The following is a 239104-nucleotide window of genomic DNA, read 5'->3' as shown; positions in this document are numbered from 1 at the left end:
GCCAGCATTATTTGTTGGCTTATTTTCTTGTTAGTAGCCAATTAAAGTACGATAGAATTCCAATTCTGCTTAACTTGCATTTCCCTAATGTCTAAAATTGCTGAACATTTTTTATGAATTTATTGGCTATTTGTATTTCTTCATTTCAAAGGGGTCTATTCGGGTCGTTTGAACATTTATTGACTGGGTTATTTGCTCCTCTAGTGTTTTAATTTTGCGAGTTCTTCATGTGCTTTGGATATTAATCCTTGTTGGATGAGAAACTGGCACAGATTTCCTCCTCACCTGTGGGCTCCTCACTCTACTAACTGCTTCTTTTGCTGCACTGTTTTTTTGTTTTTTAGTTTAAAACTCCCCCATTTGTGAAGTCTTATGATTATTTCCTCAGCGACTGGACTCCTGTTCAAATGGCCTCAACTCTGCCTGTGTCTTGTAGTGTTTCCAGCATGTTCTCTCAGTTCCAGACTTTTAGGTCCTACGTTAAGGTCCTTGATCCATTTTGACTTGATTTTTGTACAAGGTGAGATTTTTACACAGAGACCTAGCCTCATTCATCTGCACACCAACACTCAGTTTCCCAGCATCGCTTAGAAGAGGCGGTCCTTTTTCCAGTGTGTATTTCCTCTTCTCTTGTCAAAACCAGATGGCTGGAGCTATAAGAGTTTATTTCTGAGTCTCTCGAGCACATCTCCAGCCCAAATGTCACCACTTCGGGTGGATGTAATTGTTAAAATGATATCATGATCATTTCTAGGAGGGAAAAAAGAAATAAAAGAATTATAGAGGACATGATAGGGACAATAAAGTGACTTACAGGGTGATTTATTTGGAAAGATCTTGGTTTACTCCATATTTGTTTATAGACTGCCGTGTAATTTGAGAGGAAAATCTGAAAATATTTTCTACAAATACTCTTTCACAGTTTGCCTTGTTTACTATCCCATTTTAGAACAATGCATATTGCTAGCAGAATTTTCCAACAAAACCACCATTTTGTTTGTATAAACAGAGGCTCAAGGGCACACACAGCTGCTCCCTGACCCCACACGGTGGACGAGAGCCGGGCAATCCCTTCTCTTCCTTGTCTCTCACTTCTTCCCTCCATCTTATTGTCTCATCTGGATTTCTCCAAGAGGCCTTTCCCCGGGAGAGGCAGCAGCCTGGGCTGCAGTCTGTCGACTTTCCTGGAGCAAAGGTCCTGATGTTCCAGATTTCAACGTTTGGAGAAAACCCTTGAGGGGTTATGCAGTATTTGCCAACACTTTCAGGAAATACACAGGCAGTGTGGCAGCCTCAGTTCAAAAGTTCTAAAATCCTGTCCCCAGAACACCATCCCCAGTGTTCAAAGATGGATTCCGTCATGATCAATGACATTAAAATGCACAGGCTCTAGAGATGAGTACAAACAGCTTGCTCTTGGAGAGGACCTGAGTTCTATTCCCCACACCCTTGTCAGACGGTCGCTATTGCTTATACCTCCAGCTCCAGGGCCTCCAATGCCCTCTTCCGGCCTCCACAGGCAACTGCACACATGTGGCTTACATACATGTGTATACACACAAATAAAAATTAAAAATACATTTTTTAAATGCTGATTCCTGGGTTTGCCTGGGACTCAGTTTCTGAAGTCAGGGAAGGCAGCTTTTCTTCTGGAACATTGCTTCTCAGCACTGCTGCAGTCACCTGAGGCAGAATCAGGGTTAGGAAGAACTAGGCAGTGCTGCTCCAGGAGTGGACAAAATAAAGGGCAAACAAAAATTTGGTTTCATTTTGATTTGCCGAAGAATTGTTGGTGGAGCTGGAGAAGTTTGGCCAGGCAAACACTAACCGTGTAGAAAACAATTATGCAGGAAGGATTCCTGAGTCAAGGGCTGAATTCTGTGATTTCTCAGCCCCAGAGTTTGCCATGATTCTCAACCCTGGCAATTCTTTACAATGCTCAGGACTTGGCTTTTTAACGGTAACCCTCCAGGCTGACTGTATCAGAACCTGAGGTTGTATGCGGGGCTCCTTGTTATTTTAACAGTCCAGAATGACTGTCCTGTCACCCGAGCAGCAGGCATACGACTGCTCTGTGACACACAGACACTGTTGAGTCTCCTATTGCTGACATCACAAACAGCTAATGTTATTTCCCAACTCTATGAGGTTAGGTCCTTGGGGACTGTTCTTTCATCTTCAGCTCCTATCTCCTAAGCCATCATCTTTCAGATTTACATTATTTGTGATAGTATCAATAGGCAAGTAATTTTGCCTAGTGCTTTCTTGCCATAATTATGAAGCAGTATTTTTTCTTAGCTCAACAGCTACAAGTTGGATAACTTACAAATGAGTGAAAATCCATGTGTTTGGAATGGAGGTAGCATGTGTGGAATTTTGTGACCTGTTGCCTGGTAACTGTACCTAAGACTGTTAAGCTTCTCTCTGTGAGCTGTCAGATTTCAGAAGCTTGGGCGCCCAGTCGATAGCTTCTTACTACTAGAAGGAGATGAGCGCTTCACTATGCCCAGGGCTTGAAAAGCTGCAACTCGTAGCAGCCCTCTCCTAGCCATGTCCCACTTCTTCTACCTGGCTCCAGAAATCCTGCTCCCCTTCAGCCCTCTCACTTCTAAAGAGTTCGAGCTGATCAGACGCAAGGCCCGAGAACTGTGGCAGGAGGAGACGCAGTGGACCGCTTCTTCGGTGACAACCTACTCAGGCAGTTACCGGCAAAAGCAACTGGATGAAGCCACCTGCAACCGACTGGCCCAAAGACCGGGCCAGCAGCAGTTTGAGTACAAACGGTAAGGTCCCTTTGTAATGGGAGCCAGGATATGTCGCTATCAAGAGACAGGTGCCATTAGAAAGGGGTGTTGGTGAGCTGGGGAGACTTCAAAGATGTTAACCGTCTGCTTCCTGTGTTCATGGCACTAACCAGGATGGCTCCAATCCAAAATGGTATATAACGGCTTATTACTGGAAGATATGAATATGAGAGTTTGACTAACGTAGATGTTTTTATTTTGCGAACTTGTCTATTATTACATTTATTGTGTGTGTATATGTGTGTGGTCACGTGGGAAGGTCAGAGGACAACTCCCAGGGTCAGTTCTCTCCTTCGATCTGGTGAGTGTCTGAATCAAACTCTGGTTATTGGGCTTGTGATCCTTGGAGCCATCTTGCTGCCCCTCCCCCTCCTTTAGACCGGGTCTCTTGTATCCCAGACTCCCTCAAACTCACTCTGTTGCCCAGAGCAACCGTAAACTCAGGATCCTCCACCTCTTTAGTACAGGAAACACAGGCATGAGCCAGCACACCCAGATTACATGTGTGGTACTGGGCGTCAAACCCTAGACCTAACAACTGGACTGACATCCTTAGGCCTGAAATGTGGCTTCTGAGAATTTCTTTTGTTTCCTGTAGTCCTTCCTCTTGCAGAAAGGCGAGCAAACCCACCAAGGATGTACACCAGGGCTTATGGGTGCCGCAAGGGCTGAGACCCAAAGGTTTTCCAAGGGCTTATTGGGAACCCAGGCCCTGTGGTAGACCCACTGTCAAAAATTAATTCCAATTCAATTCCGCAACGACAGATACGAGCACTCGACTCAGGGAAAGGAGGTCTCATCCGCAGGTCCTGAAGAAGAGGGCTCGGCACAGTGAGGGCTAAGGCAAGCTTCCCCACGGTGGGAACAGGAAAAACACGCCATTCCGAGGAAAGCATGTGCCCCTGGGCAAAGACGCCTGAAAACGCTGCATGCCAGAAGCCTTTAGGTAGCTCAGTGCACATGAGCAGAAGTCTGGACTCCGGAAAACTCCAGGGCTAACTATGAAATCTGTTCCTTTTGGTGTTATTTAGCAAATATCCAAATTCTGGAAACTTCTTTGAAAATACCTTGGATTATTGGCTCCAATTCCTGATGTAGTATTTAAATAACCCATGTATGGCTCTACTAAATGGCAGTTATGGGGCTGGAGAGATGGTTTAGCTCTTAGGAGCACTGGCTGCTCTTGCAGAGAACCAGAGTTCAGTTCCCAGAATATGCATGTTGGGTAACTTAGAAGTACCTGTAACTCCAGCTTTAGGAGAGATGATGCCTTCTGGCCTTGCATGTGGCTTCTCTCTCTTTCTCTGTCTCTCTTTCAATAAAATCTTAAACAAATATATTAGTTACCTCGCCTTCCAGAGCCGTCCAACTCATGAAAATCACGTGCGTTATCCCGCTTTCCCCAGCACTCTTTATAACAGCTCTCAAGCCTGCCGCCGTCTCAGGCAGCTTTGGCGGTTCCTCTGCTAAGTCTGAGGCTGCTGGGGAGTCCCTTGGACAGGGACGGGATCTTTAAATGTTACTGAGATCTGCTCTAAAAACACATGGATCCAAATAGACCCATGCAACAAACTTGTTATTGTTTAATATGTTTAATAGACCTTAAAATGTGGCGAAAATGCACATAACTTTGAATTTGTTTCTCATTGTGTGATTCATCCCAGTCAGGAAGCCCAGAACATTGAAAACCACAAAAGGGCACATGCTTATGACATTTATCTGGGTGTTTTTGGAATCTCAGATACTTCAATATATCCATTGCACAACTACTGTCCTGTTAGAGGCTAAAATGCAAAAATGAGAGCGAGGGGCAAGTTGAGCTTGATTGCAAAGTACTGACGGCATGCTATATTGGTTTTGTTTTTAATCTTTCTCTTTACTAATTTTAGTCCAGAGGAGAAATGTCTTCTAAAGTTCCAAGCAAAAGCTGTTTAATTAAAAATTTTGTGAAACTGTAGTGTGTGGTGATATTGTGTTCCCCAAAATATTATGCACCCTAATAAACTTATCTGGGGTCAGACAACAGAACAGCCACTAGATATAGAGGCCAGAAAATGGTGGCACTCACACCTTTAATCCTAGCGTTCCAGAGGCAGAGATCCGCCTGGATCTCTGTAAGTTCAAGGCCACACTGGAAACAGCCAGGCATGGTAACAAGAGCCTTTAATCCCAGGAAGTGATAGCAGATAGCAGAAAGGTAAATAAGGCTTGAAAACCAGGAACTAGAGGCTAGTTAAGCTTTTAGGCTTTTGAGCAACAGTTCAGCTGAGATCTATTTGAATGAGGACTCAGAGGCTGAGGAATTAGCAAGGTGAGGTAGCTGTGGCTTATTTTGCTTCTCTGATCTTCCAGCATTCACCCCAATACCTGGCTCCAGGTTTGTTTTTATTAATAAGACTTTCTAAGATTCGTACTACATCTGGCGCCCAACATTCATGGTACGAATTCATGAAAAAGCTGCTTGCCTGTGGCCTTGTGGGCCCCAGCTCAGGCCTGAGCTACACTTGGCCAGTTGTGGTGGTGCACGCCGGTAGGATTTACTTAAGGAGGCAGAGGCAGGAGGATCCCGAGTTTGAGGCCAGCCTAGGAGGCTTGCTCAGGAGAAGCTTTGGCCGGGCTGAGCCAGAAACAGTGGTGGGACCATGGTGTCAGAGACTGCTGCTCCTAGTTGCTGGCTCCTTCTCATCGTGTTGGTGACTGCGGTGATGCTGCTACCTGGGACAAAAGGTTTACTGCTTCTTGTTCAGAGAAGAATTGCCAGGACCATCATGTTACAAGAAAGCATCAGTAAAGGTCAGTTTGGAAAAGTTTGGCAATACAAATGGTGGGGAGAAATTGCTGTGAAGATTTTCTGTTCTAGGGAAGAACATTCATGGTTCCAAGAGACAGACATTTATCAGACTGTGATTACTCCAAACCACAGAGGAGGCACACACACACACACACACACACACACACACACACACACACACACACACAAAAAGTCTGCAGGGAACCATGACCATGACTAATAGCAACTTTGAAACCTTCAAAAGGATGATGGGACTCTACAACGATGATTCTGCATGGACTATGATAAAGCCATTAAGCTGATTAACACCACGGAAAGATCGACTTTGAATTACAAACTACTCAGGACAATTTTGAGATGGCTAGCTGAGATGATCCATCCTGACAGACTACTTGAACAAGGACTGAAAACAAACCCTGCACTTTCTCATTATGCAGCAACTGGAAAAATGATACAGGACTTGACAGTTAACCCAAAAAATTTCTTTTCAAGATTCCCTAAAGATGCCTTCACCCCCCAGAAAGCAGGAAGTCATTTTAAGAAAACGATGCCCACATTCCCAAGATGTGGGATGGGAGGTTTTTGGTTGTTTAATGAGTTACAGATATTGTCATTGTTTATGATGGTTGGTTATAAGTTGTTAATTGCTAATGGTCAGGGAAAACGCTGAACAAGGAGATTAGATTCAGAGTTTTTGTTTAAAAAAAAAGAAAGAAAGAAGAGAATATAGATATGAGGTAGATCACTGAATCTATTCTGAGAAAAAAGATAAAGGAATAATAGAATAAATGGATAGATCATTGAATTTACTCTAAAAAGAAAAAGAGGAAGATATAAAAATGACAAAAGGTAGATTATTGAATCTATTATGAAAAGAAAAAAGAGAATATGATATGATAAGATAAAAAGGTCAATTTTTGAATCTACTTTTAAAAAGGAACTACTTGTTTTAAATAGGATAAGTAATGACAATTTTTTTCTGAATTTGTCAAATGTTAATGGACTAGACATTGTTATATATTAATGGAATTTTTCATCTGAATCTGTCAATTGTTAATGGACTAGACATCGTTAATGTAATTCTTGACTATATATATTGTATATACTTTTTGGATACAGTTCTTCTTGTATTAGTTATAAGCTTTTTTAAATTTTAGACAAAAAAAGACAGCAGAAAGTTGTAATAAAATATTCCATAGAAGAAAGAAATCCAACTGGTTTTTTACAAAAGTTTTTTTGTGGTGATACTGTGTTCCTCAAAATATTGTGCACCCTAATAAACTTATCTAGAGTCAGAGAACAGAACAGCCACTAGATACAGAGGCCAGAAAATGGTGGCACACACACCTTTAATCGTAGCATTCCAGAGGCAGAGATCCACTGGGATCTCTGAGTTCAAGGCCACACTGGAAATAGCCAGGCATGGTGACTCACACCTTTAATCCCAGGAACTGATGGCAGAAAGCAGAAAGGTATATAAGGCTTGAAAACCAGGAACTAGAGCTGGTTAAGCTTTTAGGCTTTTGAGCAATGAACAGTTCAGCTGAGATCCATTTGGGTGAGGACACAAAGGCTTCCTGTCTGATGAAACAGGACCAGCTGAGAAATTGGCAAGGTGAGGTGGCTGTGGCTTGTTCTTTTTCTCTGATCTTCCAGCATTCACCCCAATACCTGGCTCTAGGTTTGTTTTTATTAATAAGACTTTCTAAGATTCGTGCTACAGTAGGGAGACATTTTTTATGATACTAAAAGGTCTTCCATGTAAAGACTGTACAAATGCAGGTGCACAGCATGGGCACAGGGACTGTTTATGGTGCAGCGAGGGCATCTGGATAAAAATGGAAATGGTCATTTAAAATGTGATAAGCCAGGGAAATTCTGCACTAGAACACAATACTTTGCATTCGCATCATTTATCCTGTGTTTGCAATAATATCCTGAACCACACCATTTGTTCTTAGTTAGCCTTAACTGTCAACTTGCCACAGTTTTCTGTCATCTGGCAGGAAAGTCTCAATGGAGGAAATAGCAGGGTCAGATTGTGGGCATGTGTGTGAGGAACTGTCTTATCAGCTGATATGAGGTACCAGGCTGTGAAAATCTGTGGATGAGTCTTAGATCCATATTTCTAAGTAAAGATGTAGGAAGTTACACATTGTATATTGCAAACACGCAACTCCCAAAAAGCAAATGTACACACTATACAGATCACTGTTTCCAGAGGATGGGCAAGCGTTAAACAGATGAAGCATGTTGATGTTTCAGGTCTGTGGAGTTCTTCTGTGTGATGCCATACTGGTGAACACAAGACATTAAATGTTTATCAAAACATACAGCACTTCATAGCATAAAGAGTGAACTTTATGCAGATTCAGAAAACATTCAGGGGTTTGAGAAGCTAAAAATAGGATAAAGAAACTGAAAAATACAGATCTATTACGGATCTGTGAGATGAGCTCACTGACATGTGATTAAAGGCTGAGGTCAGTTGGAGGGGGTTAAGATTAAGGAGCTGTGCATAAGCAGGTTTTATGACTGGCAAAGTTGTTTCCCACTAGATTTGAGCAATATTTCTGAAACCATTATATGCAGAAGCTAGAATTGAACATTTCAGCAAGTGTGTGATAGGTGGTGGAAGCCAAGGTTTTTATTGGAACAGGAAGTAAATGATAAGGAGTAGGGTCTAGAAATGACCCCTGTCATAATGATCAAAATTAGATACTTGCTTAGTGTAGATGATAACTTACTTAGAGATAACAATGTGTGGAAATAGTTATATATATATGTGTCTATATACGGGTTACTGCATATTTCCTCATTCTCTGCTCAGTCCATGTCAGTGGAGACCTTTACACAAAAGGACTTTGAAGCAATGTTTTGCAAGAGCAGAGATATCAAGGGCCCTGATATTGGTTTCCGCTAAGTTTTCTCCAATACAAAGGAATCAGATTTACTTGGAGAAACACAGACTCAACCAGGTGGTAGATAAAATGAGCGGGGAGCATGGAGTGCCAGAAAATGTTAAAATGCCAAGAGGTGAAACAGCAATGGTGGGGGGCAAATGAAATTTCCAGATGGTTAAAACTGAAAGGTGTTGAGGGAAAATAAACAGATATTACTGCATCATAACCCAGTGTACCAAATAAACATCCATGAGTCCATACTGGAATAAATAAACAACTGAATTACAGTGGGAAGGACAGATTTCCCATGCAGATGAACGGCAGCCATAGGCTAATGCAAATAGCCTCTTAAGCAGCAGTTGCTACTGTAATTGTTTTTCTGCACCTGAACAGGGAGACTGATACTTGAATTTAAAAGCTTAATACCACTTATGTTAGTAGTCCCCTAAAATGATATTTGTGAGTAAAAACTTCATAATATGTACAAGACCCACATAAAGAAAACTAAAATTTTGATACAAGAAATCATAGTATAACAAACAAATACAGATATTCCCTGTTCATGGTTAAGAAGACTAAATAGCATCAAAATGTTCTTCCCAACTCAGTGTGTGTCCTGGTTTGTTTCCTGTTCCTGTGATGAAACACCCTGACAAGAGCAACGTGGAAGAGACACGGTTCCCGCGGCTCCTGGGTCCACGTTCAAGTTCATCACTATGGGAAGTCAGGGCAGCAAGGACTGGAAGCAGCTAGTTCCATCCACGGTTGAGAGCAGAGAGAGAACACAGGCATGCTTGCCTGCTAGTGCTCAGTCCAGGATCCCCAAGCCTAGGGAGTGGGACACCTACAGTGGGCACAGCTATCATGCTGAAGACAATTCCCCAAGCCAGGCCCATGGGCCATGCTGATCCAGACAGCCCCTCATTAAGATGCTATTCCAGAAGATTCTAGATGATATCACATTGACAAAACTAACCATCACAATGTGTGAGTTCAATGCCAACCCAATTAAAGTCCCAGCAAGTAATTTTGTGAGTACCAAAAACTGGGTCCAGTGTTTAACTGGAGAGACAAACAGGAAGAACAACCAGCAGATTGTAGAGGAAAGGTTGGAGGACTAACAATGCTTGTCTGTGAGTACAGTACACGGCGCTGGTGAACAAACAGACAGACAGACGCTTGGGACAGAATAGAGCCCAGAAATAAGTGCACATAAAATATCGTTTGTTAATATTCGGCAAAGAAGCAAAGTTATCCTTTCAAAGCATGTTAGATCAAATGGACTCCTATGTGTGTGGGGTAGGGGGATCTGGACACAGATAAAAATTAACTCAAAATGGATAATGCTTGTGCAAAATGCAAAACTATAAAAGTTCCAGGAGATTAAAGCCTAGATGGCTTTGTGATTTAGAGGGCACAAAATCAAAGATTTGGTAAATTGGACTTCATTAAAAATTTTTAAATTATTTCTTTCTTTAAAATATTTTAGATTATAATATAGTGTCATCATTTCCTCCTTCCATTTCTGCTCTCTGAATCCTCCCATATACCCCTCCTTGAGCTCTTTCAAGTTCATGACTTCTTTTCTCGTTAGTTGTTGTTTTATACACACACACATCTCTCTCTCTCCCTCTGTCTCTCTGTCTCTGTCTCTCTCTCTCTGTCTGTCTGTCTGTCTCTCTCTCTCTCTCTCTCTCTCCTTAAATACCTACATGCAACCTGCTCAGTCTGTACATATGTGTGTGTACACACATGTTTGTGTTTTCTGGGCTGACCATTTGGTAGTGGCTAGCAAACTGGTGTACTCTTTCTTGGGGAAGTTAGTTTCTCCCACTCTCAGCATCCTTAGTTCCTGTAGCTCTTTATGTAGGACTGAGGCCTCCTGGGCTTCTCCCTGTCCCCTGACCTCCCTCTGGTTCAGATTAGCACGTTATTGTTGTCCTTGTTCAGCTCACTTTCAGGCATCACATTGGCGAAACTTATGGGTGTGGCTTCTGACATTCCTAGGAGATGCAACCTCTCAGCAAACTCCCTGTTCCTCTGGCTCTCACAATCTTTCTGCCCCCTCTTGTCTTTAGGTGTGGGAGTTGTATTGCAGATGTATCCATTGAGACGGGGCACCACAACTCTGCACTTGATTGGTTGTAGTTTTCTGTAATGTTCTCTGTTTTTTTTTTTGCAAAGAGAAGTCTCCTTGATGTTAGGCAAAGACTACACTTATCTGTGAGGACTAGGACAAATATTTAGAATGCAGTTAGGGATGGTGCTGGTTTAGTAAAGTGGTGGTTGCAGGTTCTCCTCCAAGATCCACGACTTCACTAGCCCTGGGCAGTTGGCTGGGTTTCTAGTATCAGGCATGATTTCCCTCTTGTTCACCGTGTTTTCAGTCCAATTAGAGAGCTGTTGGTTACTCTCAAGATGTGTGTGCCACTGCCGCACAACTAAAGGTTATTGTGCCATGCTGGTTCTTGTTCATTAAAAGTTTTAGATTTCTGAAAAATGCAATGCCAAGAGAATGAGAAAACAAGTGACAGATAGGGAGAAAATACTTGAAAAGACCTTTACTGGTAAGTATTCTGATTGATATACCCTACTGGTAAGTATTCTGATTGATATACCCAAGATTCAGAAAGAGCTCTTGTAATGACAAGAATAAACTATTTGATTTTAAAATGGGCCCAAGACTAACAGATATCTCATCAAAGAAGATGCACACATGCTTCACTTCTATGCTATCAAGGAAATACAATTAAAACAACAATTAAATTCCACTACTCACCTGTCGGAATGACCAAAATCTGGGCTGAAGAAATGGTTTGAGTTATAGGACTTGGTGTACAACCACGAGAACCAGAGTTCCAATCCCAGCATCCATGTAACTGTGTTTATGTATATATGTATGCATCTGAGGCAGGTGGAGATAGATCTCTGAGGCTTATGTGTATGTATATGTGTACGCATCTGAGGCAGGTGGAGATAGGAGATCTTTGAGGCTTGCTGGCTTCTAGCCTAGCTGAGAAAGTACAAGCCTTAGGTTCAGGGAGAGAGCCTATTTCAAAGGAATAAGTGGAGAGTGATAGAAAAAGGAAGCATGATGCTTTCTTCTAGCCTTAGTGTACATAAACAGACATAAGCACTCATACTCACACATGCTCATACAATCACACGTACACATAAATAAAACTTTTTTAAAAAAGGAATGATCAAAATCCAATAATGTTGTTGAAAGCATGGAACAGCTGGAACTTTCATTCACGAAAACACAAAACAGCCACCTGGAGGACGATTTGGCAATTTCTTGGAAAACCAAACTATATTGTTATTATGGCATTTAGCAATTGTATTCTTTGGTATTAATCCAGAGGAATTGAAAAATTATGTCCATACAGAAATCCATATAAATTCTTTATGGTAGCTTTATTCATAACCACCAAAACTTGGTAGGAACGAAAGTGTCTTCTCACAGGTCAGTGGTTAAACTGTGGCACACACATACAACAATGATATTCAGTGGTGAAAAGCAATGACTTGTCAAGGCATGAGAAGACATGAAGAATTTATACATATTACTAACTGAAAACAATCTGAAACAGCTATATACTCTGTATAGCCAACTAAATGACATTTGGAAAGACAAAAAAATCTATGAGGACAGTGACTGTATCAGGGAACTCCATGGGTTTGTTGAAAGGGGGAAGGATAAAGAGTTGATAAATAAAGGGGGAAGGATAAAGAATTGATAAATAAAGGGGGAAGGATAAAGAGTTGATAAATAAAGGGGGAAGGATAAAGAGTTGATAAATAAAGGGGGAAGGATAAATAGCACAGAGGCTATTTTAGGACAGTGAAAATATTACATATGATATGATATAATTATATTGATTTCATATCATAATATTATATGAAAATATTACATAGGATACTATTATGAAGGATGTGAATATTGTACAGTTGGCCAAACCCATGGGCTGCTCACTTCAGCTATGGACTTTGGTGTCTGTTCTAACAAGTGTGCTGCTCTGCTGAGGAATGAGGGGATTGGGTGAATTGTGAATGCGCTAGAGAGCACTGCCTCCTCAGCTGCTTTCTGAGTGCTGTGATCGAATGCTCTGACTAAGGCACCTCAAGAGACAGAGGGTTTGCTTACTCTGGTTCGCAGTTATGATGGGGGAGTCAGGTGGCAACTGGTCACGCTGCATTCACAATTGGTATAGAGAGGAATAAATGCATGCTGGTGCTCAGCTCCCTTCACTGTTTATGTAGTTCAGGATCCCAGCCAGGGAACTGTGCTGCCCACAATAGGTAGGTCATCCCACCTCCATTCCCACTCCCATCCCTCCCCTCCCTTCGACTCCTGTCCACTCCTGTTCAGAAAACTATAAGTTACTGAGGGAAAACAGACAACATCTAAGTATGTGGATAGATAAACCATGTTCATGGATTGGGAGACTGAATATTGCAAAGCAGTGTCATTCCCTCCTAATTTATAGACCCAGTGCAATTCTGATAGCTTCTTTTGTTTAGAATTTTGACAAGGCAATTCTAAAGCTTAACATGAAAACAAAAAGTGTTGTGATCCAGCCAAGATATTCTTAGGAAAGAATCAAATATGAGAGTTGCTGTGGGATGATCTGTGTGTCAAATGTGTTGCTGATTGGTCAATAAATAAAACACTGATTGGCCAGTAGCCAGACAGGAAGTATAGGCAGGACTAACAGAGATGAGAATTGAGAGAACAGGAAGGCGGAGGGAGAGACTGCCAGCCACCGCCATGACAAGCAGCATGTGAAGATGCCGGTAAGCCACGAGCCACGTGGCAAGGTATAGATTTATAGAAATGGATTAATTTAAGATTAAGAACAGTTAGCAAGAAGCCTGGCATAGCCATACATTTTGTAAGCAATATAAGTCTCTGTGTTTACTTGGTTGGGTCTGAGCTGCTGTGGGACTGGCAGATGACAGAGATTTGTCCTGACTATGGGCCAGGCAGGAAAACTCTAGCTACAGAGAGTTTACTCTACAGATAGAGTAAATATCACTGTAACTTAGAGGGGATACAATGAAGCCCAGTAAATAAACCGGGATAGTAGTATGACACAAAGATAGAGCAACAGTTCAACAGAATGGAGGAAAACAGGGGCTGGAGAGACGGCTCAGCAGTTAAGAGCATGTACTGCTCTTGCAGAGGACCTGAATTCAGTTCCTAACACCTCCTAACTGAGGATCTTCCTGAAACTCTGCCTCCACGGAACCTCCCACTGTCTCATGTCCTCCACAGGCACAGCATGCACACATACACACCCACACTCAGACATACATACACATAATTTAAAGTAAAAGTAAACCTTAACCTTAACAAAGGAGTACAGATTAAAGAGCAGAAACAAACCTACGCTTGGAACAGGTGCTGATTTATAGAAGTGACGTCACAGAAAGGCTGTGCTCCCCGCTCAGTGAGTTCAAGACCTTACCAAAATTTTCCCAGGGGCCTGTCTTGAGAATATTTCTCCCAGAGTCCTGGGGAAGATGCTATGGTTGGTGTGGGATAATATGAGGGAAAATAATCTAAGTACACCGGGTTCTTTCATCCGTTTAGTTTATTCCTCTGAGATTAAATACTGTTTACACAGCTTCAGTTCTGTACTCATACTTAGCTCCTCTCTGTCCCCTTTCCTCCTGTCCTATCCCAGTTCTAACTAAGCTCCTTTTGCCTCATCTTCATTTCTCTCCATCTTGGCCTTCCCATTCCACTCCTGGAACCGGCCTATGACCTTGCAAGCAGTAACTCTCACAGTACAATGACCTTGAAAGCAGTAACTCTCACAATGCAATGGCCTTGCAAGCAGTAACTCTCACAGCACAATGCAAAACTTCAGAGGTCCCCACAAGAGCAGTGATGGCCAGCTTCATTTGCAACACAAAAGGGGAGTGAACAGAGGAGGTGGGGTCAGTTAAGGCCTGGAATAAGTCAGAAAGAGAATTTATGTGCTCAAAATATATTCTTACAAGTGGTTAGGTGAGTCTATCATAAATGTGCTCAAACTACAATCTTACAGGTGGTTAGGTAAATTATTCTATAGGTCATTAAAATAAAACTGTCTCTAATTTCCTATGCCACCATATATACTGGCAGGGTGGGGTAACTTTGCTGGGAGCTAAGAAACCTGTCTCAAAGCTAATTTGCACCTGGTATGCAAAAAACCCTTTTGTTCTGAGTCAATTGCTCTGGAATGCCATTTGGGCTGAGAGAGAAAAGAGGACCTGAGCTTCATTTGCATAAGAAATAAAGCTATGCATCTACACAACCCCTGTCTCCTAGGAGATAGGCGTCTCTGTAAGGGTGTTACCTTGTTCAGATCAGCAGAAGGTCTGAGAAGCTTATACTGTTTGCCTAGGAGTTATGGGTGCACAAGAAATTGATAGTAGGAAACAGCTGATATACTAAAAGCCAAATAACATCAAATATTCCTTGATATTTGACTTCTCCAGAAGGATTCCTTGATCCTTCTAGGTATAGCTTTATCATATACAGCTGAATCTCTATTTCATATTTTTGTGGCCTACAGTAAGACTTGGTAACAGTGAAATATTTGGTGTCAACATGGAGGCTATCTTGATGGTCTGGGGGATTGGCAAAGATTTCTTTTTCTTTTTAGAGAGAGATCTTTATTTTTGCTGTTGTGTAGGTGTGTGCATGATGGCACAGGAGGAGGGGCATGTGTGTGGAGGTCAGAAGACAACTTTGTGGAGTCAGTTCTTTCTTTCCCTAACTCAGGTTGCCAGACTTAGCAGCAACCACCTTTACCTGCTGAGCCCTAGAAAAAAATTCTTAAACAGATGCAAAAAGCACTGACCCCAAGGAAAAAGTTAGATAAATTGGACACCTTATCATAATTCACTTTCTCTACAAACCTAGGACTGTTATAACTTAAAAACATCTTTTCTAAGTGTTAGTAAGGATGTGGCATGTGGGGATCTCCCACAAATGGCTGGTAGGGAAGCACACTGCTGTGGATCCCTGAAGAAGCAGCTTGGTCTTATCTAGCATCGGTGGTATTCAGCAACCCAGCAGCTCCACTTCCAAGTAACCACCATCTCAAATGCATTTTCACTCTTACACCAAGACACATATAAACCTATTCCCAGCAGCATTGTTCAGAATAGGAAAAAAAAAAAAAAAAAAGAAAGAAAGAAAGAAAAGAAAAAGAAAACAAACAAAAAACCCAAACAACAACAAAAACTGAACACAAGACAAATATAAAAGAAATTCCATAGTTGCCTCTCAAGTGCCCAAATCTGAGAGCGCCTGAATCCTGCCCCCTCTGTCTTAGTCAGTGTTCTGTTGCCATGAAGAGACACCATGACCACGGCAACTCTTATAAGGAAAGCTGTAGCTGGAATTTTCCTGCCTGGCCCACAGTCAGGACAAATCTCTTTCACCTGCCAGTCCCACAGCCTCTCATACCCGACCAAGTAAACACAGAGACTTATGTTGCTTTCAAACTGTATGGCCGTGGCAGGCTTCTTGCTAACTGTTCTTATAGCTTAAATTAATCCATTTCCATTAATCTATGCCTTGCCACATGGCTCGTGGCTTACCGGCATCTTCACAAGCTGTTCCTCATCGTGGTGGCTGGCAGTGTCTCTCTGACTCAGCCTTCCACTTCCCAGCTTTATTCTCCTCCTTGCCCTGCCTATACTTCCTGCCTAGCCAACGGCCAATCAGTGTTTTATTGATTAATTAGCAACACATTTGCCATACATCCCACAGCAGAAAGCATTTAACTGGGGCTTGCTTGCAGTTTCAGAGGTTTAGTCCATTATCAGCATGGTGGGGAGCATGGCAAAGTTAAAGCAGGCGTGATGCTGGGGAAGCTGGGAATTCTACATTTAGATCTGCAGGCAGCAGGAAGAAGAGAGACCCACTGGGCCTGGCTTGTGCGTGACACACTTCCTCCAACAAGGCCACATCTCCTGTGAGTGCCACTCTTGGGTGAAGAAGCTATCAAATCCATGAGCCTATCAGGTCCATTTCTATTCAAACCACCACATTCCACTCCCTGTCCCCCAGAGGCTGGTAGCTGTATCCTAATGTAAAAATGCATTTAGTCTAACTTTAAAGGTCCCCATAGTCTCTAACAGTTTCAACACTATTTAAAAGTCTAAAGTCCATCAGCTGGGCAGTGGTGGCCCACGCCTTTAATCCCAGCACTTGAGAGGCAGAGGCAGGTAGATCTTTGTGAGTTCAAGGCCAGCCTGGGCTACAGAGCTAGTTTCAGGACAACCAGGGCTACCCTGTCTCGAAAAAAACAAAACAAAACAAAAAATACTACAAAAAGTCCAAAGTCTCTTCTGGGACTCAAGGCAATCTCTTAACTCTAGGCCCTGTAAAACAAAAATCAAAAGTAGGTCACATACTTCCAACATACAATGGCACAGAATATACATTACCATTCAAAAGGGATGGGAAGGAGCATAATGAGGAAATACTGGATCAAAGCAAGACTGAAAACGAGCTGAGCAAACTCCAAATTCTATCTCGAAGTCTAATGTCAAAGCACTCTTCAGATCTCCAACTTATTTCAGCTTTGTTAACTGCAACATACTTTTTTCTCTTGGGCTGGTTCCCCTCCCTGTTAGCAGCTCCCTCAGCAGGTATCCCACATCTCTGGCATCTCCAACATCTTGGGATCTCCAAGGCAATCCGGGCTTCACCTTAATAGCTTTACACGAAGGCCTCTCTGGGCCTCCATGCAGGGACACTCCAGACACATACCTGGCCTCATCAGCATCCCTTAGCTTCAGAGGAAGATTCTACAACCCCTTTCTTGAATCCTTGACTTTAAAACCAGAACCAGGAGGCCAAAGCTGCCAAGTTCTTCTGTTTGCTGAGGCTGGAACATGGCCCTTCCATTCAATTCATCTGCATCAGCTTTTTGGTTTTGATGGTTTCCTCCACTGCTTAAGCTGTTCTTTAACTCCTTTTCACAAGTGGGGAGGTTAGCTGAGTGGGATCTTGTCCTAAGGTCACTCCCTTTATTCCATTTAGCATCAGGTTTTTCTTTAATATGTTTATCTCCTTGAGCACAGAACTTAGCTCTATTACACTTCCTGGTGCTCTTTTTCTCCTCAAACTGTACATTTTTGTATTTTTCCTTGCCGAGTTTGGTTCTTTTCATTATAGATCTGCAGGATAAAAAATATACATATCCTATAATTCCAAGGACAGAATTTAAAATTTGTATGTGTATGGATGTTTTGTCTATACATATATCTGTATATTACTTGTGTGTCTAGTGGATGCAGAGGCCAGAAAAGGGCACTGAACCACTGGGACAGGAGTTACAGATGGCTTCGAGCTGCCATGTGGGTGCTAAGAGTTGAACCCAAGTCCCCTGGAAAAACAGCCAGTGCTCTCAACTGCTAAGCCATCTCCAACACCCCACCCCCAATATAATGTTTTAAAAACTAACCAAACCACAATATTTGGAGATCTAAATATATATATATATATATATATATAAAGGGTAGTATAATATAAAAAGAAAAACAAAGGAGTGATTCCTACAGAGGTCAGCACACTAGCTCCCTGTCTGTCTATGTCAGAACCGTCTACCCCACACCTACTGAGAGGTAACCAGTGGGTGCTTCATTCAGAAACTGCACTTAAGAATTAATGGCCTGTGATGATTCCTTTGCTGTCATGGGGTAGGAGAAAGATGCAGGGTGAGCTTCCAGTCCCTGTCTGCAGTCTGAATACATGGACAGGAGGAGCATTCAGGACTCTCTGGGTTGATTTCAGCTCCACTACACCCCTTCCTCCCCTCACAGTTCCAGATGCCTTGGTTTGGAGACCCTCTTTCCCTAACCAAAGGACCTTCAGTTAGTTACCACAACATGTGCAGGCTGGCGATCAGTTTGTTCACTCCAGGCACAACGCCCCATCTCTCCCAATAAGCCATAGCTTACTGGTAAGGAATGCCATTTCTGAGTTCAGGGAAACTGAGATACAGATGCGTTTCAAAGGATACACATAACATCTGTGAGTCCCCACATTACCCCACTGCCATTAAATTTTATTTGGAAACCAATGTAATTACTGTAATCTTTCTTATTCCATGCATGGCACTTATCTTATTTTGAAAGCAACTCCCTGGAGAAACACTCATAAATCCTGCTGAAGTAATTATGAACTTAATGTTTGAGCTTTGCATGCAGAGATGAAAATGTTACCCTTTTATGACAAATCAGAGCACAAACAAATCCCTGAAGACTGTGCAAAATTTCAGCTCTGGTTGATTTAATGGGAATATGGGGTGAGGGTGGGGGAATGGGAAGAGAAGAAACGTAGCAGAACCTTAAGAAAGCAAATGAAATTTAAATCTGTAGGCTCTGTGTGATTGCTGAGCCGACCCATGCGTAACTTGTTTCTCCCACGGGCTTTCTTTAGGACACCGTTGCTGGGCAGCTCTGCCTACAGCAATCTACCCGGCCAGGCTGGTTCCCAAGAGGCGGCAGATGGCAAAGGTTAGTTCCTGATCTGTTCCCCCAAGCACAACCCTTTCAGACCCTTCTCCCCTACTTAACTGAGTAGACTGGCGAATGAAGCTGTGTGTCCTAGGTTAGTCAACAGGATGCTTTGATTAGTGTTTGTACCATGACATGATTACCGTGACAATGCTAATCAATGGTTTCCACAGAGCTGTGTGTGTGTGATGTGTGTGTGCGTGTGCTTGTGCGTGTGTGTGTGTGTGTGTGTGTGAGAGAGAGAGAGAGAGAGAGAGCGAGAGTGAGAGAGAGAGAGAGAGAGAGAGAGAGAGAGAGAGAGAGTATGTTTTGGGTGTATGTTTGTTAGGTGTGTGTGTGTGCACTGGGTATGTGTGCATGTTTATGTGTGTGTGGTATGTATGTGTATATGTTCATGTGCATGTGTGCTATGTGTGTGGTGTGTGCATGTGTGAATTTGTGTTTGGTGTAGCCATATGTGTGGGTGTGTGAGTGCATATGTGTACGCATGTGTTTGGTGTGTGCATGTGTGCTTGTATGTGCACAACGAGCATGTATGTAGAACCCGGCATCTCTTCCCTCTGTGCATTTTGCATCTGTGGAGCAGACAGCTGCTGGCTGTGAGGGATGGTGAGCATAAGATGAGGAATACTGAAGTACATGTGAGGTGACTTGCAGATGACGGATCCTCCTGAAGTGGGAACTGGGATCCATGATTCTTTGCTGAGCTCTAGGCTCTGGCTGGTTTGAGTTCTTGCCTCTGCTCCTTGGCCCTGATCTCCCTCAGCAAGCATTCTGACCACCCCAGGACTCTGAGTGGAGTCAGGAGGAAGTAGGCCTCGGGTGGAATCTGGATGGGAGGAGGAGCCACAGCTCACTCACTGCCCTCTGCTTCTCCATGAGGAAGTACCAGGCTGAGATCTCCCTTGGCTCTGAGCTCTGCTGCCTTGGCTGTGACACAGGGCAAGTGAAATGGTGCTTTCTGACCTTTCAATGCCTCTGCTGTTGTCTTTCTCTTCATGATGTGGTGGAAATTCCCTCTGGGCATCTGGACCCCCACAAAGGTGTTCTCATCTGTGGTTGGAATCCATACTTTTATGTCAAGCTTTGCCAGAAAATAATGTCAGAAAAAACCCATTCTACCGTCTTCTTGCATTTTCCTTTTCTACCCCCAGGTTCTTGATTGTGGCCCTTATGGCTTCCACTTGCCTAAAAGGTAAGATCCCTCTCACAAGGAAGTAACCATGTTCCACTTAAGATACAGTGCTTGTAAAAGTGACAGTCACTTTAAGGTATCTCCCCCTCTTCCATGTTAGTCCTAGAATGTGCCTTCCAGCAGAGCCTGGCCCTCGTTGATAAAGTGTTAATACTGGGTGTGCCAGTCTCAGATGAGACACCAAGGCTGGGGATCATCTGCTGCTCAGCACTGTTCCCTAGTCTCCCCCACTCTGTTTTAGCCATTTGAAGTTAATACCAGATGCTATAACAAGACATTAAATCCCCAGCTCCAGTTTCTTTCTTTACACAACCAAAGAACACCTTTCTTCACAAAAAGGCCAAAATGTTGCTCTGTGGTCTAGCTGCCCACGTGGCATTTTAGGGGTACAGACTTCTACCTTCAGGTGAGGAGTGAGGGGTAAGGAAAGCACACAGTCCTTTCCCTCCAGCCTGAGAATAGCTCTCCTTCCTCACATACAGTGTGAGATCAGCGAGCTCAGACATGGATTCTCTGGGGGTCAGCTACATCCTACCAACAGCTGCACCTGGAGAAGGGGACAGCTGCCCATCCTGTCACCAAGTCTGACTTTGAGGAGGAGACAGAGATATTGTCCAGCACAATGGCCATCTCTCAGAGCTGAGTCTCTGGGGCATTAATAATACTGATTAATATAATCACAAGTGATATTTGAAGCACACCATAACATATTCTGGCACTCGGTCCACTTGGTGAGCTATTTAAGGTTGTAATGCATTAATGGGGTGAGCTGGGTGGTGGAGAGTCCCTCGGCAGCCTGGTGGGTATTTGCCAACTGATAGAGATAAAGATTTCCAATGTTTTCATTGGGTGGTTCTGCTGCTCTGCTGTTCTCCTAATAAAACTTGACTTTACAAGAACCTGAGATGGAGTGTCAGCATTCCTCCATGGCTTGCTGATGCACGATGATAGGAAACATAGCCATTTACACCGTGTTAATCAGGCAACACTTTATTCCCTTTGCTTTGGAGAGCAAAACCATCGAAGGACATTACTTAAAAACAGGTCCAAACTCACACAGGTGAGGTTAAGCAGTCTGTGGGGCACGACCCCCATTTCACAGAGGTCAGATATCAGATATCCTGTATATCAGATATTTACATTGAGTCATAACAGTAGCAAAATTACAGTTATGAAGTAGCAACGAAAATAATTTTATGGTTGTGGGGGTCACCACCACATGAGGAACGAAGCATTAGGAAGGTTGAGAACCACTGGTTTATACGAAGGCAGGCTGGCACTGCCTCCAACCTAGTAGCCCAGAACAGTCTCATTCCATTCACGGGGCTGTTTGTGCCCTTTAGAACGCCAGTTAAAACAGTGATAACCTGTGGTCTGAAGGCTGCTTCACAGGTCCACAGGTGGGTGGGTGGAGGTCCGAGAGGAGACAGCATGAGCAGCAATAACTGACCGATATACAATGTCCCAGCTCCTTTTCAAGGTCTTATATAGGCCAAGTTGACCTCAAACTCTGTAACTAAAATCCTCCTGTTCTACCTCATGAGTCCTGGGATTACAGACCTGCACCATTACACCCTGGACAGAGCATATGGCGTCACATACTTATCAGCTTTCAGATGCAATGAACAGAGCAGTAGCCAGTAAAAACCAAGTTTCTGAAACCCAGTATAGAAACGACCAATCAACTTTCTGCTTAGTCTTTGCTATATGGAGTATTCTGTGTTATGTCTCATCAAACAGCTTCTGTCCAGCTCTCTGTCCCAGACAACTCTGTGGTAGGACATATATCCAAAGTAGACTCGTCTCGCTCACTCTTACTCTTTCAGGAGGTATAATTTGCACCAGGAGGATTTTATATGTATGAACACACCAAAATCCAGAGGTTATGATGTAGACAAGATGTCCTTGAGATAGTTCCCCATCACAGAACAAGTCTCTGAAGCAGCTACCTGGAACTACCCTTATAGTATGCAGTCTTTAACAGGGATGAGAATGTCTAGGAGAATATCGACACACATCAAATAATAGATGGGAGAGAAGGCTCAGCATTTGAGAGGATAGCTGACCTTCTCGAAAACCTGGAGCTGTGTCCCAGAACCTGCATGGTGGCTCACAACTGTTTGCAACTCCAGTCCCAGGGGATCCAAAGCCCAATTCTAGTCACCCTAGGCACCAGGTTTGCAAGTGTTACACGTCTATGCAGACCAAACACAATATACAGAGAATTTAAAACTTAAAAAGAAAGACTCATGTTTGAAGGGGAGAGATGTGTGATGTGCCATGTGATTTCAAAAATGTGCATGCCCATTCATAGCATCCTTCCTCTTCTTCTCCTTGAATCCCATTTTATTATTTATTTATTTATTTTTAAAGATTTATTTATTATGTATACAGTGTTCTGTCTGCACGTATCTCTGCAGGCCAGAAGAGGGCACCAGATCTCATTACGGATGGTTGTGAGCCACCATGTGGTTGCTGGGAATTGAACTCAGGACCTCTGGAAGAAAAAGCAGTGCTCTTAACCTCTGAGCCATCTCTCCAGCCCTGAATCCCATTTTAATTCTTCTATGACACATTCTCCTTACTGGAAACAACCCCAGAAAGCAGTAAGAACTAACAAGAGTGTCTTGTAAGTCATGTCTCACCAATCTAGTCCGTTTTCTACACAGGGGCATACTAATATATAAAGGAGATGATATTGCTGTTCTGTTTCCTGTCAGACTTGGGTGAAGTCCTGTTTCCTTACCAAAGCCTGCAGGGCCGATTGTGGATATGACTCCTGTGCCAACTCATACTTCCTCTTCGTTTTGTTCATTCTCTTCTAGCTACATTGTCTTCACTTAAATATGTGCAACCCCAGGCCAGTTTTTGCCCCAGGACCTTCACACACTGTTCTTTCAGGAACACAGTTATCTGGATTCTGCTTTCTCTGTATTGTTTGTTTGTCTGTCTTTATCTGTCTGAAACATAAGCTTCCTGCAGACAACAACTTGTCTTGTTTGAGTCTTCAGTATCTCATGCAGAAAGAAAACAGATGCCCCCGTGAGAGTTGGATTGACAGATGCCTAGGGATTAGGCAAGAGCCCTTGTGGGTTGTAACAGGCTTCCTCGGACTGCCAGCCCCCAAATCATGACACAGAGACTTACTAGTTATGAGTGCTCAGCCTTAGCTTATGCTTGTCCCACTGACTTTAATTCAATCTGTTTCTCTTCATCTACATTTTGTCTCTGGGCTTTTTACCTTTCTTCCATTCTGTATGTCCTACTCTGTGTCTGGCAGGCAGGCCCCGGGTGCTTCTCTTTCTTTCTCCCTCATTCTCTCCTCCCTTTCCCCCCAAGTCTAGATTCCTTCTCCTACCCACCGCCTCTCTCTGTCCACCAGCCCTGCCTATCCCTCTACTAACTAGCTATTGGCCGTTCAGCTTTTTATTAGACCAATCAGGTACCTTAGGTAGGCAACACAACACATCTTTACATGGTTAAACAAATGCAGCATAAACAAATGTAACACATCTTTACATAGTTAAAGTAATATTCCACAACAGATCTCTAAATTCAAGACCAGTCTGCTCTACAGAGTGAGTTTCAGGACAGCCAGGGCTACACAGAGAAACTCTTTCTCAAAAAATCAAAACATCAAAGTCTTCACAAACTCACTCCACTTCCTACGTGTAGCTGAAGTTTTCCTGTGTCCCGCCTGTTCCTGCATCCACTCAGACCCAAATAAACATACAGAGGCTTATATTAATTACGAACTATATGGTCATGGCCTATGGCTCAAACTTCTTGCTAGCTAGCTCTTAAAACTAAACTCAGCTCATTTCTATTAATCTATGTGTTACCACGTGTTCCGTGACTTTATCTGTGTACCATTACATGCTGCTCCCTGGACAGTGGGATGGCATCTCCTCCACCTCTGCCTTTCTTCTTCCTGTCTCTCTCCTGGATTTCCTGCCTACCTAAGCTGCCTTGCCATAGGCCAAACAGCTTTATTTATCAACCAATCAGAGCAACACATATTCACAGCATACAGAAAGACATCCACATCACCTACTTGCTGTTCAGTTTCCTGTGTATGTGAAAACTGTAACCAGCCAACTTCCTGCCTGCATGCCATTCTTTCCCGGCCATTATGGACTCTCCCTCTGGAACCTCATGCCAAAGTAAACTTTCTTTCTTTGGTTGCTTTTGGATATAGTATTTTTATTACAGCAATAGAAAATTAACTAATTTGTCAGACAAACCCTAAATGCAAAACATTCACATTTATAGTTTGAGTAAGTGATGGTCAGTGTGATCTGGGGTGAGGAGAGGGAGCAAGTAGATTACTGATTCTGAGATGGCAGCTGGGGCCCAGGACAACAAAAAGAACTTCCTTTCACTTTTTACTAAGGTGGGCGTCCTACAGGTTCCAGGCTCTGTTGCTTTCATTTGTATTAAGCCTTGGAGACCTGTTCCTGTGTGCTGTTACTGGACCATTTCCAAAGCTTCCTCTCCTAAGGTTGGGGCACCAAGCCGAAGGTTGTAGCAGATGAATTAGGGTTTCCCTGAAGAGAGGGGCTTTCGGCACAAGGGTCCCCCTCACACAGAGGTTTCCTCCTAAGGCCTCCTTCTGCTCTGACATCTAGAAATGGGCCAAGAGGAAGGCTTTCACAACCCTCAACTCTACACAGAGACAACACAGGAGGAAACCTGCCCACCGGTCCTACAAAAGACCTAGCTCTTCTTCTCCACAATTGCACACAATACCGCATCCACCAACCTTCAGTGTGCTGTTCTTGCCCATCGGCCACTCTTCACTCACGTCCATCCCCTAGAGTGGGCCTCCTGTTCCTCCATCCATCTTCCCCGCACCGCTGTCGGGCAGGTCAGAGGTCACCACTCCCTTCTGATATGAGCCCTCACAGTCTGTTCTGGGGAGGGCTCCCTGTGTTTGCCGGAAAACAATCAAGTGTAAGGCTACAGTTTCCAATTCCTCACAGAGCCTGGACACAGGGAACCTTGGCAGCCAAGGCTGTGGTTAAGAAGGTCACAAGACGCCATGTGCGACGGTGTGCACTTTCCTGTCGAAGCACGACACGGGCTGGGGTGGCTGAAGTTGACTTTGCCTGTGAGCGTGAAGCTGGCACTCTCTTGTGGACACATCAGTGACTTGGGTAGGCTATGTGGGTAGACCAGGGTCTGCCCCCAACAGGGCTGGAGCTACATGGTGAAGAAAGGAAAAGACGAAGCATTTCTTGGATCTGTCTTTAATTACAGTTCAAACATGTTTGGGGAATGTTCATGTCTGGCTTTCCTAAATTTTTCTAGTGTTATCTGCCTTTAAATATGGCAATAGCTCTCTTGTAATTAAGGCAGATAAATGAATATTTTACTCACAACATACAAGTTAAAAGAATATGACAACCGGTTCCAGAATTCTTTCATGGACTTTATAACTGTTTACATTTTGCTTTATCAGAATTTCTAAAATATATTTTATTTTTCATTATGTTTTATTTATTGGGAAGAGCATGCACTATGGTGCATATGTCGTGGTCAGAGGAGAGCTTCCAGGAGTTCATTCTCTCCTGCTATGTGGGTCTTGGGATCCAACTCGGGCTTCAGGCTGATCAGAAAGCACCTTGGCCCGCTGAACCATCTCACCAGCCTGAATGTCTATTTGCTAATACATGCCTGTGGTTCTTTGTTGGACTATTGGGGGTAAATTAAAGTATATGTTTGCACGCATGAGTCCTCCAAAGGTCAGAATGCTTTCATGTATAACCACGATACTATCATACCCCCAACTTTACCAATCATAGAGTAATGTGTACCTCATACACAGACTACTAAATTCTTAGAAATCTATCTGTCCCAATGGCTAACAACTGTCTAAAACAGTGATGCCTAGTGGTTTTTAGACACTTTGAAAAACCCCGTGACAGCCCTGGTCTTCAGAAAAAAATCTCCAGACAGACTTTAATGCCCTAATGGCAGCCATCTTGGAGCCTCACAGGTGGACGACAGGTTAAGTGTTAATCCATTGTTGATGCTCCATTTAAATTGCCCTCCTCTGGGTGCATACACTATACAATACTCCAAAATGACAGACAGCACTTTGTCATCATCTCCCATCATCATTTAGTGCTGGTGAGCCTTCATTTGAAGGAACTTAAAGTTCCCAGGAAATCAGGTAGGAGATGGGTGACCCACCTGCTGAGTCGTCACAAACATCACTGAGTCACAAACATCGCCGGCGGTTAACCAACCACAGACACCAACAGGTGGACTAAATGATTAGGATAGATGACTCGGAAGGATCCTTCCAAACTGGAGCACCTCCGATACAGCCTCGGCAGGGCCTTACCAGCCTTGACAATCTGCTGTTAAAACCAAGTGTGTGTGGTGCTCAATGTTAGCACAGTAGTTAAGGGCCCAGTTTTAGTCTCGTCAATGAAACCTTCCCACTTGGTTCTTGTTCTACACCTAGGAAGCAGGGAGGGGACGGAGGCTAATAAATTAGGGTAACGGTAAACATCCTTAATTAAAAAACGGAGGTCAAGCTGCACTATTTTGTCAAGTGTGAACTTGCAAGGAAAAACGACTAGCCAAGCATATTCCTGAAGATGAGCTCTCACTGTTCTCCTCCGCAAAGTCTGACGAAAACAAGACATGTGGATTACGGCAATGCTGTGTAACTCAATAAGCTTGCAGAAAACCTGCTCAAATATACGGTGAAAAGTGGGTCAGAGTAGAGTGTGGAAGCCATAAGATACATCTGAACATCTCAGGAGGTTCAGGGAAAGTGCAGCCTTGAGATTTCTCCACAGCCTCAGTTCCCTCTGAGTCTAAGAGTGATCACAGAAGAGTGTTCCAGACGTGAAAATGCTTGTCCCTCCCCCAAAGCTCCTGAAGGTTTACTACAAGTTGAAGTGCCAGCCACGGTTTTTCCTCCAGCTGTCCTGTGGTCAAGGGCAAATGGGAAACAAAGGTAGCTTGTGTAGTGTGGAGTAGTTGTGTAACTTGTGAGTACAAGAAGTTTCATCTTGACTCCCCTCTTCATCTGCACGCAGGAGGACTCTCTGATGTCGCAAGACCCTCTGAGCACACTCCGCTCAACGTCAAGCACAGAGTGGTATGTTCTGACTCTTCCCGAGGCCCTTGTAAAAGTGCATGTAAGGGATTGAATATGCATATTAGTCATAAAAAAGCAAACTCGAAGGGGGTGAGTTTTAAAAACGAGTATTCATTCATCAAACAGTTCTTTCTGGGGTATTATGTGTGTAGCTTCCTGTTAGGGGGAAAAAAAAAAAATCCATGGGTAACCAAGGTTACCAATTGTAAACAACTGGCTAGGCTGAGGCTGTTGTCACAGTCCCCATGTGGTGGTCTCTTTTCCATGTATGGCAATAATCACATGTGAGCTTCTAAGTCTCTAACTGTAAACTCCCAAACAGTGAAGAGATTAGAAACAGAAAGAACAGTGAAAAACAGTATGTAGGTCAGTGAGAAAGCAATTGCTTGGTACCCCAGGAGGCCCTGGGTTCAAGTCACAGCATTTCAAAAGAAAAAAAAAAAAACATGAGAAGTTCTTTCTCTTCTTCTGGGATAATAATAATTTACATTTAGTCACACTTCTTACAACGTCAGTGTGCTTGTATGTCATCATATGTCTGCACATCCACCTGTGTCCAGTGAGTTGACCAGATCATACTGGACCTTGTCCTCTGTAATCTGCTTCTATATACCAATATTTTTATGTGCACCTTTTCTTGTTAACAAGCATAATCATTTGTTATTATAGCTAATGCACACATACATCCCTCTGATGGGATACATCACAATTAAAAAAACGTTCCGTACCTGCAAGCATTTAGCATTTTTTTCTACCTTTTTCTTTTTTCCTTGTTGTTTTTATTTGCTAGACACTTAGGGTTTTTTTATTTATAATGATTATAAACAGTGTTATGATAACTAAGAGTTATCATAAACATATTTATGCAATGGTAAAGTCATCTTAGTGCATTCCCAGAAGTGAAACTCTTGAGTTGGAAAGTAAGCTTGTATTAGTCACAGCTAAATTGCCTCCCTGTATTAGCCTAGGCGCTTTCCTATATTCTCACACCTGGTTTAATCCAGGCCTGGGGCACATGCTGTGATCCCATCACTCAAGAGAGCCCACATCAGGAAGGTCACAAGTTCAAGATCAACCTGCGCTGCACAGTGAGAGTGTTTTTTTTCCTCAAAAGGTTAATGAAGATAATTATAACCTTAATGCTTCTCAATTTGATAGATGAATATAGTTGCATTTTCTTTACCTTTCTTAGATAGATTATCTTCCCTCATGTTTATTAGTTTCATGGGTATTTTTATTAACAGTAGCTGATACTCCTTTCTGCAGAACTCACACTTTCTAAAGTAAGACCAAACAGTACATTACAGCAATCCATTGCTCCCATGCGAGATATATAGTTTGGGTTCTGTCAGTCTCTAGTCACAATATTTTCCTCAATTTACCAACATATAACTTTGTTTTTATGTATTCTTAAAATAAACTTTATTATAAAACACTTGCAAATAAAAAATCAGCACAGTAATTTTTATGTGTATGTTTCTGTTCAAAAACTCTTTAATATATGTCTATTAGCCTTGAACTTGAGCCAATGGCACTAACATGAAGCTTAATTAGAGCAGTTCTTTTCCTTGAGAGACATGCCACAGCCTTCTTTTGCTTATGGACCCTATACCGTACTTCAGCATGATGGTCAGGACCATTTTAAACAGCAAAATCCTTAACGAAGAAACATAAAAAGAGACTGTGAAAAGGACACTTAATTACCTGTACGAGCACGGCCAAGGCTGCCTGTGCTTGACCTCAGCACAGACGCACGTGACAGGGAATTCTGTTTTCCCACTCTGTGCATGCTCCTCAATGACCTCAAAAGTGCTGCATTAACCTCAGGTTACACACAGATTTTAGCAAGTAGGTGAATTCACAAATATGGAATCCATGAATAATGAAATGTAACTGTGTATCTTCTTTGCCCGTGTTTCTGTTGGGATAGTTGGTTTTCTGTTTTTGTTTTTGTTTTTAGTGATTTTTTTAAAAAAATGAACTCTTCACATATTAGGACTGGACCTTTTTGCCCAGCCTCATTTACTAGTGCTTCATCCGGTTTTGTCTTTTCCTTTCACCGGTTATAGTGGCTTTTGTCAGCAGTATCAAAATGACATTTGAATAAGGATGGGGATTTTGTTACATGTTTATTATTGTGAAAATGGGTTTGTTGCTGTTGTGCACATGTGTGTATGGTACATGTGTATGTACAAGTGGACATGTGATGTAGAGGCCGGAGATTGACATGGGGCATCTTTCTCGATCGTTCTCTACTTTATTGTTGCTCAGCAAACTTGGAGCTGACTGATTGGCTAGACTGGCTGGCTAGTGAGCCCTAGAGTGGCCATCTGTTCACCTCTGGGCCTCCCTCTGTCCCATCCCCAGCACAATAGTGAGCCAGCACCTCCCTGGTGTTTGGTTTTTGCAGTTTTACTGTGGGTGCCATGGGGCTGAGCTCAGAGCTCTTCACCTACAGCGCCATCTTCTCAGCCAGTTCTGGGCTCTGGTGTTCGTTGTTTGGGGTTTGGAGGCACAGTCTTGCTGTGTAGCCCAGGCTGACTTCAATCTCAGTATGGTCCTGTCTCAGCCTTTCCAGTTCTGGGATCTCAGGCATGTAGCCCACGTCTGCCTTGGTTGGTATTAATTCCCACTCTCTGTTCTCCAGGCACACCAGATTTGGGGGTATGAAGCTCCTTACCTATCATTTCCAGATTACAGAATTTTACGTAAGTCCTCCCCACCCCCGCCCCATGCCCAGTAAGCCGCCATTCCTGTCTGCTGTGGTCTTTGTCTGCTGTTTCCCTGACTTCAGGGTCAGAGGCCACTTAATGAAGCCTGCCACACTACTGCCTCCGCCCTGCTGACACCTACCTTGCCACTTCATTTTATGAGACCTAACAGCAAAGAAAGTAGGGTCAGATATGACAGGGGGACATTCAGCCGACATCTGACTTTCAGCTGCTCTGAGAACAAGCATGGTGGGGAGCTGCTGCTGAGGTTGGGGAGACTGTGAGTGAGGGTCTGGGATTACTGTTTTAAAAAGTGCTTAAGAATTTCAAGCCAAGCCTTGTAGCCTAGCATGTAATCCTAGCTTCTCAGGAGGCTGAGGCAGGAGGATTGCAATTTGAGGTGTGGCTGGGAGCTTTGTGAAATGCTGTCTCAAACTGAAAAGTAAAAGGAGCCTGAGTGTCGTGCTCACCTCCAATCCCAGCACTCAGGAGGTAGAAGAGGGCCCAGTTCTGTGAGCTCAAGGCTCACACACAGGTCTATGTGCTGTTTCCAGGCCAGCCACATGCAGTAAGACCATCTAAGGGATGGGGGATGGGGTAGGAACGGAGGTGGGGGTGGAGAGTTGGGCATGATAGGATGGCTAAGGCTTGTAATCCTAGTACTTAGGAGGCTGAGACAGAAGTGCAGGGCCAACCAAGCTACGTGACCCTGCCTCAAAAGAACAAAAAATAACCACCACCAAAACTAGAAAGAAAGCAGCAGCGAAGAGTGCTGAGGGTGTAGAGCAGTGGTTTGCCTAGCGTGTGCAGAGCTGTGGGTTCAGCCCTCAGCAGGGAAAACAGAACACATCAGTGGCCTTCCTTTCTCATGGTAGGCTTCGCTCTACCTAAAGCACGTCGGCCCTGAACGTGTCTTCCTTCTCTCTAGGTGCGAAACCCAAGAAGCCAGGCTTTGATCTCCTCATGAATTACAGGACTAGAGGGGAAAAGCTCCTGAAACATGTAAGAACCTTTACCCGTCCTTCGGCCCCGGGTCCCTGGGCATGTCTGCAGGGCGCAGCAGTGGGGGGCGGGGTGCAGGGGAGGTGTGGGGTGCAGTGAGGTGCGGGGTGCAGTGGAGGTGCGGGATGCAGTGAGGTGTGGGGTGCAGTGGAGGTGTGGGGTGCAGTGGAGTGCGGAGTGCAGTGGAGAGGTGCGGGGTGCAGTGAAGGTGTGGGGTGCAGCGGAGGTGTGGGGTGTGATGGAGTGCGGGGTGCAGTGAAGAGGTGCGGGGTACAGTGAAGGTGTGGGGTGCAGTGGAGTGCGGGGTGCAGTGGAGGTGTGGGGTGCGGACTGCAGTGGGGCGTGGGGTGCAGTGGAGGTGTGGGTGCAGTGGGGCGCGGACTGCAGTGGGGCGCGGGGTGCAGTGGAGAGGTGCGGGGTGCAGTGGGGGGCGGGGTGCTTAGCGTTGGCACCAACACAGCCTTCCTGTACACTCTGCTGAAAGGTGGGCTGTGTGGTAAGAGAGGCTCCAAACACTTCCTGTGAGCTCCTGTCAGCTGTGCAGGAAACAGGCTTGAGAGAGGCTTTAGGGGTAGGAGCTGGAGGGTGGTAAGTTCGCAGCTTGTCCTGCCCTGCTGGGGACCCACCCGGCCTGCTGCGTGTCCGGGTGTCTGTTTCTGCTCTCCTGGCCTCCCCTGACCAGGCTGTGACCGGACCACCCAGCCCCTCTCAAACCCCAGTGCTTTTAAACCGGGGTGACCACGGCTCAGGCCCTGCTGCTTGCCTAGAAGCACAGCCATCTTCGTTTAACCCCAGAACTCACCTCAAAGCTGGGTGTGGCGCCATGGGCTTTTGAGTTCCTTGTGCTGAGGCAGGTGGATGGAGCCACTGGGCAAACAACAGGCCAATGAGAGACCTGTCTCAAGAAACAAGGTAGATGGCATCTGAGGATCAAGAACTGAAGTTGTTTTCTGATGTCCACAAGCACATGCACGCATATTCACACACACACACACACACACACACACATGAACACACATACACACAAACATATGTACACACAGGAACACATATATACACATGCCACACACACATACGTGAACACACATATGCACACACACAAACACATACATACAGGCACGGATACACACAAACACACATGCACACACACAGGCATGCATACACACATGAACACACACAAACACATATTTATACACCTCACACACAAACACACACGCACACACACACACACATGCTCACACTCACACACAATTCTCTGGCAGGAATTCCTGAAGAATAGGTTAAAAAGCAAAGAAAAACTGTTTTCTCTGTGTGCCCTACTGACTTCATTTACTGTAAAATAAAACAATAACTTTAGCTATCCCTCAGTTTTTATTATAACCTTCCTTTAAGTTGAATTTATACAACTCAGCTTTGGGCTAAGTAATTATATTTGTGATGTCGTGTTTGGTATGCTAGCTATGTTTGTTAGGGAGAAAGAATAACTTGACCACTGAAAATTTTTAAATGTTATTAAAGTAGCATCTAAGATTGTCACACGAATACACACATGTCACTTTGAAAAGGCTGGTCTGGGGCACTAAGGTAACCTGGAAAATTTAGCTAACAGGACAAGGTTGGTTGGCTCACCTTGGGCCAACGGCTACACCTGTTTTCATGGCAGCCTTCAGGAATAAAACTTCTGCTTTGGATCTAGGGACTGTGTGGACACTAGTGGATCTAGGGACTGTGTGGACACTAGTGGATCTAGGGACTGTGTGGACACTGGTGGATCTAGGGACTGTGTGGATACCGTGGTTCTAGGGACTGTGTGGACATTGTGGATCTAGGGACTGTGTAGACACTGGTGGACCTAGGGACTGTGTGGACACCGGTGTACCTAGGGACTGTGTGGACACTGGTGGATCTAGGGACTGTGTAGACACCGGTGGATCTAGGGACTGTGTGGACACTGGTGGATCTAGGGACTGTGTGGACACCGGTGGATCTAGGGACTGTGTGGACACTGGTGGATCTAGGGACTGTGTAGACACTGTGGATCTAGGACTGTGTAGACACTGTGGATCTAGGGACTGTGTGGACACTGGTGGATCTAGGGACTGTGTAGACACCGGTGGACCTAGGGACTGTGTGGACACCGGTGGATCTAGAGACTGTGTGGACACCGGTGTATCTAGGGACTGTGTAGACACTGGTTGATCTAGGGACTGTGTAGACACTGTGGATCTAGGACTGTGTGGACACTGGTGGATCTAGGGACTGTGTGGACACCGGTGGATCTAGGGACTGTGTGGACACAGGTGGATCTAGGGACTGTGTGGACACCGGTGGATCTAGGGATTGTGTAGACACTGTGGATCTAGGGACTGTGTGGACACCGGTGGATCTAGGGACTGTGTAGACACTGTAGATCTAGGACTGTGTGGACACTTGTGGATCTAGGGACTGTGTGGACACTGTGGATCTAGGGACTGTGTGGACACTGTGGATCTAGGGACTGTGTAGACACTGTGGATCTAGGGACTGTGTGGACACCAGTGGATCTAGGGACTGTGTGGACACTGTGGATCTAGGGACTGTGTGGACACCGGTGGATCTAGGGACTGTGTAGACACTGTGGATCTAGGACTGTGTGGACACTTGTGGATCTAGGGACCATGTAGACACTGTGGATCTAGGGACTGTGTGGACACTGGGAGGCACGCTGTTGTGGGGAGATACTTGCAGGGCCCAAAGCTGTCTATTGACAGTTCCTCGTGTGCTCCGTCAAGGGCTGCTTCTCTGGAGGGCTGGGGCTCACTTCTGGGAAGGGGGTGAGTTCTTGAAAGCATGCAGCTCTCAGCTTCCTCCTGGGAGTTGTCTGAGAGAATGATTAACTACTATTAAATAATTCCCTCCTGCTGCGTGGAGCTGCTCTGAGGCCAGGCAACTCCACGGCCAATCACTGTCACAGCTGTGCTGAGGGACACTTGTCCTCGTCAGGCACTTTCCTGAGCCCTCCTCTAAATACATTTTCATACATTTTTGTGATATACTAACAGTACAAAATCGTTTTCTCTCTCCCCCTCTCTCCCTCTCCCTCCCTCCCTTCCTCTTCCTCTTTCCCTTCCTCCCCCCCTCTCCCCTTGTCATATGCAATAAATATGGGGGACTTATCTGAGAAATGTTGAGCCTAGCATCCTGACCAAAATATTTCAACTTTAAAATAAAATTTTAATTACTTTGTTATTTTTTTTTATGTGTATGAGTGTTTTGCTTGCATGTATGTCTGTACACTACACGTGTGCCTGATGCCCTCAGAGCTGGAAGGCAGCTCCAACCTCCTGGAACTGTGGTTACAGACGGTTGTGAGCCATCATGGGTGCTGAGAATAGAACTCAGGTCCTCTGGAAGAGCAGTCGGTGCTCTTAACCACTGAGCCATTCCTGTAGCCCCCAAATTTAAACTATTTTTAAACAGGCACTGATGTTTTGGGAAAAGAAGCTGCCAGGTCACCAATACTCTTACTTTTAAAAAATATTTGCTTGGCGACTAGCACCTTTGGTAACTGTCCTTGAATTATTTATATTCTTGGGACCTAACTTGAAGAAGATCATGATGTAGGACTGAAAAGCAGACAATTCACACCCAGGATTATGACTAAGGAGGTGGCTGGAAGTAGACAAAGGGTGAGCAGGGAAGAGGGATTCTAATCAGTAGGTCGTTAGTGAGCCTAAGAGTTCTTTCCTTTCTAAATTCGTCCTGCTTATTGATCTGTCCTTCGTGAACTGAGGCACAATAGACGAAACAGAAAGGTTTTTTTTGTTTTGTTTTTTTTAAGATGGAAGAAAATGCAGAAGCAATCCCAGGCCCTGCTCGTGAATGATGTCTGGTTTGAAAGAAGCAATTTAATTCCCAATTTTGTGGGAACAGTGACTTTTGAGGATGAGCGAGTGTTGACAATCGGACCATTTTGTTTCCCTCCAGCTTGGGCGACAATGGGATTATGAAAGCAAGTTTGGCTCCTCGGAGGACTCAGAGGGGGATCGAAACTCCTCCGATTACTGAGAAGGCTCACTGCTCATCTTGAACTGAGGAAGAAGGAAGTCCCAGAGCTGCGGCCCTAGTTTCTGCGTTAACCGGTTAAGACAGGAGGTTGGAGGAGGCCTTGGTTGGGTGTGCACCTAGGGAAGACCATGCTAGAAACTTCCCTGGGTTTCATCTCTCGTTCTTTTCCTCGTGTGTGTGTGTGTGTGTGTGTGTGTGTGTGTGTGTGTGTGTGTGTGTACTGATGTGGAGGGGAGTTGTCATAATCATGAGTAAATGTTCCTTTAACGTAAGTGCCCAGACTCACATTCTGCTGCAGGAACCTTGCAAATGATGGCTGTGCTCTACGTCTGAGAAAGACTTTTCTCTTTCCGGAGGCATCACTCAGAAGAGAAGGCGCCAGGTTTCCCTCCAGGCAAAGAAATGTGGCTGGGCCGCCCGCCCCGCCTTCGGCCCCGCCCACGGGCCTTCGGCCCCGCCCACGGGCCTTCGGCCCCGCCCACGGGCCTTCGGCCCCGCCCACGGGCCTTCGGCCCCGCCCACGGGCCTTCGGCCCCGCCCACGGGCCTTCGGCCCCGCCCACGGGCCTTCGGCCCCGCCCACGGCCTGCGCCTCCCTGTCCCCGCTGCGCTGCCCCTGCGGGGTCCCCACGCAGCCCCCCGGTCGCCCCGCAGCACAGCGCTGGGCGGGACCTGGCGCGGAAGGAACAAGGCCACGGAACAGGCCCTGCTGGCAGTTCCCTCCTCTGCCAACCCGCCCTTCGGCGCTCCTGATCCCGCCTGTCCCCCGACTCATGGCTCCTGCTGCACAGAAAACACAAAGTCGCACCCTAACCCCTAGCCGCGCCCCACACGACCCAGCCATTATTATTATTATTTTTTCCTTTAGCCCCAGGTTGGGCTAAATACATTCGCTGGAAGCCATCTGGTCTGCTTCCCGGGAACCCTTCATGTGGTTTCCATTAAGCTCTCCAGAACCGTGCATTGAAAACGCTGCCCAGGGCCGCTCAGGAGCCTCCCCTGTCTGCCCTGCACGTGCAGAGCGAGGGGACCTCTGGGTAGGCGCCCAGGCTGGCACCCAAGGACCATGCCCTAGTGACTGCGCGTCGCCACTCCTAGGAATACACTTATCCATGGCAAGGCTTTCTCAGGGCCCCAGTGTTCGGTTTTTGCCGCATGCGAGCCAATTTGTTAGAATTCTTTTTCGATTCTAAAAATCAATGTCAACAGCTTTACAGACGAATTTTCAGAAATAACCTGGCCACAGAAACTCAGTGTGACCAGCCACATTGGTAGGGCTGAGTCTGCCTTCTACGCCTGTCCCTGACTGCCCCTATCCACATAGGAGAAAAAAAAAAAATGTTAGCTTATGGAAAAACACTGCCTCACACAATGAGTTAGGGTTTATAGTACAAGATAAAGGAGACAGGCCGAGTTAAGCAATCCTAGTGCGCTGTATCTACAGAGTTCCTTAGGGTTTATTAAAGATTACTCAGTTTATTGAGGAGACTGGAAAATGGAGGGACTTGAGAAGGGTCACATGACCCGTGAGGAGAGTACTATCACTACTGTGGCCTAAGGAAAGAGTAGAAGGGGACCTGGCCGCCAGGTGCTTTCAGGCAGCTAAAAGGATTCTGGTCAAAAGGAATTAATCTGTGGCGTCCTGTTCTCCCCCGTCTTCCCAACAAGCAGAGTTTTTTCCTTTCCTCGGTCCGCACCGCCAGCCTGGGTTTCCTCCCTCTCTTTTTTTTCTTTGCTTTCTTTCTGTTCTCTTCCCACCCCCACCCTGGCCGGGTGATTTTATTTGGGATTTTAAAATGAAACCAGGTGCTGCGTAAAACAAAGGCAAAGTAATAACAAGGAAAGACGACCCAACGCCCAAGGAATGTGCTGAGTTTTATGACTCAGGCTGTCCTGGCAAAGAACTAGGGGTGACATGGAGAGGTGGGTGGCACCAAGCGAAGACCGTACATGGCAGCCCTGGCCTCCCCAGATAGGGTGGTCAAGGCAGCCTGTGACTCACTCTGTAAAACCGGAGACTCTTGTTCATTGTGGAACAAGGCTTCCCAGGCTAGAGCCAAAGGATGTCAACTTTTCCCTGAGGGGCCAGATCCATGTGATGGAGCCAGGGCTACCCTGAGGTTTGGAGAACACACCCTAGGCAAAATGCCACCCCTTCCCCCAGGAAGAGGCAGGCTTAGCGACTGAGCCAAGGGCGCTGGTGCCTTTAGGAGATGAATAACCTGTAGGCTTTAAAGAGACAAGGAAATTAGCATGCCTTGTGCTGGGGACAACGGCTTGGAGTCCTGGGTCTCAGGATTGCTGGAGTGCCTCGGGCGGAGGAGGGGGCTAAGAGAGTGGAAAAGCTTGTGGATGATGAAGGGGGTTCTGGGTGCCATCCTAACGTAGCCAGGAATAACTACCTCAAGGGGTGGGCTGTGCATAAACACTCAGGGAGACACCCAGGCAGACATGCACACATTCTGAGGATTCTTTTCAAATGAGCATAGTAATGGAGTGAGGTGTACTTTTTTTTTTCTGTTACTAAGAGACAGGCTTAGAGTGCAAGGGGAAGGTCTCTCCCAGCAGGGTGGGGGAGGGGCCTGAAACTGGTGACAAGGGTCTGCCAGGCTCTCTGCCTGAGCAGAACCAACTGGACGGTCTTCCTTCTGGTGTCCCTCACTCCAGAGAAGGCTGTCAGGTTTGGGATGAGAACACTGACTGTCGTAAATGAGATTTCCACATGGAGAAGCCTCGAGGAACGGACGCTTGTTTCCTCTTTTCCTTTTTTCCATTCTATGAAATACCCACCACCAAGCTATGCTGACTATTCCATAATTTCGGGGAAATCTCTGCTTAACTTTGTCATCAAAGGCTACTTACCTGGAAAAATACAGTCTAAGAACTGTGACTTCATAAATATTTATAGTGTGAACAGGCGACACTCCAATTTTGTTGGAGAATGGGCCCATTCAGTTTTATTTATGATGTGACACTCGGGTGAGTGGCATCCGTCATGTGGATCGGCCCTGCACTCCGTCCCTCTGAAGCATATTTATGGAGTGACTATGCCTGTGAATGCTTGCTATATTTAGGTCTTCTCTCCACTTAGCCTTCCTAAGCTCCAAACAAGCAAAAAGCCAAGGGACTGGTACAGGGGAGACCTGATCCCTAATGACAAGGCACAGGCTCTTGAACGTGTGCTATGGGGACAGTTGAAAAATCGAGAGAGATAATTAAAATGGGAAGCTAGTTGCTAGTAAGTGGTCTCCACTGAGGTGGTTTGTTGGGCCTGCACCTCACAGACACGGGCTCTCAGCTGGGCCCACGAGGCATTGGCAGGTGAGAGGCAGGCGCAGGTGGATGCCTATGGGATTCTCTCCTTTTGAGAGCGTCCTCTGCCCCACACAACCAGGCAGGCCTACACTCTGCCTCCCATGGCTCTGAGGGCAGGACGGTGGGGCTCTGGGGCCTCCATTGAGTTAAAGTCTCTAGTATAAGGAGAGGCTTAACCTCTTGGCCACCCCGGCCCTGGGTTGGAGCTAGCGGCTGTCCACCATGCGACGTGGAGGAATGGACCCCCTAGTCTACAGCTCCAAATGCTCTGGCCTGAGCACTTCCTGCCAGACACAGGCCTACTTTGGGGCCAGTGTCTGCCTCCCGCCGGCTTGGTCATCTATTGTTTATCCTGGGTAGGGCAAGGTCTTGGCACAGGGGGCATGAAGTCTTGCCAGCGGTTTATTTTTAGAGACAGGAAAATGTCCGCTTTCTGGCAGCTGTTCTTTTTCTGGCACGCACGAGGGATGGTGTAAAAAAGTTCAAGTGAGAGATTCCAAGCCTTAAATTCATGGCATATGACACAGGCAATCACGCTGTGAGTGTCTCAACAGAAACCTTGTGCAGCCTAAGACTGCTCACAGACAGCCTCCTGGGCAGAGCAGAGGCCCTGCTACTCCACCTGGGGGTGAAGGGCCTCAAGACCACCAGCCAGTCTGGACACCCCCACAGTCTCTTTGAGCATATCAGACGGCCTGAAATATTAGTTTTTGATTCTCATTTTCACCCTTGTCAATCAGTCCAGAGCCTAGTCCAAGTTGTTGGGAGAGAAAAGGAGGCGTCTCCAGCCAGCTTTCCCAGACCCGCTGACATGGTCACAATGGCTGTTAGCAGCCAGTTTCCACCAAGGAGCACATGGGCAGAATCAGGGCCTGCATTTCTAGGTCTTAATGGGAGTAACAGTTTTCCAAATACGGTTCCCCCTTTAAACACACTTTTTGTGGGCTCTGTATTCCAGCTACCAACAATCTATCTGAAAGCATTTTGTAAGCAGTAATGACATATTGTACAAAGCAAAAATGGAAAGAAAGAAAAGCAGAAAATCAGATTGTGTTTTCTGACCTTCTTTTCTCCCCAGCCCTTGGGAAAAGATTGTTTTCTAATTATAAAAATAACATAAATGTGTGATCCTTTCCTGCTCTTATAGCCCATGACTACATTCAAGTTCATTTTCCTTCTTGGAGTAGATTCTCTTTTATCCTCGGTCCTTTTCCTCTGGAGAAGTGGAGAGATGATAATCATCTCTGGGGCTTGTGTAGAAACTCCCCCTTCTGGTGTGTGTGTGTGTGTGTGTGTGTGTGTGTGTGTGTGAGAGAGAGAGAGAGAGAGAGAGAGAGAGAGAGAGAGAGAGAGAGAGAGAGAGAGAGAGAGAGAGAGGTGGGAGAAGTTTGGCTCTTTATCCAGCTGGATTTGAATTTATTTTTCCCGAGTATTTCTACACCGTGTCTGGTTGGTTTCTGGAAACTGCTGTGATTAATTTAAGTCTCTTGCTTATTATGATCTCACCCCTTCGTAAGGAATCTCTCCAAATCCTGAATCCTGCTGCACCTTGAAGGATTGTCCTTGTCCCTCTCAGTCCCTTGGTGTTCTGGAGTGTCATAGAATTATGTGGACCTGCTGATTTGGGCAATTTATTTCCCCTGGGACTAGCTGAGAGCTTGGTCTTGTCTTTAGTATGGATGTGAGACTAGGAAGTTATTGGATCTGTGTAGTTCCTAGTAGTACTGAGGAGAGCGGAGGGGCTGTGGACTTGGGCATAGGAAGAACTTTAGGTAGTTGTAGAGAAAATGAGAAAAATAAGTCTAGGGAAGGATTTTTGTTAGTTTAATAAGAAAAAATGGCTAAAGAAGATTCTTAATTTTTATGTGTGTGTGTGAATGTCCTCATGTTTGTGCACAGTGTGCATAAGAGGTCAGAAGAAGGTGTCAAACCCCTTGGAACTGGAGTTACAAGCACTTGTGAGTCCCCCCTGTGTGGTGCTGGGGTCAGAACTCCATCTGTAAGAGCATCAAGTGCTCTTAACCGCTGAGCCGTCTCCAGCCTGCCCAAAGAAGATTGTGTTTTTAAACTTGGTTTTTCTTTTTTTGTTTTTTTTTTCGAGTCAGGGTTTCTTTGTGTAGTTTTGGTTCCTGTCCTGGATCTCACTCTGTAGACTAGGCTGGCCTTGAACTCTGCCTCTCCAGTGCTGGTATTAAAGGTGTGCACCACCACCTCCCAGCCTTGTTTTTAAACTTTGAATGCACATGAAAAATTTGCTCTTCCTTTGGGTGTTTCATGGAGGAATAAGACTTGAATTGGTCATGTAATATCTCATAAGATCTGTACTGCATATGCTATATAATGTATTTGTGAGACTTGTGTTGTGATTTACTATTGAGACTGATCTCTAAGACTGCCTTAGATTAATGGGAGTTGTACAAACAATTGTTATTGGTTTTTTTTTTTTGTTTGTTTGTTTTTTTGTTTTTTCGAGACAGGGTTTCTCTGTGTAGCTTTGCGCCTTTCCTGGAACTCGCTTTGGAGACCAGGCTGGCCTCGAACTCACAGAGATCTGCCTGGCTCTGCCTCCCGAGTGCTGGGATTAAAGGCGTGCGCCACCACCGCCCGGCGTTTGTTATTGGTTTTACTAATTAAACAAATGTTTCTCTCTCACATTTTGTCTTTCTTACTTCCCACCTCTAAATCCAGGCTGCCTTTTTATTTCATTAAGACCGAGTCTCACTCTACACCCAGGCTGTATGGAGCTCTTGACCACAACCTCTGAGTACTGGGGTTAGAGGGGTGTGCCACTGTGTCTTTTTAGTACAATGAAGAAGTGGAGTTGGGTGCTCTAAGGTCCTACTGCAGCCTATTTGGTGTATTTAGTGCTGTTTAGTGTGGCCCTTTCCGGTGCATGTGTGCGTGTATGTGTGTGTATATGTGTGTGTGTGTGTGTGTGTGTGTGTTCTAGTCTTCATGGGACCAAAGTAGAAATGTAGTCTTAAGGACTAAACAGGCTGAAATCCTAGTCAAGCCCTCCTGACCTCTCTGGATGCCTACTTCTCTAGACTGAGGAGTTTGTTCAATAGATCTTCTAGGTCCCTCCATTGCAAAGGATGTGTGAGTGAGCAGAGGATGTGTGTGTGAGCAGAGGATGTGTGTGTGAGCAAAGGATGTGTGAGTGAGCAAAGGATGTGTGTGAGTAAAGAATGTGTGAATGAGCAAAGGATGTGTGTGTGAGCAAAGGATGTGTGAGTGAGTAAAGGATGTGTGAGCAAAGGATGTGTGTATGAGTAAAGGATGTGAGAGTTAGCAAAGGATGTGTGAGTGAGCAAAATATGTGTGAGTGAGTAAAGGATGTGTGTGTGAGCAAAGGATGTGTGAATGAGTAAAGGATGAGTGAGGAGTGAGTAAAGGAAGGAGTCTTTGGAAAATGAGACTTGGTCTTTCTGTTCAGCCCACAACAGTATCTCTGAGCCAATGATATCAGAATCCTCAAATGGAGTTCAATAGTCCACGGGTGATGAGGGGCATCCGGTAAACACGGTCCCTTTGCATCCTAAGGGGCTGAGGTCACCAGATCAAACTTCCCTCAGCATCTCTTCCTTTCTGGAATGTAAGGATTTCCCCCTTAGATACAGAGAAATGTGTTCCAACTCATGATTTCTTTTCTGACAAAAATGTGAGTGTGAGATTTTAGTATTTTTAGATTTTTAATTCTTTTGTGTGGGTGACTGCTCGGGTGTCGTGGTGCCTGTGTGGAGGTCAGAGGACAGCTTGTGGGAGCTGAGTCCATTCTTCCACCGTATGAGTTTCTGGAATGAACTCAGGTGGTCAGGCGTGGCAATGAGGCTTTTACTCCCACGGAGCCTTCTTGCTGGCCCATGAGGGCTTTATAGCTGTGTTTTACAAGTAAGAACCACACATTTCCTTGATAACCTCAGGATGTTATTTTCTATTCTTTGTCAATTAAAAAATTATTTATCTTTATGTATATGAGTGTTTTGTCTGCATGTATGTCTATATATCATTGGCATGCCTGGTGCCTGTGGAGGCCAAAAGACAGTATCAGATCCCCTGGCACTGGAGTAATAGATGATTGTCAACTGCCATGTGGTGCTGGGAATTGAACCTGGGTCCCTAAAAGAGCAGCCAGTGCTCTTAACGGATGAGCCATCTCTCCAGCCCCATGTTAATCTTTTATTAATTGTAGCTGCTCACTCTCCAGATTCTGCCATGCCCTTTTTTCTTTTTTGAGACAAGGTTGTCCTGGATCTCCCTGTGTGGCCAAGGATAACCATGAGTTTTGCGTGTCCTGCCTCCACCTTCCTAGGGCTGAGATTATAGGCCCACTCCATAACACCCACTTTATGCTATGTGTTGGGGACTGAATTGAAGGCCCATGCATGTTAGGTAAGCACTCTACCAGCTGAGCTGTATCCCCAGCCCCCTCCGTTCCTTATGTTAAATAACTAATGCTCTATACACTGTATGTGAACAGACTGCTGAAGTTAGGTGCCCAAAGAAAGAATTATTATTTTTTAAGAGAGAGAGATTCTGAAATAATAACCACCCCTTGTATTAAAATTTTGTTTTCATAAAATGGCATTTAGAAAAGCAAAGCCACTTCTAGAACACTTGTGACAAATATTTAGCAGATATAATTACTGCAAAGTAGTCCCTTCAAACCCCTGAAAGTGTGACTTGCTCCGAATTTGCTACTTTGAGGTAACACACGTACGCTCAGCACGCAAATCGTGGTCTTCGAGGTTCTGCCAGATGGTCCCTTCAGAATAAACGCTTTCCACATGAGAATGTTTATATTTGTGTTTCTGGCATGAATTAATACTCTTCTCATGATATTTAATATAAAACAGATTATTTTATTTCTGTCTCACGAAACCAAGTACCTTCCCATTCTGTCTGGTGAAGGTTCTTTTTCTCCTGTTGGTGAGGTGGCAGCCAGTGTGGGCTCTGGACAAGGAAGCCCTTTCTCTCCAGCCAGAATGGCACACAGCCGAGAAGGATTTGAGATTCATCTGTCTCCATGAAGGCTGGGTTAGCCTCAGCAAGAGTGGCAAGAGGCCAGGGAGCCACCATGGACATCCTTTAAACTCCTAGACTTTCCTTCTAGCTGATGTTCTGGACCTGGAGACTGTCTGGACTCTCTGGCTATATTCATCCTGTTGCTGAAAACTATCGAATTCCCTGCTAAGTCTCCGTTTTTTCCAGCCTGGAATCCTTACAATTGTGGCCACGGCAGGAGATGACTTCCTCTCCTTTGATTTATGTTTTGCATGTAGGAGGAATGGTACTGAGCTCTAGTCATGCAGCTTTCTATTTCTTGAGATGCCTTTGGCTGATAGACACTGGGCCTCGCAAACAGTAAGTGCAGGGCTGGTTCAGAACAGGCTTCTTGCCCTTCAAAGGTGAGTTTAGTCCAAAGAAATGTGAAAAATTGGTGTGGACTGTGGCTGGAGATTCTAAAGCCTGCAGCTGACTTTTCTCCTCTTGGAAGGAATTCAACATAGGGAACAGGAAAAGTTTAGAAGGGAGGGGAAAGGTTGGGATCCGAGGCAAGAACTAGATATGCATGAGCTTGAGTTCTTTCACTATTGAACTTAACGCAAGGCCGAGTTTTCTTCTCACTGGTCACTGCCTTCGCACCTCCAAGTCACTCTAACTTACCAGAATCTGGCTTCTGTCCATGGTCTGACACTGAAATGATGTCCTTGAAAGTCACCAAGGTATATCTTCGTGGTAAAGACCGTGCGACTCAACCTCCCTGTACTGATCTCTCTGCAAAGTGTCTCAGAATTCTCTCTGTCCTCAGTTTCTGTCCTCGATTGAGATTTCTCTGGTGAGTTCTTCTCCTTCTTCAGAGCTGCTACCCACATCTCCACCTCTCCAAATTTGGCGTCTTCCAAGGTTCTGCCTTAAGATCCTTTGTTGTCATGACAGTTGAGTTGCTACCATAGTGTTATCAACTGTACTGTCTTCAAATATCATCTTTGAATCTACAGGCCTGATTGTGAACTTATTTATAGGCCCTGGAACCATTTCCTTTCTAGAATGTCCTAAACAGAAGAGTCTATTGTGATATACCTGGTGAAGATGTGGAGGACCTCTAGGAGTTAAGAGTGGAAAAGACTAGGCTGGAGAAGTGAATGGCTCAGGTGGTTAAGAACATTGGCTCCTCTTGCAGAGGACCCAGGTTCAATTCCCAGCACCCACAGCAGATCACAACCATCCATAACTCCAGTTCCAGGGATCCAACACCTTCTTCTGACCTCTACAGGCACCAGGCACACATGTGGCACACACACATATATACAGACAAAACACTCATGCACATAATATAAGATGTATCTAAAAAAACAAAAAAAAAAAAGAGTAGAAATGAGTTGGGTAAAGTTATTAAGTAGTTAGCAGGTAAAGTAAATAGGGCTCTGGAATGGATTTGCTGTCCAAAGAGAGGAAGGACAGAGAGGGAAGAGAAGAGAGAAGGGGACAGAGTGAATCAAGTTTTGTGCCTTGAGCACCTTGGAGAGTGGGTGCAACCTTACTGGAGTTAGGGAGTTTGTGTTCAGTCACAGCATTCTCAGTGTCTCTTGTAGTCTGTCATGGACTAGAGGGCTTTCAGTAGGAGGGAGCAGGGTTCATGACCTTAACAAGGGAACCGAAGCCCTTCACAAGCTGGCTTTGTTTGGTCTCATTGTAGTTTTTCCAGTGCAGCAGACTCCACAAGGCTGTTTTTCACCTTGCCTTTGCTCAAGCTGTTCTTTCAATCTGGAATATTCTTCCCACGTTTCCTGCTTAGGAAAGTCCTCCTTTAGTTTGCACTTCACTTTCTCAGATCTCAAAGAGCCTCCTCCTCCCCATGAACATGAATGTTTCTGGGTTATAGGGAGTCTCTCTCAGGATGAGCCCAGCCCTACCCATAATCCATTGCCTTCTTCATCATTATTACCCACCCCTGCTCTTCACAACCTAAAGTTTCTGTCCCCGCATATAGGAAGAAGAACACAGAATCACATATGTACATAGATAAGAATTAATCTCTGTCCAATATTTTATCAACATTTTTGTGTCTTTCTCGGTATTATAATGCAGGTTTTCAAATATGCACCTCTTTTATTGGTTGGCAATTCTATTTTTTTTTTCTTAAGACAAAGTTTCTCTGTGTAGCCCTGGCTGTCCTGGAACTTGCTCTGTATAGCAATGAGGCCAGGAAGGGATGGGAGAGAAGTAGTTGTTAGAGCAGACTTGGACTCACTGTGGAATATGGTCAACTGGGATGGAAAGTTTGAATTCTACATATAGAATTCTCTAACACAAAATCATGTATGTGCATATTTAGCCTCTTCTGCACAGGCAGACAAGCCAAACTGTTAAGTCCTTCATCAGCAGGAAATTATCACTCTGCTCGTTGAAAAGATATATGGCCTCTGTGTAACTGAGACTCCGGCATACTTAGCCATGCTGTATGCCTGTATCTGGTGCCATAAAGAGATGGGGCCTTGACTGACAGTCCAGGGATGATCCACTGCTGTTCCCATTTGTTTCACTGTAGGGAAGATGGGAAACGGGGGCCTTTTGATTAATGAGATTTCTTTGGCCCTTAATTATTCTTTTCATATGTTAGCCTCCTACATCAACTTGCTTTTATTTTGGGCAGCACAAGGAAAAAAATGAAAAGATATTGTCTTCCAGTATGAGGCCTGGAATAGCAAAATTGATGACCTTCCTTCTGGATGCTCACACATGTATGTTTATTTATACCTAACACTATACACATCGTCTATGCATTCTTTAGATATGTGTCCCATGCTATCTATCTGACCATCCATCAGTTTCTGCTTCTTCAATCCTCCTTTGGTAAGAGGATTTGATCTAAAGTATTTGAATTTTTGATTAGCTCTTTTCTGTGAAAGTAGAGAGTCACTATCTAACCCGGAGTTTTTGAGGGAATTGCATACACAGAGAAAATGATTGCTGAGTGTAATATTTTCATTCCAAATTGAGGTTCTCAATTGTGTTGTAGAACCCCCTTCACAGTGTGCTGGGGTCTGTGAGAGCCACGGGGTGCCTTTGCTTGGCTTGATGCTAGTCTGGGCCCTTGTCTGGGCTTCCTGGCTCATAGGGCCACCCAAGCAGGAAGCAGCTTACATCCTTGACATAGTTTTTCTAAAGGAATCCTAGAGTGTAGTGGGTGGCTGTTTGAGCCATGCCCTGAGGCACCTCCTCTAGGGAGGCAGCTGTAGCTGTTACATCTGCCTGTGACCTTGAGGTACCTGCCCCTGGGGCGTGGCCACTGGGGGACCCTTAAGACCTGGGATGCATGTATGCTCTCTCTCTTTACTACCTCACGGTTTTTGGATGCTGAGACCAAACAAATCAGCATGGGACATAGCTGTGGGGGAGGGGGGCGGGTAAAGCTACACATGAATGGAGCCTGGTGGGCCAGGTGGGTGCTCAGTACTAGGTGTACTCAGTGGCTTGTAACGGATGCAAGTCTGCCACGGTGTGCAGGACGTAGACTCGGAGACTTGGGAGGGAGAAGAGAGGGAGTGGATAGTCAACCCATGCTCCCATGTTGGGGAGTTGGGTGCCAGATAATGGAGTCTACTTAATGAGCAAAGGAATTTATTTGGGGGTTAACTCACAAGCACGGAAGATTTATTGTAGGGTCTGGGAAAGCTGAGCTATGTCCCATACTGATTTGCCTGGTCCAAGATCTCAGCATCCGAAACCGTGAGGTAGTGAAGAGAGAGCATGTGAGTATCCCAGGTCTTTGGCCACACCCCAGGGGTGTGTACCTCAAGGTCATAGGCAAGTGTAACAGTTACAGCTGCCTCACAAGGCGGTGCTTCAGGGCATGGCTCAAACAGCCACCCACTACACTAGAACATCCTCACCAATGGAACAAATACAAAACCGACCCCAGAATAAGAGTCCTAAATCAGTGGTAAAGCACTTGTTTAGCTCATGAGAGGCCCTGAACTCCACTGCAACTCCACAGACAGACAGACAGACAGACAAACAAGCAAAAAAATCAAGCAAAATCCCAAATGAAAAGCGGCTCTAGAGATCCACCCATAGATGGCTTTGGACAGCGTTCCTTCCTTAGCATCGTGACCCCACACTGCCCTTGACTCTGACAGCTCCATCCATTTTTCTCATGAGTGGGAGGAAGAGGGAAGAACTTTGAGCAGACACATCAGGTTGGGTGAGGGAGCCAACATTTATCTAGAGCGTAAAGTGCTGGCAACACGGGGACAAGAATAATAGTTCTGCTGGCATCTCTTGTTCTCCACTCTACAAGCTCGCTTTCCTGCGGCCTGTGCCAGGTGTAACCGATGGCGTCACAATCTGACTTTATCATGTGCTTTTTCCAGGCCTGCTCTGTCGGCTCTGTGCCTGCCCCCAGAGGCCCATTCCGCCATCCCTAGTCATGGGCAAATCCATCGCTTATGGTTGAAGGAGTGACAACTCTCTGTTGTTACTAGAACCCAATCTTTCCACCCCTTGTGGCAATTCTCACGAACCTCGTGAGGGTCATCAGAGGGCTCGTATTCTAGATGTCCGTGGGGATGGCTGGCACCAGCACACTGAAATTGACTTTTTTTTTTTAACCTGTTGCACTCTTTCCAGTTTCCCACCTGTGTTCCTGGAATTGCTTCCAAAATAAATGACTGCACAGGAATCTTTTTCTCAGGGCTTTATTGGAATCCAGAAAATATAGTTGTATAAAGCTAAATTACAGATAGGTAATAGGGACAGATAATAGGGAGAGATAAACAGGTCTGTCGATCTAGAGAAAAGCTAATAGATATAGCTAGATCGATAGATAACAGATAAATATGTGGGTAGACAGACCTAGAGAGAAGACAGCTAGCAGGCCAGTAGGTAGGTAGATGGCGATATCTGCTATACCTGTATTCTGGACAGACTCATTGCATGGAGAACATTCTAGCAGACATTCTGCTTGGAAGTGAGAAGAAGATGTGTGGCTTCCTGCTCTGTATAGCCCACACTGCAATAGCTATGGATTGTTAACTAGGAATTACAATTAGAACCAAAACCATTCGAGATGGAAGCCAGACAATGAGTGCTGGTTTTCTAGGCTTCCTTTGGATCTGGAGAAACCCATCTTTCTGGGATGATTTGGAAAGAGCCTTACCGATGTGGTCCTAGCTGGGTATGTGTACATACATTGTGATATCACTTCCCTGTAAGCACATAGGATGTGTCTACGAGCTAGTTTTCCTAATGTGCCTACAGTTCATGGAGTGAGAGTCTTGAGCAAGTGGGCATATCATAACATTTAGCAATTCATTATGCTAAAATTAAAATGACTTTCATGACACATGCTAAGACATTTATTCTCTTAAAGAAAACACACGAACCACTCTTGGCAGGGAGCTCAGCTACCCCATTCGTCATCAGAAGGAGACAGAGCAGTAGGGTGGTGGGAAGTGGGGGGCGGGCAGAGTTAGAGGGAGGGAGGTGGGCAGGGCAAGGTCTTGACACCCCATGTATCTTTTTTCTAACTCATTTAGCCAGACGAAGTAACCACAGGTTGGTAAAGCATGTCCAGGCCACTCTCGCGGTGACTCAGGCAGTCAAAGCCTGGTGATTTAGCTTTAATTCAAAGAGAACAATGTCAGATAACTCAAACTCTGGAATGGGTAGAAAAATATTTTTAGTCATTTTTTTCATCCCTGAGCCCACTGTGGCTTGCGAACAGAGGTGCCGATATACTTTTTTTTATGATTGCCTTGCAAGAATTCTGTCTTGCAATGACTTTTTCTTGTTTAGAAAGAGCCACAGAATCATGCTTTATTATTTGCAATATGTTAGGATGAAGAGGGGTCTTAGCAGCTAGTTCAACCTCTTTTGTGTGTATGTGTGGAGGGGGAGTAGTCAGAGGGCAGCCTTGGGCATAGGTTTTTGTTTTGAGGTAAGGCCTCCTCTTCTCCTGCACATGCCAATCTAACTGACCCCTGCTTCTGGAGATTTTTGTCTCCACCTCCTGTGGGAGGATTGAGATCACAGGCATGTATTATCACACCCACTTTATGTTCAGGGAATTCAAACCTGGGTCCTCACACTTGCCAGGCAAGCACGTTAGCCACAGAACCATCTTTCCAGCCCTCAACCTCTTCTTCCGAGATGCTTAGCATTATGTAATAACTGCACCTTTTTTGCTGAACCAGGCCTCAGCTTCACAGCAGTGTCTATCCTGGTTAGAAGCTGTTCATGACCAGACAGGTCCTGCTAAATGGGGAGAAACCCATCTGGCATAGGGGCATTTATTTTGAAATAGGAATTAAAGTAGATTCTCTGCTCTTGGTCTATTGAAACCTGAGAACTAAATACTACTTAGTCATTTCAAAAAGGAATTCCAAGAGAATACGGCCATTGGCTTTCTGCCTCCTTTTGTATTTTCTACCAACCTAAGCACCTGATGTGCTGTTCGGTTTGCAGATCCAACTCTCTAAGCATTATGAATGAGAGATCTATAACTTCATAAGAAGTAGCTGAGGTCTTGATGGATAATTTGAGATCACTCAGGTTGTGAACAGGGGAGGATGGGCTTCTTTAGGTAGCAGGGGTCCCCACATGTCACTAGACCCAGGACCTCTGCCTGCTTGATTAAGGTGATGCTCACAAAATAAACTCCACTTTGAGGAGGCCCCCCTCTTCTATGCTGAGGGGATTTAGTGCAGTTGAAAATGTTGGCAGCAGAGTGACGTGAATGTTTGAATTGATGGTCCTTTGAGATGAAGCCTGAACTTCTCAGGGTACTCCTCTACCATGGGACTTCACTCACCAGCTCTAAGCTGCATTTGGGAAAGATTTAGTTCGACATTCTCTGTCTGCTGGAAGCAGAAGACCCGAGGTGGCCACCCTCTCCTTATGTGTGCTCTGAGTCCTCCAGGCCCTCTGTCCTCACCACCGACTGAGAGCATGGAGAGGTCTAACGAGGTGCCTCCCCCTTTAAGCTGATCATGTTATCCGTCAGCACTCAGAACTGCGGTAGAATTCTAGCATGCTACCCATGTTCATCAAACCTTAGTATTTCCCCCATTCCCCAGTGACCAAAGCCTCTGATTAATGGTCAGGTATACTTTGGTGGTAGGCATGAAGTGAGCCATCAACCACAGACCCAGAACTCATGGCCATGAGTCCAGGCTTAAAAGATACTTATTGCTTGGCACTTCTATGTATCTATGATTAAATGTCAGCAGGGTGGCTGGCTTGGAGGTGGCCAGTCCATAAATGCAGACGTCTTCTGTCTCGAAAAACTCTGTTCTCAGATCATTCCTTACGTTCAGTGGAAACTCATCTCAGGGAAATGATTTCCAAACTGACGAGTGGTTTCTGTCCATTACTGCCTGTTCTCAATGACAGGGAACAGATATGATAACTACTGTGTCTAGGAACAAAAGAAAACAAACAAAAAACGTGTGCACCAAATGGGAAGCCACTAGTGCTCGGAGTGCTAACCAAGGAGTCTATTCATTTTAATATTTTTCAGAAAGGCCTAGGCACCCCTAAACAAAGCTGTGGGTCGCATAAAAGAATATGCCTTCACTTAGAAGTACTTATTGAATAAAAATGAAGATAGAAATGATGAGTGGCTGATTCATTTACACAATGGCTTCTTCTACAGTACCACAATTTAAGAATATATTGAATCACTTTAAATGTTAGATTAAAGCGGCTCACAATTTTTTGAAATAAGCAAAGGACATTATATTTATAAGCATGCAAGTTGAGAGCCTGGCCAAACATTCTCATCTGTTTTACATATTTTTATCAATTGCCATGGATTCACAGGAAAGTCTCATGGATGAAACTTTAAAATGAATTTTAAAAATTATTTTCGTTAGTCACTAAGATTTTCATCTCCGTTTTTTGGTCTTAGGTAATTTCTCTGGCATTTTCCCTTGATTGACAAACCATGACTCCTTGCTCTGGTATAGAATATGTTTAGCTTGAAGAATATACTATTCCCCCCTCATTAAAAACTCCTATTTGCTGAACTTTACTAAGACAAATGGATTCATCTGCATGTTAACCCTTTGGCTATGAGGTCAATAAGATGACATCAGGCAGAAGAAGGTTAAGTAAAGATGCTGAACACTTGGAAACATTTCTAAAAAACGTCCAGGAAGGAGCCAGATGCTGTGGTCCTGCAAGACACGTCATGCTCTCGGCCTTAATAGATGTTAGTGACTTGCCAGTAGTCATGTTTATAAGCCCAGCTGATCAAAATTCGCTGCACTTTGCAACAGTTACACCTAGGACAGGAATTTCAGGAAACCTGGAACACAGTGAAAACCACAGGACAAAGAAAGATGAACCAAACTCGGAGGCTTCACAAGCAGTCAAGGATGGCAACCAAGAAAGAAAAAGAAGCCAGAGTATAGCCAACCTTTTTTTAATTAGAGTTATTATACTTCCAAACTGGATACACTAGAAATCGGCAATGCAACGTAAGATGCAAAGGAGAATACCAGTTACTGTCAAAATGACCCTGTACAGCCTTGAATGCAAAAGCTTTATACAATACAAATCTCAGTCGTGTACACAAACCTTGACAGCATGATCATCTGAACATAATATGAGGAGTTTAAAAAAAAGGAGAGGAAAGTGCTGAGGGACCCTAACTGCATCACTCCGTGGAAAACCAGGCCAGCTTCCATGGGAGGATGCAGAGTGAAAACCGAACTGAAGTCAGCTGCTAGGCGAGTGTCTCAAAGGTGTTAGTGTTTTTCACGGGAAGGATATCTACGGAATACATCCTTCCCTGGGTATCAATCAGCAAGCCAGATTCAGGGGCACATTTTATCTAGGTGGATTCTGAAAAATGCTGTAGATTTTCTTCTTTATTAATAACAACAATAATATAAAAAGTCAAACAAACTGCAAACACACGTTTTCTCACTCAGAAAACTTTATAATTTACCAGAAAGATTGATGACTCTTTCCAAAGTGCTAAAAAAGTTGCCCAATTACATTAAGCATCACTAAGTCATTCAAACACAGGTTCAGTGGCAAGCAGTGAAATGCATGGCATTTGAGCAGAAACGTCTCCACCCACCTCCCCTTCCGCTCTCCCAAGCTCCCACCTGAAGACCTCTTATTGCACAAGTGGCATGCTGTAAAACCCAGGGTCCGCGTTTTCAGGGTCACCTATTCAGGTTCTTAACCTGTGGGTGCTTCTGTGGGAGTCACCTTTCTGCCCACTCCGGGGGACCCCTGTGGCCCTGTACTGTTGTCACTGAACCTAAAGTTTTGAAAACACATTTATTAGCCAAGTGGCACATTCTCCATTAAATGGGGATAAAAACATGACTTTAAAACAAAAAACAAAAGCAAATAAAAAAACAACAAACCCACCCATAAACCCAGTGACCTTGGGGGCATATTGTCCAGAAGTGTCTAGAGTGTCTTTTACCGAGATAGCGACATGGCGAGTTGAACGACGTTTCACACAAGGCCAAGAGCAAAGGTCTACGCAGGAGATCGACTGAGGCTCTGGGGCCTTCCTGGGCTAGCTGGTTGGTCTCCTTGCCTTTGTGGAAATCTCCGTAGTGTAAACTTGTTTTGCCAGGGTCCTAATCAGGCTCCTCACCTATGGCTGGACGACGGGGCGGGGAGGGAAAGAGACCTGCTAGGTTTTCGAGAGGGAGGCTGAGAGGGGATGGGGAGCCAATGCTGTGGAGATGTACAGTCTTCTGGCTTTCTGTCCAACTGCACTAATCAGTGAAGCAATCCCGCCTACAGGAAGAGATCAGGATGCTTTTATTCCCCCTAGTTAAAGTAAGGAACAAGGAAAGTGGGCACTGTCCCACCGAGGATACTACAGTGAGGGAAAAGAGCAACAGTGAGAAAGCATTCCTCCTGGACACCAGTTCTTCCTCCGATAAATAACAGAGAAACTTTCAGATTCCAAACTTCTCATTTTCATACAAAGCACATTTCTTCCCGCTCTTTCAACCTGTTGCATACTGGAAATTCTGCTGTCTTACAAATACAAGCAGTGAACATATTCAGCCAGAGATTTTCTTTTCCTTTTTAAATCATCCGTTACTTTTTAAGATAAGCAAAGGGCTATGCAACCAATTCACACCTGCTTCCTGCTGCAATAAAGTGCTGCGATACACTGCCATTTTAATGACCGTAAAATAAGAGCTTTAAATAAGTATAAAGTCAGCCTCCTAGCAGGGCTACATCTACTAGGCGTTAACAGAACGGATATGGGGTCACTAATACATGGAGGTTACACTCCAGCCAGAGGCTCTGCCCACGGGGGGGCTCCTGGGGCGTCAGTGAGGCACAGGACTAACAGCACCTTCTGTTGTGCCCTTCCTTATACGTCAAAGAGGTCGTGGCTAAAATCTCAAACATACAGTCTACTCCTTCCATAAAAAAGGTACGATTCCTTCCTTTTCTTGTACTTATTCCTTTTCCCCCAATGAGAAACAAAACTAGTGCGAGGCCCACGCCCTGTGCAAAGCTGCCGTTTCTTTTTAGTCTGAGCATTTACACCCAGAATCGATCCAAACCCCTTTAATCTCCTCGGCTGCATTTATCAACCACAAAAATTTCCACTCATACAATTTTTTTTTTCCTGCAAACAATGATAGCAACTGAATCAATACATCACACACACATATATATTCTGCCCTTTAAAAAGGATGCATTCCCTCTCCCTGTCTGTGTGTGTATGTGTGTGTGTGTGTGTGTGCATTCACCAAAGACCTTGTCTCCATGTGGGCACACACACAGAACACCCAAGTTTTGTGATGTCAGCTGCGGAGCTGTGAGACATTCCTTAACAGAACTGTTACCTGGCTCTCTCCATCTTTCTTAGTGGAGATGTGAGCTCCAGGCTTCGAGCCTGGGAATATCCCGGCACCCTGCAGATCTTCATCCACTAAGCACCAGGCCCTACCACTCTGTAGCCATAAACTAAGGAGAGAAAGGCCGAGAAGGAGGTGGGGAGACTGTAGTGGATGAACAATCCAGAAGGGAGAGAAAGAATGTTCATCACTGTCAAAGAGGTCGGTACAAAAAGAATGTGCAATAGAAATGTCATGGCACACACCATACACACACACCATACCACACACACACACATACACACACACACACACACACACACACACACACACACACACACACACACACTTTCTCTTTCCCAATCCACAAATGTCCACAACACCCCAGTCACCCAACAGAAACCCAATGTACCAGTGGAGAAGTCTCCAAGTGCTGATTGCTATTAAGGACACTCTCGTTAGGGTTTAACATGACAAAATTCCTTTCAGAGAGAAGTACTCAGGAGGGCTGAGAGTGGGAGTCATGGCTGGGGAGGCATGCCTCTGAAGGTAGAAGTGGGCAGCAACACCTCTCTGAAGATTGGCTAAAGCAGCTTTCAAGTCAATGCAATAGGTATACATACAGAGCCAATTTTCTACTCCTTACTAAGATATACAGTACACATGGTCCAGACCCCTGGGGCCTGTAGGTTTTGCAGCAACATACACCTGCTGGGGTTGTGTTTAAGTTTTGTGGGTTTTTGTCTTTTCTTGTCTGTCTCTTGGTTTTTGGTACAGAACGTGGCTGTCCTCAGACAGTCTCTGCTCTTTCTCTTAGTCCAAGATAGGCAAGGAAGGAGTGTTTGGGTGAGGGGATGCTGGGAGGCGCAGTCTGAGGTCGGGGAGGGTGGAATGTGAGATCCAGGTGGCTCTTGGGGTACAACATTGTTAAGGGAATGAGATGGGCAAAATCCGAGTTCCGGTATTTGTCAAGACGCAGCGGGGAGCCGTTGAAGGCCAAGGCCTTGAGTGCCAGGTTGGGCTCCGAGCTGCTGCCGTGGGCTGCTGACAAGGCCACGGTCTGCAGAGCCTGCGAGGCTGACATGACTGACAGAGGGGACAAGAGACTCCGGCCACCCCCCACAACCAGGAGTGGGGCTCCAGGGCCAGCTGGCTCTCTGGAGGCTGGACTCAGGCCTTTCTTGTCCTCCTCGGGGCTGTCTCCACTCTGGTGCTTCTTCACATGGCGGCTGAAGACAAAGGGGTGTGTGGTCTTGAACAGGCACTCTCCGCAGCTGAAGGTCTGGCGGGGGGCATGCTTCAGCTTCTTGTGCAGATTGAGATTGTCCTTGCGCTTGCAGCTATAGCTGCACTGGTCACAGTGGAAGGGCCGCTCCCCGGTGTGCACACGCACATGCTCGATGAGCTTGTTGGCCGTCTTAGACAGGTAGCCGCACTGGTCACACTTGTAGTGGTTGCCCAGGCGATGCTCGCGGGTGTGCGTCTCCAGCTCCAGCTGGTTGGTCTTCACTGTCTGGCAGATCCGGCACTTGTACTCCATCTTGTAGTGGGTCTTGAGGTGGCACTCCATGGCAGCAGGGCGGTTGGTGGAGTAAATGCAGAACGGGCACCTGCCGGGGGAAGCAATGCAGGGGAGGGTCAGCAGGGAGGGCCCAAGGGCAACCCCACATCTCCCCTCCTCCCCAGCCTGCCCCGGGTCAGCCCTGCCACCTCTCAGGCGGCTTGGCTTGGCTTCACTGCCGACAGTGCAGTCCAGGTCAACAGGGAGCTCTGGGTGGTCCACTTAGCTGCTGTGGGGGCTCCAGGCTGCAACAGCCGAGGCCGGCCCTCACAAAGGAGCAGAGAATCCTGCCCCCTCCCAGCCCCTGGGGCCCTCTCCCTCCCCACCCCCACCTCCCCCACTGGACATGGCAGAAGCCTGGGCTTCCTGACCTCCCCTCTGGATGGGAGCGACACAAAGAACCGACTTTTCATGCACCACACCAAGCACACGCAGAAAGGCTAGGAGGCTTTGAAGAACAGCTTACAGGGGAGAGCTCCCTCCAGCAAACAGAAAGGTGGAGCCAGAGTCGTGCTTATTACGGGGTGTTAGGATGAGAAGGCCTGTGTGTGTCCCTCTGTGTGGCAGTGTGGTGTGCGTGTGTGCACCAACATGCATGTCCTCTCCTAAAGCACCAGATCTTCCTCAGGAATGGGAGGTGAGGACCGTGGCAGGGGCCTGGGAGAAGGAAGCCCACACAAACGGCCCCTCTACTCATGAGGAATGAGGAGGAAAGGGATTGCTCTCCAGAGCTTGAAGACATTCTTAGGACATAATCATGTCATAGAAATACCAGTGATCCAACTGGAAGGTGAATTCTCCTGGGGTAGGACTTTTTTGAGATTTCTTTTGCATTCTCTATGGTGCTCAGAAGAGCACTCGGGAATACTGACTCATGGTCTGAGCATCTTTGCAGGGCATTGGGTAGATTTAACGTGGTGGGCGGAGTCCCAGCTCCAGCACCGGACTGGGCTCTAGGTGTCTCCTCTAGCATAAGGCCTGGGTATCTATCTCTGGCTTGGACTCTGCAGTCTTTCCATCATGGATCACCTACCACCAGCTCTGTCACAGTCAGAGGGGCTGTGAGGAGTGGGGAGCGTATGTTTACAGAAGCTGCTGGGCTGCACGGCCGGAGCTGCCGGGGTTGAGTCTGTGACGTAGAGGAAAACTGTAGCATGTGTGCTCTTTCCAAAAAGAATGCAGATGCCTGAGTGACTGCCTCAGCTTGGACTGCGCTCCTGCAGGGCAGGGCTCGGAAGGGGGCTGTCCTCAGAGGGTTGGAGAGGTGTTCAGCAGTCCCCAGCAGTCCCCAGCCGTCAGGGGCACCGTGCACTGCCTCCTGAGCACCAAGCTCGCTGTTAGCCCTGGAACCTCAGCTCACAGAAGAGTGCACAGAAATATAAAAGCCCATTCCCAGGTCAAGTGCACACACAACCCCTACGCCAAGCTGGGCCTTACCTAGAGGAGTCTGAAACTCACCACTGTCCTGAGCTACGGCAAAAGAAAAATAATAGTATAATCTTATTTGATCTGCATTATGAACAGGATATAGAGTACAAGCAGTCCCATCACAGAAAAGCATTTAGACATCGGCGGTCTGTCTCGTGTTAAGGATGTTTCTGTGACCCTCAGCTCAATCTGTATTTCACTGCTCAGGCAAAGCACTCAGGCTTTTCCATGCTCCCATTATTTATCTTAAAGACACTTTCTCAGGCAAATTCATTCTCTGATATGGCAAAAGAAACAAACAAAACAAAACTCACTGTATAGCCAGAAGGCATTATCAATTTTTTTTCAAAGTATTCTTCTACTTGGTTGTCCTAAAACATAAACTATCATACGGGGATGGTTAGCGCCAACAGGAAGTGTCTGACCCAGTAAAGCATTGAGGTCATCGTGCAGTGTGTCCCCAGTGAGTCAGAGGCTCAGACCTGCTTGGGGTCTCCAAAAGTGAGATGCAAGGTCGCACATGGCGTGGGTGTGACTGAGCTACCGGAAGGTAATGATACTACTCTGTCCACAGAAGGCAGAGTTCCGCCTTTTAATAAAGAGTACACAAATCTCGATAAAGGGACAGTGGGATTAAGCCAAATCAAATTCCCAGCTGAGCTTCTGCCAGGCATTTCCCATCCTAGCTGAATGGGTTACGACCAGCCCTTCCCTCCCACCCTCCCACCTACACCCCGAAGGGTGGAGCAGGACGGACCGGCATCAGCAGCACATGCTGCACCCCAACGCTTGTGTGTTTTTGCAGAGGGTGCCCTGACCAGCCAGCCCCACTCCGCCCCCATCACTCTGCCCCAGGTCCCTCTGGGCTCTCCAACTCTTACCCGTTCAGGAGGCATGGCACCTCTCTGAGGTTGTTTCAAGGATAAAATGTTTTAAAATGAAAGACCGCCCCCCTGCTTATATTAAGAAAATAAAGAAAAAGTGTTTTCCCCATTCTTTTACCTACACGGTGATTTCTAGATGAAAATGCCTGGACAATTGTGTCTTTCTGTCCCCAATGATTTTATGCTCATCTCTTTACTACATCCAAAATGCCTTGTGATTTGGGACTCTGCTTCCAGAATCACTGGAAGATTAAATTCTGGTAGTGCTGGGACATTCATTTCCTAAGGTGGGAATGATATTTTATTCTTCATGTGCCCTTTGGCGTCTATGGTCAGGCTAGTCCCATATAGTATGCTTGGTAATAGATGATGGGGCTCACTTGAGGCCAGGGCCTCGTTGCAAATACTGCTTAAGGATGATGCTCTTTGTCTCGATCTTTTGGGAAGGCGTCAGCACATCTGCAGGAAGACACAAGGCACTTGATGTTTCCACGAACACCGTTGCCTCTTGTCTGATCAAACCATCAAGATTCTACTTTGGGGGCCGGGGTGCCTACAGGACTGACTTAAACGCTGAACACGTCAGGCCATCTAAACAGCGAACACAGGAACTTGCAGTGACAGCTTGTAAAACGATGGCTACCTGGGGACGCTAGCCTGGAACCCATTAATTCCAGTGTGAAGACGAGCCCAGCACCGCAGTACGAGCCGAGGCCTTCACGCTGTGCTGATGCATGGCATTGCCCTTGCCACGAGCCTGGGTACTTGTGAAGTGGCCTCTCCTGCTGATGTCGGTTGACTACCTTGCGGACAGCGGGAACCCCATCCAGCCAGAGGCAGCAGATCTTTCTAACTCCCCCATACCAAGCTCCCCCACTCTGTGACCCCCCAAAACCTTCATAGGGGTTAGGGTAGGACAGGGGAAAGGGGTGTTTAATAACAACTCAATAAAAGATTCTGTACTTGCTTTCCTTACTTGAGCCCACCGGTGGGGACAGTGTGGCATTTCTTATGCTCCAGCAGCTGCTCGGGGGTCTTCATGAACTTGTGGCACACGTCACACTCAAACATCCGGGTGATGAGGTGGATCTGCAGATGCCGCTCAAACATATTCTTCGTCTTGCAGACAAAGTTGCAAAAAATGCATTCGAACCCTGAAAGGACCGAAGCTTGGTGTAGGAGTGTGTGGGGAGAGACAGGCAGGGAGTCGCGGGAGAACTCCCCTTCCTCCCAACCCCGCGTCTTGTAACACATACAGCTTTCTGGGCACCATGCCCCACATCACTGCACTAGAAACGGTTGAATGTCCAGCTTCAGTGTGTCCTGTCCCCTCCCCGTCTTCCCATCCCATATCCGAGCACAGACCAAGCCAAGGCAAAGGCCCCGTTTTAGTAGTGAGCACCACACTGCAGGCTGTTTTCCTCTTCAAAGTTAGTTCTCGGGACTAGGTCGCCCTAGAGTGGGCACCTCTCCCCTCACCTTTCTCTGGCTTCTCCTCGCTGTTCAGGGAGGGCTGGCTCCCGGGCACCACGGAGATGACCAGCACGTTGTTCCCACTCTTGCTTCTCTGGGAGCCGTCTGAGTCATCTTTGCCATTGGCCGAATCACTCAGAGTCGACAGCGAGGATGAGGAGGGACTGTTGGATTCACTGGGGGTCTTCCTGTCGTCCCCTGGAAAATGAAACAAGCCAGGTCTGGTACGGAGGGGCGGAACCCCTTAGAATGATGGCAGGTGAGGCAGCTGTCACCAACAGCTAGGAGCTCATTATTTCCGGTGCCCCCAGGGCACCCACTGGGAACCTGGTTCTGTGCAGCCATGGTGAGGGCATGTGTGGAATGTTGGGCCAGATATGTGTGTGGGCACTGATGCGGGTCTTACAACAAGGACAATATGACAGTAGTAGCCAAGATGGGTCACACAGAGTCCCAGGGTCTCCGTTATGTTTTAAATGCTTGTCTCAGTTTCTACTCACAAACTTCCTCGGTATGGGGCTGTAGCTCAGCATCAGAGAGGACTTAGCATGCTTGGGGGCTCTGTCACCCCACAGTGTGGACACCACTACACCTCTCCCAGGCACTAACACCACTCCTGCTTCACAGAGGTCATATGAGATCGCTGTACCAGGTGCAGAAGTGTGAGTCAGTCTACCTTGTTCACATTCATCAGCACACATCCGGCTCTCCTTCCACGCCAGGCATAAAGAGGTCAGCAAGCCATTAAAACCTAGTCTCACGAGACTCCAGCCAGTGCTTCCCATCTATACTGCTACTGCAACAGCTAAAAACCAGAATCTATCAAACAACCACTTTTCCCACACTGGACATGAGGCAGTGAGAGGTTAGCCTCTGAGAGACAGGACAAGGAGGCAAGACCACAATTGCTTGGCTTCCTGCCCTAAGCTATATCTCAGGTTGCAGGGCAGGAAGAAGGACACAGGAGGAGCCTGATGGACTCCCCTAGAGAGAGACACAGCCAGGGGCCTGGGGAGGTCAAAATGGACAGACCCTGAAACACGGTGTCAACAAAGAGCAAGAACCCAGAGGCCTACAGAGGTCAGGAGGACGTGGGTCAGAGCAGGGGTGAGCAACCACCCATGCCGGAGGGGGAAGTCACCTGAGAACAGTGAGGTCAATGCCTGGCACTCACACAGGGCTGATCCCAGCGCTGTTCCCAGCAAGGGTCAAAACAATACACAATTTACCGGCACTAGGTGGGACACTGAGGACGGACTTCTAAAAAAGGGGCAATAATTAGTCCAAGTAGATGATCCATACCTGTCTAACAAATCACAGAAGAAAGAACCTGAAATATCAAGGCTTCCAAGTACCTAAGTCCTAAATAAAGGTCATCAGTGCTAACAGGAACAAAAGATACACAACTGAACAGCCAGCACGGTAAAGTCACAGTGTTTGCTTTCTAAACAAAGATTATCAGATATGCAAAGAAACAAGAAAAACCAGCTCAAATGGGGAGGGAAATCAACCAACCAAATCTAACCCAGAACAGTCAGAGTTTTAGCATTTTTAGTAGAGGACATTATAATTATATTTCAAATGTCCAAAAAGTTAGGCAGACACGTAGAAGATATGTGGAGGTCCAAATAGTACTTCTACAGACAGGCCATACATCACCTGAGGTTACACAGTAGGAGGAAGATCAGTGTGCTGAAGAGTTTTATGTCACCTGACACAGGTAAAGTCATCTGAGAGGAGGGAACACCTATTAAGAAAATGGCTTCATAAGACAGGGCTCTAGGCAGGCCTGTAGGGCATTTTCATAATTAATAATTGATGGGGAGGGCCCAGCCCGTTGTGGTTGGTGCCACCCTTGGGCTGGTGGTCCTGGGTCTTTAAGAAAGCAGGCTGAGCACGCCATGAGGAGCAAGTCAGTAAGCAGCACCCCTCCATTGTCTCTGCATCAGCTTCTGCCTCTAGGCTCCTGTCCTGTGTGAGTTCCTGTTCTTACTTCTTCCAATGATGAACGTGCTGTGGAAGTGTAAGCCAAATAAGCCCTTTCCTCCTCAACTTCCTTTTTGGTCATGGTGTTTCATCACAGCAACAGAAACCCTTACTAAGACAATCAGTAAACCTTAAGTAACAGCTACAGGAAAGATCTGAAATGGAGCAGAGCAAAGAACCCTCCCAAATGAAAAGAACATCCTGGCACTGTGAGATGCTCTAGGCAATTTTATATGAGACTAACTGAGGTCCTGATTAGTTGGCCAGGGCATAACTTAACTTTTGTTTCTTTGAGATGGGGTCTCTCTATGTAACGCTGGCTGTCCTGGAACTCACTATGTACCTCAGGCTGACCTCGAACTCACAGAGCTCTGCCTGCTTCTGCCTTCAAAGTGCTAGGATTAAAGACATGTGCCACCATGTCCAACTAATATCAATTTTTTTTTTTTAAGTGTAGCCCTGGCTGTCCTGGAACTTACTGTGTAGACCAGGCTGGACTTGAATTCAGAGATCTGCCTGCCTCTGCCTCCCAAGTTCTGGGATTTAAGGCCACCACATCGCCGACAATTTTTTGAGATAATCAAAATGTTTCTAACTTGTGGAAAACCATAAGGCTCAGTATCTGAGAAGCTCAATGAATGCCAAGGACAAGAAACATGAAGAGCCAAGAATGCACCTATCACCTGGCCACTCAGATGCCAGTTTGAGCTTGACAGTGAGACCATGTCTGAAAAAGAAGACATCCATATCAAGAGACACAGGGGATGTCATCATTAAATTGCATCAATAAAAACAAGCAAAGAAAAAAAAATCCCAGAGCCTTGTGTGATGTCACGCTTGTGTCTTGCACTCAAGGGGCTGAGTCAGGAAGACAGAGGGACCGAGGCCAGCTTCTACTCCACAGTGAGATACTGTCTAAAATAAAGTAAAAGAGAAGAAAAGAAAGAAAAAGGAGAGAAAAGTCCCAGGAACAGCCATAAGCAAAAAGTCACGTTATGTGGAAGAGCCGTGAGAAAGACAGCCAGCTTTCCCACAGGAGCAATCCTTGTGAAAAGCGACATCTTCAGAGAAACGAAAGACTGTCCACCTCAAACTCCGGACCCAGTGCAAACACATCATAAAGACAAGGACAAACGAACAAAGTTGACATTTAAGAAGATGAAAGAACTTATCACCTGTAGACTTGAATTTAAGAAAAACTAAAGTGCGTCTTGTAAACAGAGGGCACAGGGCAGCGGATGTGGACAGAGGCGCCAGCGCACCAGGAGGAGTGCTGGATGCTGAGTGCGCACAGGGAAATGCGTTTCTTCCTCTTATTTAAGTGTCTTTGGAAAGTAATGAAAGTATTGGCACTTAACCCCACAGGACAGGCTTAGAGCCCACTTGTGAGGAGAAATCTGAAAACCCAACAAAGGCTCGAGGGGAACTCGGAGGTGTGCCTTTGTGGGGTTCTGATACAAAGCAGCATAAACATGAAGGTACATAGTGGACTCCATGTCATGAATATTGGTTTACACAACTTCATAATAACCTAGATTATTAATACACAGATTGGGATGAGTAGAACCAGGCCAAAGTCAAACCTCTCAAAGCAGTAGTAAACAGGAAACTCTCACTGTCGAACTGTTAACTTCTAATAGGGGTCAGAAAGCGATAGTCCGTGGACTCATGCTAGCATCCCGCTCTCATGAATCAGTTTTACTGAACCAAGACCGTTCACTTGTGTATCATCTACCAGGACTTTCAAGTTCCTATGGATGGAGAGCTGTGTCAAAACAAGGACACACAGGGAGGTGGGTAGGGAGGGGGGAGAGGAGATCTCGGAGGACTTGGGTGGGTGAATATGATCAAAATACCTTGTATGAAGCTGTCTAAGAATTCATAAAATAAAAACGGAAGGCCTGAGAGCCTGGAATGTTCATCACCTGGGTGCATGGAAACTCTAGCTTGCAGCACCTAGACTTACAAACAACATTATCATCCCCTTCCATAGCAGCCAGAAACTTCTTCAGAGCGTTTCACTTTGTGGCTTCTGCCCTAACAAGTGAGGCTGTGTGTCCCAGGTTGCCTTGTCAGTTCAGAGGGAACAGTGTCTACCCTGTGCATTCTGTGGTGCTGAGGAGGTGTGTTGACATTGGTTAGTCGTGAATGGGAAGTTTCCATGGATGCCAAGTTAACCTCTTCCTGAGCTGAGGGGTGGAGAGGACTGCAGAGGGGTGAAGGGACTTTCAGGGACACACTGGAGTGGAAAGGGTGACAGAGTCAGGGTTTAACAGAAAAGACAAGAGAAAAACTACCTCAAAGCCAGTGTGAGCTGGAGTGAGACTGCCTTTCCCTCCATTAGCCATTCCAGAAGGCCGAACTGAATCTGTCTTCCCTGTGGGTCTCCCAGCTCACCTACCCACCCACAGTGCTAATACAGTTACAGTCAGATACCTGACTGAAAAATGGCACCTTCACACTCAGCATAATACCTCTGTGGACTCCAAGTCACTGCTGCTCAACTTACTGACAAAAATAGACCTTTTTTTTTTTTTTGCTATTGGCACCAGCAATCCAATGGTCAGAGAAACAGATCCTTCTCGGCCATGCACATCGTCAGCACAACTGTCAGGGAGATTCCCCTTCCTGGGTCCTTTGAGAGGCAGCGATGTGATGGGCTGACCCCACGCCCAGGACCGGCAGTTAGCAACATCGGCTCTTAATTTGTAAGCACCGTAAATGGGGGTGGCGGTGGGAGTAGAGGGCAGTCCCTCTCAATCTCGCTTAATGACTTCATGCTGGTGTCGTCCGTAAGCATCACTTTTGAGGGTGTAATTGTGAGGTGAGGTCAAAGTGCTAACATTAACGGAAGAGGCTAACCAGCGTGACAGGCTCTCCACGAAGGGCGAGCACTGGCCAGGCCTTGTCAGCATGGTTTCAGAAGATGGTAGTCATTGTGGAGCCTACAGAATTCAGGGTACAGTGCCCTGGTGCAGCAAAACAGAAGGTTCAAGGCCCTGCCAAGTGTCCTGAAGGTGGTCAGAACAGAACAGACTGTAGGATGTAAAGCAAGCCCTGTTCTGGGATGAGGTTCAGAATCCACATCCTGTCATTGACCTTGTATGGGACACCCCATCCCATAGTCTCTCAAATTCACATTAGCAGGTTACTGTTGGCAGAGATGAGCAGGCAAAGCACAAGCCCGGGCAGAAGAGTTTAGTGACCATTAGGTGTGGTGACGATGGCCAGGACCAGGGGAGGACCAAGCATGCAGCTTGTGGGTCTCAGCAGTATCTATGCTCCTGCAGCAAACTCCAGGTCTACTTAGGCCATGACACTATGACTACAGGGGTGATGTGACTCTGATGCTCTGGGAGAGTCCCCACTCCTGTGCAGGACACACTCAGGTCTCACAGTAGTGAGAACACTTCTGCCACGTGCATGCCAGTGGGGTGCAGGGGACAGAAAAGGACAGGGACGGTCACCTGTGTGCTTGGTGCCAATGTGATTCTTTATCTCTGCTTCCTCCATGGTTACAAAGTCACAGGCCGTGCAGCAAATGGAAAACATCCACTGTTCCTTGTCCACGTGGAGGGACATGTGGCTTACAAACTGGACATTGAGCTCCGTCTCAAATCCACACACATGGCAACTAAAACAAGGAAGGAAAGGGGAAGGGTAAGACAGGCTTTTAAACACAGGCTGCTCACTTACATGCAGTGCACACGAGAACACTAGTTTTATGTGTGTTCATTATAGCAAAAGGTACAGCATCAGGAAATTCCTCTGCCTGCTCGGATGCTTCTGGAGTGGTCACCATGCCAAATAGATTAGATGCCAGCATAATACAGCAATCCCATACATGCTATAATGATGCTAAACAGTCATAAAGTTAATTAAAAACTACAGATTCCAGATGCTGCACATGGCCCAACGGGCTCCTCTGGGCGGTGCTGCCAAGGTATTCAGTGGTGGCCCACTGGCGGATCAGACTGCTGCACCTCTGTCTCCCTTTGGCTCTAGAACCCTTGGGTGCAGCGAGGAGAGCCAACAGATCTTTCCGTGGCACTCTGAGCAAGAGGCAGTCACATGACATCTCCCAGGAGAAGCCGCACATCCACTTAGATGCCTTGCAGGGCAACTTTCTGACAATATCACTAGGGTAAGATTTGATAGACTCGGGGGTTTCATGCTGATTCAAGGTTGAACACAGAATGTAGTGTGTCATAATGGGCAACCAGGGGACAGCACACTGGGCCATCTGAGCAACTGCATGGGAGTTCTCAGACCATCTTTTTGTGTGTTTTTCCCTGTTATTCTTAGGTTGTAGCAAGGTACTCAGCCACCAAGTGGAGAGCCGCACCACAGCTAAGAGCCAATCATCCACAGAGCCCTGGTCTCTTTCTGGAGCCCTGTCTTAAAGACCCATCCCTCAGACCAGTTCTCTTTCCAGCAATTTTATTGGAGCCACCTGGGCTAGACAGGAATCTGTGCAAAGGCAGGGTTAATCTAAGCAAAGGACATATTAGAGCGAGGCGAGCATCTGCCTGAGGGACGGGACTCTGGGCAGGCAGAGAGGGAGTGTCAGCGCCAGGGTCTAAGAAACTTGGGCGAGCCGCTCTTGACTCACCTGTAATAGTAAGGGTGTTTCTTCCCGTCACTGCCTTCAGAAGTGACGGCGCTGACGATGTCCTCGGTGTCGGTACTCACCAGCTTCACAGAGTGCACGGTCAGGTGCTGGTTCAGATTTGCACGGCACTTAGCAGCGTACGGGCACAAATGGCATTTGTATTTTCTTTCCTCTGGGGGAGAAACCAAAACTGCTCTCAAAAAAGAAAAAAAAAATTCAAGAGCTCACTCAGAGGAACCAATAAAAGTCGTTACAAGTCTCCCTTCACGTGGGGACAAAGGTCATGCCTTGCAAGGGTTCCTAAGTGTATCCCTAGCAGTTTGCTCCTGTATCAATACTCAACTCACAAGGATTAAAAAAGGCTCTCTCTAGGCAGCGGGACAAGACTTTGAGGCTGAAGTGTGGGTTTTATGGTGTCCAAACCAAATCTGATTCAAGGGAGGTTCTGGAAGCCAAAAGCAGCATGGTAGCAACGGCTGCATGACTGCAACGCTGCATGACTGTAACGCTGCATGACTGTGCAACGCTGCAAGACTGCAACGCTGCATGACTGTGCAACGCTGCATGACTGCGCAATGCTGCATGACTGCAACGCTGCATGATGACCCAACCCAGAGCCATGTGCCACGCTTGGAGCTGCTTCCTCAGAGTTCTCAGATTTATTTGTCTTGGAACCTCGTCCTCCATCCCTCTTCATGACAAGGTTTGCTGCATGAGTGTGAACGAGTGTGCCATGTGTCATCCCTCATCCCTCTTCATGACAAGGTTTGCTGCATGAGTGTGAACGAGTGTGCCATGTGTCATCCCTCATCCCTCTTCATGACAAGGTTTGCTGCATGAGTGTGAACGAGTGTGCCATGTGTCATCCCTCATCCCTCTTCATGACAAGGTGTGCTGCATGAGTGTGAACGAGTGTGCCATGTGTCATCCCTCATCCCTCTTCATGACAAGGTTTGCTGCATGAGTGTGAACGAGTGTGCCATGTGTCATCCCTCATCCCTCTTCATGACAAGGTGTGCTTGCTGTGTGAGTGTGCACATGAGTGTGTCCCACTTTTGGGCAGGCACTAAGATGGAGAGAGCTAAGGAAATAAACACTGATAAAACAGGAGCCTAAGAGGTCCATCACTTCCCCTCAGCTCCAGGCCCCAGCCAGCCAAGGAAGAAAAAACTAATGAAATTAAAGGGGGAAAATGACTTGTATAAAATAATTTAATTGGAAATTTTCATTTTACGTAAATAAAATTGAAAAATCTCAATTAATTTGTTAATGGAAATTGGCTCATAAAGCTGACAAGGTTTCAGGAGCACTTCCAGAGCGGCGTTCTGAATTCATTTGATTAATCACAGAAATTGTTAAGTCCACGGAGCAGCCCTGCTTCCATGTTAGATGATTACAAACTCACTTCCTATCCCAATGTCTGGGCTTGGCTTGAAGACACTTGTCTCGTTTCCTTCACCAGGAAGAATGTGGGGTAAAAAGTGTTCCCATCACAAAATGCAAGATACCACGTTCTGTCACGGTGCCACCCTCCACCCCATTCTGACAGTGGCAGGCTCAAGGCTGGCCCTGAGGTGTGGGGAACATATCTTAGAGTTTCCACCTTGGTGTTGAGAGATGAGGACCTGGGTTTCAGCACTCAGGTTCGCTTCCTCGAGGGGGAGTAGTCCCTCGAAGGGCCAGTAACACTGGGATTTCCTCTTCTCAGGCGTAAGGACTACCTGGGAAAATCTGCCTAATATCTTTATTAACAGTATTTCTTCATCAGCTTTCCAAATTTCCCTTCGTAATGGATTTATTCAAGTTCTTGTCTCAGTGCTATTTTGGTAATTTTGCTTAATTATCTATCAGCTAACTTCTATGCTGAAGAAAAAAAAATGAGATGCCTTATTCTCCAATAATTCTCTCTTTCTCTGAAACACACCTGCCTCTGCCTCCCAAGTGCTGGGATTAAAGACATGTGCCACCACACCCGCCTCCAAAATTCTCCAGTGTCCTCTGTGATTAGCTTTCCCTTTCTTCCCCAGCCCAGAGTGTACCTGCTTCCCTTAATCAGGCATCAGGGAAGTTGTCTGGATTTAAGTGCTCTTTACTGACTCCTCAAGATGAGCGACAAGTTCCTTTATTTTTTCTTATGATTTATTTTATGTGCATTGGTGTTTTGTCTGCATGTACATCTATGTGAGTGTGTCGGATCTCAGGACCTGGACTTACAGACAGTTGTTGGTGCTGGGAATAGAACCCGGGTCCTCTGGAAGAGCAGCCAGTGCTCTTAATCCCTGAGCCGTCTCCAGCCCCCTTTATTTTTCTATGGCTTTTGTGCTGACTTGAGCTGTATCTATCTTAGGTGAAGGGATAAAGTGTTCTCATTCCTTTTAGATATCTGATACTGCATTTTCTTTTTCTTCCCTTTTGAAAATTGATCTTAATTAAGTAGGGAATTTTATTCCTCCTCAGTTACTTGGTTACTTGAAATTTCATTTAAGTATGCTTAAAGAACAAGGCCTTAAAATGCTCACTTTTTAAAAACACGTTATTGTTTTCTGTCTAATATATGACAAAAACTTGAATTTAGTGGATTTAAAAGGATAAAAAGGTCAAAATTAATTTGTCCTATTAATATTGTCTCTGCATTTAGTTTTGCATAATTGTACAAAAAAATCTTACTTTGAACCTTTATATTTTTCTTTTTTTTAGATAGGGTTTGTACTCCATGCTGAGCTCAAACTACAGATGCTCCTGCCTCAGCCTCCCAAATGCTGATATTACAGGCATGTTTCAGCATGTCTGGCTCTATCATATTGACAGCTCTGATATTATAGGCGTGTTTCAGCATGTCTGGCTCTATCATATTGATAGCTCTGATACTACAGGCCTGTTTCAGCATGCCTGGCTCTATCATATTGACAGCTCTGATATTACAGGCGTGTTTCAGTATGCCTGGCCATATCATACTGGTATATCATCTGGATGTCTTTAAAGTCTGACTTAATGTTAGGCTTTCAAAACAGTTGACTGTACTTCCTTCGGTGCTGAGGACTGAATGCTGGCCTCACATGTACTCTACCGCTGAGCCACACTTCAGGCCCGTCATCTGCACCTTCGGAATGCTTACTGATAAGGTCACTTGACCTTTTCTGCCTTCACTTGCTTTTGCTGATTATGCTACTGTTTGTTCTTTCTTTACTTCTTGTTAATTGGTTGCCCTCCTTGTCCTGACCCTTAGCACCGACATTTGCTGTTCATTGTTACAGGTAAACAAAGACAGAAACTCTCTCTCCACCACCATAGTGCTCCCCCGCCCACCGCGCCTGCCACCATGAGATGAACCAGAGGAGTGTCTCTTAAGCTCTCACACAGCCTGGCTGTGAACAGCCGTTCTTACACAATCCTATACCATACTCAGCACTCACACTAAATCTATATTAGCACTCATACTCAAATCTAAATTAAAATCTCTTAATAAAAATAAGTGGAAACTAAGTAGGTGGGGTTCAGCCCCAGCCTCTGAACCTTTGAGAGGCTATAAATCCATTCTTCTTAGAGTTCGGGAGTTGACCTGGAGGTACTTAAATGTATATCTTTTCTCATTAGTTCCTCTGGGAATCCAACGAGGCTTTTCAATATAGAGAAGGTTTCCAGGGTCTCATGTACACATAACAGGCAGCACGGCCCGTAAGGGTCAGAACCGGCTAACTTTCCACCACTTCCTGTAGCGATTCTCCTACAGGTCTGGGAGGGGCCGTGGCGCACTTGGAAGCTGTGGTCCCCACTCACCCGTGTGCAGCGAGAGGTGTCGAGACAGGGTCTGCTGTCGGCCGAACACTTTCCCACACACATCGCACGGAAAGAGCTGGTCATTGAACTTCCAGGAGGGTAATCCATTTCCTGCCTCAAGGACTATCTTCTCTGTCTCTGGGTAAAGAGAACAAGGCATTGTGAGGAACACAGGGCAAAAAAAATGGATGGCATTTTAGCCAACTATGAAGATGTGTTCAGAGGCTTCCCCACTAACAAGAACCAGTGGCCATCCTCATCCTCATCCCTATCAACGAAGGGTACTGGTGGGGCCCCAATGGCAAAGAGGTCCACAACCCAACATCCGTTGTGTCTTGGTGGTTCCTCTTACTGGTAAAGGCCAGTGTACACACACACACACACACACACACACACACACACACACACACACACGCCTGACAGCACTCTCTTCTCTACACAGAAGGTATTCAATAAACACTTGGGTGGGTGAGAGCTACATGATAACTTTCTAGAAATGTAGACACCTGCTACAAAACAGTAAACAAAACATTTGAGAGGCCAGGTTCCAATATGAAAATAAATAGTTCCATGTCTGCAGAGAAAATATCCCACTGCTCTTTATAAAGAAAAGTTTTGCTGCCAAGTTCTGAGTTGTGCAAAGTCTTTAGCCAGGAGTTCACATAAAGCTGACTCAGGACGACCACCACACAGTGCATGTAGTGCAAGAGCACCGACTGTGGTGCTCCATGTCTCCTGTCTCATCCGGATGCAGCCTTGAAGGGAGTAAGCACACTTCAATACACTCTCTTTCCAGCTTAGAAACCTTTTGTTTCCCATCGTTGTCAATAGAGTTTCCCTTTATTTCTGACCCGCGCCTCTTCTTAATGAACCACAATGGACTACACAAACATCTCATCTGAAGCCATGTAAGAAGGCAGGTGACGGACAGGGATGCCCGGAAGAGGGGAGTGGACACTTCCAAGGGACTGCTGTCAGTCAGCCAGTGTTTGTCCTTGACCTGACCGAGTTACTGTGGCCTTCCTGAAGCACGGTGCTACATTACAGAATGGAGTGCATATGGGGAAAATTAAATGTCACCAGGAACTTTTCCTAAGATCCAAGCAGAAGGAAGTGTCCTGAGTGCCGCTTGGAGAACACGGCAGAACCAAATGCTTGATTTCACACAACTAGGCTAAACCGTTTCCAGATACAAGTTTCCACCCGTGTTTGGAGAAGTCAACTGGATCAATGCACATTTGAATGAGGCTTTGCCCGTCAGTGTACTCTGAGGAAAGAAGAAACAAATGCTGCAGACTGGGAAGGAAGAGCAGGGAGAAGCCGTGGGGAAACTGGGGTAATGTTTGCTGTGCGGTCCTCGCCAGCAATCCCAGCCCTGATAAACACATCTATTGATTGATCTGTGTTTGTTAAAACACAGCTCTCAAGGCCTCAGGGAGAAGAAGCTAGTCTGTGTCAGGCAGGAATGCCTGACTAAGACTGTCCATAGAGCACGGGGTGGAAGGGCGTAGGGGATGGTGGGAAGGTGAAGAGTGGGGTCAGTCAGACATCTAAAGACAAGGACCACTCCTGGGTGACCGTCCTCAAGCCTGAGTGTGGGTATTTCAGCCACACAGAGATGGGAATGGTATTTCAAGTAGTTCCTTCCAAGTGTGTAATCAAATAGCGCTTTCAGGAGCGCGATAATTATAATAATAGGTGGAGGTCAAGATGGCGCAGTGTCTTCCAATGCATCCACAATAAATGAATTAATTGTGCCACAGACCCAGCACGTAGGTGCAATTAACAATGAAGACGCCTCTTAATAATTCTTCTGAGTATTAGTCATGTACTTGAGAAGCTAAAGCATCATAAAGAATTCAGCTACTGCCACAGTCTTAGAAAGCTGTGGCAACTTTGAGGACCTGGACAACTAAGCAGAGAACACACCACATAGGCACATGAGGCACCCAACATGCCCCAGGCCCAGCCCGTCTGGGCATGGATCTTAACCCCCTGGTGTCTGCATCTATGCTACAGGGACTAAAGACTAGTCTTACTTTACAGTCAGATGAATGTGGACTTCTTAGCATTAACATATTGATTAGTACAATTAATTTAATAGCATAACTATTAAGGTCAACTGATAATTTAGAGCAAAAAGTAAGGCATATATGTCTGTAAGGCTAATCTTGGCTCTCAGTTGGACATTCCTGGAAAGAGGTGGCCTCAATGGAAGAGCTAGCTCTTTCAGAATGGCCTGTGGCCATGTCTGTGGGACATGTACTTGATTACAAATTGACATAGGAAGGCTCAGCCCCCGGAGTGGTACAATCCCTAGGCAGTGGGCTTGGGCTGTACAATAAGGCTAACTGAACACTGAGAGCAAGCCAGTAAGCAAGGCTTGTCCATGGCTTCTGCTTCAAGCTCCTTCCTTGAGTTCCTGCCTAGGTCCCCCTTGATGATGGACTGTAACCTGTAAATCAAATAAGTCCCCCGGCTCCCCAAGTTGCTTTTGGTCAGAGTGTTTATCACAGCAACAGAGAACAAATTAGAATAGTGTTTTAACTAAACTTAAGAGATGTGCTCTCACGACTCTTAGTAGAAATGCTGGCAGTCCTAAGTCAAACTGCCAAGGTTTTACGGCCTCCCAGTCACACCACATCCCAGGTCGATTCTGGCTGAGACAATCTCTCTGGCAGACACGATCCCTGTTAACCCGACAGTCATAGTCACAACAGTCCTTTCCTGCTGTCCTCTCCCACTATGGAGGCAACTGCTGTTGGTCATGAGTTAAGAGCACTGTCCATCGAAAAGGCTTTTGCTTTCCTGATGAAAAGAAGGACATGATTGGGTGTCAGTTTTCTTTCTTTTTCATGCTTTGATAGTGGAGGGAATACCAGGGATGGTGGCAGCTCTTGTGTGAATATGAAGCATGAAGAAGCAAGCCAACTTCCAAGCATGGAGGAAGAAGCTGATGGAAAAACAAAACAAACAAAGCAGGGCTTTGCTGTCACTGCTCAGTGGCCGAGTGAAGCCGGGAGTCATTTACCACCAGATTTCTTGTTCGGTGAAGAAAATAAGTCACTGGATTCTTTTAAATTACTCATGCCATTCTTAACTGAAACCCTCTTCCACGCTCGGCCCCCAGCTGCAGCATCCCTGAAGGGCACTTCATCTTCTCTCTTGACAGCAGCAAGTGTGAAGCTGGAGGAGCACATTCCCATCTTAATTATCTTTGGTTCTGCTTTAAAAACCTTACAAGCCTTTTTTTTTTTTTTTTTTTTTTTAGATTAGTAAAGGAATTTACTTTATTTTTTCAACTGAAGCACAACATGTACCCCAAATGGAAAAGCATGCACACCAGTAACTGCATCTCAATTAGTCTCAAAGTCTCCAGACAGTTCAAACTATGGGTGTTATTTAAAAACTCTGACTTCCTTCTTTACCCCAGACCCCCTGGTGTTTGCTTCATTATTTTAAGTAGCTGTGCAGTTATGATCTTTTCCCTTTCTTTTAGAGCAAAACTCCAGTCTAATGACAAATTCTTTCTTGCCCAGTTTCATAGGATTTTATCTCGGGCAAAAACATTTTATTTCTTTTCAGACACTTTTATTCTGATTTCTAGAATACCCTCAAGTCGCTCCGTAGTAGACTCCTGGCTACTTGGTACAATGCAGTCTCAGGCTTTCCTCTCTAACCGTTCACCTGTAGTTTTGGCCTTGAACATCACTTAGGGCTTTTCCATGTCCTTAATTAAGGCTTCTGTTCCATTTTGTATGGTGGATGGCATGCAGCCCCTCACACATGCCAAGCTGTACCACTGAGCTGCACCCCCAGCTACGTTTTTAATTTCAGTGATGCAAACAGATGTGCAGGCACAAGCATTTTTGTCTCTGCAGTATGGCCGTGTCCGTGCAGTGTCAGTGAGATGTCCCCAGCCATCGCACAGTGACTTGAGGCCCCCTATTCATGATGATGAGGCCTCATTTTGCAAGATGCAATATGGCAAACTGTGCTTCTTAAGACCCGCTAACCCAAAGGGATGTGTCTTATTTGATACACAGGTCATGGGCATGGGATGATCAAACCCAACAACTGTGTCTCCAAAACTGTAGACTGGGGCACAGAATATGGAGCAAGCTGAGGACGCACAGAGCCTCAAACCCAACCCCTTCATAAAAGAGGACCAAATGAATCATTAATTCCAAGATCTTTCCCAACCCGAGGTGCACTTCAAGTTGCCTATGGTCAAGAAGGGTTTCCACGGTAACCATGTTTCCACTCTACCTCAAACCTTCATTCAAGAAGGAACCTGAATTTTCATCTTGTTTAAGTCTCTTTTCTTAGATGAAAGAAAACCAAGGCCCAGAGAAAGCAAATGACTTCCCTAGGCCGTCTTGTTAGTGGCTGAGAGAACTAGACTTCCCCATATTTCATCTTTGCTCCTCCAAGCCACAAGAAACCAACTCAAAACCCTACAACAAAAGGATTTTCTCCTCCCCCTGTTCCTTGGCTGTGCATTTAATATTCTTAGTTACAAGTGAACACATCCCAAGTTGGCAACAATTCAAACACTAAGATTTCTTCTACCTCCTTTCTTATAAGGGCCAGCCTAGGATGTTCCAGGCACAGAGGCTGAGAGCCTACAGTAAGCCATAAATCAGTATCAAGGAGGGTCAACAGGACAGTCAGATGGGTACATCCTAGAAGTCAAGCCTTCTCTTGGATGTCAAGTAAGTCATACTGAAAAATCCCTTGGGCCTTTGGTTGCTACGCAGGGAGACTGTGGTAATAAACACATTTAAGGCATTGCTCTCAAAACAAGGGGGATAAAGAGGAGGACTTGAGTTTGCCTCATTAAGTTCTTTGGCATGGCTTTGCTGGGGGAGAAAAGCTACGTTCTTTGATGGATTGACCCTCCCTAGCAACCATCACTGCACCTGACTTGGGCAAGAGAAATGCTGTGAGAAGGGGGCTGTATATGGACAAAGCCGGACAACATGAGCTCAATTCATAAATAACTGTTCACATCAGCCAAAGCCAGACTGGCTGGCTCATCTCTGGAGAACAGGGTCTGGGGCCACCTGTGTTTTCTTTCCATCCTGACACATGGAGTCTCAATCAGTTCAGCTGAAAAGTTTTGAGACATAACTCAAAAGTGGAATTCTGGGCTTCTCTAGACTCCCGATAGATGGAAACCAATGAGTCAGGTTGTATTCCAGGAAGGCCATGGCACTTTCTGGTCAGGCTCAATTCACCTGGCTTTCTCCTCTAGCCTCTGCTTAAATCAAGCTCTCAGCTGCTGCCAAAGAAGCTCCCAGCCTTCAGGGCTATGCCTCTTGAGGCTGATTATCATCAAGCAAGTGCTGGAAGGTCTTCTACATCCTGGAAAAAATCTGTAAGGGTCTTTTTTCATCTTAGAACCAGTATCTGCTCCTTTGGCTCAGACGACTGAGCTTGGAGCCTCAGGACTGGACTAGGACAGTGGCTACAATGCAAGTGTCTAGCTGGCTTTCATATCCTGTGCCACCAAGTCATGAACCACTAGTGGCCCTGGGCAAGACCTCACAGTTGTTGCTCCTGGCTGCCCCTAACAGATTTACCTGGTTCCCTATGACTGACTCACTGTGGCTCTCCATGTGACCAATTTCTCCTGTAAGATCACTTCAAATACTCTCTCAAAGTAGTATTTATTTATCTATCTGCTGGTCAAGACATCCATTCAACAAACTATTAGGATAGCAGAATTTAGCAAAGGTTTGTCAACCTGTGACCAACTATAAGCATTGGGTGCAGATTCTAAAGTACGGCACAGTTCACTGCCTTTGTCTTCTTCATAAATGCTTAACAAACTACAAAATAAAGCTTTATTTAAATACTTTTATGTTGTCATTTATTTTTGCTCTTCTGCGGGGGGGGGGGGGGTCCACCACCTAGCTCCCAAATAAATTACACATGGAGGCTTATACTTAATTATAAATGCCTGGCCTTAGCTTGGCTTGTTTCTTGCCAGCTTTCCTAACCTTAACTTGTCCTGTCTACCTTTTGTCTCTGGGCTTTCCCCCTTCTCTTCCTTCTGTAGATCTCACTCTTACTCCTGTGGCTGCCTGTGTAGCTGGGTGGCTGCCTCTGATGTCCTCCTCCTTCTCTGGCTGCTGCTCTCTCCCTTCCTCCCAAATTTCTCCTTCTATTTATACTCTCTGCCTGCCAGCCCCGCTTATCCTTTCTCCTGCCTTGCTACTGGCCATTCAGTTCTTTATTAGACCATTAGGTGTTTTAGACAGGCACAGTAACACAGCTTCACAGAGTTAGACAAACACAACATAAACAAAAGTAACAAACCTTAAAATAATATTCTACACCACTTCTGGAAGATGCGTGTATGAAAGGTTGAAACCCAGCATGCAAGTCTCCAAAGCTGTCCGGGACATTCAACCATGTTGGGAGGGAGTGCTATTAAACTGGAACATAGAAAGTAGAGGCCCACCCACCCTCAAACCAGCTCCTTCATCTACATGGAGGCAATATGGAGCATTGATTCTAAGACCGCTCCCACCCAAGTCTATCTAGCACATTATATACAATTAAGAAGGGCCCAACAGGACCTGACCATCTTGCCTCAAACCTTGGTTCAAGCAGGAATCTTACCATCTGATTCAGTGTTAAACTCGTGCACATAAGGACACGGGCGGGGAGAGCCCAAATGACTGGTGAATGTTGGTTGACAAGTGGCTTGGGGTGCAGAGGCCTCTTTGAACTACGGTCTCATTCAAGCTCCCAGATGCTGTAAGAAGCCAATGTCAAAGTCCACTAAAGCAAGGGTTTGAGCACTTGGGTCTTAGCAAACTGCTACCCTTTAAGGATCAACCCAGGAAAGCTGGTTGGTGTGGTGTTTTGTCTTTTTTTTTTGTTGTTGTTTGTTTGTTCGTTTCTTTTTTTGAGATTGGGTCTCATCTGTTGGTTGGAACTCATTATGCAGTCCAGACTGACCTCAAATGCCTGACGTATAATACCCCCCCGCTTCAAGCTTCCTAAGTGCTGGGATTACAGACATGAGCCACAACACCTAGCTTGGATGAAATTGGTTGCTTAGTACTGGGCCAATAGTTAGCTTCAATAAATACTCACTGATTGACTACTATCTGTTAAATCAGGGAGGACGTATATGTTTTCTAGACCTGGTCCTCTACACAAGTCACTTCAAAGTAATGGGAGAAAATTCAAGCTTGAATCTTCTGCTAACTGACAATGGCCTGGGACCAGGAACTTCTTATTCCAAGGCAGCTGAATCATGTGGAGTTTAACTACTACATGCTACATGGGAAACTTCTCTAGACGTCTAGACAGAGTCACTGCTAGAATCTAGGCCAACTGATGCCTGCTTTGCTTCTATATAACTTAACTTTGAAAAAAGAAATCCATGAATGAAAATGTTGATATTGTTTCTTTATTTTCCTCTACTTGACAGTCCTTAATAAATGCTCAATAAATAAACAAGCCAGTCACATCACCACATTCATGTCTGTTGTGTTAAGCAGACACCTAATTACACTGAAGCATGGAAACAAACCATTCTCAGGTTGACAGGTCTTTGGGTATTGTTACTCTTCATAACGATGGTGGCAGGATTTAAATTCTCAGCAAATGCTCTCAGCATGTCCCAATATTGAAGACATTAAAATCTTGGGTGGGAAACCACCAAGCCTGGAAGTTGTATCATTTCTTTCTTTTTGAAGGGAGTTTGGGATAGGAGTGGGAGGGCTGGCAGACACGAATAAGTATTCAATACTGAGCAGAATTCCCCCCACCCTTCTTTTCAAGGGTGGCAGCATTCCCAGCTACAGGCACACACCTTTCTGTCCAACTTCCCCTGCTGAGAGGCTAGTGTAGAACCCAGTTCTGGTTGAGGAAGGTGGAAGTTCTTGCTGAGAGTGTCTTTGCCGCTCTCACTACCCATAATCCTTAAAGGCAGTCAAAGTCTTTTGCCTTTGACCCTGGGCATCTCCCTTGATGCCAGCAGGTGGAGCAGTGTCCTTCAGCCATGAAGATGAAAACCACTGATAAGGGGAAGAACATACTGCCAGAGGACTGAGGACTCAATGTACACTGTCTGTCTCTGACTTCGTTAGATAAAACAGATCCATGTTCAGTATGCCTCCGAGTGAAGCTGAACACACTTCTAACAGTGACTCCACTGGGCAGCTGATTGTCATGATGCAGACATCATGTGTTAAGCAGTGTGTTAAGCAGTGCACCCAGGAGGCAACGCAGGACTGAAACAATGACTTACATTTGCGGAGGAGTCATCAACGTCCTAGGCCCCATACTATAGGTTTTCCAGGTTGCATTCAACCTCACAAAGCACTGTACCTAAGACACTCGTGTTAGACCTACCATTTGAAAGGAAAAGTACCAGCCGGCTCAGGGTGGCTGATATGAAGGTCACCTAGCTAGTGGCTGCCAATCTTTCTCACTCAAAAGCCCATTCATTGCATTATACTATAAGACCACAAAGGAAAAATCTAACAACTTCAATTTACTGCACCAGAGAAATCTGCTACAGCAATCTAATTTAAAGTTTCCTGTGAGCACTAACCATAGAGGCTCTAACCGGGTGCCTCATGTCTGCAATGCCGGTACTAGCAAGACTAAGGCAGAAGGAAAGTCATGAGTTCAAGAGCAGCTTGGGCTACAGAGTGAGACCGTATCTGAGGAAACACAAGAAGAAAGGAAGGGAGGAGGGCTTGGGGGAGGAAGAGGCATTGCCAAGGCCTCTGTGAATACATTATTTAAGAAGGCATTACTGGGGCCACCCACACCCTTCCCCTAGGGCCTGCTTGGAGAGAGGGAGAGAGGCAGAACTCCATCCTTATCTTTTCTCTCCCTATCCTTTCTGCTGTCTGCTGCCTCTCCAGCCACTTCCCAGGTCTTACATCAGATGTGCAGTGTAAGCTACACTATAGTTTAGAATCTTAAATGTCCTTGTGTTAGGCCTGGTCCTTAGCTTGCCGTCATTGGGAGGTGATGAAATGTTTGAGGTAGCCCACTGGGAAGTCTTCAAGTCACTGGAGGTGTGCCCTTGAAGGGGACGGTGTCTCTCTGGCTTCTGGGCTTTGAGGGTCTGTGGCTTGGCACTGCCCCCACCTCCCAGTGTGAGGTACCTTCCCCTCAACAGAGGTGTAAAGAAGGGTCTGGCCAATCATAGGACAGAACCTTCTCACTGTGAGCTCAGACAAGCCTTTTCTCCTCATAAAGAGGTTTTCTCAGGTTTTTGCTGTAGAAACAGAAAGTTAATTGATACACTGTCTATAAAAATGGTTGGTCTGGCAAAAGATCAATGTGTAAAGGCACTTGCTGCATGTCTGGTGACATGAGTTCAATCCCCGATACCGACATTACAGGAGAGAACAACTCCCAAAAGTTGCCCACTGACCTCCAGACATGCACCATGGCACATGTATGAATTCACATGCATGAAAAAGTAAATGTTGTAAAACATTAAAACAAAAAATTCTGACTCATGCCTATAGTCCTAGCTCTTGGAATACCACGGCAGGAGGATGGCTGTGAGGTCTGGACCAGTTTGCCTGTCTTGGCATAGTGACTTCTAAGTCAGCTTAGGCTACAGAGTGACAGCTTGCCTTAGCATTCGCCCCACGCCCCGACCCAAATTCTGAGCACCGATTAGCAAATTTTAGAGAAAAGTTTTTCTTCAGGTCCACTTGTATCTGCCTGAGAGTGAGACGTGACACTGACTATTTTTTCAACCTTTCCCATAGAGAGAGAGAAAGTAAGACACAGCCAAACAAATTCGAGCCTGCTGTGACTGCAGTGAGTCTCTGAAAACCATTAACTCCAAACCTTCTCTTCCATGGTTACTGGAACATTTGGGAAGGTAGAAGAACATCCTGAGGGAACACATCACCATCATCTAAATCATCAGGGGAGTTTCCCCGCTCCTCACTGATTGAGGGGCTGTATGAAAACACAGACTGAATGAATAAATGAGGGATAATTAAAAGCAGCCACTGTATAACAGTGAAGGTCTAGGCTAAGGCTGTGCCTCGATGGTGGAGCACTGGGTTAGCATATGCAAGGGCTTGGGTCTGAGCTCCAGCACGGCAAAATACAAATACATTATAAGTTATTGTATAATCTGAAATTACCATATTATAAAATATCTTGTACATAAGATTTTAATGCTTCTTTGCTCTCTAAATTATACGCCATGCTAAATATCCCACCAACATTCAGATACTTCTGACTGTTTTATGATTCATGTCACAGTCATAAATATTACTGAAGTGAGCCTTCAGAGGTCAAGTGGGCCTCACTGAGGTTAGAATCCACTGGAATTCTCAATGATTTTGTCTTCTTTTCTTAGTGACAAGCCTTGATCCTACCAACAGCTCCTTCAAAGGTTTCCAAATACTGTCAAAGCCTTACCAGCTCCAGATGCAGGATTCCTGTGTCTAACCTGCTGCCTTTACTTCTGATTTCTGAAGTGACAGAAACCAGCCATCTGATGGGCCTTCGGCGTTGGCACACACAGCACCCCTCTTAGCTTAGGGGAGATCTGGCATTCGAAGGCATACTGAGCACAAATGGGGCGTCTTGGAATATCCTCTAAGGACTCCTGGACAACTGTGTCTGCAGTACTTCAAAGCTCTGCTTTCCCAGTTTGTAAGGCCATTTAAAAAAGCAAGCTCAGAGGACTCACAGCCCCCTACCCCCATCCCACAAGATAGAGCTCTGCATAGCCCTGGAACTGTAGACCAGGCTGGCCTCGAACTCAAAGATCAGCCTGCTCCTGCCTCCTGAGTGCTGGGATTAAAGGCATGCGCCAACCCCCACCCCCACCCCAGACGTCTCTTTATCCAAGGAATATTTATTGTGCTTTTTGTTCTAAAATTAATTTGTCTTTTTTTATTTGGAAAAATACTATACAACAAAAATCTGTACTTTTATCACTTTAAAAAAAAAACCCAACCACATTTTTAAAAGAATCTTGACTCTGAAATATTGTTTATTTGATTAAGCAGATTGTTTTCATATGGTGGGAATTTCTGTTAGCTGGCTTATTTAACTACTCCCCAGGTGGCGAGTCACAGACACAGGGCTGGGGAATTCTGCTCGTCTTTGCTCCTTTGGCCAGAGACTGATGACTTAGAGGTAACAAAATGGATGCTCCAGCTCTGGAGGTGGGAAACACCAAATGAAGGCGGAAGGGTCTGGTGAGGACCTGCTTCTCAGCTGGGCTCAGGGCAGAGCAGTGAGGGGCTGAAGGAACTAATCTCATTCCTGCGTGCCCCATCCCATGACCTGACCACTCCCAATACCCCATCCTCTAACCCTCAACGTGGGAGGAAGATTTCAGTCTACGAATCCGGAGAGGTCACAGAGACATTGCTAGGCAGGAGGTGAGACAAGAGACTGTCAGCAATTTCCTAGGAAAGTCTGACCTAATGAGTGGCCACATTAATAACCTCTTACCAAGAATAGTAACCTGGATAACTTGCCTGTTTTCTATTCATGTGTTTTGTTACATTTTTATTTATTGTATGTTCATGTGTGGCACGTGAGTACCACAGTGTACTGGTGGAAGTCAGAGGATTTGCAGCAGTTAGCTCTCTTCCCGTCATGTGGCTCCCAGGGACTGAGCTCGGGTCGCCAGGCTTGGTGGTAAGCACCTTTACCCACACTTATCCATCTCATTGCCTCCCTGAACACTTTTTGCAATGAGGGGAAAGTTATGGGTGTAGATGTATGTGAAGTGGGACAAACAGTTAAGACTTATTTTCTTCCAGATGCCACACTAAAGGAAAGAGTTTTTGCTACAGTTTTATTTAATCTTCACAAGAGCACAGAAAGACTGGGCTCATTATTGTCTTCATTCTATAGATGAGAAAAATCACAGCTCTGAACAATGAAGGAGTTAGCTTGCTCCCATTTAGCAGGTAAGACAGAGAGGTGAGATTTGAACCTGGGATGCTCCACTAGGAAAAATACATATTCCACAGCTTCTCCTGTACATGGGTGTGTTAATCCTCTCAGAAATGACTGTCAAGTAGAAATGGCTGCTGGCTGCTGGCCAGGAGACTCTTCTAGACTGGTGACTTTACTTGGACCTGGAGTTAAAAAGGTCAGTGCCACATGCTTATTTTTCCTCTTTCTTAGGTGGCAAGTGGCACTGTATTCCGTGGCCTTGGCTCAAAACCCAACTATGGGGAGCCTTGAACATTAGGTAACTGATGCCCTGTTGAGTGGAGTGCAGTTAGAACAGGAAGCTCTGGTGTAGATGTAATTGTATTCTAAATGCATACCCTATTAGCAAGGGGTTTTGAAGGAGCTTAGAAATGACTGTTAGGACTCTGCCATGATCAACACAATGAATGACAAACCAGAGCCATTTCTTTTTCTTTTTTTTTTTTTTTTTTAATTTTTATTTTGCAATACAATTCAGTTCTACATATCAGCCACAGATTCCCTTGTTATTTTTTTTTTTTAATTTTTATTTTGCAATACAATTCAGTTCTACATACAGAGCCATTTCTTTTTAATCATTTTGGGATTGGGCAAGAGTAACAAGTAGATTTTTGGCTCATGTAACAGAAATGTAAATGCCCAACAGCCTGGGACATTTTTAAGTAACAGATAATCTATGGTTCAAGCACACAGCAGCTAAGCAAAATGAGAAGCATGTATTACTTTTGAAAAGCATTGTCTTTCAATTTCAATTCTCAAATTGAAAAGGAAACCAAATAAAATCACAAAAAAATTGATGTAGTTGAGTGTGATAGTTAATGCCTGTAACTGAAGCATGTGGGAGGTGGGGCTGGAGGACTCTGAGTTCAAGGCCAGCCTGAGCTACTCTATGTGCAAAAAAATTCTATGAAATCAGTAGTTTGTTTACCAAATAAGATACTAGAAATATCAAATAGTAAATTGGAGACATGAAAGGACTTCTCTCTATGAGGGAAAGGCAATGCATTATTTTTTGAGAGGGTCTCATGTAGCCAGCCCATCATGCTCTTGAACTTGGTATGTAGCAGATGAGGACACCTGTTGTGGACTATTACTTTAACTATGTAAATATGTGTTACATTTGTTTATGTTGTGGAATATTACTTTATGTAAAGGTGTGTTGTATTTGTTTAACTATGTAAAGATGTTACATTTGTTTATGTTGTGGAATATTACTTTAACTGTATAAAGATGTGTTGCATTTGTTTAATTATGTAAAGATGTGTTGCTGTTTTACCTTGCCTGCCTAAGGCGCCTGATTGTGTAATAAAAAGCTGAATTGCCAATAGCTAGGCAGAGGAGGGGCAAGCAGAAAGAATAAGTAGGAGGAAGAATCTAGGATGTGTGTGGGGGGTGCGAAAGAAAGAGATGCCCGGAGCCAGCCAGGAAGCCACCAGCCAGTCAGACATGAGGAAGCAGGACAGCAGGACATTCAGAAGGAAAGAAAGGTAAAAAGCCCCAAGGCAAAATGTAGATGAAGAGAAACAGGCTAATTTAAGTTTAAAAAGCTAGCTGTGGGGTTCTGAAAGAAAATGGCCCCCAAAGAGAGTGGCACTATTAGGAGGTGTGGCCTTGTTGGAGGAAGTGTGTCACTGTGGAGGCAGACTTTGAGGTCTCTTTTCTCAAGCTTCCCTCAGTGTGACAGTCAGTCGACTTCCTGCTGCCTTTTGGTCAAGATGTAGGCATGCTGTCATGATGACAATGGACTGAACCTCTGAAACAGTAAGGGAGCCACCCCAATTCAATGTTTACTTTGTAAGAGTTGCCATGGTCACGGTGTCTCTTCACAACAATAAAAAACCTAACCGAGACATTAAGCCAAAAACAAGCCTAAACTAAGGCGGAGCCTTCATAACCTTAAGTCTCTGCGTCATGATTTGGGGGCTGGCAGTCTGAGAAAGCCTGCTGCAGACACCCCTGAACTTCTGATCCTCCTGCCTCCCCTCCCGAGTACTGGGTTTAAAGGTATGCACCGTTTGTGGTGCTGGGGATTGAAATCAGGGCTTCCTGCATGCTAGGCAAGCTCTCTGCCAGCTGGGCTCATCCCCAGCCCCATAAATCCAATACATTCTAATTATGTCCTCTGTTTATAGTTTGTCTTACGTATTTTAACTGCTTGTCTTTGGAAAATTTTTTCCTATCCTCTCCTTTTATGAGATCATATAAGACAATAAAGACTTGTGATTTGCTTAAAATTTCTCTAGTTACAGGCAAGAGAGAAAAGACACATTGATGTGTGATATGTAAATTAATGTGAATAATTTTCTCACAGATGAGTCTGAGGGGTGGCTAACTTTCTGTCCTGTAACAGGAACTCTCTATCTTTGATAGCAAAGGTTCAGCATCCTTTGGAGACTATCTCAATGGAATCTCTACTTCATCCTCTATGGACTAGGGAGCACTGGGAAAAAGGTACACTCTTCTCTAGTTTGTAGACAATTTATGGGTTGTAAGAGCTAACTGCCTGACTAAAGTTGCATGGTGAAGTCTGGGCTGGGCTGGAACACCCCCCCCCCCCATGTCCTGCTTCCCCAGATGCTGAGTTCAGATTAATCACACTACACATCAAGAGCTTTGCATAATGCATCAGTCTTCAAACCACTCACTGTACTACGAAGCACTGGACTAACAGGAACAGATATCACTGTGAGAATAGTTTTCTGTTATTATCCTGTTTGGGTATGTCCACATTTGTAATCTTCATGGTGCACGGACAAAGATTTTAGCACCAATGTTAAATATAGGAACTCACAAATAGTTCTGGAGTCGGATCACTGCCATGTTGTCATTTCAATAGCGTGTGGCTAATTCTGCAGCAGATAAATTTACGTCTAGGTTCTGTTGGTGTCTCCTGGGTTGAAAACGTGGCCACAACCTAATCTTACAGGAGACAATGCCAAGTAAAACTCCTAGAGATATCCCATCTATGTTTCATACTTTAAAAAGCTCCCATATAACCAACACCTATAAAGGTCAGCAGAAAGGTTTTTTGACTCTTCAATATCCAGAGGTGTATGTGGGTGAGTGTGCATGTGGGTGAGTGTGCATGTATGGCTGTAGAACAGAGGTCGATGTCCTGTGTCTTCCTTAATCACACTGCAGCTTACTTTTAAATACTATTCCTATTAATTATTTGAGTATCTCACTGTGTATTTTGGTTATATTCACCCCTCCCCCCCATCTTACTTGTTGAGACAACAGAGTCTGTGGACTAGCTTGATTCACAAGCTCTGGGTATCGACCTGTCTGTTCTGGGGATCTGAATTCAGATCTTCACACTGGCACAGCGGGCACTTTACCAGCTGAGCTATCTGCCCAACCCCCAATCCATGGAGCTGTTAAAGTAATCAGCAACACCCATAGCAGAACAGAACCCTGAATAACTTCAGATCCCAAACCCTGGCCACCATGAGCCACACAGCCAGTGTGCGGCGGTGACTTTTCCCAAAGTGCAGGTTTAACCAAAAAGGCAAGAGATGTGACTCAGACTAGGTCTGTTGGCCATGTGTGCTGCCACAGGATGGTGACCTTGCAGTCAGCTACCCATGGAAGGTGACCAGGCTGCCCCCTCCCTCTTTGCACATCACTCCATTCCTTAGGCAGCAGGCCCTCCTAAGCCTGTCTCTTGCCCTAAGTGACAGTGAGGAAAAGCTAAATCGTGTGTTGGGTGAAGCACAGAAAGGGAGGTGGGAGCCCCGGAAATGGTTCTGAAATTCTCTGAGAATCTGCAAAGTTACTGTAGGTGTCTTACTGATGGAGTCTCTAATAAGGCTCCTACTTTCTTCTCTTTAAGTATAATTCAGGGCCAGTGGTTAATAAATCATATACAAATATGCAGAAAAGAGTTTGTCTGTTAGCTAGGCCTCGTGGCACAGGCCTGTAATCTCAGCTACTAAGAAGACAGAGGCAGGGGGATCCCAAGTTCAAGATCTGCTTCGGCTACACAGTGAATTCAAGGCCAATGTGGAATATTTAGTGACCTAGTCTCAAAGGAAAAGATAAAAAGAGGGCCAGAGAGATGAGGCAGTATAGTGTTTGCCTAGCATGCATTGGACAGTAGTGTTAAACAAAACAAACAATGGGTCATCAATTCTGGCTTGTATAGTTAAATGCTCATGTCTGCATTGGAGATAAAATGGCCTATCAGACGCAACATTTAGCTCCAAAGTGAGTGCACAGATCACTCCTTTGGTTCTCAGCATTGATCCTGTTGAAAGAATAGAAGTGTCCCCAAATTCTTTAAACTGGGAAGGATGCAATCAATTAATTCCAGTGTTCACGTTAGTTATTTTCGTTAATTTGAATTGGGATTGCCAATTCATCAATTTGGGAAGAGAGATGTCAACTGAGAAACGGGCCTGTGGGACATTTTCTAGATTTCTAGGCAGTGGCACCCCTAGGGTAGTCCTGGGTAGTGTAAGAAAGAGAGCTGAGCAAGCAAGTGAGCAGCATCCTCCCCTGGTCTTTTCTTCAGCTCCTGCTGCCAGGCTCCAGCTTTTAGGCGCTGCCCTGACTTCCCTCAGTGACAAACTGTGACCTGGGAGTTGGCATATGAAATTAACCCTTTCCTCCCCAAGTTGGTTTTGGTCAGTGTTTTATCGCGGCAACAGAGAAGTACAAGAGGACACACAGGTATTACCACTTGCTACTTGGGGAAAAGAATTACTTCATTTCTCTAATTCCATTATGAACTTGGAAGGAAGCTCTCTACTCTTGCAAGTGGAGACCAATTTCAGAATGAGTGTTCTCCGAACAAACAAGGATTTATGCAGGCATATTTTCACTTGTGCATGCATAGACACTTGTAGGGTGTACAGGAAGCTGGGATATAAGAGGCAGACGTGAAGACATAGAGGCAGGGAAGCAAGGCTCAGTGAACAACTCCTGCTGGAGGAAAAACCTTGTCTGGTCATTCCTAGACTCAGTTTCTCACTTTGTAACTTGTTGTCCCTATTTACTTAACACACATGCAGAAAACAGGACACCAGTAAAACACAGCGAGCTATGAAGTACCACCGCAAAGCACGTGACAAGGCCCTCCTAAAGGCCTGTGTGGGAGAGGCATGATGTCCATTTCATACACACTAACTGGGGCCCCACACTGGACCACAGGGTGTCTACTGGGGGTGTCTTCCCTGGGGTCTTGTCAAGTCAGGCACAGCCAGGGGCACTGTATTAAAGCACTGATCTCCAGCCTGTGGTTTTGAGCTGCCTAATTCTAGGACCACAACTGCCAATCAATGGAGCTCTAGTAGAATTTAATACCCCAGAGCAAAAATTAGGGGTCCTCAAGGGTTCTTCCCAAACAAATTCTATCCCATTCAAAGAGGATCTGAGCCACTCTGTATTGAAGAAAGTCTGTAGACCAAGGCTGGGGGCAAGCATGGACCCTGCTCTCACACTTGGTGCCTTTAGGTGGAACTGTCTTAGAAAGCCTCAGCTGATCTTTCCTTGTACTCTTGCTTCTGCCCTTATATAACAACAACCAGAGGATGAACTTCCTATGAGTTACAGCTGCTCACCTGCCACCTGGGAAGCCTTACACTGGGGATATGGTGAATTTGAACTTTAAGATGACTGACAGCTGCCTCCTCCTGAAAGCCTTCACTTTTTCCTTGGCACTCCTCCATCAGGGTAAGGTAGGTGGTCCTTAATCCCACCTGTTCCTTCCATGTCTGTGTCTCTCCTGTATCATTAGCTCCAAAGGAGAGACATAAGGATGGGCTTTTTCTCCTGTGTGGAGGAAGTGAAACCGTCAAGTCTGTTACATGTATAAGGCTTAGAAAGACAAGAGTCTATGGTACAAATGGAAATGGTTTCTTCTGGAATCTGCATCACATTCTTGTTAGGACTCTCACCCTGCCACACCACGCTCACAATTTGAGCTAGCCCAGCAAGCATTATGAACCAAGTCTGTCTACACAATGTCCACTTTTAAATGGCTGTCTGTAATATCTTTCTGTTGAAAAATAGTGCTGGCAGAGGCAGTCAGATATCTGAGTTCGAGGCCTGCCTGGTCTACAGAGCAAGTTCCATAACAGACAGGGCTACAAAGAGAAACCCTTTGGTCTTGAAAAACCAAATAAATAAGTAAATAGAAAAGAAAAATGTCAGGAACCATTATAATTGGTTACATGGTTCATCCTAATTGATTTTGAGGTTAAATGGAATCAGAGTCATCTTATTAAATTTTATGTCATGAATACCAAACAGACATTGAGAAATTGTGGGGAAGATGGGGTGAGATTTTAAGACCTAACCCTGACGGGGGGGGGGGGGGAGTTCTGACAACTTCTCTCAGGTTGTTAGAGGACATTGTGTTAATTTTGGACCTGCTTTGAGAAACTTTTTGAGAAAACATCACAGACAATGTTTGTGGACTGAGGAGGCATGCTGCCCCCATGGAGCTCATCTCTGTAACAGAGCATGCTAACACATCTATAGAAATATCCCGCCCCAGGCAGCCTGTGCGCCACAGGTTCACAGTGGTGGAAAGTTAGGAAAGAACACGTTTCAGGAGTACAGTCTTTCCTCGACATGGTGTGCATGTGGGTTTGCTGCTTTAGAGACCGTCTAAACCAGCCAGGATGCTCTTAGAGCTGAGGAGGCAGGGCATGGTCTTGCAGGGTAGGTGTCTGCTACATGGTGCTGAAGTCTCAAATACCAAATGCTAGTCTTCTGTTGCTGTAAAAAGCACCCTGACCAAGGCAACTGAGAGAAGACAGTCTATCTGAGTTGATGGGTCCAGCCGTCATGGTGGGAAGTGTGGCAGTGGCAAGAGGTGCCAAGAGCTCACACCCTTTATTATAAGCACAGGACAGACAGATGGAGCAAACTGGAAGTGGCAGGACCATGACGCCCACCCCAGTGACATACTCCTTCTCCACGGCTGCACCTAAACCTCCCCAAGCATTGCCACTAACTGGAGGCCACATGTTCTATCTGAGCCTGTGGGGCACATTCTCTTCCAAGTCACAACACATGTCAGAACTGAGACTGTGACCACCATTTGTACGTCTCCAAAACTGCATTTTATTCCCTAAGAATTCTTAGATGTCCTTACTGAGGAGTAAAGGGAGAATGACCTTGACTGGCGAGATGGGTCAGTGGGTAATTGTGCTTGCTGTCAAGCTTGACACCCTGAGTTGGATCCCTGGGATCCCTGGGCCAGGAATTCCTGGCACTTGGTCAGAAATAGACAAATGTGCAGCCAGCCATTTGAAGCCGTTCAGGCAGCTGTAATGTCACGATTTGCATTGTGTTCCTTTGTGTCCACCCATGTGGTTCTGAGGTAGGAAGCTGGCAGTCAAAGGTGTGGGAGCCAGCACAAATCCCCGCCCAGGGCAACTCAGCATTAGCTTCAGTTCAAATCAGATCTCTAGTTTGGGTAGTTTATTGGGGATTTGGATGGCCGTAGCAGCTACCACACAAAATTAATTCAAAGCAACAACAAATATTTGAGACTCAAAAAACCAAATGAAATCTATAGGCATCCATTTGCCTAGTAAGTTAAGGCTCAACTGAGTTGATATAAAATGCACCAGCCAGGGCCTAAATCGCCCCACAATGATATTGATTGTGCTTGGTACAGCTCACTACGTACGGTAGACGCTGCTTGAGTACATCCCAAGAGCTCACTCATCCTACAACCCTGCAGCAGCATCATCAGTAGCAATGTATACACTTGGGGGTCCAGGCAGATTCTGCTGCTCAGGTTAACCTAACGGTGAAACAACAAGCCAGTGTAGACGCTGTCAGAGCCTGTGAACTCTACCCTGGCCAAAGGCCAGCAGGAATTGTTAATCAGGCTATGAGTTCCTGACCCTGAATTAATCCAAACAAGTTATTTCCACCTGAGGCAAAGCTAGAGGCCCTCGGACACCCAGGCATTGCTTCTTTAGTAAAGGACCCTTGCCTTCCAGCTGAGCCCATGGCTGTGACATGCTTCTCAGCATCTCTAAGGGCCAGTTGTGGCCAAGTGACCAAGCTCCAGGCAACTGGACTATCAGAAATGTTATGTGTGATGTCTAGGTCAAAGCTTCTTACAGAGGGTCACGACCTGACGTGGGGTAGGGTAACTGAGGACGGGGGATGCAAAAGATTGGGCAACAGTCCAAGGTTTCTGGACACACAGCAAGACAGAAACTCATTCCAACTCAGACCCACACTGAGTGATGAAGCTGAGATGTTTCTTACAGCGCACCCTGCGTGCTGCACCATGGGACTTCACTGCAGCCTTGGTTCTGAACCCACACCATTCACACTTCCCACTGTAAGTGATGTCACACCAGGAAATGCCAGCTAACGCCGCCTGCAGCGCCTCGGCTCACATTCCGGACAAATGGCACAGTTTGTTTGTTTTTCCTCTATGTACAAACTTTCCTGTTCTCACAGAAACAGTGGTTTAATTCCACAAAACAAAGATTTTTATTTCTTCCTTGGATCATTCCTCAGTATGTAATTATGAAATTAGTGTACCACGGTATTTCGCTGTATTAAGCAAACAAGCACACCCACCCCGTTAGTATGCACATTTGCTTCCATCCTTAAATGGAAACATGATATGTGTACCAGTGAATTGTTCAAGATAAATTTCTTCATGATTATTATCAGCGAACACTTGATTCATTATGTACTCATATACTAGAGGTCATGTAAAAATTCCTCAGGCAAAAGGTACCGTGAGTGGGAAAGTTTGGAAGCCCTGCTCTAAGCTATGCCCTTAAAAGGAAGGTTACGGCCTCATTGCCTTCTCTTTCCTTTCTTGTGTTCAGACTCTGCAGTGCTGAGGGGAGCTGGAGCCGCCAGGCCACACTGGGAAGTGAAGTGGCCGGTCAAGGACGGTGGAGCAGTAAGGGCGTCTGAGTGGCCTGCAGCCACTGCCCTGCTGGGACTCTACACTCCGGGTGCTAACTCCAAGAGAAATTACACCTTTTCAAGCCATGATTTCAGGGTTTTAACAGGCACCGAATCGTCACTGTGACTCGCACGTTCAACACTTTAACCCCTGGAAGTGTGTTCAGTTGGGTAGTTTCCAGGGAGCAGGGTGCCTGATGAGGCAAGTGTTGTTCTGTTTCTCGAGATTTTACTGCGAGTTCATGAGCAAGACGCTGTCCTAAGTAGCTGGTCCTATTTAGGTCATTGTTACACTAACTAGTATCACAACTGCCTGGTGAATTATTTGTCCGTCCACCCATCCATCCATCCATCCATCCATCCTAGACAGAGTCTCATGTAGCCCAGGCTGGTCTTGAATGTGACACATTAGCCGAGGGTAACCTGGAACGCCCCACTTTCCGGCTTTCATCTCACAAGTGCTGGGATCATAGATATGCTCACATACCTGGTTTTGTCATGACAGAAATTAAACACAGGGCTTCCTACATGCTAGGTGACTGCTCTACACCTACGCTGCAGCCAGCTGTTTTACAGAAAGCAGACAAATGTGAGCAGAGCTATCACATAACCAAACTACAGATTAGAAACTTAAGAATTTTCCAGAAGCACATGTTTATACACAATTAAAATAGCGTCACCTAATTAGTGCTTACTGGGTCTATCTTGTTGTGAGTTTTGGTTTTCAGTGGGCCCTGTATGTGCATTTGCCAATGTTTAATGCAAATTCAAACCCAGCACTATTGCAATTTAGATCATATATTAGCTCCTAAGATCTGCCTGTCTGTCCCCCAATACTGAGGTTACAGGCACACATGGCCATGCTGAATTTTTCATGGGCGCTGGGGATTTGAACTCACATACTCTTGCTCTCACAAAAAAATGCTCTTATCCACTGAACCACCTCTCCACCTCCCTCCCCGCCTTGGCAACTGAGGACTGTATCTACAACCTCACTTATGCTCAGCAGCACTCTACCTCTGAGCTACATCCTCCTCCCTTCTATATTTTGATTTGGAGCAGTTCCTTGCTGCCTCAACTCTGAGCAGCTCGTACTGTATGCACCCCATGCCTGGGTATTGGATGCTTGATGTCATTCTCAACTTTTACTTACAAGATGCCAGCCACAGCTACTCTGCAGTTAAGATGACCAAAAATGACCCCATTTACCAAACATCCCATGGGGCAAACTCAGTCCCGGGACAAGGCCTCCATGGAATGTTTGATAGGCTGCAGGGTTTGAGAAAGCTGGCACTGTGACCATTTTTAAATTCCCCAGGAAGCGAGCAGGTAAGTCCACAATGCACTTCCTAGGACAGTGGTGCTCTGGTGACCAGAGGCAAGGGGCATGGGCAGATTCTCATTTTTTTTTTTTTTTCCAAGACAGGGTTTCTCTGTGTAGTTTTGGTGCCTGTCCTGGATCTCGCTCTGTAGACCAGGCTGGCCTCGAACTCACAGAGATCCACCTGCCTCTGCTTCCCAAGTGCTGGGATTAAGGCAAGCACCACCACCTCCTGGCAAGATTTTCATTTTTTTTTTTAAATTAAGAAGTTCACTGAGCCTTTCCTAAGGAAATTCACAGGGTGGAAAGAAGTTGAAGGTGTAATTCCAAGCACTACTGGCCATTGGTCCAACTTCTTCTAGCCAAGGTTAAGATGGAGATAATTGCATGAAGTAAATAAAGGAGCACCAATATTTAGCCATCTTGAGACTGCACTGACAGTGGAGAATTTGGCCCTTTCAGAATTGAGACCTTTCCCTTACCCAGCGCCCGTTTGTGTTTATGCGCTGTTATTAACAGCACTGCATGTAGCTGCAGGTGTTTAATATTACAAATGAGTCCTAACCTCATTTGCAGATATTTAAACAGGTAAGCTTTTAAAGCCACCAGTCAGGTTCTTCTAGCTTGACAGTCCCCTAAGACTTAGCCTTGAATCTGTTTTAATGAGTGGGAGCCTGTTCACATTCCAGGAGATCAGCTCATTCAAGACAAATGGTATCCTGAAAACCAGTTTCCTGTTAGAGAGAGTAGGGGAGAAGCATACTGTAAAAAGACCCTGCCACCTGTCCTGAGGTGGAACTCTACGTGAACTGGGGATGCCACTGTCAAGCTGTGTACCTTTCAAGTCACTACCCTAATCACCAGCATCCTGGCATAACAGATGACTGTCAGAACATGGGAAGTCATCAATTTGATGTCAGTTCTCATCAACATACCAGACAGAAGTAATGCTCCCGGGATAGGGTGGGATTACGTTGTTTTAATTGAGAAAACTGCTGATTTCTGGAATAGGAGAAACCAAATCCCATAGTCCTTTCCCTTCCAAATCACATGCTTTCAAAAGCTCACCTGACTGCTGCGACCCGTCATCTCCAGCCTCTCCCTGCTTTGTTATTTTATTTATTTATTTTATTTATTTAATTTATTATTTATTTATTTATTTATTTATTTATTTATTTATTTATTTATTTATTTATTTTGGTTTTTTTGAGACAGGGTTTCTCTGTGTAATTTTGTGCCTTTCCTGGATCTCGCTCTGTAGACCAGGCTGGCCTCGACCGAACAAAGATCCGCCTGCCTCTGCCTCCCGAGTGCTGGGATTAAAGGCGTGTGCCACCACCGCCCGGCTGCTTTGTTATTTTAATCCAAGCATCCTACCTACTCATGGTGGGGAGAGAGGAGAGTACAGACAGGGGACCTGCTATTCCTAGAAAAATGAAAGTCAAAGGCAGCACACTGGGTCATCTGTCATTTAGCTAATATTCTGAATAAGAATGGAGGCTGCATATAATCACAGTCTCCTAAGTCCAAAGAGGTGCTCTACCAAAGCCAAACCAGATACCGAGCAATGGGAGAGCCTTGTTAATGACAAAATAAAATACACTCTGTTGCGGAACATTTGTTTAACTATGCAAAGATGTGTTGTATCACCTCGCCTGGGCAGCACAATAGAACCAGTCCTGTTGGTGGAGGTGTGGATGAGCCAGCCCTGAAGTTGTGAGCATTGGAGAGCTGCTCCCAGTACTCATCTGTCATGTGGAAGGAAGCATGGGCGGGGGAGAGCTGCCCCCCCATCTCCATCTGAGGAAGGTGGGAGAGCTGGCCCTGGGGTTATAATATCGGGAGAGCTAGCTCTACCCCTCATCTGATGCACTCACCAGAGTGGCCCCTATGCCGTGCCTGCACAACACAGTAGAGCTGGCTCTGAATGTGCAGGTGTGGGAGATCCAACCCTGAGGAAAGCAGAACTGGCCCCGCCCCTTGCTCATCACTGCAAGGGGTGAACTCGCCAGGGCAATGCAGGAGAGCTCCCCCTGCTGGTGAGGACAAGGGAAAGCTGGCAGGATGACCACTCTACAATCTACCCAGGCCCACCCCCAAATCCACTCCATATGTGATCTGCTGGAGTACATGAAGGGACCAGTACTGCAGACCCAAAGCTGCAGGATCTCCACAACATAGGACAACAGCAGAATATCCAAGAGAAGTCCCAGTCAGGGCCCAGCGTTGATAGAGTAGCAGAAATCAAAGGCTTTGAACCAGACCAATGACTCTTTGCAAGGAACACTTACAAGTAAAATGGACAAAAGGGTTTACTGTGTGACTCACACTACAGCTTCCATGATGAGATTTTTTTCCCTCTCTTTTTTCCTTTTTTCTCTTAAATTTAACTGGGGGAGGGGGCTGCAAGGGCAGAGAGCAGATACACAGGGACTGGAAAAGAATGGGATCGAGATGCATGATGTGAAAGTCACAAAGGATAAATAAAAAAGTTTAAAAAAGATGTGTTGCATTTGTTTAATTATGTAAAGATATTTTACTGTTTTACCTTGCCTGCCTAAGGCACCTGATTGGTCTAATAAAAAAAAAAAACTTGAAATGGCCAATAGCAAAGGAGGAGGCGTAGGTGCAGGGAGAGTAAGTAGGAGGAGAAATTTAGGCTCAAAGGGAGACAGAAAAGATACACCAGGGCCCAGCCATCAAAAAGACACAGAGGAAGCAGGAAAGCAGGACACACAGAATGAAAGAAAGGTAAAAAGCCCTGAGGCAAAACACAGGTGAACAGAAACAAGTTTAATGAAGTTAAAAGAGCTAGTGGGACAAGCCTAAGCTAAGGCCGAGCATTTATAATGAATAATAAGTCTCCATGCCTTTATTTGGGAGCTGGTTGGGGATTCAAAGAAAATGCCAACTGCAACACTCCACACACAAAACTTGAAACATTTCCTCTTTCTTTTTCCCCCCACGTAGTAAGTTCATGTTACCATTACTTAAGGTTTGAAAAGCAATTTCAAGACACTGACTGCTTTTGGGTGAAATTCCTTAAGACAGGAAACACCATTATTTCCCCATTCAACTAAGGGAGGAAGCAGATTATTATGGGGCTGCACTGGGGAAAGATTTGGTTCCTTTGGTTTAGTTATGTTTGGTACAGTCCTGGCTGGGAATGGCTGGTTCAGAAGCCACTCAAATATGTCAGTGGGACAGGAGCTGGAAACCATCAGAGTGTGCCGGACCAGCTTACTCAGACCAGCTGACCCACTGGCATAGAGCAAGCGTTAGGTTCCAGGGCGGCTCTGAGTCCTGGATGGGGACTGACTGACAGGTGGAGACTTCTGGCTTCCTGAATGGTCATCCCAGCGATGATCAGTTATCTGGAGTTGACTCACTGGCAGATCATGAAATGAATGAACTAGGTCCCAACTCTGAAGAGGAAAATAAAAGCAAGCCAGCGCTGGGGCATCATGCTAAGCCTGTCCGCTGCATGAAAACCCGTATGACATTATGGAGGAACTGCTGCTTACGGAGGGCTTCAGAGAATGTTACGGATTCAGCGTGAGAGGCGCAGGGCTGAAGTCATCATTTCAGGAACCTCAGCTGCTGGCTGCAACAGGCAACACCTTCTCGGCCTCCTTTCCAAGCAGACAGTTTCTCTGCTTGATCAAAGGACTCCTGAACCGGTGTGTCTGTTCTGACTCAGTGTGTCTGATGCCTAGGACTCCAAGAACTGAAGAGAGCTAGTAGTGAGGTCATCTGATTGGGCCAATGATGACGTCCCAGTCTACTGGCAATCTTATCTTGATTCCGAAACAGGCAAAATGACTTAAGTGCATTCAGTGTGCAGCACACACACCCACATCTCGGTTGTCATTTACCCATACAAAAACAGCAGGTTCGTCATGGTGAATGCCCTCCTCCTCAGCTTTGCTTCTCTTCATTTTTACATACGCTTGTGCTGCTCTGAAGATGGTCACTATCCTGGGCAGAACCTGCTCATTTTAGTCAAAAACTCTCCCTTTTCTTTTCCTTTGTTCAGATTTCAAGTTTCTTCAATAGGAAATTCTATTTAATACATTTTGTCATTATTATTATTATTGTTGTTGTGGTGGTGGTTTTTTTTGTATGTGTGTGTATGTGTGTGTGTGTGAGTTTGCATGATGCACATGCCACTGTTTGGGTGTGGTAGTCAAAGGACAAATTGTGGACTTAGTTCTCTCCTTCCAACTTTATGTAGATTCTTGTCACAGGTCCCAAGGATCAGACTCAAACTGCCAGGCACACACAGTGAGCACCTTTATCCACTGAGTCATCTTGCTGGCCAGAAAATTCTATTTAAAATAGCAAAGCTCTCTTAGAGATTTTGACCAGCGTGTTAGAAGGAACTGGACACAGGTGTACATGCACATACCAGCACACACGTATGAAAACAAATGTGTTTCTCCTCTCTCTTGGGAATTATGAATTTTGTATCATCCAGGGGGAAATTATAATTCAGACACACAGCTAAGAGCTGCGAAGTCAACCTCCCCAGCATGCTAGTGCAGAGAGTACTGTCTATTTCATCATGGAAACTTACTCTCGCTCTCCCATGTATCCCAGCAAACTGTCTTTGAGTGGCTGGCTGGCTCAGACATGAGTCTAGTCTAGCCACTTACCTGCTCTGTCCTACTGGCTGAAAGACATTTAAACCACTTAACCAAGCAATGCATTAAGCAAGTCTTGAAAAGTCTATGAAGAACTCACTTTTCAGCTACTATAAGCATCATAAAATGTTTAATTTAGTTTTGGGATAGGTTCTTAAGTAACTCAGGCTGATGACTCAGAAATTCAGCTCTTCCTGCTTCTACCCCTCTAGATCCGGGATCACAGGTGTGCACCACCACACCTGGCCTATTAAATGATATGGCAGTGGAGTTCAAACGCAGAGCCTCTTGTATGGTGGGCAAGCAACTGAGCCACACACCTCCAGTCCCCAAATAAAATATTTTCAGGGTGGTTTTGAAATCTGACGGTTATGGAGGAGGGTGGGAAGAGATGTGCTTAGCTGGGCAGGCGTCTTGAGCTGATCCCTTCAGGTGCTCACGGTCAACATCCTCACAGCCAGGGTTTTAATGCTCTGGTCCTCGGTAGTTTTCTAAGTTTGACAAACAAAGCAACTCCTCACTGAGTACCATGAACCAGGCACAGGCGAATCCCTCATTACAGAAGATGCACATTCACACAGCCCAAACAGAGGGCCTCTGACGGCCTACCATAGGTAGACAACAGACACTCAGGAAATCCCACTGTAAAGACCCTGATGCTGTTGTCTTACACTTTATTATAATTCGGTGTATCATCTAGAAGATGCCACCATTTTGACGGTAGATCACCCCTTCTGTGGCAGCAGTGGCTAAACACACGCACACAGTTGCTTCCGGTACATTCGGGAAGCACCGGGTACAGAGATTTACAGTTTCAGATGCCAAGCCAGGGCTGCCCAACAGCTCTGTAGAGATAATGCCGTGTGAATTCTGTGGGAGGCCAAGCTCTTCTTTCTTATGAAGGCATGGTCTTGTCTAAAAGAAACTCTAAAAAAATGGCTTCATCTTCTCCTAGAATCTAAGTAAATCCTTTGGTTTCTGAGCCCTGTACTGTTAGCTGAATGAGCTTTGGGTAATTTCCTTCCCTATAATATTCAAGTCTTTAACTGATTGAAGGGGAAAAGTACTCCAACTTCAGCCAAGCTTAATAAGACAGAAAACCCCATCTATAACTCAGAAATAAGGACAACTAAATGAAATAAATACTGGGCAGCATTCTCTATCTGTAATTAGCTAATTATTAAAGGGGTACACAGAGTCCATCCTCTACAGGAACATGGCCGGACCTGCTTGCCCTGCCTCACTGATCTCTGTACAGGTCTGAGTCCAGTCATTCCTCAGGAAACTTTATTTGAGCTTAAAGATTAAACAAAGAGGGGAGAGAGAGAGAAAGAGAGAGAGAGAGAGAGAGAGAGAGAGAGAGAGAGAGACAGAGACAGAGACAGAGAGACAGAGAGAGAGAGAGACAGAGAGAGAGAGAGGAGGAGGAGGAGGAGGAGGAGGAGGAGGAGGAGGAGGAGGAGGAGGAGGAAGGGAGGGAGGGAGGGAGAGATGAAGTCACTTCGTTGCTGGAACATTCCAATGGTCTCTGCACACTACGAAGAAAGCTTTCTCCCACTCCACCCCTCCAGTCTCCCCCCCCCCAGTGCTTGACAGGCTTCTACACTATAACACTCTCCCGCGCAGCAGGGCAGGACTTCACCTGGTTGCTGGAACTGTATTTCCTTGGGGGAATGCCTACCCCTTCCTTCCAGGTCCCTTCTTCTGTTTTTCAAGACCTTCTGCTAGGATTTGGACAACCCTCCTTCCCCCAATTCAAACGTTAATGGGTTTGGGGGCAGTCTCTGGGAGGTAATTAGGATTAAGTGAGATCTTGAAGGTGAGATCCCTGTAGAGATGGTGCCTACATGGAGCTTTCACCCCTACGTTCTAGTCTCTTTGGTTCTGGAAGGTACTCCGCAGATGACTGTGGAAAGAGAAACCTGGACACCAACCCAGCCACAACACCCCCCACCCCACCCCCCGCAATCTGCCCGCCTGCAAGATGTGCTGGGGCATTGGTGGCACAGAACCTGTGGGAGTGGCCAGCCATGCCCCTACACTGCCTGCATGGCCAGCAGGAACCAGAGACTGGATAGCCCAGAGGCCTAGGGTAGAACCAAACATGACAGACACAAAACAATCAATGAAATGACTCCTAATGATATTCTGCTGTACTCACAGATCAGTGCCTTATCCAGTCATCATCAGAGAGGCTTCCTCAGGCAGCAGATGGGAACAGGTACAGAGACCCACAGCCAGACATTATGTGGGGACAGAATCTAAATTGAAGGTCTCCATTGGGTCCCTCCCCTCGGAGATGAGGGAACCCAGCAGAGGAGGGGAGGAAAGATTGTGGGAGTCAGAGGGGACAAGGACACCAGGAGACCATGGCCACTCAATCAACTAAGCTGGGCTCACAGACACTGAGGCAGAAAGCATTCTGTCTGCAGGGGTCTGCAACAGGTCCTCTGCATATATGTTATAACTCTTATCTTGGTGTTTTTGTGAGACTCCTATGACTATGAGAACGAGTGTCTCTGACTCTTTTGCCTGCTCTTGGGACTCTTTTCCTCCGATTGGGTTGCCTTGTCCAGCCTCAGTATGAGGGGTTTTGCCTTGTCTTATTGTATCTTGTTTTGTCATGATTTGTTGTTGTCTCTTGGAGGCCTGCTCCTTTCTGAAAGGAAATGGAGGGGGAGTGGATGTGGGAGAGGGGAGGTTGGGAGAATCTGGGAAGAGTGGAGGGAGGGGAAACTATAGTCAAGATGTATCGTATAAGAGAAGAACTGGAAGAGACACACACAGACATTCTGGCATCTCAGCATGAGATGCCCTTTGCCATGTCCTGAGGCAACAAGAGACCCTCACCAGATGTCCTGCAGATGCTGCTACCATGCTTTAAAATTCCCAGACTCCAGAATCATGAGCCAAATAAATTGTATTCTTTGTAAATTACTCATGCTCAAGTATTTCGTTATAGTAACAGAAAATGAAGGTTGACAACATTAGCATGCCACAGATGTATATCTCTGATACTTGTTTTCTGTGTTCTCTTCTGAGGTAGAAACCTCATGAAGACAGAGGTCTTGGTTCCCTGCTGTACCTAACATATGTGTAGAATGAGTGAATGAACTTTCTTTTCACGCCAGTGGTACATGCACCTCAAAAACTTCTCACAGTGCTTGTTAAATATTCAATGATACTCAGATCCTTTTATATCTGATTCATTTTAGAGCATCAGGACCTTCAGCCACTGATGGAGGAGGGTGAAAACAGTCTAAAGAGCAAGTCAATGGGCCTGGTCTGCAGCCACTGAGGTGGTTTTTCTGAGTGACTTCATGGGGAGAAAATTAAATAGATGCAACAGAAATCTGAATGCTCACTGTGCCTCTTTCTGTGACGACCAAAACCCTCTCCATCTGCAGTCAGCCTTTAATTAAACCTGAGTCAATGATACAGGACCAACAGGGCAAGAACAGCACAGATGGATGCACTGAACGTGCTATTTTTGACAAGTTAGTGGAGATGGTGTGCGGTTCTTTTGTGATAGCTGGTACCCTGAGGTAAATTTAATGAATCCATCTTGGAAGGTTAAACTTGTAAGGGTAAAAATAAGTAACCACCCTCAGATTGGCATCTTTCCTTGGGTGAGCTTGGTAAATCTCCAAACTGGTTCATGCGATTTTGTCGTATTTGTGCTTCGTGAGTATTTCACAGCTCTTTTTAACTAACTTATGAGATACGAAGTCTGATGATGTCTGAAAAGCTTTATCAGAACTTGTTCATTGCTACACAAGGCGTTTGGGGGCCTCCAGGAAAGACCTGCAGCCTGACCAAAGTCTTCATTACACCCACAGCCTAGAGTTCAGAACTGAGTGAATCTTACCTTTCTCCTTCAACCTCACAGTCCCAGTAATACATTTACTTTTCCTTCATATCAACATCTTGTAATCATCTTAGAAAGCGCCAAGAATTTTAAGGGCAAGTGCAGCAGGGTGAAGGGACACGAAAGTCCACACCAGCCATCACCATCCACAGACAACTGCCACAGACAGTTGGGTGCACTTCAGGCCCAAATGCCTTTTCTTTCCTTCTTTTTTTAAAAAATGTAATTACTACGAAGGGATGGACCCGAGGAGAGCTAACTCACACAGGGTGGTATTTTTAAAATACCACATTTTCCAGTGACAGAGAAGTTAACAGTTGGGAGATGGACTGGCGTGCTTGAAAAATTAACATTTTTCAGAAAAATGAAAAACAATTTGACCAAAAATAGTGTTAAAAATAACCTTCACATACTGAAAACATGCCTGCATGTTAAAAGCATTCGTAAGAGTAAATAACCTTCACATACTGAAAACATGCCTGCATGTTAAAAGCATTCGTAAGAGTAAATAACCTTCACATACTGAAAACATGCCTGCATGTTAAAAGCATTCGTAAGAGTATAAATTTCTCTACTTTTCTCTTGGCAGCTGCCCGCATAGTATATGCAAAATTAGTGAGGAAAAATAATAATTATAATTGGTGTGAGTCATCTGGACTCCTGAAGACATCTTCCTACAAAACGGTCACTTAAACCACATCACCAGTGGCCCCTGCCTCTGTCCTCTAGCGCAGACTGGCCGCCAGCAACTGGACTCAGCTTTTCACTCAAACCTGTCCTAGTCAGGTCAATGCCACCTTTTAATCACACTGTTGTCTGGTCCCTTCCATTTCTCCAATGCCACAATCCTCCGATAAGTGCCTCAGCCCCACTGGCCTGGAACCACCCATTCACCAATCCTTCAGCTGCATGGCCGAGTCTAATTCCACCGAATCACTGGCTGCTCTGCGTGACTCATCCCTGGATACTTCAGGAGGAAACTACTCTGACGCTGGGTGAGTCATTCTGACTGGAAAGCCCCAGATGGTAAGGATGGGAAAGGTACCCAGAGACCAAGGGAGCTCTGGAGGGATGGTAGGACCAAGCGACACAGAACACAGACTAAAACACTTTCTAGTCCGAAGTATTTAAGTGGATTCTGTGTCCCTAGTATCCCTATGCAAGTATTTAAAGAAAAAAAACCTAATATTTTCATCTTGTCTAGCTCAAAATAGTTCCACTGCATTGTGTTCTTGCTGGGTCTGTTGCTTGTCTGGGGTCATATTTAACTGTGGGCCTGACAAAGGTGATCTTGTCTAAAGTTCCAGGAATGATCTCACGACAGAGACTTCCAGACTGAGTGTCAAGCACTCAGTATGAGAACATGTAAGACAATCATCCCTTTGTTAAAAATGAAAATAATTTATTGATGTTTTCTGATTATAAGGCCAATACATGTTTATTATAAAAACTTAACTCGCAAACTCAACTTCACGGAGGTGAAGCCAGCATTTCCATAGCCTGTCCTGTCTGGTCTCTTAACACAGGGCACATTTTCACAAACCATGACGTCAGGTCATCCCTGTGAACCTGTAACCTGCTTCAGGTTCTCTGTGAGTGTGTTGCATGTGAGCATGGTTGCACTGCACGTGTGTCCACCCGTGGAGGCCAGGGGCTGACTCTAGGTATCTTTCTACATTGTTCTCTGCCTTACTGCTTTGTTTTTTAATAAATTTATTTGTTTTACATCCTGGCTGCAGTTTACCTTCCCTTCTCTCCTCCCCGTCCCATCCCCCCCCCCCCCCAATCCACTCCTCCTCTGGTTCTGTTTAGGAAGGGGCAGGTCTCCCATAATTATCAACAAAAACATCTCTGCCTTAGTTTTTGAGATAGGCTCTCCCACTAAACCCAGAGCTCCTCGCTTTGGCTAGACTGGCTGTCCAGGGAAGCCCCGGGATCCACATCCTCTCCTGCCGGGATAACACTAACACCGCACCAAGTGATGTCCACCAAGTGATGTCCAGGGGGGCAAACTGAAGCCCTGGTGGGAGAACAGCGCAGGGTTTATCCTCCGGGCCATCTCCCCAGCCCTGCTGTACGTTCTTACTCAACTGAGAAAAACTCACTGGAGCCTGACTTCTAGTTAGCGCTGGGGGAGCTCACCGAGGAAAAAATGGCCCAGAATTACTGTTTTATTAGTTTTAGTAATTCATTGAATCTTGAGATAGTTCACTATCACATATGTAAAAGCTGATTCTCAAACAAACACACAAATGAACAAACACCACGGAAGAAGAGGAACAGCAAACACACACCAAACAGAAACCCCCCTCACGAGCCTCATCTTTGTGGTTTCCATTCCGTGTACCTGTCTGTGGAGACGTCACTAGGCATACACCAGCAGATGCACACATACAAGGTACTGACTCTTCAGACAACAACAGGCTGGTGGCACACGCTGCCTGCAGCCAGTTTTGTTTCCTTTTAAATCCAACAATATGTCTTTTTGGGATAAATTCCCATAGCTGTTCATTCTCTTCAAATGGCTTGTCGTTTTCCGATGAACTCCCTTGCTTGAGTTCCCAGCTTGAGGACACCATGCTTGATTCTTGTCTTTATTCTGCAAGCATCTTCTAGTCTCACACATCAGAGTTACTTGCTCAAGACTATCTATAGCTTAAAGTCTTAGAATGGGACACAGGCTGCCAAGTTTATGACATTACCTGGAGCATTGTAAAACAGATGTGTGCTACATAATCAAAGCCTTATTGAGATCTCTCTTTAAAATATCTAAAACTATTGTAGTTGTACAAATAACACAGTTTTTCTTTTCTTTCTTTTTCTAGGGTGGTGGGCTGGGAACAGAACTTAGATTCATGCCTATGGAGGCAAGTGCTCCAGCACTGAGCTACATCACCCAGGGCTCCAGCACTGAGCTACATCACCCAGGGCTCCAGCACTGAGCTACATCACCCAGGGCTCCAGCACTGAGCTACATCACCCTGGGCTCCAGCACTGAGCTACATCACCCTGGGCTCCAGCACTGAGCTACATCACCCAGGGCTTCAGCACTGAGCTACATCACCCAGCCTTGGCACTTGGCACAGGGTCTGGCTATGTTGCCCTGAACTTGAGCAACCCTCCTGCTACCTTGGGCTCCTGAGTTCTTGAGTCACCACATCCAACAACAACACAGTATTTCCCCCCAGCATTGTCCTTTTATCCAAGATCCCTTGAACTACAATGGGTACTGGATTCTGCTGTGACGATGGCCACCAGACCAGTTTATGCCTGATAAGGAGCTCCTGAGAAAGCCAGAGGGCTGAGAACTAGAGTCAATGTGCGTTGTTAGATTTCTTCAATCCCTACGTCTCTCCTAGCCTTCTAGCTGACTTCTCACACTCAGCCCCTCCAAATATTTCCCAAGGCCTTTCTGAGCCCACCAAAGCTTGCTCACCCTACTTACGTGTTAGACCAGGATGTGGGAAGATCACGTTCTGAAAGCACTATCCACTGATAAGCCCATATGAAGATGGTAGACGACTCCTAAGTGTGGGTGTCCACATGGCTTCCTAGTTTCTTAGCCTGCTTTCTATCACAGGGACGAAACGCTCGAGAAAGTCAGCTTACGAGGAAAAGTTTATCCGGATATCTGAAGTTCTGTCTGTGGTCACTTGGCCATTGCATCTGTGCAGAGCAATTTACCACAGTGGGTGCACACAAGACAGGGCTGCTCACCTAGAGGTGGCCAGAAGCGAAGAGACAGACACAGGAAGGGTTTTCTGGAAGCCAATCTCCCCTACTAGGTCATGTCCCCAGTGACCTAACTGCCTCCTCACAGCATCTGAGGCCAGGGACCAAGCCTTCAAAACATGGATCCTTGGGGATGAATTCAAGATCTAAGCTACAGCAACAGAGACATTAATCTCTAGTTGTCCACACTGGTAAACTGTCTCATAAAGCTAGTGTTACTGGCTTGTCCCCCGCTTCCCCTGGCTGGGGTCCCCACACCCCAATAGAGTTTCTTGGTTTTACTACTAAAATATGAAAAAAAAAAAAATGTACTCAAATCTTTGTCCAGAATCTGCTTCTGAGGGAAGCCCCAACTAATGGTTTCTAGACACAGGGTGCGTTTGTTTGTTGTTGTTTTTGTGAGGACTGGTGGCAGGGCCGCTAAGCAGCAGCTACAGGAGCAGAGGTCCCCCCCCCCCCCAGAAATGAGTATGTGGAAAGTATAGGGTGGGGGAATTCTGTGCTTAGCTTAGGAGACTCAGGGACCCTTATCTGGGATGTCCCAACAGATTACCCAGGGTGCTCTGAGGCACCTAATGTCACACAGGAGCAAAGGAGGGCCGCCCTGCTGCACTCCAAGTTACACACCTTTATTTTCTGAACAATCAATTGAGAACAGAAACGCTAACTTGACAAATGAAACAGGAAATGAGAGAAAATGGGTGTGTGGAAAGAGGAAGACCCTTGACCACCATTCCATTGATGACTCTATCTAAAACAGGGCTGTGCTGTGGTGGGGGCTGTCCTTCCAACAGGGAGGCAGTCATCTGTCCCACAAATGGAAAACAGAATGGACTTGTCTGAATGGAAATAGATGGTCTAGTTTGTGAGTAGAATGCCTTCTCTCTCTCTTTTTTTTTTCAGCCCTGGTACTGGAGGGCAGTACTGCCCTGAAAAGGAATAAACACAGAGAAGAAATTGTGTGAAATGAGAATATGTATTTTTGATAGCAAAGGAATTGGAAGGACATAGTGTATATATAAAAAAGGCCCTGTAGATTGAATTAGCCAGTCCCAAACCCAAGCCAGGGTCACTGCATTGCAATTTTCAAACAAATCCTCTCCATCATCCATTTCACAGATTTCAGAATTTGTTTTTTATAGCTCTATTCATTCTCAAGGCATCTAAATAGTCTTTGTAAAAGTAGAAACATAGCCAAAGGCCCTGCTGAAGCCGTATAAACAGTGTTCTGAAGACTGTCTGAGTACATGTGTATTTGATGTGCTCAAAGCCCACTGTGCCAGGCCAAGACCAAAGTGCCACAGTCCTAAGAGGCTCGAGTCTTCAGACTGAGGCCTTGAGAGGCTTCTGGATGTTATCTTTGTCTACCAGGTACAGACGTGAACATGCCAACGATTAATTCTGACACCAGGTGACTCAAGCCACACGCCCATGCCACACTGGCAGAGATACATGAGGTGTGCCAAAGTTTTATCCACTTTGTGGCTTTCAAGTTATAGGTACCTCAGATGAGGTATGTAAACTGAACATGAATTTCCTTTTAGAAAATTTACCAGACCCCCCCCCCACACACACACACACATAAACCCTGCACTTTAGTGCATGGATGCACAATTGTTCTCTTACAGAGACCAACAATCTAACTAGTTTAACTGCTTGCAATGTCAGAGAAGGGCTAACTCAGACACAACCTGACAAACACTAATGAAAAACCTCTCTGTACAAATAGTATGGACTGGAGTGGACAGTTCTCTGAATGTGTCTACACTAACCTAGACCAGCTGGCAAGGGACAGCAGGGGCTAGTCATGAGCACCCAGTTGTTACCCTTAAGAAAGATAAGATTAAGACAATCCATGGCTATAAAACTTTCTTTCTCTGGTAAACAGCTTCCCAGTCAGTAACTTATCTATCAAGCACCTACAGAAATGCTTCATGTGGTGTGGAAGTTTCCAGATTTGCAGCACAACAGAAAGGCAGTGTATTGACCTACGTGTGCTTCATTCAGAGCCAGCAGCTCACACTTTAAACAGGAATGGTCTGAAAACCATTATTAGGTTGTGTCTTAGTAAGACCATGACGGAAAGCCTTGTGGGGAGGACAGGTTCACTGCACTTTACAGTTCACAGTTCGCCATTGAGGGAAGTCAGGCAGGAACTAAAGCAGAGGTCATGGAGGAACGCTGCTTACTGGCTTGTTGTCCAGGACAATGCAGCTTTTTTTACACCACTCTGGACCACATGCCCAGGGAGGGCATGCCCACAGTGAGCTGGGCACTCCCATACCAGTCACTAATCAGGTGATGTCCTACAGACTCGCCTACAGGCCAACCTGGCAGACACATTTTCCCAGGAGAGGTTCCTCTTCCCAGACGATTCTGGCTTGTGTCAAGTTGACAAGAACCAACCAGGGAAAGGTTGTGAAGCTCCAATGTCACTGCCCTCCTTGCTGTGAGGTCTGAAGCCAATGTGCACCGCCACTGACGCTTGTAGGTGTGCACACGGCACCTACACCCACCTATTTAAAAGTAAGCCAAGTGGCCTACAGATATAGAAATGATGTCTTCAGCTTCTAGCCCCATGAATTCCCACAGAACTCCAAACGCACGCAGTAGCCTGATGAGAAACATCCCAGGTTCCTAAAAGCTCTTCTTGGCCCCCCTAGTTATCACCACAACCCACCTCCATGACTTTCAAGAACGAAGGTGGTAACTTCTCTCTTCTGCAGGGATCAGTGAGGGAAAGAAGTCCCCACAGTAGACTCCGATTTCCCTGGATCAGCACCTTTTGGCCCTTATAAAGAACACAAAGAAACCAGGCTAGCTAGTGTCACAGTGCCGCTGACTAGGGCAGAACTCTGAACCGCACAGGATCTAGAAGAATCCTGGAGACCTTTTAACCTCCTTCTACTGGAATCTGGGTTGGAATACCATAGCTTTTCTGAATCCTGGCCTAGAATGTTTCGTTTGCCCTGCTGAGCAGACTGCCAGAGTTCTGTACAACATGCTTAGAGATGTAGGGCACAGCTTCAGAAAGCCATTTCCACGGACCAGGAGAGGCATGCGTGAGGCTCGAGGCTCAATCACTGGTATCATGTAATAACTGTAGTAGTGGTAGCAGTAGGTCGTGGGAATGGAGTAATTACTTAAGTCTCTAATGAGAGACACATTTCAAATGACTACGACATTATTAGGCATTAAAAGGAAGAAGGTAAGATGGAGATGGAAGTGTATAAAGGTAGAACTCTATTGAAAACAAGGTATCTTAATGAAGATTACATTTCATTCTAACTGAGGGCATGCTGTCATTATCAAGTATAATGCTGACATTTGGGATGTGTGTGAGGGTGCCAGGGAGTGAGTTCTTCTGTTTACCAGCTGGTTGTGCCACACATTTGGCTTTGAATTTTTGAACAACTGCATCACTGGAATGAGTTAGTGAATCCCCCTAACCTCCATTTAACCATCTGTATGGTGGGGATAGTCCCCCTAACCTCCATTTAACCATCTGTATGGTGGGGATAGTCCCCCTAACCTCCATTTAACCATCTGTATGGTGGGGATAGTCCCCCTAACCTCCATTTAACCATCTGTATGGTGGGGATAATCCTCACGTCTCAGGGAGTTGTTTCCACAGTTTGGTGAGAGGACATATGTCCCACACCTAGCAAAGGAGACCCTTGGTATGTGTTTGTTTCCTTCTCTGTACAAAAAGAATCTGCTTCATCAAAAAGTTCTTTAACTTAAAAAAAAAAAAAGGTTCGTGCCAACACCCCATGCTCTATTATTTGTCTGTGACTTGGTTGAATGTAAAAATAATCTACTGTGTTAGAGAAGACCGAAGGAGATACTTTGCTAGAACCCAGGTCAGTGGTCTCCATCTCTTGGAATCACATGAGGTCTGGAAACAAAGAGAAATGAAATACACAGCTTTAAATGTATCTTTTCAACTAACTGTCTCAAGGGAATCATTGGCTCTAGCCAGTGGCATGGCAGGCAAGAGTGACTTGGAGGTGGTACTGTCACAAATGTACCATTTATTTAGGGTTCAGAAAGTGTTAATCAGCTTCCCAACACTGTGACAAAATACCTATGAGAAACATTTTATAGAGAAGAAAGATTTGTCTCCCAGATCAGCGATAAACTCCATGGTTAGTTGGTGCTGCCATTTTGGTCCTGTAGTAAGACAGAGACAGAGCATCATGGTGAGATCTAGCTGCTCTCCTCTTAGGAGCAGGAAACAGGGCTCGGCATGCTCCAATGGCCTTTCTAAAGGCACAGCTGCAGTGACCTAACTTCCTTCTATGTGACATCACTTTAGTCCAAAAGTCCTTATTACCTCCCAAGAGTCTATCAACTAAAGACAAAATCTTTAACACATGGTACTTTAGGGGGCATGTAAGAGCCAAACCATAGAGATATATGACTTGGCACCACTTAAATTAGACTGATGGGCAGGGCAGAGAGTGGAGAAGTGAACTGGACTGGGGGCAGGAATCAATCAATAGCTCTCTCTTCCCCTCATCCCTCCCTCACTCTTTTGTTTTTTGTTTTTTGTTTTTTTTTTTGGTCTGTGTGTCTGTGTGTCTCTATGTGTAGCATAGCCTGCTTGTGTGTGTGTGCCATATGTGCAGTGGGTAGCTGTTCCAGCTTTGTCCTGGAAGTACTACCCCCAGTGAGTCTTCCGGTAACTGTCACGCCTACCTATGACCTGCCCCTGAGGCGGGGCTGAGACGAAAGCCCTTAAGACCTGAGATCTGGATGTGCCGGCTCTCTTGGTTCCTGGTGATCCTGGATGCTGGATGGTAGACCGAGCAGAGTTCTCCAGAGAACCCCGCTGGACTGCACCTCACCTCTCCCGGATCCTGTAACCAACCCCTTTACTAGCTGTAAGTTACCCCAAAATAAACCTCCTTTTTAACTACGTGGAGTTGCCAAAATCAATCCCCAATACAGACGCATGCGGGTGTGCAGGCACATGTATGCAAGTGTATGTACAGGGCAGAACTTGGCATCTTGTATCTTCCTCTATTGTTCTCCACCTCAGTTATTTATTTAGAGATGGTAGCAACAGCTGTGGTTGGTGGTGGGGGTCCTCACTGAGCTGGAGCTCACTGACTGACTAGACCAGTTAGCCAGTGAGCTCTGGTGATCTGCTCCACTGTAACCCTAATCCACCAGAATTAGGGTTACAGATATGTGCCACCGCACCCAGCTTTTATGTGGGTGCTGAAAAGCTGAGCTCAGGTCCATGTTCATGTGTAGGCACATCAGTGACATCCACTTTCCCAAAGCCAGCAGACAATGTCTAAAACAATCTTTTCATTGAACATCCAGTTCTGACTGTCAAACCAAGTCCCCAAGGAAACTAAATGTCCCCAGTGCCAACTCAGAAGAGCCTCTTTTTGGAGAGGGTGCTAATGTTCTCTCCTCTTTTTCTTCTTATTGATTTATTGTAAGTAACAACAAAACGTTTTTATGGTGAGAAAGAATGGGGGTAGGAATTTACAAATGTTTTACATCATCTAATTCCAGGCTCCATCTGAAATGACAAACAGAAGCGCAGAGGCCCTGAACACTGCGAAGGAATCCCAGGGAGAGCCACATTTTCCTTCACACCCACTCTGGTTGTGTTTCTGGTTTCTGGCTTGATACAGAGCAAACCCTGCTGTGATTTCAAAATCATAATAATTCAGAATTGAAGCGCCACATTGTTTCCAAGCAGAACTGAGGCTTTCCCTGAATGGTCCTGCTCACGGCAAGATGATGAGAAAACAAACATGGAGGCAGCAGGTATGACTGTAACGGCCTTCCCTGAAAGACGTCCGGCTTCAGTCTTCCTTCTGTAACGTATATGCTGCACAAGTGAGGCCATTATAGATCAGACAAAGGGTGCCGAGGTAGACACACTGGTGATTTCTATCTCACGCCTCACAGGAAAGCTCCTTTACCCCTTCTGTACAATCACCCAGGGCACACTCAGGATCCACACGTGCCTTTAGGGGTCCCATGTCCCCATACCACTCTGGCACAAAGCGACAATGACTTTTGTCTCATGATGATTAAGGATTCCCAATGTTACCGCTGCCTAAGATGCTCGCAGCAGGCGAGGATGTCAGGTCTGGTTCTCAGGGAAGTCAGTCTCGAAATACTGGCACAACCAAGCCAAGGCACTGGGAGGCTCTGGGCTTATTCTGTGTCTCTGAGATGGTAGCAGCTGTGAGCTGCAGATGCCATCTGCTGAAGGCAAATGCCTTGTTAACTGTGCTATTCTCGATTTCTTCACAGTCCGTAGCTCCTACCAACATCACCCTACTCCACCACTCCCACTCACTGCCCCAAATGCAGCCACATACAGAAACTGACCACGGGCCCCCTTGGCACAGCTCTCCACTTTGACTGGAACTCGGATCTAGCATGGAGGACTCCCTTGCACTGCTGTGGCCCCCCCTTGGGGAGCACTTGGAGAATGATGTTATCCCACCAGTAAACGCCGATGTGCCAGTCATCTTGCACAGCGACAAGTGAGAAAACCCACGTAATGGGGCAAAAAGCTCACTGTGGCTCACCGCCCAGAGTACCACGTTTGCTTGGCCCCATTCCTCTGGGCCAGTGGCAGCGCAGAGCATCATGGTGGGAGCCTGGGCTTGGCAAATCTACCTCACCTCACTGTGGCCAAGAAGCAAAGAGAAAGTAGGAGGGGCCAGGGCTCTAGTATCTCCTGCAGGGGCATATCTCCATTGACCTAACATTGAGCCCTCTCTGCTAAAGGTCCTACCTCCTCCCAAGACCACAAAGCTGAGAACCAAGCCTTCTACACACACAGGCCACCGAGGGCACTTCAAATCCAACCACAGCAGTTTAGAACAATATACCAAAGTCTGCTGTTGAAATATCGCTGTATTTGCTGCATGTACCAGGGATTCTGTAGACTGTCACTGGCCATACTGAGCCTCACTCACCACTGGGAACCAAAGAAAATCCACTGGGCTGACACTGATCTTGCATTTCCTGAGGAAATAAGTTTGCTAAGGGAATAAAGAGTAGAAAATAATATTTTAATGGCGGCATTTAAATGACCTAGAAAAAGGTTTCTAAGAATGCTGAAGCTTTCACTGATACACTAACAAGTTTGTACCTATGCACTAAAAAGACAGATGGAAAAGACAGCCACCCTCACCCCTGCCTCCCCACCAGCCACCTCTTCCCTGCCTCCCATTTCTGCGCAGTTACCTTTCATACCAACCTGTTGACTGCAAAGTGGATCACTGTCCCAGATGAGTCAACTTCTGGGCCCCTCCTTCCTTGTCTCTACCCAGGCTCTCACTAGTGATGCTATCCTGGGACTACAAGACCCCTGTCCAGGTTCTCCTTTAAATCCCACATTCCCCAGTGGTTCAGCAATCTGCTGCTCAAGTGTCATTCAGGGTTTTCCAGATCTTTTAAGATCTCCAACTGGAGCTTCCGTCTCTGTTCTTAGCACTGAACCAGTAAACGCACGTGTGAACTGAGAACGTCTATGTGGCACCCTTAGGTCCAGATGTATTTTGGGATCCACACGTCCCTGCTTTCAGTGTGGCGAGGTGGTGCACACCACTGGGTAGTGTCCAACAGCATCAAGAGGCAAGACTTCACCACCTGATATTTCAGTAACAAAACACACAGGCTCCCTCCTTGTCACATGCAAACGGACTCTCACTAAACCTAACGGGAGACGACGGAAAAGTAGTTCATTCAGGGGGCTGCAGATGGCGCAGTGGTTAAGAGCACTGACCACTCTTCCAGAGGACCCAGGGTCAATTCCCAGTGCCCTATGACAGCTCACACCTCTCTGTAACTCCAGTTCCAGGGGGTCCGACACCCTCACATAGACAGACACACTTGCAGGCAAAAACACCAATGCACATAAAATAAAAATAAATAAATCGTTTACAAATAGTTCATTCAAAAACTCTGGTTGGTGGCTGCGATCATGAGCTCCTACTTTGCACTTGACTGGACTAAGAACCCCTTCAGAGGCAGCGAGGAAACCACCCGCCGGTAAGCGTGGCGACCTGAGTTTGACCCCGGGAGCTGCACACGGAGAGAGAGACAGACCGACTGCTGCAAGCTGCCTTCTGACCCCACGTGTGTGCGCGGGCACTTTCCAACACCACGGGCATTAGTGAAGCGGACTTTGGGGTGTCTGTCAGGGCTAGATTAGAGAGGATTAGGTGAGGAGTTGATGCCCACCTTGATGGTTAGTGAACAGTCTCTCAGAGTCTGGGAGTTGAACTGAGTAAAAAGAGAAGAAGGGAAAAGATGGAAAGCTGAGCGTGGAGTTCCTGACTCTGCTCTTCAGCGGGCATTACAGACCAAGCTGTTCTGAGCACCCGGCCCTCTGCTCGGTGATGGCTGTAAACTCTGAACTGTGAGCCAAAGCAAGCCCTCCTCCAGTGAGGCTTCTGTGCCTCTCAGAGCTGCATGAAGGGACCAGGAAGCTGGCACAAGGATACAGTGGCCATTTACACAGTCCAGACTTGAAGGAAGCCTGTTTTCCTTCAGGGTGTCCACATTGCAACTCTGGTTCATCCAAATTGGTCTTTTCTAGTTAGTGGGTTACTGGGGCTCTCTTTACAGTACTGTCTTCAGTGAGGAAAACTTCACGACTGCATGCCCCTGGCATTTCAAATCTTTTCATTTTAACTCTATTTCCAAAGTATTTTCACCTTCCACGCCAAAAACCAAATTCCTCATTTACTTAAGCAAAATGTGAACACACAAGGATCATTTGGTTTTCCGCTGCCTACAGAAGGACTCTGTTCAACAGCAGCTTCATTATTCTTTGTGAGAATTGGTTTGCATGTTTAAAGTCCCAGTGAAGTTCACCCCATCTCCCCACAAATAAAAGCTAGCTTTAAAAATGTGAGTTTATCTAACATGTAATGTAAATCTACCACCACAGAACACCTCCCACACACACTGCAGTTAAACATTCTCTGATTTGTCTCCTCCAAACCCTCCAATTTTTAAAATTTTAAACACAGCTAAGCCAGATGTGACACCAGCAACATGGGGCCATACATACAGATATATATGTGTGTGTGTGTGTGTGTGTGTGTGTGTGTGTGTGTGTGTGTGTGTATATATATATATCATGGGATACTAGCTGTATGGGTCACAGCACTCTGACAGGCAATTCCTGGGCAGTTATTTTGACATTAGAAAGTCACAATCCATCAACTGAACAGCAGGGCAATAATTTTTGGGACCAGGGTGACAGCTTTTCAAACGACACTGTAGGGAGCAAAAAGTAGCTCCAAGACACCCTGCCTGAGAAGGAAGATAGAAAACTAAACAGAATGTTCTTCCATCCCTAGAACCAACCATTACATCATGTCTTCCCATGTGTGCACGCTCCCTCCAGAGACTGAGCAGAAATGTTCCATCTATAGAGCCAAGAAGACGCTGGGACGAGACTCTGGGATCTGCCACTGCTAGATTGAAGAAGGGCAGGCTTGACTTTCCCCTCTGCATGGCACACACTGTGACACTCACATAACACTTCGGAAGAAACCACTTGACTCTTCTACATTTAAGTTACTCAGCTCTTAACATTCTGTAAAGCACAGCTCCTGGGGGTGTGGCAGTACTTGGACTTGATTCTGGAAAGGGTTACAGGGGCAATAACCCTGTTTGAAGCCCTTCCTGCACACACACACACACACACACACACACACACACACACACACACATTCACACAGAACCCCAGTCTCCCATTCTGCTCTCAGAGACATTCTGAGGACAGGGATCATGGAGTGTTTTTGAGTGTCTGTCAATGGCCAAGACAGAATGGATGGTGGTGGAATTGGAGGGTGGGTGGGTAAGTGGTTATCATATGCTCCATAACAATTGTTAACACGCGCATGCGCGCGCCCTGAGGGACAGCTATGCCTTGATAAAAGCATAACACTCTTTTACTTTAGAAAAAGGAAGTGAAGGATAGGCAGGAAATTGTGTGTTGATGGCTGAGATTGCAAGGAGGCTCCGATGGTGGCTGTAGTCAGTGCTGTGGCTAAGAGAGATGGAATTCAGGGAGGTCATGTCTCCCGGATGGGCTGAGTCCCTTCTATGGACGGTGGTGTTTGTGGAGCCCAGAGGCTACAGCAGCTAGTGCTCACCCCAGCCTCCCCCAGCTCTTACCGCCTGCCTTAACTACTGACAACATATATGACAGAATCATTTTCAGGTTATAGCTTCCGTGTGTGTGTGTGTGTGTGTGTGTGTGTGTGTGTGTGTGTGTGTATGTGTGTGTGTGTGTGTATGTGTGTGTGTGTGTGTGTGTATGTGTGTGTGTGTGTGTGTATGTGTGTGTGTGTGTGTGTGTCTGTCTGTCTGTCTGTCTGTGTACATGCACATGTGTGGAGGCCAGAGCTCAACACTGAGGTCCTCCTCACCTTAGCTTTGACACAGGATCTCTCATAAACCTGCAGCCTGGATTTGGCCAGAGTGGCTGCCCAGCAGGCCCCAGTGCCTGCTGTCTTGTCTGCCATCCTGGGACTGTAGGTGAGCAGTGCGGCTCGGGTATGTGAGCTGGGATGGAGCTCAGGTCCTCATGATGGTGTATCAAACACTTCACTGACCGAGCCGTCCCGGCCGTCCCCCTGCCCTTACAGTTCTCTATTTTAAAGACAAAGAAATTCACTACATAGACAAAATAACAGCCAGGACGGGATGATCAGATCCTAAAACAGACAAAGGAGTGACCAGAGTCTGCACTTTATGTCAGTAAACTTTTATGGCAGTTTCAAAGGCACGTCTCCCTCTTTTCTAAAACCCACCTTCACAGGAATAGCTGCAATGCCTAAGCCATGAGCATCTGAAAACACATTTCAGAAAAGCCATTCTCAAGTACCTGGCGGCGGCGGCGGCGGCAGAAGCGGGCAACAGTGTGTCCTTACCTGCAGCTGGTATTCTTCCATGTAGCACGGCTTCTCCGGGCAGCAGGTCTTTAGAATTGGAGGTGAATGGTGATTGTCTAAACGTGTCTTCTGAAAAGAAAGGGCTGGGGCAGGGGAGGAGGAGGGAGGTTTAGTAAATTAAAGTTATTTAACACACCCAGCGCATCTGGCTCCAAACATACACACACAATACTGGGAAGACTGGTGCTTTTTCAATGACATTTAAGGAATATAAATAAGACTATGCTTGTAACTGAGGAAGAGAGGACAGGTTGTCTCAGAAGAGCATCACATGGGCACTGTTTTCATACCCAGGGTCCACAAATAAAACATGACCTTTATTAAAAAAAAGAATTATTTTTATTTGTGTGTGTACATGTGTGTATACTCGTGTATGCATGTCTGTACTCGTGTGTGTGTGTGTGTGTGTGTGCATACTTGTGTGTGTATGTATGTGTATATACTCACGTGTGTGTGTGTGTGTGTGTGTGTGTGTGTGTGTGTGTGTACTCATGTGTGGGACACACATATGGCAGCCAGAAGAGAGGGTGGGATGCAGGGGAAGTGAAGTCAGGTGGTTGAGCTATCTGACGTGAGTGTTGGGAACCGAACCCGAGTCCTCTCCAAAAGGAGTAAGCATTCATAACCACCGAGCCTCTCTCCAGCCCCTAAAACATCACATTTGAAACACAGTGAAACTCAAGTCTAGGGCCGGCTCAGTGGCTGAGTGTATTTTCCCTGCCTGCTCACATGCTTTCCGGGCATGAATGAAGATCACTGCTGGCTCCGAATCAAAAAGAACTTCTCTGTGTTTTCTCCAGTGGAGGAGATGGACCAGCCTGCTTGTTCCATAATCTGTCACCTGGCCCCTCAGACACTAACAGCACACAAGGGAGGCACACCAGAGTGGAGCCTGGGGCTACTGCACTCAGGAAAAACCTGCTGGGCCCACAGAAACTGCAGCTCAGGCTGGAACTGGGATGGTTCTGTAAGCTGGGAAGCCATGCTGCAGAGGACACAGGCTGCAGCTTTACAGACAAGGACAGCATCAACTTGGGCAGCATGAGCCGCTCGTAGTGACCCATGAGAACTCCTATTGGGAGTCTCTCCACAGAACTGCCAGAGAACACTGGGGTTCTAACCCGGCCACCACACCACTGTCTAAACCTCTCCAGCAAACTGAGTGTTGCAATCACACGTGGGGCTACACGGTATCCAATCCAGGTCCTCCCTGGAGAACAGAAAGCACTGGCTGTGCACATCACAGAAAATCCAACCAGAGGAACTGACCCGAGGTGGCGGCAAGGCCATTGGCAGTTACACGGTCCCCAGATCGGAGGGACGAAGACAGAGCTGGTGATGAAGCCCCTGGGCTGAGGCTACCTGACACAAGCTGGGGCCAGATAAACCTAAGCTGCAGAAGAAGCCTGCACCCAGAAGAAGAGCTCTTTCCCTAGGCTCTACTCCTGCCTCCCAGCAGGGCCTGGGATTGGCCAGACCTTCCCAGAGGCAGGGTGACTCAGCAGCTTGAAGGAGCAGGACAAAGAACAGAGAATCCCACACCTGGTGCTGCCTTTCTAAGCATGGCCCTAGACTACAGTTACAACAAATACATATGAAGGAGATGGTATTAAGATAAAAGTGGAAGAGAGCATTGTTTTAAAGGAAAGCACACATCATTGGGCAATACAGTTCCACTATAATGGTTAGGCTACACTGCCCGTGACTCTGCCTGGCACGCTTTGAGTTTGTATCATAAGCAGTAACCAATCTAAACGGGGTTTAAGAGTGCACAAGCTGTGGTCCACTCAGAGCACGGACACAGCAAAGTTTCAGACCGACCACACAGAAGCTGCAAGTGGCAGAAACATTTGCTGGCTGAGTGCATGTGCGCCAGAACCGGAACTCCAGCTACACTAGCACGCTGGGGCGACCTCGCACACATTCCGTCACTTCTTGGGCCTCCATTTCTCCTCTATAAATGGGATAACAGTGCTCACACATCACCAAGGCGGTGTGAGGGTCAAACAGAAGCATCCATGGACTGTTCTGTATGATGCCAGTGCACACAGCAAATGCTGAATAAATGGGATTTATTTTAATGTGTAGCCCAAAGGAGAACAAATTAATCAACTTTTCCATACAAGTTAACAAAAAGGGAAGTCCCCTTTGCATAGAAGTCATTGCAACAAACAAAGAGAAAGCCGTTCCGACTTAGAAGCCCTCGTCAGCTGTGGGGTTAGGATAATGTCCAGCCCTCACAGGAGGAAGACTCTTTTTTTTTTTTTTTTTTTTTTTTTTGGATTTTTTCGAGACAGGGTTTCTCTGTGTAGCTTTGCGCCTCTCCTGGGACTCACTTGGTAGCCCAGGCTGGCCTTGAACTCACAGAGATCCGCCTGGCTCTGCCTCCCGAGTGCTGGGATTAAAGGCGTGCGCCACCACCGCCCGGCAGGAGGAAGACTCTTAAGGACCAAAGAACACTAAGGAGTGAGGGAAAACGCTGGTCAGACGGGGCATGAGGCTTCTTGACACCAGGGCTGGGCTGAAGTTCATCGGCAGAGTGCTTGTTGAGCATGCATGAGACCGGGCTCCATCCCCATCAACACACACACACACACCCATGCACACACTCATGCACACATGCACGCACGCACGCACGCACGCACACGTTTTCCATGTCATTAACTCTGAAGCTCACACACAAAGTGACACTGCCTAAGGGAAGGTGAGTAGGCCATCATGTGACCATGATGTAGAAACTATAGAAACTACCTTGATTTTATCTGTCTATCTATCTATCTACCTACCTATCTACCTATCTATCTATCTATCTATCTATCTATCTATCTATCTATCTACCTACCTATCTTCAAGACAGGGTCTCTCTGTGTAGCTCTGGCTGTCCTGGAACTAACTCTGTAGACCAGGCTGGCCTTGAACTCACAGACATCCACTTGCCTCTGCCTCCAGAGTTCTGGGATTAAAGGAGTGCTTATTTATTTATCTCTGAGACAGGGTCTTCAGGCTGGCCTTGAACTTGTTCCATGGCCAAGGATGATCTTCCTGCCTCTACCTCCCAGCTGCTGAGATTGCACAAACGTGGCACCACACCTGGCTGAGCCACCTTGAAAAACGAGGGCTCAGGGGACCTAGTAGAAACTTCCTTTTGGGGACCCTGAAGTCCCAAGAGTAGCCCTTGAAAGTGTGTTCATAAATATCCACACCACTGAGAACTGTGCCCTGCTCACTTTTATGGGTAACTATTACAGCTATGGCCAGAGTCTGTCCTCAGTTCTACAGCAGCTACTTGGTGAGTGCCTGTGCTGAGTGGGCCTGGGAACATGAGTCACACCCACCATGGTGGTGGGAGATCAGGACATCGGCAGATCTGGATGAGAGGCATGTCTCAGCTAGGAAGTACTAGCTAGGAAGTGGGGCAGGTGGCTGAGGCAATGGAGGAAAAGGGCTCTGTATGACAGGGGAGGTTGGCCTGGCCAGGGGCCTCAATGATCAGAAGGAGGGTAGTGTCACCAGGTTCCCAGAAGCCTGAGGAACATGGACTGAGGACAGTCAGCATGTAGAGCTGCAAGAAAGCCACATGGAGAGAGATGAGTGGGACCCCAGTGCTGGGAGCATGGCTTTGACCTTCCCACAGATGCACTGCCTAAGAACAGTGTCTTCAGTAAGTGGGGAGGTAGGACAGGACTTGGTTTTCAGTCACTGACTACCGGAGACAGCCTGGAGGGCTTGAGAAAACCAGGCAGGTGGCTACACCACTGCACGGACAGGAAGTGGTGCTGCTGGTGGGCAGTGCGGCAAGCCAGCAGAGGGCCACGCAGCTGGAGGGCAGTGCGGCAAGCCAGCAGAGGGCCACGCAGCTGGAGGGCAGTGCGGCAGGCCAGCAGAGGGCCACGCTGCTGGAGGGCAGTGCGGCAGGCCAGCAGAGGGCCACGCTGCTGGAGGGCAGTGCGGCAAGCCAGCAGAGGGCCACGCAGCTGGAGGGCAGTGCGGCAGGCCAGCAGAGGGCCACGCAGCTGGAGGGCAGTGCGGCAGGCCAGCAGAGGGCCATGCTGCTGGAGGGCAGTGCGGCAGGCCAGCAGAGGGCCACGCTGCTGGAGGGCAGTGCGGCAAGCCAGCAGAGGGCCACGCTGCTGGAGGAAGGCTTTAAAAAGAGCAGGTGGAAACCACAGGCTGTTTACACCAACCCCAAGACTCCCAGGAGAAGCAAGCCCAGGCTGCTGGGCTCCACAAAGGAAAGAGCGTCCTGGGTTTGGCAGGGATACGGAGCAGATGCTGCATCTTGCTACCCTCTTCCATGGCACGGGTCCCGAGAGTGAGCAGTGCAGCCCCCGAGGAAACTGAGTCAAAAACAAAGTGATCTTGGGTCAGTTACTTCCAAGTAAGTTCTCTATTCTTCAAGCCAGCTTCATCCTGCACAGAAAAAATTCTTTGGAGGCAATAGAATGTGAAGAGTGTCATGCCAAACACAAAAATGCACCAAAAGGAGCACTTACGTTTGTGGGGTCAGAGGGTCAATGCAGAAACGTCTAGGAGTCAAGGCAGTAAAGGTTACCCATGAAGAGAAATGCGGTTAACACAGCACTAGTCCAGGCTAGACCACTGCAGTTTCCTACATTGACACTGGCATGGTGTTTACCAGGATGAGCCTTAAGACACGGGTAGACTGGCATCCATACTGGCCACTTACTCAAGCGCCTTCATCAAACAATCCCTGTAGCCTGAGTTTCACCACTGAGAATGTGGCTCCGAATTCATCTTTCTGGTGGTGCTGTCAAGGCTTAGTTAGTGAGGTTTACACAGTACAGTTCTGAGGACCTAGCACACCCTCACACTGTTTCTGGCGTGGCTTCAGGTAATCCTCAGAGGATCCTGTGAGGACAGCCACCATTATTATATCCCTATCATACAGATGAGTGGACTTCTTAGAGAAGCGATGAACTGTCCATGCTAGAGCTGAAGCAAAGTTCGAACCCAGGCAGGCTGCCTTCATTATCCGCCTTAGATTTCCCCAGGCTCTGAATACCTAAGGAATCCTGAACAACACAGACCCATGGGGCCTTCTCAGAGCACATGTAAGGAAGGACCAGAAGAGCAGTGGTAGAGAGAGACTATCTCAATATGCAGGTTCCTAGAGAGCAGGAGCAAGCTGTGTTTTTATAAACAGAAGTACAGGGAAGTGAAATTGACCCAATCGGTTTCTTTCTAAAAGCTAAGCTGTGCCCCAGTTTTCTAAAACTTCTGCAGCCCCTGAGCCATGCCCACCCATTGCTTCTAAAGGCAAGCTGCTCTCAGCTGGGCCTCAGCCTGTAACCTCAACAATGGAAGATGACCTCAAGTTCCAGGCCAGCTTGAACTACATAGATCCAGGCTAGGCTGTACTACAGAATGAGATCCTGTCTCAAACATATAAAGAGGAAAAGATATTAAGGTATCCAGGGTACTGTGGCTATGAACACCATCCTCACATCCTCCCCATGCTGGAGGAAAAGTACCCCTGCAGAGTGCCAGCCTGTACAAGGACTTGGGTCTCTAAGCATAGGTAGTCTTACTTTGGCCATATGTCAAGGTCCAGCCCTACATCTGTCGCTTCCAGCTGCACAGGGCAGTGGGTTGTGAAGTACAGAAGCCCGACAGTTCTCAATGGTGTTGGACAATGTGGTGCTCAAGGCATCATGGTCAAGTGATGTGAGGTTGCCAGTTACTGCTTGGTGGGGGAAAGTCCCAAAGGTACCTGGGGCTCCCTCCCCACAGGGAGAAAAACAGAAGGGACATAAGCCAGACTTCACAATGGACAGGGAAGGAAGTTTGTGCAATCCCTGAGCTGGAAATCTAGGTTGGCTACAAATTATCCCAGAAAATGAGTCTGTGACTATCACACGGCCCTTGCCCCCGGTCTACAGCTACCCAGTCTTCTGTAATTTTTACTGTAAAGAGGCTGTGCTGGTTTGCGTGTAACTGACCCCATCAGTTCACAGGGAGTGGCACTACTAGGACGTGTGGCCTTGTTGGAGAAAGTGTGTTACTGTGGGGGTGGGCTTTGAGGTCTCATATATGCTCAAGCTACACCCAGTGTCTCAGACCACTTCCTGTTGACTGTGGGTCAAGATGTAGGACTTTCAGCTCCTTCTCCAGCACCATGTCACAATGTGATGACAATGGACTAAACCTCTGAAGCTGTGAGCTACCCCAGCTAAATGTTTTCCTTTATAGGAGTTGCAGTGGCCATGGTGTCTCTTCACAGTAATGGAAACCCAAACTAAGGCAACACCCACCATCAGAAGGTGAGCTAAGGGGCTGCAAACGTGGTTCAGTTGGCTGAGCCGTAGCCCAGCATACACTGAGCCCCGACTTCCAACCTAAGCACCAATCGAGCAGGTGTGCTGAATCACCTCTCGGTAACTCAGCACATGGGATGTGGAGGCTGGAGGACCAGGAAGGAGATTGAGATTGCCCTTAGCTACCTCATGAGTTCAAGGCCAGCTGGGGCAACATTAGATCCCGTCCTCCCCGACCCCCAGAAAGGGGAAGTTTAAGGAAGGAAAAATTAATAAATAACTAGCTAGCTAGAGAAATAGATAGATAGGTAGATAAGTGGGAGAATAAAATAAAAAACAAGAAAGAGAAGATCGTATTTTGGTTGTGTTGATGGGAAGGTGGCAGGTGGTAGTAGCTAATACCCATTGGGCAGGGGTCATCAGTTGTTTTCACTTATCAGCATCACAGTCCACTGCAGTGTGTTCCCTTTGGCCTCGGATGGAGGCAGGCGACCTGGTCAGTTCATCTAAACAGTCCAGGAACAGTCAGCACCCACATGTAGGAGTTGGGTCAACTTCCAATAGACCCAAACCACCTGTTTCTTTTTCTGTTTTGTTGCTTAGGAAAGACATCTTCTAAACTTTTATGTATTTGAGTTTCTTTTCTGGATCAAAGTGAAACAGGTTTTGATGTGCATGATCATGTTTCCCCTGTAGCAAATCTACGAGCTAAGATAAGAAGGGCTAGTCCTGCTATCCAGAGTGGCCAACGCCAGGCCCCACACAGCACAGGGCTGCAAAAAGAAAGATTCACAATAAATAATAAAGCAGTCCATGAAAAATCATAGCTCTAAACAGTGATGCGTTCACTAAGTGCTGGGCTGTGGCACAGATATTTCCACCTTTAACATCCGGGGGCCAACAGGAGCTGTCTTCACGCAGAGCAGGAAGTTCAAGGGCTCACGGCCTCACTTCCTGCACCAGCACTGCGGGAGTTCCCACTGGACTGCAAGGACGGGGCCAGACAAGGAAGGAAGGAAGGTGGATGCAGACGGAAGAGAAGCCTGAGGGCTGGGAGACGGCGGCCTGTGCGAGCACGCGCATCTCAGTTCAGATTCCCAGTGACTGTGCAGAGTGAAATCTTAGCACTGGGGAGGCAGAGGCAGGTGGAGCACTGGAGTTTGCTGGCCAGCGAGCCTCACCAAATTAGTGAGCTCCACACATAAGCTCAAGCACATGCACATATACCCACAAGTGCACACACACACAGAGAGGGATGGGGGAGAGGGGGAGAGGGGAAAAGAGAGAGAGAGAGAGAGAGAGAGAGAGAGAGAGAGAGAGAGAGAGAGAGAGAGAGAAGAGAAAAGTCAATAACTTCACCTGGAGTAATGACAATGTTTTCAAAGTAGCCAGGTGGGCTGGAAGGACAGGGCAGTGGTTAGAGCGCTGCCCACTCTTCCTGGGGTTTGGTTCCAGAACCCACACCAGGCAGCTCATAGTTGTTTGTAACTCCAGCTCCTGGCTCTCTGACATCCTCTTCTGGCCTCCGTGGACATCTGTGCACGATCACACACATGCATGCACGCACACACGTGAATAAATAAATAAATAAAAAAGAAACAAACCTTTTAAAGGGAGCAATTACTGTTGCTCCTCAAAAGGAGGAGATGACCTCACAGCTATGAGCCAGGAATTGCACAGAAACAGAACGGCTGAGCAGAGAGAGGGACCACTCTAACGAGTTCCTCCCGAGAACCATATCAGACACAAAAGGCAGATCACCCTGACTCCTGCTGCACATAGGTAGATTTCTATAGTGAATGAAAAAAAGGACATTTTCAAGATAAAAGTTTCTTAATTATCCACTCATCTATGTATCCGAATTTTCTCTCCTCAAGTTCTGGGTAGAAAATATGTCTAAAAGGATTTGAGTTCGTTCTGAAGTGATCAGGAAGCTGTAGTTGAGAAAACAATCTTCCATGTTTCCAAAAGCCACAAGGGACAGGTGACAGAGCTATCCCCAGGGTGTGTGTCATACGAGTTCAAGGACGTTCTGGCCACACAGAATGTGGCTGTAACAAAAGGCAAGCGGCTACAGGAAGGTCCCCTATGGAAGCTCCCGTCTAGATAAGGAGGCTGGAGGAAATGTGAACAGACTAGCCAAGTCTAGACAAAGCTACAGCTTGCTAGAGTGGCAGACCACAGGCTTTGCTAAAGAACAAAAAGGATTCCTTCTGAAAGCTTCTCAAATACATCCTAGCTGGAGGACGAGCTTATTCGAAGATGAGGACTAGGGAGAGGGCTGGATTCGTTACATCTCTCCTCAAGGAATCTAAGGACAAGAGAATCATCCTGTGATGCTAGAGGAGTGTTGCACGAGAATCTGCTCAAATGTCAAGAACCAAACCACTGGCACACCTGTGTGCTTTTCATTACAAAAAAACAGAGTCAAATAACACGGTAGGCCGAGTTTCCTGGAATGCCTGAGACGGGTATGCCGCGGAGCATCTTCATAGAAACAGAGAGGTACCTCGGGGACAGAGCCCAAATCTAAACAGGAAATCCATTCGGGTCCCACATATCCCACATGGAAAGGCAATCCCACACAATAATTTTAGCGCACCTGTGTTTTGATGGTGACTTATCATATGGAGACAGATGTGGGAATTTCCATAGGCGATGCTATGTTGGTGCACAAAACTTTGAGTTTTGAAACATTTCAGATTTCTGAGTTAGGATTAACTAGTTTGTATTTCATCTTCAACTTAACACCCCACCACTGATTAAAATTTCTCAGGGCAGGGTCTCACAGATCCCAGGCTGCCGGGAACTTACTGTGTGATCGCAGGTGGCCATGACCTGCTCATCCTCCTGCCTCCGGGTCAGGAGTGCAGGCCTGCAGCCCAGCTCCATCATGCCCAGCTGGGGGATGGTGGGGCTGGACCGGGGTTTCATGCAGGCTAGGTAAGCCCTCTACGGACTGACTGCAATCATCACCAGTCCTCACCTTCATTTCAGGATTACTCCAGTTTTCTTCTTTCTTAGGGAGTGCTTATTTTGTTGGCTATTTAATTATCCTTAAACATCACATTCTTTGATTAATTTATTTGTAACAATTTAGAATAAGAGATGATTAGCATATATAAATATATGTGGGCACATATACATGTCATGTGTATGTTTGTCTTGTAACATATTTATAAGTGATGGAACATGAAAAAAGTAACGGTAAATGAGAAAGAACGCTGGCGTAAGGGAAGAGAGGAGCGCTGTCCTTCTCAGGACCTGGGAAAGGAGGGCCCTCCTCCTGAGATCTCCTGTGCGTCACTAGCCCCTGATGGCAGCCAAGGGCAATTAGGCAGGAAAACATCCAAGACAGTACCCTGAGTTCCCACCCTGACTCTCAGGGACCTAAAAGACACATAATAAACAGAGACCCTGTGACCTCAGAGAAGGGTCTGGGAGTCTGATGAGCCACCATGGTGGATACATTTTCAAAAAGAGAGACTGAAGAGGTCAAAATGTGAGTTAATCTCCGTACACTGGCAAAGGCCATCTGAACATGAGCCTTAAAGCCAGGCTGGTGCTGCAGCTGGGGGGCTCCAAAGCTGGGCTGCAGGCTGGCAGGAGCCAGGCCCATGGACACCCGAGCTTCTGCTCTTCCTGGAGGTGGTGAGGAGGCTACCTGATGGGCCATCTGACAACAGACGCTTCTCCACAATGAAGAACTAACGGCGTTGCTCCTTTTATAAGGTGTGGAATGGCATGGTGGGAATATCTTTTTTTTTTTTAAAGAGACATATGCTCACAGAATCAGGGCGTGGGGCTGTGGGGAACACAGACGCCTGATGCCAGGCCTGAGGACCTGAGTTCAGTCCTCGGGACCCACATGGTATAAGATGAGAACTGACTCCTGAAAGTTGTCCTTTGGCCTCCACATGCATGCACTGTGGTGTGAACATTCCCACACACACAGACTCCACATGCATGCATTGTGGTGTGAACATTCCTCCACACACAGACTCCACATGCATGCACTGTGGTGTGAACATTCCCCCACACACAGACTCCACATGCATGCACTGTGGTGTGAACATTCCTCCACACAGACTCCACATGCATGCACTGTGGTGTGAACATTCCCACACACACAGACTCCACATGCATGCACTGTGGTGTGAACATTCCCACACACACAGACTCCACATGCATGCACTGTGGTGTGAACATTCCCACACACACAGACTCCACATGCATGCACTGTGGTGTGAACATTCCCACACACACAGACTCCACATGCATGCACTGTGGTGTGAACATTCTCACACACACAGACTCCACATGTGCACTGTGGTGTGAACATTCCCACACACACAGACTCCACATGTGCACTGTGGTGTGAACATTCCCACACAAACAGACTCCACATGTGCACTGTGGTGTGAACATTCCCACACACACAGACTCCACATGTGCACTGTGGTGTGAACATTCCCACACACACAGACTCCACATGTGCACTGTGGTGTGAACATTCTCACATACACAGTCTCTCTCTCTCTCTCTCTCTCTCTCTCTCTCTCTCTCTCTCTCTCTCTCAATAAAACTTAAAAAAAAGGGGGATGGGGGACCAAAAATGATGCATCTGGGATGGGATTTAAAGTTCAGGGGACTTGCTGAGGGTACAGTTCTGTTATGGTACACCTCTGTGGCATGCCTCTGTGGTAGAACATTTCTCTAATGTGCATGACACCTGTGTTGTAACACACACAAGCAGCAGAATGCCAAAAAAGGACTGGAGCCTGAGTCTTCAGCTGAAGTGGGGACTTGGTGACCACTACTTTATTCTTTATGCTTTGTTTTGAAATTCATCATCATCATCATAGTCAACAGCAACAACCAAACAATACGACCCAGGTTAACCACGGAACAGAATAATACACCTAAATGACAGCAAAAGAAGGGCATGAAGAAATGAATACACTGCCTATCACAGACAGAACCTCTAAGACCAGGAGTCAACAGATTAAAATGTCTTAACTCTAAATTAAAATGTCTTAACTCTAATATAGCAAATATAATCACTGGTTTAAGAAAATTCTTTAGGAGCCAGAGAGCTGGCTCCAGGGTTAAAAGGGTATACCACTCTTCCAGGGGCCTGAGTTCGGTTCCCAGCACCAACATCAGGCAACTCACAACTGTCTATAACTCTAGCTCCAGATGATCCAATGCCCTCACAGGTAGCTACACACACACACACACACACACACACACACACACACACACACACACAAATAAATAAATAAATAAACCATTTTAAAATTCAAATTGAAAGTATAGGGCTTGTCAGGTGTCAAATAATTTTGGCCTGCTTGTCTGCCTCCCTCTCCTTGGCAGTTCCTGGTAGACTGGTAGATGAAATCTTTGCAAGACAGTTTATAGCAGAGGCCTGGAGAATGTGAGTGCTTTCTTCTTGTCTTTGTGCATGTGTACAGGCATGTGAAGGCCAGGAGCTGACTCTCAGACTCTTCCTCCACTGACCTCCACCTTATTTATTATTTTGGGGCAGGCTATCCCACTGAACCCACACATGAGTCTCAGCGGGCGGTGAGCCCCAGGGATGCACGGTCTCCCCTACAGGAGGGTTGCAGATGTGCATGGCTGTTGGGAGGATGCTGGGGAGCCACACTTAGGTCCTCATGCAGGCATGACAGGCAAGTTTCCTACTGGTTGCCTGCCCAGCCCAGTGCCTGAGTCCGTTTATCTCAGCACGGGTTCCAACATTAGTTACAAGTGGGGAAGAGTGGTCTTCTGGATCCAGTAACAGGGCTGGTTAAGTAAATTATGACGTATAGAAATGCTGAATGATACCAGACAAGTCTTAAAAGAAAAATACTGAGTTACACCGACTAACTCAAAAATATTGTATAACACAGCCCTAGGTGAACCGAGATTATAAACTGTATATACGGTAGGATCTTGGTTTTGGTAATTTTTGAGAACATAAAAATAAATTTCACAAATACACCCATTGCCAACTTAGCAATGCGCTCTCTTGGTAGAAGGACTATCACTGACGGTGATTATTTAAGTGTGTATTCTATGTACTCCGAAAGTCAGTTACCCTGAAAACCTCCCACAAAGACCATGCCATTTGACTGTTTCCATCCTTTACTTTTTATGAGTGTGGAATTACAGTTGTGAAAAAACAAAAACACAGTCAGAAACAGAAACCACCTGGCAACACTGTAACCTTCTGCCCGGGTTTCCCAAGTCTAGAGACTGCAGGGAAGGGAGGCTGCAGGACAAAACCCAACAAAACCATGGTGGGAGAAAAACTGCTCGGACGGACAGACAGACAGACAGACAGACACGCACGCACGCACGCACCCACGCACGCGTGTGGATGGCTCCTGTTTTCTCTGAAATGTACAGTGGCATCTATTTCTGGTCTTCCTAAAGGTGGGCCAGTACACAGAACCTAATACCAAGGTTCAGGGCCCAGGTTCTGGTGGCTGGGCCTCAGTATTCATCCACCAGGGGCCAAGGAACTTCCCCGGGCAGGGAGCACAATGCAGGCCTTGTCAGGGCCGCTGAAGCGAAGAGGCCAGATCAGGGCAACCCAAGTCACCCGCAGACCAACGAAGGGAGCCCAGCACACCCGGATGCGTGAAATGTCAGCTCCTAGACAACCAGGTCTCCAGGGAGAATGTGACTTCACACAGAAACTAAGACAAGGGGCTTCCTGTGGAAAGCCACGAGGGGGGCTCTGTCTTCCTTGCAATGGTGCAAGGTCATGTCCAAGCCACGGACCACATCCACGCAACACAGATGCCCCTGTGGCCTGTGGTCACTCGAGAGCTGTGCCACTGTGAAAGGTCAGCTTCTGCCTTTTTGCTGGACATCTAGTAACAGCTCTGGAGAAGTTCAGAGAAAACCCCAGCTAAGAGCAGGGCTGGGGTCGGCACCCAAACTACGCCTGCCTTTGGTTCTGTTGCCACCGGCTGCTGCGCTCGTCACAGACCCTGGCTATCCCCTCACCGAGTGAGTCTTCAACAGTTACCTTCATCCCAGACACTCCAGAGTTAGACAAAAGACCAGAGCCAGCCAGTCGGAAGAACACGCAGAGCATGGAGAACGAAGAAAAGACATCAGCGGCCTCTTCAGACCTGACAGGAACTCTAAACCTGCCTCTCGAGAGCGGCGGCCTGGGCAGCTCCAGGAGGCCTTATCTCCACCCTGCCACTGAGGATAGAGCCAGGTCACTGGCATGCGCAGACCCAACTGGCAATAATGTACAAAGTATTTCAAGAGGTTCGCGTGTCTGTAATAAACGAGTTTCAAGAATCACTTTCAATTTCTTTGAAAAATGAAAATTTAAAGATAAGCTGATGATGTATTTCCAGTGAGAAGACTCTCACGCCAGTGTGTGTGCCAAGGCGGCTGTGCACGGCACAAAAGCATCAGGTTTAGAGGGGGACAGCATCAGAAACACCAGAAATCTAAACATTTCTTGGGACAATGTTCTGAACGGCGGCAGCACACAGAGAAAGAGTATCTTAAAAATTCATGGAGATAACCATGTGGCCCCTAGACAACCTTGATTTCACTAAAAAATAAAAATAAATTATAGTCTCTTAATTGAATGGGGCTCCATGAAATTAATAGTGATGCAATGTTCAATGCACTGATGTTCTCTATGTACTCAATTTTGAAGTCACAAAGTATGGACAGTAAACAGAATAGAGAGAGACCCACAGCCACCAATTCCATTTGCTGTTTCCTGTTTCTTTTCTTAATTGCTTCTGTCTCACTCAGGGTTCCCCAAGTAATTTTTCACTTTTAAAGTAATAACACCATTATTCTCTTAGGTTTGCCAGAGAAATGAGAAGGGAAAATTGCATGAACAGAGGCAGCACATGACGCTTTTTACCAATCTGTGCAATTTCTATTACTGAATCATAAATATTTAAGGGCATGCATCCAAGCCACCATGCAGGAAAATTCTATATTGGACACTATCAAGTGAATATGTCTTTGTAGTAAACAATGTTTTCTGCCATTATCTAAATCATAGAAAAATAGCCTGCATTTCAGATTTGGAAAATTGGGTAAATTAAATGTTGGTTTGCACGGTACAATACAAGTCTTTCTTTCTCTGATTTTTCCACTTCTTGTACAGTGATGGATAAAAGGATGATTCATGCAAACCTGTGGCTCTTTTGGGATAAAGTGAGCCAGGTGTGTGCAGTCCTGTCTTTTAGGCCTGCAATCTGACCTCCCCTTTACGGACACTGGATTATTAAGGGGAATAGGGAATAAATGATAAGAGAGGATTCTTGGCAGCCACGAGTCAAAGTCCAAGGTGTTACCCAACACTGAACACGTCCCCTTCACCTCCAGGAGCCAGCTAATGCTTACTCTAGGAGTCCATTCCCCCACTTCCATCTTATCCCGCATCTGACTGGGTGATGGGCCATGGAGGAAGACTCAGGCCTCCTTTTTATTACTAAACTTAGGAGTCTGGTTATAGTATCATGCCTCATGTGTTTTCTACCAAATGACCATGATGGCTGCTTATCTGCTCCCTGTAGAAACTAGGCCTGTGCTGGAAAAGGAAATTAAGAAAAACATTAGGGTTTTATTGGACTCATCCACGGTCTGTCCTTCTGCTCTCTCAGAGTCTAGCAAGGCCTCTCTTCCTCAGCTGTGTGTCAGAAAGATGGCATTAGGCACACCCAGGACACGCTCTCAAAGGATACCTCCAGGCCTCTTTACACTTGAGTTTTCTAGACTCTTAAGGTTGAACGTGTGAAAGAATGGCCGTTTGAGAATTTACAGGCTGTATCCAGTGCAGGTGCCCTTATAAGGACCCAGACAAAGGCAGAGGGACAGGGTAAAGGCAGAATCACGTGATGCAATCACTCCAGCTGCTAAGTAAATTGATTTTTCTGCCTGGCTATCTGGTACACTTTGGTGGGTTATTTTTCACCTTTACTTTTGGGAAGATGGCTCTACTTTATACAGCTGATTCTAAGGTCTTAGGATTTTAAAATAAAAAAGGGCATTCCCAAACCACTCCTCGCTGGGGATGTGGCTCACTGGCAGAGTGCTGGTTCAGCCTGTCTGGGGCCGCGGGCTCCAACAGCAGCACCACAACAAAATAAAACAAAAGCAATCAAATCAGTTCTTAAAAGCAAGTCTGTAGGCGGCTGGGAGAATGCTCAGTGGGTAAAGTGCTTACTGCACGAGGAATGTGTGTTCCCAGGACCCACGTAAAACCTGGAGCAGTAAGCCAAGCAGTTAGTAAAGGCACAGTGGCACACGCTCTAATCCCAGCACTCCAGAGGCAGAGGCAGGCCGATCTCTGTGAGCTCAAGGCCTGGTCTCCACGGTGACTTGCAGGACAGCTGGAGCTATACAACCTCATCTTTATAAAACAAACAAACAAAAGCCGGGAAGAGTATCTGATGCTGGTGCTGGGCACGAGACAGGTGACTCTGGGGGACTTGCTGGGTAATTAATTGGATAGATTAATTGATGAGCTCCAGACTAGTCAGAAACACTGTCTCAAAAGCTTAAGGTGGAGAGCAATAGAAAAAAAATGATGCTTTATATGCACAGGTAATCAAGCCCACACACATGTGTGCACACATGTACACACACACACACATGTGCACAATACACATGCATTCTGAAGCCTAGAATTTGCTTCAAAGTAATCTACAGAAAGAGGTGCCAAGGAAAGAAACAGATGAAGTAACACAGGTTAGGAACTGATAACAGTCTAAACAGTGACTGGTGTCTCTCTCGCCCCTGCGTGTCTTTGAAATTCTCCATTACAGAGGTATAAAAACAGACCAATGAGCCCAGAAACATGCTAGTGGTTAGTCTCAGGATTTAAAAACTCCTTTTAAAAACTGCTGAGAAGTCCTGTCTCTTGTCATTTCTGCTCTCCACATCTGATGCTTTATAGCCTCTGGTATAAGAGCGAGGGCAGAGCTGTGGCTGGAAGGGTGGAAAACCCGAGGGGCATCTGGTGTCAGGCACAGGAGCTGGCCCTGGCCTCCTGGCAGAGCCGGTGGGAATGGCGAGCCACGGTGTGTTTCACTGGGGACTGCTCTGCTTTCCACAGGCCCTGTGGATGTGACGAACATAGAAATCAATAGTGATAGACAAATGTAAGGGAGCTACGGCCTTATGTAGGATAGGGAGGCGGCCGGCAACTTCCTTCAGATTGTCTTTTTGCCCATCATGGCCTGTAACTACCCAAACTTCTGGAGCAGGAGACACCCCAAGTGGAGGAACTTGGACATCCATCAATATCAAAGAGGCAGGGAAAAGCTGTGTCTCTGTTCTGTATGGGCAGGCCAGCCTCCAGGGCTTCCTTCATAATTAAACTACATAGCAAGTTCTAGAGGCCAGTGGTGAGCCACTGTTCTGAACAGTTAGCTTCTTCTGGGAAATAAACACTAGAAATGGGATACTGGGCCAAGTGGGGTGCTGTACCCCTGTAATCCCAGCACTTGGGAGACTAAGGCTGGATGATTGAAAGTTCTGGGTCAAACCAAGCTACAGGGTGAGACCCTGACTTTAAAAAGTAACTAAACAAATATCCCACTACAAACTTAAAAACGCAGACATGAAAATGAAGAGTTGATGTAAGTCTATTTGAAGGATGTTACAATACAAATCATACCCTAAAATACGGCCCCCATCCTGACCTTGCGTATACAAAATAAGGTCCTTTGAAAGCAGCCAGGAACTAGGAAGGGAGATGCAGCGAGCTACCATCTCCCAATGTCCTTGGTGGGAGACGATCCGCTGCAGCAGCTTGACTCCACTTCAAGCCACAAGGTAAGGGGTAAAAAAGAAGTCAATTTGTGTTTGGCCAAGGTGTCAACAAGAATAAATAAAAACACACCCAAGATTTTGTGGAATTATAAACCATGGGGTCTAATCCTGCCTTCCGAACTGTGTCTGGTCAGAGTTCCCAGGAAGCAACTTTTCCTTTGCTTTAGGCGGATCTGAGTTGGACTTTTCTTCCTTATAATAATCTCTCAGAAAGAGAAGAAATTATGACTGATTCATTTTTGCTGAATGCTTAAAAATAAAAAATCTCCTTTAACTATAATTATGCTTCAGTTCCAGCCAACACAATTTAGACTAGAGGCATATTTCAGCCTTCTTCCCTCTTCCAGAACACGTGAAAAGCGTACAATAACACGGTCTCCCACACCTTTCTGTAATGAAGTATTTAGCATATACTCCCTGGGGACGCTGCTAGGGACCTGCCTGGCTCCTCCCTTCTGCACAATTAGTGACAACCCCTCCCAGTGGCAGCTCCACCAGGAAACAGCTTTTGGGGCACAAGGAGCTGGCGCCCACACTGGAGGCAGCTTGGACTCTGTGGTGCACTTCCTACTCCAGGGCTCCCGAGGGGACTGAGCTGAAGGAGGCTCCAGCCAAAGCTCCAACCTCCACAGACTCCCCCGCCTCCAGCCCCTCCCATCCCAAAGCAGTTCCTCACTAAAGCACCTCAAGAGAGCCCCCCACTCGTACTCCACTCCAGGGCCCGAGCTGTGACGGTCAAAAATTCCACAGAAGCGAAGCGTAATGAGCATCTGTCACGAGGTCATTGTGCTTCGGTGACTATGGATCAAGGCAATTCTGTCAGAGGTTAGGACTCTGGGACACAGCAGACAAGATTACAGACATAGGATGCCATGGAGGCAGCAAGCTAGATTTACATAAACTCAAATCTCCTGCTGGGACACCCAAGGTCACAGATAAAATAGGCTTCCCACCCAGACTCATTTCCCAAGACAATCCAGGGGCCATTTTCACACGACAGCTGTCCATCCCTGTCCACTCAGAGACCAGGGCTGTCAGTCTTGTGGTCTAGGACAGAGGTGTTCTTTTCCTAGTACTACGTAGCCCAGGAGGCAAGCTGACTTCGTGTTCGTTTCTCTTTGATATCCAATATTCTGAATTCTACTGAGCTGAGCAGAAAAGAAAATCTCAGGTTAAAATCCAAGAATCCAAGAGGATTCTGTCCACACCTTATGGTGCAATGAGGTCACTTTACAGCATGCCTAAAAGAAATTCATGCATTTATCATTTGTTTCAAGAACTGAAAGCACAGGGCTTGGGAGATAGCTGAGCTGGTAAAATACTTCCATTGAGGACCTGAGTTCAATCCTCCAGAACCCAAGTTAAAAAAAAACAAAAACCAAAACCAGGTGGGTCCCTGGGGCTCACTGGACAGCCAGCCTAGCCTCCTTGCTGAGATCTAAGCCAGTGAGAGACCTTGTCTCAACAACAAAGTGAATGAGCACTTGAAGAACTACTGCAAGGCTGCTCTGTGGCCTCCACTCACATGCACGCATGTAAACCCACATCAACACACAGATACACACACACAAATACACACAACAAATACACACACACACACACACACACACACACACACACACACACACACAGATACACACACACAAGGAATTCCAAATATAAATCCAGTCAGCTGACCAGTCAGAACACAGTCGGCTTGCCCAGGAAAGCAAACTCCTGACAGGACCAATTTCCTGGTTCTCCATCCCATAAACTCATCTCACCCTGGCTTGCCATACGGCTCCTGTCTTGGGTAAGTCAGAGGCAAGTTAAGGGTGGGGGTGGTCCCGCACAGGGAAGGCCTCTCTGTAGATTTGCTTGTTGCCCCTTACCCACCTCACTTTTTACTGAGGGGTCCTCCAAGGCTCTCTGTGTGAGCACCCATACTGACGTTCCTCCATTCTTCCTGACGGCAGGATGGTGGGCAGCCCATACTGCTGACCACTCACCAACCTTTGCCAAATGGGAAATGTTCTCGCCTACAGTGTCATTCAGATCCATTTTCCTTTTAAAGACTTGGTCTCATTATGTTGTCTAAGCTGCCTAAACTCTTAGGATGAAGCAATCCTCCTGCCTTCACTCCCAGACCACACGGTACAACATGGTGTCCAGCTTCTCAACTTAACAAAAGTATTTATTTGACTATTTGTTTATGGGGTGGGCATGTCACAGCACGCACGTGGAGGTCAGAGGTCAGAAGAGTCAATCTCTCCTACCATGTAGGCTCCAGGGACAGACTCCGGGCCGGGCTCAGCGGCAATCCTCTAGCCACTGAGCCAACTCACCCTCTTGCAACTTTTGAAAAGCACTGTCTCCGTCTGCTTTAAAATCCTCTCCCTTGGGAAATGGGTCCAGTTAACAACAGAGGGGCAGCAGTGAGCTCAGAGCTGCAGCCCCAGCGTGGAGCAGAGCCACTGTCGGAACCTTGGACCCCGAGTCCCGGACCCAGCCTCCCACCAGGCCTCCCATTTAAACTCCCAGGTTCAGATGTTTCTGACTGCTGGAGATGAAGCTCAGCAGCACAACACGTCACTCACCAGGGAAGGCCTTGGGTCCAGGTCCAAGCACCAAAGAGTAAGAAAATAAACTCTTGGCTGGGTGGTGGTGGCGCACGCCTTTAATCCCAGCACTTGGGAGGCAGAGCCAGGTGGATCTCTGTGAGTTCGAGGCCAGCCTGGTCTACAGAGTGAAATCCAGGACAGGCACCAAAACTACACAGAGAAACCCTGTCTCATAAAACAAAAACAAACAAACAAAAAAGAACTCTTGCAAAGGTGGTAAGAACATCTACTTCATAAAATTACTGCAAGGAATGAAAAACAATGCCATATGGAAAACTCCCCAGCAAGCTGGCCCTTTCCTTGTAGTTGTCTAATAAATGCTAAGGTTTGCCTCTCTGTTTACTCTAGGAGTCTGTCTTGCTTTCAACAGCTGAGAATGCTGGGAGAACAGACCTGATGGGCACACAGGGTACAGGGTGACAGTGCACAGCAGTCACCTACCTGGTGGTCGTCCGGATGGTGTTTTCCTTCGTGTGATTGTGTTCTTTGCTCACTTTTTCTGTGAGGAGACAGAATGAAACACATGCCTTGGGTTAAGCTCAGTCCACTTCCATCCTTTAGGCAGAGACACCCAGTTTCTCTCTATCTTACTAGGAAAGTCAAAAGCATCTAGACGCATCCACAGAACTATTAAACACGGATCAAACAGAACTAGTGAGTTAAGTCTGGGTGCTGCCTGTTTGTAACTAGGCCTCAGTGAGTACGAGTGCATACCACACACCCAAACACGCACACACGTTAGGTGCACGGAAATGGTTGGTTCTACCTCTTTCCCTAGTTGGCAATTCCTGTTTGACTTTAATCAAGCCCTCCAACTGTGGTTGTGGTAACTGTCCTGTCCGTAGCTCCGATGACAGTCTGTGTTGTGAGACTCCTTCAGAAAATGGCCAGAGAGCTCTCGGTGCTGCCATGGACTGCTTATTCTAATGAATGTCACCAGGAACAGAACGCTGTCACTAGACAAGAGGTAAGCCCTCTCCTCGTGCATGCCGGGGTCTGTATCCACCAGCTGTCAGAAATTATTTAATTAGCTTTCAAGAACACCAAGTTGAACCATAGCCTCACTGACCCAGTACAAACGTGAGGACTGTACCCTGACCATCACAGTCTCGACAGCTTGAAGCATTTGCAGGAAACCTGGCCAACCTACAATGGTTTCAGATTTTACGACCAGGTAGATTAAAAAAAAAAAAAATCTCGTCTTGGGGACTTTTTGCAAAACGTAAGCAAGGTTTATACATCCTTCCTACCTGCCTTTGACTGATGTGAAGCTAAGTCAAGTGTGTTTACATGGACACCTCCTTTCTTTTTCAACAGTGACACCAAGGGAGAATCTGGATCACCTGCCAGCATCCATGGTTGCTAGCCAGCGTGCAACCTGGGCAGGATGACTTGTCCCGGGTCATCTAGGCTGTGACTGTGCCTGGGTGAGACCTCTCAAAGCCTCAGCTGATGCGGACTCTTCAGTCACTGTCTATGTAACCTTGCTTTGAAATGTGCCTCGGCCTTTGGTAAAGGGATGCCATAAGTCAAGACTCTCTAAAGCTTACTGAGTTAGTGATCTCCACCACTGTGGAGAATCTCAGTGTCACCTGAGAGCCACACAGCTGTGGAGGCGTCACCAGGCCAAGGAGAAACTGACCTATGAGGGTGGCACAGACTTGAGCCTTTTTCCTGTCTGTTTCTAAGGGTAGGACAAGTGTCTTCTGTGACAGGAATGTGAGGGGGTCTGCTCTGTCAAACTTCACTGAGAAACGACAGGTGGAAAACTTCACGAAGACCCAGATGAGGGATTGTGTGGTGTCTGCCAGAATACCATCTTGTAAGTACACAAAGCCAGTCTTCACGTTCAAGGAGTAGCAGCATACTAAATGTGCTGGGGACAAATGACAGAAGCTGGAAGAGCAGACAGAAGGCACAACTCGGTACCCGGACCCTTTGCAGGGCTGAATACCTGCACATCTGGATTCCAAGCATTTGAAGGAAGAAAGGTTAGTTTACAAAAACACCCTCTTAGACCACAGCTGGAGATGGCCTTCCCATCTTTTTAAATTTTTTTTTGGCAAGATATAATAATATTTCACTCATTCAGGCAACACGATTTTCCCCAGCAATGCAGGCTCCCTTGGAGGACATGGAAGTTTATCTTTTGCACACTGGAAAGAAAAGACTGTTAATACGATCAATGCTAAGCTTCCCCAGAGGGACCTGCCTGAGCCTGGTCAAAGGGGCCATCAGAGGACTGCACAGAGTTCTAATTCCCGACTGTGTTAAAGCCAGTGAGGCAGGTGAGAGGGCTCAGCAGGTAAAGGGGCTTGCCACCAAGCATGATGATCTGAGTTCTGTCTCTGGAGTCCATGTGGTGGGAGGAGAGAACCAACTCCCCAAAGCTGTCATCTGACCTCCACCTAAACAAAATCCTAACAACAACTTTTTTAAGTGAGGTAAGAATCCGATTTGGCAACACCTCATTAACCATTAATGCGATATACACAATACAGATCTTTCCAAAACACCCCGCCTCGTGGGTCACTGCTCCCTTCCCAAGAAGGGCTTTACAACCAGTGCTTCTCAGTCAGCAACATTTCCCACAGTTCCCCTACCTGAGAGCTGAAAAAGAAGCTCAGAAGCCATCTTCACCGAGATGTCCTGGCTGAAGAGATTTCTCTCCGGGGGAACTCTACCTTCTGGAAGCTTCTGTAAGGGTTCAGTTTTCTCTCGCCCCATTAAAGTGCTGTAGCCAACATTCCGGCCGGGTGACATGGAGACCGGCGAGTCCTGGATGTCCACCTCCATGGGCTCCTCTTTCACCTTCACCGCCTGCGTTTCCTTGGAGCTTTCCGCTGCAGGCAGGTGGGTGAGAGAAACCAAAGCCTTTCTTCACTCTGAAGCAAACCCAGTTTGTGCTGTCTCTGTGTCTCTCTGCTGTGCTGGGTCGGGAACCCAGGGCCCAGTGCATGCAGGGGGCACACATGCTCCACCCTGAGGTGCATCCCCAGCCAACTCAGTTGCTAATCTCAAAGAAAACCATGAGGCTTGTGTTAGAGTCTAGAAGGGGAGTGCCATGGGACACTAGCATGCAGTGTGAAACCACTGGATCCACCCACTTGGCTTCTAGAAAAGGCAGGAAACTTACAGCCTGAGAAATTAAGTGGCCTGTCAAAGGTCACAGAGTTAACAGCCTGGCTGCCTAGACCCTTAGCTTCTTGGTGAGGGGTTCTCTGACCAACCCTGTGTGTGCCTTCCTCTGTCCCGTGCTGATTCCAGAGGATGCAGCCAGCGACTGTCCTGGGTTTATAGCTCTGTCAGCTTCAGCGAATCAGAGAAGAGCAAGCTTATTAATATTACAACTTCTTCCCTGTCTTTAAAGTCCACATCAATTGTTTTCCCTCTAAGAAGGCATCTGAGTTAACGAAGGTCAAATGGGGTCGATTCTATGGAAGCATTTCTACATTGGTGGGAGCTACTGATGCTTGAGACCATTTCTCAAGTTAACTGAAGCCCAGAAGAACACCTAGGAAAATAGCAGTCTCCCCGACCAGGACAGCCCGGCTCACAGCTACTCTTGCTCAAGGTTTCTAGAAGGCCCAACACTAATGTGAAGCATGCATTTGCTTTGCGAGCCTGAGTGTCTATGGTTAAGCACTCCTTTGAGCTAAGCACAGGACATGTCTGGACCAAGGCAGGATAGTTCATCCAGGCATGAATTTGGGCCATTTAAAAACAAAGTCACATTTTCAATCCAGTAAACATTTATTAGTAACTACTGAGTACACAGCACCCTGGAAGACAAAGATTACTGGGACACTTAGCTAAAAGACAGACAGACAGACAATGGGGCAGAGAGCTGAGCAATAACCCTCCACAAGGTATGTCTGCATCCTAATATGAGGACCTGTGAACATGGTCCTGCTTGAGGAAAAGCATTTCACAGATGTGACTAAGGATCTCAAGATGAAGTTTCTGTGGATGACCTGGGAGGACCCTAGAGGCAGTGACGGGGGTGTGGGGGGGTGGGGGGTCCTTCTTAGAGACAGGAGAGGACAAAGACTGTCAAGAAAGACTCGGAATGGCACTGCCAGAGGCCAGACGAGGCAAGGCAAGGTCCTCTCACTGCAGCTTTGGTGGGCATGAAACACCCGAGCCAGTTCCAACAACGACGGTGTCACACAGCTGCAGAGCAGAGGTGGAAAATACATGGAACAGACGACTGGCAGGCTTCAGCCCAGCACTGCGGAGGGAACCAGCGCTGTCAACTGGCTGGCCAAGAGACAGTGCTCTCCTCTCGAGCGGGGCAGGAATGAACGTCAGGTAAGTGCCCGTGGAGAGCACTGACTAGCAGTTACAAACAAACAAACAGACAAAGAACAGAGGAGCACTTCAAATTAAATGATTAAAATTAATCTGCTGCTACCCAATATGAGCTTACCACAAGAGTGCTAATTTTTTGTTTCTCTTCCTAACGTATTACACATGATTCTTGTGAAAAACTGCTCATTCTTTTGTCAACAGCTGAACTTTGGGGCAACAGGATATTTCATCTAGATTGCCCCCTTCCCCTCTGTACATCTAAGCAGCTCATAAAAACCGAGTTCACTGATTCGGTCAGGCCTGAAAAGGGGAAAGTGGAGGAAGACCGGAGGAGGGAGAGAGAGGAATAGAGAGGGAATCAGGAAAATGAGGAAAGAGGAAGGGGAGGGACGAGAAGAGCTGAAAGCTTTTTCAGTTACAGATCACCCCCTTTGCTCATAACCCATCAGCTGCTTCCTGGGGTGCTGGCTCCCCACCCTGGGGATTTGATGACCCCACAGACATTCTAACCTCCAGCTGGATCATCTGCCCACATGAGCAATCCCAGCTCACATTTCCTTCTTCACGTTCCCCTGAAGTATTCAATATGTGGAAACTAAACAGAGGACTCGGGGTCACAGGCACACAATGACGGCTCTGACCTTCACACTGGGGAGTCACTCCGGAGCCTGAGGGTGCACACGGAGGAATGCTAGGACAAACGCGGGGAGATGCGTTGACATAAACAGAAAAATCTCAACACCACAGAGGATCTCTTTCTGTCTCCCACGCCACCCTCGGGTCCCCATCTTTGACCCTGGATTAAAAGCCACGTGACTGTCTGCACCCTGACTGGAATGGAACAACTAGTTTTTCAGGCTGACTGGGGTGGTTTCCAGTATGATCTGCATGGAAATGCTTTTCCGTCTTTATAACAACCTTCTCAAAGTGCACAGCACACTGACCTCCGATCAAAACCTTTAACGTTCTTAATATCCTTGATGGATCCCAGATGTGCAGAGAGCGGTCCAAACTGACAGCTCAGTGCGCAAGCCCAAAATCACACAATCAGTACGCACGGTCCTTTTCCCTACAACCTTGCCGAGAGTTTCTTTGACTTCTTTTTAATGTGCATGGGTATTTTGCCTACATGTAAGTGTGTGCGCTATGCATATGTCTGGCAACGATGGAGACCAGAGAGAGTGTCAGAGCCCCCGAAATTAGCACTGCAGGGCTGATGAGCTGCCACGTGGCCCATGGGTCCTCTTCAAGAGCAGCCAGTGCTCCTCCGACCTGCTGAGCCATCTCTGCAGCCCACCCGACTCCTTTTTCTCAGCCTTGGTGGCAGGATGCTCTCGGCTAGGACGGGCTCTGCTGTGATCTGTGAGACGCTTAGGCACCAGCAGACTGCACTCTGCCTTTAACATCCAAAAACGACTCCTGGAGCTGAAAGGATGGCTCAGCTGGCAAAGTGCCTTCTGCGGCAGGCCTGAGGACAGGAGTTCAGAACCTCAGCACCCATGTAAAAGTCAGGCATGGTGCCACAGGTCTGCAGCCAACAGAGGGAGGGGCAGACACAGCTGATTGATGTGCTCCAAATTAACAGTGGCAGACCCTGTCTCAAAAACTAAGGAGAAGCCAGGCATGAAAGCACACTTGGGAGGCAGAGCCAGGCAGATCTCTCTGTGAGTTCAAGGCCAGCCTGGTCTACAGAGTGAGTCTCAGGACAGTCAGAGCTACATAATGAGACCTTGTCTCAAAAATGCTGAAATATGAGAAGGAGCCCACCCCTGACACTGCCTGGAGGGCCAGGACCAGGGGCTGGACGGCCCAGAGACCTAGGGTAGAGCCAAACATGATTGGAGAAAAAAAATGTCAGGCAGGACCAGGGGCTGGACGGCCCAGAGACCTAGAACCAAACACAACTGCAAACAAACAACTAATGAGAATATCCTAAGGATGTTCTGCTAAACTCATAGACTGATGTCTAGCCCAATCGTCGTCAGAGAGACTTCTCCAGCAACTGATGGGAGCAGATGCAGACACCCACAGCCAAACACTGGGCGGAGCTCTGGAAGCCTGCAGAAGAGTCGGGACGAAGGACTGTAGGAGCCAGGGGGGCGGTCAAGGACACCACAAGCACAAGGCCCACAGAATCAACTAAGCAGGGCTCGTAGGGGCTCACAGAGACTGAAGTGACAGTCAGGGAGCTTGCACAGGTCTGACCTAGGTCCTATGCATACATGTTACAGTTGTGTACCTTGGTGTTCTTGTGGGACTCCTAACAGTGGGGGTGGAGGCTGTCTCTGACACTTTGGCCCCTTTTCCTCCTACTGGGTTGCCTTGTCCAGCCTTGATATGAGGGTTTGTGCCTGGTCTTAAGGTAACTTGTTATGCCGTGTTCAGTTAATATCCCTGGAGGTCTGCTCTTTTCTAAAGGGAAACAGAAGGAGTGCATCTGGGGGAGAGGAGAGGTGGGGGAGGGGCCTGGGAAGACTGAGATGGGGGGACTGCGGTTGGGATGAGAGAAGAACAGCTAAATAATTAAATGGAAGGGAGGGAGGGAGGAAGGAAGGAAGGAAGGAAGGAAGGAAGGAAGGAAGGAAGGAAGGAAGGAAATATACCTTATAACTATGAAAAAACCAAAATATCATAAATACATACATACATACATACATACATACATACATACATACATAAATGGGAGAGTGCCAGACTGCAGGTCAACTTCTGTTTCCACACATGCACACACAGAGAGACAGACAGACAGATAGACACTCAGGCAGTCTCTCTCTCTCTCTCTCTCTCTCTCTCTCTCTCTCTCTCTCTCTGAACATTGCCCACTTTCCTGGGGGAGAGACAAACAATTCCCCTGGTAGAAAGTCACTCTTTTGAAATTTCTACCACATTCTATTTTTCACTCAAAAACAACAACAAAAAATTAAAACTTCAGCTGGGCATGGTGATGCATACTTTTAATCCTAGTACTCAGGAGGCAGAGGCAGGCAGATCTTTGAGTTCAAGGCCATTCTGATCTTCAGAGATAGTTTCAGGACATCCAGGGCTACACAGAGAAACTCTGTCTCAAAAAAATCAAAACAGATAAATAAGATAAATAAATACACACATAAATAAATAAAAACCTTCATCTAGAGCAAGAAAAGAAAAAGCTCCTATTATGTCCCAGCGGGGACCCTCCCCCCCCATGTTAATCACAAGCCCAGCCAGGTTGCCTGAACAAGTTAGCCTAGGACCAGAGGTCAGGCTGACCTGGGAACACAGGTGTCTGCTCCAAATACCACTCTGTCCCTGGCTCAGCTCCTGGTTGCCAGAGGGCATTCTCACAGAACAATGGTTGAATTAATCATTCCTACTGGCTCTTAGTGTCTACTCCCACCAGGGGTAAGTGTTCACTTCTAGGACCTACACACACAATAGCAAAGGTTTTAGAATCTCTTACTCAATTAATAGGACAAGCGCTAATTTCTGTCCCAAGGGATCTATACTGCTCAAGGGGGGTGGGGCCACCCTTGTCAGTAAAGTGCGATCCTAACAACCATGTAAAAAACCCCAGGCGTGGCTGGTGGCTGTCGGTGCCCAGAGTAACCTCAGTTCTAGGGAGGTTGAGACAGTGGATCCCTGGGGCTGGTCTACCGGATGAGCCTCAAGCCAACCAGAGGCCCTGACTCAAAATCAAGGCAGACAGATCCTGAGGAACAACACCTGAGGATGATTTTTAGCCTTCACACACGTGCACCTACACACACATACACACACACACACACACACACACACACACACACACACACACACACGACAATCTTAATAGATTATGATGCATGAGAAGCAGGTTGTGTGTGATTATCCACAGAATACTTCTTTATATCTATAATTTTTCCCTTGATAAGTATGGATAAAGTAGTCCATACCTATTTTTTTAAAAGATTTGTTTATTTTTTATGTATATAGCATGTATGACTGCAGGCCAGAAGAGGGCACCAAATCTCATTACAGATGATTGTGAGCCACCACGTGGGTGCTGGGAATTGAACTCAGGTCCTTTGGAAGAGCAGCCAGTGCTCTTAACCTCTGAGCCATCTCTCCAGGCCCCCATACCTATTTTTTAATGGAAGACAAATAGCCACAAAAAGATGAAGGTGTCCATTTGTGACTGCAAGTGTGGAGTGTCACGTCCTTTGATGCCTAACAGCACGGGGAAGGTGAACTGGACACATCCCTCGCAAACCCAGCTTGGTGAGCGAAGGTTCAAAGGGGACAGGGGCCCACGAGCCAGCCGACCGTGGTCTCCCATGGACCAGTTATCCCAACCCTCTGTAATCGGTTTAATCTTGGCCGTGTGCTTGCCCTCGGGCAGGCAAACCTAGACGACCTATGAGGAGAGGATAAACGTCCCTCTAATACAAAAAGTGAAATTAAACCATAGTTTGTAAAGACATGCAGGAACCCAGGCCAAAGGTGGCGACGGACTGTGTCTGGGGTGTTGGGTGTATCGTGTGGCCTGGCTTCAGGGGTGCCAAGGTGAAGCGGGAGTCCTGGTGCCCCGACTAGAGTGCACTTGTAGAGCGGAGCAAAAGCAGCTCTCACTTTTGTCTCCCACCTTCTCTCTGAATCTGCTCCATTCCGTTTGCTGGGTGAAAAGTCAGGCAAGGCCTATACCTTGGTCATTCTCAGCTAATACAAGAACTACAGCCCATTAAACAGCAAAGCACTCCAGATTCTGAAACCAGAGGCCTTAATCCCAGGCACTGGGCCGCAGAGAGGCCTTCCTCAGAAGGTGAGTCATGTCTCTGCCCTGAGAGGGTCTTCAGTGGTCCACTGCGGGGGAGAGAAAATGGGAACCACGTTTCCCTTTCTCACAGTGTTCTTCCTTCAGAACCTAGAGAAGGGCTGGAGGAGCCAGGGGAAGCCACGGGAATGGTCCCCTGCTGTCCTGCTGCATAGTGGCTTTGCATCTTTGGGTCAGCAGGTTTTCATCCCCAGAGACTTAGCCAAGACCTTTCTTCCCTGTATTTGTCTTTACAGGGGTGAGCTCCCGAGAGCCTGGGGCCACGTAGTCCCTCCACTGTCCTGCTCCTGCCTATGGCCTTCCACCTTCCTTTGTTCTGAGGCCCCATCCATTTACACTGGGCAACATTTAAGACAAAACCCACTCAGGCCCCTAGTGGGAACTGGTCAAGGTGTGGGCCAAGGGAAACAGTCATGTCTATTTAGGACTGAAGAGACCAAGTTTAGTGAATACACCCCTGCTAGAGCTCAGTCATCAGAGCACCATGCAGCCCATTTTTCCCCTCCAGATGTCAGGGACAAATGTCACACACGGGGACAGCTATGGAACTGCAGGACACACTTCACAGGCAGTGTCCCTTAAGCCACACTCTTTCATTGTAACTCCTCCTGCATGTACCTGGTAAGACAGAGGCAGTGCAGTTCCCCGGGAAAATCCCCTCTGGATGAGCGGTGAGGTAGTGCACGCCTCAAAGCACAGCATTTGGGAGGCCGAGGCAAGAAGACCCTAAGTTCAAGGCAGCCTAGGTTACACAGACTTCAACAGCCAACTAACTCTTGTTCCCTTCCTTCCTTGAGCTTGAACCCAGGGCCTGTGTAGGCTCCACAAGCATTCTGTCCCTGAGCTGTATCCCCAGCCCTTTTTAGATTGTTTATTACATTGTTAACACTATGTATTCATTTGAAAATGTTTAAGAAAGGGTCTCATTAAGCTAAGTTTGAACTTGTTCTGTAGTTCAGGAAAGCCTTGAAGTTGTGAGCCTCCTGCCCCAGTCTCTGGTACGGCTGGGTTACAGGCCTGGGGTCTCCTATCACCTGGGTTACAGGACTGCAGTTACAGGACTGCAGTCTCCCATGCAGCTGGATCACAGGCCTGGAGCCTCCCATGCAGCTGGGTTACAGGCCTGCACCACCTAACCTACCTCTCACTTCCATAGTTTTACTCTTGTTGAGATGGCTGAGCCTTCCTTTTACTAAAGTGAGACATATGAAATTTAAAAATTACCATCTTGGCCATATTTTTTTTCTTTATTTTTGACTGTGTATAGTGGGTGTATGCCTGTGCTCGTGTGTGTGTGTGTGTGTGTGTGTGTGTGTGTGTGTGTGTGTGTGTGTACACGCGTGCTTGCGTGTGTGGAGGTCAGAGGACAACCTCTGGTATCATCCTCAGAAATGCCATCTGCCTCCTTTTGAGACAGAGTTGCTCACTGGCCTGGAGCTCACCAATTAGACTAGAAGAGCTGGCTGCCCACCAGGACCTGCCTGTCCCGCCTACTCCCATGCTGTGAGTGCAAATCCAGCTCCTCGTGGGTGCTCAGGACATAGCTAAGGTCCGCTGGCACTTTCCAAGACTGTGCATCTCTCCACCCCTCCTCCAAGTTAGTCATTTTAGAATGTACACATGAGTGTCATGTATTCTCGTCACACATCTGGGAAACCATCACCATCCATCTCCAAGCTTGGCAATCTTCCTCAAGGGCAACTGACCCACTGGGCATGAACCGTATCCCCTCTCCAGCTCAGGCTTTCTGACACAATGCTCAGTGTCTAACAGTCAATCTGTAAAGATTCTTCAGGCTAGTCTCTTGGTAGTGAAGTCAAACTTCACATATAGTTTAACATACAGTTTAACAGACCATCGAGATGTTCTCCAGAGAAATAAATGCAGAAAAATCGAGCTGGATGAGCAGGTTATACACAAGGGCAAGTCCATGAGGGGCCAGCTGTGCTGTCTTTGCACAAGGTGTGGAAAGGCCAAAGGTCACTTGGCAGAGGGATGGAGGAACTGGAAACAGGACAGCTTTTAGAACTGATTGTGAAAAACCAAGAAAGAAATGATGATGCCTGAACTGAATCCAAGTCCAAGAGACAGCCAGGCATGGCGGTACACAGCAGTGATCCAGCAAGGGGGAGGCTGAGGAAGGAGGACACTGAGTTCCAGGCCAACCTGGGCTACATAACAAGACTCGGTCTCAAAAATGAATGATGGTTGGATAAGAGATTCACTGACATGCTCCAGTGACGGAATGGGAAGTAACTGGTCAGTGATGGGAGTAAGAGTTTGAGTTAAGAGATGAGTGTGAAGGAAATTATGCATGGCCATTGGTCAGGGACTGGATGAGGGGCAGGTAAGGTTTATGCCTTTAAGATTTGGATGGTGGGGCCGGGCGGTGGTGGCGCACGCCTTTAATCTCAGCACTCGGGAGGCAGAGCCAGGCGGATCTCTGTGAGTTCGAGGCCAGCCTGGGCTACCAAGTGAGTTCCAGGAGAGGCGCAAAGCTACACAGAGAAACCCTGTCTCGAAAAACCAAAAAAAAAAAAAAAAAAAAAAAAAAAAAAAAAAAAAAAAAAAATTTGGATGGCGGTATTACCAGGAATAATAAGGAAACAGAGAAACTGGGTTGAGCTAGGGAGAAGCATGGAAGAATGTTTTCAGTCCTGCTTTGCCTGACCTGGAAGATGAAGACTTTGGGAAGTGGAGGTGGTGATGGCTTACGGGCAGGAAGAGGACATTCGTGATGGAGAGATGGAAAGTCAGCTGAGCACGGGACTAGAGGAGATCTGCAAAGGATCACAAACAGCGACAGGGGATGAGCTGGAATTGTCACTACCTTCTGTTAGGAAGAAGAAAAGCCAGGAGAACAGAAGAGACTCGGGACCTTGGGGGCAGCAGACAAACTGCACCCCACTTCCCAGGTGGTCATCACCTGGCTGCATCCTGCCCTTGGCCACACACACAGATGATGATTCCTGTCCTATGCTACAAGAAGCCACAGGCCACCTCCCAGCCTCCTCCACAGACCTTCCTGCCCCAGGAGCACACAGTGCCACAGCAGGCCTGCCCCATTCTTTTTGTGTTCTTTCTTACATACCTGAACAAGGAAATTAACTCAGATTGCAAACCCCTTTTCAGAAGTCCCCATGTCTTCCCAACTGGCATTCTCTCTCCACTGTCCTAGACATACAGACCTTGCATCTATCACCTACCACCAAAAATTCTCTCACAGGCGTGCTCCCCTCTGGACTGAGGTCTCAGGAGAGCTTGGTTCTTCCCACACCTCCAATCTTCTTTAATCAGCACAGGGCCAGTGTAGCTGGCATGTCTGGTCTATGTCTATCACAAACATTACCTGAGGTCAGGTACACAGTAGAGGTGTACTGCTAATCTCCTTTCCTGATGCCAGTGTCTGGCAGAAACGCATATGCACTGCATACTCACCACATGGAAGGACGGATGGAAGGGTGTGGAATCGGCAGTATTAACCGCCTGTCTCTTCCCTAGGCTGCACAGAACACCACCGCACAGGTGCTTTAGAGAAAGAACAGATGGAGGTGGCCCCGCTGGTAAGGGACTTGCTTTTCAAGCACCAGGACTTGAATTTGATCCCCCAAACTCTCATAACAGACCCGGGTGCGGTGGTACACACTTGCAGTCCTAATGCTAGGGAGGTGGAATCAATCCCTGGGACTCCATGGCAGTCAGCCAGCCTACTCGGAAAGTCCCAGGTCAATGAGAGACCCTGTCTCAGAAAACAAGGTGAGTAGCGCCTGAGAAACAACAATTGAAGTTGATACCTGGCCTACACACACACACACACACACACACACACACACACACACACACACACACACACAGAGGCGGGGGTGGGTGGGGGGAGAACGTCTCTGGAAGGGCTGCCAACAGTCCCACACTGAAACCATTCTCCTTCTAGTGAGGTAGACCTTCAATCACATTAGGTAAAACAAAACAAAACAAAACAAAAAACTCTCCTCTCCAGCTTGCCAGCCTCAAAGACCTGAGGGTCTGGACTGGGCATAAAAAGACCTTCCACATAGGAATTTGACTCCTGCTATTGGGATGATCATAACTTTAATGTTTTGGTGAATTATTATGCAACCCAAAGCTCCAAGTGGGTGGAACAAATGACCAGGAACCAGGAGTGAAATTACAAGGTGACATCTCCACACCGGCCTGGCATAGGCTGGCATTAGATACAGATGAACTGCCCTGGCTTTGCTTTCCTGCCTATGCCAAAATACAAATGGAATGAGGAGTTAGGCTGAATTTTTTGGCTGCACAGAGAACCATTAAAGCCAGATCTACTGGAGCAGAGGCCAAAGGATGGAGGCCTAAATGGAACTTCACAGACATCTGACGCTAAGTGGCTGGGTTTTTTTTTTTTTTTTTCCTTCTTGGAAAGAAGCAATAGAGGGGCGAAGCAGGCAAGGCCTGTAGCCCTGACTCTCTCAGCCTGTAACTGGGGGGTGGGGATGGGCTGTGAGATCCTGCTGGCTGGGCTGGGGACCTTGAGGCCTGGGTGCTCACTCCTGCTGCATTTTATTGTTTCACTGAACCAGAGTCTCTGCCTTGGAAAAAGCTGCAGCATGTGTGGGTTGAGACAACCTTCATTCTTTGAAGGATTAGGCTGGCATACCCTTCTTCACTGTGGGGGTTATGTGCTGTTTTGTTTCCTCTATGCTCTGCCCTTGGTTTATGGACACAATGGCCAGGGTACAGGGCTCTCAGCAGGGTAAAGCTGAGAATGTAAAGTCTGAAGAATGATGTTGAGACAGGGGCTTGCCCATGGCTGCTGCCAAACCCAGAGAGACTCTGCTGCTCTGACCAGAGCCCTCCTTCCCCTGGTGGACATACTGGCAACCTTTTCTGAGGGGGAAGAGAGGAAACTTTTTCCATGAAGGGAAGCAGGGGTAGAAAAGATTCTCCCCAGTTCTTATAATACAGGAGAAACTTCTTATATATAAAACGACCTTTAGTGTGTATACACACACACACACACACACACACACCCCATGATCCACTCAAAATAATTCAGGAGTAACCAATCAAAACAATGAGGCAAACCAACGATGTCTTTGAGAAAGGTAACTAAAAAGATCTGTGTCAAATTGAAACATTCATTAACTAAATTCCTCTTTTCTAGACTGCGACACCACTCTTCCTAAGAATTTTGTTAAAATGATAGTTGTTAAGGCTGGTTATGGTCTCTTTTCAGCCCACCCACGCTACAAGTACATTTTGATTCCTAAAACCATTTCAATGGTTTTGTATCAGAACTGACTTCTAAATATAATCATAAAAATTATGAATTAAATTAACTATTGTGCCCTGTCCACATCAGTATCCCTGGAGACAGTAGGACACAGGAACACACATCCAAGGAATTAGCTATATACACTAATTCACAACTAAATAAGAGTTGTGTGGAGGATAAGCTTGGAGTTAACTTTTTTTAAGCGTATCAAAGACAACAAGTATTTTTTTTAATTACTCCAAATTTGCAAAAAACAACCATACCCTAGGAAAGTTTGGTTCAGGGGCTGGAGAGATGGCTCAGTGGGTAAGAACACCAACTGCTCTTCTAGAGGACCTGGGTTCATTCCCAGCATCCACACAGCAGCTCCCAAGCATTTGTAACTCCAGTTCCAGGGAATCCAATGGTCTCTTCTGGACTCTGTGAGCACCAGTCACATACATGTTGCACAGACATACATGCAGGCAAAACACCCATATGCATAAAATAAAAATAGATAAACCTCAAAATAATAATAAAAAGTTTAGTCTAAACCTTAAAAGTAAGAAAGAGTTAGCACCAGGCAGGGCTCCCCCAAGACAAGCAACACACTATTCTCTGTCAGCTCAAAGAACGGTGATTTTACTCCTGTGGATAGTGGTAGTCTTCAATGGCACCACCACACCAGCCACCCATCACCGTCACAGGTCTCTGTCTGGAATGATGCAACTGTGTATCAAAAATGTTTTCAGCCTGGCTCCAAGTAGCACCCACGGCTACAGTGCAAGGTTGTGACTTGATTCTGGTGACCACAGGATGGATTATATCCATCTAGCCTTGCAAATTCTGCACTTGTTTCCACTTCTGTCCCGATAAAAATCAAGAATTAAAATCCTTCAGTTACTGGGGGCTCAGGGAGTGAGCTCTGCCAACCCAGAGGGAGACACGGAGTGACCGAGACATCACCTGTTGAACTCCGAGCATCCGGGTCTTAATGCAAAGATCTCCCCCGTCACCTTGTTTCCATCTCATTTAATAATTTCACTAGAAAATAGCTAAAGGGTGCATTTACACTGCACATATGCCATTTGGTAACACTCCAAATGATCTCATTTAAAAAATATTAACCTACTTTTCATCAATGTCCAGAATGTACTTTTTTCTTGTCTCACTTTAAAAAAGCAAAAGAAAAAAAGGGGCAGAGGTATGTGTGTCCCCAAATGCATCCAACCCAACCTGAAAGCTATTAAAAATCTTATCCTCTGCCATTTAATAAATCTCAGACCCGCCCACCTCCTCCGCTGGGATTAATAGAGCTTTGTGGATCAGAATGTTGGTGTGACTGTATACATACGCCTGTGCTCGAATGCGGATGCTGATTTTAAACAATTCCTGAAGGTTCAAAAGAATTCTGGCTGCAATAAAAAAAAATACCGAAAAACAAGGGCCACCTCCGTGATGCCTGGCCACTGGTTTAGGCACAAACTGTCAAGAGGACAGAATTGCTTAATGTCCAAAGAGATGAAGGACTGAGTGAAGTTTATTTCAATAACTAGGGTTTTGTCAAATTCCTTCTTTATATTTGTGTGTCTATGTGCACAGACGTGTGTAAGGAATGCATGTGCTCATGTGTGTTCCTTGGCGTGGAGACCAGCGGCCAATCACAGCTCTTGTTCTTGTAGTGCCAGCTCATTTTTTTTTTTTTTTAAACAAAGAGAAAGGAAAAGAAAAAGCTAAACTACCTGCAGAAGCTTAGATTGAAACGCTGGTGAGTGAGGACCACCAGGGACCTGCCAGTCTCTGCCTCCCTGGAGCTGGGATTACAAGCCTGTGCCACACACCTGGGGTTTGTTGTTTTGAGACAGGTTCTTTACCATGTAACCCTGGTTGGCCTCGAACTTGCCTTGGAGACCAGGCTGGCCTTTGACTTCACACAGACTGCCTGCCTGTCTCCTGAGTGCTGAGATTAAAGGCAGCACCACGGATGCAGCCACATTTACTTTTTTAAGCATGGGTTCTAGAAGGCAAACTTGGGTCCATCCTATGGTTGACAGGCAAGCACTTTACCAACTGAGCACTCACCAGTCCACAAAGCTTACTTTTTATTGGAAGTTTCTAGCAAATTTTAGCATGTGAAAAATTACCTTAAAATTCTTTTCTTAGATGGTGTTAAAAATTACTAATTCATGCTGGAATAATTACACACACTGGCATATAACAGTATGCTAATATTGTTAATATAAAAGATAGTGGAACCTGACACCCCCTGATGAGAGGCCTCACTGACCCAACAGCATTGGTCAGCTGAGGGCTGCTACCCATGATCCAGAGGGTAGTTCACAGTGCATCCTGTGACAACGGAGACTAGAATAAAGTATGTGTGTGTGTGTGTATGTGCGAGGGGGGGGGGCACACAAACAGTAGATAGGAAAAGAATTCCAGGGAGGGAATCACCCTGCTCACCTTGTGTCTTTAGTGTTCAGAACTAGACTTGGAAAAAAGAAGGGACTCAATAAATAGTTGGTTGGATGAATGAATGAATGAATGAATGAACACAATACAAGTTCTGCTTTCTAGGTTTCACTTTCCAAACTCAAAGTGTACTTGTGGTCAGCGGGAAGGTTAACTACAATGCACGTGGTATTTTGAGAGAAGTGGAGAGACAGAGAGAGAGAGAGACCACACTCACATGACCTTTATGGCATGCTGCCTTAATTGTTCTATTTTATCATTAGTTATTGTCATTAATCTCTCTGTGCCTAATTTGTAATTTGAAATTTGGATCATAGCTATGTATGTATCGTAAAGTACAACAGGGTTTGCTGCTATCTGTGACTTCATGAGGAGGTCAACGCAGATGAAGGGGTACTACCAAAAAAGAAGATCAGTAAAAAGGAAAGGAAACACAATCACCAGTCAGGAGCTAAAGACAGGGCTCATGAAACCCCGAGAAACCGTTCCCTAGTCTCCAAGATCAAAGCCCTCACAACCAGAAACAATCAGCTCTTGTTTATTTGACAGAGCCCCGACTCCAGCAAGTCGGGGCTCATGTCCCCCCAGAACTCGGCTCCGTGTGGGTTTTGGAGATCCCGAATGTGTGGATATCCTCCTAATGAACTCTGGCTCTGCTTCGACAACCTTCCCAAATGTTTTTTAAATCAAAGCTTTTTACATGTGATGCAAGTGACTCATTTTATTTCCTTTTTCTCTGGTTCCTGGGTCCTCTTCTCTCTGGTGCCGGGGCTCAAGGGCAGGGAAGGAAGAGCCTGGCAGATTTGGGGGTGGGGGAGTATGGGCTATCTAGGCCTAAAATCAAAGAACCGATGTTACACACAGAATCAACAACAGCTCTGGGAAAGCCCCCAAAACACAGAGTCAGGGAGGAAGAGCTTTCTAGAAGGAACAATGCTTTTTTAGGGAAAAAAAAAAAAACAATGTTGTTTTAGGAAACAACAAACTGCCCCCTGCAAAAAAGGCACCTGAGCCCAACACAGACAGGACTGCAAAGTGTAGTGTGCTCGGCACAAGGCGTCTAACGGAGACTGCCATGTGTCCTGAGTAAACGGCCCCGCCCTGCAGGCCAAGTAAAGGTTCCAACCTCAGTCCTTGGCTGGTCCTCTTCCCTTCTGACTAAAGCGGCTATTAGTTACCTCCGCTCCGTGGCTCACAGGAAGCCCCTGTAAGGCCTTCCCATGAATGCTCTCTACCCCAAGAGCAAAAACAGTTTCTGGAAGCCAAACCAAGGGTATGCATATGTTTAGGCCAAGGGTGAGTTTCCGGGGGACCTGACGGCCCTGGTAGACAGTAAGGAAACGGCTCATAACTCAGTCTTTAAACACTGTCCCGCGCCACCTGACTCTGAACCTGAAATAAACTGTCCCGGGTCGTGAATATATTCTGTAGCCTTCTCATTTCTCCAGCTGTGGAGATAAGCCACACAAACAGGGCAAACCACAGGAAACCAGGAAATGTGCGGATTCCAGCTGTTAGAAACAGGGAAGTAAATCAACCCGCAGCACAAACGCGGGAGGATTTATGCAGGGAAACATACACAGGGGTGGAGTTAGTAAGAGTTATTAGGAAGGAAGACAAAGGTCTCCTCAAAAGGACACCACAGTCCCCGCACTTTGACCAAGAGAAAACACCACTGTTAAATCATTTGTTGTCATAAAGAACAACAGAAGCCACGGCAAGAATCATCTCTTCACTACGGTTTTTCCAATCCTGGGCTACATGGATGGACTCCTGCCCAATGGAAATGGGTCTCCCCGACTCTGCCTGTACTAGCTTCCGGAGTGAGCATGCGCACAAAAGCTTCTGCAGCGTCCAGAAGGCCCCTGCTCGGGGTGACTCATCCACTTGGCAGAGGGCCTGCTACTCAGCAGTGAGGATTCCCTTCTCCAGGTAGGTCCGTGATGCCAGCTCATACCCTGATGAGCACGGGATCCACAGGGTTTAATTACACATGTGGATCTTCCCCTTCTTTGACTGAATATGCTAAAGGGGAGGGTTAACACGGCAGTGAGAAGAAAGACGGATGCAGAACGAGAATGTTCTAGTCTCATTGAAGAAAATAAGGATTTTTTTCTGCTCATCCTCACCAGACTATCTCTGGAGTAACAAGCAGGGGGAAAGGCTAGGTGGGGGAAACACCCATACAACCAGGACTGGACCAAGGTCCCACCCGCACCTAGCAGGGTGTCCTCGGAGAAAAACCGCCAGCAGTGTTGTTAGGCAGGAATAACGCATACTGCAGTCAGAGGCCTCAGGTAACTACGCTCTGCTTAGCGCTGTCCAGAAGAAAGCGGCTGCCACGGGCCTGTTTGTAAACTTGATGGCACAGTTTGCAGGCGGTAAGATGAGGTCTGTAGTCATCTATTCCAGGTACACACAGAAAACAGCATGCAGGCAGGGACATGAGCCTTCAAGCACACTTCCTGGGTATTTTGTTAACTATCCCACAGGAAGAGCTGGAGGCCCCACCCATCAGCTCCTACCCCTCCTGAGCAACCCTTCCCCATCTCTCAGTATCCAGACTCCAGTCTGCCTCAGTTCAGAGACAGCCAAACAGAAAAGGCATCCAATGCGAAGGCGTAGCCTATGAAATTCCTTGCGGAGGGCTTGCCTAGTTTCTGGGAACACCAGCCAATACAAATTTCTGCGGCTCTATTAACATATGCAGCTCTGCAAGAAGGAAATGATAATAAAACAAGAGCCCTTTTGAGTCTGGACTTTCTGAATCCTGGCTTCAGTGTGGGAGGCAGGAGGAAGCCGGTTAAGAAAGCATAAAGGGCGGCCAGAGGGGCGAGGGGGAAAGGGGGGAAAGGAGGTGCTGAGTACAGGCCCTGGGGGCTTGAGCTTGCAAAGCTCTCCTGGGGGTGGGCAGAGCAGGCGGCAACAGCCATTCAGGTACAGGAGTCTAAGAATTTGTAAGGAGTGTGCAGAATTATAAAATAACAGAAAGGCTCTTCTGGCCAGAGACTGAATGAGATTGGCTGTATAAACAGGGTTCCCCCTCTTTCCTTTTGGCTGAGAGGGGGACAGTCTTCCAGGGCTGCAGACAGGGACTTCTCACTCAGTACTGCTCAAATGGACAGAATAATAATGCCACTGTGTGCCCTCTGAGCTCTAGCCCTTTTAGAAACCATGTCTTTGCATATTTGTCTCATTAAAGTGATTTGTTCCTTATTTATATAAAATGTATGCGATATTCCATGTTGCTCCATTTCTCTGAGTTTACAGATGATTTTCAAAGTGTAAATTCCTTATTTGGATTTAGTCACCATTTATGGACTGTGTGAGTACATCTACACATACGTACGTACATACACACATACATACAAACATGCATACACACATACATATATATGGAGGTGGGGTCAAGAAGAGTGCGTGGCAGTAAGAGAAGTGTTCTGGGCTTTAGTTACAAGCTCACTGCTGGTTGCATCCATTAAAAATCATTTATCAAGTTAACATGCAAAAATACTTGGTCATCACCCTGAGAATGCTAAAACACAAATCAAAAATTAGAGAGGTCACCACAACTGGAGAGGCATAATTCAATAAATTAGGTTTCATAGGCTTAATATCCCTGCAAATTAAATGACACTCTGCTAATATAGGTGAAAACGGGTTTTCCTTTTAGTATGAAACAACTCGACATTTAGTTAATTTTTAGAATTACAGAAAATACAACAGTGCTCATAAGCAACAAGAGGAACAAAAACGGAACCCGACTCCATCACATGTAAACACTTCTGTGTTGTGAATGGAGCTATGGTGAAAACCCACCAAAATGAGAAGACATAATCTGCCAATCATCCCTCTAATAAGGCTTACACGTCAAGAATATGAGAAACTTTAACAAGCCAAAAACAAAACAAACAGACAAACAAACAAAAATCCAAAAGTGATCCAAGTGAAAAGTGGACACAGAACCTGAACTGCTTCCACGGAGACGTTGGGGTATGAAGGAGCATGTGGTGCTGCGTCGGACGACGTCCTCACTAGGAAGACATCATCTAACCATAGTGAAATTGCTAGGTTGTGCCTTCATGATGGTTCCAATAAAAAAGATGGCAACAAGTTCTCATAAGGACATGCAGAAATTGAAACCTCATACATTACTACAAGGGATAACGAATGCTGTTGTTGCCTTGGAAAAGACATTTGGCAATTCTTCAAGATGTTAAAGGGAGTGCCCTTTAACCCACCATTACACAGTACTTAAGGATATACCCAAGAAGATTAAAACCCTAAGTCCACATGGAAACCTGCCCAGGAACAGCCACAACAGCAAAGACTGGGACACAAACCATGTCTCCATTAAAGGATAAGGAAGATACAATGTATCCATACAACTGTCAATATTCAGCCATAAAAAGGAATACAGAATGGATATTGAGGAGCCAGTGAGATAGGTCAACATGTAAAGATGCCTGCCACCAAGCAAGGCAGCTAGAGTTCAGTCTCTAGACTCACTTGGTTGAGAGAACCAACTCCCACAAGTTGTCTTCTGACCTCCACATCAGTGGTCCCCACTCCCAAAATAAATAACATGCTACCTGAAAACTAGAAATACAGACCACTGGCTCACCGTAGGCTATGCTGGCCGGCCACTGAGTCCCAGGGGTCCACTTGTCTCCACCTCCCCAGTGCTTGGATGCTAAGTGCACACCAAAACACCTGTGCTTATGTGAGTTCTGGGGTCAAAATCACATCCTCGCTTCACTGAAGGAGCCGTTTGTGTCCCTAGCCTTCAGGGAAGCTCAGGCTGGCTGAAAACTAGTCATCCCTCTGCACCTTGTCTCTGCCTCCAGAGAACTATGTTATAGGCCCAGACAGCCATACCAGGATCAATAAGTAAAAATCTGTTTTTATTGAAACAGCATTAAAAACAGAACAAAATGTAAAACCAACAACCAACGACCCAGAACCCTTTCTAAAGCTCAACCCAAAATATGTCTATCTCCAGTACAATGCCATGTTCATTAACTTCTCCATGTGTTCAGAAAGGTGCAAATCAAAAAGTAGTTTCCAATTTGAGTCTGATTAGATTGTACCATTGTCATTTTTGCCCTGGCAAATACCTCAACAGCATGAGTCTGAGAATGTGGTAAGTGGAAGGAATTCATAAAACAAGTAGACAAAACACCTTCTTATTGATATTTCTAAATTACCTAACATTATTTTTACATTTATTTACTTATTTGTGTGTGGGTGGTGCCTGTGCCATGGGTGCATGTGCATGAGTCAGAGGTCAACCTGTGGGAGCTGGTTCTTCCATCCTGCAGCCTTGGGAGACAGAACACAGGTGCTCCTTCTCCACAGCAAAGCCCCTCAGCATCTCCCCAGCCCAACCCTTTAGCACTTTATACAGATCTGCTAACATCTCCTCAGCCACAGGTGACTTTTGCAAGCAAGTAGAAGCATAGGAACTATGTAAACTTAGGTTTAAAAAATGTACTATGACTGGGCGAGGTGGTGCACACCTTTAATCCCAGCACTCAGGAGGCAGAGGCAGGCAGATCTCTGTGAGCCTGGTCTACAGGGTGAATCCCAGGAAAACCAGGGCTGTGTAGAGAAACCCTGTCTCAAATAAACAAACAAATAAATAAATTTAGAATGTTTGAAAAGGTTTCTATCTTCTTCATTACTCAATTAAGCAACTTGTAAGTTTGATGAAGGCAAATTTTATGATGATAAAATAAAACATAATTTTCATCCTACAGATTATTATTGATGTCACAGTATATTCTATCTTACATCTTGAACATATCCAACATCCATGTGTTAAAGGCTGACCCCCCCCAAGTGGTACTGCTTGGGGAGGCTTAAGCAGGTGGGAACTTAAAGGAAGTCTTCAGGTCATTGGGGGAGTGCCCTCCCAGGAGACTACGACACCCTGGGTTCTTTTTCCTCTCCTTTACTTCCTGACTATACTTGGTAGAAACACTTGCCACAGCGAGAGGCTGGCTGACCACAGGCCCTGGGCGATGGGGCTGATTACTCACGGACCTCCAACTCTGAGCCCAAACAAGCCGTTCTCCTTTGTAAGCTGGGTAAGTCATATATTTGTCAGCGTGAGGGACAGCTAACTGACTAAAGACACACTGCCTGAAGTGTGCGACATGTCAGTACAGTGTACTCATGCATGAAAATCTCAAAAAGACAAAATAAATAAAAGTTTACAAGAAAGTAGTACTACTTTCCAAAGGAAAACTAGCAGATCCACGAGTGAACTGTTTTCAGCCTGAAAACTAATTTAGCTAAAATCTTTCGTTTTTTTAAAGAAATTCTTCAGAGCAGAAAAGTCTACAGTATGGCGGCGTTTGATGACGTTGGCAGTGACGTGGGGAGACTTTCTCCAAAAACCACGCCAACCTGCCCAGGAATGGTTCAGAAATTTAACGGCAATGGACATGAAGAAAGTGACATTATCCGTGGTTCACAAGTAAAACGATCTTGATTTATCAGGTATACATGTCCTTCTTCAACAAGGTTCTAGATGCCATCATTTCATAATAAATTAAAAGGACTCACCACAGAAGAACTGGCTCTTTTTCTAAAGGAAATGGGACATTTAACAGAGCCTTGTCACCCGTCAGTGTTCAACCTGAAGCATTCTTTTCAGATGGCCCAAACTCGCTCCTCAAGACACTTCCAGGGCACACTAAGCTAAAGCTTTAGCCGTCAGGATCCCTTGGAAAGGCTGTCAAAACACAGGCTGCTCCCCACCCCCACCCCACCCCCTAGGGCTGTAAGGACTTCACCAGCTAAGCCCAGAGCAGGCCCCAGGAGCGAGTGAGTCTCCGAAGCCCTAGCAGCTCTGAGAGAGAGTTGGGGCTGGCCAGGCCACAGCCTGGGTGGGCAGGCTTCCCCGAGCTTCTTTCTACCAGAAAGGGAAGGGAAGCGGGTCAAGGCCTCAGCACGCTTACACTCAGTGCTGAAAAGCAGAAGGTGGCAGACCTGTTTCTGCAAGGCTGGGGTGGTGCGCACACTGCTGTATTTTCTGGGTTCCTGTCCCTCCCTGTGCTGTCCCCCCGAAGACTCATCTCTGGACGTTCTTCTGCCACCCCAAAGTCTTACGGGGTGACAGGACAGACAGCGGACATGTCTGCCAACAGGCCCTTCCCTCACCTCCAGACACAGAAGTGTCCACTGAGGGGTCCCCATCTGAGCTGAGGTTGTCCGCTAGAATTTGGGGCTGGGGTCAAGAAGGCTATCTGGCTGTTCTTCTGAACAAGGGGTAACCTCAAAAGCTGTTGACAACGACTGCTTCCCACCCCTGGACTGAGCAGCAAGGCCCACCTGCACGCCTAGAGAGGTGCAGTGAGGGAAGCAGCTCCTGGGGTCTGAGGGCCTGCTGCACCCCACCTGGGACCCAGAAGCCAGTGCCACGCCTGCTCAGTCCGCTGTCTTCGTTTCTTGCTAACTACCGGAAGGGGACTCGAACACAAGCAAAGGCCCCGCTAATTCTGGGAGGAACTCAATCTTTGTGTCCTTTTCTTGCTCACCTGCGCCTACCTCAGAGAGTCAATTTCTTTACACCTTCACCCTTCTCAGGTTTACCTAGGATCAGTTTATTTCCTATTGTTCAGAAAGAGAAAATCAGAATGGCTGTAGGCTTAGAAAGAAAAGAGACCAAGGTTGGAGGGACGGCCCAGGCCAAGGTCAGAGTTCAGTTCCCAGAACCACTTTGGTGGCTTATATCCATCAGCTCCAGGGGATCTAATGTTCTTCTGGCTTCTGAAGACACACACACACACACACACACACACACACACACACACACACGCCAATAAAAACATGTCTATGCAAGTAAGTATGGAAGCCAGATTCTCATCTGATGCCTTCCATCACAGTCCATCTTAGCTTCTGTGACAGGGGTACTTATGAAACCTGAAGCTCACTGATTGGCCACATGGATGCTCCATCTCCCAGTGCTGGGATTAGGGAGACCTGTGGCAACGCCTGCCTTTTATATGCGATCAGGGGATCTGAATTCAGGTCCTCAAGCTTGCATAGCAAGGGCTTTACCCAATGAGCCATTCCACTGCCTGGAATTCTTATTCTTTTTTTAAAGATGTACTTCTAACTATGTGTACAGAGGGCAGAGAAGGGGCATATGGATGTAAGTGCAGGTACCCGTGGTGGCCAGAGGTGCCAGATCCCCCTGGATCTGGAGCTGCTCAACATGGTGATGGGACCAAGTTCTTGTCCTCAGTACATGTCCTTAAGCAATGAGCCATCTCTCCAGGCCCACAATTCTAATTTTTAAATGTCATTCTTTTTTGTTTTGTTTTCCCCAGAGACAGGGTTTCTTTGTGTAGCCTTGGCTATCCTGGAACTACCTCTGCAAACCATGATGACCTTGAACTCAGAGATCACCTGCCTCTGCCTCCTGAGTGCTGGATCAACGGTGTGTACCACCACCACTACTGCCCAGCTTAAATGTCATTCTTAATTGCTCCTTTAGGTTTGTCCAAATGTGCATGGTACAGTCTACACATGCAATGGGAATTCAACATGCAATTCCACATGGAGAGAGAGGCGGCCTTCTGCTCATCTCTGTGCACCTACCCACTTCTCTCAAAGCACAGCAGTGGGTAAACATTCCATCACTTCCAGCATCATGCCACATCTGTGACCACATTTATGACGTAAGTTTACAAGGTCACCAGACATTACTAAATTAGTCTGAAGGTACCTTGACTAGTGCTCCCAACATGTCTAATATTACATATCCTCAACGCTAAACTTTGAAATGTTGGCCTCTTTAGATGAAGGTTTTGGGAATTATCTTTGGCAAGCACAGGCTGGGCAGGGAAGTTTGATGGTCTGGGCTGTTATGTGTCACATAACAACAGGTAGTCACAGACATCTAGTCATTTCCTCAAAATGAGTTGTTTTCTTTATGGTGTCAATTGTGCCCAGCTGTCACACACTCAACTTCACAATTAACAACTGGAAAGGAAGTCTAAACCACACAGACCATAGAAGGCTTAGCCTGACTCTAACTCATGTGTGTTTCCCCCAGAGAACCTAAGTGTCTACTTGGAAAGCATCCTTTCTACCCAGGTTTCTCCACATAGGAAGAAGCCTCATGTGATATGTGGCTGGGCCATGTGCCAATCATTCATCCTTATGGAATCAACATGAGCTAATTTAAACACGGAAACAGGAGACAGCCCAAATCATTGACGAGTTTCTTCTTGTTAATTCACTGAAAAGCTATGTAAGAAAATTAGTAAGAAAAGAGAGAAGGAGAACCCTTTTCCTGAGCTGTTCTTTGAGTCAAAACGGAAAGGAAAAAAAGTATCTCCATACAGTCCTGTTACTATAACACTGTTGTCTCCCTGCCTTATCTGAGGCTTCATCCTCCATGTTGTCCATTACTTCAGTCAACCATGCTCCCAAAATAGTAAATGATAATTCCACAACAAACTATTTATAGGTTTGAACAACTTGTATTATAATACACTGTTGTAGCCAGGCGGGGCAGTGAATGCCTTTAATCCCAGTACTCTAGAGGCAGAGGCAGGCAGAGCTCTGTGAGTTCCAGGCCAGCCAAGGCTATATATTGAGACCTGTTCTCAAAAAACAAACAAAGAAAAATTGTATTTGTTAGTTTCTTACTGTGCCTAATCATAAATTAAGTAAATTGTATTTGTTAGTTTCTTACTGTGCCTAATCATAAATTAAGTATTATCACTGCTAGAATGTGTATGGGGGGGTGTGAAGCGGGGTTATAGGGTTAGTGCTCTCTACGGTTTCAGGCATCCACCAGAGTCCGTGAATGCATAACCCCCACTGGCTGAGAAGGGATCACTATAGCTGTTTCACACAGGTTCTTTCTGACCAAAGGATTTTGCAGGAAATTAAAGAGACTGTAAGTGAGACTGTGCAGGGTGGGAAGACGTGAGGACCGCTGTCCACAGAATGCCTAGAACAAGACTGGCTTTGGGGAGTGGGTACCTTCTTTCGTCTACAAGGTGCTGACAGTCCCTTACTTGGGTGTCTTTCAGGGCATGGCTGTTCAAACTGTTAAAATAATATCTCAAAGATACAGAACTTAAGACTTCTTCCTTGCAACCTCCTTTTGCCTTAATCTATCAATCTATTAGTGAAGAGAAACACTGATGTTTCCTTTTTTGTTTTGTTTGGTGACTGGGCCTCACTACATAGCTCAGGCTATACTCAAACTCACAATCCTACTTGGTCTCCATCATACTGGAATTACAGGCATGTTTCTCTCCACAGAGTTTAATATCCACTTCACTCCTAAGAAAGAAACCTCTTACCTCATGGCTTTGGAATGAAAAGACATTTGTTTTTAACCCACTCACCTAACTTAGGACTTAAAAAATGTTGACCTGACCATGGTATGCTAGAGCATTGCAGGGCTAGGATTGCCTGAACGGAGTCCACTGCTAATTTTTCCTACACTGGACAGGCAGAGGCTACATTTAGATAACAGTAAAGAACTGCAGCCATCTTAAGGGCATGCGACTTACTGTGCTATTCCACCAGGAATAATAGGAAATTCTCTACCCTTAAAGTCTCTTACTGTTAACTCTGTTGGTAATTATTTCAATGGCCACCTGACCTGCTTATGAAATAAAGAAGGACTGTACTAATGCACTCAAAGAATACAATCTCAAACACTGCTGATGAGAACACAGAAATGTGGGGATTTGGATGCATGGATCCTTGACCAAAGTCTTGTCTACATAGCATTTTTTTTTTTCAGGAAAGAAACCTGTTATCAGTCTTCATGAAGCTTATTTCCACATTATGAAGGGTGGTTGCCCTTCAGAAACAGGACGATTCATTCAGCTATTGTTAAACCCCGCTGCACATACACTCAATAAAAGTCAACACACACACTTGCAGTCTTCATTGCCCACAAATATCCTTAGATGTTCATGATAGCACTTCTCTCTTGGGGGTCTCATTATTATCTAGGAAATAGTTTCCTGTTTCAGTCTTTCCAATCACATCCTCCAAAAGGATGAAGATAAAGTATTTTCCTTACAGACCATCTGCCCTGAAATCTCATTCACCACTCTCACGATCTCTTCCCATGTGGTACCAGCCTCCTCTGCTCTCTAGAGCAGTATGTAGTAAGTTCTGAAACAGCATATTAGCTGACAGAAGCTACCATCGAGAAGGGCACAGGTGTCACATGACTGGGGAAAGAGTTTGAGCCATCGTGTTGGGAGAGCTACCTCTGGGAGAACAACAGAAGGGGGTGACCTCTTTGGACTGACTGAATAAGAACATCAACGGAGGGATGACTACATCACTGAGATGCTTTGGCACAGGAGGGAGACACAAATACACTCAAGTGTATGGGCTCTAACAGGACTGTTTCAACTTCCCAGCATTGTGATCTTGCTAGACCCCATCAGCGTAAGATAGGCTAGTACACCATTACTGCAAAGTCTGGGGAAACGGGGTCACAGTAAGACCACAGCGATTCTACCACGCTTTGCCACTAGCAAACCAGGTTCCCTTCAAATTCCAGTGTGCTTTGAGTTAACATCAAAGACAAGAATTCTCAACCCCACCAACTGGCAGATACAGGAATTTCAACTGTTCTGATATGTTGACTCTAAGTAGATCACTATTAATTTCTTACTTTCCAACCTACTAGTGAACCAGAAATACCGCCAGAATTGCTGCTGAAGTTACAGATCACAGAGGAGTCCCACGAAGGCAGTTCCTGCTTTCATCCTCCAAGCACAGCAAGTTCCCAACAAAAAGCAGCTTTTGATTCACATTAGCATTTCACACACAGTGCCTCAAAATTACCTTCAGGAGGCAGTGAGCCAAGTCAGCTACGACTTGACAGGTATGATTACCAATACAGCTTTTTCTTCCACGTTCTGAAAGTCACACTCTGTCACCAAAAAGACACTAAATTTTCTACCTGTTGCAGAGAACCAGGTAGATGCTGCTACCAAAAATCAAAATACACTAGCTTCAATTTATAGCCCGTTTTTTCTTATATTCAACAAGTTGAGATTACATTTAGATATTAGTGGAATCCTCCATTCATCTAAGAACAGGTTAATTATTGTAACATTCCACCAGGAAGTTCTCTATTCTTAAAAATCACTCATTGCTACTCTGTTGGTAATTACTTTGAGTGCCATCTCAACTGCTCAACCAAGGGAAACATTTTAAAGGTCATAAAGAATATAGTATAAATGCATAAAAGACACGGGATCTTCTCTTAAGAAAAGGTATTTTGATCAACTAGAAGATATCCTGTGAATGTTGTTAGAATCCATTTAAAGTCGTGGCCTAGGTCATCTCAGATGCCAGGAGCGTTTTCTAGCCGTTTCTAATAACATTCAGAAACAGAAAGCTGTATCTAGATGTGGACAACAAACCAAGAAACAAACTCACACTTCTAACAGGTACTGAAGCCGATGTCTAGACAGGCACAGCACATAGAGAAATGAACAAACTCATGCATGTAACACGGGATCTGAAGCCACGCGAGCTGATCATTCCTCAAAGTCGCCGTTTTCACGCTATCATTTCCACCGGGTTAATTATAAGCCATGCGGGAACGGTCCAGTTGGCTTGCACGTGAAACGGCCAGAATGGAAATATTTCAGACTGTATCAGGTACCTGAGAGTTTCATGAGAAGTTCCGAGGCAGCTTTGGCAGACATGTCCCGCCTCGGCACATTCCCCTTGCCTTCTTGGGGTGTCAGCGGGTCCTCGGAGAGGCTAGGGGCCGCCACTTCCGGTTCCGGGCTGAACACGTAGCTGGACCGAGGCAAAGGCGTGCTTAGGGGCTCCTCTTCCTTGGGCTCCTCCTTCACTTTAAAATTAAGATTCATTGGCTCCTTCTGGTTTGCAGCTGTCAAAAAACAAGAAGAAGGAAGAAGAGAGAGAGAGAAAGGGAAAGGGAGATATATATAGGTATATGTATCTCCCCAACGCCCCTCTAAGATGCCCACACTTCACCTTGTGCTTAACAGCCGGAGAGACCGAAAAGGCTAGGCCCTGGGCACATCACTGTACCCTTAGCCAGTGCACCCATGAGCCTCGGCCTCAGCTGAGTGTGAGCTTAAGCAGATATTAAACCCGGGTATTTTCAAAAGTGCGGGCTTTACAAAGCATGTGGGCATTTTCTCCTTGGTTTCTTTAAACATCTTCCCTGGACACACTGCTGCCTCCCCAGTCTCTGAGCACATTCTCCAGCTAATTCTATCATTAAACAATGGCTCACGAAATTATTCTGCTGTCAAATATTGAAATAAAAGCAGGAGTCAGCAGCAGTATCTACAACTGAACCTCAGGTGGATGGAAAGGTGAGAATGTCGAATCTGCCAAAAAGAAAAGCAGGACTAGAGATCCACTGTTCTCACCTTGTTATCAATGGGCATTGCTGACTCAGGCCATATACTTTGTATTGTCACCATGAGTAAACCTATGGTGCAGAGCCCAGGTCATCCTCACACACAAAATGGGTTTTTATTTATTTTTTTTAAGAAAAAATATTTTGGAACAATTTTAGATTTATAGAACATTTGCAAGACTAGTTCTAAGAGCTTCCATACAGACTTCCCTGGCATTCCCTAACAGTGGCATCTTACTTAATCACCATATATTTGTCAGAACTAAGAAATTCATGTGGCTATGACCCAAACTCCAAAGTTGTTCACTTCTGCTGTTTTTTCATTTTTGGAAACCACGGGCAGCTGGCATGGAGAGCACAGTCAGAACAGAGCTAAGCAGCCTGCCATGGGATGGATGGTGTCTAGGGGCTGGCTACTCTGCAGGCCTGGTTCCCCATCACACCGCCCCTGCCATCTCCGTCATAGACCCACATAGTGCCAACAGTGGCTGTGCCACACAGGGCACGTTTGTCTTTTGATTTCATCCCAATCTGTGTTCTTAGCAGCTCTTCTTAGAAAGAGCCTGGCCTGTCCCATCCTAACGAACAAGACCGAGAAAACGGGCCCCCAAAGCTAACACAGTCCTGGTCCAGTGTACTTCAGTGCCTTTCCCCATTTCTAAGGAAGCTTACTTCAGACTGCCAGCTTGAAGGCCTTGGCACATTTGCAAACTGGGCCCGAGAGCTAGAGGAACATCTCCAGGTCTCACAATTACAACTATGCAGAGCTGGGACTAGAACCCGGGTCCCTGTGTCGCTGACTTCCTTTACCACACTGCATCTCCACCTGTGTTTCAACAAGACCAAGCTTTAAAGCCCTGGTTCAAATACCACATGCTCGGCTAGGTCCACACCTACCATGTAATACGGTGACCCTCACCCGACTGTACTCCAGTCTTCCTTACCTGTCCTAATCTTTTCGTTCTCTGAAATATGAACACTTACCATACATACTGTTAGGGACAGAACTGTGCCCCCACCCCAAACCCTGTGGAAGTCGAAGTGCCACCTTCCCAATGTGAGTGTTTGTGCATCAAGGCTTTTAGGGGACAATCGTTAGTTCAATGAAGCATGAAGGCAGGGTCATAATCCAATGCCAGAGGTTCTGAGAACTATGTTGTCTCTCTCTTCTTATGAAGAGAAACAGCAGAGATGTCTCTACACAGGGGTAGGTCAAGTGAGGACACAGAAAAGAAGCCATCTACAAGCTGAGCAGAGGCCTCAGGAGAAATCAAACCTGCTGACAACCGATGTCGGGCTTCCAGCCTCCAGAACTATAAGAAATAAATATCCGTTGTTAAGACACCAGGAGTGTAGTGCTTTGAGTGGCAGCCTTAGCACATGAGTTAAGTGTTAGAGAAGCCCTGAATAATCTGTCTGCTCGACTCCAGGGTCAGCATCACGAAGACGCTGACCTCTGTTTTGTTTTTAAAGCCGATGTACGTCAAGAGCACAGAACAGTGCCTGGCACTCTGCAGAGGCCCCAGCGGTACTTACTGAACGGTAAAGTGTGTTTGCTCTACAGTAGTGATGCTGATGGCATTCCAATAGCACCATGGTCGGCAAGAGTGAAGAGCTCTGACATCCCCACCAGAAGGAGTCAGAAGTGCTCCCCAGGACGTATCATCATCGTGAGGCTAGGAAGGCTGCGGTGATGTTCAAAGCTTTGCTGCCTGCCTAGACCATGGCGCACTGGTATACCTTTGAAGAACCACGTGGACTCTAGCATCACTAATGGATAACCCAGCCCTTTGTGGACACTGCTACCAAAACCAAAGCAAAGGGAACAATGATGCTCTAATTCTGAACTGGGTGTTCCCTACCTCATCCCAGGTCGCTCTAACTGACTATCTACTTCTTCCCTTTACACTTTCCAACCCGCTCCTGAGAGGCTACTGGTAGCATGCTAATGCCTAGCCTTTCCCCACACCTTCCTTCCAGAACCACTGTGAATCCTTCCCCCAGTGCATCCTACTCAATCACGGCACAGTAATCAGTGTGTGTTTATTACACGTGTGCCTCCCTATCCTTCCAGAAGGAATCATTCAAAGTGAATAGAAATTGCTTCCATGCTGTACCTTGTATTTGCAAACATGTTTAACTTCTAAGTTGTCAAGGAAAGGTAAAATATTGAGGAAAATCCCAACTTCTGAGAGGGTAACCACATAGAGTGGATGCACATGGAAGGTTAATCAGAAGACATGCTACATAAGACAAAGAGGAAAGTCAGCATTGTCAGTGGAACCTGGGCTTCCTGGGCCTTTGACAAGACATTTGCAAGGGGACAGGCCAGCTCTGTGAAGCAGTGACAAAGTTTGCCCGGTGCTACCAACCTGGTTTTCATTCTGACTGTATCAAGAACACCACAGCACTGTAATGTGTTGAGCAAGTATAAATGTGGCTAATGATACAATGAAAAACATGTGGAAAACACTTGTCTGCTCAAGCTTTATTTCCCAGGCACTTGGGTGTAGCTAGAGTTTTTCTGCCTTGCCCACAGTCAGGACAAATCTCTGACACCCGCCAGTCCCACAGCCGCTCAGACCCAACCAAGTAAACACAGAGACTTATATTGCTTACAAACTGTATGGCCATGGCAGGCTTCTTGCTAACTGTTCTTATAGCTTAAATTAATCCATTTTCATAAATCTATACCTTGCCACATGGCTCGTGGCTTACCGGCATCTTCACATGCTGTTTGTCATCGTGGCGGCTGGCAGTGTCTCTCTGACTCAGCCTTCCACTTCCCAGCTTTATTCTCCTCCTTGTCCCGCCTACACTTCCTGCCTGGCCACTGGCCAATCAGTGATTTATTTACCAACCAATCAGAGCAACACATTTGCCATACAGACCATCCCACAGCACTTGGGTCTAAAGAGAAGATGTGTAAATAAAAGTCCATAGGCTAGACTCCTTTTCTACCAATTATCAGAAATATGTTCCCTGAGACTAGTACATGAAGCCTAGATTTTATAATTAATATGGCCGAATAACTGTCATCTTTGAAATGATGCTACTTTTTAAAGACCCACATATGCAGAGAAAAGTAAAACTAAAGATGTTTTTATTTGAGAGGGGATCACTAGAAGAAAAGCAATTGACTTACGACTTGATGTGACATCTACTTCATTCCTATTACAAACAGAGAGAGATGCATGCACACTTGGAAGTCAGCCCATGAGGCCTTCGCAGCACCCGCCCTGCCGTCTGATCCTGTATCTCACACCTGAGATCGTGAGGCTGTCTCGCTAATCCAGAGGCCCTGTCTCTCTTTCGCTATTTGTTACAGATATTTTAGGAGCTGAGCCATTCTGGTTCTATAATGTACTCGATGGAGTGGGCTGTCATTTAAAGGAATCAGATCCACTTCTATGTGTATGTACAACAAATTAAAGATGAAGACGAATGCAGAAAAGAAATGGGCATGGACAAAAATAATCCAAAAATTCAATCCTCAACGGTGGGTATTGATGAGGTGCAAACGAATCTGGACGCAAGGCATCCACAGGGGGGTTCCGTCCAAGACTTGGTCTCTAAAGAGACACTCCAGACAACTCATTTAAAGACCATTCTTGGGCAGGTGAGATGCCTTAGAGTGTAAGAGTGATTGCCACCATACCTGATGACCTGAGTTCAGTCCTTGGGACCCACATGATGAAAGGAAAGAACCAACTCTCACAAGTTGCTCAGTTGTTCTCTCTCTCTCTCTCTCTCTCTCTCTCTCTCTCTCTCTCTCTCACACACACACACACACACACACACACACACACACACACACACACAAATAAAGACCATTCTTTGGTTTAATACTGAACACAACAAACATTTAAATAATTACAATTGGGGGTTAAGTCATCTTCAAGCACACAGGGAGGGCATGACATAAATATCTGCAGGTAAGGAAACCCTGAAGGCTGGCAAAATGGTCTGCCTCTAATCACAGAGCTCAAGGACAGAGGTACTAGGCTCCAGAGCACCCACTGAAGATGCAGAGCCCTTTCCTTTATCACCAAGACACTGAGTTTCCTTTAAGAAGGACACAGACCTAAGCAGTGCAGTGCGGGCCTTGGAGAATAAGCAGTGGATTGGACTGAGCCAAGGATCACTAACGACAAAGGAAAAAGTGGGTGTCATTTCCTGACGGCATGAGATCCTAGGGCCACTTGACAGAGTGGACAGAGAGGGGAAAGAGACTGGAATGCACATGCTTTGGTCTTGTGCTGTTGGTCCCCCTGATGAAGGAAGGGGACATATGTACGATGATGATGGAGCTCTGGTTTCCAGTCTGATGATTGCTAAGCTGCTCTGTGAAAAAGCCTGGCCACTGGGGATTACATTTCCTACCTCACCCAAGCCAGAGCCAGATCTGAGAAGAGAACCCCACACCAATGATTTTCAAGTAGTGTTCCAAGGAACCCTAGGATTGGGCGTTCTAATTACTATTTGTCTCAAATGTAATATTTTAAAGTTGCTTTTGAGTTCATGTCACACTTGATTTTAAAATGTGTGTCCTTGTCAGGATTACACTTGAAATGCCAAATCACCAGAGATCACCAATGTGCTGGCTTGTGTTGATGAGTCAGTTTAGTTTGGGGTAATGCAGTGTCTCCTGCTACCACGGGACTCCTAGACTTCTAGAGGCAACTCATAAGGAAGCAGCTTGCTGATCTTTGTAAAACCCTAGACCTGTGTGCAAGTGCCACTGCAAAACTGTACAGTCATAGTACTACTGGAGTGTGTGCGCACCACATGCCTTAAGTCAGCTACTCAACTTTAGAGTGTGGATGTCTGGACTGGATCATTGCTGGAGAAGGGGCCACTGTACATACCACATCCCTAGTCTCGACCAACAAGGTGCCCTAGCTCCTGCCAGGTGTGGATACAAAAATATTTCTGGGACATTCCCAGCTGTCCCCTAGGCATAAAACCTGCCCTAAATTAAATGCCAGGGTTCTAGAACATGTGCTTGGGTATGACTTCTGATTATGGCTAGCAGACAAAAGAAGACAAAGATCTGCACAGATACATAAATGTGGCTGGATCTGCCAGTTACGGATCACAGCCCAGGGAACACTGTTTCCCCTGGATTAGCTCTTGTGGCCATGCCAACAACATTGAGATTGATCTTAACAGCATCTCCATGTTGCAGATGAAGAACCTGAGATCCAAAGTGAGTAAAACCTTTTCCCAAATAATGGGTCGCTGGTTATCAAGTGGCTGATACAGAATCATGGGCAGCTCTGGTGTGGCTGTCAGCGTGGGATGCTCCTTGTCTGTCACTTAAATAAGGGGTGAGAGCAGGTGCTGAATGCCACTGAAGGAGAAACTTTATTACTACAGCTTTTCTTACAAGGATCCAAAAAATTAAAAGGACTCAGTGGCTATAGGACAAGTTGTTAAACATCCGTTCCCATTTCCCACAATGTCTCTGCATGAAGCAGTATCTTTTTTTGTTGGGTTTGTTTTGTTTTTGAGGCAAGGCCATCCATATACAACCCAGGCTGGCCTTGAGCTGAGATCCTCCTGGCTCAGTCACCAAACGCTGAGATTGCAATTATGAGCCTTCCTACGTAACAAGACTTCAGTCAGCAAAATAAATGTAGAAATGTAATAGGCAGTATTATTGCTACAATGACTAGACTCCATAACACCAGAGTAATACTTAAATCTAATTGCTTGGGTCTTTAAATAAATAAATGTACTAAATATAAACTTGTAAAATGGTTCTCTTTTTAAAACACTACTTCTATGTGTTTTACATAGAGGCTGCATTTAGTAATTTTTTTTTTAGAAAAAGATAAATTAATTGAATATTTAAAATAGAAAAAAGTGAAAGCCGACGATGTTTTTACTCCCTTCTTTTACAAAAAGAAAACATGGGCTTAGGAAATGACAGAGCTGCTTGAAAGTCACAGTTGTCAATGACTAAACTGGAATCACAGCTCAGTTCTGGGGACTGTACCCCAGCTTCAAATCTATCAAGGTGTCCCGTGGGGCATGTTGGCACATACGAACAGGCTGGAGACCTGGGATTTCCCAACGATTTGATATGCTTTAGGAGAGAAAAATAAATCATCTTCTGAAAGAATAAAGATCATGATTTAATTAAATAACAACAGTTGACTACTACTTTCAAATATTAAGCATACTATATGCATATGGAATTCTTAAAATGTTAACTTAAAAGTTTTTAAACTTTGTTCTTCAGTTTTAAATCATTTTTATAACCAATGTTTAACAAAAGTTTTAAAGTTTCATATTTCTCATTCAATCCTTGCCTTGGCCAGGATTCCGGATCCACAAACCCACACCAAGTCTTCAAAGGTCCCCAGTGACAGTCACAATTATGGACACGAAGCCAATAGGATAGAGAACGGTCAAGGGTGAATATAGAATGGAGTCACAGGAATGAATAATTAGCTTTTTTCTCCAAGGCTAAACTACATTTAGAACCAGGATGTGAAGCTGGGCATGGGTAGTACACGCTCGTCACCCAGGACGCAGGAGGTATAGACATGAGGATCTGGAATTCAAGGTCATCTTCAGCTACTCAGAGAATTCGAGGCCAATCTGGGCTACAGGAGACCCTCAATAAAACAAAACAAATCCCACATAGAATGAGCAAGAGTAGCCATCTGCAATAATCATCTTAACAGACAGGATGTCCCTCCTGTCAACAGCAGGAAGGACTGGTCCTGGAAAACCGCTCAAGCCTTTAGTAAACGTGAAAGAAAGCCGTATTTAAAATTCATGCTATTAACACGTTCAAAAAACGAAATGCCTTAATAGCTCTGGAGTCATCTGCATGGAGACTAGAAGGAAGGAACCCATAGGTTGGACCACATCCTTCCCATGGCCGTTTGGACTGATGGCCCACTCCAGAGACATCCCCTCCTGACTGGTACACCTGTCATTTTAAATTAAATGAACACAGACATATGCTGGTTCCTACATCCGTTTGTAAATGATCTCAGTCACTGTGGATCACCAAGACAGTCTAAAGCACTGGGGTTTGTGGTGGGCTGTGAAATGGTCAAACACTCCTGACCTCAAAGCCCAGCTCCTCCCGAGAGGAAAAAGAGGATCTTTGGAACTTCGTGGTTCCCGTGGCCAAACCCCAGAACAACAGGCGAGAAGAAAAGGCTAGAAATGGAAAGGGTGTGTGCAGGAGCCTTCATTGTTCCTGAGAGTGCAGAGAGCTGGTTACTCAACAGAAAAAGAACTAGCTGGAGGGTGTACCCGGCTTCGGGAGAGTGCTAGGCTAGCATGCACAAAGCCCTAGGTGGGATGCCTCCTACCACAGAAACTGGGTGCAGCGGTGCATGCCTGTAATCCCAGCACTCGAGAGATGAGGCAAGATCAGGAGTTGATTATCATCCTTGGATATGTGAGATGGTACTAGAGAGAGAGAGAGAGAGAGAGAGAGAGAGAGAGAGAGAGAGAGAGAGAGACAGAGAGACAGAGAGACAGAGAGAGACAGATACAGAGAGAGAGAGAGAGAGAGAGAGAGAGAGAGACAGATACAGAGAGAGAGAGAGAGAGAGAGAGAGAGAGAGAGAGAGAGAGAGACAGATACAGAGAGAGAGAGAGAGAGAGAGAGAGAGAGAGAGAGAGAGAGACAGAGAGAGAGACAGAGAGAGAGACAGAGAGAGAGACAGAGAGAGAGAGAGAGAGAGAGAGAGAGAGAGAGAGAGAGAGAGAAGGAGGGAAGGAGGGAAGGAAGGAGGGAGAAAGGGAAAGGAAAAGCCAGCTAAACAGGGTCTAACCTGTGTAGAAAGTACTGGAACAGAATCATCAACGTTCTTTGAAGGGCTGGGCGGGGGACTGGGTGATGGGAGCTGGAGGGGCAAGACATCTAGGGATGATGTGAAGGCTGCCCAGAAGAAGGGACTGTGTAGATGTGTTTTGAAGATGCATGGGGGAAAAGAGTAACCAGATTAGTGACTAAAAGCACATGCATTAGAAGTGATGCCATGATTCGAAGCCAAGGAAAATAAACAGTGGAGCAGACGGAGGTCAAAAGACACTCGTTCAACTGAGAAATAAAAATTAGGTAATAGCTAATTAAGTGGTCACAAGCCAAGCCTTCGTAGTCAGCCAGGGCCGGGTCTTCGCTCATGCTCCTCCAAGTCTCAGCTTCCTCATCCACAGAACGGGTTTGGTGCCGACCCTCAGGGCCGGGGAGGGTTAAATGGGAGCACAGGAAGCTGCTGGCATGGCGCCTGGTTCCCAGAAAACCCTTGTGATTAATGATGCTCTTACACCAGCGGCCGAGGCGGCAGCGGTGACCACAGGGGGGGCACAGAAGGGCCGGGCTTCAGTGGTGTGGACACAGCAGTCTGATAAACTTTCCCCACGTCTACCAAGGTGCCACGTTATCCTGGGGCTGGCCAGATGGCTCATCAGGTAAAGACACCGGCCGACAAGCCTGACGGCCTAAGTTCAATTCCTGGAACCCCACGGCAGAGGGGAGAACAACCAACTTCCGTAAATTGTCCTCTGACCTCTACATCCATGCCCTGCCCACACACATTCACAATAAATAAATAAAATGTAGTAAGTTTTTAAAAAGCATTCCCGTGACTGTCATAGAACTAGCCATCCACATGCAGCACAGTGAAGAAAGACACATCTAAATTCCAGTCCTCTCCTTTCCCACTGTTAGGATGTAACATGTTTGGAAACTGACAGACGAAGGTCTACTGCAACGTCAGCTGGCCTTGCTGTTACCACTCTATTTGTAGAAGCCGAAAACAGTAATACAACTTGCATGGCTGGAGTGTGGCTTGGTGCTAGGGAGGGTGCCTAGCATGCATAAGGCCCTTGCTTCCATGCCCGGTACCACACAAAAAATTAATGCAACTTCCAAAGATGCCTGGCATACAACAGTCACAGGAAGGCTCTGTGCTGGAGAGGCTGGCCAACCCTAGACACATGAAAAGGGCAGAGAACAGAGCCAACTTCCTGTATGGTGACTTCTTTGCCTTGCACTTGGGGTATGGACACGTCTGGACCAAGAACACTGGAAGTACACAGCCTGGATTTCAACCCCAGTCTGTGTAGTTATTAGCTGTGTGACAGCGAGCAAGACCTTTACCCTTTCTCTCCTCATCTATAAAATGGAATGATAACAGCGCTCATGTAAAGGGTTGTTATGAGACTCCAAGAAGCTAAACAGCAGAGTCAGCACACAGATCCAGATCCAGCAGCAGTGAGTAAATACCTCCGGGTCTCCATCCACACAAACTTCAACATCAGTGTGTACAGCTCCAGGCTCCACTTGCACACAAGCCTGCTTGTCTTTTAACAGTCATTGAAAACAAGACACAGCCTCTCTCTGCACATCTCCTCCACCTCTCTCTCTCTCTCTCTCTCTCTCTCTCTCTCTCTCTCTCTCTCTCTCTCTCTCTCTCTCTCTCTCAGGAATCACCAAGTTCAATAAAATCCAGGGTTTCAAAAGGGCATTCAGGCTGTCTACTCACACACAGCCCTCCTGCAGCTGCTCACACGAGGAATTTAGTCACATGGCCTGAGAGTGCCTAGGAGGACTGAACAGAATGGCTAAACCAAATCTGGAAAACGACTATCAAATAGTCCAGTCAGGGAACCATGCCCCCACGGTGATGTGTGAGTCCCTGGCTACCAGCACCGATGTCTCAGGGTGTGAATGGCACAAGACTACATTTACATGGAAGAAGGCCCACTTGTTAAGATGCGGCTGAGAAGGCCATCAGAGCCACCAGGCAAAGGGGGTGACTTGCTTCACTGGCCATCTCCAGCGATCCTTCTCCAGCAGGGGTCCTAACATTTACACATAAGCCCGACTGTTACTCCCAAATCCATCAAAATACTAAGCAAGAGGTGGAGTTTCAGAACAAGGGCCTCTGGGAAGCGACAAGATATGACACAGAAACTTTTGTGGGCATTTTTCATTTCTACTTGAAAACTCACTGTTTTTTGGCTGAGGCACCGATAAGCCAGAAACACTTGAGCTAGTGACTGCTCGCTCCCAACCGTCTCTGCGAGGCTGAAAGTGAGTGGGTATTTCAGAAGGTCCATCTTTCCCACTTAAAAGTATTCTGGTGTTGATTCTATGGAGCTAATAGGGTGCAGGAGACAGCGTGAAACTTTTTTTGTCAGTTTCTAGATTAAGAATAGTTGAAATGACTTATATCTTTTATTTTGGAAAGCCAGGGACAAAAAGATATCCCTTGCCAACAAGTGAGGTGCCAAGTTTCTGTCAACTAACTGCTTGGTTATAATTTGGGGAGTTAGAATTAAATTTATATCTTGAAAAATGGCATCTTGAAGAAAAAAGATGATAGAAGACCATCACAGGCAACTTGTAATTTGGTCCTCTGATGAGGATGCTCACAGCTTTGTGTGGACATATGTTCCTGTGTGTATGTGTTGGTGTGAGGGTGCATATGTACATATGGGTCACATGTCAACCTTGGGTGTCGTTTTTAGGAGTCATCCACCTTGTTTTTTGAGACAAGGGCTCTCATTATACTTAGGACTTGACAGTGAGGACAAGCTGGCCAGTCAACTCCAGAGATCCACCTGTGTCTCTCCTTTGTGCCACCATACCAGCTTCTTACTTGGGTGCTGGGGATTAAACTCAAGTCCTCAGGCTTGCCTGGATCCACACTTCACTGAATCTCCCCAATCCCCTAGCTCCCAGCATTTGGAGGCTTCTGATCTACTCTGGGGACTTTCAAACTGGACAACATCTCTTGTCATGAGCTCTCTGGAAGAAAATCATAGGGTCAATGCACGTGACTCACCCAGGCCTCCCCTTCATGTCAACCTTGACCTACAAAGAGGCGATTCAACTTACAGCATTATGCTCTTTTCATGGGCTCAGGTAAAACGAAAGGAGGGCTACACTCAGAGACTCCAATCTATATGAAAAACACTGTACCAAGTACCAAGTTAGGCTTGTTCACTGCTTGTTTGGGGGATCATTTGGCACTTCTGAAACGCTGTCTCATATAGTCCAGGCTGGTCTCTGATTCTCTATGTAGCTGAGGAGTAAACGCTGTCTCATATAGTCCAGGCTGGTCTCTGATTCTCTATGTGGCTGAGGACTAAATGTCTGAGCCTCCTGCCTCCACCTCACTAGTGTTGGAATTACAGGTCTGCATCACTATTTCCAGTTTATGTGGTGCTGGAGATCGAACCCGGGACTTGGTGCATGCTAGGCAAGCACTCTACTGACTGTGCTGTGTCTCCAGCCCCACGGTGCCCACCTTCTATCTCCTATCTGCTGACCTTTGTCCTCTTAGAACCACCAGAGGAGTGCAAGGAAAATACCAACGTCTGGGCATATCCCAGACCAATTAATTAAGCCATCACTTTTGGGCTCTGGCATTTTACAAAAACTCCCTAGGTAGGTCTAACTTGCTGTGGAGGTTACAAACTGCTGCCGGCCATAGGAGACAGGCCCAGGGTCAGCTGGAACACTCCCAGTCATGTGACCAGGGGTAGGTCACCCTGCCATCCGACAATTTGCATATGTCTTCTGGCTTCCAGGAAGAAGCTGTGTAAACAGCAGAGCTGCTGCCCTGAAAGGCTGCCTCCCAGCCCCAAGCCCGGGGCAAAGTCTACAAAATGATTTTTCCCCCACCAATGCGTTAAGCTAGCAGTTGGGCTGAATCAACCACGATGGTGAGCCCGGGTCTAGGACTGAGGAATGTTGTCAGGATTCAGTGGGGGAAATAGCTGGAGGTTCCAAAAAGGGATTTTACTTCACAAGCATGTGACCAGGAAACCTCCAAACTGGGGGAGGGTTGCCATGGTCCTCAACCCTCCTAACGCTGCAACCCTGTAAGACAGGTTCTCGTGCTGTGGTGACCCCCAACCATAAAATTATGGTTGCTACTTCATAAGTGTAATTTTGCTACTGTTATGAATTGCATTATAAATATCTGATATGCAGGATATCTGTTATGTGACCCTCAAAGGGGTCATGATCCACAGGTTGAGAACCACTGGGTTAGAGTAAGCTGCGTCCCACCCAGTGATTGTGAGCCCCAGTGGATTCCATGCAGTCAGCTTAATGCTTGATTTTAATGGAAGGAGCAAAAAGCATCAAGAGTTTTCTCTCTCTCCTTTGGAAACAAGTACATGTCTCCACGCTTGAATTTGTCACTGCGCTCTGTTTTTGCAGACCGTGAACTGGCACAGAGACTCCCAGACTCGGTGCCCACAAACAGCTGCACCCTTTCGTACCAGCAGGTGCAAGGACAGAGCCCTAAGGGAAAAAAAAAATCAGTGCAAGAACAATGGCGCCATTATGACACCAAGGGACAGGGCCTGGGGCTAACCACTAGTCCACACCATTTGAGGGCAAGAAGAGCTAGCAACAGCCACCCTGGGACTGTGTCCCTGAGTGACAGCCACCAGAGCCAGGTGGAGCCCTCGGCCAGCACAGCAGTCAGCAGCAGAGCCGGACCAACCCCACAGTGCATGTGGGGGATCTGCAGACAAACACATTCCTTCCCTTTGAACATAACTTCTCCTCCCGTGGGCAGCACTGCCACAGTCACCAAGTTTACATTTACATCCAAATATGCACACAAAAAAATTACCGATGCATCTCACTCCCTGGTGACTTTATAACAGGTTGCTAGGTAACAGTGCATACAAGTCAGGTTTCAGGACCTCTAGTAAGCCACCATAAAATAGCTGCATGGGCCTTCTGCATAAACAGTGTGCCTTTGCTGTCTGTTTTCTTATGCCAATTGATCAGTCAGTAAATCCTCCCATGGCCAAACCGTAAGCAACCCCCATCAACAACTGAAAACCACAGACCACTATGCATACGGCTTTGACATACAGCGCTTCACCCCAGCCTACAAACGGTCTCTCCCTCTGCCTCTGCTAGTCACAGCTCTGGGTCTGAGCAGCTGAAGCCTTTTCTCATGCTCACTGAGAAGCGCTGGAGCTAATAACCACAGCCCAGTGCCTGATGGGACGGGAAGGGCTAGCTCAGAGCTAAGCCCAGCGGGAGCCCTGTATCAGTGTTTTAGCCCAAGACCAAGCCTGCCAGGCAGCCAGCCCTGAAAGGATCTGGATTCTGAGTAGAAGGGATCCCACCTTACTACACGCTATGCGCCCCTACTCAGTTTGTCCTCATCCATTAAGTAAACATCTACCATGCTAAGCTATGCTAAATGAATATGGCACCCTTCTCCTGGGACTGCACTACAGGAGCCCAGAAAAGGAACCACCCCTAGGTAACACCTTGTTTTTTCATTGTTATGTTATGGTTTGGGGAGACAGGGTTTCATGCACTCTAGTCTGGCCTTCTCCCAAGTCTTGGGATTGTAGGTGATTCCCTACAGGTGACACCCTAAAGGATACCCAAGGCCCAAGGGAAACACCCATTTCCCCTCATATTTTGGGTGAAAAATTAAATCTAAAACTCTGAGTATGCAGAGTCCTGTTTTCCCCAAGGCTGAGATGAAAAGGGAGAAACAAGAAGATGAGGAACGGGAAGCTAGGCCAGATGAAATAAATGCCTGAGACTGGTCCAGGCAGCGGAGCTTCTTCAGTGTTACAGCACATCCTATAACCTCCCCTGCTCCCTTCCATCTTGGATCATTTCCTGGATGCCTCATTTTTCATCCCTTCTCTCTTCTGTCACCCTACTCATGTCTCCCACTGCTGAGGGGCAAAGATCAGGGTGAGGAGGTACATTCCGAAAGACCCGACTGAAGTGTCACGGTGCAAAGGGACTTCAGAGTGAAGCTGAGCCTCTCATTCACCTGGCAATGACATTTAGTGAAATACGACGCATGGTCCATTTAAAGGAAGGCGGGGACCAATTATTCTCCATTTAAAGGGTATTGTCAATCTCCAGAGAGCTGAAATGGCATTTGGAAATCATCCTGGGGACTGCCACCTTCACTGACAGACAGAACCCATTCTCAGCCGACCTTTCCCCACCCTCTACAATGCCTTTAAAATTTAAAATCATATTTTCAAAAACAGCATAGGCCTATGTGTGTTAATGCTCCAAGAGAGTAAGAAAAACATCTACCAATGCTCCACCCCAGTGCAACATGCTAGTTCATCAAAGTCATTGAAAAGTAAAAACATGTACAATGTGTTGGCAATGGAAAACTGTCTATTAGCAAGACATGTTTTTATAACTTATACATCAGCCTCTTTTCAAAGGGCATTAGGGCAACTGGGAAGGATGCTTGAAATTTTTTCTTAACTTCCACTTTACTGGGCTGCTTACAATGGTTAAGTTCATAAATACCAAAGGTGGTTAGTGGAGGCTGGGGACGGGGCTGGCAGAAACTCTGTCATTGAATGATACAGTTTGAGAGTGTGACATATTTCCAGAGATGGTCACACAACACTGTAGATGCACTAAAATGCACACCCATAAAATGTCTAAACCGGGATAGTGTATGTATGTTTTACCCCAACACAAAGATCCTGAGGAAAACTCATGGTAACCTTTAACCTCTGTCTAAGGAAAGTCTGTAATTCCTCATGGTAGACTTTGATTACGTTCTTCAAAAAGCTTTGTAATTAAAACAGTAAAGACCCTGAATATCAGAAAGGGCGACGCACACAGACGCACCTCAGAGACACCAGAGCAAAGCAAGGAAGAGAATTGAGACCCAAGGTTGTAGGAAGCAAGGACACAAACCTAGTTACCCCCGACTACCCCCAGTAAGAGCCCAGTAAGGGCAGGAGAGGGGCAATCCCTATTGTTTCCAGACCCAAGCAGAAGTAATGCTTGTTTTCAAAGAAGTACCAAAACAAAACATAAAAAAAGGAAGGGGCGGGGTAAAGGAAAGAGGGAAGGAAAAAGAAAACGTACCAGAGTATGAAGCATTAGAGCTCAAGGAACCTTGCAGTCACCTAGCCCTACCATCTTATTGAACAGATGAGAAAAGAGAGAACACAACCCTATGCAAGTACCTGACAGCTTCATGAGAAAATCGGAGGCCATCTTAACCGAGATGTCCTGGCTGAACAATGCTGCTGCACTGTTGGACACATACTCGGTGGGGTCTTTCAGCTTTGTGTGGTTGGCGGGCCTGTCGGCAGCATTCAGGGTAAAGGAGGCGGGCAGGCCGTTATCTTCCTTGGGCTCCTCCTTCACCAGCAAAGGTGCAACGCCAGCCCCACCCTGGCCAGTCCTCTCTGGAGTATTAGACGTCATCACGGTCCCCACTAGCTCTGTCCCTCCTCCTTCCCTCTGCTGCCCCAGGCAGCCACTGTCACTGAGGTGGGGAGATCCCTTGACATCTGGGTCTGGGATCTCCTCCTTCACCTTGGCCTCTGTCCTCAGGAAGTGCTGATGGCAGCGCATGTGCAGTTTCAGGCTGAAGTGGCGTGAGGAAGTGAAGGGGCACAGCTGGCACTGAAAGGTCTCTCCCCGGTCCTGGTGCTGATGAACCTGCCGGAGAAGCAAGAAGAGTTGAACTGGTCACCACGAGCTTATGGAAGACGCCTGTCTGCGGCTGTCGGTTCCTCAGTAAGTCCCACACCCCACACAGGGCCAGGGGAGAAAAGCACCAGAGAGGATGTTCACAACGGTGCACTAGGCAAAATAAAGTCTCTCCAAAGTGGGCCTGTGGAGGTTAAGAGCCTATCCTGACAGCCTCCATGCTGTCTTGGATAGAAGCTTTCCAATAAGCTAGTCACATGATCTCACTTGATATACCTTCTGAACTTACGCAGTCAGCAGTCGGGGACCAAAAGACATAACCTTTCCTGAAATTCTTGTGACAACAATCCAGAGAATCTGCTGCTTTGCCAACAAAATGGAGAAAAAAAATATGTCTCCAGGGTATTGCAGCTTCACAGATGGGGAGATGGAACACCCCCACCCTCAAGAAGTATCTTGAACCCAGTTTCACATGAAGAAAGGAAGACAGGAGAAAAACCATCTGGGCAGGACACCAAGCTCAAACGGCGCTACAGGGTCTAAAGAGTGGGGACAGGCTTGCACGCCCAGCTCCATACCTGCCTGTACCCAGGACCTGTAAAAATGGCGAGAAACTTCTCTCTTCCTGTCACTACCAAATTTAGTGCTTGAAAAAGTGAGGAAATCACTGCATTGGCCCGAGCCAGGCTTCGGGCTGGCAGGTGTTCATAAACTTGTGACTTCCCCATTCATCTCGCCAACGTGCTCCAGGACTGACCTGTTACACCCTGCTATTTCAGGACGGCCAGTGGTGTAGATCTACGCCAAATGGTTTGGGGGAGTCGTGTGATCTGGACAAACAAGAACGTAAGCAATTGGCACTCAAAACGGACGCTCCACAGGTCGGGGTGAGCCGACTGGGGTTTGAACCTGGGTCTCAGTGAAGCTAAAGGCTCATTTGCTCATCCTCTACCACCTGGCCACTTTGCTCAGGTCTCGGTTCCAAGAGAGCAAGTTTTACTACAGCTGTTTATGCCTTCTGAATGAAATCCAAAAGCATTCTTCACCAGCCAAAACACACTTTAAATAATGTTAAGTGACCAACAAAAGCAAAGAAATTAAAAGTTAATCGTGAGATCCCGCTGCCACAGCACCCCACTGTGGCTTTCTGCAAAAAACAACAAAAGATATTCCGGGCTCCTCAAGGCCTGTTTCTCAACAGAAACAACCACAAAAGCTTAAATGCAATTGTGACAGGGTCCTGCCCATAAAAGGGTTCTCCTGTACCCCAGCAGAGGGCGGAGGTGAGGAAATGACCTGTCCCTCCTGCAGCAAAGCCCCTCCCCACCAGCTCCTCAGCCCAGGTCACTCAGGAAGAGCCCCTTGGAGGTCTCAGGACACAGTCTCCAGGGCTCCTGACAGGTATCTGCCCAGGCGTGCCCAAGGCGGTAAAGGTCACTGGGCGGGAAGCTTCTGTGTCCCCGAGCCTGGTGCCACGGGGCGGATTCCATCTCAGAAGTGTGCTCACATCTCCTGACCCCAGAGAGGAGCTAACCCAAGCTCTAAAAGCCACGCTGGAAGAAAAAATGGCAGAGAGGGGAACCCAGGTTCCAAAATCGAGGGGGTGGGGGTGGGGATGCTGAAAAGGGGCACTGTGTGCATGACGACTTCTCATGGCTCCTTTTCCACCTCAACCTGGCCTTGCTGTGCTTAGTTTTAGGACAATTCGTGTCAAGTTGAAGGGCAAAACAGAATTGGGTTCACTTTGGCACTTGTAATTTTATTTGAGCTACACCTTCCCGCCTGGGATTCGGCTTACATGTGGCCAACGGCAGCATGGCCCTCCTCTCCCTACAGAAGAGGGCTTTTCTGTTATAATTTTGATTCCCTTTAGACCAACACATGCTTTGAAGTCCCTCTTAGACCTCTAATGAGAAGAAATGCTGGCCTGTAGCAAGGGACTCACTGATGGGTACCAGGTAATGTGGCATCAAGGCCACTTCCTGGGTAAGTAAATGTGGGACGCTTGGGTTGAAGTATCTCAAGACTTGGAGAAATTCTGGAGAGGATCTATACCCAACCTCTTAGGGGACCAGGCTAGGCAGGTGAGGGTCTCGTGAGTGGTCCCAGCTCTCTAAATGGTGACCTCGGAAGGGCAGAACTCACGTGTGACCTCAGGCCCAGTCTCCCTCCATTACGTCATCAGTGTCCTGTCTTCACGACCCTCTTTTTCTTTCCTGCTCAGTTTAGCTTCTGAATCTCACAGACAACTCCTGCATGCTCGCTCACTAGAGAAAGCTGCAGAAGACTTCAGGAAATCTAAGATAACCCTGAGGATGCTAGAGGCATTTTCAAGTTCCTCGTGCAGCTGGTCATAAAGACATTTGCACAATGTATTATGGAGGAAAGGCAGGCTTGCAAAAGAAAAATGTACAGTGCCCAAGCCTGTGAGGAACACAGTAAGTTCAGAATTTGTTGAATGGAGTGGAATCTCTGTTTTGCTGACATAAACCAATGTAATCAATACAGCATATTATATATCCTGAAGATAATGGCTACTTCTTCAGGATGAGATAAACGGCCAATTTCATATTCTTCGTATCAGTTTTTATAAATTCTCAGTACTAAAGATAGATCATAAAAAGAAGGAAGCCATAAAACTTATTTTGGAGTAATTTCTTCCAGCATTTTATTCATTATCCCTAAGTGTAATTGTTAACGTATTTTCAGATGGCTTTTGGATAACGATTACTGTATTAGCTGTATTTACTGACGGTTGCTTCTCCACACTGGGCTCTGTATGAAGGTTCTGTGCAAACGATCTCATTTAACTCTTACCGGGTGAGAAGGAGCACATTTGTCTCTCCATTAGTGGTAACGGAGGTTTAGAGGGTTTCAACCATACTACTAAATGCTCGCGGGTTCTAAGCCATGAACTCTCACTGAGCTAAAGTCAGATCTTAACCTTTGGCTAGACTGCCCTACTTCTCACATAAAATTCATTTTAGAAAAATTATCCGCATTTGCAGCCTCTGGTAAAGGAAACAGGATATGTATGTGCATAAGACCACACCATAACATTTCCATGGAGAAAACGCTTGCCAAGTTTTGCAAAGTTAAATTATATTCGATTAAAAAATGTTTTAAGGCCAATAGGAGGAGGGGAACAGGGACAAGTAGGTACGCCTTTGATAAAATTAAACTTGCATAAGCGCCTCTCACAGTTCCCCATAAAAGGAGTCACAGCTCAACAGGTTAGGACACCATGAGTTTGAATAAAGTAGCGATTCCACACAACTGCTTTACTGTAGTGGTTATTGATTTGTTCTGAAAGCACTCAGGACCCCGCGACCTGCCGAGCCCGGGCCGCTCTCATCCACAGCACTGTCATGGCCATCTGCCTCTGTCATCAAGGCTCGAGCTCATCTCCCTGGAGCGTCAGGGTCAGCAGTCCCAGCTACTGAAACCCAGCCTTTTTTCCGTGGGTTTATAAATAGGTTGTTTTAAGTGACCCTGAGCTGAAACCAAGTTTACAAGGTGTCAGGGTAGATGCAAGTTTTCTGCTCGCTGAGGCTTGAAATTCACCAGACCTGATTTCTAAACACAGCTTAGGACACAGTTACTAAAGCAAGGTCTGGTTTTAAAAAGGCATTCCTTGTGAAGTCTCAACGCTGCAGGTTCAAAGTGTGAGGTTTCACCTGGAGGAGACTGAGATGAGGAGGGCTAAGGTAGAAACCAAGTAGCCTCCGTAAATGTCAGTCAACCAGACTCCTATTTAAATGAATCCTGAAGATGGAGCTCCTGACCCCAGGAGGAAAAGGCAAATGAGAGAAAGCAAATGACATCATGCATTCACTTTTTTTCAATCTTCTGAGCTATTTGCTACAGTGAGTTGAAATCTCGTGTGACTGCCCCATCTAGAGCTTCAGTTCTGGACAATGACTGATCTACACAGAAAGATTCAAAGGCAAGATTTCAACATAAGCAGATATCACTGGACTTCTCCCGGGAGTAGAGACACTTCATACAGAATGTCATGTCTAAGTCGCGTTGGGAGGTATCAGTACATTAAGATGCCGGGTGACGATTATGAACTCCTTAGGTCAGACACGTGGCCACTTCTGTCTCCCGCAACACTAAGGACGCCTGCTCCTGCTCCTTCCCATTTCACAGAAGGGAAAACTGAGAGTCTGACGGTGACTGGCTCAAGCCTATTCGGTTAGTACAGTACTGGGAGGATTTCAGCTCAGGTCTTTGTCGAATTCAAATCGTCAAGCTCTTGTGACCTCATGAGTCCTCCCCCACCCCCTGAAGCTGAAACAAAACCTCAGTATAAAAGAGTTATTTCTATATTGCCAAGATTCCCTCATTTTCAAACATGGATTCTAGTTGGTTCTCCACAGAAGTATGGTAGGTATAAGCTTCCTAGTGGTTTTGGTTGTTTTCTTCTTTTTCCGTTTTTCATGTGTATGGTATCCATGTGTGTATGTGTGTTTGCATGTATATGGGTGTACATAGGCGTGTTTGTACACACATGTGCACATGTGTACACTTAAATGTAGAAGCCCTAGACTGAGATCAGGATCCCTGATCACTCATCTACTTTATTCACCGAAGCAAGCTTTTCAATCAAACCAGAGCTAGCTGATATGGCTAGTCTTATCTATCCAGCTTGCTCTGGGGAATCCTGTCTCCCCTTCCAAGGGTGAGACTGCAAGGAACGGGCTACCCTCTACACCACTTGCAGTGGTTTCTGGGAATAAGAACCGGGTCTCATGCTAACCTGTCAAGAGATTAACTGCTGAGCCCTCCCCAGACCCCACAATTGTTTTTAATAGGAGATTGAAAATGAGTAACCCAGGCTGTGGTGGCACACACCTTTAATCCCAGCATTCAAGAGGCAGAGGCAGGTGGACCTTTGTGTTTGAGGCCAGCCTGGTCTAGAGTGAGTTCTAAGACAGACAGGGCTACACAGAGAAATCTTGTCTCAAAAAACAAAAATAAGAAAATGATGTCCTAGGATGTTTGGCATCACCCCATGCACTGACAGTCTCAAGAACCTGATCCTAAGACTGAGGGTCTTCCTCGAGGATGACCCTCTCCATTCTCCTCACAACCCAGTGCTAGTGTTCTTGGGCCTGCTCCTCCACAGTGCCCCCTGTTGGCCAAGCAGCCTGCTGCAGTGGGTAACAGAAGCGGCCCATCATCCCATCCACAACTGACTTACCTTCATGTGGGATTTGAGATTGTCCTTGCGAGCACACCGGAATGGACAGAGCGGACACTGGTGACTTTTTAAACCTGTGTGAATCACCATATGCCGCTTCCAGTAACTCTTCCTTTTTATAACCAAACCACATATTGGACACTGGAAAGGCTTCCCGCTCTCTTCTTCTGGGGCTTGGAAGAGGGAGGAAAACAAGGTAACATTAAGGAAAACAAAAAGGCACATTGCACCTGACTGTAATGTGCATGGATCACTATATTAAAAAGCACCACAAACAACTGATGCCACCCGCTTTGGCAATTCTAAGATTATAAGCATGGGGAAAGTTTTAAGGCCACTTTTCTTTGGGAAGAAACCCACATTCAGCTAGTCACTTCCATTGGGTTCCATCTGGCCACTGCTGGTCATCCTGCCTGTGACAGCCTCATTCCCAAAGGCTGTTGTGTGCTGACAGGACATCTGAAGAGGAACCGAGCCTGGCCCCAGACACACCCATAGACAGAGAAGCCTGAGTCAATATCTGAATTCCCACTTGGAAATGAGTGAGAAATAAAGGCAATCACATGGGACCAAGAGTAATGTACTGTTCCACACAGAAAACCAAACAACGAGCAGAAACCTCACACACTGGTCTCCAGTGGAGACGAATCTCAGCTCCCCACTGCTGACTTGTTCAGCTGTGGCTCCTGCAGACAGAGGTGGCTGCCAATTTAGCCGTCAGGGGGTCCTCAGGTCAGGGTTTTTTTTTTTTTTTTTTCTTTTTTTTAATCCCCTTCTGTGTGTCTGTCCCTCTGCTTGCCCCTAACAATGCGTACTGACTTTCTCTGATCTGTACGGGGCCTGGCTACCTACTGTAGGAAGGGATACACCAGGCCCGACAAACACTTCCAGTTTTCAGGGAAGCCAGCAAACCCACTGCTTCCTCTAAGTGCAGCTCGGACCCGTCTCCTGCACCACCCCACAAGGAAGCGTCTGTCCAGACATTACTGCAGAATTGCTGACCCATCAACTAACCTCTACAATTCGGTGGTATGAGAAGTAAAAATGGGTGCAGTTAAAGGGGGTGTGTGTGTGTGTGTGTGCCTGTGTATCTATCTGTGTACATGTGTCTACCTGTCTTTGTGTGCATGTGTCTGTGTGTGTCTGCTGTGTACGAGCATGTGTGTCTATCTGTGTGTCTGTGTGTGTGTGTGTGTGTGTGTGTGTGTGTGTGTGTGTGTGTCCCTAGGATCGAACCTAGGCCTCCTCTGCCACTGAGATACATCCCCAATTTCTTTCCGTTTTTATTTTATTTATTTGAAACTGGCTGTCCTGGCTGACTAGCCAGTGAGCTGCAGGGGTCCTCCACCTCTGCTTTTCCAGCAATGAGATATATTTATAGGTGTGCACTGCCACGCCCGGCTTTTACATGAGTGCTGGGATCCCAACTCGGGTTCTCATGCTTCAGAGGAAGCACTTTACAGACTGAGGCCCCTCCATTCACTGCCTTTTATGTTGAAAGAAACTGGGTCATTTGTCCTGAGGAATCCCCCATGCTCTAGGACTGACGGCATCCCCATAGCATTTTCGGCTTTCTAAAATTATTATTATTACTTCTATTTCTGATAAACTTCTAGTTTGAGGCCTGATTACATTTTTACGACAAAAATTCACGGATGGCATTATCAGAAAGCATGCAGCAGAGACCTCTGGCCTTGACATGCACTCCCACACATTTTTACACACACACACACACACACACACACACACACACACACACAATGGGAAAGGATTAAGGTTTAAAAGAAAACAAAAAGGGATAAACAAAAATATGGAAGGTGTGAAACTTATTTGGATCCTGTGTAAACTAAACTCTGGGAAGAGACGTTTCTGAGATCAGAAAGGAATCAGAGAGATGTGCTCTCTCACACCCTGCAGCAACGGTTGGTTCTGCTGGGTGGGAGAGTGGAACTGTGGGTACAAATCTATGAGTATTTACAAGCAAACAGATATGATGTGTTCTCTGCTTTGAAATGCTAGAGCAAGAAAGAAAATGGGGAGGTGGGAAGAAGAGCATGATTACATGAAGCTAGCAACAACGAACAAACCCTGATATCTTTTTACTGCATGAGAATGTTCTAGACTCACACTCCAGACACCTCTAAACAGCAAAAACAGTAGAACCATAGCTAAGAGGAAGGAGCTGGGGTGCATGGAGTGGGGGAACGCATGTGTTCCCTTCCCATCATTCTGTACTATTTGAACCTTTAAATACAAACATTACTTCTGTGATTTTCAAAGGAAACATTCCCAAGTGCATACTTTAAGATAATCTCATTATTTATTCATTGAGTCAACTCTGTTTCTACATGCCAAGAGCCACTTAAAACGGATGGAACCAGAAAGGCTCTGAAATAAGGTTAGGAGATCCAAAAAATGCAATTTTACTCATACAGGTATAAGTGACACTGGTTGGCTTAACCAAGAAGCTAGAAACAGCATCCTCTAACTGAAAATATGCCTTCAACACTGGACAGTCAACTTCTGCTGTGCTGATTGGCAACAGGTGTGGACACTGGGTGTTGCTCCAACTCTAAGAAAAACACCTCGGACAGGCCCCTCTCACTCCCTCATGCAAGCCCAGAGCTTCCCTTGGTCTGTGTTGACCCTCTAGGCTGATCTCATCCCACCCTCAATTTCTCATCACCTTTCCTCTCCATCACTGTTTCCACCATACTGATATCTTGGTCCCCAAAGCCTGCATATGGAACAACAGATGGTTGAGAAAGGCCTGCACCAGGCCTCTAGGTGAGGTTGTTGTCATACAATGGAGAGAGAAAATGATGATAATGACATCTATTCTGGGTCAGAAGAACAGCAGAGAACTATGCAGGACATGCACAAACAGGCTATGACAGGTCCCTACCTTACGGGAGTGTTTCCCACCATTGAAACCAGAAACTAATTTCACAGAGGAAGAGCAGAGGAAGGAAAGACGAGCTGAGCCCTCCCCTACAGGCCAGCGACTTCATGGCACCCCAGAGGAAGGCACCAAGAACACTGCCCGGTGCAGATTCCACAGCACCTTGTCCTGCCTACGTGACCAACAGCTCCTCTGGTGTCAGTCACCACCTTAATTCGGTAGTTTCAAGTGTACTGCATGCAACACGTTTCCTTACTCCAGAATCTTTTGGGACCATCCATTAAGTAGCCTTGGCATGTAGAAACTCAGTTGATCCCATAAATAAATAATGCATAAATATAATAAACCCTGCATATTAGTACTGCATATAAATCCACTTACTTTATCTTGAAACTATGCTGCCTTAGTTTTAATTAGTACCAAAATACACATGAATCGTGTACAAATTAGGTGTTCTTGGATAGACTAGGGAAAAATATAATAATGAGAAGACACCGACTGAAAAACAACTACACTCATAACTATTTGGAATTGTATGTATCTGTGTATCTGTGTGTGTGTGTGTGTGTGTGTGTGTGTGTGTGTGCAGTCCTGTGTGAGTGTGCTTGCGGAGGCCACATATCAAAGCCAGGTGTTTTCCCCAGCTACTCTCCACCTTATTTTGTTGAGACTAGGTCTCTCCCTGAACCTGGACTAGCCCAGTCAATAGAGTGGCTGGGCACTGACTCTCAGATCTGCCTGTCTTAGCCTGCCTGGCACTGGCGTTACAAAGGTACACACCTTTACGTGGGCCCTGGGGATCGAACTCAGGTCCTCATGCTTGTGTGCCAAGCTCTTTAGCTGAGCCATCTCCCCAGCTCTCGTTTGGAATTTGAAGCTATCGTGGAAGGAAAGGAAGCCAGAAGCCAGATGAAAAAGTCACCAGAATGCACTGAGAGATTTTCAGACTGTGCCAGTTATCAGCTCCTGGTGACATTTGCATTTTTATTTATTCAAGGAAGAAATTTCATATTTTAGGACACATCCCATGTGTACACGATGTTGTTAATGACAAGAGATGGGGAGGGAGAATGCAATTTCTTTCATATGCCAAACTATTTTCTGTAACTTTTGCTCAGATTTAAAGCCTGGGGAAATACAATCACTTCCCCAGGATGAACTACATATTCTGGAAGCACCAAGCCTGCAATGTTCGTGATTTTACCTAGTTAGCAACTGCCTAGTAAACAAGTCCCCTCAAATATATCATTGCAAACAAAACAACATTCCACCTGATGCTAATAGGCCCAGTGGGACAGAGAACTGCTAATGTGCTCCGTTGGAGAAAACATGCTCACTTTACAGACAATAATAACTGAGCTAGAAGGCAACCTCAGTCAATGGAAGAACTTAGTAGTGGTAGATTGTACTGTGAGGAAGGACGGCGGACTAGAGACACACCCTCCCAGGCAGAAAGCCCACCCTCAGAGCAGATGCAAATAACAGCTGCGAATACACAGCTCAGAACCTGGCGGCTGGAGCCCTGAGGAAATAAGGACCAGGAGCCCACTGTGCAGCTCACCTAGACAAGCTTTAGATGATTAAATACAGCTCTACAGGGGGAAAAGGATGGAAAGGGGAAGAGGAGGAGGAAGGAGCAGCACGAGGCGGAAGCGGGGATGTGGCTGGGGCACCCTACCTGTGTGTTAACAAAGCTTCAGGGTGCCAGCTTCCACACATGACTGAGTAATCGTGCTGGACTGTGATGAAGCTAAGTGAAAAGGGCTGAGCTGTGACCGTGGTGAGAAATGAATAAATGAGTGCTGGGAACAGAAGGGAGAAACGAGGCAGGCTGCAGGTAAGCCCTGATGGGGCCAGCATGGAGCCACAGTGTACAACTCTCACATGGTGTGCCCAGAAACGGTCCTGGATGAATGGATGGACCCGCAGATACGTGCTCATGCGTTCACACCTCAGCTCAGCTGCTTCCAAAAGCAAACTCAGGGCAGCTCGTATGAAACCGCATCACTGGTAAAGTCCAATGATACACACTGAACTATCATAACGAACAGGTTTTGCACAGAGCAGAGACGTTCTTACTGGAGATTTGACAGGAAGCTTTGAAAGGAAAGAAGACAGGTATTTAAATGAAAAGAAGAGGGAGAAGAAGAAGGCTTGTTTGAGAGTTAGTGGATAGAGTTAGGAAATTAGCAGTAAGTAAACACAAGGGATGTGACAACAGCAAAGGAAGGATCCTAGGACAATGCCAAACATCTTCGTTTGTAAATAATGAAACAGAACTGGGCAGGGGGGAGCTTGAAGTCCAGCTGTCCAGAGACAGGGCTGAGATCAGAGCCCATCTCTTCATTTCCGGTTTGCCCTATTGACAACATATCAATCCACAAAGCAATAAAAACAGAACTTCACAGAGCTAAATAATAGTAACAACAATAATATATCATGGAAGGTTTTATTATTTCAGGTATTAGTAAAACAAATTCAAGTTTTTGTAGGCTTTGAAATTAAACACTTCTGGTTAGATCCTATGCTACAATGTGTTGGCAGTCAAGATAATTTGCAATTGGGCAAATGTGCACACAGCACTTACCATGCACAGAAATGGTGCTTGTAGATGCCAGGAGACTCCCTGGAGGTACATAACCCACGCACCTTACAGTATCACCAACACTTCAGACCTATGAACTTGACTGGTACATATGTGTGTGTGATGAACCTTCCTTTCTAACAATATATAGATTTTTAAAAATCTTTTTGTTTGCTTGAGGTTGATTTGTGAGACAGGGTCTCTGGTAGCTCCAGCTTCCTGCAGACTTGTTATACAGCTGCAGGAGACTTAGAACTTCTGACCCTCCTGCTTCCACCTCTGGAGTTCTGGCTTTACAGTTATGTACCACCAAGCCCACCACGCCCAGTTAATGTGGTGCTGGGGATCAAACCTCAGGCTTCATGTGTGTAGTTAAGCACTCTACCAACCCTGCTATACTCCCAGCCCAGACTTTAAATCTTGAAATGAAGTTTCTTGGGCATGTCTCTCAAATGCCATTTCAGTGGACAAGAGGTGGGGTGGAGATAGTAATAGCTAACAAGACTGTTATGGATGTGACATTATCAATTCATGTCTTAACAAGCATTGAATACAACTAAGACAGAAGTCTGAGATCTATAGTCACGCTACATTTAAATCTCTCTGAAAACATTTGAGATCAGCAACAGGTTTGATTCTCGTTAAAAATCGAGTTTCCTAGGCAAGTCTGTACATGTAAAATCATTCTGGATTGAGGCTGTGACAACTGGATCTAATGGGAGAGTAGGGAGAGGTCATCTGCTCCTTTGGACTTTGTAAGCATCTGCAATAATTTTAATAACACCCCAATAAAGACTAAAGGAAAGAGCAGCCCAGAAAATCCTTATGGGTTGACCCTGCAAAGAGCCTTAGCCATCAGCTTCTTGGGGCCAGGTTGCTTTGAAGTCTATGTAAATTTTAGTCAGTACAAGATGATGTTTTGGAGACCCTCTCTCTGAAATGCTACCTGCTATTTCTTTAAGCAGAAGCCTGGCATCCTGGGACTGCCCTTGGCTTTCTATAAGAAATTTTGTCTTGAAAATCAAAACCATTCACTTTATTCTGAGCTGCCAGAGAACAGTGACTTCAAAGAGAATTGAGTCAATGTGTGACATTTATCTGTATAGCAAACGGACATCATCTTCCCTCTAGCGTGTCCCTTTTCAGAGGAGCCGTGTAGCATGTGCTGGGGGCGCAGGTCACATGAAAGAAGCCTCCCGCTCGAGTATCACATCTCTCCGGAGGGGCGGAAAGGCTACCGAGTGCTGGACTCTCAAGGACCTGGCAACAACAGAATCCTGCTCAAAAAAGAAGAAAGCCAGACCTAAAAGACACTATTTTTTCATGATCTGGACTCCCTTGACCTAAAGAAGGCCAAAGCAATGTCTGGTGTCTAAATTACTCGAGACAGGATCAGCGTCCCTAGCTCACAGCTCTTTGGAACTCCCGAGACAACTTTATGTGCCCTTTTAGTAACATTTTGAGAAACAGCTTAAAAAAAAAAATCCTTCTTGAAATCAGGGTGGTGGGTGATTTTGTGGTCTCTTTGCAGAGCTGAAAGGTGGGTGGTATTTGTTTGTTTGGGGCAGTTTTTCTTTATTTTCCCCTGAGGCTAACCTCAAACTCATTATGTAGCCAAGGATGACCTTGAACTTCCGATTCTTCTGCCTCTTCTTCTCCCATGTATCGTCTGAGGCTTCAATGATTGAAACAGTAAATATCTCTTACAGGTCTCCCTCACTAAATTCTAGCAAAAGGCCCACAGAGATGCTGGCAAGGCCAGGCACATCTAACCTGCAAGGGGAGCACGTCTCTCTCCTCGGAGAATCCTACGGCCAAACAAAAACTCCATTTGCACTGGATGCTCCTGACTTCTCTTTCAGTTCTTGCCTTTTGTAGCTAAGACCACTGTAAAATAATGAAGGGACTACAGTGTGCCTCCGGGAAACTGGCCTTATCAGTCATCCTTTCCAAGCCCAGTCAACTAACTACCTTTCACTCCTCAAGGTAGAGAAGCTTCTCCAAGTAACTGATGCCCAGACTGATGTACAATATAAACATCACTCAGAAACCGACTGCCTCGACAGAAAGGAGACTATTAATGCAACTGCATTTTACATACAGTCTTAGCTCCCTAAACTAAATGACTCTGAGTCGGAGGTGACTTATCCTATGGGGATTACCCAGCCCCCTTTTCTCTTCCTCATTTTGGTCCTTTTCATCATGAGGAAGGTGAGGAGTTGGGAGAAGCGAAACTCAGAATGCATAATAAGCATTTTGGTTACTCTAAGGACAGGTCAGAAACTCAGGAGTGAACCATTTGCCCCGCTTGAGTCAGAGTCCCAGTCATCCATCTTCCTCAGTCTGTTCTGCTGTTCAGCGTGTTTTTCTGTTTGTTTGTTTGTAGACAGGGTCTTACTATGAGTCCAGCCTGGTCTCAAACCTTCGATCCTTTGGAACGCTGGACTGACAGGTCACCATGCCTAACTCATTTACGGAAGTTTGTTGTTGTTGTTGCCATTATTTGTTTTATACTTATTGGGGTGTGTGTGTGTGTGTGTGTGTGTGTGTGTGTGTGTGTGTGTGTGCACGCATGCATGTATGTGTGTGACATACGTATGCTATGTGCATGGAGGTCAGATGGCAACAGTCAGGAGTTGTGTTCTACCTCCATCATTCCAGAGGGTTCCAGAGATCAAACTCAGGTGGATGGGTTGGTGGCAGGCACCTTTGTTTACAGAGCCAAGCTGCTGACCCCACATAGGTTTAAAAGTGATTACAATTATGGCACGCAGCTCATTGGATAACTTAGATGGCCATGCATCATGTATACCATCATGTGGACCAGGATGTAAACTCTGATCACTGAGGGTCTGCCATCACGAGCACACTTCATCAACGCGGCTGCAAATGATTGACAGATGCCAAGACACACACAATGGCTATCTGGATAGTGAGGAGGACATGGTTACTCGCCGCTCCCATTTTGCGGGACATCCTTAAGAAACATCTGAAATCACCCCATCCCAGGAACAGGAGTTTATCACAAACGCAGTTATGAAGCAAACCAGCTCATGAAATGGATAGCCATGGTGGATGCTAGTGACTAACCCTCTCCCTCAGAGGATCTGGCTGTGAGTGCCAGGGCTCTCTGGGATAGTGCTGTCCTGGGAAAGACCATCTGGCACTGCCACACGCACAGTCCTTCATATCTGAATGGATTTGGTCAAAATGAAGCATGTGCAAGAAAGTCTTGCATTCTGTTTGACAAGAATTTATAGGTGAACAAAGCTTAAGTTCCACAGAAATGTAATAAAAATACTAACATACAGGTCTGTGCTATGATCAACTAGGGCAGGGCAGTCACTGACTAGACAAAAGTCCATTTGTGACAGAGGCAGCAGGGCTTCCCCTTGTCCACTATTTCAAAAGCAGCGTTTCCCCCGTCTGTGTTCACGGACACCCTGCACTCGGACAGAGACGCTTTGATCTCCCCCATTAAATGTATCTGGTATGGACCCAGTCTGAACTTGGAAAGGGGTGGGGGTGGGGTGCATGAAAGAGAGGGAGTTCTGCACGTCGCTAAGATTATTCATTACTTTTCAAAAACCACCGCTATTTGTGAAGGCTTTGTGTAGCGCGCACACGAAAGACTATTATGCTGTCCATTTTAAGTATTTGGTTGTGTTCTTGCCTTTTGATTCTACCTCGTCTTGGATGGGGAGTCCCACTGAAAAGGCAAACAGGAAGACCTGGGGGAAGTTTACAGTCACAGCGACCTGCACCATGGCTGAACAAGATTCCATACCTGAACTGGAGGGCTTGGAGACTCTGCCCTTGGAAACTGGAAGTAACAATAATTCCAAGGATTGAGGCTGTGCGGGCGGAGGAGGTGGTGGTGGTGGGGTGACTTTTTCTGGCTTCTTCTCAGAAGGCGGCAGTGGTAGAGGGTCGTCGGGCAGTAAGGATGACTTCTCAGCCAGGAGGCTACCCGCGGCCCTGGCGGCCACTTCTTTCAGAAGGGCTGCAGAGGAGGTCATGGAGGCCAGTGACAGGAAAGAGCTGGCTGGAGGTGGGTGCTCCTGACCCGGGGTCAGGCTTCTCTCACTCACTTTCTTAGACAAAGCTGCCAAAGTGGAGCTGGCGGACTGGGAGCTGAACGGGGAGGAGAAGGGCTCAAACCTCAGACTCTCCTCTGTCCGGGACAGGGACTTGTCCTGCAGAACAGCGTTGGCTGCAGCTTTCAGTTTGAGGATGGCCGAATCTGGGGACAGGCCACAGGTGGTGGTTGAGTTTGGCAACCACTTACCTTGATTCCATATGAAACGGTTACTTGGGGAGTATTGGTCGTTCTGATCCTGCTTCTCTGCCAGCTTCCTGGCCAGGACACTGAGTTGCTGGGCATGGTGGGAGGGCGGGGAAAATGACAAACTGGGGCCAACATTCACAGGGGACTCCACCCTGCCATTGGCCGTGGCATCGAGTTTAAGGGACCCGGCCTCCAGCAGCCGCCGCAAGTTGCTGCTCAGAGGTTTATTGGAACTAGGTGGGTCATCGTCACACACAGAAGACACTCCAGGCGAAAGATGGTCTTGACACTGCAGCGCGTCTCGAAGGACCTCACCATCGAGTGCCACCAGCTCCAGCGTGTGGCTGCTGGGGGTAGCGCTGCCCAGGGAGGTGTCGGGGGATGTGGACTGCTCTTGGGTCCGGTCCTCCAGGGACAGTTTATAGTTCTCCTGGACTTCCCCATAGGATGCTTCTGACGGAGTCTCTGAGGAGTTCCCATACCAGTGTTCTCCTTCGCTGAACTCTCCCTCGGCCTCGTCCTGCCTACTAACATCTGGGGGAATCAAGAAGACCAGGTTACTCCCAAAGAGACACTCAAGGGGGGTGGTGACATGCACGCTCTTCCCTTCCACCCGAGGACCATACAAAAGCCAGCAATGCCAAGAGCTAAACAGGCAAAGACAGAAACACCAGCAGTCTGTCTTTCCAGCGGTGATTCGGTACGAGCTGAACTAGACAAAGAGAAGAGGAAAAACACAACCAGCGAAGAAGTGGCTAGATGAAAACCCCACTCCTTTCCATGATTGGGACAACAAGAGAAGCCCAAAGGCTTCCAAGCACCAAGCAGTTACCCTTTGGATGGTGTCGGCACTGGAGAGCAGCCTGCAGGGCCAGGAAGCTGCCCCCCACCTCCCGTCCCCTCACCTCCCATCCCCCCACCTCCTACCCCCAACCCTGCACCCCCCGTCTTAGCCCAGTGACCTCAGGGAGATCACCTCGGTGGTTTGAGGCTCCATTTTCTCCAGTATAAGATGCAATTCAGTTTTTCATAAGACTCCTCTGAACATGTAAACACTACCTGCCACACTCTCTCGGTCAGTTGTTACGCTTAAGTTCCAATAAGCATGTGACCATGTTTTGAAAACAGAAAAGTGCTCCATAAAAATCAGATCTCATTAGCAAATTCTGTTTGCATTAGTGACTTCTCGAGAGCGCCAGGTTCTGATGTCACTTGTGTCCCAGTGCTCTGACTTCTACCAGCCGCTTTCCTGCCGTGACTTAAGGGTAGTTAGTGACTAGGAACCTGTTCCTTTAAGCCACTCTGAGTTCTCAGGAACCACTTCCTCTCCATTCACACACCGATCCACCACTGCTGTGGTCCTCCCACACACACCCATCAGGTGGAACTTCACATTCCACGAGTGCTAGTGAGTACCACCACGTTTTCACCTTTGTGGCATCCGTCTGTCTGGAAGGCCCTTTCCCAGAAAAACACGTGGTCAAAGTCTACCCATCATCCTTCAAGCCGAGCTCCAAAGGTTCTTTCCCCCCAACTGTCCCACAGAATTGGTCCCTCCTTCCTACTTACTCCCTCAACAAATAATTACAGCATGCTTAGCGTGTGCCGGACAGTATTCTAGATTGTACTAAATGGAACAACAAATAACAAAATAATGACCCTGCCTTCTTGAAGCTTTCTCTTTGTAGATGGTGCTGTGGGCAGGAGGGTGGGAAACGCAATGGGGAAATCTTAGAATATGACAAGGAGGATCACAGGCCACTGATAGGAGGGAAGCTGCAATTTTAGACAAGGTCACAGAGTCCCTCACTGAGATGGTAACCTTTGAGCAAAGACATAAAAGAGACGGGGAGGAGAGCGATCCCAGCACGCAGAGGGGAGAAGCACTGTGACTCTGCAACACAGCGTTCTTCACCGAAGCTTCCCAAGAGGGGCCAGCACGGAGCATGCGTGCTGGGGTGTGCAGCCCAGATGGAAGCTCCAAGGGGCAGTGTCTGCTTAGAGCACCTTTGCAAATGAGTAAGGATGTCATATGCAGATCAGTAACGTGCTGCACACTGAAGCTAGCAAAACTGGAAGCCCCTGGAGGGCGGGGGCGCAGGCCTCACAGGGCTGATCACTCTGGCTGCCTCGTGGGAAGGAACTGCAGGTGTTATGTGTGAAGCAGCAGCCCGCCTCAGGGACTGGAGCACAGGGCGGGGTGAAGTGGTTCCCTTCAGGTGACAGCTGGCGCTCAGATTCCACGGTATTTTAGTGTCTGTTGACACTAAATAGCTTCCCCTTTAAAAGGGTGCTCTTTTGGGGCAGGACTGTGTTCCCTCACCTAACACCCCACTTTGAGCCTAGCAGGGTGCCTGGTCCCCAGCAGAGTTCCGCCAGTGTTTGGAGACTGTGCTTACCTATGACACCCTCGCACGCACGCACGCATGCATGCATGCACGCATGCACGCACACACGCACGCACGCACGCTGTTTGTTTTCAGAACTGGAACCACACAAGGAAGTCCAAGCAAACACACTGAACTGCCCATGTGTTCAGAGAAGAGCTGCCACAAATGACCAATTCTCTCACGAGGGAAAAGCTCTGCAACTCCTTCCCCAGGTCCTTTATAAATTCATCAAGAAAATGTAAAACATCAAATGAAATTTGCTTTAAAAAAATTTGCTAAAACTGAATTTCCTCAGTTAAAACCGGTCTGGTTCCCCGCCGTTGGCCAGATTTGCCTTTTCTCAGTTGATTTGTACCGTTTCTGTCTGTCCTGAAACTCTCATTTCCCCAGGCTTCCAGGAGTCGGGTGCTCTTTACCAAACCTTGAGCAGTCAGCATCAACCCCAACAATGAGGCTAACTTTAGGTGTCTTTTGCAAATGACCTGCCTTGATTTTAGATTAAATACCTCACCCTTAAAAAAAAAATCACATGGGAGCGCTACCATAAACACTAGAAAAGGTCGAAAGTTTTAAGAATCATTACAGTAAAAATCAGCTGACTCTTCTTGGTCATTATACATATTACATGATACATGTACATATGCATATTACATAAGTGAACAGAAAAATGCACAATCCAAAATAAAGTGCTCTGGGGTTCTATTCTCATACTTGTGGAGCACCAGATAGTCAAGACTGGTCCTAAGCCAGTCAACTAAGGCCAGGCGGTGGTGGCGCACGCCTTTAACCCCAGCACTCGGGAGGCAGAGCCAGGTGGATCTCTGTGAGTTCAAGGCCAGCCTGGGCTACAGAGTGAGTTCCAGGAAAGGCGCAAAGCTACACAGAGAAACCCTGTCTCGGGAAAAAAAAAAAAAAAAAAGAGTCAACTAAGAAGATCTATGAAATGAGGATTTTGAGACCCTGAAAAGTTATGGACGGTGTCCAATCTCGTCATTTTACTGAGACGATGAAATACGCTAACCAGTCACCTCAACTCCATACGGCTTCCTTCCTACTGCTGACAGCAGAACCAAGGACCCAGATGTCTGGACACCTGGCCCAGGGCTTCTCTGCTAACCAGGGAGCCTGCCCAGGGGCCTCCCGGATGGGTCTGCAGGACATTCTGAGAAGCTGGCTGCCCCCACTGACACCCCCGGCACCTCTTCATCGCTTGAATCAGAAATCAGCAAGGGGCCCCTATTTGGAGGTGATCGTGCTGGGTAGAGGACCCTTTACTATCCCCTTTCTTGTCAGTCAGTTCTTCCAGGAAATATCCCCCCAGACTCCCCTCAGAGGTGTATCTCCTTAATTAATTCCAGATCCAACCAAATTAATGACAAAGATTAACCCTCACAGTGATTAATATTAATACAAACTGTGTATCTTAGTTTTTGGATAGTTCAGAGGAACATGGATCTCCGTGATTACATCTGCTAAGGATGGAGGATTGGAGGCTTGAGAAACACACCGGCATTTAGGGGACCACCAAAGAGGTCTGAGGGGAAGCGGGCTGATTTTGCTGCCTGCCTTCACCCTTGCTAATGACTGAATCAGCCTTGTTACTGTTGCTGCCATTGTTGACCGGAGATGCACCCTAGCTTCTTCGGCCTGTTAGTCTGGACCACAGACCCATGATACTCCATGCGCCCAGCATCCTCCATGACTTCAGTGCCACACTGGGACTGTGGAGGTATCCAGCCTCGTGCACTTGATCAGCTACTGGATCCTCAGCCTCTTCAGCATGAAGACAGCCATTGCTGAACTACCCAGAAGCATCATGTAAGGCAGTCTAACGAGTTACCCTTGTGATACACAACCATCCTGTTGGTTCTGCTCCCCCAGAGAACTCTGAGCACACAATCACACAATCACCTCCCTGATGGTGACATTTCTGAAGTCTAGACTCTTCAACCAACCAGAGAATTTGAACACATTCCCCCAAAAGAGAAAGAGCAGACAGTTGAGAAGAAACACAGCTAAAATTATGCTGATGTCCCCGAGATCAAATCAAAAGTACAGGAGGCCTTTAGAAAAGTAAGTTCAGATAAGCAAGGTAAAGAGGTTGAGGAAGATCAAAATGCACTTTCTGTCTATAAGACTGTGGGGGGTTTTCCCCACAAATGTAAATTATTCATTAGTATTTACTATTATGTCTGTGGGTTCCCCTCTATTTTCACATTGAGTACTGTGAAGCAAGGTTTCATGGAGACTGTACTGGTCCAGCTACAGGCAGCTGCTGTCCCTGTGCATCACGAGGAAAGAATCCCACTGGTAGGCACGTCACACTGTGCCACTGTGAAGTTTAGAAGAGGACCTGCTGGATGCCGCCCAGTGCAGGACACGCAATTCCTGACTTTCACTTCTTGGAATCCGAGAAGCCCCGGCAGCAAGACACCTCCATCTTCTTGTCCATCAACCAGCATGAAATCAGCCTAGGAAATCGCAGAGCAGCACAAGGTCCTGGCAAGGCTTCCTGCGGCTTTCACAGCTTTCTTAACCAAGGCATCCTGGGGAAGCCTCTAAATGGCCAATGCAAATAACTCTAGTAAACACATTATTTTTAACCTCTAAAGAAGAAAAAGGAGTTGTCTGCATTGTTATTCCTCCAACAATCTCTGTCTAGACTGTCAGGTTTGCACTGTTTCTTGCCAGTTTTATACAACAGTATGCGGGTACACATGAGTGTGCATGTGCATGTGTGTGTGCGAGCATGTTAAAGAATTCATTATTTTGTCTGTGGGCTCCCATCCGTTTTCACATTGAGTGCAATGAAAAATCAGAATGCCAAAGAATTAAGAATAAAAATAATGCAATAACCAAGTGAAAAATGCATCGAATACATTTGTTTCTACATTGTGAATATTTCTTCTTTGAGTAGCACAAAACAAACTCCCACCACCCAGCACATTTATTTATAATTCAGTTCTTGAGCAGCAATCGGGTAAGCTGATATCCAGACTCTTCTGCTCTCTCCGAAGAGAATGCCTCTGCACCTCACCTTCTCCAAGTTGGAAAGTTTTCATTAGATGCATTTAACTGGGCTGACATTCAACTCAGGACATCCTCATTTAGAAAGATGGGGAGCAGATGGACAAACAATATATACAAAACGCCTATTAATTTCCAGACTTTTGAGTTAGGGTGAAACCTGTGAGCCTCGTTTCTCAAGCTACCTACATACCATTCCTACCAGTGATACACACACGGATCCGCCAGCCTCTTAGGACTATTAGAGTTTGATTTGGGTCAATAGTGAAGGTCTCTTAACCCCCCCCACGGGTATGTTCACCTGTTACCTACCAAATAGCTCATTTCCCTATAAAGATCATCCCAGTCCCTCCCTACTTAATATACATCTGAGGTAAATATCTAGACCTGCCTTTCAAGGTTGCCTGTCTCTGTTACCATTATCAACTGTACCTGTAATACTTGCTGCAAATCAAATAGCCAGTTTCTACATGAAACATTATACAAAAGTGATGTGTAAAGTCGAAGGATCTGTACTACAAAAGCTATTGGCAAAACCAATGCTAAATGCTGATAGTTGGGAGTTTTTATTTGGTGTTTGTTTGTTTGTCTGAGACAGGCTCTCGGATATTCCAGGTTGACCTCAGATTCACTGTGGCTAGATTTATTTGTCCACTAGATACAACCTAGAATTGCCTGTGAAGGGAGTCTCAATGCATCGCCTGTGAAGAGACTCTCAGAGTTTGTCTACACAAATTGGTCTGTGGGCATGTCTATGGGGCTTGTTTTAATCAAGTTAATTGATACGGGAGAACCAACTCACTATGAGCAACACCATTCCCTAGGCACAAGGTCAGAACTGTATGTGAGCCACGCTGAACGCAAGTAAGCCTGAGTGTCTTAATTCATTCTCTCTGATCTTGACTGTGAATGTGACTGACAGCTGCTTCAAGCTCCTGCACTGTGACATCCCTGCAGTGATGGACTGTGACCTGGGATCATGAGCTGGTTTTGGTCAGGTATTATCACAGAAGTGAAAGTAGAACACTTGCGGTGTAGCCAAGAATGACCTCCTCCTGCCTCCACTGTTCAGGCACTGGGATTACAGATGTTTGTCACTCCAGTTTGTGATGCTGAGGATGTAACCGGGGCTCATGCAGGCTAAGATCTGGGGGCACTCTACAAACAGCAGACCCCTAGAGTGATTTAACCCAACAAAGATATTAGGGAATGGTCTCAGAATTCATGCCCCAAAGTTGAGCCCTACAGTTAGTTTGTAGACCACAGCAGAGCAAGGACTGCACAGGTATTCAAGTCACAGGCTGCCACCAACACTGGGAGCCCTCGAACACTGTGGCGTGGTAAGAGGGAGCAGTTGTTTCAATGGTATAGGCAGCTTTGGAAATTGTACCAGATGTTGGGAAATCTTCCACACATAGGCCTGTGCCTCTGCAAACAACCAAACTAAATTCATCTCTTTTGTGAAGAAGGCTAATTTGCAGGTTGTTGTATGTGTTGGACAGATGAACTTGAAGGGGAGAAAATGTCTAGAGTCTGCATTCTTCCCATTTGAAAACTATACTACCCACTGATCCACCAAAGCTAGGCGGCACCGCTGATCACCTCACGCCCACTAGCTTAAGACACCTCACCACTGATGACAGATGGTAGAAGTTAGCTGCTCTGGTGGTGGTGAACCACAATCAGGTAGCAGGACGACAGAGCAAGAGCCCTTTCCACATGGAGGATGGTACCACGCACAGCAGGGCCACAGTGGGTCTGCGATCTGGTAGGTTTTTGCAAGCACCATCAGAGCGAGTTCTCAATAGTCTTTACATGCTTCTTCTCGGGACACTTTCCCCAAGAGGCTAAAAACCTGGCTGCAGGCTGTCTGGATTTTCACTCTAAGGATCCACTAGTAAAAGGTCTTTCTCTCTCTGATTGGCCTGCTGGCGGTCGTCTCTTCTCCCTAGGCCTATCACTGAAGCCAGAGGGCGGGATCTAGTGGGCTCAATGTGGGTCACAGAAGAAAGGCCAGGGAAGAGGTGCCAAGAAGACAAAAGCCACCCAGCCACTCCATGCCGGTTAATAAGTTTCTTCTGCAGCATCCAGAGCTGCTCTCCACCAGTTTTATGATGTGAACACAAAACACATCTGCAGTTGGGCTGGCTTTGTCTGCCAAAGTCTAAACTATCCCTTTGTGGCCTGAAAGCCTCAGGATATTCCCCCACACCAAGCTGGCCTGAAAGGAGGAACCCTTGGAGGTTTTCCCGCCCTGGAGTTTTCTGTGATAGAGCCCCCACCAGTTCCCAGGACAAAGCTCGGGGATTGCAGGTGCCAAGGGCACCCGACAGCTGTCAGCCAGGCCAAGAGGAAAACTAAAATCTGCCAAGGTGAGAGAGACAACCAGATTCCTGTCACCAGTTCAGCCGAGAGGCAACCTGGAAGAAGAGCCCACACCTGAGACTGCAGAGGGGACCCTGGGCCACACCAGTAAGTACCCACAGCACTGCCTGTGAAGTGCGACGTAAATTCCCTTGGTGGAAAGAGGTAATGATGATGAACACATCGCGCCTTGTCTGTGGAAGGAATTCCAACCCAGTTAGTAAAGCCGGCTTCCACATTCTCGGATAAAGGGCCTGGGCACATCGTTCGACAGCCCAGGAATCAGCCAGCTCCTCCGTCAAAACGCCCAAGTCAGCATAAACGGCCACCTCCCCGTCTCTCCCACACAACGGCTCAGAGGCCCCACAAACCTTCCTGCTGCCCTTCACTGCTCACACCACACACCTCACTCACTCACAGGCTCTGTTGGTTCTGTCTTCCACACGCAGCTGTATCCCAGCAGTCTTTCCGTTTCTGCCAAACCACCTCAGTGCACATCACCGCCACTCCTCGCCGGGGCCACAGAAGCACTTTTGTTCTGGTTGTGAGTCTCAACTAGCAGGCAGACTAAAGCTTTCAAGGATATGTCACATCCCAGCACTCTACCCTCAAAGTCTCCATGGCTTCTTGTGTTCCTCAGGGTACACTCCCAGACCTTGAGGCCCTATATGACCTGCATATCTGTGAGATCATTTCCAACCACTCACTCAGACGAAGGATGTAAGCTCTGCCACGAGACCTTTGACCTCTCTCTCCCAAATACCCATGTGGCTAATACCCTCTGTCTTCAGGTAACCTGTCAATCGGCAGTGAGGAAGGCAGATCTTTGCTCCATCTGTGGCTGTGGCCCTATCTCTTGGAACAGCACAAAGCACAAGGCAGGCCCTCAATTAATACTTCTCAGAGTGGCCATGCAGGGGAAGAACGGCCTTAAGATCAGAGAGGGGTACCTGTCAATAACAGAAATTAAAACCATTTTCAAAATTAGAATCTCAAACATGGAACAAACTTTTCTTCCCAGAGAAGCGAAGGCAGCAGCCCCACCCCCACCCCAGGAGGTCCCAGGACTGACTCAGAAGCGCCTCCTGGAAACTCCAAATGTCTTTATGTCTTCAGTTGTCATTTCTATGAATTCTGCCTCCTAGACAGCACTCTGTCTCCTTACTTAATAATACTGGGTGTTTCCCACAAACTACCAAAGAAAACTTGTTCTCAAGTTGCCACATGTGTCTGTGGACACCCACCTGCTTGGAGAAACAAGAACACAGGAAATGTGGGACATGGTATAGATGCTTGTGATACCAGTGATTAGAGGCAAGAGCAGATGGAGATCCAGGCCAGCCTGCTGCACGAAACCCATCTCAAAAACAAGACAATAGCAACAAAGAACATAGGAAAAACCCCCTCAGAGTGTTGTGGGTCAGTGAAGGTGGTGGATTCATTACCACTGCTGCTCTCAGCCAGAAAGCAGACAGCCGCCAATCCTGTGAGCACAACCTTCACAGACCAGAGCTAAAGCACAGAGGAGCTTCCAGCCCTGCCCAACAGAACTGCACAACAATCTGTGAATTCAAATTTTGTTTTGTGATTTTGGAAATCCAGTTCTAATGGCAAGACCCAAAGACAGCCAGTGCTGTGCCCAAGACCCCACAGCTGACTAACCAAGGCAAGACAGGAGCTCTGGGTCCCCACCAAACTCGTCATATTACAGTATCATGGTGCCTTTACGTCACTTTTAAGTGAGTGAGTGAGTTCTAGAACAAGCCCTGACACACGGCAGACTCCCAATAAAGATCAACTGAATGAATGAATGAATGGAGCCCTGAAGATATGCCTACTACCATGGTAAACATCCGATGTTTGTCAGCAAACTTCATGGGCAACCAAGTTTCCAAAACCTTAATAGCTCACACATTTACTCTTACTAAGTGACAAAGCCAAGTTCAAAAACAAAATCTCAGGAGCACTGTGACAAAAATACATTTTTTCAAGTAATGAAAAATTACCAAAAGATAAAAAAAATACAAAATTTACCAAAAGACCAAAGCTCATCAAACACACAATATTTTTTTTAACGTTTCATTTGGCAGGATTTTAGAATGTGTATGTGACAAACAAAAACATTAACAGGTTGAGATCCTGCTTGTGTTTCTAATACACAGATCTGTGTCCCACAAGCTACTTAGATTGTCAGTGTCTTGCACTCATATTAATCAATCAGCTTCAAGCACCTGTGGATTTGTGGAGGCTGCAGGTGGATATATGTGCATGTCTGCTCACACACCCATGCACGGAGGTGTGGAAGGCAGATCATGGCAAGGGGCATCTTCCTCCCTCACTGTCCATCTCCTTTTCAAGGCAAGATGTCTCTTACCAAATCTGGGGCTCAGTGCTTTGGCATTCTAGAGATCCTCCTGTATCTGCCCCCCGATGCCAGCACTAGGGCTATACACACACACCACACAAGCACGCACCACACAAGCACGCACCACTGAGCTACCCACTGAACCACCTCCCCAGTCCCCTCCTGTGGACTCTTATTGTAATAGCCCTTTTAAAGACTTGGAGTCTCCACTGCATCCGAGGCTGAGGCCCCTTCTTCCAAATTCGTAGTCATTTTCTTTGCTAAGCAGGTGATAATCACTAGACTCACTGAAACTGTGTACAGGGCTAGCATAATGACACAGCAGGAAACTGAGCCACTGAGTCTCGAGTTTTGATCCTGGGGACCTACACAGTAGAAGGAAAAATCAACTCTGAAAAGTTGTCCTCTGACTTCTACAGACATGCCAAGGAACACTTATACCCTACCACACACACACAACATATGCACCATAAATAAATTCTTGTTACTGGGCTCACACCTTTAATCACAGCACTTGGAGTTCGAGGTGAGCCTGATCTACAGAGTGAGTCCCCAGCCAGCCAGGGTGCTACAGAGAAACCCTGTCTGGAAAAACAAACAAACAAACAAACAAATTGTAATTAAAAATTAAACAGTGTGCAAACTAGGAATAAATACCTGATGTCACAGGCTAAACTGTTCAAAAGATGTTAAGATGCTTTTCACATGATCAAGTTAAGGTAAAGTCATTAGGGTGACTCTCAGATCCAAGATGACTGAGGTCCCTAATGTGTGCTCGGGGAGACACCACCTAAAGGCTGTACATACGCTCACACAAGCCACAGAGCTTCCGGAAACTACACGAGAATCCTGAGGCAGCTTTCCAATGGCCTTCCGAATGCACACAGCCCCACTGACTCCCTGAGCATGAGTGTCCGACTTCCAGAAGTGGAAAACGATCGGTTCCTTTTGCTGTTTAAAACACTAGTCTGGGACAGTGAGATGGCTCAGCGGGTAAAGGAGCTTGCTGCCAAGCTGGCGGTCTGAGTTTGATCCCCAGACCCACAGGGTGGAAGGAGAGAAAGAAGTACTAAAAGTTGTCCTGACCTCTACACACATGCCATGGCATATATGTGTTCATGAATATACAAACAAACAAACATACACAAATAAATATATTTTCTTTTTAAGTTTAAAGTTAAGCCACCAGTTTATGAAACTGTTATGGCAGCCCCAGAAAACTGACACACTCGGGGTGTTTCTTTGGGTGCTGGAGAGATGGCTCAGCAGTCAATAAATAGCACTTGCTGCTCTTCCGGAGGTCCCGAGCTCAGTTTCCAACATCTATATGGCAGCTCACAAGCGTCTGTAACTTCAGCTCAAGATATAATGTGCTAGCACCAGGCACACATATGGCGTACATACATGCATACAAATAAAACTCATACAAATAAAAACTCATACAAGTAAAATGGATGTTGCTATGGATTTTCCACATCTGAATTCTAATCTGTAACCTCAGTGTCTCAGTTTTGCTTTCTATTGTGATAAAATCCCCTGAGAAAAGCAACTCATGGAAGAAAATGTTGATCTGACTCAATTCCAGGTGACAGTCCATCACTGTGGGAAGGTCAAGGTGGCAGGAACAGCTGTCCCACAACACCCACAGTCAAGGCCCGAGAGCACCCACAATGCATGCTTGCTGGTGCTCAGCTCCTCCTCTTTCCTTCAGCTCAGGGTCCAGCCCATGCAACGGTGCCGCCCACAGTCAGGTGGGGTCCTCACCCTCATTAACCCAAGCAAGAAAATCCTTCCGGGGCATGGCCATAGACCAACCTAATCTAGACACTTCCTCTGAGACTCCTTTCCAAGTGATCTTAGGTTGTGTCAAGTTGACAACCAAAACTACCCCTCCTGCTCGATAGTGTCATCTCTGCTAAGGCGGTCATCTGTCCACAACCACCCCAGTGAGGCCAGAGAGTCAATGATAGGAACAGATTAACAGTTGTTTTTTTAAGTCAAATTCCAAGTATCACTCAAGTGAAAGATTTAGAAACAGACATTCCCCTGTGAAGCCTCTTGTTACCTAGTAAGCGCCAACCAGCAACAATAGAAAGTAAACTCAGCCTGCGTGTGCTATAGCAAACCCATACCTGAGGGACAGTTTAAAACACTGTGTGAATCCACTCACCAAAAGGCCAGTCCAGAAACCAGCTGTCCCAGTTAGTCCACAGATAGACCAGTAGCTCCTTTACCCTCTCACGCACCTCGATGGTACAAAAACATATAAAATTTGTCCCCTCAAGCAATCAGAAATAAATTTACCATGACTACCATGTCGTTATCAGAAACATTGTCTGCTAAGGCTGATAAATCGGTCAATTACCTGCTCCCTTGACTTTTATTTCCTCTTGTATAAATGTTTTCATCCTAATATTACCAATACCTGTTATAAGATGAACAATAAATTACAAAATGACTGAAATCACAAGGAAATCCCTAATAGATCAAAAAGGAACTTAACCAGGAAAAAAGACCCTAATAACACAATCACACACTCCATAGCCTCAGAAATAGCATCCCATACATAGATGGCTAAGCAATGAAATCTTAGCTTAGGCATAAAATGATCAAGCTATTTGTGGGATGTGTCCCAACAGCAGGGCCTGACAAACTTCACCAGGGACCACACCCCAAGTCCTTCAGTCTGGTAAGGGAAACAGCACACTGTACACCTTTATTTCCAAAAAATATACATGCACTCAAAGGGGAAAGAGTCGTGGGAGATAAGCATGAGAGAGAGAGAAAGAGAGAGAGAGAGAGAGAGAGAGAGAGAGAGAGAGAGAGAGAGAGAGAGAGAGAGAGAGAGATGAGACTGCTCTGTACTTTGCATTTAAAAATATGATGGACATAAGACACAGACAAAAGATTCAGAGGAGACAGCCTACCACTCACACCAGCCCAAAAGATATGTGTACCACTGATTATGGGAAAATATCTTCACTGGTTGGGCACAAAAATCCATGACACCAGACAGCAGATCAGAAGGACACCTAATGCAAACTTACCTCGAAACTACGAGGTAGGCCAACAACTTTAACCTTTCCCCCAGCCAGGCTCAGAGCCAGGGCTGCATTCAAGCAATCAAATGTACTCTTAACTCGTGCTCTGCTTTTATTTCCTCCACTCACCTCCTGGCACGCGCACACACACACACACACACATACACACACACACACACACACACACACACACACACACACGGAGTCAAGGATGAAAGGCCAAAAGCCCATGAAAATCAACAAAAACTACAACCAGCCAACAAGCTAAGGTGATTCCAAGGGCCAGCGTGTCCTGCAGCTGTGCGAAAACTTCTAGCTCCAACTGCTTTATCTACTCTGTCCTCTTAAGAATTCTGGGGATGCTGAGTATAGTGGTCTACATCTTGAAGCAGATGGATCTCTGTGAGTTTGAGTCCATCCTAGTCTATATAGTAAGCTCCAGGACAGCTAGGGCTACATAATGAGATCTTGTTTCAAAAAAATACAAAAATAAAAAATTTTTAAAAATTAAAAAGATTCCTGGGTGTGACCCCTGTCTTCTCTGGTCTCCCTCAGAGCTGCCACTTGGGGTTTTCACTGAGACAGCTCTGCTGTATCTGCCACCTGAGGGAAAGCTGGCACTGTCCTCAAGTTCACTGGTACTGGCAATGGTGCTCCAGGGGGACGTAAGCCCAATACTCCTGGAAATGTACCCAGGGGAACCCAAGATTGGGGGTGAGCTCTACTGCGGCTGTAGATAAGCTTCAACCACAGCACAGATGTTCTAGAAACAACTGGAACATTCCTCTGGTGTGTGTATGCACAGCCACATGGTAACCATTGACATTATGCTCACATCAATTTCTTCTCTTCATCACCTTTGGAGAATCTATAAAATACCTTTGTATTGTATGTGGATAAGCACGCCTCATCTTTTTTTGTCTCGCAGAGCTTAGAACTGTCTGCAGTCCTCCAGCTGCACTGGCCAGGTACTGTGCCTGATTCTGGTTGGCCAGCTTATCCTCTATGAATAACTGATACTTGAAAAGGAGGCTGGAAATGCATTGGGCAATGGGAAGATGCTCTGTGGAGAGATACGAACTGAAAAGGTCTTCCGACATGAATATATCCACCTGATCAGGCTTGGTTTTCAATATGTATGTTGTAGTTACTGAGAGGAATCCTGTTTGTTTTCTGTTTTGAGTTTTATGCATTAAGATTGACATAAGCCTACTAGAGGCTTTCAGGAGTAGACACCCTCTTACATTCCATTTGTTGTTGTTGTTAGTGATGGTTATAAAAAAATTTAAAAAAAGAAAAACAACTTCCCCCCTGAGACGGTCCCACACAGCCCAAGCTGGCATCAATATGTAGCCAAGGATGACCTTGAACTTCAGGTCCTCCTGCCTCCCCCTCCTGAGTGCTGGGTTTAAAAGCATGCTGTTTTATGTTCTGGGACATGCATCCAAGCGTTCTACCAACTAAGCTACATTCCCAACCCTAAATAAACTTTTAAAACTACAAACACCAGGCCAGAGATGGCTCAGAGGGTGAGGGTGGCCTGAGTCCCTCTCCATCCACAGTGGTTCTATAGTTAAGAACAAGGAAATGCCACAGCAGAATGAGTAACATCCAACTCTTGTTGGATTTTTTTCACTCTTTTGGGGGCTACCACCAGCTCCCAAATAAATCACACATGGAGACTTATACTTAATTATAAATGCCCGGCCTTGGCTTGGCTTGTTTCTAGCCAGCTTTCCTTAACTTTAAATTATCCCATCTACCTTTTGCCTCTGGGCTTTTCCTTTTCTCTTCTTGTATACTTTTCTTTCTTACTCTGTTGCTGGTTGTGCAGCTGGGTGGCTGGCCCCTGATGTCCTCCTCTTTCTCTGGCTACTTCTTTCTTTTCTCCTTCCAGATTTCTCCTATATATTATTCTCTCTGCCTGTCAGCCCCGCCTATCCTTTCTCCTGCCATGCTATTGGCTGTTCAGCTCTTTATTAGACCATCAGGTGTTTCAGACAGGCACAGTAACACAGTTTCACACTGTTAAACAAATGCAACATAAACAAAAGTAACACACCTTAAAATAATATTCCCCAACATTCAACAGACAACTGCAGATTCTCAATAAATAAATAAACAATAAATAGAATAAAATATACAACTTCAAGAGATGATCAAGTTAGTAAAAAGTAAGACTATAAGATGCTTTACATAGCTTTAAAAGAGTGACTGAGAAGAACCCGCACAAGTTCTGGACCCAGAGACTCTGGATCGAATCTCAGCTTGCTGTGCCTCTGACTCACGTGATCCAGGTACGCGCCCCCTCTATCTGTAGAATAGCTAACGAATACCTGAAGTTTGCTGATCATTGTGAAGGTGGACCAGAATGACTAAGTAAAGCACCTGGCACCAACCTGGTCCTTGTGTGGTTTCCCTCTTCCTTTCGTCCCGGGCGTCTGGCCCGAGTGTACACTATGTTAGACAGTGATGCTCTGAGCAGTGGACACTGCTCCCGCACTGTATCACAGTCATCTCAACCAAAGCAGACAGGAAACTGATGGTTGTTAGCAACCATAGAATCCAGATGCCAAACGTGCCCAGTCATCAGAAAACTCTTACAATCCCGGCACAGTTTGGCAGAAACAGCCACTAGTGGGGAGGGGGGATCTACACGTCAGGCTGTGCCGGAGGCTTCCAACCACAGTGGTAGGGGCCCTGGCCTCTGCTCTTCTGGCCCAGTTTCCTCCGGAAGCTTACAACTTTCTCCAGGCATCTCTAGGCCACATTTGTGAGCACATACATGGCATTATTCATCACCCCCTTCCCAGCCCAGGTGTACAGTAAGTTCTTCAAAAACCATTACAAAACACCGCCTGTGTTTGTTTGTGACTCTTTACTCCTCCGCTTCCTCGCCCCCTCCCTCCCTCCCTCCCTCTTCCTTCCTCTCTCTTCTCGCTCCCTCCCATCCTTGCCCTTCCTTTCTTTTTTCTTTTTCAATAATTCCAAGCATTATTTTCTATCTCTTTGACTTTGTAACCGGTTTTTAACCCCTCCCTTCACTAATTTATTTATCACCCAGCTGCTATAGACCAGGAACTATTACACACAAAAATATGTATAAAAATGAACACTCAATCCATGTTCATTTATAAAAAGTCCAGTCACGCCGGGGCAGTGGTACACACACCTTTAATCCCAGCACTCGGGAGGCAGAGCCAGGCAGATCTCTGCAAGTGCGAGGCCAGCCTGGTCTACAAAGCGAGATCCAGGACAGGCACCAAAACTACACAGAGAAACTCTGTCTCGGAAAAAACAAACAAACAAAAAAAGTCCAGTCACTAAAGACAATAACAAGCAATCAACAATAAGTGAACCAAGGAAAAAGTTTCCTACTTCTGCCCAGTAGCCGTAACTATGGAGGAGAAAAACAAGAAGGGCCTCTCTGATATCTGGAGGCAAAGAAGGACATTATCAGGCCAAGCAGTCACCCAGTCATTCTATAAATGGGGAAAAGAATATGACTATGAGAAGGTGGCATGCAGTATGGATGCAGAAGCAATCACTCAGTATACATGAAACAGGGGTACATAAGAAGGCAGAGCTGCAGGGCTCAGACCACGCATCTTCAGGGTCTAGAAGTTCAAACTTCCTTCTCATGCAGATGCCTGAAAGAGCTCAGCACCTCCCTGAGATGGCGGCGGCAGCGTGAAGGATGGACTATAAACGCTGAGAGAGGAGAAGGAAAGATGGAGGGTAAATAAAAATACATGGGGGGGCAGCTATTTCAATTATGGGGGAAAAAACAAGAGTCTACACGACAGCAGTGCAGGAGGAGGAGCATGATGACGTCAAGAGGAGTCACGGAAGTGGGGTCAGTCAGACCAGTCAATAACCAGCGTGAAGAGATGGGGGGATGAGACGGGGTGGGGGTGGGGGGAGGTGTGTCTGAACTGTGAGGACAACAGCCCAGGAAGGAAGAGATGAAAGCAAGCCACATGTGTTCCATCTCTTCTGTGAAGCCTCTGAGGCAAACGAGCTGGACGGCCGGTGACTAACTTGGGGTTACTATTGCTGTGTCATCACAACCAAAAGCAACTTGGGGAGGAAAGGGTTTATTTGGCTTCCATATCTTGAGTCAGAGTCCACTGAGGGAAGTTGAGGCAGGAATCTGGAGGCAGGAATTGAAGCAGAAGCCGTGGAAGAGTGCTGTTTACTGAACTGTTTCTCATGGCTTGCTCAGTCTGCTTTTATATCACCCAGGACCACCTTCCCAGAGTCAATACAACCCACATCTTCATTAATGAATCAAGAAAATACACTGGGCTGTGGTGGCGCACGCCTTTAATCCCAGTACTTGGGAGGCAGAGCCAGGCGGATCTCTGTGAGTTCGAGGACAGCATGGGCTACAGAGTGAGTTCCAGGAAAGTTGCAAAGCTACACAGAGAAACCCTGTCTCGAAAAACCAAAAAGAAAAAAGAAAAAAAAAAGAAAATGCTCCACAGGTCAATCTACAGGGGGCATTTCCTCAGACAAGTTTCCCTCTTCTCAAATGACTCTAGCTTTCTTCAGGTCGACAAAGAACTAAGCAGGACAGGTGGTAATCAGTGGCATTCACCTCCAACGAGGAGCCCGGAAGTCACTGGATAGCATGGCACATCCTCACAGACCAACAATACTACATTTGTGTTTACAGAAGAAAAGTGTGTTCATTTAGCACATAACTTAGTGAGACCTTGTCAAAAAAACAAAACAAACAAACAAGCCTGAAAACCTGTGCTGACTTCACTTAAGAACGCCTGGCAGAGGAGTAAAAATTATTCATTTTCCTGAAAATTGATCTTGGAATAAGCATCTTTTGGATGTTACAGGTGATGCAACATTGTGTGTAATCACGGGTCTTTCTGGCAGTGCTGCGGTACGTGGCTATGCTAAGGAGAAGAACACGCATGACTGTTGGTTTAGGGGCCCAACAAGCCCCTTTTTCACGGTGTATTACTTTAATTGAAAGGATAACTGACAAATTACAGTCAGTCAGATGTGGGCTTTTGGCAGATTATTTCTTGGAAATGAATGAAGTCAAGCTAATACTTCAAGGAAAGGCTGACAGTGTTTTTAGTCTGTGATAAGATTCATGCTTTCAAGCAACCATTAAAGTTTTGGAAAACTTGTTTACTACACTATGAACTTGACAGATTCCCAATACCATACTTAAAGACTTTTTCAGATAACATTCTTGCAGATATAAATAATTTTTACATTTACAATGAGATATACCAACATTTCATAGATCTATATAACTCAGGGAGTCAATATTCCCCAAATGTCCAATACTGACATTATGTGCATGACAATCCAGTCAAAACATAAGACAGCTCGGTAGATTTGAATGTAGCAGACATGAAAAGTTCATGGCAATGTTTTGACTCAACACTCCAAATAACCTTCAAGATCTTGGTGTAGTTGAAAGAATACCCACAAGTCCCTGCAAAGGTGACAAGACATCTGTACGATGGCAGATCTTCCTAACTAACCTGGTGCGACAGATTAAATACACCAAAAGATCTGAGAATCTATCTAGTTGTCCTCTAGGAACCCAGCTACTAGAGATTTGCAGAAACATACAAAACATCATTTACTTTACTCACTCTCTTTTAGAAAAACACATGTTTTCATTAAAAAATGCTGCTTATAATTAACATATGCTGGGTTAGATTATTTTTAGCAATAGAAATATGTAATTTCTCTGTTTTAATCTCTAATACATGACAATACACAAAAGGTCTTTGGGGCCTTCATTAACTTCCAAGGAGCATAGAAAGATCCTGAGAATATGAAAAAAAAAAATCTATTTTCAATAAAAGAAAAAAAAGAAAAAGAAGATAAATAGATGATAGAAAGATAGATAGACAGACAGACAGACAGATAGATAGATAAATAGATAGACAGATAGATCCTGACACCCAAAGCTTCAGAACCAGTGTCTCGGAGATGTTAGCACTCAAGCCACATGATATGCACCTACACGTCTACAGAAGCACTCTTCATAACAGCAAAAAGCAGAAACAAAGCCAGCATCCCTTGCAGCATTTCTACAGTGTCGTGTTAGAGCCTTGAGAAGAAGGTGGCCCAGCTACATCCACCAACATGGATGCGTCTTAGCAAGGAAGTCACAGAATAAGAACACTAAGGTACAGAAGGCCAGTGGTCCCAATACCACCACCACATTTATCAATGTCCAAGGCAGGAAGAACACACGGGAAACAATACCTGAAGCAGGTCAAATGAACTGTTGTGGGTGTAACAGGTAAGAGTACACCCGGACGGTCTCACCTGTACTGACTCTCAGAGTTTATTGACAGCCTTTCTTCACTGTTTCATTACAGATGTGTAATTAGACAAGGCAGTGCACTAGACCTTTGTTTCCCCACATGTGCAGTACACATGTTCAGGTGCGTGCACACATGTGTATATGGAAGCCGTGCACATGGAAGCCAGAACTTAATGCCAAATGTCTCCTGCTCTTCACTTCCTTCACCGAGGCAGGGTCTCTCACTGAAGCCGGAGCTCACCCATTTGGCTAGTTTAGCTAACGAGTTCACCCAGATCGTCCCATCTTCACCTCCCAAGTGCTGGCATTGTAGGTAGGCCACCACACCTACCCAGCTTGTATGTGGGTGCTGGGGATCTGAACTCTGGATCCTCACACTTGAATGCAAGAGCTTTATCCACCAAGCCATCCTCACAGCCCCCAAACTAGAACTTTCTGGCCAGTTACCCTAGCGGTGAAAAGGGGTAAGAAGAGAAGCCCCACGAAGCCCTCCTGGGGCTCTCTTCCTAGAACCCATCAGTGGTGGCATCCACAGCCACTCATCCTGTTCTTCCAACGGAGAGCTCTCAGCTTTAAAAGGTGCCCTCCTTCATGAGCCCACACCCTCCACCCCATTTTATCACAGGAAGACCACGCTCCGTGCCTGACTTCTGACTACATGCACAATCCTATCTAATGACCTTTGCCCTGCCTGCTATCGCTGCATCTGGACCCACAGGTTCTGCCACATCCTTCTTTCGGTGGCTTCTTATTATTCTGGGTCCCTTTCAAACTCTCTTGGCTGCTGTCATTTCTTCTGCTTGGAATGTTCTCTCTCCTCACCATCCAAATCCAGCACGTCCTTTCAGACGCTTCTGATGCTGCGTGCAGGACTCTTTTACCCATCCCTCTTAGACTGGGGCCCCACAAACATCTGCACAGCAAAGCCACAGAATATTGTCCCATCCTTGTTAGCATGTCTATTTGTATGTGTCTGATGGTTGCATCATCTCAGCATGGGGACACAGAACATGGGGTCGACAGAATGTGGGGACACAGCTCCCACTGGATCTCAAGCCCCTGGCTCCACAGTGTCAGCCACCATACCTCCAACCTCCAAACAGCTAACAGTTCAGCTATTGAAAGTGGTGTCCCCGAGGAGAGAACGGGTTCCAGTTTTACATTGATAACAGGAAAGTCAGCAGAGCAGCGCTTCCTTTATAAAATTCTTTTTCGTAACACAAGACTGTTTCAGAGTTCAATATTCCTTACCACTGCGCCCCAAACTAATAATAGAAGTCCTTAGAAATCCATTCCTGACAGGCAGGCTAAGCAAACTTCTCCATACACAGGATTTATCTCAATGGTGGACAGTTGCTTTGGGGGTGGGGGCAGGTTTTGGTTTTGTCTACATATTGATTAATTGACTTACTAATTTGAACTCATAATCCTCCCGCCTCAACCTCTCAAGCCCTGGATTACAGGCATATGTCATCACACCCATTGGAACAGAGGTTCTGTTGGTTGGTTGTTTTTTAATATTCAATACACCTCTCTCCCTCCTTCCCTCCCTCCCTCCCTGTTTTTGTTTTTGTTTTTCGAGACAAGGTCACTCTGTGTAACTCTGGTTGCCCTGGAACCCACTCCATTGACCAGGCTGGCCTCGAACTCAGAGATCCACCTGCCTCTGTGTCCCAAGTGCTGGGATTGAAGGCGTGGGCCCAGCTTCAATAATACTTTTCATCTAATCAAATAAAAATTATCTTCCTTAGTAACTTCTGTTTGATTGGTCCTGGGATGTTTTCTGCTTAGTGACTTCTTTGCTTATGAAAACAATTTTCAAGCTGAATTGGAGTAATTTCCCCCCATCTCTTTCTCTGTCGGCTTGGCCCTTAAGAGCAGGTATAGCCCACACTCCTTGCTAAACTCGACAAATCCCCAATCCCTGATGTAAACACTTCCACTCTGCTGGTGAAGGAAGGAATGTACAAGAACAGCATCAGTTACCATCTAAGCAGACAACCGAACACAGATGTCAACTCCAAGAACATCGCTCCCTCTGTAGTCAACAGAGCCTCATGCCTTTGGCTGCAGATACCTGACTAGATTTTGATCCATCCCCACACCTCTCTTCAGAAAAAGCATTCCCAACCTGCCTCAATAACTAATTCCTCAGACGATAATTTCAAGAGCCTACAACAACCATTTTGCCTCCCTTCAGGTGAAGAGTTTACCAATTCCCTTTTTACATCAGAGCATCCATTCTAGATTCACTATTGGAGATATGAGCCCACCCACTTACAGGAGTAATATAGCCACCCTTGTTTTGAAGGCAGCCCTTAAATCCCAAGAGGCAACCATATGCAAATGCATCCATATTTCAAACATAGGCTGAATTTTAAATACTATTTCTTGATTACAGTGGGGATGGAAGTTGGAAGAAGAGGACTTAATACATTTTAAACATTTGTATCTAGTGTTAATTAGTTATACTAAGCATGTGCTACTTTTTCATTAAAAGCTAACATAAGGGGCTAGAGGTATAGTTCAACAGTTAAGAACACTTGTTGCTTTTGCAGAAGACCTAGGTTCAATATCCAGCACCCACATGGTGGCTCACAACCAACTGTTTGTAATTCCAGTGCCAGTGGATCTGAGACCTTCCTTTGACCTCTGTGGGTCACTCTGTGCACTCACACGGTGCACAGACATATATGAGGGCAAAACATTCATATGCATTAAATAAGTCTTTAAAACAAAGGCTTGAAAGGGCTGGGGTTCAGGGGCAGAACACACGCCTGGGGTGCAGGAGACCCTGGGCTCTGCCTTCAGCAGCAATCCCCAAAGCCAATGCAGTTATTAAAGAGAAGCCCACAGTTCTTCCTGCCCTACTCCAAATGGCTGGCCATCCTCAGACAATCACTCCAGAGTTGGCTGAAGCAGTTTGCGTGCGCGCGCGCGCATGCACACACACACACACACACAAGACCTTCTGTTTCAGAGTTAGATTGCTTTTCCTTTGTTTTATTTATTCACTCAACAGGTCCTCATCTTGTCGAAGATTCCTCTGGTTCCAGCTTTATTGAGACCACGGGATTCCTTTTGAAACCACCTTTAAACTGGCCTGGTGGGACGCATGCATGCACTAAGGAAGCCGAAGCAGAGAGATCACAAGTTCAAGGCCAGGACAGCATAGTGAGTTCAAGGTCAGTCCGCACTACAGAGCCAGTCAGTATCTCAAAGCAGAAACAAACAGCTCACAGAGGCACGCCGCTTCTATAAGGAAGCAGTCTGACCAACCACAAACACTACCATGGAACTGTCAAACTTCTCCCACAGGCATCAGAAGGCAGGTAACTACAATTTGATCTCTCTCTTCCTAAAGTCAGATTAAAACTCAGTAAGTTCTTAGGTGAAGTTCACGTCTTCCAGAGGGAGACTTTTCTGGAGCACAGTGTCTCCAGAACAGCATTTCCTCTCATATACAGCTGCAGTTCCTGCTCTAAGGAGACCTGCTGGACAGAGGGGAGGGCCAAACAAGGGCAGAAGAGAAGCCTAACTGTGGCCCATCCCAGAGGCTGTACGTGCAGTGAGCATGCAGGTCAGGCCCCTGACAGCACTGCACACAACTGTCTGACTGAAGTCAAAAGCCCACATCTAGAATCTTCAAGGAAAAAAACACTACTGGTGACAGTTTTCATGAATTACGCAAATCCAAGCATTCTGACAGCACCTGAGGGCCACACAGGACAGGGCCTCTGAGCCACTGTGACACTTTCAAACAGCGACGAGACCCAGGGAGATCTCATGGCCCTCGGCTTCCCTGAACCCGTCAAAGGGCCCTGCCCTTGGCAGCGTGGATGCAGCTAGCCTTGAGCTGCTTTTCTCTCTCTGACTCAGTTTCTCCCTTTCTGCCAATAACTGGGAGAGGCTGTTCTCCCCCTGCTCTACATGCATAAGATACCAGCGATACAGCTTCCAGAACCAAAGCACAAGATAAACAAAATGTTAACATAGTGTTAGTCATTTTACAACACAGAAGCGAATTAACTTTTCCAAGGCCACAGAGCCCAGGAGACGTCTTGGTGGGAAGAGAGAGTAAGAAGGCTGTGGTCTGGGGGCCATACATGAGGGAGGACACAGAGTCCATTCTTCTGACCAGCGCAGGTTCTTTCCCAGGCCTTTGTTTACCAGCCTGGACAGGCTGGAGCCAGTTGCTCAAGCCCCGATTTTAAGATCTAACAAAGTATGGTCACTAACTTGCCTGGACTCAGCGTCTGATGTCTTGGTGGCTGAGATGACATCATCCCAGAGTGGGACAGTCCTGGCTAATTCAGGAATCCTCAGCTCTGGCTGTTCATTCAGATGTCTGGGGAATTTAATTTTAAAAAGGTTGCCTCCAAGCCAAGCGAATTAAGTCCGGGGGTGTCTGTGTCTTCTAGACACCCAAGTCTAATGTGCAGCCACAGATCTGAGCTGCCTAACAGTGATCAGAAACTGAAGTACAGCAAGATTATCCAAGCACAGTGTGAGAAATCCCAGAGCCCCTCAGCGGGAATGAGTACACATCTCAGGTGTATTAGTGCCAACAGCATTTATTGAATACATACTACGTGTTGGACATGCACATAAAAATTCATTTGTAAGAGCTCACGCAGTTCCCTCTTAGAACCTGTTTCCAACCATCTTACAAGTGAGGAAAACAGGCAGAACCACTACTACTATACGGTCACAGCTGAAATGTAGCACAGCCAGGCTCTGAAGCCTATCTTGTGGTGCTTCTTGGACTCCACCCTGCAATATGGTTCACAGTACCTTTGACACAGTGCTAAATTAAAAGATCAGAAAATGCTTCAGAATGCAGAACAGTTCCTCATCCAATTGCCTTCAGGGATGGCAAGGGAAGAGGCTTGGGGGAGGTGGGCAGGTGTACACGCATATGGGGACATGGTGCCCGAGTGGCAGGAACTGTAGCAGACTGACGAGCACATGCCCAGGGAAGGAGACAGCCGCCACTGACTACAGCAGATTGCTGCCATGTGGGGAGGTGGGCCGGTGCTGCCTGCTCTTCCAAGTGTTCAGAAGAAGCTGGAAATAGGGCTTTTTCTTTGTGTGTGTGTGTGTGTGTGTGTGTGTGTGTGTGTGTGTGTATAAAATCTCCAATTTCCAAAATGTGTGGAGCAGAACACACTAGCGTGGCACCTGTCTGTGACCTACAACAAGAACGATCATGCAACATACTCACACCCCTCAAGACTTTAAGATCCGTGGGATATGCTCTCTTGGACAGCAGACTGTCTCCGATTTGTGCTCTGAACTATGACCCATTCAACATACGGAAAACCCAGTGTCAATTTGCTCTCGGTCATTTTGACCCATAGATTGCCTGTTGACTGAATGACTAACAAACCTTCACGAAACACCTAGTCTCCCTTCAGTTTTCACTGTCGGTCACTGTAAGAGGATTCCTTGTCCTTACCTTTGAGTAAAACCCTGTCATAATTCATACAGTTATTGCACAACTTAGATATGATTCCAGCCAAATCACATGCACAAAGGAACTCATTCCTTTAGCAACAGCCTATTATAATAGTGTTGGCCTACAGAATAAGTGTCAGTCCAGACCTACCATAATAGCCTCGTAAATGAACTTTACCATATTATATTGTTATTACTCACTCCACTAATGAGAGCTATGAAAAAAACAGGACAAAAATTAAAAACACAGAAACAGCCATAAAGTCCGAGATCAGAATTTCAGCTAATCACAATCTAAGCTTACAAACACATTTCCTATGCTTAACTGCATATTCTGCTTGCTTTACTCTATGTAGCAGGCACTCATTAGGTATGATTTTGTATATGCACATAATATTTACATGTATTTAAATGATCCTAATGATGACTCTGAAGACACGGAACTGTTATCACTAAAGATGAAGAAACTGGATGACAGAGAAGTTAAGTCACTTGTCCCAGGTCACACAGCTAGCCAGTAGCAGAGCTGGGATCTGAACAGCCCAGCACGGGAGAGCTTGTGCACTTGACCGCTGCCCCGTGAACTTCAAAAGCACACGAGCCTTTTGTCTTTACTCACACAGTGTCCAGCAAAGGCAAAGAGGCCAAAGTCACAGGGTATCTTCTCTCTCATTACAAAACAAGAGAAGCCCACCACCAGTCTCCGCAACTTGAGAAAAACCTATCATCCTCCGCAAGCACAGCAGCTTGTTTCAAAGGCTCAGATAAGCTGAGTGCTGCTGATCAATCACGTAAAAGATCATTTTCGCCTGGCCTTCCTCAGCCCCCTTTGAAGGCCAGCTTCTTCAGAGCACTCAAAACAATTCACCCCAGATCCACACCTCTCTCCCACCTTTCCTTTGTTCCCTCACACCCCGCTTCTAATGGGGTTGAGCCACTTTTCTGACCTGTGTAGGAATTAGCAGGAAAGGCAGAAGTTATTGGGGTTTGGTTTCCCAAGCTCAGAGGCCTGAGTCTATTCCTTTCCTGGTGAAGAAATGGACTGGGTCTGCTTTTCCCTCCCCAGCACTGGGAATTGAACCCAGGTCTGCATGCATGCCAGGCAAGCACTCCACCACTGAGCTACATCTTTCATTGCCTTGATTTTTCTTTAAAATAGAGGCAAAGGATAAATACCTGGTCATGTGAGAGCCACAGAGGCAGAACTTTGGTGGAAAAGGCTGTCTTTTTTTAATTAGAAGGGACTGAACAGTTGAAGAAAATATCCTTTTTAAGCACATAGGCACTTTTTTTTAACTATTTCTTTGTTTGTTTCTTTTTTTTTTTATTTTTTTTATTTTTTTTTTTTTTACTTTTTTTTTTACTTTTTTTAGGCACTTTCATTTACTATAACCCTGGATCACCTTACATTTAATATAATCCCAGGTCACTATTTGAAAAAGCACCATCGCTAACAGCCTCATTCTGACCTCAGACTACAGATGGGTATCACTGTGCAATTCATAAAGTTAGCCATGGTACAGTGTGCGTCTCTGTGTGTGTGTGTGTGTGTGTGTGTGTGTGTGTGTGGCCGACTTTTAGAAAATAAACAGCAATATGCACCCATGTGGCCTAAGATTAGTATCAAAACAAAGTCTGACTGAAATCTACAAAGCTCCCTCGAATCTGCATCAGTTCTACCCAAGGTGGGTGACAAGAACCTCAGACAGGTCCTCACTCACCTACACTGTTCTCGGGTCGTAAAAACGTAATTTATAGACAGAGGGTAGGAACACCAAACTCACCAACAGGAGGGAGGCAGTGACTAGGAACTTAGGCCACCAAGCACTCGCAGCTGTTTCCAAGTGCATTATTTTCTTATAACCTATGACAGAAGGCATCCGGCTACCCCTGGGTGGTATGAATTACTAAGGTACACCTTCCAAAGGAGGAGGCACGGAAAGAGTGGGTGGGAGGGCAGCAGCATTCACAAGACCGAACCCCAAAAATGGGACTTCGATGGGTACATTACCAGGGCCAAAATAGTAATGAAGTCAAAGGAACGCACGCACACGCATGCACACGCACACGTACACACACACACACACACACTTCTCTTACCATAACTAGACCCTGTCTGGATTGCTTTCCAATAAGTAAAAACCCAGGTTCTATTCCTTTACCACAAAGCCCACAGTCTTGTAAACTCTCATGTTAGAAATCCTTTAACATACCCAAAATTCTCATTTTGTAGGTCATACTATCATTCCCTTGATGTGTCACCAGTCTGATTACATTATAGACAATTACTAATCTATCACTCAGAATAGGAAGATCAGCACCCTCATGTTGTTTGTGGTTGCCTCTCGGATCCTAGTACCCCACCGGAGATTTAACAATTGAGAATGGAGGACAGGGAGTCCTTCAAAGGAGGGCTAAAGGATCTACTAACCTCATCAAAGTAACATGGCGCCAGTCAGCCCCTGCTGATGGCCTTGGTGACCAGTCATAGGCACTAAGCAAGCCTCACACAGAGCAGCAATGTGGGTATCTCCATTGTTTCCTTCAGACCTTGGGCTATATATAGGCTGAATCTTTGTATCCCTGGCCCTCTCCAAACAATTCCTGTATTGAAACTTCATCCCCAGTATGACAGTGTCAGGAGGAAGGCCTTTGTGGGGTGACTAGGTCATAAGAGCACAACCATGACGAAAAGAGGCCTCGGGCAACTCAGTCACCTCTTCCACCACGTGAGTACACCAGAAGGTACCACTGTTGGAGGAGAGATGTGAGTCTTTACCACAAACACTGAATCTGTGGTCACCTTGATTTTGAACTTTTTCAACCTCAACAACTATGAAAAAAATCATGTTATTTAATAAAGTATCTGACCAAAGCCATTTTGTTATAGTAATCCCAATCACCTAGGACACTGGCTCATCCAATCTACATGTGAGGGAACAGAGTTCGTACCATGGATGACCGAATTTTTTCCCTTTTGTAAAACTTCATGTGTCCAGACATAATCTGAACCTAAACTACTGGGATTATTAAATAAACTGGTTTGCCAACCCAGTCCAGTACCACATATTTCTAATCTAGCTTTATCTACAAATCCATAGTAATTGATAGTAATTAATAAGACTCCTAATCTTTTGAACCAACTTTTGGCCCCAGGAACCTGCCTGGGTATCCCGGTGCACTCTCCTCTGAGAACACAACTATGTCCGTCTGATTTCTGCACGTCCCTCCAAGGCAGAGCTGCACCTCCCTGGGAACTCCCTAACAGAGTCATTCAAAGATTCTCAACTACAAAATGTGCAGCCGCACTCAGGCGAGCAGAAAGCTGTCCAATTTAGACTTCTCCGGCGTGATGTATTAACGCTTTGTGCGAGGACTTGTCAACTCACACCTGCTGTGTCATCTCGAGAGCGAGATGGCAGCACAGATAAATTAAAAATCAATTTTTTTATTAGAAACTATTTTGAAGCATTAGAGGGAATGTGATCTTTGAGCCACCTCCTGTATTTTAACAGGAAACCCCGGGATCGTCTTCTTGCTGTCTTAGGGATGCATGGGTGCCCCTTTGGGGGACAGAGAGCAATGATCCCCAGAATCATTAGACTCCCCAGAATCATTAGACCTGTCTGACAAGAGCTGTAAAATACTTTGCTACTGCAGACCGAAAAAGTTAAGTGGGTTAAGTCAGGTCATAGTGCCTGGTATTGCAAAAATTAGTAAGAAATAAAGGCAGAGTAAAGTTCCTTTCCTTTGACTACACAGAGAGAGAGAGAGAGACAGACAGAGAGACAGAGACAGAGAGACAGAGATAGAGACAGAGACAGAGACAGAGACACTGACTCATAAAAGCATAAAAATAAAGGATCAAGTCGCTTTCCACTCATTTTGCTCCCCAGTTTTACTAGAGAGCAGAGTTTGCTACAGTTTTGTTAATGAAGAACACAGTAACCTGTTCTGATCTTAACCCACAACTGAGTAAACAATGAAACACTGGAATAACGAAACAACTCTTTTATTAACTTTTCTTCTGTACTCTCCCTGGGGAGTAGGTACTAGGCAAAAATCCCAATGATAAATATGACGGAATCTAAACTCATATGTGGATGGGTAAATGGATGCTAACGGGACATTTTAAAGTGCTGGTTACCACCAGTAAGGGGCACAGAGATGCAATAAACACGTTAGAGCGACCTTCCTGATCCCTCCCTCTTAGCTTGAAAGATCCCAGTCTGCCACGCAGCTTCCCTCCCATCCTTTCTGAGACTGACAGAGCTGCCTAAGTTACACTGTTTGGGATTCTCAGAATGTGAGTGCCTGGTTCATCTCAAAGGACCTCTAGGCCATCCTTCTGAACTGGCATTGGACTTCACTAACGAAAAAAGTTTTGTGAAGGAGCCATCGGTAGCAGGTAAGTCACATCTGAAGTCCCAAAATGAAAACTGCTGCATTAAGCCAAGAAACAGAGGCCTTTATTTTTGAATAATAATCTTTAAATCCACCCCTCAAATATAATATAGACTTAACATCTTGGCTGAGTGGTACCTCCAAGTTACAGCACTTCTCTGTGACATGTAGACATACGCCACTTTTTCTGTGTATGTATGAGGAGGCCCATGTAACACACACACACACACACACACACACACACACACACACACACCACTTCTGAGGCTCAGAAGAAAATGACTGTAGAATTTTAAATCAGAAACCCAAGGCTAAGGTTAGGGGTGTCAGGTTAAAGGCTCGCCCATCTCCAAAGCTAATTCGGTTCTGAACAGTCCCAGGGGTGTCTAGCTGAACAGAGGGAACCAGGAAACCTTAGCAGGCCCGAGCCCAGCCTGGGGAATTGCTAGTACTCCGTGCCAGGAGCCGAGGCTCACCCCAGACTTGGTATCAGATAATACCAAGTGCTCGCCTGGATTTCCAGGACTAATCCACTCTAGGGTGGAACGTCCATCCCTGGTGTCTGCGCTGTCCAGTGGGAAGGCAGTGGGCTTTTCAGGGCCAGACTGTTCCTGGATAGTATTGTTTAATGTGAAAAAGAGACTCCACTCATGGAGAACACCTCTAAGCGGCAACGATGTGTGCTCTAAAATTCCTCAGCCATACTGCTGGGGTACGAAGGAAAAGGGGGTGCTGGGGAAGTGGAGAGCACTTCAGCTGTTCTAACAGCACAGGTGTGTGAGTGTGTGCACAAGTGTGTGTGTCGCACACACATGCTGCATTTCTTAAATGTTTACAGGTGCTTTCAGTTTTAAAATCAACATACAAACAGTGGCTTTAATAACTTCTGCATTTGCTCAAAGGGTTCTTGGGCTTTAGAAGCAATTTAAATTTCTCCAGTTCATTCATTCAGTCACCTCCTTGCCTCAGCCACCAGACATATCACTTTTTTTTAGGGCCAACTTTTAAATCTGCCTCTATACAACCTCTTAAAACTCCAAGATGACTTCTACCAGGCACCGTGAATCCCCGGACTCCACTGTACTGTAACCCTGATGCAGCTCAGTTCTCCCAGGGAAGGGGCCCTTTTCTCATATATAAATAACAGTTAAGTATTGAAAACTAGGACGTAGATCTAGAACTATATTCTGTACTAGAGGGAAATTAACATTCACTTTTACCCAAGGCAGTATGCCATATCACTTTCAAATTCCTGGGATCCTCCCTAGGCTCTTAGCAAGCCCTGGGTTACTATGACTGACTTGCAAAATACACCATTTGCCCAGAAATTGCTCTTAGTCAAAATGTAAATTGCTTATAAAACACGTGTAAACCCTGCTTAGAAAAGGCAGCACATATCCTCAAAAAAAAAAAAAAAAAAATCCATTCAATGCAAAAAGAGGCGGAAACGCTTTACAAATTAAGGCTTCCCTTAAAAAGAAGGGGGGTGGGGGCAGGAACGTTTACTGTGCTTCCAAAAGTAAATTGCTTCTTACTTAGGTAAAAGTGGTTTAATGTGACTGCAAGAGAGAGGCGATTTTTTTTTAAGTGAGTAGATAACAGTATTCAATCAGAGAACGAAGAGGGAGCCCACTCTCAAAATAACAACTTCATCAACAGGCAGCAACCCGCAAGAGAGGCCCACCAGACACCCGAGCTAAAATGGAGCCTGAATTTCCTCTCAGACTGAGGGTAGTCGCAGGAGGTCAGGGTCAAGGTCACCGGCAGGGCAGGCTGCAGCTGCCCGACTGCACTGCACACCACAGAAGGGGCAGCGTTCCAGCAGCCTCAGCCGAAACAGATAAATCCCTTCTCCTCTCCCACCCTCCCTCTAACCCCGCCAACATTTTTTTTTTTTTTAAGCAGGGGGAGAAGAGAAGAAAGGAAAATGACCAAGTAACCTCACCGCCCTGGTTTTCGCACACAAGCTCATCAGCTCCCAAAGTTGCCATCTAAGGGCAAGTTCGCAGAGAACACTGAAGCCCATTTTGTGCGAGCAGGGCAAGCCTCCCGCGGTGGTGCCCGCCCGGGACACCAGCCTCCCCTCCCTGCCCACGCGCGTCCGAGCAGAGGGGCGCCCGGGCCGGCCATGTGCACACACACTTCCACCAACTGCTGCGAGTTTTCTGTGAATCGCGGCGCTGAGCCTCCCGCCTCGCCCGCCCTGACTGCGCCGCCTTCTCCTCCTCCTTCTCCTCCTCCTCGCACAAAATTTTCCTACACACGCAGCCGCCTGCGAGTGATTTTATGTGCATATATATTACATATGTGATATTATCCTCAGAACCTCTAGCGGGCAGGCGAAGAAAGGACTGCACGGGGGCATTTTTTTTTTTTTTTTCCTAAAGGAAGGGGAAAAAAAGCACAACCCGAGCCCAGTGCGTCGACTCCTTGCGTACAGGGAAGGGGGAAGAAAAGAGGAATGTTTGCGGAGCGGACTGCCCGCGCGTGCCCTTGCTCGCCACTCCGGCCACGGCCCGGGTGCCTCCGCGCCCGCCCGGGCCACAGCAGCCCCGCGGCCCCCTCGCGTGGGCACCGCCGCGGAGATTTCGCGAGGGGGAGATCGATCGCGCTCGCCCGTCTGCGGCGGAAACACACACGCTCGCTCACACACAACCCGAGACACCATAACCTTAACCCTTCCCCCACCCTCCGTGAACTTCAGGTGACCGACCACGTCGGCCTGACACCCGCGCGGGCGGGCGCTCCGGCTCCACTCCCGCCCCCAGCCCGGGTTTTGCAGGATCGGGCTCCGAGCAGCGCCCAGGAGAGGGGAGCAGCGCAGGGGGGGAGGGGGGAGAGGAGAAACTGACCCTCCGTCTCCCCCGACCCCTCCCTCCGGCGCCTCCCGCGTCCCCTCCTCCCGCCACCCCGCCCCACGCCTTCTCCCCTGCCCCCTCTCCCCTGCATTCAAGGAGCCGGGCGGCCCCGGGGGGATATTTTTAGTTGCTTCTTTCTCCTTCACTTTTAGCTTCAGCAGCATCTCGGAACACTCCGAGCGGAGAGAGCTTGGGGGGGACGAGGGGGGAGCCCGAGAGGGAGTGGGGGAAAAGTTAAGAGTCTCGCAAAGAAAAGCGGGAGGGCGGCGCAGAGGGACCCGAGGCGCGGGTGGAGGAGGGGACGGGGACCCGGCCGCGCAGCCCGGCGCGAGTCTCCAGTTGGCGTGTGTGGCTACGGCCAGGAGGGCTGGGATGCACTTTAGTCGCGGACTCTGCTCGGGCTGCCCGGGGAGGGGGGTCCGCGAGCCCGCGTCGCCCCGGCTCCGTCTGCTCCGCCTGACCCCGCATTTTATTGCGGCCGGGAGCCCTGCTCCGCCCTCCCCTGGGCTCTGCAGGGACCTCGCGCGCCGCGCGCCGCCCTGGCTGCCTCGCCTCTGCCTCGGCGCGGCTCCCGCACCCCACATCCGCTCGGCTGCCCGGCCTCGCCCCCCGATCGGTCGGCCGCCCGCGCCCCCCGGCGCCCCCACACCCTCCTCGGCCGCCCCCGGCTCCCCCTCCGCCGCCGCCTCCACCTCCGCCTCCAGCTCCAGCCGCCCGCGGCTCCGCGGCCGACCCACCCCGGCGCAACCTTTAGCCGGAGACCGACCTCTCCGGTCCCCAGCCCGGCGGGCGGCCGCGCGCCCTCGCCCCGACACCCCCAATCGCCATGTCACGGCCCCGGCCCGGCGCGCGCCCCGACCCCGCACCCTCGGGCACCGGGATCCACACGGAATTTCTTTTTTCAAGATTGCAACCTCTCCCACCTCCCCCCACCCGCGACAAAAACCCGGCATCCACACTACTCCCCTCCTCCCTCCTCTCGCCCCCTCCCCCGCAACCCGGAGTGAGGAGGGGGAGGGGGAGGGAAAGGGGGGAAAAAGCCCGATCTCAAGGAAAAAAAAAGAGGGGGGCGAGAGAAAGAAAGAAAAAGAGAGAGAGAGAATAGAAAGGGCACGGGGCTGATCATCACCAACATGGCTGCCTCGGCATAGACCTAAACGAGGAGTAACCCGGGCTGTGTCTTTGTCAGTTTCACCTCTGTAACCCTAAACTAATGCAGAAAACAACGGCCGAGGCTGCGGAGGGGAAAGAGGAGAGGGAGGGCGAGAAAATGGCACGAGAGGAGGTGGAGAAGGGATGACTTACGTGAGGGAAGGCGCTTGGGCTGCTCCTGCTTCCTCCTGGGCATTTTCCCCCTTTTCTCACATTCTCCTCCTCGGTTAATGTGAGATCAAATAAACCCCCGTGGGGGCAGACAGGCAGACACTGGCAGGAGCGGGGAGGTAGCTGGGGGGCGGGCAGGGGGAAACCCCTTCTCTCCGGTGTGTGCAATGGGATGAAGCTTGTTTCCTGGAGCCAGAAGAGGGGTTTTCTTCTTTTCTTTCCTTTCTTTCTTTCTTTTTTTTTTTCCTTTTTTTTTTTTTTTTAAATTTTTTGGTCGTGCACCTGGCTTGTCCCCGAGCGTAATAGTCTTCAATGGAAACGGATCTAATAGGTGTGTGTGTGTGTCCTGTGCTCGCGTGTGATGGGAGGTATAAATAAATGAGCGCCGGTGCGGCGGTGTCTATGGCCGCGCGCTGTGTCTCCGAGCCCCTAACACTAATGTCGGGATCAAAGGGCAGCGGCGGCGGCAGCACGGCTCGCAGCTCGCTCTCTCGCTCTCCTCTCGCGCTCTCTCTCTCTCCCTGTCACACACACACTCACACACACACAGAGGCACAGACTGAGGGAAAGAGAGAGAGCTAGACACGCGCGCGCGCGCACACACACACACACACACACACACACACACACACACACACACACACAGCAAAGAGGAAGGTGCCCTAAGGCTCTCAGGGCGGACTCAGCCTCGCATTTACAACTGCTCTGTCTGGAACGAATGGGGGGCGCGCGTGCGGGGGTGGGATGGACTTCTTCAAATTTATCCCGCTAGTCGCCCAATCAAGGGGGGGGGGGTGAAAAAGTCCCCCCCCCGCTCTTGAAACATTATTTTACAGATTTTTTTTTTTTTAAGGAAATAGGTTGCACTAACCACTTTCTTTTGTGTATTAAACTACATTTGGCTCTGTGTATAAAATTCTTCAGGCTTTTGTCACTGAAAGATTCACTCTCTCACCCCATCACCTTGAGGTTACAGACTCACATACTCTCTTAAAACTGCCCAATGGAAATCTTTTTTTTTTTAAATTAAAAGATAGCATATGGCGAGATCAGTAGGTGAGTGGAATGAATGTCCAATTTTGGAGGGCCCGGTTGAGTTAACACTTGAAAACTCCCCTAAATGAAAATTACAGGTCCTTGGCCAAGAAAGAGGGAAAATAAGATTAGATCACTCCTGAGGGCTGACTTAACTGCTACGTGATATTCCTACAGTGCACACAGCGACTTAACTTCTGAAATTTACCCCCCACCCCAGAACACAGGTAGCTGAAGTTTGCCCGGAAGCAATTCCAGTGTGCAGTTTGAGCTCACTACAGCAGTTTCCATTAAGCGGTATACTTTCATTACTTTACAAATCACACATCTTGCTTCAAAGAGACACATAAAGGGAAAACAGAAAAGGATGGGTCTCCACACAAAAGGTACTCAGTGAAAAGAACAGTTCTTTCTCTGACTGTAAGCCATTTGGATAAAAGTTCACTGAGAGGTTGTTAATGATTTAAAACTCCAAAATCTGCTACTATAATTGAAGTAAAAAATTAGTCTGAAGAAGAGTTATTTCATAAAACTCTTTGTAAGGGGAAACTTTGAACTTGGTGGAATACATTATATGTCATGAGTCAGAGCTAAAAAATAAAAAGGTGCATTATTTAAACTACATCTTCCCTTTGAGCTTAAAAAAAAAGCTCTTGACTCATCATCTTATTATGTTAAGTATTTTCCTACCAATTTTTAAATAGATGTTTTCATCAAAGAGGGTGGAGTCATAGTGAAGAGATAGAACATTAAAATGGCACGCCACAAGTTGACATGAATCGCTGATGGAACTCGGAGTCTCTAGTGGTGTTAAAGAGAGCCATGGTGGTTACGTTAGGTACAACCTTTAACAGTGGTCACGGCTTCCTACTGTTTTCATTAGGAAACTGTAAAGGGGACTGTGTCTCCCAAAAGAGGGCTTTCATTAATAATGAACTCCTAGGACGAACCCCTCCTTGTTAATGCCTACTGACATATCAAGCACCCTAATGCTAAGTGATGTTATCTAAAGCGAGGGTTAACTGCCTGCTAAATGAGTACAGTATAAAACAACTGAGTTTAAACTGGAGCATCAACCTTAAACCAATTCAAAAAAAATTTTTTTAATAATAGTTAAAATCAGACATGCTGACCAACGCCTTTGATCCCAGCACTAGGGAGGCAGTGACGGGCAGATCTCTGTGCTCTGTAGACCAAGCTCTAGGCTAGCCAGGGCTACACAGTGAGACTCTGTCTCAAAATAAGAAAAACAAACAAACAAAAAGAGGCAGTTAGATTTCCCTTTCAACTCAGATCAAATACGACTGGCCGTGACTTGGACTTGAAATCCACATATGAATGATAAACTGAAGTCCATGCATTCTGGGCAGACTGTAGTGGGCTCTTCACACCTACCAAGCGGTAAACACAATGGTAGGACACCCGACCACAGCTCCCTCAGAACCTTTCCCTAGGATGTTAGGATCACAACAGCAAACAGACACGGCACTGCCTTTTCCTGCAACTGCAGTGACTCCTCATGGTACTTACTACACTATAATTGAAAACACACTTTGGGGCCTTCCTCCATCCAAGCTGAGTACATTTCCTGCGACCTTTTAAAGGCATGCAGGCAAATGCTTTCGACTTTTAATTATATAGGTGTTTCATCAGCAGCCAAAAGCATTTTAAATGGAATTTATTCATACATCTACCTTTTCCCAAAAATTATTTGAAGTAATACATAACAATAGAAAATAGAAGTAAACAGAGAGTGTTCTGTTTAAATCCCAGGTTGGTGTCTGAGGCATAGACAACACTCTTCAAGGTCATTAGTATCCACCCTTAATAGCTGTATATTCAAACAAATTTCAATGTTGGACTCATCTAAAATATTAGGAAGATAAATATTGTAGATTACCATAACAAAATAAAAAATCAAAATTTAATGATATGTTTGGGTGCACATGCCCATGAACCATCAATTTGGATTCTTATTCACTATAGCACTAGACTTAAATATTGTTTTGTTTCACTAGGCTTTTGAGACCATATATTTCTTTTTAAATTATTATTAAGAAATTTTTTATTCATTTTTACATACCAACCACAGATCTCCCCTCTTCCCTCCTCCCAAACCTCCTTCTTCCCCTCCCACCCCCAACCCATTAAGACCATATATTTCTTTTTCTTTTTTCTTTTTTCTTTTTTTTTTTTTTTGGTTTTTCAATATAGGGTTTCTCTGTGTAGCTTTGCGCCTTTCCTGGAACTTGCTCTGTAGACCAGGCTGGCCTCGAACTCACAGAGATCCGCCTGCCTCTGCCTCCTGAGTGCTGGGATTAAAGGCGTGTGCCACCACAAGACCATATATTTCTTAAAAATCGTAGTACCTCATCTCCATCATCTATCAAATGTAAGATTTATGTAGATTCTTTTTCTTTTTAATTGTGCATTCTAAGACGTTTCATAAGTGCTGGCTCACAGGTATAACTCTATTTAGGCCCAAGAATTGCTAAGGGTGGGTAGACAGTGGATCACAGCTCTTAGAATCATATATAGTCTGCAGAGGGTCTACAGAGTCACGAGTATTGTTTGTAATGAAAATGTCTCAGCAGGAAAGGGTGCTTGCTGACAAGCCTGTGGCCTAAGTCCTGTCTCTGGCACCTGCTTGGTGAAGGAGGGATCCAGCTTTCAATAAGTTGTTCTCTGACCTGCACATGAGTGTCATGGCATGTGCAAGAGCCCCCAGTAGTATTAACTAACTAATGTTTTAAAAACTTTTATAATATTATGAAGATGTTATTTGCCCTTTTCTCCAGGTTGGCACTTGTAGTAAGGAGGCCAAGGCAGTGATGGGTAAAATGCTGGCACCTTGGCACAAGTGAAGGCAGGGGCCCCACAATTATGATTAGTCACTCTGTTCTTCACAAGGAAGGCTCATGTAAGGATGGCCTTGATGGGGCAGTAAGAATCATGAATTTTCCTGAATCTGAACCCTTGAGACAAGACTTTCCTTGTGACACAGCAGTGGTTGGGAAAGCTGTCTGCTGCTGCTGAAGTACGTCAGCGGTCTGGAGGACAATCGCTCCTGAGATTGTTGGAAATAGTCTTCATTATTTTGTGGGACATTATCTTTACTTGAAAGAATGATTGGCAGACAAACTTGGGTTTTTCTCAAAAAGAAAAAAATGATGTGAGCTTGTAACTTCAAGGCAAGCAAGCACAGTATTTGTCTAGAAATATTTGTAACTACAAGTAAAAATGTACATGACTTGTGTTTGTTACCATGAACATAACTACTTCCTCATATCTCATTTGTTTTATGAGATCCATAGTGACATTAATAAATGTGACTTTTTAAAAGTAGTGTCAACATTTTGAAAGATCTGCCTAGCTCAATTTAACCAACATATTGCAAATATTCAATGCATACTGTTACTAAGGCAGGTAATTGTAGAAGATTCACTCAAAGTGAAAAATGGATCAATGGATTTTAGTTAAAAAAAAAAAAACTAGGAAAGCTCATTGATGTGGTTTCAGATTCCACACTGCTCATAACTTTTAAGAAACTACTATTCATTGAACTTCAGAGTAGTATCAAAGAAAGATAGCCACAATTACTTGACAAGATTATTAATGTATTTCTCTCTCTTTTAACTACATATCTATGTGAGGCTAGGTCTTCTTTATGCAAATCTTTCTTTCCTTTTCTTTACATTTATTTCTACTTTTATTTATTTATTTTTAAAGATTTTATTTTTATTTTTAATTATGTCTATATGTGTTTCTAGGTGTATGTGCATGTGAGTGTAGTGCCTGTGGAGGCCAGAAGAGGGCCCTAGATCCCCTGGATCTAGAGTTACAAATGGTTACAAGTAGCCTAATGTGGGTGCTGGTAACCAAACTTTGGTCTTCTGCTAGAGCAGCACATGCTTTTAACTTCTGGGCCATCTTTACACAATTCTCCGTTCCCATTAAATTATGTGTATGTATGTGTCTGTGTCTGTGCATGAGCATGTGCCTAGGAAGTCCAAAAAAGGGCACTGAATCCTATGGAACTAGAGTTATAGGTGGTTGTGAGCCATCCAACATGGATACTGGGAATCGAATTTGGATCCTTGGGCAAAAGTTGCAAGTTCTCTTAACCCCAGATACACAGATATAATAAACAAATAAACTGAAACTAGGTGTGGTGGTGCACACCTTTAATCCCAGCACTCAGAAGGCAGCAGGCCAATCTCTATGGGTCTGGGGCCAGCCTGCTACATGCAGATAGTTCTAGGCCAGCCAGAGTTACACAGTGAGATCCTGTCCCCCAAAAATGCATATAAATAAATAAAATAATAAATAAATAAACAACCTTGGGGAAGAGGTCATGCAGAGTCTCATGCATGTTATACAATTACTCTATCAATGACTCACACCCTCAGCCTCTTTCCATAAACACCCTCCCCATTGTACCCCCAGACAAGGTTTCTCTGTGTAGCCCTGGTTGTCCTAGAACTTGCTCTGTAGACCAGGCTGGCCTCCTCGAACTCACAGAGATCCGCCTGCCTCTGCTTTCTGAGTGCTGGGATTGAAGGCTTGCATCACCACAGCCCAGCTCCAAGAACGTCTTAACCAAAACAACGTATGCTAACAGACAGAATGCAGAAGCATGTAGATGAATAAAGCTGTGTTGCATCGGGCCTGACATTACAGAGGTTTACTGAGATAAATTACATTAATTGATGTAGGTTGATGCCCCTCTCATGAGAAAATGTTTTGAAAATTGTCGTTTTTTCATAAAATATGTAATGTATTGATTTTATTAATCATAAATGAATATTTTTTTCTAAATACTGGGGGTGGAAGGGTACAAGTAGACATGGTAAACAAGGAGAAAGGGGGAGAGGAGCTGGTAGTAGGGAACCCATCAGAACTACACACATGAAGGCCACACCTGTTACACTGTATGCTAATTTTAAAAAGAGGAGAAAAACAGGTCAACTTTGATGTATTTGACTCAAAAAGGTGGAAATTATATGACATTTCAGGACACATCTACAATAAATCGTCATTTGAAACAAACATCCAGCATTCCTGAATAAATAAATAAATAAGCAAATCACACCGTGACTACCCATAAAGCTTTCCTGTTCAGTGGTTTGAACAGTCGTTTGCAAGCTTTTTAAAAATTACTGACCAAGGGCTGGAAAGATGGCGTGGCTGTTGTAAAGAGCACCTGATACTCTTGCAGAGAACCTGGGTCCAGTTCCCAGAACCCACAGGGTAGCTCATAGCCGGCGGTAACTACAGTTGCAGGGATCTGATGCCCTCTTCTGACCTCAGACACACATGCAGGCAGAACGCTAATACTCGAGAAATAGAATAGTCGGGGCTGGAGAGATGGCCGAGAGGTTAAGGGCACCCACTGCTCTTCCAGAGGTCCTGAGTTCAATTCCCAGCACCTACATGGTGGCTCACAACCATCTGTAATGAGATCTGGCGCCCTCTTCTGTATACATAATAAATAAATAAACCTTAAAAAAAGACATAATAGTGAATCTAAAAAAAAAAAAAACAAAAAAACTATTGACCAAACGTGAAACTGTAATTCCCCTTAAAAGTTTATAAAAGTAGAGAAAATAAAGTTTCTACGTTTAAAAAGCTGTACGGTTGTTAGTAACAGCAAATGTCAACAGAACAGATGCAATGCCTATAAACACAAACTCAGACTTCTGGGGTGTAAGAACATCTTGATACCAAAGAGTTTAGTAACCCATGCTCTGGAAATTAAGGTGCAATTAAAGGAAAAAACATTTGTATAGGAGTTATGCTGATGTCATAGAATCCAAGCACAAACATGCTGACCTAGTTAGCCCCTGGAGTGGGGACACGCTCTGTGAACCCCACAAGCGGTTTCTCTGATGTCTCCCTTAGGAGATGCAGAGAGCTGGCCAGAATGTTCCACAAACCTCATGGAAACAGGTTTTCCAGCCATGTGGAGGGGATCCTTACTCCAAGCAGAGAGCTCCAGGCTCTTCCGGCCTTGGAGCTTTGCAAGAAGTCGTATCGGTTCTCTCTTTCCCGGGGCCTCAGCCATCTGCTGCATGAGTTGAGATAGAGCACTCTTTACCCTAAAAGTGTAGCAAGCCAGACATTTTAAATAATGAACGACTCTCAAAGCAGAGCTCAGAGTTTGGCGTCTCTCCTGGCCAGGACCTCACATGTTGTAAATCAGTATCTGGTGATGGTGACCAGCCTCCTTTAGAGTTGGGGGAGCTTTTGCTCTAATTTGTGCTTAGGAAGTGGGGCCCAGCTGGGGCTAGCAAATTTTGTTAGGATTTGGATAAACTGTGTTTTTAAAAGTAATAGAGCCGGGCGGTGGTGGCGCACGCCTTTAATCCCAGCACTCGGGAGGCAGAGCCAGGCGGATCTCTGTGAGTTCGAGGCCAGCCTGGGCTACCAAGTGAGTTCCAGGAAAGGCACAAAGCTACACAGAGAAACCTTGTCTCGAAAAACCAAAAAAAAAAAAAAAAAAAAAAAAAAAAGTAATAGAAAGGGCCAGGGCAGGTCTGCCTCAGTGGTAGACAAGCCTGCCTTGTTTGTACAAGACTTTGGATTCAATCTCTAGTGCAAAAATAAAATTAATAATAATAATAATAATAATAATAATAATAAAATAAGCTGTTGTGAGTGTGTGGGTGTACAATTCCATGACCAAACACAGGAAAACATTTCCAGGTATCTGAACGTTTTTCATCTAAACACACAGACTGGGGAACCTTTGCCTGAACATCCTCCCGATGGTTCTTCAACTCAGCATTCTATGGGAACAGATCCAAGAACGGAGTCATCATCACCTTAGGCAGATTTCCGACTTCTGTGCTCCATTCCCTCACTGGGTGCATCCTACCCTGAAGCTTGGAACCTCGGGCCTCTGTGTTTCTCCCTAATTTGAACACCAGTTTGAAACAGAACTCTTCAGTCCTTAAGGGCTCTTGGGGACTCTATCAATTTAGCTTCTTTTAGGCCCTTATGATCAGGATGGGTGAAAATCCCCCCTTGCAACAGCTCCCCATTTTCAGGCATTTTAAACTGATTGGTCTGATTGTCCACAAAACCACTCCATACCCCTATTGCTGAGGACTGAACCTAGAGTCTTCAGGATGCTAGGCAAGAGCTCTAACCGTCGAGCTGTATTCAGTTCCTGTCTAATTCTTTTGTTGCTGTTTTGAGACAGGATCTCACTATGTGGCTCTGGCTGTCCTGAAACTCAGTATGTAAACCAGGCTAGACTCAGAGATCCACCTGCCTCTGCCTCCTGAGAGCTGGGATTAAAGGCGTGCACCACCACACATGTTTGTCTAATTCTCGAATATACTTCTTTGCCTAGTCACCCTCTAGTGACCCAGTCACCCTCTTCCTTACCTCAAGTCATACTGTTGCCTCCTTGCAAACCTCTCTGCATTGTGGCTTCCCATGCAGCAATCAGCTGTGGTTCCATGTCTCTGTCATGTTTCTCTGTCAGACTGGCTCCTCATCCTTTCTGCCCACCTGGTTCTGTCACTCTATCATGTCTCTCTCTGTCAGACTGGCTCCCCATCATTTCTGCCCACTATGGACACCCAGGACATCCTGACAAAGTTGCTACATTCTAAGCAATTCCATCTGTAGAAAATAGCACATATCCAGAAAACTGTTTATTGCATATTGTCTTAGTTACTTTTCTGCTACTGTGATAAAATATCATGATCAAGGCAACTTATAAAAGAAAACGTTTAATTTGGGCCTTACGGATTCCAAGGGTTAGAGTCCATGCTGGCAGAGCAAAACCACAGCCGCAAGAACAGCTGAGAGCTTCCGTTTAGATCTGCAAGTTGGACGCAGAGAAAGAGACACACTGGAGGTGGCAGGGTCTTTCTGAAACCCCAGCCTTGCTGCCAATGACACACCTTCAACAAGGCCACACCTCCTAATCCTTCCCAAGCAGCTCTGAAGGCCAAGAATTCAATCATAGGAGCCTGTGGTGGCCACTTTCATCCAAATCACCACACATATTTTACATGTTTTATAATTATATATTAAATATTAATTATTGCACACTTCGGTGGTCAGCAAGTGAAATGGAAATAAAGGCCAGTCTAAAAGCTTTTTGTGGGTTTCCCTGTATCTTAGATTGCTCTCTATTTCTGTGATAAACACCATGACCAAAAACAACTTGGGGAAAAAGGGTTTATTTGGCTTGCATGTTCTAATCACAGTTCAACATAAAAGGAAACCAGGGCAAGGGAACTGGAAGCAGGGACTGAAGCAGAGGCCACAGAGGAACGCTCACTGTCTTGCTGCCCATGGCTTGCTCACCCTGCTCTCTTATATAACCCAGGCTGCCTGCCCAGGAGCGGCACCTACAGAGGCCACCCCACATCAGTCATCAGTCAAGAAAGGGCCCCACAAACTGTCCTACACACCAGTCTGATGGAGGCATTTTCTCTGTTGAGGCTCCCTTTTCCCAGATGACTCTAGCTTGTGTCGTTGCTAAAAAAAAAAAAAAAAGAAAGAAAGAAAGAAAGAAAGAAAGAAAGAAAGAAAGAAAGAAAGGTAACAACCAGCATAGCTTATATACTGTCTTCCCTGATGTTATGTCTGCCACCATTTAATCTCATACGTTAATATTTTACTAAAGAGAGAAAATTGGTGCTCCAAACTAGAATCATGGGACTTCGTGGGCCGATTTGGAGCTAGTATTTTAGTATAAAGAACTTGGGAAAGTAAAACATTAGGAGATGCTGCTGGCTGAGTTCAGGCTAGGAAGTGCTTTACTGTGCCAGAACAGGGGAG

At 46.3% G+C, this 239104-nt stretch overlaps 2 protein-coding genes and 1 long non-coding RNA gene across 5 annotated transcripts; 2 read left to right on the top strand and 1 right to left on the bottom strand.

Moving 5' to 3' along the window:
• The first annotated feature begins 2419 nt into the window (after positions 1-2419).
• On the top strand, positions 2420-35239 carry C5H4orf51 (chromosome 5 C4orf51 homolog). Of its 2 annotated transcripts, none has more exons than XM_059264294.1 (6): positions 2420-2783; positions 18949-19025; positions 27276-27337; positions 29985-30045; positions 30977-31050; positions 35017-35239. In XM_059264294.1, exons 1-6 carry the CDS (start codon positions 2551-2553, stop codon positions 35095-35097), a joined length of 588 nt encoding a protein of 195 aa, XP_059120277.1. In that variant the 5' UTR covers positions 2420-2550; the 3' UTR covers positions 35098-35239. The 2 variants fall into 2 exon arrangements, with proteins under 2 accessions (XP_059120277.1, XP_059120278.1); XM_059264295.1 differs by lacking the exon at positions 35017-35239 and adding an exon at positions 34871-35010.
• Positions 35240-51842: 16603 nt separating this feature from the next.
• Znf827 (zinc finger protein 827) lies at positions 51843-229483 on the bottom strand. 2 transcript variants are annotated; one of them, XM_059264292.1, is made up of 15 exons: positions 229250-229483; positions 195225-196259; positions 185952-186124; positions 180274-180754; positions 164554-164787; positions 137664-137903; positions 135502-135559; positions 115332-115435; positions 69969-70106; positions 66192-66363; positions 65047-65213; positions 59600-59791; positions 59097-59274; positions 57246-57278; positions 55750-55857 (listed from the first exon to the last, which is right to left on the bottom strand). In XM_059264292.1, exons 1-14 carry the CDS (start codon positions 229290-229292, stop codon positions 57263-57265), a joined length of 3231 nt encoding a protein of 1076 aa, XP_059120275.1. In that variant the 5' UTR covers positions 229293-229483; the 3' UTR covers positions 55750-55857; positions 57246-57262. The 2 variants fall into 2 exon arrangements, with proteins under 2 accessions (XP_059120274.1, XP_059120275.1); XM_059264291.1 differs by lacking the exon at positions 57246-57278 and having other exon boundaries at positions 51843-55857.
• LOC131911886 (uncharacterized) lies at positions 54231-59100 on the top strand. Its single transcript, XR_009379453.1, has 2 exons — positions 54231-54469; positions 58568-59100. It is a non-coding gene; the product is annotated as an uncharacterized LOC131911886 (long non-coding RNA).
• Positions 229484-239104: the final 9621 nt, after the last annotated feature.

Source organism: Peromyscus eremicus, chromosome 5 (assembly GCF_949786415.1).
Source record: "Peromyscus eremicus chromosome 5, PerEre_H2_v1, whole genome shotgun sequence".
Taxonomy (NCBI): Eukaryota; Metazoa; Chordata; class Mammalia; order Rodentia; family Cricetidae; genus Peromyscus; species Peromyscus eremicus.
Note: the sequence above shows the minus strand (reverse complement) of the source record. Positions and strands in the feature narration are given on the sequence as shown.

What these genes read in the sequence shown, in the direction of transcription:
- C5H4orf51 (XM_059264294.1), top strand. Translation starts at nt 2,551, where the DNA reads ATGTCCCACTTCTTCTACCTGGCTCCAGAAATCCTGCTCCCCTTCAGC. An exon ending in CAGCAGTTTGAGTACAAACG is followed by an intron (nt 2,784 to 18,948) that starts GTAAGGTCCCTT and finishes GGCTTTCTTTAG; the next exon opens with GACACCGTTGCTGGGCAGCT. An exon ending in TCAACGTCAAGCACAGAGTG is followed by an intron (nt 27,338 to 29,984) that starts GTATGTTCTGAC and finishes TCTGTTCTCCAG; the next exon opens with GCACACCAGATTTGGGGGTA.
- Znf827 (XM_059264291.1), bottom strand. Translation starts at nt 229,292, where the DNA reads ATGCCCAGGAGGAAGCAGGAGCAGCCCAAGCGCCTTCCCTCAC. An exon ending in ACTTCTCATGAAACTCTCAG is followed by an intron (nt 137,904 to 164,553) that starts GTACCTGATACA and finishes ACCTGCCTGCAG; the next exon opens with CGGAAAGCTCCAAGGAAACG. An exon ending in ACACCTCTCGCTGCACACGG is followed by an intron (nt 66,364 to 69,968) that starts GTGAGTGGGGAC and finishes TTTCTCCCCCAG; the next exon opens with AGGAAAGAAAATACAAATGC.